Source organism: Cornus florida, unplaced genomic scaffold (genome assembly GCF_030987335.1).
Source record: "Cornus florida cultivar Cherokee Brave unplaced genomic scaffold, ASM3098733v1 CherokeeBrave_3.0.0_Hap2_Chr03, whole genome shotgun sequence".
Lineage (NCBI taxonomy): Eukaryota > Viridiplantae > Streptophyta > Magnoliopsida > Cornales > Cornaceae > Cornus > Cornus florida.
In genome coordinates this window covers 8,009,136-8,297,493 of record NW_026775573.1, presented here as the reverse complement: position 1 = coordinate 8,297,493, position 288,358 = coordinate 8,009,136, and the positions used below count along the sequence as shown (strand labels likewise).

The 288,358-nt window shown below is 34.4% G+C and overlaps 22 protein-coding genes, 1 long non-coding RNA gene and 1 pseudogene across 27 annotated transcripts; 7 read left to right on the top strand and 17 right to left on the bottom strand.

Annotated features, from left to right (window-relative positions):
• Positions 1–1,818: 1,818 nt before the first annotated feature.
• LOC132298639 (arabinogalactan protein 23-like) lies at positions 1,819–2,332 on the top strand. Its single transcript, XM_059795038.1, has one exon. It carries the CDS (start codon positions 1,902–1,904, stop codon positions 2,154–2,156), a length of 255 nt encoding a protein of 84 aa, XP_059651021.1. The 5' UTR covers positions 1,819–1,901; the 3' UTR covers positions 2,157–2,332.
• A 10,686-nt stretch (positions 2,333–13,018) lies between these two features.
• Positions 13,019–14,199, top strand: LOC132299320 (uncharacterized). Its single transcript, XM_059795852.1, has one exon. The coding sequence runs from the start codon at positions 13,133–13,135 to the stop codon at positions 14,045–14,047; it is 915 nt and encodes a 304-aa protein (XP_059651835.1). The 5' UTR covers positions 13,019–13,132; the 3' UTR covers positions 14,048–14,199.
• A 7,491-nt stretch (positions 14,200–21,690) lies between these two features.
• On the bottom strand, positions 21,691–41,484 carry LOC132299319 (nucleolin 1). The gene is made up of 9 exons (XM_059795851.1): positions 40,940–41,484; positions 27,728–27,828; positions 27,279–27,642; positions 24,429–25,307; positions 24,222–24,279; positions 23,891–23,949; positions 23,675–23,781; positions 23,474–23,561; positions 21,691–22,353 (listed from the first exon to the last, which is right to left on the bottom strand). Exons 1-9 carry the CDS (start codon positions 41,072–41,074, stop codon positions 22,054–22,056), a joined length of 2,091 nt encoding a protein of 696 aa, XP_059651834.1. The 5' UTR covers positions 41,075–41,484; the 3' UTR covers positions 21,691–22,053.
• A 4,357-nt stretch (positions 41,485–45,841) lies between these two features.
• On the top strand, positions 45,842–46,824 carry LOC132299318 (zinc finger A20 and AN1 domain-containing stress-associated protein 5-like). Its single transcript, XM_059795850.1, has one exon. The coding sequence runs from the start codon at positions 46,039–46,041 to the stop codon at positions 46,585–46,587; it is 549 nt and encodes a 182-aa protein (XP_059651833.1). The 5' UTR covers positions 45,842–46,038; the 3' UTR covers positions 46,588–46,824.
• Positions 46,825–49,989: 3,165 nt separating this feature from the next.
• Positions 49,990–75,712, bottom strand: LOC132299317 (uncharacterized protein At5g08430). 2 transcript variants are annotated; one of them, XM_059795848.1, is made up of 10 exons: positions 75,380–75,712; positions 74,664–74,718; positions 72,886–72,974; positions 71,938–72,792; positions 64,726–64,838; positions 63,575–63,634; positions 61,559–61,609; positions 59,608–59,678; positions 56,470–56,726; positions 49,990–50,516 (listed from the first exon to the last, which is right to left on the bottom strand). In XM_059795848.1, exons 4-10 carry the CDS (start codon positions 72,599–72,601, stop codon positions 50,116–50,118), a joined length of 1,617 nt encoding a protein of 538 aa, XP_059651831.1. In that variant the 5' UTR covers positions 72,602–72,792; positions 72,886–72,974; positions 74,664–74,718; positions 75,380–75,712; the 3' UTR covers positions 49,990–50,115. The 2 variants fall into 2 exon arrangements, with proteins under 2 accessions (XP_059651831.1, XP_059651832.1); XM_059795849.1 differs by having other exon boundaries at positions 49,990–50,513; positions 75,380–75,710.
• Positions 75,713–80,307: 4,595 nt separating this feature from the next.
• On the bottom strand, positions 80,308–86,558 carry LOC132299316 (sm-like protein LSM7). Its single transcript, XM_059795847.1, has 6 exons — positions 86,302–86,558; positions 85,911–85,988; positions 85,199–85,280; positions 82,159–82,230; positions 81,347–81,399; positions 80,308–80,680 (listed from the first exon to the last, which is right to left on the bottom strand). The coding sequence occupies exons 2-6, from the start codon at positions 85,911–85,913 to the stop codon at positions 80,591–80,593; spliced, it is 300 nt and encodes a 99-aa protein (XP_059651830.1). The 5' UTR covers positions 85,914–85,988; positions 86,302–86,558; the 3' UTR covers positions 80,308–80,590.
• A 13,136-nt stretch (positions 86,559–99,694) lies between these two features.
• LOC132299314 (DNA damage-repair/toleration protein DRT100) lies at positions 99,695–101,033 on the bottom strand. The gene has a single exon (XM_059795846.1). The coding sequence runs from the start codon at positions 100,875–100,877 to the stop codon at positions 99,792–99,794; it is 1,086 nt and encodes a 361-aa protein (XP_059651829.1). The 5' UTR covers positions 100,878–101,033; the 3' UTR covers positions 99,695–99,791.
• A 17,531-nt stretch (positions 101,034–118,564) lies between these two features.
• Positions 118,565–126,124, top strand: LOC132299313 (SURP and G-patch domain-containing protein 1-like protein). Of its 4 annotated transcripts, none has more exons than XM_059795845.1 (9): positions 118,565–118,743; positions 120,547–120,992; positions 121,942–122,068; positions 123,183–123,289; positions 124,075–124,242; positions 124,711–124,845; positions 125,012–125,191; positions 125,383–125,561; positions 125,697–126,124. In XM_059795845.1, exons 2-9 carry the CDS (start codon positions 120,590–120,592, stop codon positions 125,721–125,723), a joined length of 1,326 nt encoding a protein of 441 aa, XP_059651828.1. In that variant the 5' UTR covers positions 118,565–118,743; positions 120,547–120,589; the 3' UTR covers positions 125,724–126,124. The 4 variants fall into 4 exon arrangements, with proteins under 4 accessions (XP_059651828.1, XP_059651827.1, XP_059651826.1 ...); XM_059795844.1 differs by having other exon boundaries at positions 125,009–125,191; XM_059795843.1 differs by having other exon boundaries at positions 124,711–124,890.
• Positions 126,125–135,914: 9,790 nt separating this feature from the next.
• On the top strand, positions 135,915–139,243 carry LOC132299309 (transcription factor bHLH130-like). The gene is made up of 6 exons (XM_059795837.1): positions 135,915–136,978; positions 137,631–137,968; positions 138,051–138,224; positions 138,334–138,399; positions 138,491–138,559; positions 138,651–139,243. Exons 1-6 carry the CDS (start codon positions 136,372–136,374, stop codon positions 138,720–138,722), a joined length of 1,326 nt encoding a protein of 441 aa, XP_059651820.1. The 5' UTR covers positions 135,915–136,371; the 3' UTR covers positions 138,723–139,243.
• Positions 139,244–141,025: 1,782 nt separating this feature from the next.
• LOC132299311 (ras-related protein RGP1) lies at positions 141,026–146,929 on the top strand. The gene is made up of 3 exons (XM_059795840.1): positions 141,026–142,007; positions 145,652–146,142; positions 146,257–146,929. Exons 1-2 carry the CDS (start codon positions 141,781–141,783, stop codon positions 146,097–146,099), a joined length of 675 nt encoding a protein of 224 aa, XP_059651823.1. The 5' UTR covers positions 141,026–141,780; the 3' UTR covers positions 146,100–146,142; positions 146,257–146,929.
• A 687-nt stretch (positions 146,930–147,616) lies between these two features.
• LOC132299312 (putative lipid-transfer protein DIR1) lies at positions 147,617–148,548 on the bottom strand. Its single transcript, XM_059795841.1, has 2 exons — positions 148,024–148,548; positions 147,617–147,946 (listed from the first exon to the last, which is right to left on the bottom strand). Exons 1-2 carry the CDS (start codon positions 148,424–148,426, stop codon positions 147,909–147,911), a joined length of 441 nt encoding a protein of 146 aa, XP_059651824.1. The 5' UTR covers positions 148,427–148,548; the 3' UTR covers positions 147,617–147,908.
• A 292-nt stretch (positions 148,549–148,840) lies between these two features.
• On the bottom strand, positions 148,841–154,535 carry LOC132299310 (uncharacterized). The gene is made up of 7 exons (XM_059795839.1): positions 154,129–154,535; positions 152,780–152,953; positions 152,608–152,700; positions 152,413–152,481; positions 151,823–152,029; positions 149,309–149,434; positions 148,841–149,205 (listed from the first exon to the last, which is right to left on the bottom strand). The coding sequence occupies exons 1-7, from the start codon at positions 154,522–154,524 to the stop codon at positions 149,050–149,052; spliced, it is 1,221 nt and encodes a 406-aa protein (XP_059651822.1). The 5' UTR covers positions 154,525–154,535; the 3' UTR covers positions 148,841–149,049.
• Positions 154,536–156,775: 2,240 nt separating this feature from the next.
• LOC132299308 (histone H3.2) lies at positions 156,776–157,488 on the bottom strand. Its single transcript, XM_059795836.1, has one exon. It carries the CDS (start codon positions 157,395–157,397, stop codon positions 156,987–156,989), a length of 411 nt encoding a protein of 136 aa, XP_059651819.1. The 5' UTR covers positions 157,398–157,488; the 3' UTR covers positions 156,776–156,986.
• A 7,024-nt stretch (positions 157,489–164,512) lies between these two features.
• LOC132299307 (chaperone protein dnaJ GFA2, mitochondrial) lies at positions 164,513–179,064 on the bottom strand. Its single transcript, XM_059795835.1, has 18 exons — positions 178,689–179,064; positions 178,488–178,581; positions 178,330–178,404; positions 177,664–177,749; positions 177,394–177,477; positions 177,267–177,305; positions 175,543–175,641; positions 172,023–172,070; positions 171,846–171,933; positions 171,644–171,708; positions 171,482–171,556; positions 169,624–169,696; positions 168,608–168,699; positions 168,425–168,496; positions 167,932–167,988; positions 167,766–167,814; positions 165,112–165,178; positions 164,513–164,788 (listed from the first exon to the last, which is right to left on the bottom strand). The coding sequence occupies exons 1-18, from the start codon at positions 178,773–178,775 to the stop codon at positions 164,692–164,694; spliced, it is 1,347 nt and encodes a 448-aa protein (XP_059651818.1). The 5' UTR covers positions 178,776–179,064; the 3' UTR covers positions 164,513–164,691.
• Positions 179,065–183,127: 4,063 nt separating this feature from the next.
• Positions 183,128–186,520, top strand: LOC132299305 (FT-interacting protein 1-like). The gene has a single exon (XM_059795833.1). The coding sequence runs from the start codon at positions 183,250–183,252 to the stop codon at positions 186,424–186,426; it is 3,177 nt and encodes a 1,058-aa protein (XP_059651816.1). The 5' UTR covers positions 183,128–183,249; the 3' UTR covers positions 186,427–186,520.
• Positions 186,521–186,731: 211 nt separating this feature from the next.
• LOC132299306 (large ribosomal subunit protein eL6) lies at positions 186,732–190,336 on the bottom strand. Its single transcript, XM_059795834.1, has 4 exons — positions 190,007–190,336; positions 189,770–189,876; positions 187,214–187,395; positions 186,732–187,123 (listed from the first exon to the last, which is right to left on the bottom strand). The coding sequence occupies exons 1-4, from the start codon at positions 190,255–190,257 to the stop codon at positions 186,968–186,970; spliced, it is 696 nt and encodes a 231-aa protein (XP_059651817.1). The 5' UTR covers positions 190,258–190,336; the 3' UTR covers positions 186,732–186,967.
• A 1,124-nt stretch (positions 190,337–191,460) lies between these two features.
• LOC132299304 (uncharacterized) lies at positions 191,461–194,376 on the bottom strand. The gene is made up of 3 exons (XR_009480056.1): positions 194,104–194,376; positions 192,587–192,921; positions 191,461–192,511 (listed from the first exon to the last, which is right to left on the bottom strand). It is a non-coding gene; the product is annotated as an uncharacterized LOC132299304 (long non-coding RNA).
• Positions 194,377–210,112: 15,736 nt separating this feature from the next.
• On the bottom strand, positions 210,113–213,554 carry LOC132301051 (uncharacterized). Its single transcript, XM_059798341.1, has 2 exons — positions 212,912–213,554; positions 210,113–212,586 (listed from the first exon to the last, which is right to left on the bottom strand). Exons 1-2 carry the CDS (start codon positions 213,552–213,554, stop codon positions 210,113–210,115), a joined length of 3,117 nt encoding a protein of 1,038 aa, XP_059654324.1.
• Positions 213,555–221,135: 7,581 nt separating this feature from the next.
• On the bottom strand, positions 221,136–223,448 carry LOC132298638 (FT-interacting protein 4-like). The gene has a single exon (XM_059795037.1). It carries the CDS (start codon positions 223,446–223,448, stop codon positions 221,136–221,138), a length of 2,313 nt encoding a protein of 770 aa, XP_059651020.1.
• Positions 223,449–229,174: 5,726 nt separating this feature from the next.
• Positions 229,175–235,960, bottom strand: LOC132301050 (sister chromatid cohesion 1 protein 3-like). The gene is made up of 14 exons (XM_059798340.1): positions 235,698–235,960; positions 234,249–234,510; positions 234,051–234,154; positions 233,921–233,970; positions 233,782–233,849; positions 233,321–233,691; positions 233,105–233,216; positions 232,888–233,024; positions 232,342–232,793; positions 231,324–231,366; positions 231,037–231,082; positions 230,793–230,928; positions 229,756–229,891; positions 229,175–229,473 (listed from the first exon to the last, which is right to left on the bottom strand). The coding sequence occupies exons 1-13, from the start codon at positions 235,819–235,821 to the stop codon at positions 229,787–229,789; spliced, it is 2,010 nt and encodes a 669-aa protein (XP_059654323.1). The 5' UTR covers positions 235,822–235,960; the 3' UTR covers positions 229,175–229,473; positions 229,756–229,786.
• Positions 235,961–237,539: 1,579 nt separating this feature from the next.
• On the bottom strand, positions 237,540–240,673 carry LOC132299303 (small ribosomal subunit protein cS22). The gene is made up of 4 exons (XM_059795832.1): positions 240,221–240,673; positions 238,934–239,035; positions 238,518–238,814; positions 237,540–237,885 (listed from the first exon to the last, which is right to left on the bottom strand). The coding sequence occupies exons 1-4, from the start codon at positions 240,557–240,559 to the stop codon at positions 237,847–237,849; spliced, it is 777 nt and encodes a 258-aa protein (XP_059651815.1). The 5' UTR covers positions 240,560–240,673; the 3' UTR covers positions 237,540–237,846.
• Positions 240,674–246,861: 6,188 nt separating this feature from the next.
• LOC132299302 (thioredoxin-like protein Clot) lies at positions 246,862–249,377 on the bottom strand. Its single transcript, XM_059795830.1, has 2 exons — positions 249,135–249,377; positions 246,862–247,262 (listed from the first exon to the last, which is right to left on the bottom strand). The coding sequence occupies exons 1-2, from the start codon at positions 249,277–249,279 to the stop codon at positions 247,015–247,017; spliced, it is 393 nt and encodes a 130-aa protein (XP_059651813.1). The 5' UTR covers positions 249,280–249,377; the 3' UTR covers positions 246,862–247,014.
• Positions 249,378–251,688: 2,311 nt separating this feature from the next.
• LOC132298637 (thioredoxin-like protein Clot) lies at positions 251,689–255,199 on the bottom strand (annotated as a pseudogene).
• A 19,593-nt stretch (positions 255,200–274,792) lies between these two features.
• LOC132299301 (O-fucosyltransferase 20-like) lies at positions 274,793–279,176 on the bottom strand. The gene is made up of 6 exons (XM_059795829.1): positions 278,374–279,176; positions 277,590–277,758; positions 276,798–276,887; positions 276,242–276,525; positions 275,875–276,133; positions 274,793–275,489 (listed from the first exon to the last, which is right to left on the bottom strand). Exons 1-6 carry the CDS (start codon positions 278,967–278,969, stop codon positions 275,253–275,255), a joined length of 1,635 nt encoding a protein of 544 aa, XP_059651812.1. The 5' UTR covers positions 278,970–279,176; the 3' UTR covers positions 274,793–275,252.
• Between the last annotated feature and the right edge of the window lie 9,182 nt (positions 279,177–288,358).

Sequence of the window (288,358 nt, the reverse complement as noted above, 5' to 3'; positions counted from 1 at the left end):
ACAGCGGCAGCGAAGAGTGCCACGACGAGGAGAACAGCCAGAGCCTTGAATGAGCTTACTTGCGCCATTGTTGATCGATGATACAATGAAGAGAGAAAATGAGTTTTAAGAGAGAGAGAGAAAAACCCTAGTAGTAAAAGGAAGAGTTGATGCTTGGAATTCTGATGGGGAAGCTAAGTGTGGGGAAGGACATATATATAGGTGAATGTATGCCGTGTGGACCCCACATAAACTTGGACAGTTGGCAAGCAAGCTGTGCGACAAGCCACGTTCATGACGGGTTGAGTTGAAACGCTTTTTTTAATGCTTGTTTCCATTACGTTTCTTGCCACGTGGCATAGGTTGGTTAAACTACTTACGTCTCTTAACGTGGAAGTTAAAACACGAAGTCGGTGGGCTTCAAAGCCTTTAATTGGGTCCTACGGCCCAGCTTAAATGTGGCAAACCTAAAACTTCATTTGGACTTGGAACAAACTTGTCAATAATATAGTGATTTGGGATTTGAGAAAGGTATGAAAGATCTCCTTTCAAACAGTAGATACAACTTTCATTTTTGTTATTTACATATATTTAATGCCCCTCCTAAAAAAATCTAATTACTAAAATTATCTCTTAATTTTTCTTTCCTCTCACTTTTACTTTCCAAAATCCTTTGAATTCCTATTTAAAATATATATATAAAAAAATTTCTTCTTTAATTAAACTCTAATTTGTTTTCCTTCACAGTTATTCTCTTAATTTTCTTGTCCGTTTTTTCTTTTTTTCACTTCTTATTTAAATCAAGAGAAATGATATTTTTGATGACTTTAATATTCTGACTTAAAATCGACTTAGGTAAAAATATGACATGTTATTATAAAATTTCAACTTAAAAAAGTATCATTACTACTCCTATTTGTTTCCATAAAATACGTCAATTTTCCTTTCTTTATATACTCAGTTTTTCATAACTCATTTCCTTATATTTTCAGTTTTCCATAACCAACCATATCATATTCTTTTCATTTTCACAATATCTTTCATGGTACTCAAATAAAAAATTTTGATTGGTACAAAATCTAGAACAAAAACTACAATATTTTTCAAATTTTCTTTGCAATTTTTCTTTAAATTCTTCACTTTGTTTTTGTTTCTAGAGTCAAGTAGATCATTAATTTTGATCATTATATCAATAAACATAGGAAAATCTATGCGTTAGAGATCGAGACGCAATGCCATATATAAAATAGATCTACAATTTGATATATATGGTGATTGAAACTTTAATAGCTAATAAAGATACTATATTAAAATGAAACCTAAAAAATGGACTACAATTTTCCAAATAGTTAATTACCTTATATTTGAAAATGGGTCCCATTACATTTGACATATAAGTAGTCAAATAGACTCGATGAAGTAGTAGGTTTTTATTTATCGGGCTAAATAGCAATACTCTTAAAAAAAAAAAAAAAGATGTTAGCATTTTTATTAAGTGAAATGTTGTGGTATGTCTGACCCACCCCATATCCTTTGGTAGTGACCTAGGTTATATCTCTTATTCAGCTTATATCAGCCCTACTTATCAATTTGTTACAAATTATTGTCCCTATATATATATATACCATGTATAATTTTCTAATTTTAAAACTTAAACTAAACGTGCGTGTCACATTGCGCCCAATGAATTCCTAACAAAAGACCCGTTCAACACACCTATTACCACCAGCTTAATGTAACTATATGCCAAAAATATGACACAAAAATAGGAGAGAGCTATTATTATTCCCACAAATAGCAGAAACCAAATACTATAAATCCTCCCCAAAATGCACCAACATCCAGTGCGAGCTCGGTATCAATCATTCTCATACATTCAAGATTCTTACCGATCGCGCCTTAATAAAAATAAAATATCACCCATGGAGATGAAGAAGATCGCATTCGCAGTTCTCTTCGCCGCCGCGGCATTGAGCGCGGTCTTGGCTGCTCCAGCGGCCGTCACTGCTCCCGCTCCTGCTCCAGCTACCGCTGCTGCCGGTGGTGCAGCTGGTGCTGCTACTGCTCCGGCTCCAGCTCCGGCTGAAGAGAAAAGCGGTGCCATCGCCGCCTTCCCCAGCATGGCCTCTTTGGTTGGGGCCTCCGTGTTGTCCTTCTTTGCCTTTTACATGCACTAAATTAACAACCAAGGACGTCACGTCACACAAGGAAGGCGATAAGACAAAATGAAGAAGGAGAGACCACCAAAGGGAACCATTTTTTTATCTTCTCTTTCTCATTTGTGTAGATGTAATGAAACTTATTTGAAATAAAACAATTTCTATTAGTATAAACCATGCATTATTATTGTTGATCATGTGGATGTACCAATTATAAGTTTATAATTGATCTCGATGATTGTCACATAAGTCCTAACAAATACGATCAAACCATGTGGCATGCTTGTTCTGAATCCAATGAATGAAAACGCGAGTTTTCTTTCTGAAATTGTACATATGCATTTGTTTAAACTTTCGGGAAGAAGAAAAAAAAAATCCTCACTATAAAAACTCCATCCATCGCTTAGAATGGCCTCACCCAATTAACATTGTGGTGTTCACTTCCTTTGTCTTTGTCATCCTCTCTCTGATCATAACATGTCAATGGCATCCATGAAACTTCATGCTGTTACAGCTCTTTTGTTGCTCACCATGTTTTTGATATTGGGCCTCATGGATCACCACATTGGCTCACTATTGCTTATTACTCTCACTCAAATGGTGGGCTCAGCTATTTTCTTGGGCCAAATTGGAAATCTTAACCCAGCGGCTGATTGGGTTGATACTTTTGGAACACATTCATATAGTGGGGTTCAACAAATTATTTCGCCCTTGTTTGAAGATACAGTAGGGACCCTTCTTGTGCTGTGACGAAGGTGATTGCTGCAATCGCTGATTCCTCCTCTAGTCTCATCGTGATTTCGTCCATCATTTTTGCTATTACGGTGGCAAAAGCATGGCTCCATATCATTTTGGTTTCGATTATCCGTTGTCGAGGAATTAGGGCTTCCAAGCTTTCAGTCAATGATATCATGTCTGTTATGTTTGTTAAATGTTTTTCTGTTGATATCTTTGCAATAACCAAGAATGGCTTATATAATGTGGTTGTGTAGGCTCTTGGGGGCATAGCGGCATTGACAGGGATTCAAGAGGTAAGTCTTATAAGGTCTTGCTTTCAAATCGCACTCCTTACTTAAATGGTGCATGGGTTATGGGGCCTATACATGTACTATGAGGAAAAGATATATATGGTTGTGTAGTGGTGTTTTGGTTTGCCAAAAAAAAATTGTCCACTATTTGATGGTGTCATTGAAATTAATATAGTCGAAGGTGGACAATTTTTATTTTTATTTTTATTTATTTTTGTATAATGAGCAATTGAATATTTAATTAGTACTCTCATTGTAAAAAATAATAATAATAAAAATAAAATAATCTAATTTTTTTTTTATTGTATCCGTAAAAAATGAATTATCAAATTATTCATAGTTGAGTCTATAAGAATGGGGGTAAGTGCAACAAACACCCATGAAGTATAATTTTCATAGCACTTTTACCCCCTATTTAAAAAGGTGTGCAAAAAACACCCATATTCCTTACAATTTGTGTGAAAACACACCTCAATTAATATAATACCCATTTTACCCTTTTACTCTTCCAAAAATGCCCCTACCAAACCTTCTTATTCTTCTTCTTCTTTGTGTGTGTGTTTTTTCTCTGTAAGTGGTTATTAGACTACAAGAATGTATTTGATGGAATGATTTAGAAGTTTATGTAACAGCAAAATGACCCTTTTTCAGTGGACTATGGTTTGACTTGTATGGATTCATTCAAATATCAAAGAATTTAATTTGTTCATATCCATTTGACCATGAAAATGCAAAGATTTATAGTCATGGCAATGATTTGGCAACTAATTAACTGCATATGCAGTATACAATGTTATATGCGTGGACATATTTTTACTCCATAATGAGAGAGAGAGAGAGGAATACCATTGGAGGAAAATGGTTCACAAGTTGTAATAGGTAGAGGAAGACATCTAGTATATATTCAGAGATACAAACCCTAAGGCTTCGTTTGGATTGAGGGATTTAGAGAGAAAAGAAAGGGAAGGATAGTGATGAGTTTGTTTGGATGGGAGGAATATGAGAAAAAAGAAAGGATTTGGAGAGATTTGGAGGGATAGCAATCCCTCCAAATCCCTCATTTGGAATTCCTCCAAAATTGACAAGATCTGGAGGGATTTGGAGATAAATTGAGCAAATTACAAAAGAGGCAAGAGGGTTGAGAGACAGCCGGATATGGGTTTTGATTTTTGCAGGTTGTAGAGAGAGAAAGAGATGGAGGCTATTGGGGAGGCTGAAATATATATATATATATATATATATATATATATATATATATATATAGTTTGTAGTTTGCAGTTGCAGAGAGAGAGAGAGAGTTGCGCAGTTACAGAGAGAGAGAGTTGCAAAACAAGAATTACAGACATCATAATAGGACACAAAAGTCACAACTTAAGAAATAAAAATTATTAATTTTTCTAGTATTAGAAACCTGCTTACCTGAATGGTTCCAAGACAATTCTAAATTGGCCATTGATGAGCTTCTCTCCATCTACTTTGTAAATAGACACAAAATGGTTCAACATTTCAGCGTTTTTTAAGGTCAATTTTCCTTGGCTTTGCATCCTGTTATACAAAAAAGAACAAACTGTCACAAATCATAACCAGGCGAAATCAAACAAGTAATAAATCATTTCAGTTGCAGAGAGAGAGAGAGGGGCAAGCTTGAAATATATGGGTTTTGATTTTTGGAACAATCTGAAATGATATGCCGATATGCAGTTGGAGAGAGAGAGAGGGGGGGGGGGGATCAAAGATGGAGGCAATGAGAGGCTGAAATGATTTTGCCATACTGACCCTACCAAAAAGGGTAAGATGGTATTTTCATTATTATCATTTGCCTTCTTCTCTCTCCTTTGTGTTATCCAAATAACAATATTGTCAATTCCTTTCTTTTCTCTCCTATCTATCCAAACATGAATATAAATTATAAATATCCTTTCCTTTATTTTCCTTTCTTTTCTTTTCTTTTATAATCATTTCCTTTCTTTTCTCTCCTGTGTATCCAAACGAAGCCTAAAAGATTTAATCCATAAAGATGAAACATATATTCAGATATACAAACCCTAAAAAGGCTAATTGATGGTTAATCATACCATACCCCTCAAGCAAGGAAGATACGACCACTACCACCATCTATCCATACCAATTTATTCTCTTCTCTCAAACAGGTAAATCTCGAAACCCCTATCTCTTAATTTCTCTATTTATACATACACATAATGCAAATGTGCTTTTAATTCTCTTATTTTACATGAACAGGTAGAGAAGAGATTGAAATTAGAACACCCATCACAGCCTCCCACTCCCTCTTCCTCATAACCGCCGCCGCCATCGCCACCGCCACCGCCACCATATCAACAACAGAACCCTGCTCCTCCACTACCACCGGAAAACAATTATACATCAACAGAGTCTCTCGGTACCCCTATATACCTCAACTTGGACCAACCCACCAATAGCAGCAACTCAAATCCTTAAAAGACAGTGAACCCCCTCAACAATTCCTGCCAGATATAATGGGTATTCTCTCTTCCCTCTCTGAGGCGAGCATCAAGATGAAGAAGAAGAAGGGCCAAACCTTTTTTAGTCATTTCACAAAATATTTTTTTATATATATTTTATAAAATGTGTTGCCAAGGGTATTTTAGTCCAATTTTTATAAATAGGACCTATTTGCACAAATGTCATAGTTTAGGGGTATTTTTTGCACGGAAGGGATATAATATGCACTGTAAGCATACTATAGAAGTGTATTTTGCACTTGACCCATAAGAATATGATGATTTACTTTTTATAAATTTAATGGAATAAAGTTAAATGAGTAATGTTACATAAAGTAGTACTTTAACTAAATTTATTTTGGAACACTAAAAAATAAAAAGGTGAATATTTTTTTTATGGGAGTGAGGGAGTATTAAGTTATTGGTGGTGTTGTGGGTAACCTACAGATGCCTTGATATAACAAAATTTTGGAGTGTCAGACTTTGACACTATGCATCTACCTTGAAGTTATTGAACTACATCTATAACATTTTCAGTTTTAATTTTTTATTGTGATTTTTTTTATTTTTTAAAAAGTATATATAACAAAATCTGTTTAGTAACTCTATTTTGACTTTTTACATTTCAAAATTTTTAAAAATTAGTTATCATTTCCTTCACAATCAAGGGCAGAGCCACCTGTGGGCTAACCTGGGCTGTAGCCCAGGTCTTAAAAAAAAAAGTTACTACTACTATTATTTCCTACAGCTATAGTCCAGCCCAAGTTTCCCAATCCATGATAATGGCCAGCCCACTAGCCCAGCAAACCCTATTCAGCGCTGAGGCTTACCGCATACACGACTACACGAATTGAAACAAATCATACGAGGGTTTGAATACTGAAACCCTAAATCCCATGAATCACCCATTTGAGTGAGTCCTTACAAGACCTAACAAGAACTTTCGGAGTTGGATCAGAAGAGCGAAGACAGTCAGAATCGTCAGATTATAATGGAAAAAAAAAAATCATCTTGTAAGTGCTCAAATTTAGATTATAGATACATGTATATACATTTATATATATATAAATTTGTATATGAAATTGTGCATATATATATATATAGATTTGCATACTCTAATCTAGGGTTTCAATTACTTTAAATTTGGGATTTTTTTTTTTTTTTTTGGGAGAATTGAAACTTATGTTGTGTGTAGTCTGTGTAGTTATAATAAAATAATGTTCCAACCACTCAAATACTTTCATATATATATAATATAGATGAAAGCATAATAATAGATAGAGAAATTCATATATTATATAGATGAAAGCAGAATAATAGATAAAGAAATTCATATAATATATAGATGAAAGCAGAATAATAGAGAGATAAATTCAGATTATATGCAGTGAAAGTTTGAAACCAAAAGCCCCAAGCCAAATTGATGACGATTAATTGAGATTAATACACAAACCCATAGAGGTCCACCGAAATTAACACAAAAATAATAATAATAATATATATATTTTTACAATTCCAATTTCAAAGCCCTGTTTGGTGCACCCAAACACAACATAGATGATTATAGAAGATCACAAAGCCATAAGGTGAATGTTTATTGATGGTGGTAACCGTGGTATTAAACAGAAACACAGTCTTTGAATCACAAACCCACAAAGCAAAAGTTGATTTTTTTTTTTTTTTGTTTGATATACATTTACAAACACACCTACAGTTTTCAAATTTCAATCCACCAAAACAATACATAAATATACACATTTGACCAAAAAAAATTGCTCAACAATGAAAAACAGTGAGTTATGTGAATCAGAGATAAATTATTGTGTTCATCTTCAAATTTTCTTATCTTTAGCCTTCCCTACTTTGGAATTCTAGCTCCGCCCCTGTTCACAATACCTATAACTCCAAAATGAAGCTTTGTTTTCAGTTTTGATTTTCAAATACGGTTATTTATTATTTTCACAATTAGAGAAATATTATTTTTTAATTATACTCAAATAGTAAATAAAATTTTAAAAATATATTATTATACTCAAATAGTAAAACTAAAAATAGTATTTTATTATTTTTCAATTATACTCGAATAATAAATAAATTTTTATTTTTATTTTTTTTCAATTATATTCAAATAGTAAATAAAAACTAAAATTTATTTTCATTATACTCGCATAGTAAAATTAAAATTTTTATTTTATTAATTTTCAACTATACTCGAATAGTAAATAAAATATTATTTTTTAATTAATTTTCAATTATACTCAAATAGTAAATAAAATTAAAAATATATTTTATTATACTCGAATGATAAATGTTGACCTTAAGGATTTCATCCAAGGACAATCTAGAGGTTTTGATGATAACAAATTATTAATGGTGTTTAAGGACTAATGTTTAGATTGAGTTTTATATAGATTATTCACATTCAAAGAATGATCTCAATGAAGCACTAATAGTTCCAAGTATTCCATTATTTAAGATCACATCAAGGAAAGAAATAGATACAAATAAGACTTGAAGCTGCAAGGAAAGATAGCTTGGACTACAATGAGGCAGAAAGCAACTCAAATGAAGAAAGAAGACAAGAATACCTCAATGCCTAAAGATCATGGACAAAGTTTGAATAAAGGGGTAGATCGGATGGTGAGTGTTTAGGATTTAATGTCAAAGTATTTATGAATCCATTTGAAGCTCATCCCACCATGCATATCATTACATTATTCATATGCTCCTATATCCATTAGCAATAGACTATGCACTTCATTCATATATAATTGACATGTGGAGTCTTTGCTAAAGAATGAGTTAGTTCAAGCTTGCTTAAGCTTTAAAAGAACTCATCACTTGTGCTAGAAATGCTAAGACCATGCATATCAATCACATGATTCATATTGATCAACGATTAAGGCATATGAAGCCTTCATTACCATGAGTTGGTAACGATATTAGGACCCCAGAATGCGCGTCATGAAAAACTGTATTTAATGGGGGTACTTCCTTATTTACAATACTGTAAATACATTTACTTAAATGTTTTCAATGAAAATAAGATATGCAAAAAGTCTAAACTGAAAACAAAACTGTCAAGACAGATTTTATGTCTATCAGCCGACTGGTGATAATGCCCAGTATGTGGCAGTCGGCCGAAAGGAAAATAGAGAGTTCGGATTCTGAGAGTCATCGTTTCGACCAAACAAAGCGGAGAGTCAGCCGATCGACAAGGCACTTTCAGGCGACCGAAAATGTACCATCAGCCGAGCGACACTGGGACAAATTTGAAATAACGACTAGTTTGACCATAGAACCTTATGGGACTTTACTATATTGCCCCCAAACGGATTTATTCTTCAATGGGGCTATAAATACACAATGTTTGAACATTGTGGCATGCAAAAGAACTAACACTTGAGAGACCTTATTAGGCATTAAAGAGAGTTTTTGTTCTCACATTTTCTCTTCATCTCTCTCATTCATTCATATACTAATCTTGAGAGATTCTATTAAGGATTCAAATGGCTTTTGCTCTTATTCGAATCTTCGTAGAGTTTTTGCTCTATTATACATTTGAGAGATTCTATTGAATTGATAAGAGTTTATATTATTCACTTATATCATCTTCTCTAATTCATTTTATTCATAGAGTTTGAGCTTCACGCATATTCATCAATACTCTAATTGTGAGTTGAATTTTGTATATCTATTTTTGAAATATTTCTTGTACTTCTTGTATTTGTTACAATCTATTATAAAGGGTTTGTGTAACCCAAAGAAAGATTAAGGGAATGTTGTTCTCTTAGTAAGGTGAAGCAAGGAGTTGCTTCATGTAAATGTTTGCTCTTCACCCGTAAGAAGAAGTTATAGTGGATTGGAAAGTCTCAAGAGGAGTCTTGAGCCGAGGAGTAGGAGTTTTCGAACCTCGCTAAAATTGCCGAGTCATTGTTTGCAATTTCCCTTCCCTTACATCTTTTACAATTGTGTTAATTAATTGTTTACTTTCATATCTTGATTATTGCATAATTACTTAAGTGGTTGATTAAAAATTGTAAACCTATAAATTGCAAAAATTGACAATTAACTCTATTCACCCCTCCCCCTTGAGTCAATTCTTGGGTAATAGTAAAATTAAAAATCTTATTTTATTATTATGCTCGAATAGTAAATAAAATATTATTTTTATAAAATATATGTATTTTATTATAATCGAATAGTAAAATTAAAAGTTTTATTTTATTATTTTATTAATTTTCAATTATACTCAAATAGCGGAGTAATAGAAGAGTCATTTTTTAAATTTACCAAACATATTTTTTCTTCTTTCTTTAAAAAATTCAATAAGTTTCTATTTTGGTTTTGACAAAAATGACAGTATAACTTTTCAAAACTTGTCATTTTCACATAAATGAAAGCACAGTCAAAAATAAAAATCATAATTTTACCAAACAGGCCCTAAGGCTCAACATTATGTCATTTTGGCAAAAATATTCGAATACTCGGCTAAAACAACTTAGCACAATGAAGGACCTCTCTATATAGCATCAAAAGGTTGGCATTGATGATACTTAAGTTTAATATTTTGGCTAGAGTATTTGGTCTACGTATCATTTTTAATATATATATTTTTTTTTTCTTAATTGTGGTTGTATAAAAAGAAAAAATATATATATATATACAGGTGCACAGAAGGCATCCCCTCAGAAAGATTAAACTCTCAAGAGAGATTGGATACAATTATCCACTCCCATAAACTGAGAAAATAAAATAAAAAACATTGGATTAGTGGATAAAAAACCCACTACCACAACATAAAGAAAACAAATAAAACAGTTACCAAGAACTGTTTGCAAAATAAAAAATCTCCAGCAGCAAAAACAACGACCAACGACCAAATCAGCCATGACAGCACAGAAAATTAACTGATAGTATCTTGAAGATTAGCTTTGTGAACTGTAAGAACTTCAAACATTATTTGTCTAGCCACTGAAACGGTAGAAGTACTACCTCTAGTATGAAATCTAGCATTTCTTTCCTTCTATATAGCCCACAAAGAAGCAGTAAATAAACTGCGAAGTGTCTTTGAATTCTGAAAGTGATTATCACACCAGATGAAAAGATCCCAAACTGTAGAAATTTCTGCAAAAAGTGGCATATTCCAATTCAAAACATCACCAATCCATTGCCAAAAATTCTTATGATCCATAGTGTCCAGATCATGTAAACAAAGAGCACATCTGGCAACCAATGTAATCCTTCGCTTCTGCAAATTCAACATTGTAGATAGCTTATTTTGCATAACAAGCACTGCTAGTAGAGACCACAGAGGCCTGGCCTTGCCCCAAACCATTTTATGCCATTGCACTTCAACTTCAGAACTTCGACAACATTCATATGCTCTCTTAAAGGAGAAAGCATCCCCATCCCATAAAAATTTATCTGGTTTAGTAGAAACTGGAACTGTGTGCAAAAAAATTCGAAAAGGAGTGAAAATTTCATCCTGTAACACAGGAATATTCCATCTTCCAGTCTGAATAAGACATTGTAACAACGCTTCTCTGTGAAATGGTAACCTTTAGCAAGTCTATGACCAAATTTTTATTTTATTTTTTCTTATTTTCAAGGAAAGATTGAAAATTAGTCTCTAAAATAACAAATGAGTGTGTGATACGGTATATGATCATATGGTATTATCGCATAGTATCAGTTTCATGATAACTAATATTTTAATAAAACTGACATTCCTAGCCGAGTTAATCCACAAACACTCGTATGCATCTCAGATGAAATGATTCACAACTTAAATCTGGTTTTCTGACTTTATTGTCGAGATATAAAAAATACTCTATTTGGTCTAATTTTATTATTATTAATTTTACCAAAAATTTGACGTAAGCGGTCGCATGATATATATTTTTTAGCCTCAAGCGATCACAATAATCAAAATTAACAAATTAATTAAATATGTTATGCTGAACCAACAAATATTTTATAATTATTATGGTAGTGTTAATCCATTTAACAAAATACACGAAACCAACGCACTCACTCACATAACTGATGTCTGAATAGTGGAAAAAAAATCATTTCCAGTTACTTTCTCACTGGATTAATTCTCACGAGATTAATTCAATAAGGGGTAAAAAAATTGTCTTGGCGGTTCAGTTAAATTATACACAATAGGTAGTATCTATTATGTAATGAATTGACTTTCGCCTCATGGATTTCACTTGGTTGAAATTTGAACATCCTCCAGAGAAAGACTGAAAACCCTAAAAAAAAAATAAGAATCTGGGATAATGACCCAAAAGAGAAGAATAACTATAGGAAAAAAATGCATATATATATATATATATATATGAGTCTTGATCTCTTGCTCCACGTGGAGTAAGAAAATTAGTCATTTTTCAAACTCACTTATATACTTTCCTTTTAACACAAAACCATTATTTTTAGTTTTCATATTTAATTTTATCATTAACAAATTCAACAAGAGAATTTGTGCCAAACGCACCTCCTCAAAATCTAATCGAGCTAGTTTGAAATAGAAAGAAATTTTGTTCAAACTTTAAATTAAAATTTCTCTAATTTCAATTTCAATGTATCAATTCGATATTCCAAAATGCAACATTATAGTATACCTGTTAGTAAATTTACTTATACTGGACAAGTATATTTATTTGAATTTCAGTATGTACACATGCAAAAAAGACCACATACTATTGAACACTGAGATATACAGTAAGCATGACAAGAAGATGTTTGATCTAATATCACACTATTGTTGCATTCTACTTAAGTTTGATAGCAAATTTAAAAGATATGGGTAATAAACATGTATTATTTTTCTTTAAAAAACAAATTTTAGTAATATATATACGGGTATTATCTTTCTTTCAAATATTTTTATTTTTATTTTGGTAAATCGTAGAATTAAATATGAAAACTTGAAATATGGTGAGAGTCTTTTTATGTTAAAAGAAAAGAATATGAGTAGGTTTGAAAAATGACCGTTATATTTAATCTAACTATTCATATAGAAAGTGTAGATTAATTTTCTTACTGCATAGGAAGCAAGATATCATAACTTTACACACACATGTATACATATATTATATATTTGTTAATTTTGTTTCTATTGCCTTAATTTCCTTGACACATAGTTGTATATATATAAGTATTGCTCATAATATTATATAAAATATAAAGTAAAGTGATATTTTTTTATTTTTTTTAGAATGCGACAGCAATTGGAGATGATTTTTTTGACCTGGGTAGAGCCACCCACAAATTTTAGAATGCCACAAAACGCGACCCACAAACACAATTTTGAACCCGGATTTAGCCCTACCTTTTTGAGCGCATGGAGGCTAATACCGCTAGTGGCCCATTGGTTCGGGCCGAAAAAGTTGGCCTCTGTTCATGCTATAACAACTATAAACACACGACTCGCCCTTGTACTCTCTCCACTCAACAGCAGTGTCCCTAGTCGAAAATGGCGGCCACAATCTCTCGCAGGCTCACCTCTAACCTTTTCAAACCCTCTCACTCATCATCTTCTTTTTCCTCAACCTTCACCAATTTCATCTCCAAACAGACCCAACACCCCAATCCTAACCTTACATCAATTAGATCCTTCTTCATCATCCAAGATTCCTATTCCAGTTCCTCACAATTCCTATCACAAAAGCCTTCAAACCCTAGTTTCACTCCCTCCAACTTCACCATAAACAAATTCCAATCATCACCGATCGAAAAACCCTTAATTGTCAATCATATTTTGATCCGACCACACTCCACTTCAAGTCCCAATTCCATAAACCAACTGCATTTGCTTGAGAAAACCCCAAAAAACCCTAACCCTAACCCTAATGGATTATTATACAGAACACCCAAGTACTTCTCAACCACTGATTCGTCACCTGAAAATGAAAAACCCCCAAATCCTAGTCAAGACCCTAGTCAAACCCCCGAATTCAAGCACCAAGAGATCACCGGACCGACGGTGGAGCGTGACGTTTCGGCGCTCGCCAATGAGACTCGAGAGGTGCTCGAGAATATGATGAAGACCATCTATAGTCTGAGCCAGGGTTTAGCTCTTCTGGGTCTGGTCCATCTTGGATTGGGAGCTTGGATTTCCTACATTACTCGGTCTTCGCCGATCCCCGAGGTCTCGATACAGAGTGTTTTGGCATTTGGATTCCCATTTTCGATGGCATTCATGCTGAGGAAGTCGCTGAAGAATATGAATTTCTTCAGGAAGATGGAGGAGATAGGTAGGTTGCAGATTCTAACCCTAACTCTTCAAATTGCTAAGAATTTGAATACTTTTTTCGTGCGAATTCGTGGGGTTTCGTATTTGTGTATTGCAGGGGCCTCAATTGGGTTGGTGTTTATTGCCTCGAGATGATTTACAGTGCAACTTTATGTGTTTGTTGGGTTTGGTTGAGTTTTATATTGGTAACAATGTGGAAGTGTAGTTTGATGGACAATGTACTTTGATCTAAATTTTGGATTCTTTGGATTCAATAAAACTAGTAGTACTGCTCCTTTTATGAATTAGTCAGTTTTGTAATTGCAGAAATTTATTTTATGAAATCATGACAAGTATTACAATGAAGCTTTAATGTTGAAATTTGATATTGAGTGTCACAATGCATTGAACATAGTGCGGTAAAGTATGTGTTTTTATTTTTATTTTTATTGGATTGACAATTAGGTGATGTGTTCTTTGTTTCATTTTCTACCTACGTCAAATTTATTGATAACAGGATAAGCCACATTGATCTTTTCTGCAACTTAGGTTTTCAGAGGACTACTCACCATCCGAACAAAAAAAGAAGCCTAAGCTTTTAGGTAGTATTGCATACCCGCCCTTACTTGCCCACAAATTTCCCCATCTGAATACGACGTGAACAAGAATCTCTAACAATTTAGCCTTGAAATGCTGTAAATCCATGATTTAGTCATTTCCAATCTATCTCACTCTCTGCCCTAGACTTCCCTTTCTTAACAACTTTAGCACCTACTTTAAAATAGATGTTCTTAAAGTAAGGATATGTGCACGTTTCAACAATTTTTATTCTCATTAAACAAGGAAAGCAATCCACAGCTGGAGTTGAAATGGTGGCCCTTGATGCACAAGATGATGTATACTCCAGGAACAGTTCTTAGTTTGTTAACTTATTCATAAGTCAGGGAGTCGAATTCAGTGCTTCAAATCTACCCATATCCAAAGGACGGGGTGGGTCGAGGTAGTTCTGAGGTGCAAATTCTGCATAGGAAGATGTTACCAGGATAGTTGAAGATGTTACCAGGATGGTTGAAGATGTTGTTAGTGTAACTACTGTAGTCTATAAGGAGTCCTGCCAGAGACATAGGCACAAATACTGTCTTCATTTGGATTTTAGATTGTGAACTAGGGAGGATTACTGCCATCATGTAGCTTATCCATTGGATAAAAATAAAAAAATAAAGTAGTTGTTCGGATTTAGTAAAAATTAGGGCTTAGGCCACCTTCTAACTGGGCCCATTTTGCTGTAGAAATTATGTCCTTTCATGGCATCTGAAACAATCCTGAGGATCAATTCAAATCTAGATAACCTAGTTTGTCGAGAATAGAAGGCTCTTCGGCTCTCAATTTGCATATGGGTTATAGAGAGAGAGAGATTGGAGGAAGTCATCCAAAACCAGTGAGTTCTACTTGTCTACTGCCGGCAGTTGTTTGTTTCCGGTTGCCCCATGATGTTTGGTTGCCGGAGGAAATGATGGTTACTGGGGTAGGTACGAGAGAGACGTAACAATAGCAGCAGGGTTTTCTGATCTTCAAGTATTTCATTTGGATTGTATGTAAAAATAGAATGGACATTCCTCAACTTTCGGTAGAGGAATGATCATTGTAGCATTTTGTGAAACTGACCACTCCAGGATTATATGATCATCCCACCTTTAATTAAGCTTATCAAACCTCTGAAAGGGAATACAAATCTAGAATGGGCATTTCTTTCCGCTGCACCAAATGTAGTCTGAGCATCCAGACGTAAATAGTCTAGTATTAGAAATTTCCCATAAATTTCAATCATATTTTGATCCGATCACGCTCCACTTCGAGTCCCAATTCCAGAAATCTACTGCATTTGCTTGAGAAAACCCAAAAAAAAAAAAACTAACCCTAACCCTAATGGATTACTATACAGAACACCCAAGTACTCTCAACTACTGATTCATCACCTGAAAATGAAAAACCCCAAAATCCCAGTCAAAACCCCTGAATTCAAGCACCAAGAGATCACCAGACCGACGGTGGAGCTCGGCGCTTGCCAGTGAGACCTGAGAGGTGCTCGAGAATATGATGAAGACCATCAATAGTCTGAGCCAGGGTTTCACTCTTCTGGGTCTTGTTCACCTCAGATTGGGAGCTTGGATTTCGTACATTACTCGGTCTTCACCGATTCCGGAGGTCTCGATACAGAGTATGTTGGCATTTGGATTACCAATTTCGTTGGCATTCTTGCTACTGAGGTTGCAGAAGATGATGAATTTCTTGAGGAAGATGGAGGAGATTGGTAGCTTGCAGATTCTAACGGAGATTGGTAGGTTGCAGATTCTAACCCTAACTCTTCAAATTGCTAAGAATTTGAATATGTTTTTCGTGCGAGTTCGTGGGGTTTTGTATTTGTGTATTGCAGAGGCTTCGATTGGGTTGAGATGAGATGATTATTGAGTTGAAATGCTTTACCTTCCAACTTTTATGTGTTTACCTTACAACAGTAGTTTGATGGACACTGTATTTTGATACCAGGCACAAGACTATAATTTTGGGCTTATCCGTCATGGCTCACAGCTTTTTGATATAAAAATTAAACACTGAACTTGTATTACCAAGTAACATATACATTCATACATACATATATATATATATGGTCTGTCTCTCTATCAACTAGGGTGCACAAAAGAACTGTGAGCGTCGGTTCCAGTTCTCACGGTTCCGATTCCGAAATTTTGAAACCGTGGGTTCCGGTTCCGGTTCCGGTTCCAGACCCATGGGAACCGTTAGGAACCGGAACCGTATATATGTATATATATAATGTTATATATTTAATTTTATGTATTTCACTATAACGCGTTTCAGTGTTTGTAATGTTGTGTTGACAGATGACTAGATGAGTCAATAAGAATTATTACATAGCACGTGGTGGTGGTCAACAAAAACTCAAATCTCAGTTCTAAACCTAACCTCTCAAATTTCAATGCTCTCAAGTCTCATCTCAACTCTCGTTCTATTCTGAAATTTGATTGAAGCGGCCGCCTTGCCTCGACTCTCCTCATCAGTGATCAATCCTCTCCTCAGTCGTCAACTCCTCTCTGTTGGCCACTTCGCCTCAACGCCGTCGCCTCCCCTCAACGCCGTCGCTTCCCCTCATCTCTTCCTCTCCTCTGTCCTCTCTGTTTCCATCTTCTCTGTAACTCTATTTCGTGAGACGGCCTCTCAGCCTTCTTCGGTCAGTAAGGGAACAACAGGGAAAAAGTAACTTAGTGAGGAACCGTGGAACAGAACCGGTAGTCACGGTTCAGTTCCATACATGACTGTTCCGGTTCTATTTTTAAGGAACCGTTGTGACCGGTTCCGGTTTCGGTTCCTGCCGGAACCGTACAAAACCGAATCGTGTGCACCCCTACTATCAACAAGATATTTGCAAGTGTAAAGAAGTGAACACTAAACAAACAGCCACTCCCTGTCCCAAAATACTTCGTAGTTGAATACTTTAGAAACTGTAACTCACATTAGTTCTGATTGCATTAGCATTGCATGCATGCAATTTTAAATAAATAAATTTACTTTATCAAAACTTGAGAGAATTAAAAGCTAGAATACTCAAAAGCACAACCTTTGTGTTTGCTAAAGCACAAGGTAATTCATTATGAGTCACTGCTTCGGCTTCTGAGATAGATTGTTTCTTTATAGGAGCCCAAGAGAAATTAGTACGTGGTAAAAAAAAATAAAGGCCCAAACTTATATGTTAAGAGAGAGAGAGAGAGAGAGAGAGAATTCAGTTCATATGTGAGGTCTGGTCCCATTTTTCATTTTCTCGACAATTTTTCAAATTTTTGTGTATTTGATTTTCCGATGGGTGGGGAAGCATGCCATGGGTTCTATATATATATATATATTTAGACCATTTTTTCGAGTTTAAAACTCTTATAAATGTATTTTGGACATTTCTACCCATTTTGGATTTTAGGGTCCGGGTTTTGTGTTCTGCATTGATTCAAGGCTGCAAAAACAATGGGCGAGTTCAACGGGTGGGAATAATGAATTGCTCTGTATAGATATGTCATGAATATAAATTAGGATTCTCAAAAATCTTACAAATATGGCATGGTCATACAATACAAGGAGCATGTTTCCTAACGTCTAGTCTAAAAGGGAACCTAAATAGGATCATCCTAGTCTAGCATAGGTAAACTTAATCCACTAATCAAGGCAATCATGAACAATATAGTGAAATGAACTTAAATTCACAAGTTGCAATAACACATTAATGTCAACTTGAAAATAAAAATCGAAATCAATCAATGAGATAACTCGGAATACACACTCACACCCGGTCACATAGCATGGCTATGCACTTAAAATAAAATGGTCGTTCTTGGGTTACTAACTCATGGTCGTTCTTGGGTTACTAACTCACCGGAAATCAACCAATTATCCAATGTAAAATAAGAAAACTCATGTTTCGTTCGCGAGCGCCAAGATATGCATTCTCAAGGTAACAACCTCCAAATATCTACCAAAATCAACAACTAAATTACACCTCACAAGCGCACATAAACTATACTAATACCACAATCAATGCCTTATGGTCCGAATCATTACAATGGCATATTCATTGATGTAATGTTAACAAATTGAGCATTTTAACGTCATGTAATTTAATGCAAGCATTATATCAAATATAAAGTGTGCAAAAATTCAACATCTTCGTATTAACATAGTTTTTAAAGGTAAACCTCACAAGATCATAAATACATGATAGTTTCATAAGAAAGCAAAACATGAATGGCACTTTATCATATACACCAATTTTTGTTACTTAACAATCATCCATAATGTCAAGAATGGGTCAAATAAACATATTATACATGAAATTCAATATAATGACTTAATGAACATTATGGATATGCAAATAATTCATCATATAAGCTCTCTAATTCAACATCCACACACAAATGTATAAACAACCCACACAATGCTCATAAAATCTCAAGAACTCCTAGGTTATAAACATAAAACCCTAGACACTCCAAAGACAAATGAGCTCCAAATCCGAAATTGATTGAGGGGTTATGTAGCTACCATAGTCCCCGTTCTTTTTTCTGAAAATTCATTAACACATAAAAATAATCCAAAGTGCATTTCTAAGAATTCTAAACTCAAATAAACACTCTAAATGAATCCTGAGAGACACGTATCCCATACACAAAATGCACACACGAAAAATGAGGAAAATACCAAAAAAAAAAAAAAAAAAAAGGGATTTGAAGCCGGACCTCACAATTTTATCATCACAGACTCACAACACGTATACCTTACAAAAATCTAAAAATGGAAATAAATAAATAAAAACTTAAATAATTTTCTTTAGGAATTGTTCTAATTTTTCAAAATTTAATTTTTGAAAAAATGTTAGTATTTTAATTTTGTTCTAAAATATATCATTATTATCTTGATGAAAGACTAAAGTGCTATTTGATAAAATTGAAAATTAAGCATTGAAAAGCTCAAGTACTAAATTTTAAGCACTGAAATTTTAAGTGTTGAATGTAATAACCTAAAAACTTGTTTGATACTGTATTAATTTTAGCGTTGAATTCATTAAAGTTGTTTGTTAAATGCAAAAGTTGAAATCTGAATATTGCATATATTACATGTTTTTCTTGAATATCTTCTACACATAATATTCTTATAAAAGATACTAGTACTATATTATAATATAAACACATATATAAAATAATGAATTTCCCCAAAGAAATATATCAATTTAAAAATGGATATTAATGCCAAAATTGATCATAAAAATTCCAAAATCAAAATATAAAATGAATAATTTACGAAAATGAAACATTTATGAAAAGGGGATTAGAATTCAAGCACAAATCATCCTATTTTTATTTATATAGTAGTTTTACACCGTAACAATGGTGAAACAATGGTGAGGGGTTGCATCACATGACTATAAACTTGGGTGAACGATGCTGTGTGTGTGTGTGTGTATATATATTTATTTATTTATATTTTGTTGAATATCATTTGTATTCACATTATTTAAGGAGGAAAAGTGCAAAACTATTATTGAGAAATTGGAGTAAATTAAAGACAAAAATCCATCGGGATCAAAATCATATCTGGATATGGGTTTTTCATCAAATGATCTTGATCCATCTTTAAGAGCTACTTATATGCAAGAAGAAGATGATGATGAAGTCATAAAGTTTAGCAAAGTTACTTAAAGATTTGTGAAAATCTCAAATCCATTCACAAAGGAAATATTCTCCTTTATGAAGATCACTTTAGCTCCCTGTTCCTCAGTAGATCACCACCATGATCATTGTAGTTATGCCTTTAGGAATCGCCAATATGCCTCCATGAAAGACCACTTGTAAAAGCCTCTATTAGATGAGAACGCATAACCTTAAAATTCTAGAGAAAATATTTATCTTCACGCATTAATGATACCCAAAAATTTACTAACAATACATATCATATATTTATTTATAGTCACATAGTGTGTCAAAAGTAATTATCAATCTCTAATAATTAAAGTGTTATTTCTAATCTAATATATCTCCAATATCAAATTAGGCTATAGGTGAGAATCATTTGGACTTACTATCTTCTTGGCTCTAATTAATTTATAATTGACCCGGTCCATTATACCGTGACCTAATTCAATTAATTGATAAATTAATTTCTACTCCACTAAAAAAAATTAATTGACTTTCAATTAGATGCTAAATAACCACTAAGTCAATGTTGCACTTTGACCCCTATATGTATAATTAGCTATCGGATAATTGTAGTTATCAATCTGACCGCATAATTAATATATTTTATTTTGGTTCCTTGATTATTTCTCGATTTGATTACAATAAAATATTTGTTTGACAAAAATTATTTATTTAGTAAATAATACATAAAAATTATTTTGTCTAAAATGATTAATACGTTGTGATCAACTATAATCAATACAAAATAAATACAAGTAACAACGATACAAAAAGTGAGAATATAACCCGCTAACTATTAATTACATAATTACTCGGTCATAGAATCTCAAAGGTTCCGCATGATGATGATAGAAAGCAATTGCATATGACGACTCTCGCAATATATCTCAACCCATCGCGCTGATCCGGTTCAAGTCATAGTTAATTAAGAATCCATCTTTAATTACCAACTATGAACTATTTATGATTGCATCATCAAATACATATAAATATCTATTGCAACCAAGTGAACGTATTCAATTCCATCATAAATCAAAAAACATACTACATTAGTATTAACCAGGTGTATAATACATAAATATCATTTCAAATAAGGAACAATGTCTATACAATTCAACTAAGAATTTTGCGGGCATACAAATCCCAACAATGCTATATTTGTAAATAAAATTTCAAGAAAACAAAATTACTGTAATGGACGGAAGAAAATTTAAAAATCAGAAGCTCAAATGCATGACCGGAAAACCTTTCGTTCCAATTATAGGCATCGTTAAAATTCAAGTCAAAGGTCACCGCCACAAATCACATAAGCGCAGGTAAAGCCAGTTGGACATGAGTGTCCACGGAGAGTTCAAGAATGACCAACGACGAGAAGGTAGACTAATGTGATTACCATGTCAAACATAATAAACAACCAAGTAAAAAACATATGTACATACATACACACACCCGCAAAAGAGAGCATATCTTTTTTACTTATTATCAATGAAAAATGGATAAATATAAATACTCGAAAAGAGAGAAACAATTCATCAGTCACTAACCTTATATTACTACTAACAGTATAACTAGAAATTTGATTAATCAGCAAATAAAAAGTCCAAAAGTCTATTCAAGACATAGATGTCACTTTTCAATTCACCACCAGCCTCCCCGCAAAAAAATGAAACAAAATAAAACAATACTATTTTTTCTTTCCATTCTTTACCCCAAGTAATATCCCAACCACACAAGATTATAGCGTTCTGGTGACAAAACTATGATGTGTTGGGTTACATTTAGTTGGAGCAGTTGCAATTGGGACTCCGGCAAGAAAGATAATTTGGTGAACTAGGCAGTTCCAGAATTCCCATTTGTTTTAGACTCTGATCATGCGGTTCCAGGAATCCCAGTTGTTTTCGTGTCTGTTCAGGCAGTTTCGGAATTCACATTTGTTTTAGTCTCTGTTCGGACATAAGTGAGACTACGAGGAGTAACGTTACTGGATGTTGGAGTCCCACTGGCAGGTGGAGTGGGCTGCGCATCCCGCTTCCACTGCATGCTCCTCGCACCAGGTTTGATTGAAAGGTTAGGCCTATACACATTAGGCATACCTCTTGGGAAAGGAACTCTGGGAAATCTAGGAGCAGCAAACGGCGATCCTCGTGCAATGCGGGGCCATGCAATTATAGGTGCAGCTTCTTGATGAGCAGAGCTTTTTCTCGTGACCTGCAACAAAAGCACATGGAGAAATTTTTCTTTCAACAAAACATCTGTGTGAAATAAAAAACAAACAAATGAATAGATTAGCACGCATAGATACTGCCACGGTGACTACTACTAACGACCTAGTCTGGTGCATTCACACACACCAAATATAAAAAAAGGTACAGGTTGTCATTCATGAAAATATCACATTTCACATTATTTTATCCAGCTTGTTTTGTGTATAGAACTTCAGACACCAACAATGTTTCTGGGATTTCATTTAAATTCCAATGCCAAAAACCTGGATTTGATGAGGTAACATGGAGAACAGACCCCTAATTCATCTATAGATTTTCCATAAATTGACTCACTTGCAACTAAATGAACTGATATGCTCTGATATTCGTCCTTTGACTTTTGAAACAATCTAATAGTGATGCCATGAGACTCTTCATGTGTCAAGCATTACAAATTGCAGATGAAACTTTCACATCCCTTGGATTGCTTATACTTTCACATCTAGTACGCGGACAAGAGTAGTACAATTGCACGAGTAGTTTCCACAATGCTTATTACGAGACTACCAAGTACAGAAAATTACCATTCACCACCAGCTATAGCAGCCCTAGGATTTGATGCATCACATTAGTTATATTTTACAATGACTTGAATGGGAACACCCCTTATTCCAGCAAGGTAGGTGCCACACATCAATGGCACATGTTATAGGAACATTAGCAGAACATTACTCATGCATTTTGACAATTGGTGTACCATAACAAGCAATAAATCCACCATAGTGCCTAGAAACCTTAGCACTTGCTGAAACAGCACTCCACATTAAAACAAAACTTTTTTTTTTGTCAGAGGAGCACTCCAACAACACATCTTACCACTGTCAGTAAGCAGCAACGTTGATATGGTATTAAACCTCTGACCAATCAAATGCAAAACCTTGTTTTGATATGATTACTTTTATTCAAAACAACAGACCAGAAACGGATGTTCAAAAGCTAGGGCAATAGACAACTACCAAACATTTGAGAGCTTTCATAGAAACCAGAAAAATCAACCCAAACAATAACGCATATAATTTAACAGGAAAAGGTTCAAAGACCATTTCTAACAGAACATAGCATACCTTAAGAATGCGTGACATAAAGGAGGTACCATCCAGAGATAAAGCATGTTCCGCTGCATCTTTTCTCATGAACTCTACATAGGCTGACCTGCTCAAGCAACATCATTTAGCAAAGAATGACCAACAAGAATGCACTGGTCTTTACAGATAGATTTTAGACATTAATAAGGTAGATGGGAACTTGTATATGAAACACCTCACCCTTTGGGTTGCCCTGTGGCTGCATCAGTTACTATAACCACTTTGAGCACTTCACCAAACTTGTTGAAGTGACGAGAAAGACTATCCTTGGTGGCAGCAAAATGAACCTGTGAAAGCCAACAAAAAATTATGCATGAAATTGAGAATGTTATCCTTTCTAACTAATCCAGAAGGATAGGTCTAGCATCAGGGATAGACTGGATAGTCGTGAATTACATTGTTAACAAAAATGGTACGCGAATCAGCATCTTCTGTAGGACGACCAGCAGAATATCCTGACACAGCACAGCCACCCAAACAATTAGAAAATTCAAGAACAGGGGAAATTATATGTGGTGTATAAACATATCCCAACCAAAAAAAAAGAGTTGTGGCGTTAAGGACTTTGTAAATTAAAAGGATCCTGTGAATACCCAAAAAAAGGAACAAAAACCAATATGTTTTTAACTGATAATAAACCTACCAAAAAAAAAAAAAATGCATCAAATTTTGCTCTTAAATAACCAAAAAAGTTGCACAAAACTTCAGTACAAAATTCAAAACCCACCTGTAGCGGATGGTAGTGTCCTCTGAGACTCTGTCCCAGTAACAACAGCAGGTTTTGCCTATCCAGTACAGAAAATAAAGAAAATAAGTTACAACGAGGGCACAAATTTTATAGCAGAGAACCAAAATTCACGCAGACGCACGCCCACATGGACATACTAAAACACATCTGTAATGCATGTACACAAGTATCAGGCATATATCTTACATTTCCATTATCAACCATTACAGGGTTGCTATTCTCCTTCATCAAACGTACCCCAGATTTGCCAGCATCACCTTCCTCACTTTCCTGTACAGATTTCCGACTATCCACTTCTGAAGTCTCCCTCTGCTCCTGAAAATGAGATGGTTTCCACGTATTTACATTCACAGATATATTCACTATCTTACGTGAAGTGTTTGCTACAGAAGCAGGTTGATCCTGATCTCTTCGTAGTTTCCGTGAAATTTCATCAGCGTTCTCAGCTACACTACTGTACTGCACCATCAGCGAGTCGTCACCCTTGTTTCCACCAGATGTGCCAGTCTGAGAAACATCCTTAAGACTACGGCCCATAACATTGATATCATCATATCCTTCATTATCAGACGCAGAATCAGAAGCCATACCAGTATCACTTTCCAACATCGTCATTTTTCCAACATACTGTCCTCTGTAGTCAATTCCTTGAAGATAATCGGAATGGGTCTCCTCTGGAATTCGATCAAAATCTCCTTCTACATCTTTGACAGCAGCTTCCCTAAATTCTTTTAGCTGGTTACTGCCCTGTGGTTTATCCGTACCTCGACCAAGCCGATCAAACACGTTGACTGAAGATCTGACTTTTCCTACACCTTTGGCAGCTTCTGCTACAGCTTTAATAGCAGTTGCCATGCCATTTGATACTCTTGCAACTGACCGAATTCTTTGGGGACGATCTTCAAGAGACGAATCACCAGTTGTTGTAGAAACCACAGAACGTAGGCGCTTCAATGCAGGCTCTGTTGTTGACTTGGAGGGCCTTGAAGTGCCCACTGCATCCCGTACTGCAAATTGCAGCAGCCTTCGAGGAGCATTAATGGTTGCTTGAGAAACTGCTTCCCTCTGCCAAAAAGCAAACAAATAGATGAGAAAATGTCAAGAAACAATGGGCAAGGTGTATAGTCTCTAAGGAGCATGAACCTAATTTTACATTGTATGTGCAAATGATGGCATAAAATCCTCAAACATGAACGAGCAGTAGGGCATTTGTCCAGTTGGTTTCTCAATTAGTTCAAGTTAGTAGATCATAATTCATATACGATTAAACAAAGTGATGTTATGAGGAGATATAACCATGATCACCATAAAATGGAATCTTGAAATGCCTTTTTATTTCAGACAAGATTTATGAATCAAGCAACATAAATAAAACCTCACGCAATGCCATACAAAACAATCAATCATTTTACTTCCATGGGCCCATGAAATATTTTCTTCATTCTGATAATCGGAAAATAATTATATGTACTATGTAATGTTGAGTTGTACAATGCTTGGGAGATAATGCTTCTCTAAGTGTGCATATTCATCATTCAAGATCATTAAGGGATATTATCAGTTCTTTACTTTTGATGTGCTTGAAACTCTTTAAAACAGAATGAACTAAATCCAAAAGTGACAATATGTTAGGTCCACCATATGCTGAAAGTGTGCACCCATGTTGCAATGATGATTAACAAGCATGCTTTGCAAAGTGCGGTTAGGAGTTGAAGGCAACCATTTTTACTGTTAAATAAGTATATTGAAGAACACATGCAAAACGTTTGAAAAAGTTCACAGCCTGTTGTTATGAAGGCATGATAAACTAATATATACTTGGCACCAGATGTGCAACTTGAAGAAGGTCCAGAAAGATCCATCACTAGACCCTTTGTTGGAAATATTATAAGCTAAAAAGCATACTACTAAGATTTTGCAATCAAAATGCGACACTAAACCTGGCTTATCCAGGAACATACAAGCCTATCAACTAGGTACAGTAGCTGGTCAGAACATGAGCCATTTAGACAGGACTGGTAGTGGAATTTCTGTCTTAGTGTGCGTGAGCATGTGTTTTTTGAAATTTTTTGAGATGGGTCGAAGTATCCTGAATGCATGTAAAAAATGTAGTATGCCACTTCCATACATGTACCTAACTTTCAAAAGTATACAAAAAATCACATATATAATAAGTTCTTTCCGTATCTAAATAAAAGATTTAAAAAATGCACCATAAGCAATAATGAAATATATATGTATATATATATTATCAGTCATAACCAAAAGAAAAGAGAGAGAAAGTAAAGATAAAGTTATCTTTTAAAAAAGTCAACTTGATTACCAAGTTATTTAATTAAGCAGAAAATGTTGAAATACTAAAACTCACTAGCCATTTCATGTTGATTTTCTATAAACTCCACCGTTTAACCTTTCTAATTGTTGGTATCCACCAAGTTTCTCACCCAGTGATCTAAAGGGTAAAAGAGAACAAGAAATAAATAAATTATATCCTAGATCCAACCAGAACTCAGTCAACACATTCAAAATTTGTGAGGGGAAAAAAAAAATCAAAACTACTCTACTAGAAGGAGAGAGGCTCCAACTCAGTTTAAATTTCCTTGGTTTTTAGACATGAATCGCCACAAATAAAACTATCAATGAAATAAATAATATACAAAAAGATATAACAATAAACTCAGTTTTGCAGTAAATGTGCTAGTAAATATTAACAAATTAGAAGAAATAAAAAGGAACTCACTATCCTTAAAAGTGAAAGGGGGTATACACAGGCTGCTCAAACAATTGCATGAAAATGATAACCATTGTCAAGTCATTTCCTATTCTAAAATTTTAAGAACACTGGCTCCAAGCATATAATTGATGACATGTCCATGGAAATTAATAAAGGAAAGAGTATCAACATGCTTTCATGAAAATCAATTAAGCTTATAATCTCAAGATATCTAAAGAGGTAAGAGAAATCAACTTTTCCAAATTTATGAAACATATAACCATATCTCTCATAAGAATGACATAAATAAATAAAACTCAAACCTTTGCTGCTTGTCCTTCGTCGGGCCGACTTCTTTTCTTCTGAACCATAGGTTGGGGAGAGAGAGATCGTTTTGCACGACCAACTTTGTGATAAGTTCTCTCCTCTGCACGAGCATTGTCATTCACAGAGCTTCGAAGAGGCGGTGGTTCATCTGAATCCCTTATTAGTCCTTTCCACTCCCTATTCCGCCGGTTACTCAATATTTTATTAGACTTTCCTACTTCAGAATTAGATACCAAGGGCTGAGAATCATTTCTTCCAGCCTGCTCCACAGACATTAATTTTGTTTTGGCTGCTTCATCAGGATAAGATTTTGAAGGTTGTACATACAGATGCACATTTGATCCTAAGTGATCCCACAGCCTGTAGAAAAAAAACAATATTAGTGTTGAGAAATGAAAATAACTTGGAGCTCAGTAGCTTTAGGAACTCAATAGAAATCAATTACCAAGATACGAAAGAATAATTGTCATCACCCAAAAAGACATTCAACTCATTCCTTGCTTCTTCTTTGCGCCTACCATTTTTAAGCAAGACTATCACATACTCCTGCAAAATGCATTTAAGGAAATTGAGTAAATTTTTCATCAGTCTAGACAAGTGGTCAGCTATGTTTGTATAGCATGATGAAAAGTTCCAAAATTCCACACATATAAGCAGAAAATATGTCCCACTTTTGTGAGACATGCAAAACCTCATATCCAAGATACAGAGCCAAAGGCAATTAAATGGTCATGAACTGCAAACCTTTGGCAGATTTGACAGCATAACAGGGCAAACTTCCAAAAACACTACGAATATATGAAGAAAGGACTTCCTAGGGGAAAAAGAAAAAGAAAAAGAAAAAGGAAAGAAAGAAGTATACAATAAAAAGTAAAAACTGATAAGAGTTAAAATACAAAACCCTTTGACAGATTAGATGTCATCCCAACTAAACAGCCATTGCCAAGTGTCCATCCCACCTATGCAATGAACCTAAGCCCCATGCAAAGACTATACACTTCAAGAGCATTAAATACTAAGTGTGTCTCGAGCTAAACAACGTTATCAAAACCGCCTGCAATTAAGAAACTAGCTCAAATTATTTTTCCAGCAATGAATGCCAAACGTAGTATTTGAGCATACATGACTCAAGGTTTAAACAGGCCTTTTCAATAGCTCATGAATGCCAAAAGTAGTATTTTTTCCAGCAATGAATGCCAAAAGTAGTATTTGAGCATACACGATATAGACCAATCTGCAGCAATATTTTGTGCCAAATAGCCACTCTCAGGTTTAAACAGGCCTTTTCAATAGCTCAACTTTTACCATTGCACCAAGCAATGACCCTAAGCCCCATGCAAAGACTATACACTTCAAGAGCATTAAATATTAAGTGTGTCTCGGGCTAAACAACATTATCAAAACCGCCAGCAATTAAGAAACTAGCTCAACTTATTTTTTCCAGCAATGAATGCCAAAAGTAGTATTTGAGCATACATGGCTCAAGGACTACATTGCATTGTTTTATTCCTATTTTGGTACAAAAAGACCTTTCTTGATGCCTTCCATAATGCTAATGAAGACTAAAACCTAAAACTAGCAAGCACTAATTTTTTTTTTTTTTTTGATAAGTAAATAAAAAAAAAACTAGCAAGCACAAAAAATAATTTTAACAACCAAGCAAATGTACCAATACTTGGTGCAAGCACAACAGGAAATCAACCATTAAATTTTTAACTAAGATCTATCTTTCGCTGGTCATTTGGTTATTCAGAAACAAACTTCCAGAACTAAATCATCATAAGAGAAAGAAAAAAGGGAGAGGGAAACATCTGAAGACAATCACATCAAAAAATTCAATTACCTTGATGCAATTACCAAGTCTTGATGCCACCAATACAAGATGCTAGGGATACACTGGTATAAAAATAACTTCTGCCATTATTTGTACAAATGACTATTCTTAGTGTCAAATCTACAATTTTCTTCTAGGATTTTACCGCTACCTTAAAAATTCAAAATCTTTATGCGGAGGGGGATATAAGAGAGACTGTTTGGCTTGAATCTGTAATGTGGAGGCACCATCAACTTTTTCTTTTTTTTTGTGCAATGGCAAGACCCCAACTAAAGTTTAGAAAATTAGCAAATAAAATCAAAGTCGTCAATCTCTGAGACCCATGTTATGGTGAAAAAGAAACCAACAAAACAAATTCGACGTCTCTAAACACCAAGACCAAGGGAAACAAAAGTTTTTAGCAAAACATCACAAACTTCTAGAAAGATTCAACCTTCAAAAAAATCATGTTTTCCCTTCCAATCTAACCAAAGAAGAGTTTGGGAAATGGCATATGTTAACTAATATTGAAAGTAACTTCAAAAGCTCACTCTCACCATTACCCAATGATCTCAAAAAGAGAGGAAACCAGCCGCAACACTAGGCCACTTCACATCCCACAGAAAGAACCAGCAATTGCACACCCTAGAGGCACATGCTAAACCATTCCAAATGGACCAATCTATTAACCAACACGATCTCTTACTCCAATGCTATTCTAACCCAAAAAAAAGGCCACCAAAAGAAAGAGGATGTAGAGCATCAAAACAGTTAACCTAAAAAAAAAAACACACTGACCTGCTTTTCTATTAAAACATTAAAAAACTCCCCATAACATCAACCATCTAACTTTTTTTCAGAACTTTCTTCTTTTCTGAAAATTCATGAAACCACCCTGCATTCTCTAATTATTTAACCAATAAAGAAACTGCGACCATTATTTTATCTTCAAGGAGAACAGCTATTGTAACATCAACTAGTAACTACAGAATGATCATAGACAGCAGCCAAGAATTTTACCAAAGGTAGGGCCACAACGGTCATTAGTCAAGTTTGGATACAAACAAACCTTTGGCATTATATGTTGCATGGGCATGGACTTTGGATTTCGGACTATATTAATTCTCTTTTTTCCTTTTACTTATCAAAAAAAAAAAAATTAATTCTCTTTTTACCTTCCCTAAAGTGTCCAAGTATTTGGAATCCTTATTAAACCTTACCCAACAATGATTATTATTTAGAAAATATCACATTTTAGCACGTTTTCTAAATCTCAGAAAAGTACTGCCTATATCTTTGAAATAAAAAATTCTATTTGCAAATTATGAGCGGATTATAAAGTATCAGAGACTTATCTGTGCATTATCCAAAGAGTGTCAGTATCTCATATGAATAAGATATTGATATGACTCGCTTATAGAAGTATCCCTACTTCATAGGAGTCCAACAATCCTATTGTTGTTAGGGAGATCAATATCTCTGATTCATAATAAGTTCATAGGAAACTATCTTAATACATTCTATTGTTATTTAATATTACAAATAATGGACTTACTCGGATTAAATATTCATATTATGTAAATTCATCATTTGACAGTAAAATATAGGAGAAGAAAAGCAAGGAACTTTAATAGTTCAGTTATATCCCAAATTCCAAAAAGTCATAAGCTCTCTAGGCACATATCCACAGCTGGGAAAAAGAAAAAAGAAAAATGACTACAAAAAGGAGGAAAAGCATAAATAGGAAATTCAAACTTCATCTCACTTTCCAAACGACTTATTGCTTCTCATACCCAAGGGAACTGTCTTAAATAGAAAATGAAAAATGAAACTACACTCAAAGGTAAAAGTAGCTGAAAAGGTACATACAAAAATTGTTCAATGTTCAAACACCCAGTGCAAATTGGATTCTTGATAAAGATATCGTGTCATTGTGCCTACGTATTATCACCCTCTCTTCCAAATCCCAATTCTTTGGGCCAAATGACTCTCCTCGGGAGTTATATCCTTCACTAACATTGTCACACATTAAGATTGGTGCACAACAAATCCAACACTGTGATGCATATAGGCACCATTACATAGTATCGCCTTTGTAACAAAATTTCTCTCTTTTTTTGACATCCCTCCCGTGTGATTGACTGACCATTGCTGAACACAATCAATAATACGAATATAGGAAATTCAGAGGGTATTATGTGCACTTCAAGGCAAAGAATGGAACACTACGTGTACAACAGGAGAGCAAAGTTCAATTCCCAGAGTCTACTAGAACAAATTCATGGCCTCTATAGATTGATATGAAAGAAAGAATTCAACACAAATAACAAAAAAGACATTGACATATAAGCAAATGGATCAAAAATCCATATCCCTATATTAAGCTCATTCCATAACAAACCTTATTTATCACTCCAACAACATACCAGCAACTCGTATTAAAAAAATAAATAAATAGATAAAAACATAATTAGGGGACAGATACGGCAAGGATACCACAAAAAATAATAATATAATATATTATTATATATAGAAAATAATTTTTGCTCATTTTATCCACATTATCATGAATGAAATTATTAATTTGGAGCTTAAAGCTAGATTTTGTTATTTTTATTTTCTAAAATTTTATTTTAATTTTCTAATTAACCCATAATATATTTCAAAATTGCATCAGAATCACATTCTTCTAAAAAAAATTATTACAAAACTGTCCCGCCGCGTCTTGGAGTGTCTCAAATGGGTCCCTACTGTTTCACATCACTGTTGTGTCCAACCAAAGAAAAATAAATGAAATACCATGACACTTCTACATATGTCCGGACTATGTCCGAAACCGCCATGACGCTTATTGGAGAAGTGTCCGTGCTTAGTTCCACAGCATGCACAGATAAATAAACCCTAAATTATTCCACAAGAGTATCGTGGTGTAAGCCTTCATCCACGACACTTATTGGAGAAGTGTCTGTGCTTATTGGAGAAGTGTCTGACAATTAAACCCTAAATTATACCACAAGAGTGTCGTCAGTGTAAGCCTTCGTGAACTCATTCAGCTTCTCATTCACTCTCTCTGGCAACTTTGCCGCTCAGTTGCCGGTGGAATTAAGCTTTAAAATCCAATCATCAACTCGATCCGCATCGTCCACCTCCTAGGACATCCCTCAAAACCAATTCACAAACTCATTTTGGCCTCCATAGACTGTAATTAAAATTATCCTAATCATAATCTACAACTCCATAGATATAGTTCAATACACAAACAAGAAATAAACACGTGAAACAATAACTGGACCTTATGGATAATCAGTGGTGAGTGAAGTTGTGCGAAGAACAATCCACCAATGGGGGAATGGGAGAGATGTAGGAATATTGATGTTTTGATACCAATGGTGACTGGACTAGATATAACTGCAATTCATACAAGTCATTAACTAGGAACAAACAAACCCATTCCCAAATTTCAACTTGTGCGTTTTAAAAGATATGCTCCATTTGGTAGGAGGGAATGATGGAGGAATTAAGCAAGTTTCTGTTGTTTGGTAGGATAAACAAGAGGGAAAGGAAGGATGGATTGATGAGCCATCCCTCCTAAATTTTTATCCCCTCAAAATTGGACAGAAGAGAGAAGGGAAGACAAGAATTACTATTATGTATAATGTGAAGTCATTATTCCCCTTAATTAATTTGGAAAATTTATATAATGATAGTATAAAAGTAAGAAAATATAAAATCTCAAACTTCCCTTTCTTCTACCCAAACAAAGGAAGGTCTTACCTCATCCATCCTTTCAACTATCCCTTCCACTCAACGAAACATAAACAAAGTAAGAGACCGTTCCCTTCCCTAGGGATGTCTCTTTTCTGTTATTCCTTCCACTCACTTTTCCAACCTTGAGTATTAATAAGTAACTACTGACCAAAAAAAATATCTAATTGAAACAAATAGTGCAACCACTACTATATCTTGAAGGAAAAAAACTATTGCAAGGTCAAATACATAATGATCAAAGACAGCATCAAAAAAAATATATATCAGTAAGGTCACCGTGGTCATTACTCAATGTGGTCCCCATTTATCAAGGGTGTTGAGAGAAGACTAGAAACAAACAAACCTTTGGCATTATATGTTGCATGGCATGAACCTAAGACAGAGTTAGAGTACATTTATATCTGCCTCTTTTTTCTATAAGAAGTCCAAGTATTTTAAATCCTTTTACGCCTTACATAAAAATCGTACCATGATATTAAATTAGAAATATTGCATTCATGTGTTTGAAATAAAAGATTTTATTTTTAAACTATGAATACGTTAGAAAGGACTGATCTCTACGGTTGTTGAGGTTGACTTGGTGGAAGGGTTGATCTCTACGGTTGGCTCGGAGTTTGGGATTGTTGGGCCGTCAGAAAGGGATGGGACGGTTTGCTTGTCTGGTGACAGGGATGTGGATCGACACTCTGTAGGGATCGCTGAGACTTGTTCGGAATTTTCCTCAGCGTCTAGGTATGATTCTTCAGGGGAGGAGATGGGCAGGTCGGCTAAGCTTCGTTTGGGTGGATCGGAAGGGGTGTGTTCTTCTTTTAAGGGTGATCCAATGGCTTGTCTGAAGGATCCTGTGCCTGATGTGGTGACTGTTTGTGTGGGTAAAGATATCCGCATTTCCCTCAGCGAGGAATCAGCTTCTCTTTTGGTGAAGGAGTTGCAGAAGCACAGATTTTCGATCGATGACCATACTGTAGATTGTAACCCGGTCCCGGTCACACAGAATGATGTGTTGGATTATAGAGAGGACTGGATATCATCTGTTGATGAAGCTGTGGAGGCCAAGGGAGGTATGGCAGATGGGAGCAGAATGGATCAGGGGAGTTCTCTGGATATCCGCATTTCCCTCAGCGAGGAATCAGCTTCTCTTTTGGTGAAGGAGTTGCAGAAGCACAGATTTTCGATCGATGACCATACTGTAGATTGTAACCCGGTCCCGGTCACACAGAATGATGTGTTGGATTATAGAGAGGACTGGATATCATCTGTTGATGAAGCTGTGGAGGCCAAGGGAGGTATGGCAGATGGGAGCAGAGTGGATCAGGGGAGTTCTCTGGATATGATTTTGTGGGAGGAGGGTTTTGCTAATTTGGGGGTGGTGGACCCTTTGGCTGTAGTTCATCCAGAGGAGATGGGCAGCAAGGTGTGTAGGCAGGAAGGTGAGGACACTGGATTGGATTGGGTCAAGGCTAACATTGGGGCTACTTGTGATCTACTGGGTGTCTCATGCAAAGGAAAGCGGGATCAAGCCTTAGCAATCCTTCAGGCCACGGCAGAGGGGAGAGAAGGGGAGATGATTCAATTTTCCAGGAGGAGGAGTAGGAAGAAGAAGAACCTGACACCGGGAAAAGGGGAAAGGGAGCTAAGAATCTGTGCTGTGATGTGAATTATGATAGGGTGAGTGGGGGGGAGAAGGAGAGGGGTAATGCTAAGGGAGGAGGGAGGGGTAGGGGGGTGAAGGGGATGATTGTTTCCTCATGAAGTTTCGAATTTTATCGTGGAATGTCCGCGGTCTAAACGATCCGAGCAAGCGCATGGTGGTGAAGATGGCAGTGAGGAAATGGGGGGTGCACTTGGTGTGTCTTCAAGAAACAAAGATTAATTCTCTGTCTGATCGTGTGGTGAAAAGTCTGTGGGGCAACCGCTTTGTTGAATGGGAGGCGTTGGATGCTGTTGGGACTTCAGGAGGTGTTCTTATTATGTGGGATAGGAGATGGCTGACTAAAGTTAATGTTTGCAGAGGGAGATTTTCTTTATCTTGTGCTTTTGTGATGGAGGAGGATGGCTTCTCTTGGGGTGTATGGGCCGGTTGATGATGTTGTGAGGGATGGTTTGTGGGAGGAGTTGAGTGGGGTGAAGGGGAGGTGGTCTCTTCCTTGGTGTGTGGCAGGAGACTTTAATGTGGTTAGATCCCCGGCGGAGAGGTCTACAGTTGGCCCGTGGACTCAGGCTATGATGCACTTTTCTGATTTTATTGATGGCCACCAGCTTATTGATCTCCCTCTTGAGGGAGCTTCCTTCACTTGGTCCAGTGGAAGGGAAGTTCCAACCTTCTCTCGCATTGATAGATTTTTTATTTCAAGTGAATGGGAGGAGAAATTCCCGGATGTTGTTCAGGCAGTTTTGGCTAGGGTGACGTCGGATCACATTCCCTTGGTTTTGGACTGTGGAGGTTTGAGATCTCGCAGTACTCCTTTCAGATTTGAGAACATGTGGCTTCGTGCGGATAACTTCCAGGAATTTGTCCATTCTTGGTGGGAGGAGAATCTGGTGGTGGGTACATTGAGCCATATTCTTGCCAGAAAGCTTCGAATCCTGAAAACAAATCTTAAAAGGTGGAATAAGGAGGTGTTTGGAAGCTTGGTGTGGAGGAAGAACAGGGTTTTGGCTGATATTGTGGAGATTGATCGATTGGAAGGGGAGGGTGCTATTACGGAATCTCAACGCAATAGAAGAGCAGCTTGCCAGGCAGAATGTGTGGAGATTGCTCTTTTGGAGGAAATCTCGTGGCGTCAGAAATCTCAGGCATTATGGCTCAAAGAGGGGGATCGTAATACGAAGTTTTTTCACAGAACTGCTAATGCTAATAGGAGGAGTAATCATATTGGGCGGATGTGTGTCTTCGGAGGAGGAGGTGCGAAGTGCTATTGTCTCTTTCTATCAAAGACTTTATTCTGAGCCTCTTCGTTGGAGACCTCGTCTAGATGGTCTTCATTTCGATTCTATTTCTGCCTTGGAGAGAGATGGGCTGGAAAATCCTTTTTTAAAGGAGGAAGTGCTGAAGGCTTTAAAGAGTTGCAATGGTGATAAGGCTCCAGGATGGTTTCACGATGAGATTTTTGTTGGAAAGCTGGGAGGTGGTCCGGTACGAGATTATGGGCACTTTTCATGAGTTCCATTCCACGGGGCGATTTGAGAAATCGCTTAACGCATCTTTTATTGCCCTTATTCCAAAAAAAAGGTGGTGCTTCTAATATCAAGGATTTTAGACCCATTAGTCTGATCGGGTGCATTTACAATATCATTGCAAAAGTGCTTGCCTTTAGATTGAGGGAGGTCCTGGATGGAGTTATCTCTGAGTCCCAGAATGCTTTCGTTGGGGGTAGACAAATTCTGGATTCCGCCCTTATTGCTAGCGAATGTGTGGATTCTAGACTTCGTAGTGGGACTCCTAGTGTTCTGTGCAAGCTAGATATTGAGAAAGCCTATGATCATGTTTGCTGGAATTTCTTGTTCTATCTGTTGGAGAGGATGGGTTTTGGTGAGAGATGGAGGAAGTGGATTGTTTCTTGTGTTTCCACTGTCAGGTTTTCGGTGTTGGTGAATGGCTCTCCTTCGGGGTTCTTTGGTAGTTCTCGTGGGTTGAGACAGGGGGATCCTCTCTCCCCTTTTCTTTTTATTATTGTTATGGAGGCCCTTAGCAGGCTGATGAGAAGGGCGGTGGATTTGGGTTTTCTTAGGGGTTTCAAGATTGGCCTTGAATCAGTTCAGCAGTTGGAGATCTCTCATTTACTTTTTGCGGATGACACTATTGTTTTTTGTGAGGCTGATGTATCCCAATTGAGGTATCTGAGATGTATTTTGGTTTGTTTCCAGGCTATTTCTAGTTTGAAAGTTAATGTGGGAAAGAGTGTGATTGTTCCTGTGGGGGAGGTTCAGGAGGTGGACACTCTGGCTGCTGTTCTAGGGTGTGGGACGCAACGCTTTCCCATCTCGTACTTGGGTTTGCCGCTGGGGGACTCGGCTAAGAGGGTGGGAAGTTGGAACCCGATGATTGAGCGGGTTGAGAGAAGATTAGCGGGTTGGAAAAAACAATATCTGTCAAAGGGCGGTAAAGTTACGTTAGTGAAGAGCACTTTGTCAAGCCTTCCAACGTATTTTCTTTCGCTTTTTCGTATTCCAGCCTCTATTGTTGGAAGACTAGAAATGCTCCAACGTAATTTCCTTTGGGGGGGTCGCGGAGAAGAGTTCAAGTATCATCTTGTCAAATGGGAACAGGTTTGCAGGCCTATTCGGTTGGGAGGGCTTGGAATTAGGAGATTGGCCCCTTTCAATTGTGCTCTTCTTGGTAAGTGGCTTTAGAGATTTGGTAAGGAAAGACATAGATTATGGAGAAGGGTCATCTCATGTCGCTTTGGGGAGGAGAGAGGAGGGTGGTCAGTTAGACCAGTCAGGTTTGTTAGCGGAGTGGGGGTGTGGAGGGCCATTGGTAAGGGGTAGGATGTCTTTTCCAAACATATTAGATTCAGAGTTCGGGATGGAAGAAATGTCCGGTTTTGGGAGGATCCATGGTGTGATGATAAGCCTTTGGCCCTTTTGTTTCCCAAGCTTTTCAGGATTGCTGTTGACAAACATGCTATGGTTGCTGACTACTATCGCCTTGATAGTGGAAGGTTGTCTTGGGATGTGCATTTTCGGCGAGCTTTTCAGGATTGGGAGCTGGATGATGTCACTGGGTTTTTGGCTCTCCTTTACGGACAAGAGGTGGAGGGGTCTGGGGCAGATTCCTTGATTTGGGTGCCTTCTTCTCAAGGGATGTTCCAGGTCCGGTCCTTTTTTGTGTGCCTTTCTGGTTTTCATGGTACCTCATTCCCATGGAAGACGGTGTGGAGGTCTAAGGCGCCTCTTAGGGTGGCCTTTTTTGTGTGGACTGCAGCTTGGATTAAGATTTTGACTTTGGACAATTTGAGGAAGCGAAGGCATATCATTGTTAATAGGTATTGTCTTTGCAAGATTAATGGGGAGTCGGTGGATCATCTTTTGTTGCACTGTCCTGTGGCTCATGATTGTTGGAGTTTGATGTTTGGCCTGTTTAGTATTCATTGGGTCATGCCTCGATCATCTCGGGAGTTGTTAGATATGTGGAGGGGCCAATGGGTGGGGGCTCAGGCCAGAGTTTTTTGGAGGGTGACCCCTTTTTGTATTTGGTGGAGCCTTTGGAGAGAGCGTAATGGAAGATCTTTTGAGGGAAAGGAATCCTCCATTGGGGTGTTAAAATTTTCTATCATTTGTAATTTGTTTTGTTGGGGTCAAGGGAGAGACTACTCCTCTCTTGAGGATATTGTTGATTTTATGAGCTCTTTGAGTTCATTAGCTCCGTTTTGTCTTTGTATAGTTTGGGATGCGTTCCCCTTTTGAACGCTTTTATACAATTTACTTATCATAAAAAAAAAAAAGATATTGATACAACTCCCTTCTGTAAATATCCAATGAGTAACGAAATCTGCAGATAAGATATTGATATGACTCCCTTATAAAAGTAAACCTACTTCATAGGTGTCCAACAATCCTATTAGCAACCACTAAGAATTATAACCTAATGGTATATCCTCAACTTTCCAAAGTTGAAGATAGAGAATACAAGTTCCCATAGGGTAAAATGTGTGGGCGTTTCATTTGTCAAGGAAAAAAAAAAAAATCAAATTGATAGTTAGGGAGAGAAATATTCTTGATCCATTATAAGGAATTATAGATCCATTATAAATTCTCCATTACTACCACTCTTTTTTGTTAGGTTGTAGGGAGAAATTATAAATCTTTAGAGGAGATAGTTGATTTTATGGGCTCTTTGAGAGTTTACATTTGGCCTTGTGTAGTTCTCTTGGGATGTGATCCCCTTTTGACCGCTTTCTAATACATTCTTATTTATCAAAAATTAATAATAATAATAAGTTCATACGAAACTATCTTAATATATTATTTTGTTACATTATATTGTGAAGAAGTGAGTCGCTCGCATTGAATATGAATTTGTGTAAATACACCATTTGACTAGGGAAGACAAATTCTACCGATCAGGCGGGTTTCTGCCCCGCCCCTAATGAGACAAATATGGGAGGCCCTTTTACTCTATAGTGGTGGATTTAGGATTTTAAATCAAAACCCGAGCCGGGTATGGGGTTAAGTAGAATACCGCCCCGTCTCAATTATTTAGTACCATTACATAATACCCTTAAGTCCTTGACCCTTTTTACGATTGTACCCCATACATATTACATACATATATATATATATATATATATGTATGTATGTATAAATATATATATTTATGTATGTATGTATGTATAAATATATATATATTTATGTATGTATGTATAAATATATATATTTATGTATGTATGTATGTATGTATAAAAGATATTTAACCCCAAATCACCACCACCGCTCATTGAATCTCACGATGCTCTCCTCCTTCCTCACCTCACTGCCTCACACCTCACCACCGCATTAACCACACCCACACTCCAGCATGATCTCCGATGATGAAGAGGCCCATGAGTTCTGACAAGCAAGAGACCGGCATGCTCCGATAACCAAAGGCTGGTGTTCTCTCTCTTCAGTAAATACTCTCTATTTCTCTCTCTCAGTTTCTCCATCTCTCTTTGTCTCTCCATTTCTCTCTTTCTCTATTTCTATCTCTCCCTCTCTTTTTCTTTGTCGAGATTAGAGCATTGAGAATTTGAGCAGATCTATGGTTGCATGTTCATTGAGTAGAGCAATGAGAACCATTTGTGGCCAAATGGGGCGGAGACGGAATCCCAAATATCTTACCAGGGAAGGGATACTAACGTTACCAAAAACCCATCCCGGGTTTGGGCTGGTGATGGACCATGGAGTTTATTTTATTTTATTTTTTTAATGGGGTAGGGTAGGGTTTGGTCAAACACGCCCCATTGCCATCCATACATTTGAAAGTAGGATACAAGAGAAGGAAAGCAAAAAACTCCAATAATCCAGTTATATCAAAATTTCCAAAAAAGTCATGTAAGTTCTCTCCTAGGCAAATATCCGCACCCAACTCAAATTCCAACTCCACTAATCTACAAATGAAGTTTAAGTGTCTAAAAGTGATTACAAATGAAACTCAAAGATAATTTTCCTATCTGTTTATAATTATCTATAAATAGTTAGTTTAGTCCTATGAAACCAAAAAAGTGCCACAATATTATCAATAATGACTATAAAAAGGGGGTAAAAGCATAACTAGGAAAGTCAAACTTCAACTCACTTTCCAAACAATTTATTGCTTTTCATAACTAAAAGAACAGTCTTAATTGAAAATCCAAAATCTAATTACAGTTGAAGGGGAAAATAGCTGAAGAGGTTCATAAAAATAGGTCATTGTTCCAACACCCAACACAATGTTGAGTTTTTGACTAGAAAAACCCAAGTATAACAGTGATACCATGTCACTGTGCAAGTATCACCAATATGACAAGAAGATGTCAATTCAATAAGGAATCAGACACTTATTACGTTAGCAACAGAGTTGTTCGTTCCGGCTTTAAAAACAAAGCTTCAGCTAACAGATTCAACATGATTATCCAAGGGTGATGCATTATGATTGGTTGTTGATACCAGATAGGCATGATCACATAGTATTAGTATCACATTTGTACCAAAAATTCACTTTGTTTTTCTGAAACCCCTCCAATATGCTTGACCTTTGCGAAACACAATCAATGATTGGAATAAAGGATATTCAGGGAGTACTATGTGCAACTCAATTCAAGGAAGTAACGTTTTAAGTACAGCTAGGAAAGCAGAATTCAATTCCCGAACACTCCAATTGAACAAGTTCACTATCTCTATAGATTGATATGAAAATATAATTCACCCCAATTAATAAAGACATTGACGTAGAAGCAAGTGAAGCAAAAATCCATATCCCTGTATAAAGCTCCTTCCATAACAAAACCCTATTCTCTCACTTCAACAACATACCAGTAACTCATATTTACATGAATTTCAATTCTTTTTTTCTAGTTCGACAATATGCACAGACAATTAAACCCTAAATCATACCACGAGAGTGTCGTCAGTGTAATCCCCCATGAACTCCTTCAGTTTCTCCTTCACACAATCTCGCAACCTCGCCGCTCCATCGCTGGAAAAATTAACTTTAAATGTCCGATCATCGTCTCGATCCGCACCGTCCATCTTCGATACCGATTCACAAAACCCAATCTGGCCTCCACGGATTACCGTTTAACTTATTCGAATCGCAATATAAGACTCAATAGATATAGTTCGATAATAAATATGCAAAACCCTAACTCAACCTTTATAGATAACCAACGATGAGTGAAGTTGTTGGAAGAACGATTCACCAATGGGTGAACGTGGAGAGAATTGCAAATACGGATGTGTTGAAGATTTATTTTCTCGGGAAAGTGAAAGAAAAAATGCTCAGATTGGATTGTGAATCCGGATAAATTCACATTTTAATGGAGAAGAGAAACCCCCAGAAAAACCTTCTGGGGATGGATTTGTAACTGAAAAGAACATTGTCGAACCCTACGTCTCGTATATAACCGAGCACAGGATAGTCGGTGTACCCAAGTGTAGATGGACTGTCCTTATATTGTTTGGCAATTGGAATACTCTTTATAATACTAGTAATAAATAAATAAAATAATATTGTAACGCTCAATAAAATAACGTAATACTTCAGTACTACGTAGTAATTATTTGATAGAATAAATCAGTAATTATTTGCATTTTTTTTTTTTTTTACATAGCAATGTTTAGAGATTTAGTAGTAAATTCGAACGTGGACACTTAAGGCTTAGTCATTTACCACTTAAATAATACTGTCACACTTATTTAACCGAATTATTTGAGGAAGATACATTAACATAAAATTGAGTCTGCATGTTTGTGTTTTTTTTTATCTCTTTTTATTTTTGTTAAATGAAAAAAATAGATTTTAAATACAAAGCTTAACACCTCGATAGGATAAAAAACTGTTTGGAGGGAGAGCCTATTTTGTCAGCTCCTATTTTACATTCATCCCAAAAGTGGATGGAAAGGGAAATGAAATAAAGATAAATAGTACTTTACGTTTTTTTTATGTTTGCACTACTATAAATGAAATGATAATTTTACTCTCAATTTTATAAATACGTGATTATTACTTCTTAAATGACACAACTCTCTTTTTAAATTTATTTTCCTTACCTCTAATTTTTTAAATTTTATGTCTTGTTTGACATGAAAGAAAAAGAAAAAAAAAAAAAAAGTTAAATAAATTTTTATTTTTATTTTTTGGAGGACCAAAAAAAAATTATATTAAATAATTTGTCTCTTTTGACAGGACCAAAAATAAATAAATAAAATGGTAAAGTACATCCATACCCCCTGAGGTTTGACAAAAGGATATTCAAATAAAATTTACTTATTTTTTAGACAAAGACACCCCCTAGAGATTTAAAAATGGACAAAGACACACCCCTTCACATAAAAAATTGACCAAATTACTCTTTGATCGGTTTAGGAGACTTTTTAACTCTACAATTTAATAAATTGGACCAATCTACCCTCTTGAATAATTTATGCATAAAAATAAAAATAAAAAAACTTTATATTGTTCACTTTTTTTTTTTTTTTTTTTTGTTATTTACTTTATAAATATCCCAACTTCTTAAATATGTAGACATCTAAATGATTTTTTGATTCAATACATATATTTCAAATAAATTATATTTTATTATTACTTTTTTTCTTTTTTTAAAAAAAAATTAAGATGCTTAATTCATTCATCTAAAAAAATTAAACCAATTTATTTTCTTTAAAAATGAAAAATATGGTACTAGTATAACTTTATGCATCTTAAATCATATATCAAATATTATATATTTCCCAACATAAAAGAAAATAGGTACCAGTATAACTTTATGCATGGCTTTTTTTTTTCCCTCTTTGTTTTATTATTATTTTTTTTTCCTAAATAATAATAAAAAGTAACCATTAAAAAAATTATATCTTTTGACATGAAAAAAAAAAAAAAAAAAAAAGGATTATTTCTATTAAAAAAAAAAAATTGTATAAAGGGGAGGAATTATAGCTTATGACATTATAAAATAAGGGATAATACATTAATGAATAAAGGACCTTTGTATCATTTTTTTAAAACAAAAAAATAAAGGGGTGTAATTGGATAAAAGTGGAGTGCGAATATTGGCTCTCTATTTCTATTTTAATGGGTTGGATTTGACCTTAATATATGTTTTTTTCTTTTGGCTCTCTATCTCTATTTTAATGGGTTGGATTTGACCTTAATATATGTTTTTTTATTTTTTCATTAAAATGAATTGTTTTTATTTATTTTTTCTAACAAAAAAAAGTATATAATCCATATATCTTTAAATAAGTGTGCTTTTGAAAAATCAATATAGAAAATTAGAAGTTTCTTTTTTTGAAAGTAAATTAACCTTAAATTTTAACAATTGAATATTAAATTTTGAATGATTAGTTTTGATTTCTGAGACGGAGACATGTTAACAATTAGTTTTGACTTGCTTCTTGATAGAGGAAATAGATTTTAGGAGTTTTCTTAGTAAGGCTTTGGTTGGATAGAAAGAATGCTAGGAGGGTAAAAAGTTTGTCAAGATTCTCGGAATCAATTTTCAAATAAAAAAAAAAAAAGTGTATATATGTGTATATTTGGGTTAACAAGAAGGAATATTCTTACTTATGATAAATGAAGAAAGTGTTAAAATCAGAACTCATTCAATTAATAAAAATCAATCTCCATTTAATCAAACAAGACCCAAGTGACAACTAAAATCTTGCTCTTCAAATTAAATACAGCAAAAATTTAACAAAATTCCTAAAGCAGAATACTTATTTACTCACGGAGTTTATGCTTATCGAGTCCATCCTTATCAAGGATGTGCCACGTAGTTGTACGAACCCTTTATTTGAGTTCAAACGCTTTTGGATTGAGCAACCCATTAATCCAGTGTGAGTTGAATTCATGGATTAATTAAACTCGGACGCTTGTTGAGCCGTGTGTTGGCACTAAACATGTGCCACAATTGGTGGGGACTTTTTCCCTCCAAATTTAAATATGGCATAATTAAAAAGGCAAGCAAAAAAAAATGAAACAACACATTGAGAAAGAGAAGATGTATTGGTTTGAATCATGCAAGTGTGCAATTATGGAGAAGTGTGTGAGAGAGAATGAGAAAGATATAATTAGATTAAGATTTGATCTGTGTGACCAAGGATTCTCTAAATTGAATATCTCCCCATTATTAAAAGTTTGACATATTTTTTTTAACAAAAAGATTCATGACTTACAATTTACCATAATTATTATCAAGAGGTTCAAACATCATTTACTAAACGTTGTCATTTTAAGTTTTAAGTTTTAAGTTTTTTTAGTTATTGAATAACGTGACACATTGGCATTAGGCACGCGGTAGATAACTTAGAAGAAGATATGTTCCTCTAAAGATTCAAATGGTAGGTGTATTATTTGTCACAACTGTGTTATTATGGTCTCATTGGACCGTCCAGAGCACGAAGGGCCGAGACTAAAACAAAAGTTAGACCCAACAATTGACGAGTGGGGCCCAAATAGCCCAATATCATAGGTGACGTAAGCGAGAGGCCAAATCAGGTGTTCGATCCATCACCGTCGGATCTCAGCACAACTTTTCAACAACCAGAGCAGTCTTATTGTGGGCCCCAGAGTGGCCGTCAAGGGGTAGTGGACGCGGAGAGTGGAAGAGAAACAACGCACGCCGAAGGATAGTAGGGTAGGTTCCGCGTCGGCCAATATTAGGATGCCACGTGGGAGTATCCGGAATCGGACACGTACTCATCCCACGTGTACGTCAAGACGAGTTTGATCGCAACGTTGAAGAAAAAGAAATAAAGCGGTCAGATAGGGCGGCAGAAAGCTGGAGCTGAGAGAAATGCCCTTATCAACTTTGCTGTGGGAGTGTGGGACACCGTTGATATTCTGAAATTCCTATTTTGTCCCCTCACCAATGGTAAAGTCAATAGAGAGCCATATATTACTGTAATTTTACCTATCGATGCCGTAATGTTTAGTGGCCATTCCACTACTAATTCTTTACTTTTTAGTTCTAATTATTTATGTTGAATTTTTATTAGGCTGCATTATTTAATTTTTTAAATGAGGTTTTAATTCGAGTCATTCCTAACTTTTGCAAATGAGCATCATTTGACTGAATATACAAATCAAATAGTTCCACGTGCAAAAAAAAATTTACAAACATCCTTCATCAGTTTTTTAGGTCAAGATATTTACATTCATAAAACTAATTTTATAGTTCTCAATTTTTTATTTTTTATTTGGATTTTTGAATTATGTTTTAAAAAATTAAGTCAAATAGTGACTGCATTTTCTTTTATTAAAGAAAAAAAAGGACAAAAGTCACAAAATTTGCTAAAGTTTCTTCTCATTCAACAATGATGAAAGTGTTGTGCCATAAAAAGTTTTTCATGAAAAAAATTTGACTTTTGTGTTGCTTTCTTTTTTCAGTTTATGGAAAATAAAAATGTTTTAAAAAATTAAATTTTATTTTATTGTTTTGGTCGAAATAGATCAACAGATCACGTATTGATATACATACTTATTTAAAACGAAAAATCTAATGTATATCAAAGTTTTTTTTATTAAATTATTTTTAAATGTATTTATCTCATCATGTATCATAATGTTGTCATAGTAGAAGAAGGTAATTTTGCTAGCATCTCACCGTATATAATAATCTCATGAATGGTGACGGTGGAGTAATTAACACGTCAGTGCTAATCCAGAACCACCACCACTTAATATATATATATATATATATATATATTGGTAATTTAAAAAAAGCAAGAGGGCATTTTAGTGAAATGAAAAATAGAAATGTATGATACGCGTCTCAACGAGGCCCATATTTCATCGCCATTACCGACCTCTCCCTCTCTCTCATATAATAAAACTGCTTTCGTTCCTCCCTCTACAATTCACCCCTCAATTCTCTCGCAACCAAAGCCACTCTCCCTTCCTTCTCTTCCTCTCTCTCTACAAAAACCTGAATTTTCTCTCTCTAAAATTATACATATAAATATATATAGCGATATATACAAAGTATCGTTGAAAGATGGCTCAGAGGACAGAGAAAGAGGAGACCGAGTTCAAGGTTGTACCTGAAACTATAACCCTCTGCGTCAACAACTGTGGCGTCACCGGCAATCCCGCCACCAAAAACATGTGCCAGAAGTGCTTCAACGCCACCACCACCACCACCGTCATCACCTCCTCCTCCTCCTCCGCCGTCGTTTCCGGTGGCGTGATAGCCTCTCGAGGAGGTAAAAGTCCTAGATCCAGCTCGTTGCGGTCGCCGGAGAGGTCGTCAGATGCGGCAGAGACGAGTCCGGATCTGACGGCACGGGAACGGATGGAGACGGATGATGGTGCGAAGGAGGCCACGGTGGCGACAGCGGCGGCGAAGAGGGCCGTGAATCGGTGCTCCGGATGCAGGAGGAAGGTAGGGTTGACCGGATTCCGGTGCCGGTGCGGCGACCTGTTCTGCTCGGAGCATCGGTACTCCGACCGACACGACTGCAGCTACGATTACAAGGCGGCCGGTCGCGAGGCGATCGCGAGGGAGAATCCAGTGGTGAAAGCTGCGAAGATTGTTAGGGTTTGAATCAATCAACAACACATGTATGAAATTGAAAGTTAAATTAAATTTCAAATTCAAATGATTTGGAAATGAAACATGTGAGAGAGATCGGACTAGATCTCTTGTCGTAGGGCTTTCTAGAGAGAAAGAGAGATTTGTTGAAGAATTATTTGAAGATATTATGATGAAACTCTCTCTTCTTGTTTGTTCCTGTTCGATCAATCTATTTCATGATGTATTTGAATTTTATTTTTGTTGTAATGACTTGCGATGATTGTGTTGGTATTAAGATTTTAATCTTCAAATTTTCTTTTTCTTTTTTTCTTTTTTTCTTTTTTCGTTTGGTTCGCGAGAAAGCTTAGAAAATAAAATTATTGTACTATATTATATAAAATTTGACGTGTAAAGCAAATAGTATTTTTTTTTTGTGTGTTACAAACTAGAGGGCAGGTGAATGTAAATTTTTGGATAAGTTTGGGTAGAGATGTCAGTTGACATATTGTGACTGCAAATTGAGAGGTGGGGACTTTTTTAAAAAGTCATAGGGTCCACTAAAGTGTCAAGTGGCGATGTGTTGGAGTAGCATATAAAACTCTTAACTCTATAAAGTCACCTACTTTATTTATTTCTATGTTTATTGATTTTAACAAAATTGGTACTATAACATAATGACCAAATTGATTTAATACAACTTTTTCTCACTTTATAAAGGTCAAAGGTAGAGAGTTGAGGACTCTATATTATTGAGCATTTATTCAATATCTTACCAAAAAAGAAAAAGAAAATAATGTTAATTGTCAAGTGTCAAGGTTTTACTATGTGAACTAATTTATAAAAATATAAGAGCAAATTATATTGACACATTGATCTTTCTCATTTATTTATTAAATTACACTTACCTCCTTTAAAATTTGTATTTAAATAACACATTTTTTATTTGTTAAGGTTCTGGAAGAAAAATGTTTAAGTCAATAATTGTTATAACTTTCAAATTCTAGTTATAATTTTGGAAGACATGTTTATTGTATTAAAATAATATATATATATATATATATATATATATGGACAAAAACGTAATTACAAATCCAATAAGTATGATAAGAGAGGTCGTGTAATTTGACAAGAAAGTCAGTGTATAATGTGTATATTAATAAAATCTTGAGAGAAGTTATTATAATTTATTCAAAATATAATTCTCAATTCCAATCATGATTCGCAGTATTGATAATGGTCGCGGTGTAACTGATTCCGACAAAATCAGTGTAAACTGATCGATACGGGTCACATATTGAACATGAAAAAGAGTCGCATATCGGACGATACGGCAAATCAGACTCTAATACTTATAAATGTTACCTCAATTACACTATGATCTTGATGGGGATAATACACGCGTTTTTAGTAAGTAATTTATTAGTGCATTGGTTGGGATCATTCCAGCCGTTGTTAGTGCATTGACAAGTACAGGTGCGCTGGAGAGAGATTGTATGAAACGCACATGTCAGACTTGAAAGTACCAAGGAGCATGAAAACATTCTACGGAGTATTATTGATAGCAAATAATTTAACTAGAGTTATATTTAGTTTTCACAATTTAGCATGAAATTTTTTTTGTGCCTTACCAAACAATGAGTCATTGACTTGACAAGAATCTGATTATTTGGGATATTCTTTTGCTAAATTAAATTCATTGGCAGCTTATGCCTCTTACCAACTTGGAATAAATTTTTTTTTTTATTTTTAAAAAGCCTCTTACCAACTTGGAAAATTTAATATTAGCCATTAATTATTTTTGCAAAGATAAGTGGACATTATTAAACAACCTTTGGTACTTTTTAATAATTGAGGATTATTATAAACTAGAATATAATATGGGTCTGGAACCTAAAAGTAGCAAATACGATACCTAGGGATGGGCAATAGAATATGCATGAATTTGTAAATGCAATCCACATATAGTACGAGAAACAGCAATGATAGAATAAAACTCAAATAATACAACATAGTACCACTTTAACAAAAGGATAAGAAATTTTTAAAAACCACCAAATATATATATATATATATATATCATCTTGAATTTGGCTTTTAATTAGAGAAAATAGTAGACAGCCTTTTTCTTTCCCTTTCTTTTTCCAGCAAAATGACGGAAGAATCTTGAATTTCTTTAATCCCACACTGATTAGGCACCTACAAACCATTTGGCAAGGTCAAGATTGGGACCCATGACAAGCATGGAATCAAATTCATTATTCCATAGAATTTCAAGCAGATGAATTACTGTCGATAAGCATTATATATAGACACACACCATGCCCAAGTATGGATGCAAGGCGATAGCCTCTTTTGTGTAGGGCTGTAAACGAGCCGAGTCGAACCGAGTAATGATGTGCTCAAGCTCGGCTCCGTCAGGTAATAGGCTGCTCAAGTTCGGCTCGAGCTCAACTTGAGCCTAAAAAATTTAGTTCGAGCTCGGCTATGTTTCACGAATTTCGAGCCAGGAGCTCGATAGCTCATGGGCGACGATACACAGTGACACCAACTGTAATCGAACCTAGACACATGCCGAGAGAGAATCCCAACAACTTGCAAGACTCATAACGCAACTCTCAGTGCCAAAAATCGGCACAACGATGACCGGCAAGGAATAGCTTTGGTCACTGAATAAGACAGAGACGACGAGAGAGGGAGCAAACGGCGGGAGATAGAACGGCCAGAAAAGATAGGGCCGATGGTGGCACCGGTGGAGGTTGGTATATATATATATATATAAGGAGAGAGAGAAGAGGAGAGAGGACGGTTGAGTGGTGATGGACGAAGGCGGTGAAGCCAGATAGTTAGGGATCAGATGGTCAATGATGGAGTGAGAGAACAGATTGAGGCGCAAATTCTATCAACCCTAAACATAAAAAGGTTTATATACAAAGACAAGAAAAGCTTATTTGCATAATAATCACAAACTCTATATACAATTACAATATGACCCCACCATAAATAAATATCTACATATAAATGTGCTACATAAAATTACAATTTGAACCTAACTTTTGTATATATTATAATTGGGTGTATACATATATATATATATATATATATATATATATATATATATATAATCGAGTATGTTCGTAAACGCATTATCAAGCCCAATTCGTAAACGGTTCATGAGCAAACGAGTCGTGATGTTCAGATTCGTGAACGGTTCATAAGCAAACGAGTCGTGATGTTCAGACTCTGCTCGTTTATAAATCAAGCCTCATAATTCGACTCGAACTCGATTCACTTATTTAATAAACGAGCTTGAGCCGAGTAATTAACGAGCCGAGCCCGAGCCTTTCACGAACGACTCGACTTGTTTGCGGCCCTACTTTTGTGGGATGATATACCACTACTTACTTGTCAAAATACACGCGCACACACATAGGATGGTAGAGGCAGGGAAATTGCACACATTGTCATTGAATGGGGAATCTGAGGTTCTCTTAACGAAAATTTATACACAATTTAAGAACATGAAATCATTGAATATCAAATGGAAGACTCTCCCTCTCATCAATTGGGGAACATCCGCCGAAGCACATCTATCAACAAGACAGCTGCGTCTTGGTTCTGACCAGCCTTCCAAACCTTGAAGTCATGACCAAAGTAGGAAGCATCACTCCATCGCTTCAGTGAAAGCATTGAAAAAGGCCCCTGTACAAAGCCCTGAGGATCCATATAGTACCATATTAAGCTTTCGGTATTATCATCAACAACCTGGTTTTGACAACCCTCCGTTTCGTTATCATCATCGCTCAGATCAATCACCAGAGGAGCCCTAACCCGCTTGTCCATAATTTCGTGAAAGCTTTTGTTCCCTCCTGAATTTAGAAGCTCCGTCTGACCACCGCTTTCGCTCCTTATCACAACTGGTGGCCCTTTCTGCTGTTGGGCAAAATCAGCAGGCTGACCTGCTTCAGATGAAAATGGACAAACAAAATCAAGGGTATTGAGTTTTTGTACTTCTCATGTAGATAAGAAACTGAACAATAACTAATTTAGTTGTAAAATGAGTAGGAATTTTTTCTTAATTGTCCGATCAATAGTAAACTTAAACCCTAGTACGCTTTAACTGCAGGCAAGGCTCCACCCAAAGGGTGTCTTTACGGTCTCAAGGACTTTTGAAAGTCCCAACCTCCTCCAACTGCAAGTCTCTCGGCTTCTTTGAAAATAATAGAAAAACAAGTATGGAGAAAAAAGACAGGAGGCAAAAATAAGAAAACTACAAAACCACCATAAATCATACCTGTGGTATATGCACTCTTTATTAGTGATTTATACGAAACATATCATGGTGGACTAGTGTCTTATTCTCCTAAAATTCACTATAATCTGTCACATTCGGAGTGATGAGTTGGTACAAATGGTATGGATAACCAGTGGGTATAATTTCCTACACTAGGACTGATAATTTGATAAAGATTTCAGTTATCAGGAAAAAGACACATACAACAACAACAACAACAAAAACACTCCATAAAAATGCTCACATCACTAAACAAGATGTTTTAGATATTTGTTGGAGCTAAGGTTTTTTGTTTTTGTTTTTGCCCCTCTTTTTCAGTTCCTAGTTCTAGCCATATCATAAAGAGCATCAGTGCAAAATGCTCTTTTTTTTGTCCAGCTTGTTGCCATATCAAGAATAAAATGGAAACGCAGACCTTTTGTTGTCCTGCTTGCATACCTGATATCTCAGAGTCATGAAATTTCCGTATAAATGGAACATCATTTATTCATAACAGAAATTGTAATTACCTGAAAGAAAACGTAATTAGCAAACCTAAATATTAAAGCATTGCCATTTTTGTAGTCTCGACTCTTTGACTGCACAGTGATTTCATTTATTGTTATGTAAAAAAATGTAAAGATCTATGGCCTAGAGCCAGAAATTGATATCCAACACTAAATTTGTCACCTAACAGTACACGATATTAAAATTGTTTATTTACTTTACTTTAAAATTGTTTATTTACTTTACTTTTTTACCTTTTTTGAAAAGTAAAAATATATTAGAGAGTATTCAAAAGGGGAACACATCCCGAGAGCTATACAAGGGCCGAAGCCAAAAAGGAGGTCTTAAGGACCCAAGGGACCCAAAAAATCAACAATTTCCTCTATAGATATACAATTTCTCCCCATCACCCAACTAAAAAGAGAATTAATAATAACACATTTCAAGGCCCCAATGGAAGATTCCTTCCCTTCGAAAGATCATCTATTCCACTCATTCATTTCTCCGCTTCTATAACTCAAAATGGAGAAATTAAAAGCCGCCCTAATGGCAGATATAAGAGAAAAAGAATCTGCCTGATCTAAGTTAGATACAACGGGAACTGCTAGAGAGTTGATTGAGGCGTGGAGAGGTTGCCCTGTGGGGGCTCTCAGTCAGGATGCGTGGAGGGCTACGCCGCTTTGTGTGTGGTGGTGTTTATGGCTTGAAAGGAATAGGAGATTCTTTGAAGGAAAGGCTTTGTCGATTTCGGTGCTAAAATTCTCGATTATTTCTACTCTTTTTTGTTGGGTTTCAGGAAGAGATCATTGTTCTTTGGAGGAAGTAGTTGATTTTTTAGCCTCTTTGAAGGCTTGAGGCCTTTGTTGTCTTTTGTATTTGCTTGGGATCCGCTCCCCTTCCGAGCGTTTTTTTATAAAATTTTTACTTATAAAAAAAAAGTTAGATAAAACGGGAACTAGAGTAAGCATATTTGTAATTGTGGGAGTGAGTGCAAGGGGGGATCAAGAATGTGGTAGTATTAAATCCCATAAAGCCATCACTGAATGCCATAAATCAATATATATGAATTTTCTTTTTCTAAACCAAAAAAATTATTTTATTAGAAAAACCGATGTATCTACTACTTATGTATATATTTAGTTTGTATCCTAATATTTTGAAATAATATGCCAGAAGATTATATACATGTATACTTTCATTTCTCTCTCACAGAAAACAGTCCGTGGAACAAATTGGAGGTGAGCGACTGATGTTATTTCTTTTACGGGAATCCCGTCTGACCTAGATCAGTATTTCCATGTACTATGTTGATTTCAATCAGCTGGAACTTTATTAGGTGTGGTTTCATTGGTTGAGTTTGAGTTTTCTTCTGAAGGGAAAAAAATGGATTTCTTTCTCTAAAAACTGCTGCTGCTGCATTGGGACGGCAACGGGCGGGTTTAGACAAACCCTACCCCAGCCCGTTAACAAATACCACACCCCATCTGCGTTCAAAACCCGTCCTGGGTTTTTGCACAAGTTCCCATTAATAGACGTTCCTAGTCTATCCCTCACAGTTTAATTAGTAAATCTATCTCTTCTAGCCTCTTAGCATCCATCTCAGCATTCTCATTTCAGTTACATGAATGTGTTATTCTTGTTTATTTTTAATTGCCCAACACTTTGCCCTGTATAAGATAGTTGGCCTAATGGCCGTCCTATGAAATTCCCTTTTAACATGTTAGGTATTTTTTCGCCACATAAGAAAATGTTTCACTCTTCCTCCGATCAATTTGAACTAATCGAACAAAAACAAGGAATTCTCAATTGTGCCGAAAAGGCTTTATCTTGACGCAACTAGTCTCCGCATCTATACTATATCAAATAGCCCAATGCGCTACTGTACTAGTGTTTGTCAGTTCTTTGCGAGCCAGATGTTTGTCAACCAACTACCCAATAACTATCAATTCAAAAGGGATGACTCAGAAAAAGCACAAGTATACCAATTACAAAATAAAAGAGATATCCAAGCCAGACGTTTGTCAACCTACTACCCAATAACTATCAATTCAAAAGGGACGACTCAGAAAAAGCACAAGTAAACCAATTACAAAAGAAAAAGAGATATACAAAATCATGGCAATATATAGGCATTACATTGATTAGTCATGCAACAGGAAATGGTGGTAGGGTAGAACAAGAACTAAGGAATCCAGAGCATCCAGAAGACATGCAAGATAGAAGGAATACAAGAGAAATATGTAAAGGCTTGAATGACATATATCACCCATTCACAGCTCTGGTATATAAATATACTAAAAGAGCACGTTTTAATATTACAAGGGAAACTAAACAAAATCACTGCAAATTCTATGCCTAGACATATGTGTAAATAAAGTCAAAATTCATGATCTAGGCTATCACATCTCAACTAATATGGTAAGTCACATCCCGTGATTCTAGGCTATCATACTTGGCTACCACTCCACCTCAAGTTGGTGCAAGGATATCTGAGACGCCCAACTTGGACAATACATCTTCAGACATAGACTTGCCAACGCCCTTAGTAGGAATGTTTGCAAGCAACTGAGCTAGTGACAAACGGAGTGCAAATTTTAACCATCGATGATCTTCTCTCGAATGAAGTGCCGATCAACCTCAATATGCTTACTCCAATCATGCTGAACGGTAAAGTGAGAGTGGAAGTGACACTGGAAGGCACAAGTTTGTGGTTAACGATTTCACCCGTAGCAACTCACACACTCTAAGTGTCATAGCCCTATACTCTACCTCAGCAGTACAACATCTTGTTTCTTAATGCGCCAAGTAACCAAGATGCCACCAACAGTAGTACAGTAGCCCAAAGTTGACATCCCATCTACTGGCGGATCTAGGGGTGGGCTTTGGTGGGTTCAAGCCCACCCCCAAAAAAAAAATACTATTTTTTTACAGTACCCAATTTTAGCCTAGCCCAAAAATAAAATAAAATAAAATAAATTTTACTAGTATTAGCCCACCGAAAGAAATATTCGCCCACCCCATTGATAATTCCTGGATCCGCCCTTAGCCCATCTGAAACTGATGTTGCTTAATCAGCATCTATCCAGGCCTCAACTCGCAAGTGACCATGATTGGCAAACAAAAAAAATCACATCCCAGACACCCCTTCAGGTAGCGAAGGATCCAAATAGCTACATTAAGGTGAGGGGTGCGAGGAGAGTACATGAATTGACTCACGACACTCACGGTATAAGCAATGTCAGGTCAAGTTATGGATAGATTCATAAGCATCCCAACAAGTCGCTTGTACTAACATCCAACAATAACTCCCCCTTAGAATCAACCATGCTTAATCGGACTTAGGACGAGTGCCAAACTAGCTAGAAGCAAAAAGCAAGTTAAAGAACATAAATGTCAGCCTTAGAGCAAGCTACCTCAATGCTAAGGAAGAACTGAAGGAGACCAAGATCCTTAATCTCAAATTGATAGCCAAGATAGCTCTTAACCTCAACAATTCCGATATTGTCATCAACGGTAGGAGCAACATACGCAATGAGAGCAACTACCTTACCACTTGAATGACGTAAGAACAAGGTACAATCAGTTTCACTCTAATGGAAACCAAATTGGAGCATGGCAGTGCCAAAGCGATAAGACTAAACTTGAGGAGATTGCTCGAGGCCATACAGGAAGCGACAAAGACGACATACCATGCCGAAATGAAAAGGAAAGCGAAAGCCAAGAGGGGGAACCATATACACCTCCCCCTACAAGTCAATATTGAGAAAGGAATTCTTGACATCTAACTGAAATAAAGACCAAGATACAATCGTAGCAATGGAAATTAATACGCAGATGGATGGTGTTCATCCTGCCAACAGGAGCAAAAGTCTCCTGATAATTTATGTCATGGGTTTGAGAATAACCCTTAGCAACCAACTGAGCCTTATAACAAGCAACTAACCTATTTGGACTATGCTCAACTGTAAGCACCCAACGAAAACCCAAGGGCAGGTCACATTATGCAAATATTGTCTGCTTTGCACCCTATTGACGCTCTCGGATTTCAAAATGCGCATCACATGTAGGAGGCATCCCCCTTGTAAGTGCCAACAACTTTTCCCCACCAAGAGATGTGGGATGTCACATTCCTCCTCTCGTTTCACCAATTAAAACAATATCATCAAGAAATAACATATACCATGGAATCTCAACATAAATGTGTCTTGTCATGCCTCCATTCTAAGGCAACAATTTACGAGATTAAGTCGACCCCCTGATGTAAGGCTCCAGTATTTGAAAATTCACTTGTTACCTCTACCGTCATTCCAACTATTTCACACATCAACATAAATGTCATTTCTTGTGTGAAATATATCCCTTTATGACTCCTTTCTTTCCTAAAACCTTTTATATTAGATCACTAGGAACCCTACCATATTCTCTCTATATTAGAGAAAATTATATGAACTAGTTTCAACTTCTCCCTATTTCTTTCCATTAATAACCTCAACAAGAAAATAGCCTCCATCATTGACCTCTTTGACAAGGATCCATTTTTAAACACTTCAGTTTTCAGTTGTAGTTGTTCAATCACTCTAAGTTGTTATAATTTTATTAAACAATTTGCTAGCCAAGACACACCTTCATCCCCTAAACACTTTCAAACCTAGGAATGCTATCTACTCCCAAAAGCCAACCTGATTACACCTTTCTTAATAAATTTTAACCTCGTAGTCCTTGATTCTATGAAAAAATAGGTTATTCCTAAGGTTATTATATTAATCCTAAACTTTCTAAAAGATTTTTTTTAATTCTGAAAGTAACTTTTCTATCTTTCTTTAATTTGTCCATTTTAATAAAATCATGGAATCTTCATTCTTGATGTATTTAATGATTAAAATATTTAGACTTCCTTTCCGTAGTTTAACAAGTTTATATCTATTATTATTCAGATCTTTTGCACCCAATTTAGAATAGAGAATATCATATGCTCTATATTCAACTTCTCTCACAACTTTTTAGCTTCCTTACTGGCATCTACATGGGCAATAAAAGATTGACGACGATAAGAGAAAAAATTAGATATCAGGAAAAAAAAAAAATCTACAAAGGCATACTTCAAGCAAATAAATGATTTACTGTTAATAATGCACCTGTGGTAACTGCATTTCCAGAATTTTGCACTGGCAGAGTTTGATCTGCTTCCAAATCACAAGTCGAGATTTCTGCAGCACCCTCATAAGTTGATCCCGGCAAACCATTATTGTATTGTTTCCCACTTCCTAAGTCCTCCTGCGGTATAGCTTCCGGCTCTAATTCATCAGCAATTACTTTCGGAACTTCAAGCAACAGTCTTGACTGTTCAGATGGTGTCTGCAGCAGCTGCTTTCTCTCCATATACTCTTTTAGTGTAAAAACTGAAGCAAGTCAAGGATCCAATGGTACTTTTAAGGCAAGTTTATGTCTGGATTACCCATTTTGTATGTATTTCCTGTCATTGGATGTCATTGGAAGATTAAAGGAGCATTATTTTAGCAAAGAGGTGTGGACTATGGAAATGCCTTGCCTGTTTTGAAAAATTACAGGCTTATTGAACAATTGGAAACCTAGCAAATTATTGAAATGGGGTCCCAAGGAAGAAGTTAGCCAATAACCAATAAACTAGTACTACACAATTATACATAATATACATATGCATACATACATAGAGTCCTATAGGTCACACTTGATGTTAACTGCTCAATAACTTCTCATAGAACAAAGTTTGCCTAGCCACAGTTGACAAGCTACCTAAACATTCTATCATTAACTAAGAAGCATGGATACAAACACGACACTGCAACGGACATATGTTAGAAAAATAGGACAAGGGCACAACAAGCACACAACCATAAATTTATATTCTTCATATAAACATTACGTTATGTTTTTTTTATATAAATATTCAGAACACTTTCTTATAAAGGCAAGGGTGATGGTGGTGTATGATGAGACATCTTGTCTCCATGTTGTATCTTTCTCTATGCATCATCATTATCATGCTTGCCTATATCCCACATGAAAGGGGCTGGCCACATGGATTCTCTTTTTCCATTCTTTCCTATGGCCATGTCTTCTCTTAAATTTAAGTTTTTTAAGCAGTTTTTAATTACTTCATCCCATGTAAGCTTTCCAGCCACTTTGTCGCTTACATTCTGAACAAACAACTCTTCCTCTTTTAATAGGTGCATCATTGGCTTTACGTTGAATATAACCATACCACCTAAGTCTACATTCCCTAAAATTATGCTATACCTAATGTTCCCCTCACGCATTCATTATTTATCTTATCTCTTCTAGTGGTTCCTATCATCCAATATAGCATCCTCATTTCCACTACATGAATACATGTATTTGTGTCTTTTTAAACACCAAACACTCTCACTACCTACAATATTGCTGGCCTAATAACCGTTCTAGAGAATTTTCCTATTAATTTATTTGGTATTCATTTGTCACAAAGGATACCGCTAGCATGCCTCCATTTTGTCTTTCTCTAAGCAATAAAAATAATTATTGTAGGATTTATAAGTTTCGGATAAGACTTGCTTTTACCATAGAAAAAAAATAAAATATACCATACTTGGAGATTACAATACCTTGAGGCTACTTTATATACACATCTTTCGAAAAATTACTATCATTAGAGGCAGTCATTATGTCAAGTTTGTAAAGACAACAATCATTTGAACCATTACAAAAAATAAATTCCAACGGAAGCAAAGCACGCTCCCCAGAAAGCAAAAAAAAAAAAAAAATGGTTTTGAAGTAGTTAGTCCCAAAGGTTTAGCATGAAGCCTTTTGGCACCACCAACCAAGAAAATAGTTCCATCCAGACGATATATAATGCCTACTCACCCAGATGTAAGTTTCAACTATTATTTCAAAGCAAAGCTATCATCTTCTCATTCATATCACTCTTCCATTGATAATGCCATGATCTAGCAGGCACACCAGTACTTCACCAGTCCATGTTGTGTCAAAGATTTTTGAAAGAAAGAGGAGAATTAGAGTACTAGCCAAGACTAGACTTGCTCCAAAATTAGGTTACTCAAATTACAATATTACTCCACCTGGAACATATATTATTTCTCAACTATATGTGTACAAAAAAACATATATGAACAAAACAACCTACAAAAAAAAAATAATTATAATAATAATTCATCTCCCTACTTTAGCTTATGTAAACCTTAAAAACCATCAAAAAAATAAATTTCAAGAGTTTCAAAAAAAATGTTTTAAGGCCCAACTTCTTCCAAAAATAAAAAGATGATAGAAGACAACTTGGCTCTATAAGAGTCTCAGTAAAAAAAGATTCGACATAAAATAGCTCATTTTTGTAAGCAAGTCTTACCCTTTCACCAGTAATCCTGGAATGACGTTGCAACTCGACTTGGTCTGGTGTTGTGATATCTTGTGCTTGAAATGAGACAAAACTATCAATTAAAATCATTGATAGTTTTGCTTTATATATACATAAATATGTATAACTGAAACAAATACTGTCTCAGCCCCTGGAGACGATTTTGCGATCTCTTCTTGGTCTTGGTAAAAGCATTGAACCATACTCCACTTAGAGACTTCCATAGTCACATATAAATTTCAAATTCATGCATTTCTCCCTTTGATTTGGATGACCCATAAAACAAATATAGAAACCCCCAATTTTTCTACCAATATCAAGATTTTGGTCCACAACTATGATAATTGACAACAACATAACCATCAAAATAAAATAAATCCAATTGTGGCCTTTTAAAAATTCTAATCAAGCATACAATCTAGGATTTGGTCAGCGTTTAACTGAAATCTCACCAAGGCATAATAAGTATAATAACAATTTCATAAATTCGGTAGACAAAATAAAATACAAATAAAATGAAATAGCAAATGATCCAACTAGAAAAGAATATATTGCATTTGTAAAACAAAAAACTCATGTCACCCAAATTCAAAATTTTCTGTTCACAAACTATGTTTTGCAACATCAAAAAGATCAATGCCCGGAATAAAAAAGGATGACCTTTAACAGAACAACTGTGAGGAAAATAAAAGTAGATAAGAATATTATAATATCACAAAATAATTTTCTTTTCCAATTTTTGCAGCCAATAAATATCCATGCAAACATTATCAATCAACATTTTTGCCAAAGAGCGGGATGGTCTTCAAAGATGAACAGTACTATCAAGATATAGGGAAACACTTGCAATAGTGATGCATACTAATCAGCTATCATCAAAGGATATTCTTTACGCCATCCCTTCTCATTGGCTCGATCAATGAGGTTTTGCAACAATACAATTTCTCTCACAAGCCACTGAAACCAATACAAAATAATGAAGCAGAAAAGATCAAAATGAGAAAAAGGAGAACAACTTTTTTAATTAAAAGGATAACGGAGAATTCAAAATTAAGGGTGATGAAATTGAATACAGGGGGATGAATGGATAGTGAGAGCAGTGTTCTAAACTAATGTGACAACTAATAACAGCACATAGAGGATCAATTATACTCTAGGGATAAACTAATGTGACAACTAATGAGAAAAGGGATCCATATCATTGGATGGCAACAACTTCTATGATGTATCCAAATTAGTTATAATTAGCCCAACTCTCTAACAACAACGATTTTATAAGATATATACAACGTTATAGGTGTTTTGAAATATCGGTTGTCTTCTGCCAGAATTCTTAAATGACATTTTCATAAAAACAATTGCAAAATGGGGATCTTATTTTTGAATTTTCAGTTATTAAGCAGACATCCAACAAACCATATGTTGACTGGGTTTAGAAAACCAGCAGAAACTAGTGCATACCTTTGACTGGGTTTTCCCTCTATTCATATTACTAATATTGAATGAACTGAAATTACAATATCCCTCCAACAAAAAGGGTAAAAGAAAAGGAAAAAAAAAAAAACTATATTGATTGTACATTCTCTCTTTTATTTCCAAATTAAATTTAGTGTCTATGTAGATATAAATACACAAGCAAATAAATATCCCTGTGTATCTATGTACATATGCATGCCAAGATGAATTATAAATCATGATTTTACCATCAAATGAAATCTCGTCCTTGGCCCTACAGTCTCTGAAAGGACTATTGACACTTCATCAAAATTATTAATTCAACCATTGCTATATGTTATATGTAGTAACTGATATTTTACAATGCGACTGCATCAGTCAACATGTCAGGATATACTAATATCTGTTGAAACCCTTTATTTTGTTGACCCATTGATGGATACAATAAATTGCTACATCAATATATTAACATCTAACGGGCTAGCACAGTGCAAGAGAATCAATATACTAAGCTACATCAATATATTAACATCTAATGGGCTAGCCCAGTGCACGAGGATCAATATACAAACATCTATGAATGATAATATTTTCTTACTGTAAATTGAGTAACCAATGCATTACTATAGATTCCAAAGTGTTACAAGAGCTTAAATTCCAAGTATGTCAGTATAAAACATACATTCAGGAATAATTTTCACATATAATTAAGGGTTATTTCTGAGTCTTTTGGATTATTACTCGATGGCAGCATAAAGTCTCAGACTTCTTTAACTGCAACTTCTCCATATGTTTTCTTTCTCCTCTTCACTCTCACAGTTGGCACCTTCATTTATTTTAGAAGTTTAAGAAGTTAATATCCACATTAAGATTTCTACAATAAAAATGCGTAATATCATATGCTAGAGATCTTTAGTTACATATTATGCTACGATTAAATTTCTGAAAGTAGTAAAAATGTTGTACATTCATGTGTAAGAAACAGCAATTTAATGGTGCACCACCCGAGAATGCCTGCCAACAAATACTTTTACCACTAAAATTGAAATGTTCACAATTAGTAGATTTTTTATCATGACATTCCCGGACATTTTTTGTTCAGCAATTTCTACTTTATTGATTCCTGAAGTTCATTTTGGAATGTCCACATGTAGGATTAAAAAAAATCACAAATGCATATATCTATTAGTACATTGAAATATACATTCATATATCAGTAAAAAATTCTGTTTTCTGTATTTTGACAATTTCCTCTAGTCTGAGAAACCTTGGGTGCCAAACTATAAACAACTAATAGGAGATGAAAAATAAGTGAACAAAGGCAAGATAAAAGCAATACCAATCTCAAAAATCATTTTCTTGGTGAGACAAAGAATACATACATGCTTTGTTATATCCTCATGTAAAATCCGTGCCTTCTTTTCAAACTCCACCTATTAAGGAAAGCAATCTAGTCAAAAAATCAATGGTGAGAGCAAATTTTGAAACATATTATAGAAAAAGGAACCTAAGAACTTAATCCAATAAACATCTGATACTGATATTGAACCATACGCCCATAACAGATCTGCTTTCCAGAAATGTGGTTTCCACAAATATACAAATTTTGTTTTGACTGGGTAAGTCCCAGCTCTCGATGCATATTGGAATTACTCAAATGACGGGTATAAATTGTATTTGCAACTCATTTGCATATATTTTCTAAAATGAGAAATGTCTCTAATGAAGGAGAAATTGGATATGACGTTAATCACATAATCAAGACAGGATGGGTTAAACGGACGAGTGCCTCTAATAAATTGTCTGATAGGCACATCCCATTAAGATTGAAAGGGTTGCAACTCATTTACTATGTATTTTCTAAAATGAGAAATGGCTCTAATGAAGGAGAAATTGGATATAACGTTAATCACAGAATCTAGACAGGACAGGCTAAATGGACGAGTGCCTCTAAATTTTTTTTTTTGATAAGTAACGAGTGCCTCTAATAAACTGTGCAATAGGCACATCACCTTAAGATTGAAAGGGAAGCTCTATCGAACAACTATTAGACCAGCCAAATTTTATGGCACAAAATGTTGGGCAGCTAGGAAACAACATATGCATAAAGTGAGTGTGTCAAAAATGCGAATGTTGAGATCCGTGCAGTAAGACTAGAAATGATACTGACTCTGAGAGATTAGAGGTCCTATTTGGTCTTGTGTAGCTTTTGAGAGATGCATTCCCCTTCTGAATGCTTCTTTATATACAGTCTTACTTATCAAACAAAAAAAAAAAAAAAAGATTAGAAATGATAGAATTAGAAATTATCACATTTGGGAGACGGTTGGAGTAGCACAAATTGGGGATAAAATAAGAGATAATCGGCCAAGATGGTCTAGACATGAGCGAAGAAGACGTTTAAGTGCACCAGTCACAAAGAGTGACATAGTCCACATTAAGGCTAAAATACTAGGGGAAGAGGAAGACCAAAGTTAGTGTGGAAAAAGTTAGTAAGGAAGGATATGATAGCATGTCGTTTGAAATTGAAATTGAAATATCCTAACAAGGATATGATAGCATGTCCCTGTGTGAGCTTAATGATCCCAACAAGGAACTTCGAAATTGAAATATCCCAATTAAACAAAGCATTTTACCAACTTTTGAATTCACAATATATATATTAACTTAAATGTGTTACACACACAAATACAAATAGATACTCTGGTATGTGTTTTCGTTTTCTTCATTTTCCCCAAAGGTTCATCATTCAGGAGTTCCATTGTATCATCCATGCGTATAATTTTACTTCAACAGACATTACAATGCATCACTTATCACGCGTACCAGCATTCAGACCACTGCCAATACCTAGAACCATGAACACATAAGCAAGACTCAAACGTCATGTTTTAAGCCACTCAAAAGAGTATTGAAGCTTACGGTTGTGTTGTTTATTATTTATTCCTCGTGAGAGAGGACTGCATTATTCTACCCACTATGTCACCTTACCTTTAGACAAGCCTCTAGTTTTTACAATTTTTTTTTTTTTTTTTTTGATAAGCAAGATTTCATTATAGGCGCCCAAAAGGGGGAGCGCTCCCAAAGACAACAGACGTAGATCACGAAGACAAGCCACTAGTTTCTGTGAAAGCACGGCTACTTAGTAACAACGTGCAGAGTTTAACGATCTCACCAAAGATGAGCAACATGCAGAAAGTCTTTCTTTCTACATTAATAAACTGCTTTCAGTTATCTCACTCATCACTCAATAGTATCTTTCTTTAATCATGAAAAATGTAAGTTACAGTAATTGTAGAATGGAATTTCTCTTAGAGAAACAATAACTTTTAGGATAACATAGTTACAGAGGTCATATTAATAAGTAATAGATTAAACTAATACATAAGAGAACTTACAACAGTTGGCCTCTTGAGCAAACCAGATCTTACTCTCTGACATAAATCCTCGCATTCTTCCTGTAAACAATATGACAAAGCTAAGATCCTAGCAGAATGCATGCACAATTACTCAACTCACAAATATACAAATTTCCGTTTGCACACACCAAAAATGCATGTACTAATGGAATGCAAGTCTTTTGCCCACACCAAAATGCATGCCAGATTGCCATCCTATACATGAACTAATGCTTAAAGCAAAGCATTTGATGATCTTAAGAAAGTCTGTAACCTTCATTTCAAATAACGGGCTGATTGAAGAGCTTGATATCACTAAGATGCGAAAACAAATAATTAAGGACCACCTGAATAATTGAAACCCATTCAATTAAACAATCAAAACATACAAATTGATTAATCAGAGAAGGAAGTTCAAAGCCTGAGGTTCAAAAAGTATTCAAACAACTTTTGATCAAGGCAACTACTATTGTTTTTTCAATGTTTAAGAGATGAACATACAAGTTCAGTATATGTCAATATGTTAGTCAAGTAATCACACAAGAAATATAAAACAAAAAGTATGAGAAATAGGGAACAACAATATGCAATATCTGTCCTTTTCCTTTTTCCCAATATTGGATGATTTATTGATGCCTAATGAAAATTTCCTTCAATAAAAGAAGCTCAGATATCCCATCTGCATAGAAAATTAAGTCAAAATTACCCTTGTATAAAATCCTTTCTGCCAAGAATTCCACCAAATCAACAACCCTCCAAGTCCATAATAAAAACTAATGAACAAAATCTTTAGCGGTAATTTCGTTTTCTTTTGTATCATTGGATAACATATCTTTCCCAGGCCTGAGAACACCTCAACATTGCTTTTCTCATCATTTTTAAGAATGACAATTTTAAGAATTACATGGATAGATGGAGGGGCTTCTGGCCTCATTCTTGAAGCACATCTGCCCAGAAAATGTTTTCCAATTTACAAGGTTAGAATTTAAGAGTGAATAGAGAACTAGCTCAATGTCTACACTCATTAATTAAAATTGACTCAAGTTGAACTCAGAATAGTTCTAATTGATCGGCTTCAGGTTGGTGACAGAGCAACATAAGTCCATTCAATCGAGTTTAAATGTACAGGAACAGTTCCATAAGCTAATTACCTCAGTGAAGTTATCATCTGACAGCTTGCAAATGTTAATGTCCTTCACTAAATTAGAGACTTGAAGCAGAATCTCTGATCCAATATCACCAATTCCAGAGGCATTCCTTACACCTATAGAAAAATAAATGATACCACAATATGAAAACTATCAAACCTAGAAAAGATAGAACCAATGAAACACATATCAAGAGAAAATAGTGCCAAATGGTAGGGGATGCATAAGAAAATAATTGGTAGATGTGGCAAAAACAATGCCTCAGATATCAACAGAATAATTATGCTACTAAAATGTGTTTCATTAGCATGATTTGAAAGAAAATGTGACTCTTGATTTGAGTCCCTTTTGCACTCGGTAAGAACAATTTTACTTCTCAAAAAATTTTATGATTTCCCTATATTCAGCAGTAACCAATTTTTCATGGCTGTGGCCCCAGAAATACCACTAACACAGAGACGAGATTTATTCAAAGCAACTCCTCATTCTTAAACAGAGGAAACACAAATAAATGTTTGTTGATGATACGAGTGTTGAACATGGCATAAATATTCAGAGATGGGCTTGTTTGTTTGTGTGTGTGTGTGTGTGTGGTTATGCAGAAGAAATATGGACAGTAGCCTTTCACACGCAAGTTTAGTAACAGTTGTGAGTCAGTCAAAATCGAAAGGCCTTAAATCTTGTGACCTTGAGCCATTCATTGGGAATAAAAAAATTAGTTGATGTATTAAGAGAACATTAATGCACACAAAATTAAGCACACTAAAGATGAATCGGTTGACAGGATTGTCTTAAATCTTGTCAAAACTAGTGATATCACAGGATATATCTAGAATCTTGAAGATCACAAGATAGATCACAATGTAGAACTCATTATTTTAATTCTTGCACAAGATGAGAAAACTGAAATGAGATCGCATAGTTCTAAAATTTTGCAGTATCTTGTGGTAGAAAATGATGAACATCACTCAGAAGCACAAGATGTCAAAAAAAATATCAGAATAATGGTTCGCTAATCCCTCCCAAATATCCCAAATATGATTGTCCATGCCCAACAACAATGATGATCTTGTTGACCATTATATTGACGGCAATCCAATAGAGAAGATGGATGGCAAGGTCCTCTACTTCCTGCTCTTGACACTATTACTAAATAGATGTTTCAGGGTTTGTGTGGAGTTTCTAAGTGCTGAGAGGTTCATTTTGCTCGGAAAAGCTAACAGATTGATGGAATGGAGTGTGTATGTAAGCATAGGGGTTTCAGAAGGAGATCAACTGAAATTAGGGTTTAGGGTAATACCTAGATTTTATGGTGGAAATTGTGAGCAGTAGGCAAGGTGGATGCACTAGAGATGAGAGGGGAAGAGCCTTATGCTTCTGTAGATCGCTCAGGAAAAATTGAACAGGCAGGACTTTAAAGGAGTGAAGCTGCCAAACCGCAAACTGGAATGTGTGCTTTTGATTCATTACTCTTTTGGGTCTTTGGGGAATTTACCTTTTCTTTTAATTATCTTTTAATTATCTTGTCCAGAGTCGAGATCTTACCCCAAGCAGCAATCCACACAAAAAAGGCCACCCTAAGAGGAGCATTCGATTGCCAAACCGTTTTCCACGGGAAAGTGGTAACGTGAAACCCGAAAAGGCAGAAAAAGGACCGGACCTAAAAAGTCTCCTGCAAAGAAAGAACCCAAGTCAAGGAATCCGAACCAGTGCCATCCTTCCTGAACTCTTAATCTCATATACTTAGAGAACTCATCCCAACCCTTCCCAATGGATTTCCACCCCACCACGCCGACAACAGATCTGACTGGCCTAGCTGACAATCCCCCGCTCCTCCCCAAACTGACATGAAACGACCTTTCTCCACATTCTATGTCTTTCACTGCTGAATCTCCATAACCACTTGCCTAGGAGTGCCCTGTTGAAAGGGACCAATCTCCTAATCCTTAGACCTCCCAACTTAAAGGGCTTGCAAACCTACTCCCACCAGACAAGATGAAATTTAAACTCCTCCCCCCGACCACCCCAGAGGAAGTTCCATTCCATTGAAGCATCTCAAGTCTTCCAACAATAGAGGAGGGGATCTGGAAAAGCGAAAGAAAATAAGTTGAAAGGCTGGATAAAGTACTCTTCACCAAAGTAACTTTTCCTCCCTTCGAACGATATTGATTTTTCCACCCAGCCAACCTTCTCTCGAATCGCTCAATCACGAAGTCTCAACTTCCCACCCTCCTTGACAAGTCACCCAAAGGCAAGCCCAAGTAAGAAATAGGTAAAGAGCTCGTTCCACACCCTAAAACAGCTACAAGATAATTCAGCTACTGAACCTCCCCCACAAGGACAAGCACACTCTTTCCCACGTTAACTTTCAACCCAGAAATAGCCTGAAAACAAACCAGGACACATCTCAAATATCTTAATTGAGAAACCTCTGCCTCACAAAAAACCAAAGTGTCATCCGCGAAAAGCAAGTGAGAGATCTCCAACTGATGAGATGCATCTGGACCAATCTTGAAGCCCCTTATGAGCCCCAAGGCCACAGCCCTTCTCATTAACCTACTAAGAGCCTCCATAACAATAACGAACAGGAAAGGCAAGAAAGGGTCCCCTTGCCTCAAACCGCGAGAACTGTCAAAAAAACCCGGATGGAGACCCATTCACCAACACCGAAAATCTGACAGACGAAACACATGTTTCAATCCATCTCCTCCCATCTCTCTCCAAAACCCATCCTCTCCAACAGATAAAACAAAAAATTCCAGCAAACATGATCATAGGCTTTCTCGATATCCAGTTTACATAGAACTCTAGGAACCCCACTACTACGCCTATAATCCACACTTTCACTGGCAATAAGAGCGGAATCCAGGATCTGCCTAGCCCCAGTGAACGCATTCTGAGACTCTGAAATGACACCGTCTAGAACCTCCCTCAATCTTAACGCAAGGACTTTAGCAATAAGCTTATACATACACCCAATCAGACTAATAGGTCTAAAGTCCTTTACGTCAGAAGCATCGCCCTTCTTAGGAATAAGAGTAATAAAAGAAGTATTCAGCGACTTTTCGAACCTCCCATTCGAATGGAACTCATGAAAAGTGCTCATAACCTTCTAGGAGTGTAACTCATGAACCATGGATTACCCCATAATTGAGGTAATCAATAGTTGACTCTTGTATTACCCTATATTTGAGGTAATCAATACTAGACTCTAGCATAATAAAAGTAATCATACATGTAATTTGACAATAATTGATGCAATTTACTATAACTATGCAATTGACCAACCCCCAAATTATGCTCCAAGTGGACCCCATATCATCTAGCATTGTGCTAAATTAAAGCTTGAGCCTTAGAACCCCTGTTTCCCACGCCTTTTAAACTTTAAAGGCTGTTGCCACTGTTCTCTACCATTAAGCCCAGCCTTCCTCACCATATGTCCATTTTCTAGATCCAACACAACCTTTCCATTTATCAAATCCGACCTTTTTTTCCCCATTTTTCTGATTATTGAGTCTGCCCTCATCCTCCACAAACAAATCTTTGCTCCAAATCATCATTAATCTAATGGCAAAGGATTATAAAGCCATTGACGTTCTCCATCATGATGTCAGCCCTTGGTAAAGGTATGTAAATTTCCAAATTCTCTGTTATATTTGCACAATCCGACCACAACAATCACTAAACCAATCAAATATATTTTTGGTCCATAAGTCAAAAGGTCGGCATCAGAATCAATCCAACCTTCGAAAATGGTTAGGATCAATGAGAGAAAAAAAGAGAAGCTGAAAAAGAAAATAAAAAGGAAGCCATTTAGAAGAACCATCCAAATTAAAAGAGTGATTTAGATTCAACCTATCACCAAAATTCTCCCCAAGTCTTCTTTGGACAACAAATTATTGATGAAAGTTCGGTGCAACAAACCACAAAAGCCATGGACCATATGTGGGCATAAGGCCCTTTATGGTTGGTCCAGACAATCTATAAGACAAATCCAAGTAAGCATCTTATATGGATGTGCCGCAGGTCCCCAAAGACAGGCACAAGTAACAGGATGCATATCTCGAGAAAGGGGGCAAAAAGAGCACCTAAAGCTTAATATGGCCCCCCACTTCTCCAAGGCAATGATAAATCGTAGGAACCACCTCTTTACAGATAAGCTTCGTTACCGGCATTTAAACTTACAAGAACTTAATCTGTATAGAAAGTCTCAACAACGTGGCCCCAAGGTTGTGCGACGAAAGTCAATAATTCAAAGACTCTCAAGAACTTCCTCCCTGAGGGTAAGTCTCGAGCGAGACCACAAGACCCTCAATTATGAATGTGTCTTCGGGATGACCATAAGCACTTGAGAACCTATTCTGTATGAACAAGACTCATGAGAACTTCCTCTTTATGGGCAAGTCACAACTCTCATGGAACACCACAAAACCCTTTGAGAACTCTCATATATATAAAATAAATAAATAAAAAATCCAAGAGTTAGACAAATATATATGTAATAATCTCCTCTCCATAAATAAGTATTGAAGAAGACAAAGAGAAACCAAAAGCATCATCTACTGTCAAACATATTATTCAAGTTGGAAGCAACTCACGGGAATCTAAACAGTCCAAAAGGATGGTTAGGGTTCATGGACCATCAGGAAGAGGACCATACGAAGAGTGACAGTCCTGTTAAACCCCAATCTGATATGAAGAAAAGCAAGAGAGTTGTAGTTCCTTACCTTTATCCTCAATAAAATAAGATCAGTGTCCTCGACTAACCCTTCCCCTTTGAAGCTTCTGTTAAAGTCCTGTCCCATTTAATGTTGTGATTATTTCAGCCACATTGTGTTTCATCACAACAAATGCGCAGCCATCCTCATAATTACTTGCCCAGTCCTACAGGAGAGACCCTAAAGGTCGTCTCATCAAGATGACGAAATTATGTTCACATCATGACCCACCCATTCATAATTGTGTAACCTTTATGATGCACACTAAGGCATTTAGTACAAGCTTAATAATTAACCTACCAAAAAAAAGAGACTTAAGGGTCCTCGAATTTCCCTTCCATTCATTCTCGTGATAATCTCTCAAACGTCCACCTAAACATCAAGCAACCGGGGTGTGACGACCTTGTGGGCGGGTGCAAGAGGCACTGGCAAGCTACCACACTGGCGAACTAAAGGTGCACAATCCCACATCGTCTGGGTGTGAAAAGGGAAAGTGATATATAGGATTTGTACACTCTAATTGGTATGAGACCTTTTGGAGTTAAACCCAAGAACAAAACCGTGTTGACTTGGGCCAAAAGCAAACAATATCATACCATGTGGTGGAGTGGGTCGTTACAAATGGTATCACAACTGGACCCAGCCGAAAGTATGGCAACGGGGACATTGAGCCCCTAAGGGGGGGTGACCATGACGACCTTGTGAGCGGGCGTGCTGTGGGCGAGTGCAAGAGACATTGGCAGGCTACCACACTAGGCGAGCTACAAGTGCACAATCCCACATCGCCTGGGTGTGGAAAAGGGAAATGTTATATATGTAGGATTTGTACACTCCAATTGGTATGAGGTCATTTGGGGTTAATCCCAAAAACAAAACCGTGTGAGCTCAAGCCTAAAACGGACAATATCATGCCATATGGTGGAGTGAGTCGTTACACGGGGTGTAGCATAATTGCTCTCTCCCTAGAATATCACCTAATCTTCCTACGAGCTTTCATTATCCTTTGAAGTTTCTTTCTGGACCCACCAGACACTAAAGTTGTTTCCTTCAACAATAAAATCAACAAAAATATTCCAACTCAAGAATACTCGAGCAACATGGGTTTCTTAACCAATCATTGACCCCTCATTTCTTTTTCATTTCATCACCCTTCGATTCCTACCACAATAGCATTGGTTATTAGCACATAATATTTTTATGCTGATTTCCAGAAGGAAAAAAAATATACATATTTTTATGCCAAAGTATTACCGATATAATTATGCACTTTCCGAAAAAACAAAAATATTTCTCAAAACGTTGTTATTCAACTACCAAGAAACCCAATTGATCAGTCCACCTTCACATTCATTTTGCTAATCATCTCTCAAAATAAAACTTACAACGTGCTCTTTAAAAGTCATAAGACCTGGTTTAGCAAATGTATTAAAGGAAAAATCATAAAACACAATTTAAAAGAGATGGCAAACAATAGTCTATTGGGGCATCAAGTGAACCAAACACTGCAACTAACTCGAGCTCTACCCCCCAAGAAAGTTCATTCAAGCTTGTGTAAGTAGATAATGGGACAAGCTCAACCACTAATAATGTAATTGGTGAGCCAAGTCTGAGCAAGCCAAGCTCAGCTGGAATTGTGAATAGAACATCTATGAAGTTAGTATGAGCTTAAGTTAAAGGTATATGACAAGAGGACACTCCTCAGCTCAGACAAGAGAGCAGTAAAGAGAGAGAAGAGTAACAACAAGGACTTGAAGAGAGCATAACTAAACTAAAGAAAACAAAGAGGTCTAAGAAGCCATTAATAATAATACGAGATAGAAAGCATCATTGCACAAAGTTATATATATATATATATATATAGAGAGAGAGAGAGAGAGAGCAAGCACAATGGTTCTGCAAGTCCTCTCTACTCCCTATCTTCTTCCCTCTTTTGATTTCTCTTTCTACCCATATCTCTCTCTCCCTCTCTCTGTCTCTCTCTATGTACATGTATATGCACACTCTTAATACAAACAGAACTATATCTCAAAACTTGAGGATTAGAGTTTTTGCAAATTTGATTGGAGGTCACACATTGATTTTTGCCAATTAAAGTTGCGATTTAGGGACTCACCCATCACATAATGCATATTTATCAGAAGCATCGCTAATGAAATTAATTGTCAATTATCAGACAAATTTATTTCATTTATATAATTTTTCTTTTAAATTGCCATTCCTTGTAGTGAATCCTATATGCAAAGAAAAATATTACTCCAAAAATTGTACAAAACTTTATCTAACAGCATCTAAAAATTACTGGCAATTAATAGTTTCTGTGAGATCATGTGTAGATCAATCTCATACTTAAACAATAAAAAGTTTATAACCCACACCCAATTGGCTTGACTAATAGGACATATGTCCAAACTGTGAAACTCAGATAGTATTCTACAAGAAAGAAGTAGAATCCCTAACAGAACCAATATGAATGCATACATATGACAGCAAAAATTACCTGAAACTTGAACAAGCTGGTGCGAGTTTTTCTGGAAGTAGTCATTTGGGTCGGATTTGATCCTTACAAAGCTTCCCACTATTTTATCTTCAAAGATTTCTGGATTTTTGAGAAGCTCCTGAACTAAACTCCTTTTCAGGTAGACAAGCCGAATGTTATCAAATAAAATAGCTGCAAAACAGCTTTTTGGGGTTTCAATAACTTTTTTCTTCTGAGGAGGAGCTTTTTTGTCTAAACTGGAGACTTTTTGTTGTTTATAAACACTTTCCTCCCCTTCTTCAGAACTGTACAATTCATCCTCTGTTTCATTTTGGTTTTCAGTGAAGTGAGCTTCCAGAAGATCATTGATTTTAAATCGACCAACTGATTTCCTTCCAAAAAGATAATGAAGCCTCTCATCACACACAATTCTCTTTTTTTTTGCCGGGTGAACAAGCTTATTTTCTTTTACATAATCGTTGATGATGGCACTCACATCATCTTGTGACAACTGCTTGCTGGTATCTTTACCAACTGATTCTAGAAATTCAATGAGAGGTCTAGATCCCCACCCTACAAACTCAAATTTCTTTGACCTAACCTTTCTCTTCATCTTCATAGGAAAGGACTGCTCTTTAGAGTCTTCCATCCAAAAAAATGGCACATCTTCGACTCTCTCATCCATGTCTTTAATATAATATACTAACCCCAAGCTAGTAGAGCACCCTCCCCTTCAAAATATGGTAGATACCCCACTTAACTCCAAAACAAAATGATGAAAGAAAAGAACCTACTCAAGATGCACCATGAAAATATTTAGATTCATCTCCATAGCCAGACGTAACCAACTGATTCATTCATACCCTCCCAAGAGCACTACAAATAACAAATATACAATACCGACCTCATTAAAATGATAAATGATGGATGCAAAATGAGTACTCTAAAAGAGGATAGAAAATCGCTTACTACAAGTTCGCTAAATTCCATTTGCCGCAAGCATATAATCCTTTTCAAAATTCTGGATGAACAGCTGTGAGGGAATGCCAAAAGAATACCTACATTAAACCAAGCATCCAATTTGGTTACCAGGTCTAGTAATTAAAACAAGCAAAAAAGCTATAGATGATGAGAAGGTAATTGAGGTCAGAATTCAAATTTGAACCCTCCCCCCATTAAAACTTATTTTTAAATATATACATATGTGGTAATATAATGTTAAAAGTATAGATTAGATAGGAATAGAAAAGGTAGGAAATGAATGAATAACAAATTGTTCGATAAAGTTTCGCGAGACGAAACAATGCCAAAAGAATGGAAGAAAAACATTATATTACCAATTCACAAAAATAAAGGAGATACACAAATTGAGGCAATCATCAAAAAATAAATTAATGAGTTGTTTTAAACTATGAGAAAGGCTAAGTAAACAAAGATTAAGAAAATAATCCACAATGTCCAATAATTGATTATATAGGACCTGAAAAAGTAGGAAACGAATGAACAACAAATTTGTTAAATAAATTTTAAGAGAAGAAACAATGCGAAATGAATGGAAGAAAAGCATTATAATACCAATTCCCAAAGATAAAGGAGATTCACAAATTGTGGCAATCGTCAAAAATTAAATTAACGAGTTGTTTTAAAATATGGGAAAGAGTAATTGAAAAAGGATTAAGAAAAGAATCCACAATGTCCATTAACCAATTCAGATTTATGCCAAGAAGATCCTCCATAGAGGTCATTTACCTGATTATATAATTAGTAGATGAGTGTATAAACAAACAAATATATATATACACACACCTGGTTTTCGTCACAAAACAAAACCAAAAAAAAAAAAAAAAGTACCTAAAAGTCAGGATTGATGCAAATCAAAGCACTTTCCAATTATCCATCATTTTATTCGAGACAGGCCCACTTACTAGAATTGCTAATGCTTCAAAATCAAATCATTGCCATAAAACACTCAATATAATAGTTCCAGTAAAACGAAAACAAAAACAGAAAAACAATATAAGAAACAGGAAAAACAACGTGTCTCTGTCATTTACCCAGTCCCCTGATCTAGGTCAATGGACACAGTCTCAACCTGAAAGGTCCAAACAAATTCTTCTGTCAGCAACTAGTGTGCGGCATGAGCCACATTCTGCACACACTTCAACTCTGAAACTGAGCAGTGAGAAACTTCCTTTCATTCCTACAGTGAAGGAGAATGTATGCATCTCTTTGTAAGGGTAAAGCAAAGCAAGCCATCCCCATTGTGTATTTAAAAAAACCTAACATATTTTCCATTCCTACCATATTTTCCATTTAGTTAATTCATCCCAACTTCTTACGACCTTCATATTTTTGTTAGTTTGATTCCAGAGATTGATCATCCAACGTTAGGATTGATCAGATGCCACCCTAAAACACCTGCGTTGCAAAAACTTTTTTATTGCAAGCAATTGTAGTCTTCTCTATATCCTTTTATAATTATCAAAAGTAATAATCTCAACTAGAAGAAGAAAAAGAAGGTTTAGTTTTATTGATATTTACCAATAGAAAATAACATAGTAGTAAGATCATGGAGGACCCTTAATGCTTAAAAGCATCCCAAAAAAATTCAGTCAAAAAACCACGTAAATAAATAGACATTGATAGAAAATGAAAGAAAAAAAAGATGTGGAATCTATATGACAAAGGCAGGAGAATAAGTATAAATAAATCCTTTCTCAGGTGATAAAGTCAGACGGAGGTTTTACCATAGACTTGGATTTTCGTCTTCTGTATGATCAGACACCTTCTTCAGCCACTTGACTATCAAAACAAATAAATAAAGAATAATCAGGGAGTGGGAAATAGCATATGCTATTTATAAAACAGCAGCAGCATAACTTGGGTGATAAATCATGCAAATGGGTAAAGGGAATATAGAGCAGCCCATTGCCCCAAAAAAAGAAAAATAAACAATAAAAATTGGTACCCAATATATATACACACACGAACAAATAAAACAATAATAAAGAAGAAAAAAAATTGTTACCCAATATATATACACACACAAATAAAACAATAAAAAAGAAAAAAAAAATGTAGAGCCTTCTGGAAATGTTAACAATTTTAGGTTTTTCTTGAAACTACATATATAGACTTTCTAAAATGAAATTTTATATGGCTATCGATTTGCCTAACGACTCCATTCATGACCTAGCTTATTATTTTAGTTTCACATGAAGTTAGAAACAGTGCATAAAAGGAAAATTATTGAATAGGAACTCCACAAAATCACAAGCAGTTCATTTTTGTCATATATGTTATTTCGTTTGCCATCATTCAAACAACACGAGTTAAGAAAGGAAAGAACATAAAAGCAAAAAAAAAATAAATAAAATAAATATAAAATTAAAGGAAATGTGCTGCGGAATTCAGTTCAGAGAAAAAATAGATTAAGCAGTTGTATTAAGCAAGTAATCAGTACCTTCGGTTCAAATGTTTCGAATTGTTACCAGCTACAATAGATGAAAAATGTCGCTCTCACACACACATAAATATTATATATACAAACACATGTATGTATGTATGTATATAAAGAGGGGAAAAAGAAGGCGGTGTACTGGTTAAGTGAAAAGACACCACAGAAGAAGAAGACGTTATAAGCTAGGTTTCCGAACTCCAAAGTGTACTGAAAACGGTCAGGAATCTCTCTTCGTATTACGCACCATATCAGGGAAGTTAGAGAGAGAGACAGACAGACAGACAGATGTGGAGACTGGAGAGAGACAGCTGAGGAGAGAGAGGATAATTACTGCTACCTGTTGATTTGGTGAATAATAAATAAAAAAAAAAAGAGAAATGATATATGCACTCCTTGTTTGGCCAATTGCACTCCTTCTCTTGTCTTTTTCTAACAAAATTACAAACATACCTCTAATACTTCACTGTTCTAATTACTACTGTGTGTATAAATTAGAGACATTTATGTCAGTTCATTTTAAAAGTTGAGTGGCATTTGACTAAAAGATGAGTGTGAATATAGGCTCCCATAAAAAAATTGGCAAAATGCAAACTGCATTTACAAATAACTCCTTAAATTCAAAAGATTTCCTATTCATGACTTTAAAATTTTGAATTGAAAAAATGATTTTTGAATAAAAAAATTTCCAAAATTAACTCTTATTCAGACCTTGAAAATTAATCTAATTGACTAATATTAATATCCACAAAAAAGTGCAAGTTGGTAATAATATAGGGTCAAGGAAAGAAAATACCCTAAAGTATGATTACAAATCATACCATACCTCTCACATGAAAAAAAAAAAAAAAAAAAGACAAACAAACTTCTAAAGTTTAAATTTGGTACAAATAGGTTCATCTCACAAATTTAAACCTTAAGTTGATAAAATTAACCTTATAGAACTATTTTATAAAATATATAAAAAATAATAATTTTGTAAAATGACCGAAAAGGACACTATTAGAGATGTCCCTCTCATGCAAAAAATACCCCTAAATTTTCAATCTGATGCAAATAGGTCCCTTTAAAAAATTTAAATTATAAATTGACTAAATTACTCTTACCAACCCATTTTATAAAATATATAAAAAATAATAAATTTATAAAATGACGAAAAATGACACTATTGGAAGCCGCCGGCAATGGACAAGTGAAGATAAAAATAAAAAATAAAATACATAAATAAAGTTCAAACTATAGAAAACAAATTTTTTTCCAAACTTTGAAAACCAGTGCACATTAATATTGGGATTTTTTTATTTATTTTTAACAATGTTGGTACAAAAAAATAATAATAATGAAGAAAAAAATTTAGTAGAAAAGAGTAAACTGGAATCTCAAAAAATTCAAATCCTTGTTCTACAAATTCTCAAAGTTTAAAATATATATATATATATATATATATATATATATATATATATATATATTTAAGGTAATAAACACATAACATCCCTATACTATGAGATTAGTAGCATATATCCCCTTGGGCATTTTTTGAAGAGTAAAACAGCAAAACCGATATTACAATACTAATTTATGTCAGATAGGGTATTTTTGCACAAGATGAATAGATTATGAGTGTTTTTTGCACACTTTTTTAAATAGGGATAAAAATATTACGCGGAATATATTTTATGGATATTTTCTACACTTATTCAAATAATATAACATTAACATGTCATTTAGTTGCACATTATTTCATTTTTTTAAGTACAAAATAAGCTATATTATTAAAATGACAATTGAGGGTATTTTTTCAAATGTGAGAAAGTTAAAGGATTTTTTTTTATATTTATTACGTGGGAGCCTCCATTGGCAACTTGAATGAGGTTACAACGAGAGACGCAATTTTTACACAATTTCTCTTTACAGAATACAAAGAAAAGACTAGCCTTTAAAATTCCATTTCACATATAACCTTTCCAATAATATAACATTAACATGTCATTTAGTAGCACATTGTTTCATTTTTTTAAGTACAAAATAAGCTATATTTATTAAAATGATAGTTAGAGGGTATTTTTTCAAATGTGAGAAAGTTAAAGGATTTTTTTTTTATTTATTACGTGGGAGCCTCCATTGGCAACTTGAGTGAGGTTACATTGAGAGACAGAATTCTTACACTATTTCTCTTTCTAGAATACAAAGAAAAGACTAGCCTTTAAAATTCCATTTCACATATAACCCTAAAAAGGTTATAATCGACTATTTATATGAAACCAAGTTTAGAGTGTATTTAGAACTCCCATTCAAACATGAGTGTGCTGTTAGTCCCGACATTTTTCACACTAGTTCTACACTTACTGATTTGAATCTCCCTATGAGTGAGGGAACAACTTCGCCCAATCATCTCATGGCTCAAAAGTTCCCATCAATCAATTTATTAATACTATTATATAAATATGACTAGATTCCAATTTGAGAAAGGCTGTTAATTTGCCTAATTAGCTGATCAGGATCACCGCCAGTTATATAGTGCAATCATTTTTACCATTTAAAATAAGTGGCTTAGAATGTGTCACATCAATTTAAAAAATTGGGTAATTAATTTTTTATCACCCTTTTAAATATTGTAGTTCATATATATATAAACTTTAAATACTATTTTTAAAATAAGTTATGCACGGCTGTCTCCCTTTTCTCTCTAAAAGCTACGAAAGAAATAATATCAATGGCAGTTTGACACGGAAAAAAAGAAGTAAAAAAGAGTGGTGAGGCGAAGAAGAAAAAGTGAAGAATGGCGGTTTAAAGCAAAGAAGAAGAAGTAAAGATCGAAGGTCTGAGGCAAAAAAGAAAAAGGAAAGAAGGAAAGTATGAGGTAGAGAAGAAGGGAAGAAGGAAGGTCTAAGGGTTATGGTTTGAATTTCGAATAAACGAAGATGAAGAAGAAGGGAAGGGAAAACGAAGAAGAAGGGAAGAAGGTTCGAGGCTAGGTTGGAAAAGTTGGGATGCACCTTAGGGAAATGTCGGGATGCACCAAAACGGAGGTGAGGCGAAGAAAAAGAAACGAAGAATAGCGGTTTGGGGCGAATAAGAAGAAGAAGGAAATAGTACAATTTTAAATGGTACACCGGCAATTAAAATGTTGAGATGCACCTCAGGAAAATGTTGGAATGCACTTTAGGAAAATGTTGGAATTCACCTTATAAATAAGTTGGGATATTTGTACGAAAATGTTGAGATGTACCTTAGGAAAAAGCTATGATGCACCACTTTACAAATATGTTGGAATACATGTTACGAAAAAGTTGAGAAATTGTTGTGATGCAGCAAATGAGGATAATTTGGGATACAATTATAATTTTCAGATTTTATTTTAAAGGAAATTCTCTTATTAAGAATGGCAGAAACAAATAAATCATACATCTTGCTTCAATTTGGATAATTTGGGATACAAGAAATAAAGAAATCGTACATCTTGCTTCGATTTGGAGACGTCTGATTTGACCATCAATTTGGAGATAAAATCGCTTATTCTATTTCAAAATAAAGCCTGCTTCCTGGTTCTATTTGGAAAGAAATTAAAATCTATTTGAAAGAAATCAAATTCTAAACTGGGTTGATTGATATTTTGGGAGAAAAGAAGGGTGGCTAAGTGGCGGGATTTCAATTTTATTTCAAATGGGTTGATGAAATGAAGAAGAGAGGGAACAAGAAATAAGGGAAGAAAGAAGAGTATATTTGAACAGTGTATATATATATATATATACACATACACATACACAAAAATTCTGTATAAAAGCAAGTATAATTTTTTACCACCATGGTAAGTACTGTTTATTCACAAAAAAATTACCCTACCCTAATTGGCAAATTGGCAAATGATAAATAATATGTCATCATTTCTTAAACCAATTATCCTTAATTTTATACCTTGATTATTCTTATTTAATCACATAATCAAAATATCAATAGCTTGATTTTATCGTGATTAAACTAATTAACGAAAATTAAATGTCCGCGTAAATGTACTACTGAGAACGTGTTCAGAAGTCAATGATTCAATACCTACCCGTTTATGAATTCTTATGTCTACTCAATAAATCAAAGTAAATACCAAACCAATGCAAGGGTCCATAATTCTCTCATACTTCAGAGTGGCTATTGCAATTTATCAAGTCATCGTGATCTATTTTAATTCTTTGCAAGTAGATAATCTATCTTATATTACCGAATTAAGATATAAATAATAATATAATTTGCACCTAATTTATTTTACCAATACACGAAGGCCAATCAGATACATAAATCAACTTATATAATCACGTAACACTTCAACTCATCTCATGAATTCATCAATATCCATAATTTACAGTATATATATAAATACATTTAAAACAAGATTCTATTAACATCAAATGTCAATTACAATCCATCTGCTATGCAGGGCATTCCCAAAAAAAAGAACCAACAGTTCAACCTCCATCACCACCCAATCTCGCTGCCCCGACTTAATTTTCAACCAACTCCACTAGGGCCCACCACACTACCCAGTAGAAACAGCAAAGACATATTTTTATATTTCAGCTACCCTGGTTTTGTTACGATTTCATCAATCGAGTGCATTAAGCTGCACCAAAGCAAAGCATATACACAAACCCTGATCCTCTGAGGAAACTAGACTTGGATTCTAATGGAATCTCAAAGCATGAATCTGGAATCTATAATTAACACACATGATAAACTTTTTTCCCTTTGGGGTACCCAGGGTCTTAGGTGAAGTAGAATTTGGGCTACAGATTTTGCATGATAACCTCTCTTTTCAAAATTTTTTTTTTTTTTGGATAAATTACTTGAAATAATAGAAAATAAAAATAAAAATAAATCTTCATTGTTTCCCTCTTAAGAAGTGCAACAATGTTAGGGGGGGAAAAATGCAAGAGTGTTAGATATATAAGGAAACTCACAAACATATCCTAGTGCTAATTTATAGGAAATTATATCCCGTGTACAAAAGCTAATTTTCAAGGAACATCTAAGATGATAGGGAGAAGAAGCAAACCAGTTCAAACATATGCACCATATGAGATGGCAATTTAAGCAGATAATGGAATTTAAGCAGACAACATTGATTTAATCCACATTTTCTACAATCTCCACCATTAAGTTAAGTCGGGTGGCTTTCAGAAACTACGAAGGGAAACAAAGGAGATGTGCATATTGATTTAACCGCATCTAGGCCCCATCAGGCTGGATAAAAGGATTGGCAATTTCATCTGTGCCATCAGTTGGTGACACCAGCATTACTGCCGTTCCTCTACAAACCTGCAGTAGAAGAACACATTACTAAAAGATGCAAGTAAAAGATCTTCAAGATATCAGACTTTTTGCTAGCACATTTATGATCTATCTCACCATATTATTACGGTGAAAAAAGGTGGTTCAAAAACATTTCATTTCCAATTGATAATTTTGACTTAGGTTTAGGCAAGATCATGATTCTTAAAAGAAAATATTTAACAGACTCAAGGCATTAATTTCTAATACAACCTTCTATCCATCAGCTATCAGCTGAAGGTTATGAAAAACCCAACAAAGTATTATATGCCAACTAATTGTTTACTATTACCAACAGGCTTGTGGCCTAACGGTACAAGGCTCCTACTTCCCAAAGGAAGGTCAGGGGTTCGAACCTCCGTGGAGGCAGTGTGTGTGAGTTCCAACTGGGAAAAAAAAAAAAATTTGTTTACTATTCATAACAAAATAGTTATACTGTGTGTGTGCTTGTGAGAGAGAGACCCTGCAATGGCGGAAGTCTCGTGCATTGGGTTTGTCCCTTAATGGTTTTCCAAATATCTAGTCAAGATGATTTAGCACACCAAATGAAAATTGTTACGTTAGTTTAAAGCACCGTTGGTCCATACAAGTTTTTTACTTGGGATGTGCAAATATACTACATGTGTGTATATATATATTGCAAGAGGAACATACTATCAAGCCAAGGCTCCTTGTCTGGTCAGTAGTCTTCAGAGGATCATCAGCATCTGCCAGCTCAAGGACAATAATTGAATTCAATTTTCAAGCACTCCATCAGAAATGAATTAATTTATGCAAAAACAAGCATGAAAAATTATGAACAAGACAAAAATGATAATGTTGAGATTAGTTCCTTTTGGGGATGATATGCGTCGTTTTCACAAAAGCAAGGCATGTGCCTCTGAAGCGAAAAACTTAAGAAGGATCTGGACCCAAAACTGTGCATCAGAGATTCAGAGCTTCTTTTATGTGTTGTAATGAAACCCAAAGGTGCAAGTTTCACAAAATTATCAAAACCATGGTGAGTTTCAAAGCATGAGACACATATTTTATATGCATGTAACATAAAGGCACTTCTATATACTCACCACCCACCAACTAGATCCAACAAAGGGCACGATACATGACTAGTCTTCAAGTCTATCATCCTCATACTCAAATAAGGAATTAACTCCCTACATCATTGTCTACAAAGACTGAAAGACATGCACGTATGCAAGGCCAACATGGAAAATTTGACAACTTTGTATGATTTTTTCTAGAAGGAAAAAGAATAAGAGAAAAAATTGATTATCAAAAGAATGTAAATTGTGCAAAACTGAGTACTGGTGACATTTCTCCATATCTTCCAGTGAACATGGGATATTAACTACCCAAAGGTCTTTAATAACCAAAAAACAATTAACAAATTAGAGTTTAAAAACATGCATACAAAATGGCACAGACAGAGACATTTGCAGGTAAAAAGTGTGAGGCGAAGTGAGTACCCCTTAGGAACTCTATAGCTTCATCTAAGACAAGGTTCAGCAACTGATCATATCCTTTCAAAGTCCCTGTTACTGAAACACAAAAGACAACCAAGTTTTAAATAGTATTTCATTTCAATCCACAACCAAGATGTGTAATCCAACATCATGAGTGCAATGCTAAAAGCTAAATAATGATAAAACAGGAAATAATTCATTATTGGCTTACTAAAAAGGTTATTTAGTTGGAAAAATATCACTTTCTGCGTTATGTCCTATGCAGATTTAAACCGAAAATAAGTGATAGCACAAAGCATAAGCCAACACATAATCATGTGTGCTCAGCTGACCTCATTCTTGGGATTTTAAACAGCCCAGATATTTCTTACCATGCCATGTTATGCAGTCCATAAAAAGCATATCCAAAAGTAGATATTTAGTTTAACAGATCACTAGCCCAACAAATTCGAAAAACCCAGTGGTCAAAGAAGACCATTCCTTAGGTGCAGTTCAAAGTTCAAACAACACCTCAAAATTCAATACATTGCATCCAGTGAAATTGGCTAGAAGAGTTCATGCACCATGTATTTCAATACCAAAAGTTACTGTCAGGCACCAAACCATTTCAATAGCAAAGGAACCTGTCAGGGTTAATGGTTAAGTAAATTATTATTCAACCACTCTCCCGAACTTCCCAAAATGACTATATGTTACGCCTTTAAAATAAAATTTTAGAAATAGTAAGGATTTGGCCACAAGCATATCAGCATCTTCTTAACGAAGTAGTAACATACATTTAGACAAAATTGACATAAATACTCCGCAAGGCTGTGAACAAATCGAATTAAATACAGATCTAATCAGATTTAAAATCAAGTTCATAGATACAAAAAAATGAATTTGAACTAAATACGATGCATCTTAAACAATCGCACGATCATCCTCAGTTGAATGGTATTATGAATCAAATAATAAAGAACAATTTGAATAAAAAAGATAATACACATTACAAACTTTAATGCTCATTTATTCATTATTCTGATATTTTATTTCAAATTTTCGATAGGTAGACTGAGTTCGAGATAGAACAGGTCTTAGTCCGAGAATGATCCGTTGACAACGAAAATATTTCAATGGAAATGATTGTTCAAAGAACGCTGATTGGTATGAAAAATATCAACCTATCAAGAATGAGAACATTGATACAAGTCCGAGAACAACAATTTTTAAAAATAATAGCCAATCTGCAGGTCCAACACCCTCAAGTAACGGAGACTTACATTAGGTACAGTCCATTAAATCATAGTTCAGATAAGCCATTTCAGTAGGCAATACCATTTTGATGGTTTATAAAGAATACAATATCATCTCCAAAATTGACTAATACAATAACAGTATTATTTTGATCATTAACAAACATAAGGCTGTCTAAGAAATTCCTCTTAACCCATACACCATCACCAATATTAATATTGCCAAACCTAGTACTAAGAGACAATTTTAGCCCGACTTGAGCTTATAATCTAAGATAGGCGGCAAATAGACCAAACAGTTCATGAACAACTTGCACTTGCTTTGTTAATAAGATATGAGCTCATTTGTATAATAAACAAGCCAAGCTTAAGCTTTAGTTTTAGGCTTATTGAATAAACAATTCATGCTTGAACAGCCCAAGCTCAGCTCACTCAAGCATGTAGTGTAATGGTAAGTATATAACTTGAGTGATATAGCCACTTGTCATCAGATGTTTGGTTAGATAAGCTTAAATGCTAAAATCAAATGTAGTTTAACTCAACTATCCAAAACACTCCTGCCTATATCAGAGTCTTAGTGAAGAAAAACTGAACAAATCCAAGGGATGAATAGATATATCACAGAGACAGAGACAGAGACAGAGAGAGGGTGGAGAGAGAAATGGGAATTCGATGAAGAGAAGTGACTAAGAAAGGCAGATCACAAACCAATAGAATTTTTCATATGAGAGATAATGAGAAGAGAAAGGAAAACCTGGAACTCACCTAGGAAGAGGGGTAGTAGTTCTGTCTCGAGCCATAAAACCACTTAGATCTGGTCCATCTTGAAGTTAAAAGAATTGGGTTGGATTTTTTAAAATATTTATTTAAATAGGTTCATTTTGGGTTGCCCTACCTCAATCTATTTATAAATGAATCAACTTCATCTTGACCTGCCTAAAACGAGCCATGAAAATTATATCTATTAACATATATTACTTTTTTATTATTATGTCCCCATTAACTATATATTTTGCCTTTATGCATTAACTTTAACTAATATTAGGATTTGATGTCATTACTATGATGTGATTATATTATAATAATACATTTATAATTATTGTAATTATGTAGTAATTTTTATTTTTAAAATTTAAAACTTTTAATAAGATAATTTTATCTTAGATGTATGGTTGGATTTGGACCATTCAGTAAATAGGATCAAGCTTGGGTCAAGGAGAATATGTGATAAAATATGCTAACAACCCAATCCAATACTAAGTTAACCAAACCCACTGAGCTTGAATCGAAGACTGTATCGGCAAGATTAATAATTAAAAATAAAAAGAAAAGAAACGGAGTTATACAAGACTTTTATTTGTGGAGTAGATCCATCATCATTGTTTTTATGGTAATTCAATGATTTACAGGAATGCCTGCTACAAACTTTGTAGAGATGAATGAGCATTCCAAGTTTTTATCTGAAGGCCATTCTAAAGGAATGAACTTTCAACTTTCTTTTGATGTACCTAAAAGCGAAAAAGGAATGAAGTACTATAGTGGATATTCCATCCTATTCTTGTAATCAAACGTACCCTAGACCTTGAACGACTTAAATTTGGAACTCTTATTTGTATCAGTGAATATATATGACATTACCTTATGTATATGGGTACTTGACCTGTGTATACAGAAACGTACACATATTGCATTGCATCTGAACAAAATTACTTTACAAACACACAAATAGCATATTTCCATAAGCACTAAAATAACAAATTGGAACTTTTTATCAGAAGTGTGATAACAACATATGGAATAGCACTAACCTTGTCTTCCACCAGTAAGCTTGACTTGTACACCCTTGTCAACAAATTTTGCCAAATCCAATACTGTTTCTTTCCTGCCTGACTGAAACATGGGCACATGGCACACCATGTAAAAAAACACAAAAATTAAAATAAACCAGAGGTATTTTTTGCCTACATTTCAAAGTTTTTTGTTTGTTATTTGCAATTGGTTTGTCAGTGGAGATTGCGGTAAGCTGTCAACGGTACCTATGGTGCAATTGTGCATTTGAAGTGGAGGTTGCGGTGATGGTTTGCAGTTGAATGTGGTTGTGTGGTTTTAGGCTTTTTAGCAATAGCACCAGTAGAAGTAATGGTATGGTTGGCGGCAATGGTGATTGTGAACTTGGCCATACTGTTATACAATACACACTTTAAGTCGAAAAACAAGCCTCCATCAGATGCAGTATTTAAAAATTTCTCTGTTTATTGTTTTGTGATCTATCGTTAATTGACTTTTTTGTCATCAAGCTTATACCTGACTTTTCAGTAAATTTTATATACGAACACAGAAACAAATTAAATTAAATTAAATTATTAATAATAATAAGGGTCCTAAAAAAATTCGTTCAAACAGGCACTATGTTTTCCTTTTCAAATTTTTTTCTTTTGTGTGAATTCTGTGTGTAAAGTGAGAGTCTTTTTCCTGGGTAAGTGGAACACAAGACTGCAACCTAGAGAGAGAGAGGGATACCATTCTGTGGAGTCCGAAAGCTTCTTTTCAGTCCTTTGAGAGAGAAATCACAAATTGCCGAAGTACAAACCTGACAACCTTCAAACAAAAAACACACAAGCCTTTCTTGAGATGCCTTAATCAGTAAACCCTAAAACCCAATAAACCCTAAAACCTAATAAACCCTGGAACAACAAATATATAGACTTGCACATGTATGGAATGCATGAAAAATAAATGATAGGATCAAATAAATCAAAGAATACTTGTCTGATATACAATTTCAACATTTTTAAAGCATAAAGAAAAAATGAGAACAAAATTAATATATACATATATAATTATATATATATACATACATACATACATATGTGTTTGTGCGTATATAGAGAGGGCGAGAGTGCGAGCTTACCGTAGTGAAGTTTCAATGGGTATGCAAAAAGAGGAGCAGAGAAGTGTGCCCTGCGTTCTGTCTCTCTTCTCGGTTCACTTTGTTACGCAGACACGAACTGTGCGTATATATATGGTGGTCTTGTGTACGTTCGTGAGGAACTTCCTTTTCGGAGAAGCAGAAGTTTGGTGGGCCTTTGGATGGATAACTTATGGGCCTATGGAGCAATTTTGTGGAATGAAAGAATCAGAGAGAAAGGCCCATTTCCCCCCTTTCCTTTCCTTTCCCTTCCCTCTCTCCTCTTTGTTCACATTGTATGCGATGTGATTATGTGAACAGTTTTTGTGGAATGAATGAACAAAGGCCCACTTCCCCCTCTCTCCCTTTTCTGTCCATTCCTCTTTGTTCATACCATATGATTTAGGGCATGTATCGTTCAGTTCTTTAAAAATAATTTTTAATAATTAAAAATATTATAATTTTTTTTTCTGAAAATATATCATTTTTAATTCAAATTTTTTAAAACAATTTTTCAAAACTATCAACCACCATTTTTTTTTTTTTTTTTCAACTTTATAAACTATTACCAGAAAACTTAACCAAATAAGTCCTTCCTTTCTTTTCTTTTTCTCTCTTGACAAAAGGAGTTAGATTGTTAATACATTTTGTAGTTTTTTTCAAATTCTAGGTTGGCCTTTTCAAAATTGTCCATACATGAGAGAGAATATAACAAAAATGGTAGACTGTTTGACAAACATTGACCTGATTCAAGCAACCTTTTTATTCCCATAGAACTTGAACAATCAATTTTTTTACTTTGAAAGATAAAAATAACATACCACTCTATTAAAAATTACAATAAAATTCAAAGGCTTTAACAATATACAATATTTTTTTCTCAAACCTTTGTATTACCTTATTGACTCTAGAGTCCAGAGTCTAGACGGAGTTACTAATTTCATAAGATATTGGACCTGATGAGACACTAATACTATTATTTTGTTTCACCAATATGACATGGTGAGTTTATAATTCCTTAATTTTGTTTTAAAAAATAGTATTATTTATGACAAATTATTTATTATAATTGTTGCAATTATAATATGGTGTAACGAACCGTTATAAATACTTTACCAAAATAAAGTGAATCTACAATAGAATCAAAAAATTGATATATGTGTTTTGATGAAGTGTTTATAACCGATCATTACATCATGCTATCATTACAATAGACCTAATGAATAATTTTTCGTTATTTAGGGAGTTCCCTCGTGACAAGAGTCACGAGTTCTCCACACTCAACTCCTGGATTGAGATAATTTTTTGAAGTATATGAAAAATAAATTATTTAATACATCTTTTAATTTAGTAAATATAAAAATTTACAACTAATTACTCAATAAATAATATTACTATTTATAAAATAAATGAACCTGAGACACCACGATCATCACCGGATTCATGTTTGCAGTATCTTTGGGCCTTCTTCCCCCACAATGTTTGTTTTGCAGTAACTGCTAATCATATTAAAAAGAAAAGAAAAAAAAAAATAGTAAAACAAAGAAGAAGAAGATATTTCTAACATGAAAAGGTGTTGGATGTATGCATAGGCGACAAATAAAATTAGATTCGTGTGATTGAGCAAATATTCAAACTCTCCTTTTTAACTATATACAGTACTTCATTTTAAAACTGAAATGACGTTATTGTTTTTATTCGTAAATAGAAAAATTAATTATTAATGGTATATTTGTCATTTACATTAAGAAAAATAAAAGAGAAGAAGTGTATTTATCTTGACCCTTTATTTAGTTGACGTTATCCTTTTACCGCGGCCAAAATTATATTCCTTTTGCCCAAAAAAAAAATGTCATGTTCTTCTTTTTGGTCTGTCCCAAAATAATGGTCATTTTTCTTTTTCAACCAATATATTTTACATCTTTCCACGTACATTCTTGGAGTTTAAAATTTCAAATATAAATATTTAAAATTCAAATTGACAAATTAGTAACTTTTCAGGGAGATAGGATATGTCCCACATGCTCCATTAAAATTTTTTACTCTCTAAAAATGATATTTAAATTGAGACAGAGAAAGTAATATGCTATTTCCGTCTGTAGTTGCAAAATTTCGCCCAACCAATAATGATTAGGAGAAATAACACAACTCACTCAATAAACAACAAGAACAGTATCTAAAGAAGCGTATAATTGCTTGATCCTTTTATTAGAGGTCTGTGCCTCTATTTATACACAAAAGATTAGTTGAATTATGGTAGGACTCGCATTACTTGTCCTCCAATTCTTTCCCTACAGAAATTCTTTACAAATAGAGCTCCTCCTTTGTATAATTTTCCTTGTGTAGTAGTTTCTTTCTTTGTTGTATCCTTCTTCTAATAGGACTAATTTCCTTTTAATGGATTTGGGCTAGAAGTAACCTGATCCATGTGACATTGCTAATGGGCTGGATCTCTTGTTTCGGGCTTGAGCAATGCTACAAAGATCTATTATCTGCGACCTTGGGTTAGTGTCTTATGATTTTGGGCTATCAACGAGCTTGGACTGGGCTTTGAGAAGGATGTGCCTCTGACATTTGTGATGGGTATTTACATTGCGATGACGTGTACGGTTCTCATTGGAGGGAGATTTTTCCCTTCACACTTTGCCCCCAATTCCCTCTTTAATTGGATTGCGGCTCCTATTAAAAAAGGAATTGAAGTTGCACGATTGTCTATTTTACAAAAAGACGGTTCGAAGATTACCCATTGCCATTCTGCCTTAAGAGATTCCATAAGGGTTACTTTTGCTCTCACTACGTTTCTTGCGTTCTTCATTCCATCGTCTTATCAGGTTAGTTCTTCATCTTTTTCTCTTCGATCTCGCATTATGAGTACTTCGACTACTCCTGAGCGTATAGAGATCGTAGATTCTGAGTCCACTCCCTCATCTTCCCCTAATCTTATTAGGGTTCCCCCACCTAGGGTTTCGAACTTCCCTAAACCTATAAATGACTTGGCTAATCAGCTGGGTGCTTCCCCGATCCAGGCTGAAACATCCACCTCTGGGTCGGACAATATCCTCACTAAGGAAGAAAGAAATGTAATTTTATCTATTCGTCGCATCCCGTTTTCCATTGAATCCGTAATGGAAGAATTCGAGATTCCCGAAGGGGTAAAAATTGCATAATATCCCAAAGGCGCTGATTTTTGCGCCGGCGAGGGCGTCGGAGAAGATGAGTTGCTCCTCTCTGTTGGGCACCTCAACGCTCTTAGGTTCCCCCTTCATCCTTTCTATCACTTAGTTTTCAACAAATTGGGGATTGCACCCCTACAAGTAAACCCTAACTTCCTTCGAGTAATCTCGGCACTCCTCATTCGTCGGGGGCAGGAGAGTCTTGACCTGACTCTGGCTGACTTGCTGATTACTTATTCTATTTCTAAGCATGGAACCGAACCTTGTCGTTTCTTTTTCACTTCCCCCTTGCACCAAAGGATATGTACAGACCTCCCTACTTCTGAGAAGAAGTGGAAAGAGAGGATGATAATTGTTAAATGGAGATGGGTCGTGCCCCAATCGAGCAAACTCCCAATCCCTCGTAAGTTCGGGAAGTTAGGTATAGAACATTCCCCCTTTCTTCATGAAGATTGTTCTGGCTGTTTCCCATGTCGAGTCTTATTCTTTCGATATATTTACGAGTTCTTAGTGTTTTTTCAGCGACATTTCCTTCTTCGGCTGCCAAGAAGAGGCTTTCCTTCCTGGAAAGGCAGGTTTGGAGCGACCCTCCCTCGGTCGAGAGCTTACTCACTTCTGCGAGTCTTAAAGCAGTTGTTTCCAGAGCTGTAACCGCTGATCTCATGGACTTCTCACTTCCATCATTTGACAGCTTCCCCATGACTGAGGAAGAAAAACAGAGGGCTGAAGCCTTGAAGAGGAAAGTTGCAGAGAATGCTCCGCTGACTATATTACGTACAAATGAGCAGGAGAAGGAGATTGACGAAGTCCCTTTGAACAAAAGGGCAAGGCTGAACCCCTCTTCAACCGCGAAACCCAAGGGTGCTTCCAACCCAAAAAGCAAAGGGAAGAAAACCGAGGAGATTAACCTTGAGGATGAGGTCAGTGCCTACGTCCTTGCCGAGGCTGGGGCACCTTGGACTCTTTCCTTCTCGAGGGCTGACAAGTCCATTCTCCATATTGGTGATTCTATGATCACTGACCCATCTGCAGCACTGGCCGTCGCTCGGGGAATGTGGCTCCCCAAAGATAAAGAAATTATCGGCAGAATGGGGTTGGAATAGCTACTCCTATCTGCCCCTGTTCGAGCCATAGAGGTTTGCTCCTTCCTTCATTTCCATTGTCATACTTGTCTTGCAAACTTTCTTACATTGTTATTATCTCATGACGCAGGGCTTGTATCATACTATGGCCCTCTGTGCTACTGCTGAGGCCCAGTCTCTTTCTCTTAAGAAGTTGGAGAAAGACCTCAGTAATTCTGAGAAGAAGGCATCCCATGCCATTGCCAATGCACAAATTACATACGAGGCTTGGGATGTTTACAAGAAGCATCTGGCTACTTCTGATGCCAAAGTTGAGTCGCTAGAGGCTGAAGTCCAGCGCTTGAATGATGCCCTTAGCACCTGCATCGTTGCCGGGAGGCAAATGCAAGGTCGTTACTCCAATCTGGTGCGCTTGTCAAATGCAAAAGCTTACCGGTCCGGCTTCAATCAAGGCTCAGGCCCCAAATCGATGGATCCTGATGCCTTTGATGTGAACATGGGGGTGTCCTTCCCTTATACAGAGGGTCCGAAGGCTCAGGAAGCTGAGGTGCTTTTTGCTGAAATGGTGAAGGCTCACCCGGAAGATCCTCCAAGCTCATCAACTCCTGTAACTCTTGGTCCTTCAATTCCTCCACCTGCAAGTCCAGCTGCAGTAGATGCTTTCGAATCTGCCCCGTTTGATCCGAAGAGGAAGTAGGATCAAGCAAATATTTTTTTTTTTCCTTGTAATGAAACAATTTTGAGAATGAATGATATATCCATGTTTCTTAAGCTGTGTTTCTTTGCTTCGACTAAGTATGCTTCTGATATTGCACTCACTCTGTTGAGAGATTTTTTTTTTTATTTAAAAAAGGAAGGTACTCTGCCTGAAGGTTCCTTATTTGTTTTAGTCTGAAGCAAAATAAATAAGAGGTTTTCCAAGCCGAACACTTAGTGTCCAAAGCGAGGTTTTTGCCGAGCTGGACACTTAGGGTCCGAGGCAAGCTTTTTGTCGAGCCGGACACTTAGGGTCCGAGGCGAGATTTTGCCGAGCCGGACACTTAGGGTCCGAGGCGAGATTTTTGTCGAACCGGACACTTAGGGTCCGAGGTGAGATTTTGCCGATCCGGACACATAGGGTCTGAGGCGAGATTTTGCCGAGCTGGACACTTAGGGTCCAAGGTGAATGAATTACTTCCCGGCGCTGAGCCTGAAGGAGGTTTTCATACATATATTCTTCTCTTCATCTTTTTTTTTAAAAAAAAAACAACTTGCCGAGGACTCAAAAATGATAGGTGGCCAAGAAAGCGAGTAACAATGCCTGCGAAGTTTCCTATTTGTTTACTTTGGAGACTTTCCTCCATTGATACTCCCTTCTTGGCAACCATATGTCATGGACTACGCATATATTAACCACATTTCCTTTCTATTTTTATCCGATATGGGACAAAGAGTTTTAACCATAGGTCAAAACGCATGCTTTTTAATAACTTGCTTCCAACATTACTTTGCATAAAAGCATAAAATTGCATAATCATAGTGTAGTATGAAAATTTCCTTGCATAAAAATTGCTAATGCATCTGCGATTGCATAAAAATTGTTTTCTTTGCATAAAAATTGCTAATGCATACTGCGACGCAAAATTGAATAATCATAGAATGATGGTATGGCCCCCATTTTTATGGACAGAAACAAATAGAAGCAAAATAAAGTAAAGTATGGCTGACTGTGGGCTTACGCAGCCTTATTTGTGAAGAATTCTTACTAAAATTAACAAACTTAACTAATGGAAATACCATTTAAGGTGTATTGCATTCCAAGGATGTGTAATGGGATGTTCGTCAGCTTCGGCCAAACGATATGCTCCCTTCCCCACTACTTCGGTAATCCTGTAGGGTCCGGTCCAATTAGGTTCCAGTTTCTTTACATAAGCTGTCTCTTGTTTCAGAACCCAATTGCCTATCGCAAAGCTCCGGAATCTGACACGTTTGTTATAATTGTTGCGCAACTGCTGCTGATATGAAGCAAGCCTAATTGCTGCAGTATCCTTTTTTCATCGAGGAGGTCGAGACTATGTTCGAGCTGCTGACTATTGTTTCCTTCAAGCAACAAGGATGTCCGAAGGGTTGGAATCGCCGCTTCGGTTGGAATCACTGCTTCGGATCCATAAGCCATGGCAAAGGGACTCTCCCCCGTGAGCCGCCGTGGTGTGGTTCGGTACGCCCAAAGCACCTGAGGGAGATTCTCGTACCATTTTGTTTTGAGTTTCTCCAATTTCTTCTTTAAACAACTGAAAATGGTCCGATTAGTTATTTCAGCCTGTCCATTCCCTTGTGGATGACTAACTGCAGCTAACTTTTGTATAATTCCATGCTCAGCAAAGAATTTTCTTGTACTTCTATTGTCGAGGTTTTTTCCATTGTCCATCATAATGACTTTTGGGACCCCAAACCGGTAAATGATATTATTCCAAAGGAAAGTTTTTACCTGCTCATGGGTCATACTTGAGTAGGCCTTGGCTTCTACCCATTTAGTGAAATAATCTGTAACCAGTAGCACGTACTCCTTTTGTTCCACAGTCTTGGGTAACGGGCCTACCATATCAATCCGCCATTGTGCGAATGGTCATGGATTTGCCATTACATGCAAATCTTCGGCAGGTTGATGCTTCATGGGACCATGACGTTGACATTTGTCACACCTCCGAGTATACTCTTTTGCATTCCGGGCCAAGTACAGCCAGAAGTAACCTTGAGTCAGGACTTTATGCGCAAGGGATCTACCCCCGGAATGGTTGCCACAATCTCCGTCATGGCTTTGTTTTAACACCACAAGAGCCTCGGTAGGGCTTAAACATTTCAGGTAAGGACTTGAAAATGACTTTCGGTATAACTGATTGTTAATGATAGCATATTTAGCTACGGTGAGACGAAGCTTCCATGCTTCGGACTTCTGGTTTGGAAGAACTCCATGCTTGAGGTAGGCTTCCAATGGATCAATCCAGCATGGTTCTTGAGGAATAACTGGAATCACCATTACTTCCTGCGGAGGATTAATGCTGGGCTCGTCCAGGATGTCAATCAGCACAATCCGAGTCAGATCTTCATTTGAGGATAACGCCGATGTGGCCAATTGATCTGCTTCGGCATTCTCAACACGAGGTACCTGATAGAATTCAATCTGATCGAATCCCCATGCAACGTTCTCTACAGCTTCTTTATATGCTTTCATTTTTTCCTCTTTGGGATGGTACTGACCTGTCACTTGATTTATAACAAGCTGTGAGTCACTAAAAACCCTTAAGCAATGTACCTGGAGGCTGCTGGCCAATCGAAGACCAGCAAGTAACGCCTCATACTCGGCCTCATTGTTTGTAGCCGGGAACTTCAAACAGATAGATTGCTGCAGCTTGGTGCCTTTGGGTGTTGTCATTACAACGCCTACCCCTGCACTTGCTTGATTCGAGGAGCCATCGACTCGAAGTTCCCACTGTGTTTCAGGGTGTATCGGCTCTTCAGGAGTGTCTTCATATTTGAGAAGAAAGTCTGCTACGGCCTGCCCTTTGTGCGACACCTTTGGCTCATAAGTTATATCGAAGGAACTAAGCTCGATAGCCCACTTGGTAATTTTCCCAAATAGATCGGGCTTAGAGAGTATACCCCGTATAGGATAGTTGGTGAGTATCACAATGCTATGAGATTCAAAATAATGTCAAAGCTTCCTCTTAGCATAGATCAAGGCTAAGATGACTTTTTCTGTTTTACTATACCGTGTCTCCGCATCTGTCATGGTTTTACTTGTGTAGAAGACTGGATATTACCTCTTTCCTTCATTTCTAATCAATGCTGCACTTGTCACTATATTAGAAATTGCCAAATACATAATAAGAACCTCCCCGGGTTTTGGAGCAAATAGAATTGGTGGTTCGGCCATGTAACCTTTCAACCGATTGAGGGCCTGCTGCTGCTGAGGTCCCCATATATCTTTATTCTTAGATCGTATAGCATCGAAGAATGGTTTGCATTTATCTGACAATCGGGATATAAACTGGCTGAGGGTTGCGATCCGACCGGTAAGAACCTGCACCTCCCTGCGATTTTTTGGTTCTTGATTCTGGATGAAGGCCTTAGCCTGAGCCGGACTTACCTCTATCCCTCTTTTATTCACTATGTGGGCGAGGAATTGACCTGATGATATTGCGAAGGAGCACTTGGATGGATTCAGCTTCATGTTGTACTTCTTTAAGGTATTGAAAACTTCCTGTAGATGCTTCGGATGATCTTCTTTCTTCACACTTTTAACCATCATGTCATCTATATATGCTTCAACTGTCTTTCCCAGCAGATTATCGAATATCTTGTTGACAAGGCGTTGATAAGTAGCTCCAGCATTATTCAATCCGAAGGGCATGACCCTATAATAATAAGTCCTCTTTTTTGTAATGAAAGCCGTTTTTTCTTCATCTTCGGGGTTCATAGGAATTTGATTGTATCCCGAGTATGCATCTAGGAATGTCAGCCTCTCGTAGCCGGCGGTAACATCAACCATCTGATCTATCTTGGGCAGAAGGAAGCTATCTTTAGGGCAGGCTTTGTTAAGGTTGGTATAATCTACACAAACCCTCCACTTTCCATTCTTCTTTTGTACGACTACCACGTTTTACAGCCACTGTGGATATTGTACTTCTCGAATGAAACCTGCTTACAACAATTTGCTCATTTTTTCAGCTATAATGTGATTGCGTTTGGGGGCAAACCTTCGGTGTTTCTACTTAACCGGTTTGAATTCCGAATCCACCTTCAGACTATGGCAGGAAACTAAGGGATCGATCCCTACCATGTTCGAGTAATCCCAAGCAAAGGCATCTGCGTTGCTCCGGATAACATCAATTAACGCCTCTTTTTCTTCGGACGTGGAGGAAGAACCTAGATAGGTAACCTTCTGAGGGTCGCCGAGGAAAACTTCCACGGCTTTAAGGGTCTCCTCGGTGGGCTTCGCAATTTCCTCTTGCTCCTCTACCTTAATATACTTGGGCAGAGGGCTCTGTAATTTCTATTTGGGTCCAGTTTTGGAAGCCACACCTGGTTGCTGTTGAGTTGACACCTTCTTTGCTTCAACTTGTGTCAACATATAGCATTCCTTCGCTGCGACTTGATCACCCCACAGATTAATTACTTCTTTCCCGTCCGGAGATAAGCACCGCATCACTTGGTGAAGGGTGGACGGAACTCCTCTCATCCGATGTATCCAGCCTCTTCCCATGATGAGATTGTAAGTAGGATGGATCTCTGTTAAAACGAAGTTCTCCTTCAGAGTCCTCTTCGCCGCGATTACGGACAAGTCTATTACTCCAAGGGGATCTACTCTTGTGCCATCGAACCCCATCAACGAGTTGGAGGTTGGTCAAATAGATGATGACTGGATCTCTAGCTACTCAAAGACCGTCTTTGTGATTATGTTGGCGCTACTTCCTGGATCTATCAAAACCCTTCAGATCATACAATTGGCCACTAAAAGACTGATGACCAATGGATCCTCGTGGGGGAGTTGAACTCTGGATAGGTCTCCATTTCCGAATCCAATACTAATGCTACCCGAAGTGATAGCACTGACCTAAGATATCCTCCTGAGCTTGTGGGCTGCCTTTAGTCTGGATCTGTATACCTCCTCGGACTCTTGATCATCTTCAGACCTGCCATGTATTGCATGGATGACTTTTACTTGCGTACCTTCCACCTTGCGGGGATAGACCTCGCGGGGCTTTGTATACTCCTTTGTCATGAGATAATCCGTCAACTTACCTCTGGCGATCATATTCTCCACATGTCGACTATGGATCTGCAATCATTGGTTGAATGCCCATAATCTCGATGATAAGCGCAATGCTTGCTTTTGTCCCTTTGCTCCAGGGGTTGTTTTATTGGCTACGGAGTTGTGAACTTCATCTTATTCTCTTGGAAGAGCCGAGCCAAGGTAGTTCGGAGAGGTGTAAATCCTTCCTCTACCCTTTGCCTTTTTTCGGGTGCCTGGGTTATCGGCGTTGAGGAACGTTAGCTTTTTTGAATCTTTAGAGTTGGAACTCTTTCTCGAGACTTGTTTTCCACTGTCACGAGGGTGGCGTGCTGCGCTCGGTGGGCTATATTTTCCTCAAGCCGAATGTAGATCTGGGCCCTGGCATTGAGAGTCTGCATGTCGGTAGGAGAATACTTGACTAAGGAAGTGTGGAACTTCGTCCCCTGAATCATCGCGAGTTTAAATGTCTCTATAACAGTTGCGGGATGACAATCCGCTATTTATAAGGTTTCCATGTTGAATCTTGACAAGAAATCCTACAATGTTTCCCCCATTTTTTGCCTTACGGTGAAGAGGCTGGCCATGCTCTTTTTTTGCTTCTTATTTCCGCAATACTGTGCCAGGAACATGGTGCATAGAGTTACGTAATCCGGAATGTACTTATGCGGTCTATTCCTGAACCACTTTAGTGCTGCTCCTGTCAAACTGGTAGGAAAAACTCTGCACATCCAAGGGTCATTACGATCATCCAAAGCTATCTTTTGAGCGTAATGATCTAGGTGCCGAGAAGGATCCCCTGTTTCATCAAACTGGGTGAAGGAAGGCATGGTAAATTTCTTGGGCCTCTCAACCAGACACACATCGTTAGTGAAAGGAGTTTTGACCAAGGAATTTTTGTGTTCTCTAGCCATCTCAGCAGGTGTCTGAATCTTCAGGAGTCTCTTCTCGTCAAAGGCACCCTGAACACTTACACCATCTGCGATTCCATTGGACCACACCGTAAGCTTATGACTGGATTCAACTTGCTCATCTTGTGTGCGACGAGGGACGTTATCTGAAGCCACAGCCTCGGATTTTGCCCTCCGTTGTTGCTGAACCTCATTCGGCTGAGCCTCATTGGGTCATGCCCCATTAGGTGGAGCCCCATCAGGCGGAAGTCCAGTAATCGGAGGAATATTCTGACTAGGGGGTGCTGCTATGTCACCCACTGGTGGCGTTGGTGCTAACTGAGCCAGCGCCGTTTGCAGAGTATTATTCTGCTGTTGAAGCAAGGCGATCTGAGCCACGCTTACTTCGTTTGCCTGACGAAGTACGTCAAACTGGTGTAAAAACTCTTCACGCATCTTCTGCATCAACTCCATCTGTTGATCCGTTGAAGATCCTCCGTTCAACATTCTGGATGGTAGCTGCAGGATTCACCTGTGAAATAAAAAACAAGAGTGGGAATATATTTGCACATGTTTCCCACAGACGGCGCCAAAGTGTAGGTGCAAAATTTCGCCCAACCAATAATGATTAGGAGAAATAACACAACTCACTCAATAAATAACAAGAACAGTATCTAAAGAAGCATAAAATTGCTTGATTCTTTTATTGGAGGTCTGGGCCTCTATTTATACACAAAAGATTGGTTGAATTATGGTAGGACTCGCATTACTTGTCCTCCAATTCTTTCCCTACAGAAATTCCTTACAAATAGAGCTCATTCCTTTGTATAATTTTCCTTGTGTAGTAGTTTTTTTCTTTGCTGTATTCTTCTTCTAATAGGACTAATTTCCTTTCAATGGATTTGGGTTATAAGTAACCTGATCCATGTGACATTGCTAATGGGCTGAATCTCTTGTTTCGGGCTTGAGCAATGCTACAGAGATCAATTATCTGCGACCTTGGGTTAGTGTCTTATGATTTTGGGCAGTCAACGAGCTTCGACTGGGCTTTGAGCAAGATGGGCTTCTGACATTTGTAATGAATATTTACATTACGATGACGTGTACGATTTTTATTAGAGAGAGATTTTTCCTTCCACACTGTCTCATTTTAAATGTTGACTTCATCGTAAGTCACAATTTTTAAAGGAGCGTTTAAAATGGAACAGATAAAGTAATACTTATAATTTTTAGGGCACAAGGAGACGTAGAAGTGGAAATGAATGGTAAAGACATTGGAGACTTTAAAGATGGGGCGTCCTCTGACCTAAAATGGTCCTTGTCCTTGGGACTAGAAATGTCGTTTCAAATAAAACATTTGATTCAGTACACAATATTTATATACAATGCATGAGTATTGTAGAAATTAATGGTTGCTATTGCTGTGTTTTTTACCCGTGTCTGACTTGGGTACAATTAAGCGTAAAGAGGACAATAGGTGTATAATGTTTGTGGAAATTTATGAAGTGGGGTCCAGCCCCACAACTATTGATCCACCAGTAGCTCTCACATGGCATCGGAACTCGACCTCCCGTTTGCTTGTGAGTTCTGTACAACCTTTATTACACCATATTTCAATACTACAGTACCTACTGACATGTTTCAGAGAAAGAACAAAACTTCATCATCACTCCTTGTACTTATTAATGATATTTAGATAATGATTCATAAGTGAAGAGACTGAGGAAATTAATTGCAAGACAGAAAACAGAGGATAATGCGGAGAAAAATGAGGACATATTTCATATAATCAAATCTTAACTAGTTGAAAAAAAGACATGTTTTTCGAAGTGACGTATTCAATAATGCGGCACCAAAACACGAGGAAACAGTTAGTAGATTTTCCTAGTTGTTGAGTAATTAGCAACCTTCACGAACATACTCTTACAAGAGCGCACTAAAATTTGTATTTTTATGGGCACTAGCAACATGCTTTTGACACACTGGTGGTAAATTAAAGCAACATTTTGGAACTACACCAAGAAAAGAGCATCTCCTCTGTGATAGTTTTATCTTCACTGTCGGCCAATCTGATAGGAAATTTAGTGATATGTTTTACAAAAATATTATAATGTTTGATCTTTTATTTCAACATTTTGGCATCCCAATATTCAGAACAGATATAATACATAAGAGAGAATTTTAAATCCTAATAATTTTGGCCCAACCAATCTTTAATGATAAAAGATATTAATTCACATTGACCGAGATTAACTAAAGTCTTAAAAATATATTCAAAAAAAAAAAATATTATATTATCCGGTTCAATCACTAAAAAAACATATAAGTAAACTAGTAATAAGTTAATTAAAAATGGCTATCTTTATATTTAATTATAAAATTAATTAATTAAAAAACAATACTACAAGATTACAAGGATATACTTGCCTGCTTTATTTGTTTATTTATTTATTATTATTTTTTTCAAACTAAACATGATGATTTTCTTCATAAAATTTGTCAAACTGACGGCATGCATGCAAGACAGTATTAAGATTGACTGCCAAAATAATGGTACACATTAAACATTATTCCAGGTTCATAACTCTGAACCAGAAAGACAATTATTATTGGTAAACGACGCCGCTTCAAGGTGATCATACGCCTCCAAACTCGCCGGAAATGGCCCACAGAGGTTGTTGTGACTCAGATCCAAGTGTCCTATATACCTCACGGACGACATCGTTTTTGGCATCTTACCCTTCAACTTGTTGTAGGACAAATCGAGTGTAGTGAAATACGATTTGGAGCAGAACACGTCCGGTATACAACCTTCGATACAGTTCCGGCTCAAGTTCACTATATTCAAACCGGTGTTGCTCAACAACGTCGACGGAATCTCGCCGGAGAGTTGGTTGCTGTCTAAGTTCAACGTCGAGAGGACTCGCATTTCGCCGAGTTGGGAAGGGATCGAACCGGAGATCTGGTTCATGGAGAGGTCTAGGTCGGCGAGTCGGCGGAGGTAAGCGATTGAGCACGGTATTGATCCAGTGAGCTGGTTTCGACTCAGTAATGCTCGGCTCATCATTTTGAGTTTACCGATATCCGCCGGAATTTCGCCGGATATTTTGTTGTTGCTGAGATCGAGGTGCTTGAGGATGTCGAGTTTGACGATAGACGGAGGGATTTCGCCGGAAATTTTGTTGTCAGCGATATTGAAAACGGTGAGTCGACTCAGTTTGCCGATGTCTGCCGGTATTTGTCCGGTGACTTGGTTTCCGATGAGGTCAAGGATCCCGAGATTGGAGAGGGAAGTGATACAAGCCGGAATATCTCCGGAGATACCCTTCCAGTCGGCGACGATGAGAGTGGTCAGACCGTCGAGTTGGCAGAGTGACGGCGAGAGTGAACCGGTCATGAAGCCAGACCGGCCAGCTTTTTCGAATATCGGGTCTTCGGACTCACCTCGGAGGGTTAAATCGGAGACCCGACCGGCCGTCGGGTCGCAGTTGACGCCGTACCAGTTGTGGCAACAGTCAGTGCCTGACCACGAGTCGAAGATGCCCAAGTAGGGCTCGCTGAGGGCTTCTTTGAAGGCCAAGAGAGCAGCCCTGTCTGACGGCGGACAGGAGTTAACGGCTAAAGTAACGGCGAGTATGATGAGTGAGACCAAGAACAACCCCATTTCTCAATCTGGGAGGTAAGAGCTAGCACTGATCTCTCTCTCTGATAATATGTTTCTCTCTCTAGAATAAGTGAGTGTGTACTGTGTGGTGTTTGTGTTTACAGAGTCTGTGATGTAATAATGGAGTACGTTGTTTGTGGCATCTCTGACCTTCTTCCAGAGTAGAGACAGACTAGACATTATGGGGGTGTTTGGGTCTTGGCATATAGATTTCAATAGACGGAAATACCCTTATCGTAAGCATAATAACAGTAAAGGACGACCAGTTGGTGATGGGTCATTGGACGACAGTTGGTGATGGGTTATTGGGGAGGAGATTAAAGAATTCACGTGACCGTATCTTACCCACGAGTCACGACTCGATCATTAAGTGAGTTCAAACATGTCAATTATTATTATTATACTTTTATAAAATTTTCATATCAGCTCCACGAAATTACCAAAAAAACATATATCTCACACAAATTCCTAGGTCCATGAGTTACAGGGATGTCAATAGCATTCTTAGGAGTTGGATTCGGTGCTATCAACTGTTGGTGTTTTTCAATTTTGGACGGACCAAATTCGACCACGTCAGCAGTCTACTTAACCTTGGTTTAGGGGTTGGTTTGGTTTCACCACCCACGGTTAAACCAAATTTTTCAAAATTTGGTTTTCAAATCCTGTCCAAATAATTTCAAATTCAGTCAAACCCTATTAAGAACCCTACTTTCAGCCACTTTCTGCCACTGAAGCGTAAAATACCCACAGTTTTTCAATCACTGTTCGACGCTGAACCCTAACCCTAATTCCCTCTCTAACTGTTCATCTTCCTAATTTTCAGGCACCGGACACAGAGCACCACTTTTGGTTGGGCCTGATTGAGTCAACTACTATAACCACTTTCGTTTGGCCAGCCTTCCCCAAAAAACGTTTCGCCTTAGTTCGAATTGAAAATTCTAGGGTTTGGTCCCTTCACTTCACCGTTGCGAATCTTTAGCCCTCTTTTTCCTATTATGTCTCTCCACGTTCTCATGTTGACTCGTAGTGTACGTAAAGGTAAACACGTCCAATTTGCCACCCCTTTTGATACCGATACAAAGGATGATAGCTACTATCCTTCGGATTTTATGGCTTCTTCTCCAGAAGATGATAGTTTTGATGACGAATATATTGATGAAAGAGTCGGGAGCTCTGAAAAAGAGAGTGGAAAGCATAAGCCGAAACAGGATAGGGTCGGGAACTCTGAGAAAAAGAGTGGAAAGCGTAAACGAAAACGAGAAATAGTCGTGAGCTTTGATAAAGAGAGTGGAAACCATAAGCGGAAACGGGAGAGAGTCTGGACTTTTCAAAACGCAAGGCCACATCCTGCAGGAGCATACTTCATATTTAGGTAACTGTTATTTTCACTACTTCGGTAGACTATAAATGTGTAACATGGAAGTCTCATAATGCCATATTGAAGGATATAACATAACTTCGAAAGGATATGTTCTCAGAGATTCAAAAGTTGTTTGGGAATCATGTGCACAAAATTACTCCAAAACACAGACGTAGCCTTATGAAAGTAAAAAAATACATGGCATAAATTAGATTGGAGTAAAACCAAACTAAAACAACAATTAACATATCATTGATTGTTCCGTGCTTCGTGAAAAGTGACAGTAATCCTTAATGAACCCTTGTCACCATATTCAAAGGCCTGTAATATTTTTATTGCTTACAAACACACAAAAGAGGAATCAATATTTGGAAAAGTGTAGATATGCTAACAACTAGTGTCGGTTTATATGCTATTTATCAGGTCTGAATGTTTAAGAGTAAGAAAGTTCATAGGAGTCAAAAAGAGCATGATTTCTTTTACCTTGGGATTAGAAAGGCTTGGGATAATATGGAGCCGGACAAGAAGAAGAAATACAAAGACGCGTTCAGAACTGAAATGGAACAGTACAAGCTTGCTCATCCCAAATCAAAGCAAAACAAAAAAAGGTAATACATTAATTACTCTTACCCTTTTGTAGATTTATATCATTGAATCAATTTTATTTTAAATGTCTTAAAAAGGATAGAACAAATATGTGTGCAAGAAAAAATAAAATAAAAAGATAGTTAAATATGTAAATTATTGTACCAGAGATCTGTACAATTGTTTGTGGTTATTTTCGTCTTAGACTTTCGGTTTTGAACCTTTATTTGTTTCAACCCTTATTTCATTTAAACTTCCACCCAAATATGGTTCATAAGTACAAATGTTAACCTTGGAATGTTGGGTTTAGCAGGTGTGTTACGCAATATCTCAATAAACATAAAATGTATATTAATTGACAAATATGACTAAAATGTTTACGTAATTTAACCTTTGAATGTCAATAATGGTAATCCAAAACATGAATCATTGGATTATCACTAATATTTGTGGTATGGTTTTTTGGTGCAATAGGTCAAATGCCATAAAATATATATAAATTGAGAAATATCACCCTCCACTATAGTCCTAACTCCTAACATGCATTATTATGATACATCAGTCTCATTTATGTCACCACTGAACAACATGCAATGGATGCACATTGACACAAATCGCATGCCAGTTCATCTTCATCAATTGCCGAACTTTCCCAAAACATTTCACACTTCATTGGACAACAATCAGGAAACCTATCGATTATGGGTCCCCACAGCAGACCTCGTTCATGAATGATTGCTATCATGGTACTACGCATGTCCTTCTCTTTCATCAAAACATTCCAATCTTTCTTAAGATCTATGAGTACATTTATGCTAGAATACTTATTAATGTCGTTGCCATTTAAAAGTATAATAGCCAAGGTGAAATCACAACCTACATGTCCCAAAGATTTTCCTAGCGAAAGGTATTTGAATCCCTCCTCCCACGTATAAATGTTATCATTATTAGTTGCTGCAAAACATAGCTCATGTACTAAGAAATTACTTCAAATTATAATGAAGGTAACATAAAAATTACATTTTTTTTAATACTACATAACTAACTGTGGTTGCAGGCCTTACAACTCCGACGACAAACATGGCATCTGAATTATTGCTTTCAATACATGTTTTTAGCAATTTGCTTTTCGGTTGGTCTAAATGGAATACTAGGTCTTGTTGTATTCTCCTTATTGACTCGAACGATAATTGTTGGAGAGTTTCTCGCTTACATCCTAAATTATAAAGCTTCTTAGAACTGCATGGTGGTTCGTTGTCGCAACACTCCAAATTTGTGCAAAAATAGTGTGGCCAAGTTTTAAATTTATAAAAAGCCACTACTAACTCTAACTACTAAATATAGTTAGGGTGCGTAGGGATCATCCCAAGGAATTGTGGGCATATTTGCAATGGAAACAATAAATAGGGTTAGTAGGTCAAGTGATAAAAAGGTGGTTTGTTTGGTTGATTAAACTACAATGTAAATGAATGCAATACTAAGCAACTTAAGTAAATAAAATGGTAGAGAACAATAGAGAGATGTCTTGGGATTTAGAGGTCACCATTAAACATGTGATACCCCCGGATTTCCGAATGCGTGTTGGCCAGGCCCACGCCCGAATACCCAAGGATATCAAAACAAATTGATAATAAACGAACACAGAGTACAAAAGAATAAAGAAGAATAAATGAAATGTTGACAAGAAACTAAAATGATAATCTAATAATAAACCTCAGAATATATTTCCATTAATTAATAAACTATTCTGATACAACTGATCGTCCAAAATACAACTCGGGAATCCAGACTGTGTGGACCCCTAGAAAATTCAAACTAAACAAATGACAGCAATAACTGTCTAAATCAGGAAACTGAATCATAAAGGAACTCCTATGTAGCATCGGAAGAATGAAGTAGACTGATCCCTACTCAGCACGAACAACCTCTACTCCTGACGAACACTTAAAAAATAACGGTGGGTCAGACCCACAAACAAGTTCTACTCTAATACAGTCCAAGCAGAGATCCGATACACGTATACATCATAGTCAATCCAACAGTAACTAGTAGTCCGTATATATATATATATATATATATATATATATATACACACACTAAAGGAACCTCACTAGACTACAGGGTTGTCTCAACCTGAATAGTAGACAACATGCAAAACGCACATATAGTGGGCATGAGTACCTAGACCTACCAGGTACACAACTACACTATATCTAGATACACATCCCTGGCGATATACGCGCCCTAACCACTGATCCTGAGACTCAAACTTATATCATGGCACCATACTTATATATATATAATCTAGTAACCATCCTATCCAGTATAAATTAATCCTCCATAAGTCATTCAACTTGTTCAGCTGACCTGACTTGAATATAAGTAGGACTTAACATTTTAGTTAATCCATTCCCTTATATAATAAATTAATCCTCCATAAGTCATTTCAACTTGTTCAGCTGACCTGACTTAAATATAAGTAAGACTTAACATTTTAGTTAATCCATTTCCTTATATAAAATATATAGGACTTAACTGATAAGTTAATCCATTCCTAGAATACCACCGTCCCATACCGGTGCATTAAATCACACAATCCAACAATTGATATAACTATTAAGGAAATACATCAAACATTCCATAAATAACTATGATAAATATGATATCAAGTTATCACATAATATGAATGACTTATTATTTCTTTAAACTTCCTATATCATATGTCCTACACAAACTGAATCTTATACATAATGATATTTTATTATACCGTTAAATAAATATTCTCTATATCCAATTCATCCTATACATTTAATCTCAATTGCTAAAACATTTTAAAAGATTAAATCCATTCATTTCTTTAAAACATTTAAATAGCAAACATCATTATGATTGAGTCTATTTAAATTTATTAAAACCCAAACCTATTCCCTATTTAATGTTCAGGAATCCTAGGCATGTTTCTACGTTCCATCACTCCACAGATATGAAAAATACATAATTTACACATGTAAAAATTCACACAAGAAATCAAATCAAAATCATGCATTTTATCAATTCATAACACAAGAACAGATATGAACCAATTTCATAAAACCTATATTCTAATCCAATTAAACATGCATAATTATTTAATTTTATGTATTTAATAAATCCTGAAATTTCCTAGGCATGTACAGAAACACGAATCAAAAGGGAAGAGATAGAAGAAGAATTTGCCTTAAACTTTCGGATCGAAAGTTAAACTTTTTCTTCCTTGATCTTCTCTTTACATGGTTTTTTTTCCTCCTTCCATCTCTAACTCTCTCTCTCTAGAATATATCACGTGAATATTTCTAACCCCCTTTTACAACCTATAACTATATATTTATACGCTAAATAAAATAACCCTAACCATTTTTCTAATCCAAGTCAACTTAAAAAAATATATATTAAAATATTAAAAAGGTAAGTAAAATATGTTACGTATATAATTTATGTATATGTTTATTAAATAAATAAATTATACACATTCCATTATTTATTAATGGATTATCCAATAATATTTAAGTTACCATAATATTATAAAGTAACTTAAAACATAACACGTATCAAATCTATGTATATTTTTATTATTTAAATATAAAACATATATATCAGATTAAATATTACTACCCAAGTTACCATAAAAGTAATTCCCTTTTATATATATTAAAAAGGTAAGTAAAATATGTTATGTATATAATTTATGTAAATCTTTATTAAATAAATAAATTATACACATTCCATTATTTATTAATGGATTATCCAGTAATACTTAAGTTACCATAATATTATAAAGTAACTTATAACATAACGCGTATCAAATCTATGTATATTTTTATTATTTAAATATAAAACATACCCATTAGATTAAATATTACTACCCAAGTTACCATAAAAGTAATTAATAAATTACTTTCCCTTTTATATATGTATATAATATATATCTATGCACAACTATCCATGGGTAATAATTCATATACATCCAACCTCCTATCCAAGTAGTCCATGGGACCCAATTGGTTGGCCCATTACTACTAACCATAACCATAAAAGAAAAATAAAATAAAATAATAAAAGAAAAGAAAACATTTAATTTACAATTAATCAAAACACCATTTAAGTATATAATATAATTAAACAATTAACACATAGACAAATACAAATAATACATAGACACATAATCAAATAATCAAGTAATATCTAATTCAATTAAACACATAAGCAATTCGTCAAATAATCAAAATTATTATTAATAATTAAAAATATAATTAAAATAAATAAATAAATACCGAGTCTATCCTTTTAAAATTAGGAGTATTACACAATATTGGCGAGATCGATCCATCCTTGGCAGTGCCTTTTAGAATAAAGACAAATCTGAGATATTTTTGGGATATTTTGGAATAAAGACAAAAGTGGTAGGTGGGGATAAGATCAAAGAAGTTCGATCGATCTGAAAAAAATTTGATCGATCGAAGATGGTGAATTCTTTTGGATAAGGACAAAGGCTTGGATCCATCTTGAAATGGCTAGATCGATCAATGTGAGATCGATCGAAAATATTTCTGATCAATCTAAGTTTGCAGATTTCCACCACTTTGCTCTATTCTTCCATTCAACTTGAGATTACTTCTTTTATACTCTAATTTGGCTGAATTAGCTTATTTTGGGGATAAGTGCTTGAAAATGGTAATAACATGAAATTAGTCTAAAATGGGAAAGTAAGATAGATAAAGGTCCTAAAATACTCGAGCTTAAGGAGTTTAAATGCGCACTTTTCAGCGTTCATCACTGCACATTATATGTATTACCAATGGTTGAGTTTTGGTTTCCTAACATATTACCGTTTATGAGCAATGGAGATAGATGACCAAAACAAAGTAGATGAATAAAATAATTATGAGTGTGTTGTGCAACATACCATTGCCTCAACCGGAGTAGGTCTTCTACACCTTCCCTTTGCCACACAAAGCACAACATCAATCACCAAATCATCTGGGAGACCTTCAATTTTTTGACAATAGTATTACATGTTTGTGTATTAAAAAATTTTATGCTTGCAAAATGGAGCTGAGGGAAGATGTATAATCTCACATGCCAAGATAGTTGGTGAAGCCATTATGAATACCCATTAAGTGGGATATGTTTGGCAACTGAATTGGTTGACGCTAAATTGTGATTTTAATAAATTCCCAGTAGAGGCAATCAAGAGCAATTTAACTATTTATATTTATTTTATACTTTTAGTGAAGTGATATGTAAATGTAGATTAAATAGTATTCAGAGATGATTGTATTACTTAGTTATTAATTCGTGTTGGAAATCATTTTATAAAATAATTTCTAACACGAATTATTAAAATAAAGTAGCAATTAAAATTAAATATGTAATTTTTTAAATAAAATTTAATCTAGATGTTTCAAATCAGTTATAAATAAAATAATAAATTATTTCAAATTAAGTTACCAGTTAAAATAAATAAATATTAGTCTGGTCGGAATTGTTCAAGGTTAAAACAACTATTATTTTTTGTATTTTTTTTGTCTTTCTAAATATATCCAAAATATAAATTTACTTTTCTTCTAATTATATTGTCTTTATAACTATTTCCATTAATCTCTCTTTGTATATATATTATATTATAAAATCAATAATTTAGTCACTAATTAGGCAGTAAAATATATAGAGAAAATAAATAATATATAATATTTCAGATATGTTCTTTTCTTTATAATTAGAAAGCACACTATATATATATATATATATATATATATATAAAAGAAATTTATAAAGAAAATAGGTATTATGATATTCTTCCAGCCATGGTTTGTGTAACAAGGGTCATTTTGTCCCACATCGGAATCGGATGGGAAAGAGATTGGGTATAAATGGGTGGGTCTGCAGTCTTACCTAACAGTTCGAGCTTTTGGGTAAATGGGCAAGCGCCCACCCGTTACAGTTGGTATCAGAGCCAGACCCAATCCTTGATCCGGTGCCACGCCAAGCGCCCGGCCCGGAAGGCGTCCGGGTGAGTCATCCCGGGTAGGCAGGGTGGCCCAACCGCAACGAGGGCGTTGCGAGTTTGGGTGGGGGAGAATGTAATAAGGGTCATTTTGTCCCACATCGGAATCGGATGGGAAAGAGATTGGGTATAAATGGGTGGGTCTGCAGCCTTACTTAACAGTTCGAACTTTTGGGTAGTGCAATTCGATATTATTATAAATTATCCCTATAAATTAAGTAATATCAACCAAATTTATTTGATATAGTTCCCCCATGCAAGATTCCTTCTATCGACTCATATACGAATACGAAACTCTTTTTAGGCTCCCTCTTGTCAAACCCATTTCATATACAATAGTACAATAATGTATGTACTTTATTGTGAGAAACAGTTGTGACAGTTGTGCACATCCTAGCGGGTTTCTTAGTCATGCCATCGTACTAAAATTGTGTGGTTAAAGTACATTGTACCGCTGAAGATTTGTTAATTATGAAACTTGAATCAAATATATCTTACAAATCGAATATTAATGGTAATGGGACTGGTTCATCGCTAATGCTATTATGCTTGTGAGGTTACCTTTGGCCGTTAAACTATGGACTCTCACCTCTAATTCTATTGCCTTGGATGGCAAAATTAAAATACTAATTGAATCAAACATATCTTACATCACATTTATAGTTTTTAAAAAACACATTGTAATTAAAACCTCGAATATAATACATATTAACCTTTAATAAATAACATATCCACTTTAGCGTTGTTGATGGCTTAAACGTTGACTTTGTTTTCAAACATCGGGTGAATTTGTTGTATTTGGGCTACTGGGGCATGTGGGTTAGATCTATTGTAATTTTCCCAAAAAATAAAATTATTATTGAAAAATATAAAAATAAAATTGACGATAGTAGACATAACATAATTTAATTGACTAAATTGCCTTACATATAATAATGATGATACTAGACATGACATCATATAAAAAATATTGTTGCCCTAAATTTTATGTTTTTATCACGTCAACATTCAACCGTTAACTATACGCCTTCAATAAAATTTGTTGAGATTTTCCCCAGTAGCAACATAGTATTTAAATTAGACAAGCAAGTATCGCAATCGACTGTGTCCTCGTCAATGAGCCATGCGTCACGTATTCGTCAACATAGTATAAAGTATCTACTCGATCATTTGCTTTATTCATTGAAATTGTGGGAACAATTCATTCCATTGCGGTTTATGTATTTGTTTTGTATAAACCGCTATAATTGGAACACTTATTATGTTTATGTTTAAGAATGCTAAATAATAAGTGAATTTATAGACAATCCCTATTTCCATATATTATACGTATGGAAATATTTCATTGGCAGCGGTTGGCCGAACATTTCATTTGCCAAACATCTCTTAAAATAGTTTCCCAGGCGACGTTTGGTGTCCTTTTTTTTAAAAAAAAAAATTCATTTACCAAAGTCTGTTAAAGCATTTACGTAGGGGACGTTTGATTTCTTTTTTATTTGGAAACTTATCGTTTACCAAATTCTCTTAAAGCAGTTTCCCATACGTCTTCATAAAGTTTGTAAATTGATTAGTTCGAATTAGATAATAACGTGATTTCACATCGTTTTATTTGGTGAATTTACAATTTAATTCCTACATGTACTGTTTTATACATAAACTTTTTATTGGCTTTAGGACTATAGTTAAATTAGATGTACCAAACTAATTTTATTTTAGAGTAAAGTACAGTCACACCCCTTGAGGTTTGGCAAAAGGACATTTAGAGGAAACTTACCTGTTTTTTGGACAAAGACACCCCCTGAAGGTTAAAAAATGGATAAAGACACCCCTTTACATGAAAATTGACCAAATTACCCTTTGACCGTTTAGGAGACTTTTTAACTTTATAATTTAATAAATTGGACCAATCTACCCTCATGAATAATTTATGTATAATTTTTTTGTTTTTTTGTTTTTTTGTTTTTTTATTTTATTTTATAAAATGTCTCAACTTCTTAAAAATGTAGACGTCTAAAATGATTTTTTGATTCAATAAATATATTTCAAATAAATTATATTTTGTTATTACTTCTTTTCTTTTTATTTTTTCTTTTTAAATTAAGATGCTTAATTCTTTCATCTAAAAAAATTAAACCAATCTCTTTTTCTTAAAAATAAAAAATATGGTACCAGTATAACTTTATGCATCTTAAATTATATATAAAAATAATGCATTTATTTCATTTATTTTATTATTATTTTTTTTAAAAAAAGGACACCAAATGTTGGGAAATGCATAATATTTGATATATAATTTAAGATGCATAAAGTTATACTGGTACCATAATTTTTATTTTTAAGGAAAAGAGATTGGTTTAATTTTTTTTAGATGAAAGAATTAAGCATCTTAATTTAAAAATAAAAAAGAAAAAGAAAAGAAGTAATAACAAAATATAATTTATTTGAAATATATTTATTGAATCAAAAAATCATTTTAGACGTCTACATTTTTAAGAAGTTGGGACATTTTATAAAGTAAAAAAACAAAAAACTTTTTTTTTTATTTTAAACTTTTTTTGTATGCATAAATTATTCATGAGGGTAGATTGGTCCAATTTATTAAATTGTAAAGTTAAAAAGACTCCTAAACAGTCAAAGGGTAATTTGGTCAATTTTTCATGTAAAGGGGTGTCTTTGTCCATTTTTTAACCTTCAGGGGGTATCTTTGTCCAAAAAACAGGTAAATTTGCTCTGAGTGTCATTTTGCCAAACCTCAAGGGGTGTGACTGTACTTTACCCTAAAATAAAATTAGTTTGGTACATCTAATTTAACTATAGTCCTAAAGTCAATAAAAAGTTTAGGTATAAAACAGTACACGCAGGAATTAAATTGTAAATTCACCAAATAAAACGATGTGAAATCACATTATTATCTAATTCGAACTAATCAATTTACAAACTTTATGAAGACGGATGGGAAATTGCTTTAAGAGAATTTGGTAAACGATAAGTTTCCAAATAAAAAAGAAATCAAATGCCACCTACGTAAATGCTTTAACAGACTTTGGTAAATGAATTTTTTTTTTAAAAAAAGGATACTAAATTTTTTTTAAGAAGTTGGGACATTTATAAATTAAATAAAAAAACGTGAACAATATAAAGTTTTTTTTTGTTACCTTTTTTTTTTTATGCATAAATTGTTCATGAGGGTAGATTGGCCTAATTTATTAAATTGTAAAGTTAAAAAAGTCTCCTAAATAGTCAAAGGATAATTTGGTCAATTTCTCATGTAAAGGGGTGTCTTTGTCCATTTTTGAAACTTCAGTGGGTATCTTTGTCCAAAAAATAGGTAAGTTTCATCTTAGTGTCCTTTTACTTTAATTGTACATATACTACACACACATATATATATTTATTTATTTCCTTAAATCTATATTACATTGTTTAACATGTACATGGAGGATTATGCTGACATATTTGATTGAACGCTTGATGAGTTTGAGCGTGTTTGCCATGACCCAGTGTGTTAGCTGCAAACTATACAACCACTTGAAGAGTGTGACATACATATTATGTTAGTAAGACGCCTTATGTTACGGCCCATATTTGAAATATTGCCGTAAAATAAAAGGTAGATGTATGGTTTTTGGGCTGTTGTATTTCAGACTTTCAGTTGCCTACTGCTTGCCTGTTTGTATTCCGGACTTTTAATTATTTTTGGGTCCTGTTCTTTGGTTGGCTATAGGCTACCTTTGTGTTGTACAGTTCTTATGTATAATATACAAGTTGGATATAGGCTACCTTCGCCTCAGTTCAAGCTTAGATCTGAAAAACACTATCATCAGATCCTCGTTTATTCAAAACAAAATCATCGGATCGCAAAAACACAAGCCTACATCATTTTATTATTCCATAAACGGCAATCCAAGAGAAATAACGTGTCTGTGAGAAAATAGAAACATGATTTAGGAAGAAAGTAAAATAATAATAAAAAAACATGATTTAGGAAAAAAAAAAAAAAACATGGTTCAGAGAGCTTCCAAAATAGAAAATTAATGGTTAAGAGAGAGTGAGAACATGGCTGAGAAAAGCAGAGTAATACACTTGCAGTTCTGTTAAAGAATGATGATTACATTGGTTTGACGACAGGTTAGGGTTATTTTTGATGTAGTAAAATATAAGATGAATCAGTGTAATCCAACGGTAGTGCTACATGAGTGTCGTCCAACGGTTGTGCTAGAATAGTGGGTTAATGGGCTTATGAGCAGATGAAATGGATATATGACAAAACTTAGAAATAACAAATGTCTTGGGCTTCAGAAAGTGAAGTGTTTGGGCTAAACTTTAATACCAATTTTTGAAATCTAGGCCTTTAAATAAATGAGCCTGTTCACGAGCGTGGCGATCCTAGCGTAGGATTTTTCAAGTTCAGCTCGTTTATTAAACGAGCTTGATAAATGAGCTCGAGTTCAGATCGTTTGCTAAATGAACGTAACCCGAGCCGAGTTTTTCACGAGCCGAGCCCGATCAGTTCATGAACAGTTTGGTTCATTTGCAGCCCTAATTAAGACAACCATTACAACAGTCCACTGTATTGTACCGTTTTTCGGTGTGTTAATTGAAATGATTTAAATTGTTATTTACTGTAGAAAAGTCCACTGTTTAGTTGTTTTGGCCTCCCAATGCAGTAAATATAACCATTAATGAATGTGTTTAAGTAATTTAGGTAAATACTTACTTACCATACTTGTTGGGCTGAAAATACACTTACCGGTGGATGTTCAATGGAAAGTGCCAAGATTTTTATACCATTACTTACTCACGCTACAAACACCAGGTCATTGGCCAGCAACTTGCATAAAAGTGGACCCAACAGGTGTCCCATATAAGTGGCTCAATCCCGCTCCAAAAAGGAAACGGGTTTGTGTGTAACAAAGATAGGTAATCAGAATTAACTGAAAACAAAATGGATGAGGAAGATGATGAAGACCATGGGATTTATTGCAGAAAAGAGGGAGTGAAGTTAAAATGTGTACCAGACTTCATAGTAACATCATGGGTTATATATGGTAATGCCATTACATGCACTAAGTCAGTCAAATATATATAAATGTATAAAACCCTATCCCACAGTTGGAATCAGTAAGTATATGTGCAGTGAAAGAAATTTTTCAATTTTTTTAAACACCTATCCCAAGTAAGATGATTTTTTGTTTGTAAATTTAAAATATGTTTATTTATTATTATTATTATTTTTTTTATGGGTTGGTAAATTAAATTGCATAAATAGTGCCAATAAAAGGGAAACAAACAAGGCATTTGGCCCATACTACTTACATAGAAGCCTATATAAGGGAAACATACAAGATTCCATGCAACTGTCTGTTCTCACAGATGCAACAGAACTACAACTCCGGGAAGGTACGCACAACGTATGTATTGAAGAGAGTTAAGTATCAGCAGAAATGTAAGTAAGATGCAAGTCATATTTATTCAGTGATGGAAATAGCTTTATTAGTTAGTACCCATTTATTGAAGAGAGTTAATTATAAATGAGAAATGATAATTAAGATAAATTACTTTATGTCATCAAGACCTTATATATTCCCCACTTATAAGTAAGTTTTAGTATCACATCAACAAATTGAGGAGATATGGATCTTCTACCGTATTATATGATCAAGAAGGTTATGGGTCATATTGCGATGAATGATTTCAGAGACCTATTTCGATTACAACTGTGGTTTGTCCCACACTATTCACGTAGTTCTTATAAGGTGACCTATTGTAAATTTTCATTCAAATACTAACATTGTTTTGTGCAGTTGTAGAAAATTTCGTTGGTTGGGGTCAGCGGATGACACATTGCAAAAAATTTCCTTCAGCTAAATTGTGGATATCTGGGATAGGATTGAGTCACGTAACTACGAAGCATGTGGATGATTCATAAGGAGATGCCTGGAATGCAGGAAGGGGAATGCTTTGTTTATGGCAGGAGTAGTAAGTTAGATATTGATTGCATGAATAATAAGGTGTTTCTTTCCACAATTAGTTTTTTTTTTTGTTCGAAAGCATGTGGAATTGGCCTGAAAAAACCTAATCGAACACCCTCATTGCAACATACAAACCTTGTTGATGTAACTAGTACTAACTTTTGTTGTTTTCTGTCTTTATTTGCCTAGTCCTTTCGAATGTTAAAACCTACTTCCCCACCATATGTGTTATTGAAATTATAAGCAGCTTAAGGGGATTCAAACTTCATGTACATTATTCTACGATATTCAGCTGTACATTCTTTTAAGCTTATCAACATTGTCCACATTATCAACATTGTTAGCATTTACAGCATTGTCAACATTCTCAGGATTATCAACAACATTCTCAAGACAAATAATGTTATCACAATTGTCATTATCAACATTCTCAACACAAATAACATTACCACCATTATGCACAATCTAACCAGAATCAGCATTTATGTGCGACTCTTGGATATTCATGGTTCCTACAATCAAGTAAAAACCCGGCTGCAACACAAAATTAAGAAATAAATGTGCAAGTATGATAAAAATAACATGGTCCCATCAGTATACTAGTGTAATGCCAATAGTTTTATTTCCAGAAATTCGGTATAACATAAATGTGTAACATGGAAGACTCATAATGCTGTGTTGGTGGATATAACATAACGTGTAAGGGATATGTTCTCAGATACATAATATTCAGCAAAAACAGAACAGAGGCGTTTGCTGAAGTATGATAATGATAAACACAACAGAACGTGATAATAATAAATTAAAGTGGACATGGGAATTGGTTGTTAAAACCTTTAAATTAGGGATTAGGTGTTCCAACTCTTTGTCGTTCATGATTCCTACAATCAAGTAACAAGCCGGTAGCACCACAGAAGTAAGAAATAAGCGTGCAAGTATGATCAATATAACATTATCCCATCAGTATACTGCTGTAATGCCAATACTTTTAGTTTGACAAATTAAGAATAACATAAATGTGTAACATGGAAGACACATAATGCTGTCTTGGTGGATATAACATAATATGTAAGGTATATGTTATCAGATATTCAAAATTTGTTTAGGAATCATGTACACAATTCAGCAGAAACACAACAGAGGCGTTTGCTGAATTTTGGTTTGATAAACACAAAAGAATGTGATAGTAATAAAATAAAGTGCACTTTGGGAATTGGTTATTGAAACCCTTAAATTAGGTGTTCAAATTAGTTGTTAATCCATAATTAATGTGGGTCACCACAACCTTAATCGATTTTTGGAAACAAATTTAGTAAATACAAATCGAATTTGGGGAAAATATTAATCCATAATCAAATTGGGTCACCACAATCTTAATCGATTTTGGAAAACAAATTGTGATCGATTTACAAATCAAATTTAGGGAAAATATCAATCCATAATTAAATTGGGTCACTGCAATTTTAATCCATTTTTTGAAACAAATTTTGTAAATATAAATCAAATTTGGGGAAAATACTCACCTTGCTGTCGTCGAAATTGCTAAAGAAAACCTTTTAGTTTCGCTGTTCAATTTACGTGTTAATCTCTACAATAAATCAAAGCCCTAAACACTTTCTGGAAATACAAATCGATTAATAAATCATTTATGGCGGGATTTGGTTTCAGAATGGCAGGATTTGGGAAATAGTACTATAGATTTTGGTGGGATTTGCTACAGTGAGATTGCCGCCCACTGCTGTTCATTGTTACTTAATTTGCCGCCTTCCTTCCGCCCATTGTTTTCAAATTTGTCGCCTTCCTTCTGTCCACTGTTCCTTAATTGCCGCCTTCCTTCCTCAACTGTTCCTTAATTGCCGCTTTGCTACCCCTAAACCAGGGTTAAGTAGAGTGCTGACGTAGCCGAATCTGGTTCGTGCAAAAAATGGACAACACCAACAGTTGACAGCACTGAATCCAGCTCCGCACTTTTAATGGAGCGGAGTTGATAGCCCTCGCTTCAATTATATATATACTCTTAAAAATTATATAAAACTATTTTGTTGAAAGTATCAATAAATATATTAATATTTACTACTTAGTATTTCTAAAAGTTTAATATCTAGTTCGCCCAATTTGAGTAGATTAGATTTTTTTATTTTATTTTATTTTATTTTTACTAAATAATAAAAGTGGCATAACCCGTCCCGTCCCGCAATTAAACAGAGTCAGCACTTTGTCTGTCGAAGTAGGGGTAGAAATAGTACGCCAGTTACAAACCAGTCTCGAAATAGAGACGCAATTGGTATGATGAATTTTTGAACGAGTTGGTGTAGGATTTAACCATACCACCCCGACCATCACTACTGACTCATATATATACTATTTTAAAATTTTGTTATTTGTGGGCGGTTGGTGTCAAGTACTTTTAACAATTAAATTATTTTTAAATTTATTTAGTAACAATATTGTTTAAAATATTTTTATTGTTAATTTTTCAATAATATCCTGTTATTAGGATGTTATCATATTTGATAATAGTCAATGTAATTGTCTTTATAAAATAAATAAATAAATAAATATATATATATATATATATATATATATATAAGCTCTACTAAGTTAAAATTGATAAATATTAAAAACAATTTTATAATTACCAAGTATATCTAAACACAATTTTTAAAAATAAAAATAATTTTAAACCGTTGAAAAGCAATTTTTTCTACAACTCTACTAATAAAATCCATTTTTTATTCTAAGGAAGGAAACACAATTACTTGTTTGGCTGTAGTAAATTGTTTATTATTGGACTTCACATTCCTATTTGTAGGAGTTAGATTGTAGGGTGAATCTTTAGTCAAGTCGCAACTTAAAACTCACTCGCATAACAAATAAGACTTAAATAGTTAAATCTTACTCGTATCACAATTAAAAGACTAACAAAAAAAACAAAAAAAAAAAAAAACCTCTGTATACCAATCCCATCCAGCCAACTTTGCTAGCCCAAGGAAAAACAAAAAACTTTGCAAGCCCACACCATAGGTGTCATGAGTGCAGGCCTAAAGGGAACAATATTTGGGAGAAGAGTCCAAATTTCAAGATGGGGGCAGCCCACCAAATCAAGAGATTCAGGCCCATCAATCTTTGCCCACAAATTATTTATAAGAGCCACTGAGGCAATTCTCTCCTCTTTGCCGTTGACTGTTCCAAGTCTTCAAATTTTGCAATTACAAGTGTCTTCGAATTTTTGCCCAGAGTTGTAATAATTGAATATGAAACGAACATGGTGATTTTGTAATTAAGGTAATGTTTTAACTTTTCAACTGATACGGGTTTGAAATTTCGTGGCAATCCTGGCTATATTTCAATTTTTCTCATATATTTATATTATTCAATAAAATATAAAAAATTATATCAATTTATGGCCCAAATTGAGCTAACATCCCCCAACTAACTAATTATTATTAATAAATTTTGTTGAATATATATATTTCATAAATTTGCATGTGACATGAATTAATAAAAAAATAATATTTATAAAAATGAATCAACATGTTAAAACTTAAAAAATCATATTATCTTTTATAAATATTAAATTTTTATTAATTCATGTCAATTGTATTTTTTTTTTTTGTTCAAGTTGGAACTTTTTAAGTCTAAGAAATTTACGGGGGCAAAGAAGTAAATCCGTGAAATGTAAACCAACCTACTACCTATACAAATGGCCACGCGGTTCAATTCGGCTTATTAACAACAGGAGGTCTGCAAAATCGAACCTGGTCTATGCCCTCGCGTATATTAGGTATTTGGAAACATATAACTCTTCGTCTTGTGCGGTTTATGTTTTCTTCATCTCAAGATTGATCGAAATCAGAAGATGATTAAGATCTGAGATCGGTTGGTATCAATCCAAAACGCGATCAGGTAAAAGAAATTTTTGATTTTGAAAGGGAAAGGATAATTTTTATCTGTGTTGCCTTATCTTGTTTGATATTTAATTAAGTTTGCCTTTCGATTTCAATTAGTTTCGATTTCAATTAAGTTTTTCCGTTTGATTTTAGTTTGCGGTGTCTCTAATTTTACGTGAATGGGTTGTTTGGAGAGGTGTTTAGGTTCGGATTTTGTCATTTTACGATTTGGAGTTGGTTTTTGATTTAGGGTTTGAATAAATTGCTAGCGATCGAGTTCTGATGCTTATATTGGTGGTTAAATGTTTACAATTGATTGTGGTGACTGGTCCTTTATGGGTGATTGTCACATTTGTTCCCTGCGTTCTTCTTTTTAATTATCTTTTTGGGACTTAGGGTTTTACTTTCAGAATTTGATTGGATTTAAGTTCAATTAACTAGCTATCTTTTGTGAATTTCCCAAAGTTTAGACAGGTTGCCTTTTACAGTTGGGTCAAATGTATAATTGCCTCTTATTTATTTATTTAACTCTGACTGGTTTGGCTAATGATATGATTTGGCTGATCTGATTCAACAAAGGTGTGATAAGATCAGGTCAAATTTCCATGAAACCTATCTATTCTGTTTTAGCTTCCCAGAAAATGAGAATTTTAATTCATCTGAGGAAGTTAATTTATCTGGATTTATAATTTCAGTCATTTTAAAATAAAGAAAAAAACATGAAAGAAGATATCTCAACTCCCGTTTCCCTTCCCATATAGTTTTCTGCAGCTTTACTGGTAGCAGTATCAAGTTTTAGAATCTTTTAAACATTATTTTGCAGTGAAGGATTGATTATTTATTTATTTTTGGTTGCAGAAATAAAAACATTCTTGATTTACTGGAACAATACATATGTTTCTATTTTCATATTTATTCCAGTAGAGATATATGCATCCTTCCAGTGTTTGTTAGTAGAAATATTCGCATCATATGGAAATATATATTTTTGCTATCAGTAATAAAAGAATGACTGCAGTCACTTTGTGCAAATAATGCCAAAGTTTGTCTTACGTAGTTCGGCCAGCCCCTCCTATAATGCAAATGGGACCACATTGGATAATGGCGTGATGTGTTTTGAGTTTAAAAAGGAGTTGAAATAATCATACTTAGTCTGCCTATTTAAAAGCTTTTTTTAAATGTTTAAATCTCAAGGATTTTCTAAATATATATTAATTACCTTGCTCAACTAGACTAATGCAAACTTTGTTCACACCCCCACACTCAATTCTTTACATTTTGAGGTCAAAGTTCTGCTGAGCTCTTTGAAACACATGTTAGTGTTTGAGTAATTTGGACATCCAAAGTCCATCTCCTTTCTTCTTTATTGCTCATATTCATATATTTGATGATGTTATGTTGTGGTGGTGTTTAAAGTACAGATTGTTTTATTGCACTGGCTTTTGGCATTATGTCGTTTGTGTGTCTTATGCTTGACTTTCAGCTTTGTTCTCCCCCATCCCATCCCCTATTGTCGTCAGGTTACATTCTACAACAGTTTCGCAATGTAATTTGGATATACATTAGAAATTTCAGCGGTGGCAATTCCCCCCTCTCCCCCCCCTCCCCCTAATCTGGAATAGATGAACTGATTTGATCATATGTTGGGTGTTACCTTCTTAATATTCTGTTTATTGTAAAATTCAGTTATTTTTATGAGTCACATGGTTGTCAATTCTGGTTCACCTCTTCCCCAAGAGTTCTGTTTATTCACAATTACAGTGCTCGTTCCTGCTCCATTTCAATGTCTAAATATATTGTAAGCTTGCTTGTCAAGCAGTTGATTCCTGTAAACAGCTTAAAAAACACTTGGCTCTTTTTCAATGGAGAAAGGAGCGGGTTCTGGCCTTTTTGTTAACGATGGTTCGTTTATGGAGAGGTTCAAACAGCTTCAACAGGAGAAGCAGAAGAGTGTTACATTAGAGGAGTCTAAACCCAGTCGAACTGTGCCAATGACTTCAACTCCTAAGCCTATCATTAGTAAAATCAGCCTGGAATCTAAGGCTAATGATCTGCGCAAAACCAATCCAGCTGCTTCTTCAAATGGAAAACTTGCATTCACTTTAAAGCAGAAGTCAAAGCTTGTGGCACCTCCTGTTAAGTTGGGCGAAGATGAGGATGAAGACGAAAAGGATACTGCAAATGTGTCAGATTATGGACAGACAAAGCGGCAGAAGCTGGGTCACCTTGATGTCTCCGAGAAATCATCGAAGCAAGTTGACGTTGGTAATTACTTAATAAGTATCTATTTACATGGTTGAATTAGAAGAGTGTTAGATTGATCTTCTGGTTCTTTCACAATTATGCATATGCTTCATTGTTTTAATGTGTCTTTCTCCGCTGCTGCTTATTAGATTTATTCTTGTTACTCTATCTCCTCGTGTACATGCTAGCAGTTAGATTGCATATGCACGCATAGAATGCATGCTAAGAGCTTTTACTTTCATGCTTTTGCACTTGTAGTTGTTTGTCCACTAGGTACTACAAGTTAATATTCTTGTATAACTTTCTTTATGTTATATGACTTTTTTCCCTTTTAGAATGGTTTAATGCATAGGCTGCAAAAGTCTGGTTTAAGTTAATTCTCCATATATTGAATCAATTATGAATTCTTATAAGTTTATTACTAATCATATGCTTGGGGTTATTTATTGATGGGACTTGTTTCTTTTTTGCCACATGGTATAAGTTTATGATGGATGGAAGGATACTGACTTGCTTCATCAGTCTTATTGTCCTTATTTCCCTACTAGATGGCATTCATGTTATGTGGATAATCTTACTGTACTTTGGAGTTTATTTATTTTTAATAAATAGAGTTTCATTCCTGAGTAGTCATGTTTCCTCCTCATCGTTGGAACTATTTTATTTGCTATTTTTTCCAAGAAATCTACTATGCATACTTAAATTTGGACCCTTAATAAAGTGTAGTGCTACTAAGGAAATCATCTAGGTACGCATTTTGCCTACTATTGAGCTGGTGGGTGAAGAGGACAAAACATTCTTGAATTATTCTTGTCTCATGAATGCAGCTTATAGCTTAAATCTCTATCAACATTGGTGGAAAGAGATGTTCAATGAAAGATTTGGAAAATGTGGCACGCCTGCTACAAGAGTAATTTGCATTCCCTTGTTCATGCTCTTGGTATTAATCAGTTCTTTAAGTGACATGCAGCACCACCTTCACCAAGTGATCCTACAGTGAAGAAAGTTGCGGACAAGTTAGCAAGTTTTGTGGCAAAAAATGGAAAGCAGTTTGAGCACATTACACGGCAAAAGAATCCGGGAGATACGCCTTTTAAGTATGTGCTTTACCAAATACCAGTTATTTTACCTCCTTTCTCCACAGTGAAGCTTTATACTTTCTGCATGACTTGCTTTGTGTGTTTTTGCTTACCATTGATGCTATTACTTTTCTTTTCTTTTTTATTTTATTTTATTTATTTATTTATTTATTTTTTATGTTGCTGTTGCTTTTGGGTTTGGGGGGTATGTTTCTAATTGCAAAATCATATGCCTTGAGCGAATATCGTGTTTTGATCGATGCGCACGGTTAAATTTTATTGGGGTAACTGGTTATACAAATATATATATATTGGGGAAAATTAGGATATAATCGATGTCACATAATGTTCTTTTCATAATATATTTCTTATTGCATCTTCTAATGTCCACATGACCTACACAATACCAGTGAGAGTTCTGTCAGACTAAGTGTATTTTAAATAACATAAATTTGAATTGATAAATTGAGGTTTATAATTCTACTCTAATTTTATTTGATGGGAAGTCAGCCAATAGGACAACATCGAAGTGATTGGTAATGTCTTGCAACAATTAGGATTGGGATATAGTTGATTGGAAGAATACTCTCTCTCTCTCTCTCTCTCTCTTTCCTGTTAAAATATAGGAATTTTTTGTACAGATGAGTGATCTTGAAATCAATTTTTAAAAAGAATTTGCGATATCTTATTTTAATTACTTTTGGGCAACAATATAAAAGGCGTCCTTGAAAGATATATGGTTTATGAAGTTGAAAAAATGTGTCATTGGTTGGCAGGATGAAGAGGTGGAGTGGTGAAGAAAATAGTGTGGGAGATTTCTCTCTCTTGAAAGGGAGTGATTAAAATATTTTTTTTAATTTTGTTTTATTATGGAGACCACAAAGGATGACAATTTGATTTGAAAATATATGACATTTTATACGCTTTACAATTTTATTGATCTCAAATTGTTAGCGTACATTGGTTCATCTACAAAATGTGGTTGATGGTGTTCCTCATTCTACCTGGGGCTTCTCCCATTCCTTCACCATGGATTTCCCTTGCTTTCTATATGTATTGTTTTGTCTTTCTGTTTTTTAAAATGCAGCATTTTTATCATATTTTGAGCTTCTAATGAAAGCTTTACTAGCAGATTTCTATTTGATGTGAGCTGTGCTGATTACAAGTACTACGAATACCAGCTTGCTGAAGAGGAGAAGGCTTTGTCACAGGCCAAGGACTCCCAGACAGTGCAAAGTGGTTGGTACACATATCTTAACAATTTTATTCCTCTGTCTTTGAAGTGCTGCTTGGCAGCTCTTTTCCACAGATTTTGGAAGTATTAACTTACACTTTACACACTACACAGTGTTTGCTGGTGGAATTGTTACTGTTTCCTCACAGTATATTTTATTGTAGAGAAATTAGAATTATTTGTTGTTAACTTCATTAGAATCCTGGTTGTGAGCATTAATTTTTATGGTCGACAGAGTGCCCTGTAAGAAAATTATCCAGGAATGCTAAATTTGTTGACCATTTTAGTTTGAAGAAATTGTTGGAAATTGCCATCCATAATCGTTGAATTTTTCGGATACTGCGATATCCAAAATTTTGTAGGGGAGTTGGAAAGTTTATTACCTTAGCTTCAATGGTGTTTTTTTTCTCCTAGTTGGTACCCACACACTCCCCCCTCCAAGGAATTGTTTGCAGCCAAGAGGAGTTGAACCTTAGACCTGATGCTTCCTGAGGCACCAGAGCCAAGTGACTTACCCACTAGAACCAGCCCCTTGGGGTTAACTTCAATGGCTTTCAGAGTCTTGCTGCCAGAGCAATTTGTTATCTTAATATAACAATTTTTTTTTGGGTATCTTGTTCAAGCACTGAAATCAATTTTTAGACAAGAATAATCTTTTGGGTTTGTTTATTTATTCACCACAAAAACTGAGGGTCATTTGTGTGATTTTGTTTCATTTTTATCTTCTCTAAATAATTATTTTGATTTTGAACTTAGTAGAATTATTTAATCCATGGCATCATATCTCTAGGTGGTACAAACCCTGCTACTCCTACTTGTACAAGTGGTCCTCAAAGGTCACATCAGCAGCAGCACTCAAATTATCAGATCCCTGCCTCAGCTTTATATGATGCCACTGAGGACATTAGCGCTTCAATGACATCAGTTCAGAATGCGTCTGTAGGAAGATCTAGTTATGGTATATTATGTTTTCTTATGTATTCATTTTCCCCAGGCATTTTCTAATTTTGTTACCGTATTATATTGGAAAATCAATATGGATTTACGCCAAGAAGGAAACTAATGAGAAGCATAGAGAAAAATAAAGATTTTCATATGATTTGTATATATTTGGAGAAAGTTTTTGACATGATCCCTTGAGGTATAATATGGTGATGAGTGAATAGAAAGTATTTTAGTACCTTATATGTTAAAGTTGTACAAATGAAAACAAGATACTAAATATTACTAGTGTGACATGTAACTGAAGTTATGACCTTTAGAGTAGAATGGCAAAACACAATTCTCATAGAAAAGGTTTTATTTTTTCTTGCACGCCAATAGTTAATTTTTCCTGATACAACATTCATTAGCAAATTGCACATCCTTTCAGATTTTTTGTAGCTAATGGTTGGGTTTATATTTTATAAATATTTTATACATGTAGGTGAATCTAGTGCACCAACAGGTGCAGATCCTATAGCAATGATGGAGTTTTACATGAAGAAGGCTGCAAAGGAAGAGAGGATGAGACAGCCTAAACAGTCGAAAGATGAAATGCCCCCACCTGCTTCTCTTCAAGGTTCATATCAACCCGATCAAACCCTGATGTATCCTAGCGCTTCTGGTAACATTGTTGTGTTCGAGCCTTTATGCAGGCGAAGAATATCTCTTGAATATTTCTTTTGATGTTCATTTGATGTTGCAGTGTATGCATTATGTATTATTAATCTTTGGCATTATAGCAGCCTCTCTGAAAAAAGGTCATCACATGGGTGATTATATCCCGCAAGAAGAGCTAGAAAAGTTCTTGGCTAGTTGCAATGATGCAGCTGCACAGAAAGCTGCCAAAGAAGCTGCAGAGAAGGCAAAAATCCAGGCCGACAATGTTGGGCACAAACTTCTGTCAAAAATGGGTTGGAAAGAAGGTGCTCCTTCCTGAATTATCTATAATTTTCTTGGCGACATTTGTCCCCCTTAATATTATGCAGAAATAACACGTCTAAAACTAGAAAACTTTCTGAGTTTTCAAAGCAATATAATTATGTAACCTATAAAACACTGGGTGTTTTCTGTGAGTGGGAGAAGTCATCCTTTACCTTGGTGTGGTGGATTGCAGGTGAGGGTCTTGGGAGCTCCAGAAGGGGTATTGCAGATCCAATTATGGCGGGCAATGTAAAAAAGGACAACTTGGGAGTTGGCGCTCAACAGCCTGGAGAAGTGACTCCAGATGATGATATATATGAACAGTATAAGAAGCGTATGATGCTTGGTTACCGTTATAGACCAAATCCTCTGGTATGACATATCTTTTTTTGACTTCTCTCTCTCTTTTTAATTATTCATTTCATTTTTCATTCGGGCGTGTTTCATTCAGAAGTGTGGCGATGAATATCTATTTTAATATTTGTCACATTGTCCTTCTCTTTGCAGAACAATCCTCGAAAGGCATACTACTGAGGGAATTTCTAATGCATATGCCATTACTAGTTAAGATTGCCTCGGAAGAATAACTTGAAGAACGCTTCCTCTGTTGGAGGGAACGAAACTGGTTTAGAGTTTTCTTGCTATGGAATTCAGTACTTATTGCCATACTATTTCATTTTGGTAGCGTGGCATTGTTAGAGTGACCGTGTCAAATGGTTGTAGCATTGTAGGTTGCGTTTGGGATTATGATAAAGTTTGGCCTGCTTTGTGTTGTGCATTAAACATCTTTTATTTCTTTATTATCATTTCTTGAAAGCACGCAAAAATTTCCTCTTCCTTCCCATATTGTACTTTCACAAAGCAAATATTGCTGGTGTTATATTTGTGAAAATCAAAGGAACATTTATATATGGTTATAAACGTTGTGTTTTCCACTTTGTGATATCCATTAGGTGTCGAACGGCTTTGGCTTGTGTTACTAAGGGTTCGTTGGCAGAGTTGACTCTTTTCATTTCATTTTTATTTATTTTGGCCTATGACGGTTGTGTTGGGTCTCTTAGAACATTTCACAGTCCGGTTTTATTTGAGAATATTTTATAGCCAGGTCTCTTGGAGTATTTCATAGTTCACCGTCTTCTCGAGAATTATTTCACTTATTTTACCAGAACTGAAGGTGTATAAAGAAGTCTATTTGGTTCATTTATCCTTCAAACACTTTCGGGGAGACTGACATGACAGCTATTTGAGTTTATTTCTTATTCTAACTTAATTTTCAAAAAATAGTTTTATTCACAAAAAAATTGTTATTAGAAAATTGAATTAACAAAAGACTTTTATTATAAATGGGCAATACTTGCCTACTCACCGGTGTAGGAAATTTTTACCTACCATTAACGTGGCGCAAAAATGAGATGACAAGTGTACTGTTATTTAAAATAAATAAAAAATAAAAATCTGAAATGCATTCAAAGTAAACCAAATAGCAAACCGAATCCAATTAACTTCCTAATTATCTGCCCCGTCTCTCCCGCGCTGCTCTAGCCAAAGACAACTAAAGACTGCAATCTCCCTCGCTACTCTAGTAGAAGACAACGGACAACCTGCAAATTCTGTTGGTTGAGAAGATGGATCCTAATAGTTTGAATTTTATCCAAACTCTTCACCATCTTCCAGATCTTTATGAACAGAAGAATGAGATGCATTGTGATTACTTGTATAATTACCTTTTTTTTTTTTTTTTGTGGCTCTGCCCCCCATTTTCCTATCGTCTGATGTGTTATTTTCATAGGCTAATACTTTAAAAAGCTTAAGGTTCAACCTTAAAAGAACAAGTTATGAGATATCAAGTTCTAAGTATTCAAACTTTAGCTATATTCGTTTCCTGAGAAAAGGTGGGATTTTTTTTGAAATTTTAAATGTTTTACATTGTATTGAGACGTAGGAAAATATAAACCAAACAAGCCTAATATTAGTGGAAGCGATTACTATGGGAAAAAAAAAAAAAAAAAAAATCAGATTTAGAAATTGATTCTTTTCTAATTTTCCAGAAACTTTCTCAGATGCCAAACAAAAGAGAACTGAAAACGAGTAGCGACAGGAAATTGGGTGTCGATAGTGGAGGACTGATGGTGGAAAGCCTAATGCCAAACAAAAGATTATTAAGGATGTGTTTGTTCGCTGCCTTCGGCTAGGGTAGCATTTCTGAGAGGGGATTGGAGGCTGTTCATTTGTCTTTGGCTAGAATAGTGAAAGAGAGAGGGGAAGGAATTAGGGATTCAATTTGGATTTAATCCGAATGCATTTCAGATTTTTATTTTTTATTTATTTTAATTGATAGTACACTTGGTCATCTCATTTTTGTGCGACATCGATGGTAAGTAAGAATTTTCAACTCACCGGTGAACAGGCAATTATTGTTCTTAGAAAATTGAATCAAACACGTCCTTAATAATCTTTTGAGTTAGGGCATTAAACACCCTTATCTTATGAGTGTTGCGAATAAGGGCAAGTAAAAGATTAAAGTGTCCTTATGTAACTGAATTAAAAAAAAAAAAAAAAAAAAATTGAAAAATTAACTAAATGTAAAATGACTAAAATGCCTAAGCAAAAACTTGTGAGGATCATATTGAGTGTGAGAGTATCATATTTTCTCTAAGGGGCATTTCGGGGATAGAAAAAGAGTGTTTTAGGAATTTTAAAACTTAAAATAGTCATGTGCAATGCACACCTTTTTAAGGAAATTTTTTGACAAATGGTAGACACTTTGCCACATTTTTTCAAATTTAACCGGCTTGTATACCAAAATTAAAGAATTTGGGACGTTATTTGCTAAAAATGTAAATATTAGAGTTGTTTTTCTTGCGAAACAATCTTAACCTTTTCCATGCGATGATGAACTTGGCGAAGAATCAAAGATACCTTTAACAAAATTTCAAGCGAAATAAATGAATTGGTGTACCAACCCAAAAACCAGACAGTAAGTGGTCCAAACTTCAACTTATTGAAACACCAGAATAGGCTGAATACCTGCACCTTTTGGTTTAAGGTAGGAAATTTAAAAAGTAAAAATTTTGAATTCACAAAGTTAGGAATCTATTCTGTTATTTACGAATAATAACACTGTTAAATAATACAATTATTATTTATGATGAAACATAAATTCTAAAACGCTTAAATTTGCTCAATTCAAGTCTTTTTCAATCTGGACAAAAATTCGAAAAATTATACTGTTTTCTTATAAGATTGAAAAATGATAAAACAGAGGACGGAATATTAAAATTTGGTTGAAAAACAGCTTATGTACAAGCGGGTGAAACCGAACTCATCAAAATTATACTGAAAAATTATACTCCGTACCATATTCAGAAGAAGTTTTTGCCGGTCAAATAATAAATTATCATCCTTGCAATTTTGTCTTTTGTGTAGTTCATATAAGACTACGCAAAACACTGAAAAACGTAAAATGGGAACCCTCAACAATAAAATTTAATAAAAATTATCAAGAACCAAACTATTAAATATTGATCGTTTAATCGTTGTTTTTTTTATTTGATTTTATCAAGAACACCTACGAGAGTCGAATCGGACTCATTGAAAATGGACCAGAATCATGCCAACCATTGGCCACGCTTCAAAAAGTCCATATAAACTTTTGCAATTTATGACCAAGAGGGTGACTGGGTTTGAACAAATGTGGGCATATTCTTGTTGGTATATGATTACACACACACACACACACACACATATGTTCTATTTTTCAATTATGACAGCAAAAGAGAGGCATGGAATCCCACCAAGAGGGAGAATCCTTATCACTTGTGAATGTGAGGCACAAGAGATACCACCAAACCTATTCCCATATCCTAATTGAAATCCTGAAAAGCAGAAAAGATCTGATCTAAAGGAAAGGGCAAAATGGTAAAAGAACTTATAGTGGCACACAAAAGCCAAAGTTTGGCCTTGTTCAAGAAAAGACTATTAAGGTTTGCTTAAAGCTAATAATACTCATTTAGTATTGTGGAAAACAAGTAAAGATGCATCTTCACGTGTGCTTGTTTCCCTCCACACCAACAACTATTTCTTTTTGTTGGTGTTTTTTTTCACATCAAAACTTTGTCTTGTTTTTCTCATGCTTCAAGCTTTCACTACTTGACTTTACAAGCAAATTGGAAGATAAAAAATAGTTGCTTATTACGCAACATAATACATCTAAGTAACATGATTTATTAATTAGATAACATGTGATGTAGAGTTATTCTGTAACTGATGTAAAATTATTACAATGACATACAACACATGATATTATGTGTCACAAGAAAAGATATAGATTTTGTTATGTTCTAAACTTATCGACCTTACAATTTAAAATTGAAATTGAAAAGTTGGAATCAGAAGCAGTTATTAGTTGTCTCCTACACAACATAATATATCGTTTAAGTAACATTATACTCCGTATATCAGTTACACAATATACGATGTAAAGTTATTTGTATGTGATTTAAAGTACGTAAATTATTATATAAACGATTTGAATTTGTTGCGTAACCGATGTAAAGTTATTGTAGTGTCACATAATACAGGTCCAAGTTCTGTTTTGTCACGAGAGAGGATCTAGGTTCTTATTTGTCACGGAAGAGGATCTAAGTTCTCTCAAAATGTTCATGTAATAAATTGTACCGCATAAGAAATGACCCATATAAAATTATTGTGGTGACACAAAATAACATAGGACATCCTATGTCACATGAGAGAGGATCTAGGTTCTGGTTTGTCCTAAACTAATTGACTCTGAATTGAAATTGAAGAGTTAGAAATTAAAACAAGAAATGATATTATATAACAAGTAAATTAAGAAAGAGACTGGTTTACTGGTTATATATGCAACTCATGAGTTTGACGAGCTTCTATACCACACAAATGCACATGTGTACGATTGGTTGAGAGCTTCAAGCTCAAAAAATAACATTCAAGGGAGCATTATTATTATTGTTATTATTATTGTTATTATCATTATTTTAAATTTTTTTTCTTAACAATAAAGTACAAGTTTGTAAATCTAGTAATTATTAAATTACAAAATCATTAATTACCCACAAAAGATCAAATCGTATAAAAAATAAATTATTAAAAAAATAAAAAATATATGTTGAATTTGGGGGATGAATGTAGCAAACAATAGTACACTTTGTACAAATGTGATAATGTGAATGGGGTCACACAAGGAGACAACTCAACATATAGCCATTTCACATCAAAAAATCAACTCTCTTTGTGTTTCTTTGTTTATTCAGTCGAGACAAAGTGTACTATTGTTTCTATACATTCATTGTATAAGGAATCAAAGATATAACTTGCTTCCTATCTCATCTTTGGCTTCACAGTACACAAACTTTGTTGATAACTACACTATCAACATCAACACATTATTGGATAACGACAATGATGTTCTCTCCAATCAGAGAGTACCAAATTCCAAAACCAAACAAGGTTCTAAGTTTTAATAAAATCTATTTTGGCCTATGTGAATGCATTCAGGGAAGAGTCTTGTTTCTCTTTCTTTTTCGATACTCTATTTTTTGGAAAAAAGTAACTTTATTCATATGCTTTGTTCTGTACGAAGGAACGAAGATATATGAAAAGAAAATAAAAAAGAATGAATAAACTTCTTGATAAAGATGATATAAGAAAAAAAAAATAATAGAAAAGATATTTTATTTTTTATTCTTTATAAATTTTTATTCTTTCAAACATTGGCAGAAGAAAGTGGACTATTATATAAGTTTTAAATTAAATGTTATCCTAAATTATACAAATTTTAAATTACAGTATAGATATTATTGGACATAATGGTAAAAATAATTTAAAACTTTATTTTTTTTTTCTCCCATAACCAATATAATAAATTGTGAACTTATTATCTTCTCTTCCATCCAATCAAACAAAAAGAATAAATTATTTTCTAGGGATGTCTAGTTTATCCATTCTTTTCTCATTTCCTTTTAATTTTTTTCTTTCCTACCGAACGAAACAATAGAGTAAATTCTTTCCACCAAATGAATGAGAAGTGCTAATAAATAAGTTTTGATGCTCACTGAAAAAAAAAAAAAAAAAAAAAAAAAAAAAAAAAAAACATTACACTTTTCAAATTGAACAAATAAGGACATTTTGTCATTTTGAAGACCGAAATATCTAAAATACCTTTAAGACAAAATTCAATTTCAGTTCTACACGTATATTAAAGGTATTTTGGGATTTTAATAAAAATGATTGGTCAAAATTGACGATCCACAAATAACAAGGGACAATATGCATTAGTTTTCGAATGTTAGAAATTTATATACATATACTAAAAATAATAATAATAATAATAATCAAGTAGAAATGGTATAACTCAAAATATTTACTTATCAAAAGAAGGACAAAAAGTTCATATTATTAATATGCTTTCTCATGGTGCTTAGGTTTTCCCTTTATGGACCACTCCCCATGGTCCTCTTCTAATACCATATTAAGAACTCCTTTAAAAGTTTAAAGTTGCCCATCTAAAATTAATCCTAACACACTTCAAATTAATTTATAAATTGTATGACAATAAACAAGACTATATCTACTTATAGTGTCTACTTATCTCAATTAATGATTGGAATATGCCATGGCAGTGGACCTATCCACCCAACTTTCATCCAAAAAAATCCAATGGTAGTTGATGCTACTTTATAATATGCTATCTGCTCAAAAGCCCAAAAAAATAAGAAAAAATAAAATAAAAAAATAAGAAAAAATAAAATAAAATGGATTCATTGAGCTTTATATACAATCTAAATCATGGTGATATTTGAGACCAAACTTGAGGCTTGAAACAATGGTTATCTAAATAGGTAAAGTGCTTATGGGATAAGGAGAATAATTAAATCTTTTTAGTATCCTATTCTTTAATTCAAAGTCTATATTCTAAGCAATTATTGATCTACTTCAATATAAGAGAATTTGGTCTTTTTATCCTTGTGTGTAAATTGTTATTTTTAAAATCAGTATGACCGTTTACATAGGATTAAAATTTTAATCGGTACACTCCTTTTGCGGTACTTCACAATGCAAATTGTATCACATTTATTCTTAATTTTAAGGTGTTGCTTAACGCTTTTGTGATAGGTAATAAATAGGTGATGTTGCAAGTTTTGAGTCATTCAACCTGTACAATTTGGATGTCGTAAGAAAAGAGAAATTATTACATGATTCAGTATTATATATCCTGACCAACCACAACATAACACACGAATAAAATTACAAATATGAAGATTTCTTGCGCCAAGAATTGCACTGAAGAAGATTTTGATCCCTCTCACAAGTAATAATGCGTACAATAAAGTTGAATCTCATTGCAGTAAATATGTCCCTCTGATATTTCAATATATGATTTTCATTGCCTTGTCTCTTTGATCGTGGACAAAAATGTCAAAATCTTGGTTGAAATTTATTTTTATGTCGGTGAGTTGTGTGGTCATAGAACTAAGTACCAAGTCTTATATTCAATCTCATTGACCCTCAAATGAAGTTAGAAGAAATTTGTTCCTCAAGACCATGAACAACCTGCCCTCAAGGGCATGGCGGTTGAATAGAAATTTAGAAGGTAAGTCTTTAAAGTTAAACTTTCGAATTACACTTCTAATTTGAATGAATATGTATGTTATTGTAGGAGAAAATCATAAACACCTAAATTGACGAAAAATGGGTAAGCAAAAATTTATATTAATTTAATTTTTGGAAAGAAAAAAAAAAAATTTTCTTAAGTTGAGCTCATTCTATTGAGTCCTCAGTTGGGTGCATGTTGTAAAAATGAAATTGTTTTTTTATTTTTTTATTTTTTTAAGATAATAAATAAATAGATGACATTTCAAATTTTGTTTTAGTACGTGTTCTTAGAAATTTTGTATATAAAAACAAAGTAATAGAAATCCAATTTTCTAGTGTTTAGACTTTCATATTTCATCTCCATTGAAAAGGAAAAATAGCACACAAAATTGTGTATTATTTTGGTGACAGCTTTATAAGTTGGCTAATTAGTGTCAACCAAACATGAGTGGCACAATGCTAACTTGAATGTCTTAACTAAACCTAAAACATTTTCAAATTATCTTTATTGTCACACACACACACACATATATATATATTGTCAATAATAGTGGTGTCCGACTTGTTAAAATATTCATAATTTATCACTGAATACCATTTTTCATTTCATGTATATCGGTCAATTACCAAAAAAATGAAGAAATATTTTATAATATTTTACTAGTGTAATTTTGTACCTAATATATAATTGTGTAACCATATCTTTCTAACTACTTGTTGAGTTATGATTTAGAATGAAATCATTTATGTCATATTTGAAAGATTCGGTGTTACCAAACAGAATTTAGCTCATTTTAGAGTGTTTGTGTAATTAATTTATAATGTTGAATTACAATTTCACACAAGAGTATGTAAAGGGGTCAAAGGTTACTGTACAATGATTTTTTTCAAAGATGAGGGTTGACTTTATCTTTGAAGTCAAAAAATTCAAAAGAAATTAAATGAAACGTCAATTATTCACGCATGTGTGTGTATGTTTGTAAAGATAAGAGGCTATTACATTAATAAAAGTCACATGTACTTAGCTAACATTGCGTTGTTAACGTGGCATTTATTATAAGTGTTGAATTAGTTGGCAACCCAAAAATTAGCGCCATTATTGACAGTGGACTTTTTATGGGCCCACCTGTCATTAGTCTCGAGCCTTTCCATGGTTATGGATTATTTTTGGCCCAAGCATCGAGGAAAAGACCACACTAGGTTTGAAGTCATTTCTTTTATTATTATTATTATTTTAAAATGATAATATTATTTAAGATAAATTGCACTTTCAATCAATGCACTTATTTGCATTGACACCTCTAAATTTTCAAAAGTTTATATACACACTCCTCTTACACTGGAAAAAATGACCATTTAAACTTGGTCAACAAATACATAAAAAGTATAAATTACCAATATAACCTATAAACTAAATATTGAAGGACCAAAATAACTTTCATTTTTCATTATCTATATTTATCCTCACCACCAACATGTAACCACGCAACATTCATAAACAAACACACCCCATCTTCTTCTTCTTTTATTTATATTTATTTATTCAGGTGAGTGAGGGTTATTTTTGTCAATTAACATGTTTGATAGGTTGTGAATTAACTTAATTAAATAATTAAGGGTAAAAATGACTTTTGAAATTTCAGGAAGTATCAATGTAAACAAGTGCGTTAACCGATAGCTGATTGACAGTAACCGAAAATTAGGAAATGTGAGTGCAATTTATCCTATTATTTATTATATATTATTTTTTCCTTCTTCATTCTTAATTGAATGGTTGTTTTTAGCTTAAAATTTTAGGTTGGATTAAATTTATTGACTTAAGCTGTTTGACTTATTACAAGAATTAATGTCTTTGAAAAAACACAAAAATATGAGAAAATGTCAAAGTTTCAAATTTTGATAGGGAATTGACCCTTTTCTTTTTTCTCTTTCTTTTAACAAAAATTCATTAGCATTGGACCCAAAAAAGTCAACTGTAATTGTATATTTGTAAGGCAAAAATTTCTTCTTTTTTACAAACATCTCATACTGTCAATAAAACCCTTCGAAATTGATGTTAATTGCTTTTTAAGATTTAATAAATGATAAAAATTCAAATTATCTAAATAGACAATAAGAATTTACTTCGATCTAAATTAAAAGTTTGAGAGTTTAAGTCTTTAGCGAAAAATATAGGAAGTATACTTCAATTCAAGTGATATATACTCCTCTTTCTAAATTAAAATTTGAGGGATATCATATACGCCTATTTATTTTGTTAGAGGCTTAATCCAATATATATATATATATATAAATAAAAAGAAGAAGACGAAGAATGAGAGCGTAATCATTTCAAACAAAAATAATATCAAAAAAAAGTTTGGCATCGATCTTTGTTAAATATTAAAATCTCTTTCAGATCTTTAACACTAATTTTTATTTTATTTTATTTATTATTTTTTTTTACCATAAATAAGTGTCCATGGAACACATTTTTTCTCAAAAAATCATTACATGATTCAAGACCATAAAACAAGTAAGGGTCCAATTAAAACTTATGTTTATTTTTTCTTATAATCTCTTATTAGAATCTTATTTATATTTTATTTTATTTTATTTATTTATATATCAAAATTCACACTATTCATTTTACTTGCTTAAACCATTTCTATTTTGAAAGGTCAAAAAGTAACTTTTAGAGTTTATTTACTTTTTAATTAGTGAATTTTGACGAGACTAATAATTTTTTCTTAATCATACTAATCAAAGTAAACCCATTCGCCACGTTACGCTAACTCTCCGCGTTTAATTAGAGTCCATTTGACTCCTAAGCAAAGCTTCCTATCCGTCTAAGCTTTAAATAATTCATGAAAACAAATAAAAAAATCAACTTTGTGATTAAATTATTATTAATTAACCAAATCTCAGTAATTTTCTTCTCAGTTTGGGGTAATTTCGTCAACTAGATTTAGACTAGCTGTCACGGACATGATGAATACATGCTCACGTCATGTTGGCATTTCTGTAATATTCAGTGAATAGTGAGGGTAACTCCGAAAATCCAAGTCCATAAATATACCGGATAGAGCAACCAGATCGTTAGCTTATGCCATTTCTCGGATTGACAGAAGTAGTAAAAAATTTCTCTCCCCCTAAGCTTTCTCTCTCTAACCAGTAACAACAGGTGCCTGGTTTTTGAAGAGAGAGAAACTGATCTAGACGCAGACACTGAAGCTGAGAGCTACAGTGGTTGATCAAAAGATCTGTTTTTTTTTTTTTTTTTTTGTCATAATACAATTATTACTCGCTCGTCGTCCTTTTGTGGCTGAGATTTTTGTAGAGCAACAAAAATCGAGGATGATTCGAGTTTAGTTCAATTCACTTGAACAAGTTCAATCACAAAGCAAGAGTAGTTGTCTCTGAAATCTAGGTTTTTTCAGCTCTTTCTGCAGATTTTGAGTTCTTTTCTCTGTGTGTGTATATATATATGTATATATGCTATAGAGAATTGATTTAATCTGTTCAGAGGTGAGAAACCAGAAGAGAGTAGGCGAATTGTTGAGTTTCGAGCATGTTTGGTGTTAACGGCTCACAGGCGGTTTCAGGAGACGTGAGTCTATTGTTTTCATCTAATTTAAAGAATTCAGATGTGGAATTCTCGAAGAACAGAGAGTTTGTGAATTCAGATCTGTATTATCATCATCAACAACAACAACAACATCAGAGCACTGGCCTAATGCGGTACCGTTCAGCTCCGAGCACGTTCTTTGCGAGCCTCGTCGACGGCGGAGGCGGCGGCGGTGACGGATGCGATGAATTTCTGAATCCTCAATCTTCGAGTTCTGAATCCGAAACGATGCTGGCGAGGTTAATGTCCGGTACTGGTTCTGGTGATTCTGATTCGCATGATTTGCAATTTCCCAATTCTATAAAGCACGAAATGGTGGAGTCTGTTCCACAACAACAAAGTAGTGGATACTCTACTTGTGCTTCGCAGATGATTTATCAACCTCCTTTGGATCAGGATTTGGCAAATCATAGCTCACTGAGTACTCAAACTGCTGTTGATAGCTCGTATAATGTTACAGAAGCAAAGATTGGTGGCGGAAATTGCTCGAATCTGATCAGACAAAGCAGCTCTCCGGCCGGGCTTTTCTCCAACCTGAGCATTGAAAATGGTATGGAAATTTCTTGCTTTTACTTGAATTTAGCTTTCTTATTTGTATATTCTTACACACTTGTTTCTTAGAGCAAAACAGATTGGTAAAGCCATATAAGGTTGTTTGCTGCATTTTTTCAGGAAGAAAGAGTTGACTTTTAGGTTTGGCCTTTGTTTAGATCTAAAAATGGTCTAGGAATAGGAAAAGGAAAATACATAATAAAAGCAGCCCATTTTTAGAATTTTTTTTTTTTTTCCTGTCTATTTTCCTTTAATTTGATCATATTGCCAAAGAAAAAGAAATTGATCATTACAAATGTATTGGAAAACATAGTGGGAATATATATATATATATATATATATATATATATATCAGCTAAAAGAAGAAGGAATTCTTGGAGGGAATTAATTATGGAAAGACTGAGAAGTTATAAGATCATAGAAACCATACTTATTATTGTACTAGTTGTACCATTAAACAGTTCTGAAACTCATTATTTAGTAATGAATTAAAGGAGATTTGATTTTGTGCATGCCCAACATATTTCAAGCAATTCTGCTCCCAGCCGGTGATTAATTTGAAAACGATTATAGTATCAATTTCTTGGGAATTATTATCATTGTGTTTAATAAAGATTTTATTACTGAAAAAACGGTTTAATAATTCCTAGGATTTGCTGTGATGAGAGATGGAAATTTCAGAGTGGGTAGTGGTACAAAGAACGAAGTCAGTCCATCAACTAGCAGGTTGAATGATCACATGAAGTTCTCATCGGGGCCGTCTTCTTGCTTGAGGTTCATGCCTCAGATTGCTGAAAATGGGAATGAATGCACAGGGGTAGGTAGCTTTGAGAACGGACATTTGGGCAATGGTAATGACAACAGCAATAGACATTATGCCCCAGGTTTTCCAAATAGTTCTTGGAATGATTCTACATTCTCTGGCCTAAAAAGAAGCCGAGATGGCAATGCGAAGATGTTCTCTAGTTTTAATTCTGTGGAAACTCAGGTAGCTTTTTTTATGATCATTCGTAACTTTTCTTCATTTGGCTTATCCTTTTTTCCGATTGCTAATTTTATTTTGTTTTCAGAATGGTGAACATAGAAACTTCACTCCTAGTTTGACTCACCATTTGAGCTTGCCAAAAACTTCTGCTGAGATGGCTGCGGTAGAGAAATTTTTGCAATTTAACCAAGATTCTGTCCCTTGTAAGATCCGAGCTAAAAGAGGTTTCGCCACACACCCACGAAGCATTGCAGAGAGGGTAAAGTGTTTAATGTTTTGCTATTGTATTCAAAGCAGTTGATTGCTCTTGGTGTTTCTTATGTGATCTCAATAATACTGATATGCGCCTTTGGGGTCTATAATTTTAGATGAGAAGAACACGAATTAGCGAAAGAATGAGGAAATTGCAGGATCTTTTTCCGAACATGGACAAGGTAGTTTCAAACTCGGGGCTTTTTGCCCCTTTTCTTTTTCTAAAAGTGGTTAGTAGTTAGAACTCAAGTTTTTCTTTGTTGCAATTGACAGCAAACAAATACAGCAGATATGTTAGATTTGGCAGTTGAGTACATTAAAGACCTTCAGAAACAGGTTAAGGTATGCCAAAAAGTTTGCCTTTAAATCAAACTCACATGAAATTCCAACCTACTTTTATCTTCCCTCATGGGATTTCCTCTTTTTGGTACAGACACTTGCGGATACTAGGGCAAAGTGCACGTGTTCGAGTAAACAGAAACACAAATCAGATCCCACTGCCTGAATTGCTCGTGTACACACAATGATATGAAGGAAAAGGAAAGCAATCCAACTCATCTTTTTCAATGCACCAGAAAACGGTACGTGGGCCTGAAGCCGAAGGGTGCTGTTGTTTTCACATCACGAACTAGATGGAATAGGTTACTATTCAACAGATAATTCTGACTCTATAAAAGTGCTCAAATTATGTTTTGTTGTATGCAATTTGCTGTGTTTAGTTGGGACTTGTGAGGTCCAACCAACTTCATGTGAATCCCCCCCTCCCCTTGGAGTGCCATAGAACCTAGGTCAGATGTCTCATGAGCTGATCACAGCCACAAGGTTATTCGAAAATTTGAACCGTGGAAGGGGACTACGACCGAGTTTAGAAACTCGCTACTGGGATCTTGGTCCCATTGGGCGTTACGGAGAGCTTGAGTTATCACAATTGTATAGCACACTTCGGGAGCTTGAGTTATAGCAATTGTATAGCACATTTTCTCAACCTGGAATCAATGCTGAAACTTCTTTTTAAACTAAAAACAACTTTGGTCTCTTCAACCGTCTACACGAGCATTTATTCATCATAATAAATTAGCCAACATGCATTTTTTCCATGTAATTCAGTAATAGTTGTGCTGGTCATAGAAGGGAAGGTGAGAGTAGGGGAATTTCGACGGTGCGCCCGATTAGGGAACATGCATTTTTTTTTCTTCATGTAATACAGTAATAGTTGTGCAGCTCATAGAAGGTGAGGGTGGGGGAATTCCGACGAGTAGGGTATTCGGTGCGCCTGGTGCACTGAGCTAAGAAGAACCGTACATGCACAACACATGCCGGCCTGTGCACATCATGTACGGCTCTGATTAGCCCGGTGCTTGGTATACCAGACGCACTGAATATCTTTTCTGGGGTGGCTTGACCTTGGAATTTATGATAATGTGAATTAAATTTGTTTGCTTGCAAGCCTTGTATCGATAGTCCATTGGTAATTTTAGTCAAAGTTATGTCTTTCTCACTCTCGGTAATTGTCTGCAAATAACAATATTTGTCTATTGTTAATTTTGTCAATAATACTTCTCAGTACCAAAATGCTTGTATATTATGGCACGCCTCACTTCAACTTGCTTACTATTATTTAGCAAGTTTATAGAGGCCACAATTAATTCATGCTGCAAAAGATGTGAATATGGTTGAGACTTGAGAGAGCAATATAAACATATATGATGCTGTATGTAGGTTTTTGGCAATATAAACATGAAAAGAAGTGAGAGACGTGACCCTGTAAACCATCAACTTAGAGGATCCACTTTCCTTAAAAAATTGTCAATGAAATAAAGGCTGCAACAATTGCATTCTCTTCAAAAAAAATAATAAAACAGACACTTTTGGCGGCACAATCAAACAAACAACAGAAACTCAACAACTGCAGTTTTTATTCATTGATTATTCCACTATATATATATATATATATATATATATATATATAAGAGCAGGCAATTCAAAGAAACATGCGAGATAATCGTAATACAGAACCATCCAAATCCAAATGTTCCCTGAAGTTCCAAATTCCAAATTCCATTAATTTATCGTACTAGACCCTTCTTCGTTTTCATTCCTTTATTCATTCCTTTATTCATTATTGACCATTTGAGAATATGGTGATTCATAATGATAGACCTTGCTTGTGGAAAAAGAAAAATATAAATAAATTACACCCATCTTCATTTTAATTATCTAGTACTTCACTAGTAACCCGAGTTTGAGATGTCCTACATAGTTCAGAGAGAAGTTCTTTTATTTATATGTGTAGACCTTTTTAGCAAAATTTTGAGTACCGAAAAAAGAATATGTAAAACGAACAATATTTATACGAATTGGACGAATCATTACAAATGATAGTGGGACACTAATATTTTCAACGTCAAATTGTAGGACAATAGAAGAGACTATATTCTACCTAATTCAAATTGAAGCCTGGCTTAGTTAGTTTCCACATAAAATATTTTTTTCGAATATTTTTTTTTAGGTAAAATATATATTTTTTATTTTTATTTTCTCTGTATTTGTCACAGGTCTAATTTGATGTTGAGGTTATCGGAGGGATCGTGTAAAATAACTTGTCAAAAATTGATGAGTAGGTTATTTTTTTTAATTTTTAATATTTATTTTCTTCATAAATATTTTACTGACAATCAAGATATATATAAAAAAAAAAAAAAAAAAAATTATATTCAAACAAACGAACCTAAATATTAAAACAATGATCAACATAATATCGTTAGTAAAAAAAACTTTAATAGGAATAATAACAACTATAATATAATTCAATCTCAAATTATTCCTCTTTTTTATCGAAGCTTAATTCAAATTGTAATTTCTCCTGCTCTATGTTAGTTTCTGTTCCCTTTGGTTAAAAAAAAAAAAAAAAAAAATCAAATTGTGATCCGATCAATAATTTTTAATTGAAGTCCAACCCAAACCTAAAAAATACTGGTATTCAAACCCGTCCAAAAACCGAATTGGGTTTGGGTTAAAACTTACAAGCAAGTTAAACCATACTGATCTGAAATCTTATAGCCAAACAGCCCTCATAAAAAAGCCCAAAACACATTCAACATTGCATTCAAAACCTGTATTGACGCTGCTTTCCAGTCAATTTTCTCTGTATCCAAACGCTGAGAGATAGAAGAAAATTCACATTTGAGAAATGCGCTTGACGGCGCGTTGGTTATTTCTCTGACGCGGTTCTTCTTCTCTCTCTCTTCTACATTATTTTCATATATGATCTATACATACAGCTACTATACCAAAATATTCATGCACATCGTCATATAATATATATAATACAAATATATATATATATATATATATATATATATATATATGATATACATGCACATGTAGATACATCTCTGTAGAAGTTGATAGAACATCTTCACGCCTCTCACTTCCTTCTCTCCAATTGTTTGTTTGAATTTTGAGATTTGGAGGCGTGATCTTCTAGCTTGAGGATTTCTTTGTTTGAATTTTGAGATTTAGAAGTGTGATTTGATCTGATTTGATTGGAAAAACCGCGAGAAATGTCGAATTTGTATGGAGACTTCAATCAGAAGATTGATTATGTATTCAAGGTCGTATTGATCGGGGATTCTGCAGTCGGGAAATCGCAACTCTTGGCACGTTTCTCGAGGAACGAGTTCAGCTTGGATTCGAAGGCTACAATCGGAGTCGAGTTTCAGACGAAAACTCTTGTTATTGATCACAAGACTGTAAAGGCTCAGATTTGGGACACTGCTGGACAAGAAAGGTGAGCTTTATTTCTTCTTTATATATATTTGTTTTTTATGATTATGAAATTAAATAGTTTGATTTGCGATTATTTTAGTGTTTGATTGTGTGATGAACGAAAATTTAGTTCAATTTGATTAAAATATGCATATACATATTGTTGGAGACCTGTGTTCTAAGGATGATCGTGGCTTTGAGTTAAAAAGTGAAATTGAACTATGCGATTGACTTGTGTGTTTAATTGATCAGTGAAATCCTGGAAAAGCAATCTATTTTATAATCCAGGAAATGGAATACTTCTCCATCACTTCGAACTTTTAATATATTTTATTTTATTATTATTGCTATTACTATTTTTTTCTTCCACTAGGATGATCTGTTAACAAATGGAATATGGTTGTTATGTAGATTGGTAGGACCTATTAGTTGTTAAAATGGATGGTATGATTTCTGGTTGGGAGTTTTTTGAGCTTCATTAAGGTAGGTGTCTTGTGAAATTGAAAGTTCTACTATGGTCAGAATGAAGAAATACCAAATTAGGCCCTTCCTGTTTGGCTAATGCATGTGTATACCGGAACCTCAAAGGTTTAAACCGGCTAATTATTCAATCTGTGTCTAAGCATAGCATGCCAAAAAAATGGGTCTGATGATGTTAAGAGAATCCCCTTAACATACGCCCCCCATCACATCAACCAATTCCATATATTAGCTCTGGCAGGAGGCTGTAAAGGCAAAGCTTTTACGGTTCTAAAACAACTGATAGGTTTCTAATCCTCTTTTTCACTGCTACGCCACAAAGTCAGGATGAATTTGGCTGGAGTTAGTCCTGTCGAGAATCTCTCATATTAGGTTACTGAATGGTAAACAGCATGCAAACCACACTGGTGAGCTAGCTTACAACTGCAAGAAGAAAACGTGGATGTAACTGGAGCAACCGGACAAATGATTTCCTGAGTGCTTTCTGTACATGCTGCACTTGGTAACTGCAGGCATTATATGTGGCAGAGAAGTAGGCAATGCCTACTTGTTCAGTTAACTTGGTTGATAACTATCCACTTCATTGTGGTTTCGTCTGCTTAACCAGGTTCCCTCCCGTACAACCTTTTCTCCCTGCTTGCCATATTACCCACATTGGTTTTCTGAGTTTTCTCTAAAGCTACATGCTGTCCAGATGGAATCCTATTCAACTGTTTCTGATCATGAATGAACCCGAACTGCTGGACTAAAGGCACCATCTTTCTGTGGCTGATTATCCCCTCTCCGTCCTTGTTGCATTTGTTATTCTCCATTTGTCCATTCTGTTTGGCCACGATTCAACAACTTGGGTCTTGATTTAAGCCCACCAATCCACATGGCAGTGTTAGATACAGCCACATGGTTATATCTGAACCCTTCATCTCTGGCGGGAGCTTGTGTACCATAGATATAACCTTTCTTGGGTAATGGGTGGAGGAGCAGGGGCCTTACATTAGATTTTGTTTGACATATTGTTACATTATATTTATCAAAAAGATTGCGTAACCAACCAAGGGCTGTAGTCTAGTGGTACTTGACCGTACTTTCTCATCTTCCAAAGTAGATGGTCGAGAGTTAAGTCTCTGTAGGGTCAAAGTAGGTATATGAGTTTCAAATAGGATTTTTTAAAAAAGAAGGAAAAAAGAAAAAAGAAAAAGAAGAAGGTTGCATTAAAAACTTCAGTCCTGTGTTTCTGGTACATATTTACATCACATGTTTAAAGCTCATGAATTCAATCTTTGCTATAATCTGACTATCATGCGATATACATTGTGCATTTTTTTTTTACTTGGAGCTTGTTATTTGATGAAAATTTTAGTAGGCATAAATTGTTGTCGAAACACTTATAAAATATAATTTTGAAGTTCCGTTAAATATCTTGTCATCGTTGACCCGAATTGATGGTGAACTGTGTTTTGTCTTCCTGGTGCTCAACACCTAGAAAGTGTGCCCTGTCTGACTCTTCTATTCTCGTCTTCCTGGATTGATGCTCTCTGTAAGTAGTCGATTGAGGTGTTGCTTTCCTTATCATATCTTTGTATAGATTTTAGGTGGTTTTAGCACACCATATAGCTTGATTTTGTGGGTAAGGCTTTGATGACTTGATCTGCAAAAGTAATAATTTAAATGCTTACAACTTACGCTGACTAGAATAGAGAAGAGATTTGTGCAATCCAATACCTTGAATAGAATCTATTTGCAGTTTATTCTGCTCCATCGTGTTAGTTAAGATTGATGACAAAATGATGCATAAGGGCAATTGTTCCATTTTTCTCTTTTTGTCAGGGTTTGGTTATCCATATCCATTGAAGGGATATATTGAACCATGTGCACATAGGATTAGAGCAACATGGAACAAACATCTCTAGAATGTTATGTATTAAAGTAAGGTCATTTTTCTGGAGAAGGCTATAAGTTGCAAGAATTTGGTACACGACAGTAGCCATGTACAGATATAAATATTGCTGCATAAATATGTGAATAATAAGACAAAAGTGGAACTCTTTTGCAAAGTAAATGTCCAAGGATGTGGATTGAGAACCTTGGTGTAGACTAGAAAGACACGTTGGACTATTATTTAACAAAAACATATGAACTAGAAATTTTCAATTTGAATCCAACTCTAATAGTAAACCCTCCAATATATTCATGACTTCAAATCCAAAATCCCTTCATTTTAAGTCCAGCCAAGTGCAACCTTAATGTCCCTGGAGTAGTTAATGTGTGTGCATGAACATTTAGATTAAAATGATTCACAAGTAGTGTCAGTTTAATACCTTGACCTACTATCTAGATTTTTAAACTTTGAGTTTTGAACTTAAAAAAGTCTAAAGCCGCTTCTAGTTTCTTTTTTAACATATCAAGCAATTAAATTGATTTATTTCAACAATATATATATTGTTTTTGTAGTTTTTGTTTAACAGTATGGTGATCTTACTAGATAAATTGTATGAACCTTTGATAAAAATTTCATTGGATTAACTTGCCAAGTCACATGGTGGTCTTACTAGATTTGCAGTCATTCATGAATTTGAATCCAAAATCACTTCATTTTAAGTTTAGCCGAGTGCAACCTTAATGTCCCTGGAGTAGTTAATGTGTGTGCATGAACATTTAGATTAAAATAATTCACAAGTAGCGTGACTTTAATACCTTGACCTACTATCTAGATATTTAAACTGAGTTTTGAACTTAAAAAAGTCTAAAGCTGCTTCTAGTTTTTTTTTTTAAACATATCAAGCAATTAAATTGATTTATTCAACACTATATTTTTTGTAGTTTTTCTTTAACAGTATGGCGATCTTACTAGATAAATTGTACGAAACTTTGATAAAAATTTCATTGGATTAACTTGCCAAGTCACATGGTGATCTTACTAGAATTGCAGTCATTCATTCTGATTTTGAAAAAAGAAATTAAAGAAGGCCAAAGCTCGTATTAGTTTTCTATTATGATTTGTGAAGCTCTAAAACTCTGAAATCAGAACAATGATCAGAGAAACCAAGAGAAAATATAAAATCAATTTTAGATTTTTAAATATAGTAAATGTAATGTGAAATAGAGAGAGAATAAAGATTATATACTTATTTGCTGTTTCTGCCACTAAGACCGCTATGAGATATTTGTTCTGTGCACACTTTGTCTCAGATACCGAGCGGTGACAAGTGCATACTACAGAGGGGCAGTGGGGGCAATGCTGGTTTATGACATAACCAAGCGCCAGTCTTTCGATCATATAGCGAGGTGGCTAGAGGAATTGCGGGGCCACGCAGATAAGAATATTGTTATCATGCTTGTAGGGAACAAGTCTGACCTAGGGTCCCTTCGTGCTGTACCCACCGAAGATGCCAAAGAATTTGCCCAGAGGGAGAACCTTTTCTTTATGGAAACATCAGCCCTTGAGGCTACCAATGTTGAAACATCTTTCCTTACCATCCTGACAGAGATTTATCGAATCATCAGCAAGAAGGCCCTCATAGCCAATGAGGAAGCTGAAGGAGGGAATTCTTCACTTCTCAAGGGAACCAATATTGTTGTCCCCGGGCAGGAACCAGTTTCAGCACCGAGCAAGTTCAGCTGTTGCATGTCTTCATAGGGCTGTTCTTTGACCAATGGAGTATTTCTGTTTGCAATCCGAGGTAATGCTTCTTTATTTATTTATTTATTTTGGTTATCTTTCTTTTCGCTGGATGCTTGACATTATATATTGTTTCTTTCGGGAGGTAATTGTGTGACGCCTTTTGTTATATCAGGTAACCAACCTTTCATCTCGTTTTGTAAGAGGTTGTTGTTGATCGGCTGTGTAAACTCTGTTAGTTCAAACTTACAAAGACGTGGTCATAAATCTCACATGAAATCAGTTGCTTTTCCAACTTTTCGTTTGCGATGACCAGCATAGCCACATTCCCTTGCTGATACTTCACTTTTCGATTACACCATAAAAACAATGTCAAACTGCAAACTTTTTTAATGTTGCTCGACTGGGAATGTTATAAACATGCACAAGCAGAAGTTTAGTGAAGACTGGTGTTGGAGAACTGTGTTGTATGAAATGCATTTCCCAGGTTGATCTTGCTTAGCTAGGTCCTATTATTGGTGATTGATTTGGCAGGATTTCCATATGAAAGGAAGAGACCATGTCAGAAACCAGTACTCTCTGGTGATGTGTTTGTTGAACTTTCTTTATTTGACTACCATATATTTCCCGTCATTGGTGTGACCGGTGTGTATTAACGACGTTTTCCCATGGTGTTGGGATCCTGTGATGTATTGCTTTGGACGGCTCACAGCGCGCACACGTGTGGTGCTGTGGGGATCCGGGCTCCTTTCCATGCGGGATTCATTTTAAATAGTTGGAGCCTTCACTGCATGTTTCTGAATTGGAGACTTCACTTTTATGTTCCACTGCATTTACGTTTCGCTGAAGTTACCAAATTCATGATTTCAAACGTCGTATTTTAGATGATTACTGTTTCTTCCATTTGGCTTCATTTTAAGACATGTTTTTACAACAGCGGCTATGTAAACAATTATTTTACAAATTGTACTGAAAGCAGGTCTTGGAAGCTCAAATTATATACAGTGTCACAACAGGCAGATTAATCATAACAATGAAAATGACCCAGTGGCCTAGTTGGTAGGGCGATTAGCTCCCCGACTGAGTGTATCTGTGTAAAAATGGAGGTCAGTAAACAAAATAAGGTTGCATGTATGTCACTGGGTTTTGACATTATAGGGTTAGGATGCGATAACGGTAACCTGTCTTCATATTTTTCTATATTAGCTATTTAGCACGTCGTTGGTTTCTATAAATTTTTAACCTTTGTTTTTACGGAAATATGGCCCTAAACATTTGAGATGAACAACTGGTTAAAATCTCTCATATTTTTTTTATATGCACTTTTTAAATTGTGCGTTCATCAAATTTTAATTCAAGGGCGAATCATCTTGTAGTCTTGTACCTTCAGTCTGAGAAATAAAATAAATTGGTCGTCAATTCAACTTGAGAAGTGTCTCTTTCAAGTTGTCAAACTTTTATAACATTTTTGGGTCAAATTTTTTTTTTTTTTTTTTTTTCTTGGCAAGAGATTTACAAACTCACTTGCTCCTATGAAAACTCGAACACTCAGGCCCTTTATTTGGTGACATAACATGATGAGTGTCATTACGCAACATACAATATAAGTTTATAAACTGGGTAATCTATATTAGTTTATAAACTGGGTAATCTCTATATTAGCACCAGAGATTGAAGAGATTACATAAAAAGAGAGGAAAAAAGAAAGTGGAAGAAGAAGATCTAAAGCCCGAACAACCAGAATGACAGATATTCCAAACTTTTCCTACTTGTAAATAGCAGCATCAAAGGACGCATTGCTCTACGCACAGATTTCTTCATAATTTGTTATATCCTCGGCTCGATGTGTTGCTTTCTCATACCACCTGCACCAGAGAAAAGATTGAACATCCGCTAATGTACAGAAAAACAGAAACTGTGCAAAATAGAAAGAGATATTTACATGGTTCGAAGTTAGCAACGCACTTCTCAGGAAGCTGCATGAACATGTTCCGATCAACGCCAGTGATCGGAGGGCCATTGACAAGGACACACAGACAAGGCTGTCCCAGAATCACAACGGCATTGCAGCAAGCCTCACTCGGTGGGATGGGGCTAAACGGAGCAATTGCTGGCCTACAAGGTATTAGCTGAACAAGTGCAGAGAAGAAAGTGCTACTACAAGTAGAGCCCTCGCCTTGCTCTACCAGACCTGCCATGACCACCATAAGTAGCAACATTGGCAATGCCTTGGCACCAGAGACCTTCATGTTTGAACTACAATTCTCTCTGTCCTGCTGCAGATTGCTTCTAGCTACAAGGAACCAGTCTCGTACTGTTTTACATATACATGAGATGAAGCTCATGCCGTTGTGTGCTTCTGAACTAACCCTATATCATGCTTCTTCATGTGGTTTTCATGCCAACTCTGCTGTTGAGCTGATATGCCTCGGGGAATAGATGCAAACAACACGATACACATGATGCCAGAGCAGTTTATAAACTCAAATGTCATGACCATTCATTTATCATTTCAAATATGCAGTGAAGTGTAGTAACAAAATGGAAGATTGGATGAGCTCACAAAAGAAACATAAAAATAAAAACCTCCCTGCTTCAACCAGGTTCTACTTTAACCATGTAAAATTTCATTAAAAACATATGTAAGTTGAGCACCAGATCTGTAAATGTGTCTGCCACATACTAGAAACAAAAACAAGTTATCGACCAATGTCATTTATAGCATAACAGAGGTTGCAAGGTGTCATAAACTCCACAAATTTAGATATAGAACAACCACTAAATATCATAATCAAGAATAAGAAACACAACTGTCAATTAGAAGTTCCACAATCCCTCATGACCAGTGGGATGAACAATGGCACAACAATCATCCTGACCTGTTTTAGAATTATTTCATTGCAGCAATCTTGAAATGCAGTTTGCAATATTAGGAGGGCAATACATGCTTTCTCAGTTTTATGTGTTATCAAGGCTCCCCTTTGTTTCCTTTAAGATTAATCACAGCAAGCTCTTGTTCTACATATTCTCCGGCACAAATAGGTGGATACTTGTTCGCTAGTGGAGACTCTGCAAAGTGGCCTAAAGGCTTCAACACAGCATCAGATGCTATGTGTGAAAACAACTACGTAAAACAGAAGAAAGACAGTCACAAATAAGCATAAACTCTTTTAAAACCATGTTAAACAGTGGGAGTTAGTGATGATTATATGTTTGGCTTCACTCACTGTTGAGGATACTCTCCAGAGGCTGCGATTTTGTTGCGATGCAAGTTTAACTGCATCGATTGTCCTACTAGTCACAATAACTTCATGCATTCCTGCTATGCAGTCTCCTGCTGTCAACCATTCAATCTGCTCATAGAAGAATTGTGAAATGTATAATTATTCAAAATGCATACATCACAGTCAAGCCAATATAAGCTCTGGGAAACAGTAAACATTAGCAACAAAACCAAGCCACTTAGTGATGAAACTAGACTTTGGGGTTATGTATCATGAACTTGGAACCATTGTTGGGTGAGTGTCTGTGTCAGGCTTGTCAAATACTCAAACCCAACAACATGAGAAGATGGCTGAATATTATTCACCAGGAGGAAAAACCATGGCTAAATATTCAAATTTATAATAATTTTTATTTATTGATAGCATAAAATGGTGTACTTATGTAACAATGTTCAGCGAAGACACTTCAGGAATTTCAAATCAATTATGTAACATAAGGAACATAATAAGATAATTTTGTGCACAATTTAAATGATAAGATATGTTTGCTAAGTAAATGTCCATCCAGACATATCAAACACATATCTCTATCCTCCTACCCATGTAATGTTTGTCCAACATTAATATTTCACCAGATTAGAAGTCCATGTAACATCATTTGTGGGGAAGTAGGAAGAAAATTGTAGAAGTCCATACTCAAACCCAACAACATGAGAAGATGGCTGAATATTATTCACCAGGAGGAAAAACCATGGCTAAATATTCAAATTTATAATAATTTTTATTTATTGATAGCATAAAATGGTGTACTTATGTAACAATGTTCAGCGAAGACACTTCAGTAATTTCAAATCAATTATGTAACATAAGGAACATAATAAGATAATTTTGTGCACAATTTAAATGATAAGATATGTTTGCTAAGTAAATGTCCATCCAGACATATCAAACACATATATTCTCATCTTCTCATGCTACGTGAAATGTATAATTATTCAAAATGCATACATCACAGTCAAGCCAATATAAGCTCTGGGAAACAGTAAACATTAGCAACAAAACCAAGCCACTTAGTGATGAAACTAGACTTTGGGGTTATGTATCATGAACTTGGAACCATTGTTGGGTGAGTGTCTGTGTCAGGCTTGTCAAATACTCAAACCCAACAACATGAGAAGATGGCTGAATATTATTCACCAGGAGGAAAAACCATGGCTAAATATTCAAATTTATAATAATTTTTATTTATTGATAGCATAAAATGGTGTACTTATGTAACAATGTTCAGCGAAGACACTTCAGTAATTTCAAATCAATTATGTAACATAAGGAACATAATAAGATAATTTTGTGCACAATTTAAATGATAAGATATGTTTGCTAAGTAAATGTCCATCCAGACATATCAAACACATATCTCTATCCTCCTACCCATGTAATGTTTGTCCAACATTAATATTTCACCAGATTAGAAGTCCATGTAACATCATTTGTGGGGAAGTAGGAAGAAAATTGTAGAAGTCCAGACACCAAAATATACCACGAAGACATTAAGTTGACATCTATTGTTTATTTAATTTCTGCTGACCAATTTTTAATTTTAGGTGTCTCACTATGACATCAACAATGAGGATAATTATGTATGAAAGATAAAGATTTGTAATATATATATATATATATATTATCTATGAAAGCTAAAGAACCCCCATATGCTATGTTAGATGAACTCGGCTACGTGGGTACGGGTATTTATCCATGCATCGGACGTGTCAAATCTCTAAACAGGACACACTGACACTGCTAAATATTCATTTTATTTAATTATTTGATTTAATTTTTTAGAGTAAACTAATGTTTTTATCTAATATAGTGTTCGATATAGGCTTTTATCTCATTTTGAAGTAATAGTATAATATAATTGAATGATTAGATATGTTTTCTAAGTACAAGTCCAACCAAAAGTGTCGGGCATATATCCCATACCCATGTCCGAGTAATATGTATTTGACACGGGTACTTCACTACTTTTGAAGAGTCCATGTAACATAGCCTATATGAGAACTTGAATAATTAAATAACTCACACATCATATAGAGATTACACAGACTGATAAGATGTCAAAAATTAAATTCATCTGATCTTTGTGACGGTTGGAATCACGAAACCCATTATTCTATCATTTAGTGACTGAAATAATAGCCTGATTGGGAAACTCCCAATATACGCTATCATTTCTAAATTGGAATAGCGACATGCACATTGCTTATAACTTGAGTGATTTCGATAACCATTTCTCACATACTTTTCAAGTCAGTTTCTGACAGGAACCACCACCAAAGTTAGTTAACTAGTTCAAATTATTAAGAAAAATTGTCACCAGTGGTCAAAGTGTGATTTCGATAACCATTTCTTACATACTTTTCAAGTCAGTTTCTGACAGGAATCACCACTTTAGTTAAATAGTTCAAATTATAAAGAAAATTGGCACCAGTGGTTAAAGTGCTCATACAACCATACCTGTTTTCCTGTTTGAATGAGCAGACATCCCATAGGAACCTTCACTTCAACCTTTTGCCCATTTCTTAGCCAAATGTTTAGACCAGGGAATCTACTTCTGCCATGAATTGTTAGGAAGTTAAGATCATAGTGATATCCTGCAAACACAGTGCCCTCCTGGCCATAACGTCGAAGGTCACTACCTGTTGGAGCAAGCAAATGTGGTCCCTGGGGTTGAAGAGAGAAGGCACTTCTTAAATAGTGGATGAAGTTAAAAAGTATAAGATATCCTTAAGGGTGATTAAATAAAAAACTAGTGGAACTACAGTGCCATACTGCTAGATTACCAACAGGAACTTCGTTCCACACATCCCACAATGAATAATAAGATGTAAGTTTCCATGCACGGAAGGATGGAACATAGATGAAAAATGAACAAATTTACATTTGCAATTCGCATTACTAAAACCTTGAATGCATTCTTTTTATGCCACTCACAATCATCATATATTTATCTGTCTTCATTGCTTCTGATTTCAGAGTTGCACCATAAGAAATGACTTGGAGTCAAAAACAGAAGATAAAGTGATGAGACAAGAAATAGTGAGCACCTGCTTCATAAGAGAAGTGAATGCATCCTTTGGCAAGCCAAACCCAATTGCTGCCATTTCTGCAACAACCTGAGAAGAAAAGTAATATGAATACCTGATCTTTCAGAAGAGGTGAAAAACACTTACTTTTATTAGATGTATATTTACAAAAAAAAAAATGAAGAAGATAAATGTCTGACCACACTAATGCTTTACCTCTATTGCAGATATCATTTTATAACCCCATGAGTTCATAGTTTCTTGCCATTCAGGAAATCCTTCGGGTACTACAAGCTCAGAATTTAGTTCCTGCACGAGAAGCCGAGAAGGATGCTTTGATAGTGACCAAATCGTCGTACTACTCAAAAAGAAGAGAAAGAAATGAAACCTTAAAGCGGGTGTTTGATGGCCTAGGGCCAACTCTCCACATGTACCGCCACTTTGGATCTGGTCCGACAGGAGTGGATGGTTGAACCTCTTTAGGCATTGCTCTTAACTTCTCTTGCATTTCCTCATCAACCAAACTACGAGGGACCTCAACTCCTTCAGGTGTTACCCCAACCTGTCATTTCATTTACAGAAGAACTTTTAGAATAACCCCTCCTCCATTAAGGAATGCAAACTTAGACCATCTAGGAATATAAACCAAAGGACAACACAGAGTATCCCTGCTGTATTATTCATTCTCTCCAGTATCCCCATTTCCTTATGTTTCGCTAGATTTTACTTTTCATCTAGTTTGAATGCAAATTGAAAGAAAAAAGTGATGTTTATAATATAATTGAAGCTCCAAAATGCAATTGAAGACCTTGTTTTACATAAAAGGAAAAGCATGAGCTTGTGCAGATGTAGTTGAGTTGATCAATGGAAGGCTCTGAAGACTGGTCCCATACTCAACTTTTATAAGAAATGTGCCAATCTAATGGTTCTAATCAATCAAATGAGTTGTATTCACTACAAGGGAAGTGGATTGCTTTTTTTTTTTTTTTTTTCCTAGTTGGTACTCACACACACGTCTCCTAAGACTCGAACCCCTGACCTCTCTTTGAGAAGTGGATTGCTTTAGACTCTCTCTTGCTCTACAATGTTTTTCTGTAGGTTGGTTTTTGTTGGTTTCGGTTTCCACAGGGCCTTTCTTCTATCAAACATAATAAAAGAGTGTGAAGTGCCTAAGCAGTATACCAATCAGCGACAAAGAGGTCCAAGAGAATTAGTAATGGAGAATTTAGGTATGTGGTTTTTGTTATCTAATTCAGTTCTTCCATTTATTTTCAATCAATTAAAAATTCTATTCAAGTACTTTTCCAGCATCAATCAGTTATTACTATAGCAATTAAAAAATTCAACAATAATTTCAATCAAGATTTTAAAAGGAATCCAAGCTGTAGAAATTAAAAATCGAAAAAATGAAGATTAACACAAGATGTAACCATGTTCGCAGGAACAATAATTCAATTAAATCTTCCAATAATTAAAGAATTCAAAATCTCTATCATTTCCAATTTTCATTTTAACGTTCGGTCTCGATGCAAACAAAATGCAGGAAAGCGATACTGCGAAAGCCACTAAAATTCACTTATTAAATTAATGGCAATCCATTAGCCAAATTAAAGAGAATTTCTTGCTCCCAAAACAAAAACAACATATACATATATAAAATATATATTGAAATATGTATATACATACAAATATATATCTGTGTGTGTGTGTGTGTGTGTGTGTGGTAAATGATGAGACCTGGTAATGTAGGTGAGGACGCTCTTGGAGGCGCTTGAACTGATCCGGTCTTTCGAAGTAGTTTTCCATCATATCGATGAATCGATCGTTGTCTTGTGCGGAACATCTCGGATCCTTCACCACCAGAACTCCGGTTTCTCTTAGGGTTCGACTCACCTCACAGCACAGTCTTTTCAGCTCTGGATCCAAATTCGGCACATCGCCGCTAAATTGAGCTGAGATCTCCAGATATTGAGCGAGATCTACCACCGGGAGCTCCATTAGCGAGTTCGTGGGGTTTCTAGAGAGAGAAAATGAAAAGTGGCAAAAGGTGGATAGCAATTTTGTACGTTTTAATGCTTGTTGATGATGGCGGGAGAATATTTCATGTGGTGGATCGCCGGCGCATGTTAGCATGACGATGTTGATTGGATTTCGAGAGTGTCACTCACACACGGAAAGAAGGTATACGTGTTTGACCGATTATTTTTAAGGATTATTACGTATAAGTGCTAATGATTCATATTTAATATTTAATGGAGTCAGTTTAATAGTTTTAAAAAAAATGGAGACATAGAAAAATATTGTTTACCATGACTCGTTGAGTTACCACTTTTATTTATATGGGTATCACTTCTTTTTGTATCATGTACCACTCTTTTGTGCAATACAAAAAGTGATATATAATGATAAAAATTGGTATTTGCATGCATAAAACGTGGTACCTCTGTACACAAATAGTGATACCTGATACACAAAAATAAAAGTATTACTAAATGCACAAAAGTTGGCACCTATGTGTCTAAAAGTGGTAGCTCAGTGAGGTCAAACACTGCTTTTCCATGTCCACATCAGCAATTTGGTCAATTTTATTTATTTAAAATTATGAGACTTTGATTCCATTAAATAATAAATATGAGTTATTAACACCATTTATATATAATGATTCCTTTTCTAATTTTAATGGAGAAAGTCATTTTATTTTAGGCAATCAAAGATGATAATTTAATTTAGTGATAAGAAGTTTAAAAAATAATAATAATTGATTTTTGTAATCTAAAATCACATAACGTGTAAAAATTTGAGATGATTACATTTTGATAAAATTGTCGAAATAATATAAATATATTTCAGTTTTAAATATAACGTTGATTTTTTTTTTTTTTTTTATAATATTTACATTAAACTCAAGCATGCTCTTAGAAAGCTTTACAAAAAAAATTGTCAATAAAGAATTAAATATTTTACATAAAATAACAAAAGTGCAACGAATATAACTACTTCAGATCAAAATCAACCAAATAGTATAGGACTATGTTATATTTGAAATCACAGAAAAAATATGTCTATGCAGGTATTATTTAGGCAATCTACATGGAGGTAAGTATGATTATCTTCAAATTTTTTTTTTTTTTCTATTAGAATCCCCAAACAATCATCTTTTACACAAATATGTTTCTCTAATAAGTTTGTAACATTTTCAGAGCAAAAAGACATAATTCTTGACATGACAATACTTAGATCTTTTCCCAAGATTATATACCAATAATAAATGGATATATTTTCTTTAATTAGTAAATCAGATATGATTGAATATATCTTTAATTATTAGTATTATTGTTTGACTTTTTAATTTTATAATTAAAGAGGATATGTTCATTTATTGTGAGTTCACAAAAGTAATGAGGATTTAATACAATACATCTTCACCCTTGATGACTTAAGTATAGTCTGTCTTGACAACTGTTAAAAAATCAACATTCGGAAAAGAATTGGGGATCGAATGCGGGTGAAATTCCCGTCAATAGCTGAGATGTTCAGCCGACTCCCTCCCACCCCTTTTGTGAGGATTTGGACTCCCGTGAGTGCCTACTTAGACCAAAATCTTTGGAAATATTACAATTCGGTAAAGGAGCTTTAGGACACCCTTCGGGATGGATGCCCTAGCCAATCGAGTGGCTTGAGAAGCATGTGTTCAAGGTAACATTAGTCTTTACTTTATGAATATAGAGTAATATGAAACATCTTTCAAAAAGTAAAAAATATTTAGAAAAAATTGATAATTCCTACTCACTACTTTGTTCTATTCCTTCCTCATTTTTATAAAAAATGCTACAAATCATCCTTTTTCAATTGGATTAATTGCCTTTTTTTTTTTTACTCGTTAAATTGCCTAATTTTTTGCAATTATTTTGTGCTTCTAAGAGTTAGAAAACGAATCACGCTAGGCATCGCAAGGAAAATACTTTGCCAAAACGTCACGCTTTTATATTCTACAACCCGAGTTACACAAGCTACCATTTTCCCAACACGTCACTTTTGTTGTGTTAAAAAACACGGACCACTTTGGTCCTCTACTGATTTCGTGCATTTAGAGAATTCATCTCAACTCAATAATTTTAAATTCATAATAACTTTTTTTTTAATTTAAAAACGCAAATGACTTGCAAATTTCAAATCACCAAATCTCCTTCTTCAAGAAAGTGCATATGGTAGATAGATTAAATATAAGGACTAAAAGCCACTTAGACTATACTGTAGAGATTATATATATGGACAATTTACAGGTGAATATGTTATAAATCATGAACTAAATATATATACACAAATACACATAACAGATTCAGAATTGGAATCCAAAGTTCAACAAATTGAAAATGTAGATAAATTAGAAAAAAGAAAATTTAGCATTTTCATTTAATAAGGTTTGAAGCATTCATAATTTCAAAATCAAAATTCAACATTTAACCAAATCTTAACCTCAAACCACCATGCATTTACATCACTACAATCAAACCCTAACATAAGTACCTAAGAACCCTAAAACAAACAGAGCGTAGAGAGAACAGAAGCAGAAAACCATAAACAGAGAGATTCGTTTAAGCTCTCTCGCCACGAATCCTTCGCGCCAACTGAATATCCTTAGGCATGATGGTGACTCTCTTGGCATGAATTGCGCAGAGGTTGGTGTCCTCAAAGAGACCAACCAGGTACGCCTCCGCCGCCTCCTGGAGGGCCGCGACGGCGCTGCTCTGGAACCTCAGATCGGTCTTGAAGTCCTGTGCGATCTCACGCACCAGCCTCTGAAACGGAAGCTTTCGGATCAGAAGCTCCGTGCTCTTCTGGTACTTGCGGATCTCACGGAGAGCCACTGTCCCAGGGCGGAAGCGGTGGGGCTTCTTCACTCCGCCGGTGGCCGGAGCTGACTTCCTGGCGGCCTTGGTGGCGAGTTGCTTCCTCGGAGCCTTGCCTCCGGTGGACTTGCGAGCTGTCTGCTTGGTACGAGCCATTGATGTGAAGCTTAGAGTGTAGAGAGAGAAAGCGTGTGTATTTTAGAGGGAAAGTAGTGTCGATGGCGATTGAGGTGATGATTCTGATGGATAATTTATAAGGAGGTGAGTTGCGAAATGGAAGCGCGGGAGATTCGAAATTTGGGGATTTTTGAATTTTGGTGGTGTGTGACCTTTCGAGATTGTTTAGAAGCCGTTGATAACAAGTTTTATGGACGGTTTAGATCAGCTAGGGGGCGCGGGGGTTTTACGATCCTTGTGAGGTCTTCATTCACCACTAGTTTATTGCCACGTCAACATGCTGTTTTCTGTCTCTTTTGGTTTGTACTCCGTCTGGTTTCTGTCTATTATGTTGAAGTAGTCTATAAGTTCTGTTTGGTTAGACGAAAGACAGTGAAATGAAAGTGAAAGTGAAAGTGAAAGAAAAATAATATTGTACAGTAAATTCATTAGCATGAAAATTTTACAACAAAATTTATGAAAATTTATTATTATTTTGAATAGCAAGAAAGATTGAAACTTATTATAAAAGAAAGAATAATATTGTACAGTAAATTCATAAAACTTTAAAAAAAAAAAAAAAAATTTAAATTTGTGTTTTTTTGGAAAAAAAAATTTAGGGTGAAAATGAAAATGAAGGTGAAAGTAAAAGAAAGTAAAAGTGAAAGTAAAGTAAGAGTGAAGTGACAAATGAAAAATGAAAAATGAAAAATTTGCAAAAAAATTATATAAAATTACCATTTATGATTTGAATAGCATGTAACTTAAGTTCACCAAATTTTCTCAAGAAATTAAAATTTTCACGGAGTCTGTTTGGTTAGCGGAAAAGAAAACAAAGTTTTTATTATGCATTTGGAAAAGAGTAGTGATACTCACATGGAACACTTGTAGTGAATTGCCTAACTGAAAAAAAATTAATTAGCTATTTGTATCAAATACAACAAAGTGGAGGACTCCACTTTCTTATTTGTTACATAATTGATTAATTAAAAAAGTAGGTCTAACAATTCATGACAACTATTTGGTACAAGAATTATTTTCCTTATTTGTTGCATAATTGATTTTTAGGTCGATTACTTGAAATGAATTGCCTGACCTATAAGTTTTGATTAGTCATGTAAGCAAAAGATAAGGAAGTGGGACTTTTTACTTTCTTATATTTGGTAAATATGATAATGAAAAGTTGCAGGTCAGACAATTCAGTCTAAGAGTTTGACCAAAACATCACTACTCGCATTATGATTATCACAGATGGTAATTTTTAAAAATCACTTACAGCTGAATAATCGTATCAAACAGCGTAAGTTTGGAAGACATGTAGCGATAAGGGAGTGAAAAGAGAATTGATAAATATGAAAACTTGAAATTGAAAAAAAAATTGATTTTCAAATTGAGAGTTGTGTATTTCATAATGTAATCTTTTTTTTCTCTTTTAACTCTTTCTATATACCAAGTAGTGTAGCATTAGGATTACATAGTTGTAATAAAAAACTATTCTTGTACTTATTGTACATATGTGTATTTTTTTTTTTTGAAATAAAGGTGAATATCATATGTTCTTAATACATTGTGTTTTTTTTCTTTTTATTTTTTGCAAAAGTCCTCTTTGTATTTTTTATTTTTATTTTTCGCAAAACTCCTCTTAATTGAGACATTCGAACCCAACAGAAAAGCAGCATCCCTGCTTCTCTTACATGCTTGATTGGAGAATTGACCGTTTAATCATCACCAATTAATCACATCTCATAGAGATTGTTTAATTAAAATTAGCCAAACACCTGTTAACCAAACCTCTAAAATGATTAAAAAAAAATCATACGAAGCCAAAAGGAAAATAAATTTCTATCTGTTTAGCATGAAACTTTTTAAGAAAATTATCATTTTTTTTTTTTTTTTTTTTTTTGAAGTTAGGAAATTTTAGAAAGTCTTTTTTCCTTCAAATTTTTTTTTCCCCCTCCTAACCAAATTTCTGAAGTGTTGAGAAATAACGAAGACAAATGAAAAATTATAAATCATCCAATAATTTCAATATATATATATATATATATATATATAATGTTTTGAAAATAATTATTGTATGTGTTTATCAAAAAGAAAAGAACAAAAAAACTTGCCTTTTCGTGAAAATAACCAAATTTCGGTTTTTATAATAATATTTTCCAACTCCCAAATTTACAGACATAATGATAATGCTTTGAATTCTGTTAACATGTATTTGAAATTATGATATATCAAGCATTTATTGAATTTTGTTTTTCAAATTTTAAGTAGATTTGTTATTTATACTAAGAATGAAAGACATGCAAAAAAGACATCCCAATATTTTACCAGGCGTTTTGCGGATGACATAGTGTTATTGATGTTTACCTATTAAAATAAATAAAAAAAAAAAAGAACTTGAGTATCAAATTAGAAACTTGATGGAATGTATTGAGAAACAAAAGTACATTAAAAATAATAGGGATAATTTCACTGATACCTTCTTCAAGTTTGGCCAAATATTACCCACAAATATCTTTCAAAAATAACTATCATTCACATTACAAATCCGTTTTTTACTTGCACCCCAAAAGTTAATTGACAGGTGTGTCAAACCACTTTTTACATGTAAAAAGACATTCTTACCTTTTAACTTTGGTTTGACCCACTAAATTGTTTCTTTAATTATTCAAATGACATATTTATTTTCTTTTGACTTTAGTTTGACTGACTAAATTATTTCCTTAATAATTCAAAAGCCGTAAAATTTTGTAAATTTACAAATTATATTATATATACACACACATATATATACTCCTATATGCTCTGTATCTACACACCTTGTCTAGAGGTGCCTTGACTTGCTTCCTCTTGATTCTCTTATGTCTTATTCTTGGGTTAGGCATTGGTGGAATATTGGGCAAGATAAGAGATGATCTATATATGTTATTCTTGATTGAGGAAATCACGTCCCATTTTTTCACCTTCAATTGCTTTCTCACTCATAGGATTTAGATAAAAAAGGAAAACTTCTATGAAACAGCGTCAATTTTGCTTCAAGGTCAGTTTGGTACAATGGAAAAAGGGTCGAAAGGGAAGGGAAGGTGATGGAAGGGAATTAAAAATTTGTGTTTGGCAAAAATTGTTAAAAGGAAAGGGAAGGGTTTGGAAGGTTATGTCAAAGCTTCAACAGTATTTTTCATATCCTCAAAAAAATGGGAGAAAATGGAAAAAAAGTGAAGGCAGTGACTGATGGAGGAGTTGTGATGCCAATTTTACCCTCAAAATTGCACAAGTTTGCAAAACAATATACATACAAGTTAGTAGTTGCAGAGAGAGCGAGAGACGGCGGGCCGGTGATTGAAGCTTGCGAACAGCGAACCCGAACTGGAACAACGGCGATGGAAACTGAAAGATATGGGTTTTGATTTTCTGAACAATCTGAAATGATATATGGATACGGTTTTTGAACTTCTAATTCTTGCAAATAGATAGATAAACTGAAATATATGGGTTTTGAACTTCTGATTCTTGTAGTGCAGAGAGAGAAAGAGGAGAGGGCAAGTTCAGAGTTGAGAACGAGAATAGAGATGGAGGCGAGATTGGGGAGGCTGAAATGATTTGCCCTAAATTATTTTTTCCTTTTCTTGTGTCCCATCTGGAGACTATATATATATATATAATATAGATGGAGGCGAGATTGGGAAGGCTGAAATGATTTGCCCTAATTTTATTTTTTTTCTTTTCTTGTGGCCAGGTATAGGATATTGAAATATATATATGTATATGATAACATTAGTTATGAGGGAAAGGAAAGGGAAGGGAAAGATAATTTTAACCCCCTATCATGTTTGGTTAGTTAATGAAGAAAAAGAAAGGGAAGGATAATAATCATGTTTGGAAAAGAACGGGAATGAAAAGAAAGTGAATTATTTTAATAAATTGACTATTATACCTTTTTATATTTTGAAATATATATATATATTTCAAAATATAAAAAGGTATAATAGTCAATTTATTAAAATAATTTACTTTCCTTTCATTTCTTTTCTTTTCCAAACATGATTATTATCCTTCCCTTTCTTTTTCTTCATTAACTAACCAAACATGATAGGGGGTTAAAATTATCCTTCCCTTCCCCTTCCCTCATAACTAATGTTATCCTCCTCCTTCAAACCCACCGTACCAAACATAGCCTCAGAGAAATTAGATCAAAGTTCACACACACACATATATATATATATTATACACACGAGCACAACACCACCACCTACACCGGCAAGGATGTTGGCACAGGAGACAGCGGCGGCGACACCCGAATCGTGGTGGCTAAGCACCAAACCACCCTCCCGACCTCACCAACTGTCTCTCCAAAACCCTTCTCAGCAGCAATTCGGGGTACGGTCCACCACTTGCTGGCCAGCCACCTGTGGGTATAATGAACTAGTCCCCACAGCGGGAGCAACGACGAGATAGGCTGTGATGGGCTGATTAGACTTCTTCTCCGCTGACGCTAGCAAATTTCTCGCCGAACTTATAGGAAAAGGTTAGCTAACCTTTGGGCTTTCTGGACGGCTTTCTCACCTAGTAACTCACGAATTGCATGGGTTTATCGTCTCCGGTGATGTCGAGGAGCTCTTTGACCACAACGGTCACTTCTCCGACGTCTTTGTCACCAAGGGTACACTCGCAACGGATTATAGGCGTGCTTGTTTGGAAGAAAATCTACCAATTATTTAGGTGTTTTGTTAATTCGTGGGTCCGGAAAGTGTAATTAGTCAATAATTAGGGGTATAATAGTCATTTAAATTATTTGATATTTTAGAATAAATGTGATGAAAAAATTTGGGGCAAAGTTGTATTTTCCCATGTTTTTAACGATGACTATGACGGAAAAGCAAAATTGGATCTAAGTGATAGTTATTTTTGAAAGATGTTTCAAACTGATATTTGGTCAAACTTGAGGGGGTGTCAGTGAAATTAACCCAAAATAATATATGAAATAATGAAATATAAATTTAAGTAAAAAAAAAAAAAACTTGAGTATCAAATTAGAAACTTGATGGGGTGTACTGAGAAACAAAAGTACATTAAAAATAATATATGAAATAATGAAATATAAATTTAAGTAAAAAAAATCGAAAAACAATAATATAACACTAGCAATCCAAGATCATATACAGTCATTAAAAATATTTTCGATATTTAAAATTTATATTGAGAAAAAAAATAGTGATTTAAGGACTGAATTCAACAATTACAAGATTTAATTTATATGAAAGAGGTAATAGGTCCCATCACATGACATCCCACTACCACACTTATACAAATTGAATTCGACAAAAATCAAAATTGAATTCGATTCTTAAATTATTCTATGAGAAATAGGAAGTAGACAAATATAATTACAGAACGTATGTATGTCTGGTCATTTTAAGACCTAAAAGAAATACATTCATGCTTATGAACTAAACTGATCATCAAATTAGCAAAACCTATTCTTCTGACTCACCAGTTTTTAATAACCCACTCAAGATTTTGACAAATCAAACCCAGAGAAAACCCAGTAAAAAAGAGAAAAACCCTAGAAAACCATCAACTAAGAATGTTCCTATAATGTTGTTTACCAACCATTTGCTTAGTACTATACTTTTTAACTATGAAAATTATGCTTACAAAATATAAATCCTGATTACCTAGTGCACAGCCGCAACACAACTATATCACAATGCAACATAACTACATCACAACATGCAAACTTTTAAAAATTTGTGCAGCATATTTATATCGAAGATATGCAACATATTATATCATATTGCAACATTATAACAGCATTAAATCGAGCATTTTAACACATTTTTGTAGTATTTGCATTGTCAATGCAAAGTCACTCAGGTAGGCTAGGGGTGGCAAATGGGTGTGTTTGGGCGGGTTTTGGTTGGGTTGTGAAGGGGTTGTGTATGAATGGGTCAATAATCCATTCTCAACCCACTAATAGTGGGTCATAAATGGGTAAGGACTCAAATGGGCGGGTTAGAAACGGGTCAATCCGTTTCAACTCTTTTTGTTTGTTTGTTTTGTTTTGTTTTGTTTTGTTTTTTTTTTTAATTGGATCTTTATGATGACAAACTTCTGATATTAGCCCGGACAATTTTTTTGCGTTAAAATTATTCTTATTTTATGAAATATTTGGATGAAATCATTTCAAAACCCAAAATAAGCAAAGTTTACCGGTTGAGTCACAAATAGGAAACCACACTCCAGCTTTTATTTCATTCTTCTATTTATTTCCGTTGCTTTATTTTTGACTAATCAAAATGATCTCATTATATATATGTATGTATATATAAAAGTATATTAGTAGGATTTTAGAATAGAGATTAAACATGGAGATGGATCTGTACACACGATCTCTACACATATATACATTTGAATGGATAGTAATTTAAAGAGAAGATGGATGAAGTGGATAGGGTGAAGACTTAATCACCAAGGAAAAAATAAAAATAAAAAAGAAACAACAAAAACTCACAGTTTTTATTTGATTCTTTTATTTATTTCCCTTACTTTCTACTTGAAGGCCAAAACGATCTGATTATTTTTCTTTCGGTAAAATCTGTCAGAAAGAAATAATTTTCAGAACTTATTATAAATATTTTTTTTTCTTTCCCCAGTTTACTTAATCACTGAGTAAAAAAAGAAAGAAAAAAAAAACCTTTGCGTATTTGTTATTTTGAGTTTTGAAATGATTTCATCCAAAACAGTTCATAAAATAAGAATAATTTAAGCATTGTAATTTTTTCTTTTATTTGAGCGGGTTAACCCATCTTGTATGAATAGCCACTTTTTACCCATCACTGACCCACTCATTTAAATTTGGATGTTGACCCACTCATTTAAATTTGGATGCCCAAATGATTTAATTTTAGTGGACAAGTTTCGACGAGTTTGGACATTAATTGCTACCCCTGGCCTCAGAGGAGATTCAAGATATTTGTACCAGAAAAAATTCAAGCATGGGGTTCTCACATGATTAAAGCTCAACCGCTTATTCGTTGAAATGCAAAATGTCCTACTGGCTCCAACTATCTCAAAAAAGATATGTACAATATCAGCTGGGAAGACTGAATGCATCATGATCTTAATAAATATGACTATAACTTTGAGGTAGGAAATTATACAAAACCTTACAAAACAGGATAAATAAAAAAAAGTCCGAAATTACTTCGGCAAAACCTCCAATCCAATGAACAGGGAAAATTTTCACCTCTACCTAAGTAACGGCTATCAGACGCAAGCAGTTTACACAACCTGCTTACCCGGATGCACCAGCTGCAGCACCTTTCTCATATTCCCCTTGCTCTTCCTTGGCAAATTCCTCAATAAGTTCACGCTGTCTCTGGGTCACATTCCTGCCCCCAAATAAAATTCAGAGAGAGAGAGAGAGAGTTAACAGAAGCATATCCCTAAGAAAGCATGATCTAATCATTGACATTAATAGAAGTGTCGAGCTATTTATTTCAATCTCCTTCAACTTATACAAAAATGTATTCGTGCAGTTGTGTGTTCGTGTATGCTCCATCATCACCAGAGGGGCAGTAGCATGATGCGAGAAATGAACGACAAAGAAGAAGGAGAAGAAACGGAGGGGCATGAACACACATAAAAATGGCTATGGAACATTGGAACAAGAGAACCTATTTAGGTGGGGAAAAAAAGGAACAAGAGAACATACGTTGGGATGCTGACATTGAAGTGAACATATTGATCCCCAAATGAGAACGAGGTCCTTGTCTTAATCCCTGTAAAACAACACCATTAAGAAAATAATAGAACGTCAGAGCACATAATACCCATACAAAAGAGGCATGCTTTTCAAACTTACAACGGAGGACTAACAGTTTATACAATAAAAATAGAGTCCTTACAGTATTCTGCAAGTAGAATGCATCCCACTACATCTACTTGCCTAGCTTCTAGGAAAGCAATTAGATAAAGACAATAACTACAACTAACCAAATTAGCTTATAGCATAGATCAGCTTCAATATAGCATGGACATGTCAGTAAACATATAGACCTTTTTTTGTCCCCAGAAGGTAAACTTACGTACTTTTGATTGTTAATAGCAATGACCCAACGGGAGGAGGAGAGAGCACTTGACCTATCAAGCTCTCCTTCACGGGAAGAGCAAACCCTTACAAAGTTTAAAAAGCTTGTCTCACCTTGCTATGTGATCACCTCACTTAGACTTCAAGGGTTCACCTACCCTTCTACAACAATCTCAAATGTATCCAAAATTGTGTACAAGATGTATCCTCTTCAAAGGATGGATGTATAGAATCAAAGCTCTCAATCTAGAGTAATAGATGAAGCAACCGATGAAAGCTCAACTCTAAATGATTGTAGCTAGGTGGCCCTCATCCACTTGAGCTTTCAGTGCACATGACACATTTACCACTTTACATTCAATTCCCAGCACACGTCCACCTATACTATCCATGTCCTGGCTAACAATCTTCATAATATTTTAATATAAATGAATGTGATTACTAGTAATACAACTCTCTCTCTCTCTCTCACTCACACGTGCGCCATAAAATGTCAAATGATAACTGAAACCTGTGTCCTTCCTTAAATTGAAAAGCCTATTACATGCTCAAAACTGTTTTGACCATCTAAGAAATATTTCATTTCATTCTATGGACCATGTCTGAATATTTTTTAGGAATGCAGGAGGTATTTAAAATGTAACATGGTAACCAAAACCAACAAATCTCTTAATTGATTTAATGCGTCCATGATCCCACCAGCAAATAGTCCTCCATTTCCCATCCTATTTTTTTGAAAACGCCATCCTAATTAGCATGAAGGAATATCAAATGAACCACCATCATTGTACTAAACCAGAACTAAATAGATATGTTTGACTTGTACCTCCTCGAGTTTACAAATAACTAGCAAACCATGACTCAAATCATTCTGTCAAAAATCTTCGAAATATAAAAAGAAAACACATCAAAATTTGAAATTACTCTAAGATAAAAACTGATGCATTTTGAGACAATAGTGATTGATGTGCAAGGTAAAATCTTGAAACCTATCAAATACAAGAGTTAGGTTGTAAGCACCTATGAAGCATGGATATAACTACAGGACAAAGGTTAAAAACACAATGATACAACAATAAAAAAATATATAAAGCTCGGCCATAGCAGGTATACGGCAATAAAATAAAATATAATATAATTATACATGCAAAAAATTAATTTTTACTCATTTTATCCACAAACAATGACCATAATTACTAATTTGAAAAACCAGACATGACTGGGTGTGCATTTTGTTTTTTAAATTTTATGTTATTTTCATACTGAACACCCCGTCCTTCAAAATAAATAATTGCAAAAAATACCCTGTTGTGTACCAAAAGTGTCCTAGCCGCATCCCTTAGGTGTCCAACTTAAAATAAATAAATCTACCACTCCAGGACACTGCCCTGAAGCATCGGATAAAGCCACGACATCCCTAAGAAAGTATCCACGCTTTACAGGTCAGCAATATATAGGAAGATATAAGGAGTAACCATTGACAGCTCCAGAAACATGCTTGGCTACAACAATTCACAACTGTTCTGAAAAACCAACACCCGAACCAAAATGTTACATTTGGGTTGTTAAAAGTGGGGTGGGGTGGGGTGGGCTGGACAGTTTACATCCAGGTTTTGCTCCAACAAAATGAGTGCCTTATTCCTTGCTCCATTCAGATTATTGTACTGTTTTTTCGCTTCCCTAACTGAATCCACATAGCAAAGAAGCTTAAGAAACCACAATTCAGTATTATGTAAACCTAATATACATTATTGTAATATTGTATGCGAGTAAAAATAATAACTACACCTGAACTATTTTAATCAGATAGTATAATAATACTTTATCACCGATGTATACATTTGTATCAATATTAGGGTTATGACCTCCACCAATATTTACCTACACATCCTACGGCTTCACAGCCAAAGACGCAGAAAGGGTGAATGAAAATAACACATTAATCTAGAAATGCAACTCAAAAAATTTGGGAAGAACTTGATCATCGATTAGAAAGCGCATGGCTTGGGGATACGATTGGAACTAGTATTACCCATCCCAATTTGATTGTCCCGTTTGGGGATTTTAACTTTAGCCTTACAAAATTACAAGACTACCCTTTAAAGTTCAAAAAATTATATATCAATTTGAGAAAATTTCAAAACTTAAGGATGTTTTTGAAAAGATGCAACCTTTATACTTTGACATTTCAAATTGAATAAGAAATATGGGACACCAAAATTAGAGAAAGGACAACTATTTTTGGGAGAGAGGGAGCATATTTTAAGCATCATTCTCACCTTTTCTCTTCAAGACCACTTTCTGACCAGGTTGTGTACCAGCACGGACCTGCAAAGCAGAAAGCAATTCAATTGTATCGCTTGGGTGGACAAACAACACCTTAAATACACCTAATTACAACAACTATTGATAATGAAACATAGAAGCTTGCAATGAATTCCATGCCTTTAGAACAACTTCTCCTGTTAGAGTGGGGACCTGGATAGTTCCTCCCAAAACTGCCTGCAAGCGAGTAAATTTGATTCGATCAATAAAATGAAGACAATTTCTACTCAAAACCAGTTACATTAAATAGAACTAGACACTTCCTAGTATACCTTATAACTTACATTTACACATTTTATTGTCTTTTTAAGATGAAGCAGAAAACACACAAAAACAAAAACAAAAACAAAAACAAACTGCATAAGGACAACTGACTTCACACCAAGTGTATTAGATTAAACTCTCAGACTAATTTGAAAAACGAGAAGCCTAATACAATTAATATATCCCTCAAGGTATAAATTTTAGGATTGATAGAAAAGTTTAAACAAGTTGCAATGACCGTATATGTCTGGATAAGGTACAAAAAAGTCAACAATGACACACTGAAATATCATGCATCAAGCATCGCAATAGTCGTCATGTGCAGTAAAGGTATCAAAGAAATAACTACCTGAGTGACACTTAGAACTGCATTAACATGAATATCAGGCCCTTCTCTTCTGAAAACAGGGTCTTCGCGGACCTGGATTAAAGTTTAGTTCATAAATTTCAAGCAGAAGAAAAATTAACATGCGAACTATTAATAAAGAAGAATAAATAACAAACAAATAATGATAGAAGTTATGCAAGTTACCTTGATAGTAATATAAAGATCACCTGGTTGATTCCCATCGGGATCAGCTCCACCACTTCTATACATCTTTATAGTTTCATTAGTGTCTACCCCTGCAGATGTAAACATACTTGACGAAATCAATAACCAGTCACAACAACCATTTTTTTTTTTTTTTTGGGTAAATTACTACAACCTCCCCCAGGGATTGCCTTTATTACTCTAGAATTAAACTTACGAAAAATTTTTGGTCAACCTCCCTTGAGGTTTGTTTGACATAACTATGATCTTCCCTTCCGCAAGTTAAACTAATAAAGTAAAATGTCAAGCCTCAACTATACGGACCAAAATACCATCACCATCTGGTCCTTTTGTGGTAAAGTGTCTCATCTTCAGTAGCCCTTACGGTAGAAGAAAAACAATGATTTCTTTTGTCCACAACAACTAGGTTTTCTAAAACAATGCTTTCTTCTGTCATTATTTTTGCAAAACTATCTAATAGTAATTAAGAAAAACCTCAGGGGAGATCAAGGTAATTTACCCTTTCTTTTTATAAGTTACAACAATAACAAAAGTGTATTGCAAGTATAAATGTATGGAAAAACCATGGACTTATGAAACTGAATAATCTTATTCTTTATGTTGTTTGTTGGCGACTTAATGTTATAATTTTCGTTGCTATTACTACAACTACTAACACTTTTATGTTGGTTACTGTCACACTCATTTTGTTTGAAATAAAGCAACAACAATAACACATCACCTATTGTAACACTTTCTTCTCCTCCAAGGAGCATTGCAAAATATTGTTCGAAATAAAGCAACATTAATCTCCAACATTAAATGACCTTAGCAATACCTCAAGGGGGGCATGGATAAATTTAACTTCAAGGAGGGGTTTGTGTTAATTACAGAACACTAAGGGACAATATTTGAACAACTTTCACTCCTGTTCGATGGATAAGATAGAAAGTCATTTGAACAATATGATGAACCATTCACTAGCACAGTCCCCAATTCAATGAAACAGATAATACCTGGCATAACATCCAATTTGACAGACTTTGATCCCATCACTACCCGCTCGCCTTTACAAGACTTGCAGAAGTTCTGTGCACCAACCATAAAAGGTAGTAGATCAGCACCAATTTTGATATAAATCATCCACTCCACATGTTTAGCATATCAAAAAAAAATGAGATGCAAAATTAATCAATTTGTGACAGATTTCCATTATACTTCGAAAGGAAACCAAAATATGTATATTAAATTTAGAATAAAATAAGAATAAGGAGGAGAAGGAAATGACTACAAAAGAAAGTCACAAGGCATTAGGATCTAATATTAAACTTAATAGGTGCTAAGGAGATTCGCCTCCACTCAGTTTATGCATAAACCTCATACTAAGAGACCTCTAGGTTTACTCCTTAAAGTCCAAGGATTGCAGATCCAAAATAACATTCACCAAAATATAAAAGTCCTACAAAATCAGAAGTAGATAGGTGGTACATGTATCAATGCTACCATTTAGTGTAACATCACCCAATGTAAGGTTTTAAAAACAAACTTGACAGAAAAGAAAACAAGCCTTAACTTTTGAAGAAATTTGAAAATAATTATGAGCCAAAACTAAAAGCCTAAGATGGAAAAAAGAAAAATATGTACAAGCAAGCAAGATTCTGTAAAAATCTACTTGCTAAAAACCATCCACTTGACAATAACACAGCATCAAATCGAATACCTAACAACAGAGAGCATAAACCGACAACTTCTTAAGGCAAAGCCAAATACCAAGCCAGACTTACTAGTTACCCTGGTGTGACAGAATGACTTTTTCTTGTTCCTAGTATGTGACCATATGTTTGACTTGGATCATTTCGCAAATCTCCTAATTTTTATAGGACCAAGTATGTGAAAGACAAGACGTTGAAATCCATTCATCTCACCAAGGAATCTAATGTATATTATCAAAATATTCAGGCAACTGGGACCTTGCATAAAAAATTAGCTTTGTAAAAGAAAATAAAGATATTAATATATCAACTCATTATTTTTTACCTGTAAATCAATTTTCCAATAGACACTATAAGGTTGCACATTTATATAACTCCACATATAAAAGCAATTAATGTCAAAATATATACACCAATACGAGTACGCATTATCTCAATACAAGTGAACTGCTTTAGGCTTCAATCGAAGGTCCAAAAAACCAAAACCAGCCAAAGATATCCTAACCTCCCAACCCCAAAAGAAAAAATAATAATAATAAAAAAAATAAAGAATCCAGGCCATTATCTATGTTAGGCATACAACATTAGAGCTACATAAAGGGCTGACTTCTTTTCAACTAACACGTGTGCCATTATCATGCCCACATACACGTCGTGATCATCCAGTAATCGGCAAGAACACTCACAGTAAAATCTACAGGATGACAAAAGTTCTAAACCTCACCATCCCAAACTTCTTCAGCCTTTACTACTTTCAGTAAAGGAGGACAAAAAGAAGCTCCTAATGTCCTCTATAAGATAATTGAGAAAGTGCCGCTTTGTCAATCTCTAAAAAGACAAAAAGTGAATGGAACAACCTAATTGATTTTGTCAAATGATCACATATTACTATTGCAACATAACCTATTATTCAACGAACAAGCAAAACGAAAGGTCACAAACTCGTATATCCATCAAGCAGCCTATAAGATTTCTCGTTTGCCACAACACATTACTGTTTTATTGGATAAATTGCACAATGATTACATTAATAAACTCAAATTAGATAAAATTATAGTTGCACTTGCACATGGCATCCTTGCAACATGAGTACCACACACATGTCGTGGATACAAGACAAGATCAATACAAATTGAATATTCTGATGATGCCGTCGACTTACCTTTACAGTTTTCCCACTTCCACCACATTGGGGACAAGTAACCTGCATATGGAACGGGCCAGTTTGCTTGTATATCTAGAGACATGCAAAACCAAATGTTATTAATAGAAATACTAATCTGGTTATCATCATGATTAAAAATAAAAGCACAAGAAAACTCACCATGCCTGCGCCCTTACAATGTCTACAAGTTTCGGGCCTGGTTCCGGGAGGAACTCCAGAACCACCTGATGTATTCAAGCAACAATAAAATGATCAGAGAAACCCATTTACCACACAGAACTAAATGTACCAAATGAAAGGAGCTCAAAATGGTGCTAAAAGAGATAACAAAATATAGTTGCACAAAGGACTATTGTCATACCACAAGCTTCACAAAGCATTTCAGTCAGGAATGAGACACTTTTGGTGCATCCCTGAACGGCTTCCATAAAGGATAGTTCAACGGATACCTATGCATGACAAGTAAAAAATGAAACAAACCCCAAATACCAAAACTTGATGCACAAAAATCACCAACACAGGAGGAAAGGATCAAAACCTTGACATCTTTGCCACCCATACCCCTATTAAAAATATTGGTGAAGATCTGTTCTCAAGCATAAAAATAAAAAAAAAGATTAGATATCACAGTCAAATATATATTATGTTTTACGAAATTCAGCAAGTACAACACACGCCAATAACATAAATAAACCCAGACAGATGACAACACGAATAATTTTCCCAAAGAGAATACAGAGGTTGCAACCCTAGGACAATAACAAAAGCAGTTACCCTAAGCCAAAAGATAAAGAGAAAAAGAATCAAAAATAAAAAGTTATCCAATTGGCTACCTCTTTTTTTCTGTAAGTATCCAATTGGCTACCTCTTGGGAAACATATCATGCCAATTGCATTGACCAAGATTCCAAGAAATTCTATTTCTTTTTTGAGACCCAAAATCTCCAACAATATCTCATTAACCACCAAAATCTCATAGTAGTGCCATGATATAGTAACATGTCTCAGTTTAATTTAAGCCTTCATATTATACTTGCTGTTGGTATGCTTTATTTGTCTTTTCTCATACTTTAGGAATTGATCATATTTTGGTCATATAGCAGGTAGGAGTTTATAACGGTTAACCTCTTTTACTTCCTCTTGATTCTCAGCTTACACCTGACAGAATCCTGAGGGCCTGTCTGGTTCAGCTTTTGAAAACTGAAAATCAGCAAATTGTACATGAATCTGTTTCGTTGACAGTTTCCAAAAACAGTTTCTAAAAACTCAGGTAAAAAAAGTTGATAAAAACTTGCTTTTATAATTCCTTAAAATATTTTCCTGTTCTTGAGAACTGTTTTTAGAAAACTGAACCAAACAGGCTCTCATATTCTAGCAAGGCGTGGAAGTTCTGAATCATGATGGGCTTGGGGTATAAATGGGTTTGGGCTAATTTGGTTCTAAAAAGAAAGAGAATTGTTTAATATATTGGTTTGGCTAGGTTCATTTACAACCCTATGTATTAGCTCTTTAGGCTAGAATTTAACTAGATCAAGAAATCAAGAGGCCACTCTGTAAGCTTGTGTCTAGATTTTTTGCACACGGGATTTAGAAATGGTGCATAAGTCCCTTTTTCCCCTAGAAATCATCAACTCATCAAATTAATCCCCAAGAATGTGTTCAAGCACTCGTAAAACAATGTGTTCAGGTTAGCGCAAGGAAAGGTGAAAAGAAGAAGTGTGGTTCTTAAGTTGATTAAGTTTACTGGACTTCTTTTGTGTCCTTTAACAAGTCTGAATTGCTGTTCTTGTTAAGGTTTCTAAAGACAATAATAATCAAGTCCTGACAGGCTGACTAAAACACACACAAAAAAAAATCTAAAAGCAAATAAATAAATAAAATTTTATTCAATGAAACAAAGCTTGAAGAATAAAAATCTATCTAATGTGCTATCAGGGCTAAGGCCCCATTTGGGGAAAAGGACCCGTTATGTAATCTTCTTGTTCTTTTATTTTTTTAAAGTAACTTTTAGTTTTTATTGCAAGTCTAATTATAATAGTTTTTTTTTATTATTTAATATACTCTATTTTACACAAACATAATGTAATAATATGTTGAATTACAACTGTCGTAAAATTTAAATAATAGAAAGAGATGAAATATACTGCTCTCATGCATTTTTTTTTTTTTTTTTTCTATTCATGTAGGATAGACCAGAGTCATGAATCTATCCAACTTATCTGATTTGAAAAACGTTGATTCTCGAATTTAACTGTGTTTTGAGACAAAAGAAAAACAAATAAATAAAAACCGAGAAAGCACGGACACGCCAAAATGGGCGAAGAATCCGTGTCTGACACGGACACGCCCAGACACGTGTCGGACACATTAAAAAACGTGTCTGGAATTTTTTTATTTTTTTATTTTTCGGACATGGCACAGACACAGCTCGGACACTCCGCAGACACGTGTCTGGATTTTTTTTTTTTTTTTTTTTAATATTTAATGCTGATATGTTCTGTTTTTTGTTTTGTACTATCCTTTTGGTATTGTAAATGGTAAAAGTCTAAGGTCAAATGATGGATGGGAATAGATGATAGTACATTGACTTGTTTTTGTATCTTTTTTGGGGACTAGCCTTTAGGTTTTTGTGAATGTTAAGTACTAACAGTAAAATCCTGAATGATAAACAGTCATGAATGTTAATAGTCCTTTCTGCCTATGCTTTTATATTTGGAGTAAAGTTGCTGTGATGATTAAATGATACTAGTTATTATTCTAATGTCTTGTTTTTTATTTGGTTTTACAACTATGCAACATTGTTCTTTTATAGTTTATTAGTTATGAGTTATGATTTGTGTTTTTTTTCATTGTGACGTTGATGAAAAATAGTTACACTCAGTAATTTTTAAAGTATCACATCACACACACACACACACACACACACACACACACATATATACACTATTTGCTGTGTCTGTGTCCTAATTGTTTTGGATTTGCCGTGTCGCCGTGTCTGTGTCTTATCCATGTCCGTGCTTCTTTGATAAAAACAATTACAATCACCAAAAACATGAAGTTGCAATTATCATTATTCAAAAAATAAAATAAAAAATTTGTTTCTCATAAACCTTATTCATGTCCATACTAGTTATTGAGATAATTTCAAATACTTTCCATTATCCTTCAGAATGTAAAAATAAAATAAAAAGTGATAACAGTGCAATATGATACAATGTGCATTTGGTTGATGGGTTTTTTTTATGGGTGTTGTATATGATTAATGTTAGCTTAATTACTTGTTTGTCCATGTGTATGTTGAGCTTTAGTGTCTATAATTACTTTTTAGTGCAAGTTGTGTTTGGATAGACAAGAGTGGGAGTTTTGTGAAAATATGTAGAGGGTATGACGAAAAATGTGCCTTGGTATAATACGAGTGTAAACAATGTCTACGACATTATGTGCAAGTAATTGATTAGAAACTTTTTGGAGTCGAAGAAACTACCATGGCGTGGTGGTAAAGGTGATATTGGAAGTTGTGGTGTAGGCCTTATTAAAACTTTTGCCTTAGGCCTCACATTATATCAAGCGTTACACAACACCCCCCGCCCCCCCCCCCCAAAAAAAAAAAAAAGGGAACAGGATAAAAATACGACAATCAATAAGTAAAATTGTACATGGAAAGTCAAACGAAAACAGATAAACATCATAAACTTGACACCCCAAATTGATGGGCTGAAGATTACCAGTTAGCAATAGAACTACAAGCTCCACAAGGTAAGGTGTTAACAGAAAGTAGCCATAAACTAACAAATACTGCATCCCTATCATCCAGCTACCATGACCATCAGCTACTACTATACTTTTTGCTCCTATGTTCCATGAGTATGCATAACTTATTTAATTTTTTCTTGTTATATTAAACAGGAACAAATCCAAATGTTCTTCTAAATCAACATTCATTAGATTCTCATCAGCATATGAAGAATATGAGAAATACAAATACTTCAACAGGTGAAGAGAAGCCATAAATCATAGAATTAAGAAATAATTTAAATATACTCAGGATGAAGCCCTTACATTTTCAGTACCGAATATGTCAAATGGATTGAACCCAGGACTCCATGTACCACCACCATCACTACCATTTGCAGCTTGTTCAAAAGCTTCATGGCCGACCTGTTAGATTGTGCATAAAAGAAACAAAAATATGATTCTAATCGTTAGAAGAAGAGGGAAAAACTTTACAAGAAAATTGACTAAAATTAATAGAGAAAACAATCAAAAAAGAAATGACAGTGCAAAACTGATAGCAACCACCATATATACAATTGACAATAGAGAGCAGTAAAGTAATTTTTCCATGGGACGAGTTCCAGACTAGTGCTTAGCAAATCAAATCACTTAACTGAGCAAGACTGCCACACCCCAACTGGAACTTTCAAAAGTAATTGCAAAAATATTGGCCTATGCACTACAAATGCATGAGAGAGAGAGAGAGAGAGAGTGCTTCTCTCTACGTTACATGGACTCAAATGCATGCAACAGGTACAGCTATGTGTCCAGGTGTCATACTGACTTAAATCCCAAATTCCAGTATAAAGGGTTATGACAAGACATGTATCCGAAAGTTATTTACAAAGTTGGGCAAGAGTATGCAGACAAGTCTTATACATTTTAATACCTCAAATGTTATATTAAAAATAAAATACATGATATTACAACTCTAATGGAATATAAATTAAATTAAATGAGTGGTGGAGAAAAAATATGTTCTCAACTTATCTACTTTGTCAAATTTTAGCTTTTCCTCATCTTCACTATCAAATGTAGAGGATCGAGGTACCACTTTGAGATAGGCATTTTAACAAAATTTATAGCGGGCCTAGCGGCTAAGAAAAACTGAACACAACAATTTAAAGGATGACAAGCATATGTAACATATAAACATCTCCACTGACACAGTAAATGTTTATGCAAAAAAAATAATAATAATAATAACCTAACAAACAAACATGTAGAGATAGAGAAATAGAGAGAGAATTGCGAACCACTAAAAGCTTTCCATAAGCCAATATTTAAATTCTCATGAATTTTACATAAAATTAAAGAGCCGTTACTAGCAAAGAGGTGATGGTGGTTCAATATGGTTAAAAGATTCAAGTGTGTTCTATTGATCGTGATACCTTTAATAAATTGGTCACATTCTGATGTCACACTCCAGCTTCAAATCAAGGAAAGGATTACCCAGAAGGGTATTAAGAATAGAATGAGTAGAGGTGTTACATGTGCCAGAATGGGATGGTCCGAGCTAGAAGAATTTGGGTTCAAACTTCAAAGTGGCCTGATCTTTCTCAGGTCAAATCTTTGGACCATGTCATGCTGAACTTTATATGTTGTAACATATACAATATAATAATATAAGAGAATATACACCAGTTACACGTATAAGTGCTACTTATATTGTATATAGACAATACATATTACAGTTATTTACTTATATATAAAAGTGTTACTTGTATATTACTAGTTAGTCAACCTCAAAGTTAAGTTGATAATTGATGACGTGTCAACTTAAGAAGTTGACCTCATCAGTATCCTGTTCAGTTCAACTCTTCAAAATAACTCGATACTATTTCTAATTTCTATAACAAAAGGGAGCAGGAAAGAAAGAAAGAAATATGGTCGCCATATATAACAAGGGTACGCAAAAGTTTAGTAACACTCTATCACCTCTACTTCCGTATACAGTTTAAGCAACATCATTTTAGCAAATTATATACATAAACAAATTATTCATGAACCTGGTCATATTGTTGACGTCTTTCCTCGTCTTTCAAAACCTGTAACAGTAGAAACAGGAATGTTTTCCAGTCATTCTGTGCATATAAAACAAGATTATCAATTATTTCAGTTCACAATCAATTTTACCTCATAAGCCTTTTGGACTTCTTGAAACTTTTTTTCTGCTTCAGGGTCGTCTTTATTTGTATCTGGATGTAGTTTTTTTGCAAGCTGGAGAACAATGACAAATTCACATAAGAAATTAGAAAATGAATGGATGGCATATCAAACAACATTGAATAATAAGTAAGAAAGTCAGCACTACAATCTTAATAAGTTCCGTCCACAATTAATAGCCTAATCAAAGAATAAAATTCACATTTGCATATTTTCAAATGTAGAGTGGTAGATACATACCCCATAATAAGCTTTCTTGATTTCAGATGCAGTTGAATTCTTACTTACACCAAGTGTGTCATAATAATCTTTTGCAGCCATAGATGCTGATCAGGAAAGACAAACACAAACTTAGCAAAATATGACTAAAAAATGACTTTGACATCCCATGGAATAAAGGAAAAAAAAACGTTGCACAATCTACTGTAAAAAGAAAACATGCAGTGTTAAGAATCAGATTGTGTGAATGCATGTAATACTTCTTATATATTTTTACTGTAAAAAGTTCACTTCAACTACACCGAATTGTTACCCCAAACCAAGACTTTGAACATGTAATACTAAATATATATATATATATATATATATATATATATCTTTTCCTTGCATTATCTAACAAACCAGATAAAATATATAAATAAAAACCTCTGAAAGGAAAACAAAAATAAATTTGAGTCTCATTTTCCATTATTTTAGTTGTATACAACTGAAAAATAAAATCTACTGATCTAAATAGGAACTTTTTAATTTTAGCAGAGTAACCTGCCTACTTTCCTAGGTCTAAGTAACATATATGTGTACCCAAGTATAACTATAGATGTTCTGTTTCCATTTATTTTCCAACATTTTCTTGGGGACCAAACAGAACATAAAGAAGTATCCAAAAAATAAGAGTAAAATCAATACCAGTGCTATGAATTGACCTTGCAGCATCCCAGTTGGTTTTAAATACCCCAAGTCGGAACCAGTTCCTATGATTAACTGTGTATTCAAGAAACATAAATCAAAACCCGAAAGAAAACAAAATTGAACATTGAAGGAAAAAAAAAAAGGAATCTTGATACCATTTCCTGAATTGGGAATTGTAAGGACCCTGGGATGGTTGCAAATTGCCGAACTGAACCTCCTTAAACCTCCTCGTGACAACGATCCGTATATCTGCAATCAATAACAATCAATATATCTATATATCCACGTATATATATATACACGCGTAAATCCACAGCTTTAGACAAAGAAATTATGAGAGAAAAGGGAAAAAGTACGTCGATTGGGGAATCTTGGAGAGCGTTCCGGGAAATAGCGCTGCGGGCGAGCCAGTGGATGAGTCTGACGCCATTAGAGCGAACCATTAGGCCTTTTTTTTTTTTTTTTTAAAAGGTTTTAAGCTTTCTCTTTAGGTTTTAGTGAGGCGATGCGAGGAACAGATAAATGTCTAAAACCCTAGAAAAACCCTGATTTCAGGGGTTGGGGAAAAAGAAGAGCCACCACTCTTCCGTTCCGTGTTATTAGAATAGAAAGTTCTGGAGAGAACGTACAAGTATGGTATTTAATGAAGGTTCTTTTTTTTTTTATTTTTTATTTTTTATTTTAGGCCAAGCTTTTTGGAGACTCCTCTCTCTCTCTCTGTGTCTGTTTGGGAACAGGCCTAGATTATTGTTTTTGAGGAATGAAAATGACCTAGTTTTCGAAATGAGTTATGCTATGCAAATGCACATGTACATGTTGTCCCAAACCCTATAGGTCCCACAACAAAAGTCCACTCATTTAATGGCTGAAATTGTGTCACAATTGCACTTGCAATTTTCTCTTATCAAATAAATCTCTAATACTTTGTGTCAAATGAAGCCAAAAAATTAATATTAATTTTTTAAAAAATTACAGAAATATATCATTTTGATAGTTTAATTTATTTGTTGCTAAGAAACATTTAAAAAAAAAGATTATTCTACAGATTTTGAATTGATCTGACCAAATATTAGAATTTTATATAATTTCTGTATCATTTCATACTTGTAACCAAAATAAAATAAGAATAATAATTTCTTTCCTTTCTCATCCTCATTCAAATTTCTACTTACCTTCTTTCCATTCCATTATATTCTCGTGTACGAAAAGTAACCTTTAATGTTTTATAAATTTATGGACGTGTGTATTAAGTATTTTATTTTAAGTTCTAGAAATACAAAAATAAAGAAATTTGGTGGTCATCAACTAGTGTCAAATTAAAAGGGAAAAGGGCTCATAGGCTCAAGGACAATACATCCACACATGTAATTTAATGAGGTAATTTTGTGTGACAAGTGCATTTGCAATTTTCACTTATCAAATAAATTTCTAATACTTTGTGAATAAACAAGAGAGAAAAGAAAAATAATTTAAATGGAGGCTCCGTTTGTTTGGATGTAAACTATTTTTCAAAAAATATTTTTATTTTTATTTTTTGTGTTTAGTTGTGGTAAAAATATTTACGAAGAAAATAATATTAAAATTTAAATAAAATAATTTATCCATCAATTTTGGACAAGTTATTTTACAAATCCTTTACTAAACACCTATATATATATATATATATATATATATATTTAAAAATATTTTATATCGAAACAAACAGAGCCGAAATGAATCTTTAAAATTATTAGGAAACTCCATCAAATGGAGCCAAAAATTTAATATCAATTTTCAAAAAAATTACAGAAATATGTCATTTTGATAGTTTAATTTATTTGTCATTAGGAAAGACATTTTAAAAATTTTAATTTAAAATTTATTCTATTATCGATTTTAAATTGGTCCAACTAAATATTAAAACATCACATCATTTTATACTTGTAACCATAATAAAATGAGAATAATAATTTCTTTGCTTTCTCATCCTCATTCAAAATTCTACTTACCTTCCATTTCCATTCCATTATATTATCGTGTACCAAAAGTAGCCTTAATTTTTTATAAATTTATGGACGTGTGTATTAAGTATTTTATTTTAAGTTATAGAAATACAAAAATAAAGAAATTTGGTGGTCATCAAACTAGTATCAAATTAAAAGGGAAAAGGGCTCGTAGGCCCAAGGACAATACATCCACACATGTAATACAATGGTTGAAGTTTTGAAAAAGCCCATTGGATGAAGGCTTGGTGGACCCCAATTTCCATAAATTAGTCTAAAGCTAAAACCCAATCAGAAGGGATTTGGGCCTATTTGGTTTTTAGCCCACCAGAGTTTTACCTCAACCCCATGGAAATTGGGGTCCACCAAGCCTTATGTTTTGCTCATGGAGTGGCTGAACTATCCAAGCAAGTCCCATCTTCCTTTTGATGTAAAAATAGAAGACCGATGCTTCAAGTCTCCAAGATTAAGTTGGAGTATGAATGTATTTTTGTTTAGGTAAAATAAAATAAATAAATAAATTGTGTTTTTTTGAAATTATTTTTTAAAAAGTTAATATAAAAAATGACAAATTCTTGAGTAGTGTTACAAAGTCCGAATTTATTTATTTATTACAATTTTAATGAATAATGTCTAATAAGAACTCTTACACAGTAATTAATAAGCTGGACTCTTATCTCTTTTTATCGTGTTTACTTCAACAATTGTCACATAATTGAATCAATTTCGACCTCGCGAGTCTCTCTCATTATTTGTGAGTGTGTGAGGTGCCAAAGGAAATTAGAGAAGCTCGAGAGTTTTGTTTTGGCTTTTTTGGGACTTTGAAATGGCATGGATATGGTCATGTGGGATGAAGGTTACCCCTATATATATTTCCAATATTGAATGAAAAGCTGTTGTGGAGTGCCAAAACAATTATTATGCTTACACCAGTTGTTTCATTGCTTAATTACTGAGCTTTTTAAGCATGAGTATTAGGGACCACAAATGAGCTTTTTAAGCATGAGTATTAGGGACCACAAAATGAGCAGAAAGAAGCTAGATTTAGAGCCAACAATGTTTATAAAGATCAAATGGCATCACTTTATGGGTTGAACAAACAATCAACTCAATTGGATGATCTTAAACTTTTTTTTTTTTTTTTAAATATATATATATATTCTTTCGATTTTAACCTCTGTTTGGAGAGAATGTACTTTTCTTTCCATTTTTATCTTTTCAGGGCAACCACTTACAAGTCACAAAATGTAGCATGGAGAACATTTTCCATGTACTAAGAGTACCATGCCATCAATGTCATCGAAAAGTGTGATCGTATCCTCATCGAGGGTGGACATTACACCCTCATAACTAAAAATGTATTAAAATGTGATTGCATTTCTCATAATCATTCACCCATTTTTTTTTTTTTTGACAACGAAGAGAACCTATGCCTGAATTCTCTCATTTTGTTGTAAGGTGTAAAAGAAATACCAGTTACGGTCTTTTATAATAATGCCCGTTCAAAGTTACTAAGGAGAAGTTGCTTGGAAGTCAATGTACGAATGACTTCGCGGGGGAGATGAGCTGGGCGATAGAATAAAGGGGGTTAGAAACAATAATGAAGGAAGATTAAAAAAAGAAAGAGAATAAGTCACAGGAAAAGCATCTTTGGGCAACATCACAAGCCCTTAAACTTTAGGCCCTTTAGGGTTTGCTTTATGCTTTTCTTTCATCTTCTTGTATGACTTTTTAACTCTTCACCTCCTCTCTTTTCACATAGATATTGCTGCACTAAGAAGAATGGAATGTCCCTAAAGCACAACAGAGGATCCAAGTAATGCATTCCCACCACTGTTTGAATTCTTATTTTATTAAAAAAAGTGAAGCATTACTAATCAGAATCTTCAATTTTTTAATCCACAAAGATCATTTGTTACATTGAAATCAAAATAGTAATAGCATGACTATATAAAATAGAATTTATCACTTCACAATAATATTTGCTTTAATCATGCATTAAAACCTAGTTAAACAGCAATCAATCCTAGACAACACATTATCTCATTCTTAGGGAGACAAAAAACAAAAAAGCAAAAAAAAGAAAAAAAAGAAAGAATAAATAATAAATCCATTCTTGGTTTTATTAATTTAGGTGATAATTAAGAAATTTACTCTTTTTTACTTTATTGAAAGAACAAGTGACATCAAGAATGTCATCATTGGAAGACCGTATAATCATCCAATACTAACAAAAATACAAAGCTTTGGAGGACATGGATATATTTTGCACCCCTGTTTTTCTAAACAACCAATATAAGATATATATTCATTTAACAAAGATATGTAGCTTTAGAAACACATATGGAAAGAAAGGAAAAAAATGAAAAATACAACACGCGCACTTTATCACATAATTAAATATAAAGGCTATGTTTGTCAGCTATGTTTAAATCATTTTTAAGCTAAATTTCTGTATGTTTGATTGGCTAAAGGGGGGACAAGATGAAAAAACAAGTTGGAATTGTGCAACAAGCATTTGAACCTAATAGATTATTGTTTCCTTTTCATACCACTCTATTTGCAATCAAGTATAGCACAGGTCTGGAAGTTCTTGGAAAATAATCCTTTAATTTCCTCTATTGTGCTGCAAACCAATAATATAAAATGGCCTTGTTTCATGGTTCACTTTTATCACTTTTGAACAAAGTTTATGCCTTCCCTCTATTTCCCTCTAGCTCATTCCAGAAATCACAGAAGCTTCCTCATCAAAGCATTCTTTTCTTTCACATCACAACATTACCTACAATCTGTGTGTGTGTGAGAGAGAGAGAGAGAGAATCCCAATGCTTTCCTAATTAGAACCTCTTTGCTTCTCAATTGAGTCTTGAGGTTTCTTGTGCAGAGCCACTTCCTAGTAGCTTCTCGCAGCAGCGAAGCCAGAAGTAAAAGGAGCATGCAGCTAGTGGTGGAAGTTGTAGATGCTCATGATCTTATGCCCAAAGATGGTGAAGGGTCAGCTAGTCCATTCGTAGAAGTTGATTTCGAAAACCAGCTAAGTCGAACCAGAAGTGTCCATAAAAATCTAAACCCCATTTGGAACCAAAAGCTCTTCTTCAATTTCGACAAAACCAAAAACTACAACCATCAATCCATTGAAGTCTCTGTTTACAATGAGAGGAAACCACTTCCTGGCCGAAACTTTCTTGGAAGGGTGAGAATTCCTTGCTCAAACATTGTCAAGAAAGGCGAAGAAGCTTATCAAGCATTCCGGTTAGAAAATAAGTGGTTTTTCTCATCTGTCAAAGGTGAGATTGGCCTCAAAGTTTATCTCTCGCAAGAATCCGAGCCCAAGTCTCCTCCTTTATCCTCTTCACCACCATTGCAACCCTTAGCAACCTCTAGTCCTCCTCCTTCCAATCCTCTTGTTTCAGAAACCACAAGCATTAGTAACACATCATCTGCTCTTCCCAAATCTGCACTTGCCATTGTTGACACTCCTAAAGTGACAACAGATGCACCCGAAATAGAAATTCCCACACTTGCTGTCATTGAAAGTCCTATTTCTCATTTTGCAGCAGTTAAGTCTAGTTGCAGCATTCCTGCTGAAGAGCCAAAGGAAGAGATCAAAGAACCTGTTGAAGTAAGAACAGAGACAACACAACACATATACAAGCACCAAGTTCTGCAGCAACCAGTCCTATCAGTGGGAAAACAACCAGAAGGTGTCCTCTTCACAATGCATCAACAGGTCAATCCACAACCTCATCCTAGCCACCAAGAAGATTTTGAATTGAAGGACACGAATCCCCAACTTGGTGAACGGTGGCCAAGTGGAGGATCATATGGCGGAAGGGGGTGGATGAGCACTGAGAGATTCACAAGCACCTATGACCTTGTGGAGCAGACGTTTCATCTTTATGTTCGAGTTGTGAAGGCCAAAGATCTTCCGCCCAGCTCCATTACCGGTAGCTGCGATCCTTATGTAGAAGTGAAGCTCGGGAACTATAAAGGAAGGACAAAACATTTTGAGAAGAAACTGAACCCCGAGTGGAACCAGGTATTTGCTTTCTCCAAAGATCGTATTCAATCATCTTCGCTAGAAGTTTTTGTAAAGGATAAAGAAATGATAGGAAGAGATGATTATCTTGGAAGGGTGCTTTTTGACCTGAATGAGGTTCCAACGAGGGTTCCACCTGATAGCCCGCTGGCTCCCCAGTGGTACAGATTGGAGGACAGGCGTGGGGAAGGGAAGGTGAGGGGACAAATCATGGTTGCAGTTTGGATGGGAACACAAGCCGACGAGGCCTTTCCTGAGGCATGGCATTCAGATGCTTCATATGTGCAGGGAGAGGGTGTTTTCAACATCCGGTCCAAAGTTTATGTCTCACCAAAACTTTGGTACCTCAGGGTAAACATCATTGAAGCTCAGGACATTATTCCAAATGACAAAAGCCGCCTCCCTGATGTTTTTGCGAAAGCCCAGGTGGGAAACCAAGTGCTCAAAACGAAGGTGAGCCCAACTCGCACAGCAAACCCACTCTGGAATGAAGATCTTGTCTTTGTAGCTGCCGAGCCTTTTGAGGAACAACTGGTCCTTACTGTTGAGGACCGAGTACATCCTGCAAAAGATGATGTGCTGGGGAAGTTAAGTCTACCACTAAACATTTTTGAGAAGAGGCTTGACCACCGGCCAGTCCATTCTCGATGGTTCAACCTCGAGAAGTTTGGTTTTGGTGTTCTGGAAGCTGACAGGAGGAAAGAACTCAAGTTTGCAAGCAGGATACATTTGAGAGTTTGCCTTGAAGGTGGATACCATGTACTAGATGAAACAACTATGTACCTAAGTGATCAGAGGCCAACGGCAAGACAGCTCTGGAAGCAGCCAGTTGGAATATTGGAAGTGGGTATATTAGGCGCACAAGGCCTTCTGCCCATGAAGATGAAAAATGGTCGAGGAAGTACAGATGCTTATTGTGTGGCCAAATATGGCCAGAAATGGGTTCGAACCAGAACAATTCTTGATACCTTCAGTCCCAAATGGAATGAGCAATACACATGGGAAGTCTATGATCCGTGCACGGTGATAACAATGGGAGTTTTCGACAACTGCCACTTGGGAGGTGAGCAAAATGGTGCTGGTGCAGCACGCGACTCGCGGATTGGAAAGGTACGGATTCGGCTATCAACGCTAGAAGCTCATCGTATCTACACACATTCTTACCCACTTCTTGTTCTGCATGCATCTGGGGTGAAGAAGATGGGTGAGCTCCAACTAGCTGTTCGGTTCACTAGCCTAGCTCTAGCTCACACGATATACCTTTATGGCCATCCCTTGCTGCCAAAAATGCATTACTTGCATCCTTTCACAGTGAACCAAGTAGACAATCTGAGATACCAAGCCATGAATATTGTTGCCGTAAGGCTTGGGCGAGCTGAACCACCACTCAGAAAGGAGGTGGTTGAGTATATGTTAGACGTGGATTCCCACATGTGGAGTATGAGAAGAAGCAAAGCGAACTTCTTTAGGATCATGTCCCTACTTTCTGGTATGATATCAGTGAGCCGATGGTTTGGTGATGTTTGCCATTGGAAGAACCCCATCACATCAGTTCTATTTCATGTTCTGTTTCTGATACTGATCTGGTACCCAGAGCTGATACTGCCTACTCTCTGTCTCTACATGTTCCTAATCGGGCTATGGAACTATAGATTCAGACCAAGACACCCACCTCATATGGACACTAAACTTTCGTGGGCAGAGGCAGTGAACCCAGATGAGCTTGATGAAGAATTCGACACATTCCCATCTACCAAATCACACGATGTAGTTCGAATGAGGTATGACAGGCTCAGAAGTGTGGCTGGGAGGATTCAAACAGTCGTGGGAGACATAGCTACGCAAGGGGAAAGATTTTCGTCACTACTCAGCTGGAGAGACCCGAGAGCAACCAGCCTTTTCATAATGTTCTGTCTTTGTGCCGCGGTGGTGCTCTATGTGACCCCATTTAGAGTTGTGGCTTTAGTTGCAGGACTTTATATGCTGCGACATCCTAGGTTCCGAAGCAAGTTGCCTTCTGTTCCTAGCAATTTCTTTAAGAGATTGCCAGCTCGAACAGACAGCTTGCTTTAAAGCTCTTGACAGAGCGAACCAAGTATTTTTTATTTTCTGATAAATAACTTTTCATGTATGAATTTTAATGTCATGTTTGAAGTCTTTTTCATCAGGAAGCCTCTTTACAAGAGAATTGTTTGTACAACATACATACGAGCACTATAATAACATGCGTAAAGTAAAAGAGTTTTCATCAAGAAAGCAAATTACAAGACACAAAAAAGCAAGGCAACAGCATAAGCAAAAGAAAAAAAAGGCTCAGAGCCTAGGCTGTTTATGCAATTATTCATCAATCCACCCTCAAAGAACACCACACAGCTATATCAACTGAATATGAAGAAATCTTATATGGATTATATAGATATATATTAGATCCATTGTACTCTCTTGGGGGAAGAAAGGAAAATTCCTCTAACATTGCAATGCCCAACATAACATAAAACTTAGATGATTATCCAAACAAAAAACGATAATACAGATGCTAACATCAAGTTCAATCAAAACAAAACATGAAAAGGGAATAAAAGTATCATTTCTAATAATTTTAAAAAATCTTCCTCTAAAAGACGAGCTCATGAGGTTTCATGCCTGCCTTCAGCGAAAACCTTGCAGCCAGATAGGTCTTCAAGTCTGGCACGGATTCAATGGATTTTATCAAGGGTGCATCCACAGCTTTCTGATCATCTTTTTTCTCCACCGGAAGCACATTCTTTTCCTACATTTTGCAGGGTATAAGAACATAAAAAGTAAAAAAAAAACAATAATTTAATCAAGTTTGAAATTTCATAGGGGATAATGGACAAACCTCTTTCTCCGCCTCAAAAAACTCGCCTTCTCCTTTCTTACTCTTCTTCTCAACCTTTTTTGCGAAATACTTGTCATCAAACTTTTCCACATTAACTCCAGCTATGTCAACCTTTGTTGAAGTACCAATAACATAAGATTGATTGACACGTCTCAGAGGAACACCATTAAATTTGAATGGTCCTGTAGTGACAAAGGGGAAAATGAGAATAACTTCAAAATGAGAGCAATTTCTATGACTGAATAAATGTGGCACAGAACCAAATCAAAGTGGGGAGAAAGGGCATGAGCAAGATTGGTGGTGATTCACACAAGGTAAAAGTTTAGAGGAATAAACTAGTAAATCAACCACTCACAAATTCACAGCTACGGTCAGTGTCACAAATAATACTAATCCATTTCGGCCCTTATATCGATACTGGAACAATTAAATGATTATACCAAACTATTCTAATAACGGTTCACAACCGCCAATTTTAAACATCTATTTCATTCCTAAACAAAGACAGATTCTACTTTGAATGATTTTCAAGAACCACCGAAAAAGAAAAAAATAAGTTTTGAGGTCAACTTGAGAGTCAGTCATAAAATAATCTCATAATTTTTGTATCTTATTGAGAAACAGCTAAAATATCAGAGCCAAGTAAATTGTACTACAGGGAAGTCAGTTTTAAGGCCAAATTATAAATCATGGTCATCGCATACCATGCAGGTAATGCTAATATAGGGATGTCACTTAACAGGACCAAATTGGAAGTCCTGGCCATCCAGAACCATATTTGAGGCATCATAGTGGTACACTGGTACCATAAAGATGCAACCATCTAAAAACGCATGCCAAGTGAAACCTCTCAGGAAAATACCATTACGGTTTTGATGCACTATTAATTTAACAATAAAAACCTAAACGAGTTGATCAAATCCTTCTACGAACCATACGAGCAAACATGTGTCAAGGCATCAACATTAAAGCAACAAAATAGCATAAAGTCTGATAACGTATATCAAGGAGACACTAATTGATAAACTCATTAAAAATGTGACAAAGAGACCAAACAGAGTGGTTGTTATATTCTATATATGAAAGTAATGTCATAATAACATTATCAAAACAAACTCATGAACTATTACCATTTCTTTAGGATATTGTTAGAAAACAGGTCCGAAACCGCCGATCAAAACATTCTGAAAAAGCGATGAATGCATAACCTGTTTTCTTTCATACTTTTTAATAAATTCAGAAGGAATGTTGCAGTACATCCCAAACACCTCACTACACAATCGAGGCATTATTTAGCACAGATTGTTTTCCTTGGAACAAGCAAACCACATCACAAAAGCTAACCACCCTCAAAACCAACACGGGGACATCGTCAAAGGCAGTGACGATGATGACGTCAGCGGTAGTGACAATGACGTCAGCGGTAACGACAACGAGGGTTGCTATCTGCAAGACTTCACACACGAATGGTTTTACACAATCCATAAAATTTCTGGCTGGCATCTCTTTCTAATTCAAAGTAAAGCTATTTTCGTCATTGCGAGACATTTATTCCAGTCTTCAATCTCACTTCGTGCAGATAGCAACCCTCGTTGCCTTCGCCACTGTATGTCTCGCAATGACGAAAATAGCTTTACTTTGAAGTGAAAGTGAAGACCGGAATAAATGTCTCGCAATGACGAAAATAGCTGTACTTTGAATTAGAAAGAGATGCCAGCCAGAAATTTGATGGATTGTGTAATACCACTCGTGTGTGGAGTCAGATAGTCATCTGCTGCTGTATGTCTTGCAATGACGAAAATAGCTTTACTTTGAATTAGAAAGAGACACAAGCCAGAAAATTTTATCGATTGCATAAAACCATGTGTGTGGAAAGTCGTGCAGATAGCAACCCTCGTTGTTGATCGTCACTACGGATGACATCATCATAGTCACTGCCTTTGACGATGTCCGCATGTTGGGTAAAAAAATCTTTCTTGTTAGCTTCTGTGATGTGGTTTGCTTGTTCCCAGGAGAATGATCTATGTTAAATGATGCCTAGATTGTGTAGTGAGGTTCCTTTCTAAATTTATTAAAAAGTATGAAAGAAATAGTTAATAGGTTATGCAGTTGTATATTTTTTAAAATGGTTAGATCACCCATTTCAGAATTGTTTTCTAACAATATCCTAAAGAAATTTTTATAGTTAATAAGTTTGTTTTGATGATGCTATTACCACATCACTTCCACATATACAATATAACAACCACTTTTCATGCTTTTTTCCAATTAAAATGCTCAAGTTGCAATCCTCCAGCTTCATTGCACAAACTAATTAGCATGCTTCAATCTAAAACCAAAACAATCAATCATACACACTCTCACCACCCAACAAAGCACAATAAATTAATCAGCATATAACCCAACGAAATCAGCCTAAAAACGTGTAAATATCAGCTCATCAAGCGACAAATTGTGATAAAATATAAACATAAAATCAAAATTATACTTTAAAAACAAAATAAGAGCTTTCATATACTAAAACCATTTCACAAAGAACAAATTTGAAAAGCTCACCAGTAACCAGAAGCAACCCAGATGAAAGCTGCTTCAAAAACACCACTCTCTTCCCCTTAAACCTCCCAGCCAGTATAATCAGCACCGTTCCAGGAGTAATACTAGCCCTACAGAAATAACACAACACGTACAATAATATCATATAAATCAAACATTACATATAAATAAGACTTATACAATCAAATGCAAACAAGCGTATATATATGTGTGTGTGCGAGTGTGCGTATATATATGTACTTGAGCTTGGTGGGTTTGGGTTTGCGCTTGTTAAGGAGGGGTTTCTTGACGTCGTCGGCCGGGTAGAACTTGGGGGGCTTCTCGGCGGGTTTGGGGTCGGCTGGTTTCTTGTCGTGGCGGGGGAAAACGCCGCCGTTTTTGGCCTTGATAGCCCAGAGACCCCTCTTGTGGTACATCTTCGATCGAGAGAATTTGCCTATGCCCCGAATCAGATCTGGGTTTCGGCTCACTTTAGGGGTCTTAGGCGCCATTGATGATCTCTCTCTCCACCACCTCCTCTCTCTCTCTCTCTCTGCTCGTTAGTCTTCAACTCTCTCTGTGTCGAACTAGGGCAACATACGGCGTATTATAAACCCTAATAAGGGAGTGGGTCTCTTGGGCTCCTGGTCCGCGTTCATGAAAAGTCTACTAATGGACTGGTTTTGAACTGGGTCCAACCCATTGTAAACACTAATAAGGAGTGGGTTTCTGGGCTCATGGTCCAGAGTGATGAAAAGTATTAATGGGCCGCTTTGAACTGGGCCTAAAACATTATTTGGTAGAATAACTTTGTTCTTCCTTTTCTACCAATAAGTGTGTGTACTCATCTAATCATATTATATCGTTTTTAGTAATTTTATAAATTGGTGGATCGATCAATTTTTTTTAAATGGTAAAAATAATGTGCTGAATTTAAAGATTACACTGAGGGATGTAATGACAATAAATGAAATTTGACAAGCAAGACCAGTGACTTGTAGGTGTCCATTCTCTTTCAAATCTTCTAAATTTGGTAGGGGACTCTGGAACATTAGAGGGCTTAGAGCATCTCCAATGCAAAAATGCTAAATTCAAATGCCAAATCTATATTTTGACAGTGTTACAGTGTCAAAATGCTATATTTTAGCAATTTTGCTTCCATGATGAAAATGCTATTTTTTAACACAACCACTATTCTTTTTCAACTACCATTCCCGCCATTCATGTTTGCATCAGTAATGTTAATATTAGGCACATTCTAAGTCAAGTTTTAGATAGTAGAAGGAAACTAAAATTAAACTTAATTAAAAAGAATAAAAAATCTAAAATATCTAGTCAAAAAAGGACCAAAAAAGAAAAAAAGAAAAGAAAAAAGAGAGAGATAAAACAAAATGATACATATATTTTTAATTTTTTTTTTCGGGAATATATATATATATATATATATATATATATATATATATTATATTTGATGCACCTGAAACGGTGCATCCAATTGAAGTGTCGCGGGAGCCGACACCCTTGTTTTCTGAGTTCCTAGCTCGTCATGGTATGATTCGATCTTCTGTAATCCATCACAGACATCGCAATGATCTTATTGAACATTTGTGCTCACGACAAGGACAGATTTGAAGAACTGGGTTTCAGATGTCTTTTGTTTGGATCCTTGATTTATTAATATGTGTGTTTTGTACACTAAATAGTGTACAAGTGCGTTTTTTTTTTCTAAGTGTTTGTATTTTATTTCGCTTGTTTGTCTTATTAAAAATAAATAAAAATATTTGGCGTGTTTGCCTTATTAAATATAAATAAATTTATTTGGCTTGTTTGCCTTATTACAAAAAATTAAAATATTTGGCTAGTTTATTGCAATGGAGATTCTGTTTCAAAAAAAAAAAAAAAACATATTACCAGAACAAACCAAATTACGAAAATAGATGCTTTCATGAAGCACAACAAAAAAAAGTTTCGACAACACAGTCCATTGCCTTTACTTTCATTGTCAAGCATACTACTTCATACAGGGAACAAACCAAAATAACATATTGCAAAATAGTCCTAAACTTCATACAGGGGACAAACCAAAATAGCATATTTCTAGAAAGTGCTAAACTTTATACAAGGAACAAACCAAAATAGCATATTCCTAGAAAGTGTTAAATTTCACCTGTCCTTCATGGTGGACATGGGGAAAAAGGAACATAATAATCAAAGTTTGTTGAGCGTGCTTGTAGTTTGGCAAGAATCTCATTCTTGCGCAGCTGGTAATAAACTTTCGCCTGAGGGTCCATGTTGGAAAGGTCCATCATCATAATCTTGGCTTCTTTCTCTTCTTTCTCCCTTTGATTCATTTGCTCCATTACGTACTTTAACTTTTTTTTTTTCTATTTCACACTTTTTTATATATCTGTCAGTTGTAGTTTCGTTAAATTTTTCCATCAAATTACAAAAACGAGTGTCTGCTATCTTGCTTTTCTTACGTGCTTCTTTTGCAGCTTTCTTTCCACTAGGCCTTTTGGTTGTTGGGGAGTCAACAGATTTTTCGGTTCAATTTTGATTGGAATCGAGAGAAATGGGCGTCTCAGGAATTTGGGATGCGGAAGAGGAAAATGGGGAAAAGGAATATGGGGTCATTGCAGGAGACTTTGGCTTTTTGGAGGATCCCTAATTTTCTCACTTAATGGCATGTTCCAAAATCGCCCAACAATGATCCAAAGAAAAGTATTTCTTCTCATTTTCATAATACAAACTTTTTGCTTGAAGAACCTAGAAAATGATATGAAACAAAATTAGATGTATAAAAATTAAAATTACAACTAACAAGAAAAGTAGAATTCTCACCTTATCTGTTTCATTGATTCCACTTTGTTGCCTATTTTCAATTTGTTTGGCGCACCGACTATATTTACTGCAAAACTTCATGATTATGCCCCAACGAGATTGGATAACAACTTGTGTTTGTACATTTTCGTCGTTGGAATGATCAAGATAATTTTGAAATATCCGATTCCAAAACGTACTCTGTGATTGCGAGTTACCAACAATTGGATCTTGGGTGATGCTCAACCAAGCATTACAAATTGCTATATCTTGATCCAGCGTGAATGCCTTTCCTCGCTTTGTTAATGATTGAGAGACTTCCATTGATAGTTATTAATTGACCTTTAAACCTGTGTCTTTTAGAAATCACATATTTTAGATTTGCTGGATGGATTACAATTATTTTCGAACAAAATATATGAGAACAAAAAAAAAAAAAATGCTCAGATATGCAGAAGCACAAAACAGTATCTAACAAGACCCCAAAAAAGATGCCAAGACAACAACAAATATGCAGAAAGACATCATTGACAACAAAACCAAGCTGCAAGCCTCTGCCATAAACAACATGAAAGCCGATAAAGAAAGCCACCATGCGCAAAAAAAGTTTGTCTAGACAAACTGCTCTACAATGCAAAACCTCCCAATTCTTGTAAAAGCCTTTGATTTTGTGCAGAGTTTCTTTATATTTTTTTGGCCCAGAAATCTGCTTCTAATGAAATTGATAATTTTTGCTTCAATTCAAATTTTCTCATAGAATTTAGCATAATTTTACATATGCATGTAAGCTTGTTGGGTTTATAATAATATTATATTATGATCTACTTAAAGTGGAAGAGCGGATTTAGATCTTTTGTAGCAGAAAGAAAAGTAAAATTGATTTTATAAATTGGATTTAACTTCCTAACCAATAACCCAATTCCAAATACTCATAATTCCAGCCTCCAATGCTATGTAAAACAAAATGGGCAATTCATTTCCACCACTGTCCAAATGAATGCGGAACACATCCTTCAGCTTCTAAACACAGTGGGTTTTCTGGCACTGTGCCATGATATGTTTGATTGAATTTAGAAGAAAATTACTATGGAAATGGATCATGTAAACATCTAATAAATATATATTGTTACATTGTAATTTACATTTCTTTGAAAATCATCAGTCTCTTTTGTGGTGCTGGTGCAGATTGCTAAAAGAAAAACCTTTCCAAAAATACGAGTGTGCGCAAAACCTTTCCAAAAATATCATATTGATATTATTAAGCCCATAAATTTTCCAGAAAAAAATTGTTATCCTGAAAATTTTTTCAACATTTAATCAGGATCAAAGCTAATGGCATCAAAAATCTGAACACTTGTTTCAATATACAACTAAATTGAAACAACAAAGGAAGAACAGTATTAATAGTTGTAGCAGAAATTCCTTTCCATTCAGCAACAAAAATCAACAGTATTAATAGTTGTATATAAAGCAAAATCAAAATTTCCCTCACTCCATCAATTTTTCCAAATATGTAAGCAGAGTAACTGAAAGAGTACCTGGGTTAATTGCAAGTTTGGTGTGACACACATATACATGACGCCCCTTCTTCTCTTTCTGTCGCACACCAAAATCAGATTAAGCTCCACATATCTCTCTACACACATATAGGGGAAAACAAAATACAGGCCGTCACTGGTCGCCGGTCTCTTCCTTGTGTGTTTGTGCCGCCGGTCTCTTCTCTCTCTATGTTGCCTTAGACAAATAGGAGCCGGTCTCTTCCCTGTGCCATCGTTCTCTTCTCTCTCTCTCTGTTGCCCTAGACAAATAAAAGAGCCAAATAGGAGCCGGTCCACTTCTTTTTTGTGGCCCCAGCCCATATAGCAATTGCTATATATTTTGTTACAATTGACATAATAAATAGCAAAGTTAAAATGTAGCAGCCAAAATAGCATTGCATTGGAGAGCCCATTTTGAAGCCCACCTGCTATATTTTGAATTAGCAGCCCAAATAGCAGCCCCTTTGGAGATTCTCTTATAAGATTTTGTAGACTATAAAATATTTTAGAAAAGTGAAAAGTTATGTAGACATTGAATTTATGTAGAATGATGGATGTAAAGTTCCTTAGACCTGGAATGGCTATATAAGGAGTGAATTTGTCATTTATTATCAACTACTATTGTAGAATGAGTTTACAACCACTATGAGAAAAAAAAAAATGTTCAATAATGGTAAATGTGGTTAACAGAATATTACTTATAATTTTAACATTTTTACTATAGAAAGAAAATTTAAATTTCTATATTTTATGCAAATCAGGAATACTAAAAGCTAAATTTCTATATTTTGTAACCTCCAGACAAATGTGGGGATGGGAGTAGACTCAAAGTACTGATCATGTTTGTACATTAGAATCTTCTATCATGCAAGAAAAGAACAATATAATTTCTAAAGGAAAAAAATAAAAATAAAAATAAAACTTAGCATGAGTTGATAACCATTTGAATTATTATAGCAACTATAGCCCCATGAAATTATATATCTGCTCCTTGATGGATATATATGTAAAGAGAGATGGGTGTGGGGTAGAGTGATAAATAGTGGTCGATGTTAAGCTAGCTTGCGTGTCAAGAAAGCTTAAAAAAAAAAAAAAAGACCGAGGAAGGTGCATATAATATGGTATATATGTATTAACCTTGCGAAGTTTCCATATGAATAAAGATGTAATTTTTTCGAAGTTATTGGCATCTGAAGTGGTTTGTTATATAATAATAATAATAAATAAATAAATAAATAAATAAATAAATAAGTAGATAAATAAAAACTGTGTGTTGGTCTCCTAAAAAACCTAGCTAGTATGTGGTGTTTTTACGTAAATTTTTTCAATTTATTTTTATTTTTATTTTCTATCTTGCGTTTGACCAAAGTAAGAAAAAAAATATTACCTATAAAAATGGTTTACCCATCAATTTTTTAAAGGTTATTTTACACATCCAACCTAATGCATACTTGAACATCATATTAATTTATCCTTTGGACCACCTGCTGAATGTTTTTTATAGGTCCATTAATAATTTGAACATTGTTTGACTTGACAAATTACAAATCTAAAGTCCATAAGCTTAGACTGCTTTGTCCAAATCTGTAAGTAGGCCTTTAAGAGTTACACGCCTAGCCCAATTGTTGAAGCCCTAAAAGCTCCAAACTCTCATGAACCCTAATGTTACAAACTAAGAATTGTCTTCACGTAATGGGTTTTACAGCCTGTGCTACATGTTAGTCCTGAGCCTGGAAATGGCTTTGAATACAGCCTTGTGAAAATACTTTAGCGATACGCTAGTAGGGGTGCAACTTGGGCTAATCAAGAATTGATTTTTCACGAGATTGGATGACTATATTTACAATTCAAGTTTTATTTGGGTTAAAAAATACCAACCCAAATTTAATAAAGATTGGGCTTAACTTGTGATGCCAACAACTCGAACAAAATTGAATCCAAATTTTAATATTATTTTTATATATTTAAATCTTAAATGGTTGCATGTACTAATTTCTTAATAACTTGTATGTAATTTTTTAGAAATTTGCATTTAGTCATTTTTTTTGGGCTTAGGAGTATTCTAATATGAAATTAACTATAACACCACATTAAATTTTTAGTGTGGAGATTGACCATATGCGTAATATGAATTACCCTACTTTCGAATCCGAAACCTCAACCGGCCAAGTTGCAAACCCGAATTAAAAAATTTAAAGATGGATTGGGGTAGGGTTGAGTAGTTAGGGTCAATGATGGAGCTCACAAGAATGCCAACCTAGGAGCTCATAATATGAAGAAACATTTATGGCTGTTCATCAATGCTGTTATTGACGACCCTATATTTAATTCAGAAGCAAAAGACACATTGACCATGCTCCAAAGTTGTTTTGGGTCCAAATGCGAACTCTCGCAATAGTTAAAGGTTTGCATTATTATTTCTTAGATATTTATATATAAAAAAATTTAAATTTACTCAATATTGCATGACCTTAACCATTGTCGCATTTGCTAATTAACTCTGGAGTGGTGGAAACACTTCTGTCATGGTAAAATTATGATAAAAGAACTGCTGCAGAAAGGGGAAACAGAATCTTTGGAATATTTCGTAAACTACGAGATGCTTTTTGGGCTGGAGGGAAAAATTCTCACAAATGTACCTTGATTCTGACCAAAGGAGATTCTTCTATGGCTCTTGCAGTAAGTCCATGATCTGCTGTCCCAAGTCTGTCTATTGGCAATGGATTCTAGTATTGCCTTGTGATGTGCATGTCATATTTCATATACAAATATAGTAGTGCATTGTCCTGTGAAAAACCCTAAAACCCTAAAGCGTGTGCATGTCATTTTTCATATGCATAGACTCATCAGCATTTCCCCTGCGAAACTACAAGTAAATTGGCAAGACTAGGATAATAATTATTTTAAGTAGTAAAACTTGCTTGCGAATTCCAATATGAAATTATATTGTGCTTAGCAGTATTCTAATATGAAATTAACTATAACATTACATTAAATTTTCGGAGTAGAGATTGACCATATGTGTAATTCAAATTACCCGACTTTCAAATCCGAAACCTCAACCAGCCAAGTTGCAAACCTGAATTAAATAATTTAAATATGGATTGGATTAGGGTTGAGTGGTTAGGGTTAGAGATAAATTTCAGGAGGCACAAAATAATACTTTATAAATTATATACCTATATATATAAGGTGTTTTAGAAAGAAATAAATTTAGGTATGTTAGGCCTTTAGCAATTTTTTTTTAGGTATATTAGGCTTAGAAGTGTTTTAGGTCTTTAGTAGAACTCGGGAGTCCGAATAGTTACCCTGGTCGTTACCTGAATCCGAGGTTATCTAAGGGTAATACAATTATTTTCCGTCATCCAATGAGTAGAGAGTCATAATAGTTCCCACCCGGTCAATTATAATGACATTTGGTTAATTAAAACTCAATACAACACTTCCAGTCCGAATTGGAAGCCCTAAGGTCACAAGGGTAAAATGGTTATTTCAAGTCAAAATTATAAAATGATACTTGTACTAATGGAAAAATGGCTCAAAATACTACAATTTGGGCGCAAGAATGACCTAAGTCGGATTTAAAATGAACAAGTTATGACTGACCGAAGTTGACGTCCCAAAAACTAAAATCTGATACACTTGAACCTATACCAGAAACACATGGAATAGTTTCATCTTGGGCAGCCCCCAAATCTGAACCTATTCTAAAAATGCATGGAATGGGTTCATCTTGGGCAGTAGCCATTTCTGAACCCAACTTGAAGTTGAACCTGTTCTAGAGTTGCATGGAATGTGTTTATCTTGGCTAGAACGTACGCACAAAATGGCCAAGAAAAAAAAACTAATTTGAGTACTTATGGTCATGGATAACTCTTAGGTCCCATGAAAGATCATTGGGGTGCTTTCCAACCTATTTAAACATGATAAATAATTGCCCTTCCCTTGCATATTCATAGGTAAATTATGTGTACAATAATAATCTTTATGAGACACCATAGCAGCATACGTGAATTGGGTTTAAATTAAAAAAACATCATCAAATTTATCTCAACTGATAGAAAGCATATAAAGTTTGTTTTTAATTATAATTAATTAATTAATTAATTATTTTAAACTCTTTTTTCACTTTCTTATAATTCTAATTCATCAACGTATCAACATTTGTAACATCAACAACAAAACACTGGAATTTTTCTAAAAGCAAATAAGTTTTTCTATACAACAAAGTTTCTATTTGAGTAAAATTAAAAAAGTTTCTATTAATAAGCTATTCTAAACCGCACAGTTTCTATTAATAAGCTATTCTATACAACAAAGTTTCTATTAATAAGCTTTCTATACAGCAAAGTTTCTATTTGATATAGAATTTGCTTCTAATTCAAATATGTTTATTCTAATCACATGCCTTTATTATCCTAATCAAATTCTAAACGTTGCTACTTTAATAATCCATGTTATTCTTAATTTGGTATCCCAATGGATAAAATTCATTTTAAAATATATATTGATAGATTCATCAAAAAGAAAAAATATTTTCAAAATCAACATATTACCATTATCATGGACTTTAGAATGGTTGACTGATTGATACATTTTTGAGATTTTTCAATAGTCATTACTGATTCATAATTTTTTGAAATTTTTTTCAATATATATTGGTTGTTCAAATACAGAATCACTAGTGAGATTTTTCATTTTTGGAGGGGGAGAAGTGTCATTAGTGAGATCTTTCATTTTTGGGAGAGAGAGGATGGGAGCTAGGGAGTGAAAAGTTGAAGAAATCTGGGCGCAAAGAGTTTTAGCTTTTGGTCTCAAGAATCTAACAAGGAAAGTGTAACAATACTAAACACCCAAACTATCAGCATTCCTTATATGATAGGTTTTGCAACTATCAACACCTTATGTGATAGCTTTCTAAAAGAGTCCTAGAGAAGAGGATAGAAAGTGAGAGATAAAAACTTTGAAAAAAAGTTAAAAAGAATAGGAAGAATCTCACTTTAATAGGGAATGACAATTATGATATTAAAAATGGTAAGAATTAAACTTGTGGTGTAATGGTTAACTAGTAATTTCATTTAGAAAGAGTGTGAAAGTTGTGTGCCACAGTATTAATGTGGAGCGCCAATATAGCTCCAAAAAAAAAATAAATGAAATATATATATATATCTAAGTAATGGATACTGAGGCTGTGTTTGGCGGCTTTTGGAGGCTCCAAAATGGGCTTTTAAGTCCAGGAAGGAATTCTACAAAAAAGTGAGTGTTTGATAAATATTTTTAAACGAGCTTCCTTATAAAGCCCAACTCTTCAAAAGTCCGTTCTACCGAAACAACAAAATGAGGCTTCTCAAATTCACTTCTCGGAAGCAAGGAGGGTTTTAAGTAATAACTATTGTTGTTACAATTTTGACCTTATAAATTATAATTTTTTTTCCCAAATTAACCTTCGTTCTCAATTTTATTACAAGAGCAATCTATGTTTGCTGGGGAGATGACGAACTAATAGGAAAAAAAAAAATTAGCGTGCTCTCCTTTCTCGTCGGAGTTCCGCAGAGTTACTCAGCCCACAAGTGTTCGGATTTCTGCCGGAGAATATTATGTTTTAGGATTTTGAAGATGAATTTGAGTGTTCCTACACTCCTAATCATATTATTTTTCATCAAATTCTCCATTCTCTATTTGCCACTGCCCTAGAATCCATTATCGAATCATTGTTTCTGTAAGTTCTCCTCTATCAATCTCTAGAATTTCTTTGACCAATGAAGAGTTTTGGCATGTTTCGTCTACTATGGAAAGTTTAAAAATTCCTATGGAATACGGGAAAAAAATTCCTATGGACTATGAGGGCAAAAAAAAATTCAGCGGCAAAAAAAAATTCATACAAAAAAAGAAAATTTAGGACTAACATTCATATTCAACAAAATTTCCATTTCTCTAAATACTACAGCTATATATATTATCTTTCTCCCTTTCAATCTTTTGTAGCTCTTTCAATTTCTGCAAATTCTCATGATTCATAAGTTGTAAAAATCGGACTTAGGTTAGACATGATTTTTTAAGTGCATCATAGCACAATTCATTTCTTTTGCAAAATTATTCCCATTTTTGTTGAATATGTTATTTTCCTTCTATATTTAAATTATTGATCATGTTTACTTTATTTATAAATGGAAATTTATTATCTTCTTTAAATAATATTTAACATATATAGTATCCATTTTTAGTGGTAGAAGTGTTCTATCTAATTGTTCATTATAATTTTATGTTAATTACAACTTATTCTTTTTTTAATTACTAAACTGTTGTTGATATGATTCAATATTTGTGTCAAATAGAATATAGAAAAATATTATGTAAGAATATTATTGTAAATTTGTAGTTATTTAATAGTAGAAGGATTTCGGTGACTTTGCAACCAAAACACATATCGTGTGAATAAAATCACTTTTGTACATAAAAGAAGTTCTCAAAAAATAAGGTTAACCAAACACCTTTATTTTTCCTAAATTCCTTCCTATAAGTAATTCTTGAAAGTCCGTTATATTGAAAGGACTTTTCACAACAAGAAGCTCATCCAAACACAGCCTGAGTCTATTATGAGATAACGGTGTTTTGAGACATGTGAAAAGTCAAATAAGTCATCTAATAAACTTTTCAATTCACAGCATGGTTGTTTGCTTTTCTGTTTTTTTTTCCTACTTCAGTTGTTTGCAGCATTAGCGCCTTTGTGTTGGGACGTTTGTATTGGTGGGTTTGGGTACTCTGAAAATTTTATTTTATTTATTTATATATTTCGTACAAGATGGGATTTTATAGCCTTTTAGACTTTGTTAATACCAAAACAAAAAAAAAAAAAAATTGTTGGAACAAATTGTTGTTTGCAAACTTGAGATAGAGTTGCTCGATGATATGCCCCAATCGCGGCAATGCTATCAAACTTCCATGTAAATTGACTTCATGATGATTAGAATAATTATCTGTTTTAAGATATACATCAATTACAACTTGGTTTTGTTTTTCTTGTTCAGTGGAGTATATTATGGATATCTTACATGATATGTATAGTTTCAATAGATCGATTCTCTTTTTTTGTTTTTTTCCCCCTCTTTTATGATTTTTTTGTCGCTTGTCTAAGTTGTCAATTTGACTAGCTGATTAGGTTTAAATTTTCTATCAATGTGAATATAATCACATTGTCTAAATTTCTTCATGTTGTCATTCTTACTTTCTTGACTATCTTAGCACATTTTACATTTGAGCAATGATAAGTTAGAGTAAATTCATTTCGCTTCTCTTACACTGGAATCTCAACTTCCATGTGTATATGTTTCTTGGTATACATTTTAGTTTTTTTTTTTTTTTTTAATTTATTTATTTTTATAATGATACTATTATAGTAGGTTTCTTAAAAAATATTTTGTATTTTTTGTGTAACAGTATTATGAAAACTAGTTTGATGCATTATATTGTTGCTGGCAAGTGTAGGTTACTGCTCTTTTGCGTTAATTACATATTTGATTTTTCTAAGAAATGGAGAACAATTGTCACGTGAATATGTCATTTAGTTTGGAGAGCAGTAACAATGATAAAGTGAATGAGCAAGAGTTAAAAAATCAATTAGTGGATGAGCCCAAGGTAGGGATGATTTTTGAGTCTGAGGAAGAGGTTCATGATTTTTATAAGAAGTATGCGAAACAACGGGGCTTTGGTGTAGCAAAAATAAGTGTAAAAAATAGCCGTAACGGAAAGTTAATTAGTTAAGTTACTTTTCACTTGCATGTGCTCGGAATGGAAAGACAAAAATCAAAGGCGAAAGACTCTTTTCATCCAAGGCCTTCAAGACAAATTGTAAGGCCAAAATTAATCTTGCTGGTAAAGATGATGGAATGTTTGTTATTGATACTGTCTATTTGGTTCATAATCATGCATTAAGTCCGAGAAAGGCTCGACATTAATTACACAAGTAATAAAGTTCTAGATTCTAATGTCATAAAAAAGATTGGAATTGAATGATTCAGCAGGTATAATAACATTAACCAAAATTTACCATTCACTTGTTGTTGAAGCTTGTGGATATGAGAACTTACCATTTGGTGAGAGAGAATGCAGAAATTACATTGCAAAAGCAAGGCAATTGAGACTAGGCATTGGAGATGCTGAAGCCATTCTTAACTATTTTTTTCGTATGCAAAATAGGAATTCAAATTTCTTTTGTAAGTTTGATATGGATGAGGAGGGGCACGCGTTTACGGAATGTTTTTTGGGTTGACGCTAGGTGTAAGGCCGCATATATTTCTTTTGTAGATGTTATCACTTTTGACACTACTTACATTACAAATAAGTATGATATGCCTTTTACCCCGTTTGTCGGGGTGAATCATCATGGGCAATCTATTTTGTTTGGTTGTGGTTTATTATCAAATGAGGACACTGATACTTACACTTAGTTGTTTCAGTCATGGTTGACATGTATGTTAAGTCGTGCTCCTAAAGCTATTATTACAGACCAGTGCAAAGCGATTCAATCAGCTGTGCAAAGGTGTTTCCAAAGGCATATAATGCCAATGATTCATATTAAGTTGGGTAGACTTACCCAATATAAAGAAATTAAGAGAATCTTAAAAAGTATCATGTATGAATCGATGAATTGTGATGAATTTGAAAGAAGTTGGATGGAATTGATTAAAGAATATAAGCTTGAGAATAATGAATGGTTGAAGTCTACAGAGATCGCCATCGTTGGGTTCTAGTATATGTGAAATGCATTTTTTTGGGCTGAAATGTCAACTACCCAATGGAGTGAAAGCATGAATGCTTTCTTTGATGAGTATGTTCACTCAATTCAAAGACCTCCTTGAAGTAATTTGTTGAACAATATGATAGTGCCTTAAAAAACAAAGTTGAAAAAGAAAACAAAGCAGATTTTGCATCTTTTAATTCTATCATTCCAATAATAAGTGAGTTTTCTATTGAGAAACAATTGCGAAGTATTTACCAATGATATTTTAAAGCATTTTTAGCAATTCACTTTTACACATGCTTATGAACAGCAATTCACCTTTACAAAATCTCAACTTTGGGCAACTTTTATACGTTTTTGAATCTGCTTGTTAATTACATTTATGCATATTGATATATTTTTTTTAAAAAATAATTTGTACATTATTCATCGTGCTTCACAAAACCATGAAAGATTTGGGTCCAATGCTTCAACTTATGGTTGCTCTTTTAGCAGTGAAAACAATATGAAGCCAATGATTTAGTCTTTAAGGTATATAATTCTATGAAATTTTTTAATTGTTATCAAATTCATTTCAACGTATCTAAAGCTACTTTGTTTTTAATGCTGCAGGTTCTCTTTGAAGTGCTTACATTTGCATTAAGTTAGAAATAAAAATTCTAAGAAATTGTTGCCACCACCAGCTTTTTAGCTTCTTTTTTATTTTTTATTTATTTTTATCCGTGTTCCCTGTGTACTGGATTGGGATGGTAGATGTACTTTTCTCAATCTCAAGTTACATTTTTCAACTCTTTTTTGAGACACTTACAATATCATTGGTATTTTGTTTGGACTGCAATTACTGAAAGTCAATTATTAGAGTCATTTAGAAAAAAATTCTCAATTTATGATCAACATGGGGCCAACTCTTGCTTTGTGCCTTTCAAACAAGTGATTCAACAAACTGAATGTGTACTTCAGCAACTTTCACAATATCAAAGGGACATAATTTCCCATCAATTTGATTTAAAGTAGAACTATTTCTGGAAGTTTGAAACATATTTGTCCAGTTTTATGCTAGTAAGTGTGATTTAAGTTTTGAATCAGAAGCCAAGGCTCAAGAAAAATAAAAAAAAATGAAGGCTAACAATTGTGTCCAAGATACATATACCACGAAAGAAACTTTGTCATGTGGAGGAGAAATTATTAAATGGTCACCATTGTGTGATACTCATTATATTTTATTGGAGAGTTTGGATTGGATTAGACAGTGGTTTAGAATCATTTAATAATTTCAATCTTTATCATTTTTCTTTTTCTTATGACCAAATTGCACTAAGGCCGCTAAAGGCCTTTGTACTAGAGAAAAGTTGCGAAATTTCTCATATATTATTATTATTATTTATATATCTTTGCAAGAAATACGCTTACGCACCCACTTGTCCTTCTAGAGATTTGAATCATCGACCTTTTAATTTGTAATGTGAGAAAATACCACTAGACTATAACATTTTTTTCCCTGGTAAATACTCACCATAGTTAAGGAAATAAAATAATAGATATTTTTTTTTATTTAAAATAAAAAATACCCTCAATTTAGAACCAAACTTGGCCAAAATGCCAATGTTATGTTCGGTTGAATGAAATTGATGAAATGAAATTGATGGATTGAAATTAAAATTAAAATTCGAATGAGAATTAATTTTTCTCTGATTTCAATTACAAAATCAAATATGCCTAGCATAAGAGCGAACATAGCCTAAGAGTTTTCATAGACCCACGCAAAAAAGTAAACATGTGACCCAAGGATGAGGTCACGAAGGTGACGAGTTTTATTTACATGAAGAGGTTATTGAGGCATTGGTGGGTATCAGAGCATGAATCCGTCGTTTAAGGTCTGATTATTGTGTTTACGTTTTTTCGACTACTCCGTGAATATAATAAGATAACAATCATTTACTTTAAAAGTTTAAACTGTTAAAGAAAGTTGAATCTTTCAACACGTTCCCTCATGTGTGAACTTTTTTTTGTCCAACACTTAATTCAATTTTAATTATCAAAGTTTCAACACATTCCCTCATGTGTGAACTTTTTTTTGTCCAACACTTATTTCAATTTTAATTATCAAAGCGACAATAAGGTTTCAACACATGATATTGTCTATTTAGGTACCATGTCAACTGTTGAGTTTGTGGCTCGAATTTGGTTTGTATGTAGTTTTCTGCAAAAGATGGACCAAATCAAAATTTTGGACCATTCCAGTTGGGATGAAGTTTGCAGTTAGGAAAAATCGCTTTAAATGAACCAGATGGCCATCTGGAGTGACGAGTGAAGACTCCACTTTGGAAGGCTGAAAACTTGAAGAAGGAATTTGTGAATTGAGTAGGTATCTATTTTAGAGTTCTGATTGGTATGAAAACTCCTTCTATGTCAAGTTAGGGAATCTTTCTCAACAAGAAATTGGGTTTTAAAGTTTCTATATATAAAGATGGGTTTGGGTGTGTGTGAATGAAAAAATGTAAGGGGATAAGAGGGTGAGTATTGTGAGGGGAGGAGAGAATATATGTAATTCCCTTTGCCTCAAAAGAAAAAAAGATGCGTGACTGGGTAGGAATTTGATATCTAGAGCCTTAGAGCTAAGCGAGCTATGTAAATTATGGCCTCTAAAAACTTAAAATTGTAAGCGAAAGTTAAAAGTTAAATCATTCTAACACTTTTAAAACAGAAGATGGAGAGTTTTATTCTGCAAAAGGATGGCACAATGTTATTTATTTATTTGTTAGAAATAATCTATATATATATATATATATTTATTTATTTATATATCACAAGAACATAGCAAAAAGGAGGGCCAGGGATGTGAGTCACACGCGACCAACACTCGCAGGTGGATTTGGTTGTAGTGACCAACCCCCAAAGAGAAGAAAACTTGAAGCCGAGGGTGCTTGGAAGGAGTAGATATTAAATGCTGAGTAAATATTAAATGCGTCAGCAAGTACATTACATCATAAGTATACTCTTTTAATAAAATATAACATATTATCTCGTTTTTAGTTATTTTACAAGTAAACCAATTTTTTTAAAAATAATGCTTCATAAAGGGTTGAACATATTAATAATTTGGTTTGTCTAGCATATTCAATATTGTGTTACGGTTTGCTGGGATCTAAGACTTGTCAATTCTTTGCGTGGGTCCACGAAAACTATCGGCTGCGTGAATTTTATTCGTTTTAGATAACTCTTTGTTATATACTAGATTTGTCAGAGGCTAACCCCTCTCCACTTGCCCGATGTAGGAACAACCTTTTTTTTGCTTGTATAATAACATTACAAAAGCCCAAATGTTCCCAACTTCACGGAGTTGGTTCTTCTCAAACTAGTTCCTAAATATGAGATGGACACTAGACTTTGCTTTTATTATATAGATTGAAGGGAATGAACAAATACATATTTATATATAATAGAAAATTAACACGTGCAATGCACGTAAAGAAAAATTTATATTAGATAAATAATTGGTATTTTATATATTATTTTATCTCAAAATAAAATAAAATTGACTTTATTTTTTTTTTTAAATCAAAAAGTTAATTTAGATTTACGGAATAGATGTTAATTCAAATTAAAATATTAATATGATTTATATGAGGGTTTTAATCATCTTTCTATCTAATTATTAAATACATTATGTTAAAATAACTTTTTATATATTTTATCTCTACCAAACACAATTAATCAATTAATTATATCAATGAAAATTTATTTCGATCAATTCTTAATGTATTACCAAGAATTGAGAAAAATGAATTCAGAAATTTATAACATGGCGAGTGTAAAAATAACTATATTGTATTCTAGAGTGGACTGTGGTCAAATAGTATTCGCAATGTGGTGCATTATTACTAATTATTATAAACAATGAGAGTTAACACACTATGAATCAATATTCTGAATTTTTATATTTTTCCTTTGGAAAGAGCGTTTTATCCTTTTGGGAGATCGAAGTTCTGCAATTGGATGATTGTCAGTGCTAAGTTCTTCTGTTGTATCATTGTCAATGCTAAGTTCTGTGCCAAGTTCTTCTGTTGTATCATTGTCTCGGCCAACTTTTTTAACTGCTTGTGCGACGAAGAGGCCTCTGATTAATTCATCATTGTTGTTGTCTATTTTCACCAGAAACATAAATGACTTCCCTTCACATCTTTTAACAATGTCACTGAACTCATTTGTTTCTTCTTCCTTCAAATATTTATAAGAAAAAAAAAAACTAACCTTATTTTTCTTTTATAAATTATATATATATATATATATATATATATATATATATATATATAATTTATTATATAATGTAATGCACAATTTTTTTTCTTATATTAAAATATTATTAATGATTCCAAATTGTCACCTCATTTTTTAGTCGTAGAAGATCTTCCAAACGACAATTTATTAGTGACTGACAATCATCAAAAACTGTTATCTTTGCTTCTGCATTTGTATCTGTCACTTTTAGTCGCATCACAAATCTGCATAATGACCAATTACAATAATAAGTTATTTACGTTTATAAAGTTTTTAAAACTAAGGTAATTTTAAAAGTAATAATCATAATAAAAATTGAATACCTTTGAACGCATTTTACATTCTTTATGTTGCAATTGGTACAAACAATACCACTGTTCAGTAGTTTGACTTTCTTGTTGCATTCCATACAAGCGTCGTACCATGGTTTCTTTTCATTTTCAATTTCTTGAATTGTTGCTTCGAAATAATAATTTGTTTTCTAAACAATGATAAGTAAATTTTATTTTTGTATGAATAATTTTTTTTAAAAAAAAAAACATTTAATAAGAAAACTAATATAATAAATTAAATAATTATGGAAAGTCTATACTAAAAAACAAATGTATACAGATTCATACCATAAATGCAGTTTTTGATTTTCCAATAATCTCGTTGAGACAAATTTTTTCGGCTCCATCAAAAGCTTTAGATTTTGAATTCATAATGAGAGCACCTATATTATTGCCGGATATAGTTTTATCAAACCTGCATTTGTAGTATGTACGTGTGATAACTTAATTTGTATGTATGTAATGATTACTATATATATTGAATACTTTAAAGTATTTAAATTTATGGATCAAAGTAACTATTTTTAGTAGAAGAAAACAAACCATTTTCTTAATGTGTTTACTTCGTCGATGTCCATATTGATCTGCAATGTGGATCCTGGATGTGTTTGAAGAGCGACACCTTAAAAGTACAATTATTTAATTATATATTTGTAGCATCATAAGGAAAGATAGATTGTAAAATGAGAACATTGATTCAAAAAAAAGGAAAGAAAAATGAGAACATTGATGTCGATTTATATGTAGTGTATCTTTGTAAATGTTAACTACCACATTTGTTAAAGTGATTATTGGTCTCTTGTTTACCATTTTAATTATTTTTTGTCCTTCATTTTCTGCAAGATCTGCCCATAATGTCAACGTCGTCATTCTTGACCTGTTATATAGTTTAATAATTACTTCAAGTATTTATTCTAAAAATAGGAATTTGTGAAAAATAGTTTTACTCACTTTGTATCTATTATAGTGATGTTACACATTTTAGATATTCCATCACTTTTCTTCTTAGATTTGATCAACATGGAATTTGCTTGAATAACGATTCCGAAAGCATCTGCAAGCTTAACAAGTTAGTTTCATATATTCAATTGAGATATATTGTGATTCACAATTGAGTTCAATGTTAAAAAATATATATATAAACAAAGATTTGAAGGGAATTAACCAATTGTCTCTTTGCTGTCAATGTGTTTGTTTATCTCTTCGAAATCAACAAAATTGTAATTTATTTTGTTCAAACTTATTTTTTCTTTCTCAATGATTTCAATTGATGTTTCGGTTGTAAACTTTAATTCGAATTCCTTGTGAACATTTCTATATTTGTGGTTCACTCGACTCACAATTCCATTAGAAATTATATAAGTTTTATGAAGAGCTAGGGATTCCTTGAATATGGTGACCACATCATTGAACAATGCAGCTTGAATTTGTGTTCCCTAAATTGTAAAAGATGATCAAATAATATTGACATATATATATATATATATCAATATCAAAAAATATAAATATAGAATACTAAAAGTAATGGATAATAAACTTACTTCTTCATCCATTAGAATTACTTTCAATATTTGGCCTGATCCTTTGTCATTATGGTAGTTTTCAACATTTCCTCTACGAAGTACAATCACCTTTATTGTCCAATTCCTTTGCAAAACATCTAGCTAATTTATAGTGTTAAAAGTACATTGGTTCCTCATGTTGAAGATTGTTTCTGTAACACAAGATAAAAACAATAATACGTTTAATGTAAGTGGAAAATTGTAAATAATAATAATAATAATTTAAGTGGAAGATTGCAATATATATATATATATGAAAACTTTCTTACATGCTTGGCAACAAAACCTCTTTGTAGACAACATTTTTTGTATATTTAGCATTGCCTTCAATTCTTTGGTCTTTTTTAACATAGACTTTAGTTGTCGACATTGATGTTCCTCTAGATAACGCCACATATAGTTGTCCATGTGAGAATACATGCTCTGGAAGATATATTCCTACATGAGGAATTGTTTGCCCTTGTGCCTTATTTATTGTCATTGCAAAACTTAATCGTATTGGAAACTGTTTTCTAGTAAAACAAAAAGGCAATCCCTCACTCTCTGCCGGGGAAAGAGGTATCCTTGGAATCAGTACTTGTTTCCCTACATGTTGTCGATGGCAAATTTCAGCAGCGATTATGTTATCTTTTGTGCCACGACATATAAGCCTAGTCCCGTTACATAATCTATTTGCAGGATCTAAATTTCTTAGTAAAAGTATAGGACAATTAATTTTCAACATTAGTCTATGAGGTGGAAGGCCGTTTGGGAGTAAAGAATTCAGAAATTCTTCTTGGTAGTAGGTACCAGCATCATCATTTGCTTTATCAAAGCTATAGTATGTTGAAGATTCTCCCGGAAAACGTTCAATGAGCTGACCGTTTATTTTATCAACAAAATCATTTCTTGTTGCTAAAATTGCTCGATTAGTTATGTATTCCGCTAAGTGAGAATTTTCTTGAAGGGACGGAAATATAGCATCTATCAATGCATTTTCAGAGTTTTCTTCAATTATAGAGTTTAAAACTATCTCTTTCGGTAGTTGAATCATGTTGTCTAATAAAGTCAGCTCCTCTCCGTTGCCTACTCGTAGTAAAAATTCTGTAAATGATTGATCATTTCTTGCTCTCATGTTCTTTTCCAATCGTATTTTCTTCATTTTTTTTCCATAATTTAGACTTTACCAGACTTGCTTCAATAGTTTCAGCTCTAGTCGCTCGTGGTAGTACGGGTAACACTTGTCTGAAATCTCCGCCAAAAACCACAACTTTTCCTCCAAAAGATAAATTATTGCCAAGTAAATCTTGTGGAGTTCTATCAACTGCTTCTATTGCATAATGTTTTGCCATTGGTGCTTCATCCCAAATAATTAGTTTGGCTTTTTGTAAGAGTTCTGCAGTTGAACTTTGCTTTGAAATGTTACAAGTAGTTGACTCGTCAGCTATGATAGGAATCTTAAATCTTGAATGTGCAGTCCTACCACCTGGTAATAATGAAGAAGCCACTCCAGAAGTTGCAGTTGCAAGTGCAATTCCATGTTCAGATCTAACCTTCGCAAGTAATGCACGATACAAATACGTTTTTCCTGTACCCCCTGGCCCATCAATGAAGAAGATGTTTGGTTGATTTGAGATTATGCATTCAAGTATAGTTTTATATGCATTTTCTTGCTCATTGTTAAGATTTACTATTGCATTGTAATCGTCAGATGGAGTAACAATAGCCATTTCGTTGGTGATCTCTCTAGAGGAATCATAACTGTTGGAATCATTCGCATAATCAATATTTGGCAAATCGTAATCATTTATATTCCGGCCCATGCTTATTAAATAGTTTTCTATGCTCTTAAGTGTTTCCATGAGTTGGTAGTCAGGGGAAGAATTGGGGTCGGGTAAAAAATCTTCTGACATAGCTTCAAAATAGTCATCCCAAAGTTTTCTAACATTACTTGGGTCACAGAAAACTATTAAAGTTGCAAAAAGCTTTCGAAGAGCCATTGGCATTTGGAAGCATACAGCATCGTTGAGGCACTCAACAATGCTATTATCGCTTTCAAGTAGACCTCTTCTTTCTGCCGACTCTTTAAACGTTACACATTGGAGACCATTAACATATAATAAATCTTTATATGATGTTGGTCCATGCACATGGTTTAACAATAATCTTAAGTAATACCTTTCTCCTTCGGAAGGGTTGGCGGCATTAACTCGTCCTATTACCGCCTTGTGGTGTCTGGGACTCCAACATTTATTTTGCTTGTTCCAAACATAATGCTCCGGAATCTCCCTATACAAATAGTCTCTACTTATTTCAGATATGGAGTTTAAATGAAAGAATTCTGTCAACATTGTGCGTGATATATCTTCAGAACGAACGATATATTCTAGGTTTTTGTTCTCCCAATACCAAACTGTGTGTTTATTTGGAAGGTGTAATTGGAGGTTGGTAACCGAAGGATACATCTCATTTAAGTTAAACTCATAAAGTCTCCACATTGCTTCTTGTGGTGATACCCATCGTGCATCCTGATATTCTTTTATTTCATCTACGAAATTCCCTCCATCAACATTTGAGATGTGAATCGCAACACGATCATGTCCCTTGTATATATATTTATAGAGATACTTTACTGCTGTTATTCCTGAGCATATCTCGACATTTATATGGCAGTCATATCTCTCTAAAAGATATGGATTATAAGGAACAACCCATCTGTTATCTAACATTGCATTACGCACAAAGACTATTTGGCTGTCTTTTCTTCTTCTGTATATAGGGTATGAATCTTTACCTTGAATCGTATGTTCGACAAATTTACGTGGATAAAGATTTTTACATTTCCCATCCTTCATGCATGCATTCTTTTTGTTGAGATCTCCGCAAGGACCATGAATCATATGTTTCACTACTTTCCGATAAAGTGATGGGTTTTCATTCTCAGAAGGAATTTCTGCACAGACCAATTTGTCATATTGTTCTGCATTTGTAATTTTGAATTCAGATTGAAATATGAGTAATATGTGTGCGTGTGGCAAACCTCTTTTTTGAAACTCAATCACATGAACATGCGCTGCCACTTTTCCAAATATCGATCTTTTAAATAATTGTTGTTTCACATCATATAGCTTTGCTCTGAACACTCTAGCTGTTAAATCTGGTCTATCTTGTGGTAACTGTCCAAATTTCAGTTCGTCACGAATTTCTTTCCAATCAGGATTACAAGTCATTGTAATAAAAAGGTCTGGTTTTCCGAATCTCTGAACCAAACACATGGCATCAAAGTATCGTCTACGCATATCCCTAGGTCCTCCTATGAAAGAAGCGGGAAGAACAACCCTTTTTCCAACTTTATCTCCTCTAGATTCTCCTGCTACAATGCTATCAACAATTCCTTGGTATAATTCAGATCGAATATGTGATTGTTGTGTCCGGTAGTAATCTAAACGAGTCGATTCAAGCTTAATGTATATATCAACCACATATTGTTGCAAAAGTCTTCCAGCATATAATAGAATTGATCGTTCTTTTTCACGTATTTGGAGTTTGTAGCAATAATATTGTTTGCATGAAACCTTTTTTGTTCTTCTTGCTGCATCATCGTAAAATAATTTATTAAAGTTCTTGAATTATCACTTCAATATATATGTGAATCAATTTTGTTTATTTAAATAATATATTGCATTAAGATTTACCTTGTTCAACTCTTGTTGCAATATCATGTTCAAAAATATCTTCTTCACATGTAACATGTTGAACGATACTTGGTTGATGTCGTGTTTTGATATTACGATGCCATCCAATTTCACCAAATGGAAATAATAAAGGGTATTGTAATGGATCATAACATCCAAAGTAGTGCCTTACTCTATGTCTTCTTCTTGAGTGCGCAGTAACAATTATATCTCATTCTGAACGTGTATTTGAATTTGTTCCTTCTATCCACACAGCTGCAACTTGGTCCGATGAAGGTGAATTGTAAACTCTTTGGTCTAGGCGAACATCATTTTTTATAATGATCTCATAACTCTCTTGGACAGGAATATCTTTTAGCCTTCGGAAAAACTGTTCATATGGATTTGCAGATAATATCTCCATTAACTTTACGACAATCGGCTCTTCCAAATTTGCATCTTTAAGAATTCTCATTCTATTTTGCAATTCATTATCAGTGTCATAGAAGTATAATTGGAGGTAACACGGTCCATTATCTCCAAGTGTAAGTGATGGTAATTCATGGTATACTTGACTTTGTGCACGAAAAGTATAGATCCCGGTCTTCATATTTGATAAATTTTTATCAAGACGGACTCCAAATGATGTAAAGGAGAATATACTATTATAGGCACGCAAGTGACGGCGGAAGTCTACAGATAATGCACTTTGGCTTGTGAACAATTCATATAAATCATTAGGCACATTCGTAGACATTAGGACTACTTCACCATTTGAGCAACAGAAACTTGGAGGTTCGTATTCAAATTTTTTTGCATAACAAAATTCACATTGTGGGACCTTCTTCAACTCATGGGACATTGTGTCATTATATGGTTTTTCCATCTCCTCTCGTTTTCTTTTCTTTATTGAATTTCTTACGTTTTGAATATGGTTGTCTCTTTGGTCAGGTGACAAACTTGCATATCTATTTCTGTAATATGCATTCAATCTAGCACGTCTATTATCGTGTCTCATCGAATTGTTTCACCTAATAATAGAAAATATATAAAGTAAATAGCGATGGTGTTTCCATATGAAATATATATGTCTAATTGAATAGTTCACCTTACAAAGATGATCTTATTACATCTAATTAAAAATAGGGAAAAAAGTAAATTAAGCTGGTGTTTTCATATATAAAATCTATGTGTTTAGTTGAACGGTCCAGCATACAAAGATCTATCGCGTCTATTATCGTGTCTAATTGAATTGTTCCTCCTAATAATAGAAAATAAAAAGTAAATAAAAATAGTGCTTCCATATTAAATATATATGTCTAATCCACCTTACAAAGATGATATTGTTACATCTAATAGTAGAAAATATAAAGTAAATTAAGAGGGTGTCTTAATATAAAATCTATGTGTTTAATTGAATAGTCAACCATACAAAGATGATATATATATATATTTCTAATTACAAGCTTTTATGCATTCTATATATTCGTTGAAATTAAATAAGAAAGTAGCTTTACTGGTAAGGAAAAATAAACTATTCAAGACCCTAATAAATGCTTTAATATTAAATGCACCAAAAAAGAAAAAGAAAAAAAGCTAGCTAAAAAAAAAATTAAATTGAAAAGTATAAATTTTCCACTCACTTGTAAATTTTATCCCCTTTATTTGAAATTAGTAATGTATTTTCTTTGACCTGCATACGTCATTGATATAAACATAATAAGGTTACTACTTTTTTTTTTTAAAAAAGAAATAAATTATCAAAATTTTCTTAAATTTACACATAAATTAAGTCAAGCTTTGCAAACAGTTCCATACATCTGATCAAAATTCTGTTAAAATTACAAATGGTAAGCAGTTGATCACAATAACTAATGTGCAAAATTTTCTGCAATAACATTAGGATTCAAGCCACCTAGCATGAGATTGAAACATCAGTAATTAAATGATTTAATTTTATATAAATAATAAAAGACGACTTTTAGAAGAGGTGTTAGTAGTTATTTGAGAAGTATATACTATTATATTATTATAAAAAGGTGTATATAAAAAAATACAAATAGAATACATAAGTGTTTATAGTTAAAAGGTAATTTTTTGAAGAGGTGTTAGTGCGGTTAAAATGTGTTTTTTAAAAGGTGTTTTTGAAGAGGTTTTAGTGCAGTTAAAAGGTGTTTTTTTAGAATAGGTGATTTTAGATATAGGTGTTTGCAGTTAAAAGGTGACTTCTAGAAGAGGTGTAAGTAGGTATTTGAAAAGTCACATTTATTTATTAAAATAAATTAAATGATTTAGTATTGAACATCTACAGTCACCAATTTATATGCTGTCATAACTGGCTCATACTTATCCTAAAAATATCATACATGCATAAAGTCAATAAATTATCAAAATTTTCTTAAATTTGCACATAAATTAAGGAGACGACATGAATAGTAGGCGACATGCAAAACACACATATAGTGGGTATGAGTACCTAGACCTATTATTTTTTTTAGTCAGTCTCCTGTCCTTTTGACTTATATTATTTTTTTATTTTCATTTTCCCTTCTTACATGTTACTTATGGTATAAATTTTATTCATTTCATACTTAAATCTATTTTATTAAATTAGGAAAAATATATATATATAATTACTAAGTTAAGGACAGTGACAAAAAAATATAAATAGATCATTATATGTGTTAAACGGTCTTTACAAACTTAAATAAAAATTATCAGAATTCGGTAAAATCCTACTGTTATCCATTCGGCTTACGTACAATGCTGAAAAATATATATATATATATATATATATATATATATATATATATATATATATATGTGATGGACTGTGGATTGACTCGGGAGATACTTGGTGAGAAAAACTAAAGGAGAGGATCCAAGCACGACTCCGACCAGTCATCGGATTTGAGATAAACAAGTGAAGTTTCAGATCGAACTCCGTCCGAGGTCAGGGCACTGAGAACAAATCAACAGCTCATGCAGCTGATGAATAAAACAGAGAGGATAAACAATCAGTGAAGAAGGTAGGTTCAAGATTTAATGTGATGAGTTTGGAACAGCAATGTGGTGTTGGCAAGTGCAATGCGCATCGTTAAAATGTGATGGTAGTGAAAGCAATCGATGAAATTCTCTAACCATTACGTATAGATAAAGTAATAATTTATATTTCTGAAACAGAAAAACAACAAAGAAAATCATGCCCTAATTCTTTACGCATCCAAATCAGAATTGTTCTTTAATTCAAATATAAACATACCTTTTAAAAAAAAAAAAAAAAAAATTAAGGGTTTTGAGTTGTAATCTGATGTACATGAACCAAAAGAACGAGAACATCATGAATAATTCTGAATTATGGTCAACAAACTTCACATAATTAAGAAACATAATAGGAAAAAAAAATTCAAACATTCAGGAAAAAAAAAAAAAAATTCAAACATTATATCCTCAAAAACAAAAATATAAATAACACAAAACATACCTTAAGCCAAAATAGGCCTTGAGTTATGCGCTTCAACCAAATACTGATTTTTGAAGTAGAGTTAGATAATAAATGTTGAAAGAAGAGATGGGTAGAAGAAGCAAAAGGGGTAGAAGAAGAAGCCAAAAAGGTAGAATGAGAGAGGCAAGATCTAATCCGCCGATTATATATAAGATTCTTCAGACACCAACAACCGAGTAGACGTGAAAGAAGAAGACGTGTCGGTTTGATTGAAATTGTTTTGAAACAATGAAAAAAAAGGAATTTTTTTATTTTTTTTTTCAAAGAAGAAGGGAATAAAAAATAAAGAATAAAAAAAAAAACTGCCATGTAAACAAGAAGAAGACGTGTCGGTTTGAACAATTGAAACTAATGGAAAAGAAAAATTACACGGTCTCTTGAAGAACTGCTTGGTATATATAAGCTGACCAAATGCCGGTGATGCAGAAGGCGAGCACCAGAACACGGCGGAGTCCGGCGCTGTGAGACTCCATCAGAGTGCTGGAGATCACCGGAAACACCAGTTCCGGCGAGCTGCGTGGGTTTTCAGACGGATATTTAAGACGGAGAGAGATGAGAGAATGTGAGATCTGAAAAGAGTATTTGTGAAGAATGAAACGACGGGACAATTCTCAACTGTCAAATGGAGTGAGACGACTTGTGCTACTATAAGAGCGCTCAAAGCTACGTTGAATTTCCACGCGTCGGATTTTTATTGGTTAGATGATTTGTTTCTTGAGATTTGATTGGCTAAGCAAACGCAGACTCTTGCAGTATATATTTGTATATATTCAACCAGAAGAAATAAATTTGCCAAGAGGGCATGCCATGTGTTGTTTGAGAATGGAAGGTTTTAGTGAGAAATTATTCAAAAATATATCTATTTACCGTGTCAGTTGGTGGAGAATATATGTATACAATATCCCAGTAAATGAACACTTTATTTCTTTTAAAACTCTTAATTTTTCTATTATAAAAAAAGGGTTAATTGTTTTGACACTTGTTTGGAAATAATTTGCAATATGTCCTTTATCTTTGTTTGAAAGTATCTTTGTTTGGAAGCATATAATTTTGTGATTTAATCAAATTGACAGGATCAGTACAAATTTTTATGATTCAATAACGGAAGTAATTGTAAAAAATGAAGTAATTATAAGAGTTCTAACCATGTATTTCAATTTGCATACAAGTCTTTCCAAAGAGAATTTTTTTTCTTCACAAAGATGATGAGAGAGAGATGGATTCATACACACATTTTATTATGTTAAGAAGATAGTTTATCTTGAAAGAGAACAAAAATGAATTCTCACCGAATAGTTATTTCAATTTATCAATTTAGAAAGAACTATTTATACAGTCATGACAACTCTTTGAGATAACTCTTCAAAAAAACATTATGTTAAAATAACTTCTTATATATTATATTATCCACCAAACACAATTAATCAATTAACATTTATTTTACATTACATTTAATAAAACAAAATATAGATTACATTAAAAAAAGTCTTGATCATTCCATTTTGTTTAAGAACATGGATAATATTCCTCTGATGGATCCTCCTCTTCACTATCATCAGAACTTATGTGGATGACACTATTGTGCGATGTCTCGATTGCTTCTACTAACTCAGTCAACCTTTGTATTTCTTGTAAAAGAACTTTGAAACCAATATCAATTTTATGATTCAACTCAGACAATATCCTTTCCCATATATAAAATGGTGGTGAAGTAGAGCTACATGCTGTAGGATTGTCCCAAAGTAGTGGTCTTTTTTCGAACAGTATTTCTTTTGGAGTCATCTGTACTTTCTTACCATTTTTTTGAGTTGCCATCTACAGTGTCAAATATTAATTTGTTAGAAACTCACAATTAAAATTATAAAAAGAAATACTGAGAGACATAAAAAGTTTTCAGAGGTGAGAATAATTAATATTAAATTTATTTAAGAAGTATAGTGCACTTACAATGTTGGAGAAAAAGTTTTTGCAGAGAAAAACATAACATGAAAGAGTTTTTTTTTTTTTTTCTTGAGATCATATAACATGACAGAGTTTTTGAAACATAAACTCTTCACAATAAGCATCTTAACTGTTGATGTCTTTTAGAAATTACGTTACAGAAAGTTAATTTTATTTTTTTTTCAAAAGGTATATAATTAAAGTTTATTTTTTAATAAAAAAATCCAAAATATAGAGTTGAACACTTATTTAAATTTAAATTTTAAAATTGTTTAAAACAAGAACTCATTGGGAAAAAAAAAGAAAGAAAGAAAACAAAAACTAACTCTTAATGTGCAAAATTTTCTGCGATAACATTAGGATTCAAGCCACCTAGCATGAGATTGAAACATAAACTAACTCTTAACGTTGAATTTTGGAAAACGTTAATTTCTCCTTTTCTAAGGGATTAAACAGATGCTTTAAGCAAACAATAGCAGCAACAACAAAAGCCAAAGCTACAATATCAAAGAACACAAAACTACTTTCCGCTGGATTCAAGCCACCTAGCATGAGATTGAAACATAAACTAACTCTAACGTTTGAATTTGGAAAACTATAACTTCTCCTTTTCTAAGGGATTAAACAGATGCTTTAAGCAAACAATAGCAGCAACAACAACATAAGCCAAAGCTACAATTTCAAAGAACACAAAACTACTTTCCGCTTGCATGGACTAATTTACTTAAGGGGCTTAAAGTGTCAAATAATTTAAATCTCTACCTATGAAGTTGAAAGGTCTTTTCTGTGAGTAAAAGAATCAAGGTTTCATGCCCTAATTCTTTATAGATCCAAATCAGAATTGTTCTTTAATTCAAATTTAAACATACCTTTTAAAAAAAAAAAAATTACGGGTTTTGAGTTGTAATATGATGTACATGAACCAAAAGAATGACAACATCATGAATAATTCTGAATTATGTTCAACAAACTTCACATAAAAATAAAATTCAAACATTGTATCCTCAAAAACAAAAATATAAATAACACAAAACATACCTTAAGCCAAAATAGGGTTATGCGCTCCAACTAAATACTGACTTTTGAAGTAGAGTTAGATGGTAAATGTTGAAAGAAGAGATGGGTAGAAGAAAAAGCCAAAAAGGTAGAATGAGAGAGGCAAGATTCAATCCGCCGATTATATATAAGGTTCTTCAGACACCAACAACCGAGTAAACATAAAAGAAGACGACGCGTTGATTTGATTGAAATTGTTTGGAAACAATAAAAAAAAAAGTAACTTTTTTAATTTTTTTTTAAAGAAGGGGATTAAAATAAAAAAAAAAAACCGCCGATTAAACAAGAAGAAGACGTGTCGGTCTGTTATAAGAGCGCTCAAAGCTACGTTGAATTTCCACGCGTCGGATTTTTATTGGTTAGATGATTTGTTTCTTGAGATTTGATTGGCTAAGCAAATGCGGACTCAACTAAAGGGTTAAATCTGTTTGGTATTTTTTTTTTTTTTTTTTTAAAAGGACGGAAAGGGAAACTGGTTTGGTATTTTAGAATTTTAAAAATAAAAAACGTTGAATTTTCACGTGTCGGATTTTTATTGGTTAGATGATTTGTTTCTTGAGATTTGATTGGCTAAGCAAACGGGGACTCAACTAAAGGGTTAAATCTGTTTGGTATTTTTTTTTTTTTTTCTTTTTTTTTTTTTTTTTTTAAAAAGGACGGAAAGGGAAACTGTTTTGGTATTTTAGAATTTTAAAAATAGAACGAAAAGGTATCTTTTTTTAAAATGCAAAACGTCGCGTTTACAATATAATAAAACGAAAAGGTATCTTTTTTTAAAAGGCAAAACGTCGCGTTTACAGTATAATACAAAAAGTGTATATAAAAAATAAAAATAGAATATACTTTTATAGGGTAAATAGATGTATACATATATATATAGAGAGAGAGAGAGCACTATCATACAGATTGCAGCTGACACATTCCATGGCTTCTTGTAACGACACCAATATATATAGTCTAAGACTCCACATTCATATAATCCTTTTCTGACTCAGCTCCAAAGATTATGGCGATGGTTGGCAAATAGTTTTGATTCTACGGGGGTCTAAACTTTCAACAACTGTGACTAAAACCTTCAACATCTGACTAATGGTCCTGTTCAAGTATCTCAATTGTCTCTTTCAAAAACGCAGTCTTAATTAGTGAATGCATCAGCTAAATTCTTACAGCCATGCTCAAACTTCCTAGATTGTAATGAATACCATGAAAATCCACAACACCCAGACATTTTGGGAACCAAAATGAACACATTACCATCCAAACAACCATGAGCACCCAAAACGCGGGAAATTCTAAGCATAGTATGCCCAAGATCAATAGCCTTTTTCAGTGTGGTCTTCAATGGCCTCTAACCATTCTTGTTTTCTTGTCCTAAAATTACAAAGGGAACAAACGTTACAAATGCAAATCAACAAAGATAAATGGAACAGAACTAAGCATGAAAAACCAAAAGCATCAACTGCAGCTATCAATTACCCAAAGAGGGACATTAAAAACAGGTAAGAACAACTTTCTTCGTAATCCACCACCGCCCGTTTATTCAGTAAAATCCATATCAGTTGAATATAACTGCTCCCATCCTCTAGTTTTTGAATATGATCATTGAATCCATTTATCAAACCATTCCATATTTCTGAATTCACAAAGTAGAATTCATAGAACTATACAATTTGAAAGAAATTAATATACAACCACTGAAACAATCAACAATAAGTCAAAACCTTCAGAACTAATCTATACTCTATTATCTATGGTTTGACTGTTTAAATGTCTATCATTTCAATCAAACAGCCTGTATACAATTTGAAAATTCAGACAAACTAAAAAAGATAGATTAAAATTAGACAGTTGCAATTTTCACAGTTTGAGAGGAAAGTCAAAGTTGATACCAATGCTCGACGTCTAGCGCCAAAAATTCGAACAGGCTTCATAATGTTGCATCTAGTTCAACGAAACATGGAGTTCTCACAGTAAGCTGTCTGTTCTTGCAGGCAACCTCCTGAAGAAGTTTATGGGCACTGAAGGAAGCTTATAGCGGAATCTTGGATGCCTTAGCACATAAAAGCCCGCGAGAAGAATGAGAACTTGGAACGGAATGACAAAAAGCACGACAGCAGCAACCAAACAGAAGGTCAAAAACAGCATTGTGGCTCTGGGATCTCGCCAACTTATCAGACTGTGGAATTTCTCACATTGAGTTGCCAAGTCACCAAGCACAGTTTGAATCTGGGAGGCAATATTTCTCAACCGGTCATACCTCATTCTTATGACAGTAGCTTGCCGACTAGTTGGAAAAGTGTCGAATTCCTCATCCAATTCATCAGCAAGCGCTGCCTCAGCATAAGACAGTTTTGTGTCCATGTGAGGAGGATGTCTTGGCCTCCACCGGTAGTTCCAAATCCCAATGAGTAAGAGGTAGAGAAAGACGGTGCTTAAAATCAGCTGTGGGTAAATAACCAATATCAAGAACATAATGTGAACAAGTACTGTTGTAAAAGGGTTCTTCCAAGAGCAAATGTAATCAAACCATCTGCAGACTGCAGTCAAGCCAGACAGAACCCCTGAAATTCGGTAAACGTTAGCTTTGCTTCGTCGCACGCTCCACAAATGTGACCCCACATCAAGCATAAACTCGACAGCTTCTTTCCTCAATGGTGGCTCTGCACGGCTGAGTCTCACAGAGACAATCTGTGTAGCCTGGTATCTTAAATCGTTAATCTGACGAATAGATAGTGGGTGAAGATAGTGCATTTTTGGCCATATAGGCTGTGAATACATGTGGAGCATATTGAGCAAAGATGCACAACAAAACCTCACAGCCAGTTGAATTTCTCCGATTTTCTTCACACCAGAAGGATGCAAGACTATCAGTGGATACGAATGTGTATAAACCCGATCAGTTTCAAGTGTAGAAAGCCGAATTCTCACCTTCCCAATTCGAGCATCTTTTGCTCCATTGCCCATAATATCTACCCCTTGTAAATGACAGTTATCAAACACACCAATAGTAATGACAGTGCAGGGATCAAAAACCTCCCAAGTATATTGCTCATTCCATTTGGGATTAAAACTATCTATGATTGTCCTTGTTCGAATCCATTTCGGACCATATTTCGCCACACAATAAGCATCTGTAGCTGGCCTGCCATCCTTCATCTTCATTGGCAACAACCCTTGAGCACTCAAAATCCCCAATTCGAGTACCCCAATGCTCGGCCTCCACAATCGCTTCATCGATGCCCTAAAATCACTACTGTGGTGAGTCGATTCATCGAAAACATGGTACCCACCATCAAGACACACCCTCAAATGAAGTTTACTAGCTAACTTTATCTCCCTCCTCTCTCCATTCTCTCCTACCACATGATGCTCAAGATTGTGCCACCTACTATTCACAGGCTTGTAATCAAACCTCTTCTCCACAGTCTGTACCGGAATAACACACCTCCCGAGAACTTCATCCTTATTGGGGGCCACTTTATTCTCCACACTCACAACCAGCACTTGTTCAAAAGGCTCTGCAGCTACAAACATCAAATCCTCATTCCACATTGGATTCACATTCTTATTTTGACAATTCTTAGTCCTCAAACCCATATTCCCAAACACAACCTTAACAAAAACTTCAGGGGACCTATTCCTATCGGTAGGCTGCAAATCCTGAACCTCAATCACATTAACTCTAAGATACCAAAGCTTGGGTGAGAGATAGACCTTTGATCGAATATTCGCAATGCCATCGCCGGAAACCGTTGTAGCATCCAAATGCCAAGCTTCAGGGAATGCTTCATCAGCTTGTGTCCCCATCCAAACAGATAGCATCAACTCCCCTCTAACCTTCTCCCCCCTTACATTCTCCAATCTTTGCCATTCGGGCGCCAAGGGGCTATCCGGAGGAACCCTTTTCGGAACCTCAATGAGTTCAAACAGCACTCTCCCAACAAATGCAGCCCTATCCCACGCATTAACCTCAAGAACCGAGGTCTGAATTCGGTCTTTCGAAAAAGCAAACACTTGGTTCCATTGAGGGTTCAACAAATTCTCAATCTGTTTGGTCATACCCCTATAGTTCCCAAGCTTGACTTCAACATAAGGGTCACAACAACCAGAACCACCATCCATGGGAGGCAATTCCCTAGCCTTGACCACTCTTACATAGAGGTACTGCATCTGCTCGACGAGGTCAAAGGCCGTCGTGACCCTATCCCTGGAGAATCTTCCACTGGCGATGTTCGGCGAGGTCTCTTTGAGAGAGAAATCCTCATTACGGTTTGGCATTGTGTCTGACCTGAAAGAAGTGAGAGTCAAACTTTAGGACTTGCACTCCGACGTTGTATATGCTAATATTTCTGTAACTCTCAACAGGAGTGAAAGAAAGTAAAATAAAGGGAAAATTACATATAAATGGAGTCAAAATTTCATATTTACTTAGAGGATAAGTCAAAGTTTCATATTTCTCTAAAATGGATTGCTGAGGGGGCACATGATTTTTTACTGTTTAAAAATTGTGGTGCCTAAAATACCCTTCCGCGAAGGTACCACTTTTTCTTTGAAGGTATTACTTTTTTGAACTGACGGTACTACTTTTTCGTATCCAGGTACCATGTTTTTTAAACACTCGCGAAGGTACTACTTTTTCTCCGAAGAACATTTTAGGCACCACAACAGTAAAAAACCATGTGCCACCTCAGTAATCCATTTTAGAGAAATATGGAACTTTGACTCTCTAACTAAATATGGAACTTTAACTCCATTTATATGTAATTTTCCCTAAAATAAAAGAAAAGAAAACTGTGGAGAAAATCATGAGAAAATATAGCTTTGCTTGTTTTGGATAGCACGAAAGAAAAAGAAAATAATTATATTTACCAAAACTATCCTTATAATTTTAAATATTAAAAAAATAAATGAATTTATTAGATGAAACTCTTTCATACTCAATTGTTTATAATTTTTAGTAAACAAAAATTAAAACAATGGACTATTAAAAATAAAATAAAAAAATTATGTTTTTATTTTATTTATTTATTTATTTTCAGATAAGTAAGTGAAAGTTATAATGTTTTAGTGAGGCACAAGTCATAAATAACCAAACACCCAATCTTCGCAAACATTAATCTAAAAGAGTCCCATTAAACACAACCACTAAAGAAAGGTGGTTGGCCACCAAACATGGAGTTCCTAAACACACGGTGCACGTATAAATAAAATAGCCATGGACTTCACCAAACATTTTTCGTTTAACTCTTATATACGAATTCCAATCAAATACAAAAACCCGAAAGCCCCAACATCAACCCTAATCCTAATTTTCACCCAACCCTCTGCTTAGTAATGCACTCAACAAATACTTTATATATATATATATAAATATATGTATATATTACTCTCAATCATCATATGAAAAAAATACATTAAATAATTTTTTTTTTCTGGGAAGTAAATTTTCATGTCATTTATATGAGAAATATTTTGGAGAAAATAATCACTTGCGGTAATTCTAGTTTTTAAAAAATTTTCTTTTTCACTCTAACCAAACACCCAAAAATTTTGAATTTTTTCTTTTTCTTTTCCTTTCTTGCTACTTATAGCTAACTAAACAGACCCTTGTAGATTTAAACTGAATTTGTTTTTGAAAATTTTAAAAAATTACATAGAGCCGTTACAACTACATAGTAGAGACATGATGACGAGGTTTTCCTGAAGATTCGGTAACGAAACAACATACAGCCAAACAAGAGACTAACCAAACGTTGTGTATTAATGTTCGTGATGAACTGGAGATGTCGAGAAATTCGGGAATGACAGCCTTATCTTAGGCTTCAAACCTCGGTCATTCCGATTGTTCGCCGAGAAACTGAAATCATCCAAAAGAAAATCGTTAGATACAATCAAAGTAACCCCGAAAATACATAAATTAACCATATACACATTCTATATATATATATATATATACACACACAGACACACACATATGCGATTTATATATGTGTGTGCATATATATAACAACTGTGAACAAGACCTACAATAAAAAATGTCAGATTTCAAGATGCAAACAAATTGGGTGATATATATATACCTTCAAATAGAGAGAGATTTGTAGAAATCATATGAGTTGTGTGTGTGCATGGAGGTTTGGTAGTGTTTGTTTAGAGGGTTTTACGAACAAAAAAAGTGGATAAAATAAGGGAAGCATTGAAGAGAGAAAATTTTAGGCAGAAATTGAGAGAGATGGTGCAGATACTATATATTGAAAACTTTATAACAGCTGTGTGTGTTGTCTGTGTATTGGAGGGAAATTAGAAACCACAGAGGAAGATACACAGTTTTGAGGGAGTAGTTTATTATTAATTGAGAATTTGGGATTAATGTTTCTTTAATCACAAGAAACCCCCGAGAGAATACTAATCGTAATACACTTTTCCTATGATTTACCGAGGAGTATTCATATCATGGGATTCACCTCATAACAGCTATAATGAATTTTTCTGTATTTTAATTTTTTTAAAAGCACATACAGACCATATGTATTTAAACAGTTATGTCATAAAAAAAAACATTATTTTTAAATTTTTTTGAAAAATAAATTTATACAAGCTAGTAAAAAGTGACAATACAATTTGATATAAATGGCATATAAAAGTATGACAAACTCTTGTGGTCAAAATGTATTTCGATACCCTCTTTCAAATAATTAAATCATCTCAGAATTTGTGAGTTGAATGTTATAATAAGGCGGTCCAGCGGACAATGTACCTCTTCATAGTTTTTCTCTTCACATCACTCTCATTAATGAGGTAATATTGTTATGCTACAATATTTGGTTTTTGGTATGAAGGGCTAAATTGAATGAAATTAGTAATTAAATCACGCGATTTATACATCAATCAAGCAATAATTTACAAAGGACAACCTCAGTCAAGGAGGTCCGGACAACCTCGTAGTCAAGGAGGTCCTTTTCTATCTTGCTGTCTCCAATACACATGTGATTGTCGGACACCTGGATCCTTAAACTTTGGAGGTCTTAGCACTCTCCAAGAAATTAGAAGTGTAACAAAAATATTGCTAAAAGGAGAAAATTACTTTTTATTTATGGTAGACATCAAAATTAATAGGCCCATTAAGTATATATGGTAAAATAAAAATAAAAATTATGCATAAATATATGAAAATTGTAAGTTAAGTCCCATTTTCTACCCTCTCTAGGAGTTATATTAAACACTTATGGGTCAAAAAAGAGGCTCAATACGACGAGTGGCTATGGCCAAATATAATTTATTTTATAAGAGAAGATAAAATAAGTAAAATGTTTCTAGGGAGACATAGAATTAAGGAAATGTTTCTAAAGGAAAATAAATTTTTAATAAAGGGAAAATTATTACTATGGAAACTTATATATTCCAAGGAGATTTGAATTTTAAAAATGTTTCTTAAGAAAACATTATAATTTTAAAAGTTTATAAGGAAGGATATATTTTAGTAAAAGTATATTTTCAATGGAAGTGCATTTACATTACGAATTTGTTTTTGAAAAATTTCAAAAATTACATAGTAACATAGCAAGGCTTTTAAAATCGGGATTCTACTTGGAATCGTATAATCCAATAATAAATGGTAAGATTCTACCAATTTGTAAAAAATAAAAATAAAAAATAAAAAAAAAATTCAAAATACTTTTTTAAACAATATTATTTGTAAAATATAGGAAGAACAAAGCCAAACCACAAAAAAAAAAAAAAAATTGAGATATAAACACAGAAAAGAACAGAAATCCTCAAAATTGAACAAATTCCTCAAAATCATCATCACCAAGTAGTCTCGGACTCACCTATGGACCCTTGCACGGAAAGCCGGATTAGGTCTTATAATCGAGAATGATTTTACAGGCCTTCCTCCCTACTCTAACACACCCTGAGGGCTTAAGAAAAGATGGCCATCTAAGTGACATCCTAGTCATAGAAGGGCAAGAGGAGCTATATCCAAGGAAGTTATGGACTGGAATCAGAGATTGGATGGACATCCGGAACAGAGAGGAAAAGTTTATGATTCGAAACAAATCACAACACAACAATATAATACTGCTTCTGAAATTTCAATTGAAAACGCCAAACATAAATTATTGCAAAAAACAAAAAAACAATCTGAGAAGTGAAGACTTAGAAGGTTAGAGGCCGGGGTAAGGATTGACGATTTCGAACCTGTTGAATTTGAGAAGGCTTGATGTGTTCGCAATTGACCGTACGTGTCTGAGACTCTCCGTTCGTGACTGTGGAAGAGCAAGTTGAGTAACCAATCTTCGATCAACAGTGGCGTGAGAAGCTAGGCTTGGTGTGTTCGCTGAATGTCGAAGAAGCGGTGAGAAGGCTCAGGATTGGTAGTGTTTGTTTAGAGGGGTTTTACAGAGAAGGAAGGTGGATAAAATAAGGGAAGCATTGAAGAGAGAGAAAATTTTAGGGCAGAGATTGAGAAAGAAATGGTGCAGATACTATATATGGAAAACTTTATAAAAGCTGTGTGCGTGTGTGTGTGTGTGTGGTGTGTGTGTGTATTGGAGGGAAATTATAAACCACGGAGGAAGATGCACAGTTTTGAGGGAATTTTTTATTATTAATTGAGAATTTGGGATTTAATGTTTCTTCAATCACAAGAAACCCCGAGAGAATAGTAATCGTGGTACACTTTCCTATTATTTACGGAGGAGTATTCATATCATGGGATTCACCTCGTAACAGCTGTAATGAATTTTTCTGTGTTTTTATTTTTTATTTTTTTTAAAGCTAGACCATATTTAAACAGTTATGTCATAAAAATAAAAAAAAATAAAAAAACATTATTTCTTAAATTTTTTGAAAAATAAATTTATACAAGCTAGTAAAAAGTGACAATACAATTTGATCAAAAATGGTAAAAATAAATGGCATATAAAAAAAGTATGACAAACTCTTGTGGTCAAAATGTATTTCGATATTCTCTTCCAAATGATTAAATCATCTCAGAATTTGCGAGTTAAATGTTATAATGTGCAACAAAAATATTGCTAAAAGGAGAAAATTACTTTTTACTTATGATAGATATCAAAATTAATAGGCTATGGTAACATATATATATATGCATAAATATATGAAAATTGTAAGTTAATAACATTATTAGTTTCTAAAATTATTTATTAATTTTTAGTTATTTTTTCTTTAAATTCCTTTAAAAAAATTAAAATTTCTTTCTTAAATTAACACACTAATATTTTTCTATAATTTGAAAATGTCCTTATTTGCTCAATTTAAAAAATTTAGAATTTTTTTACACTAATTTTTTTTTTTTTGAATGTTCTATATATAACAGTTTTGTTTTGTTTTTTCAAAACAACGGGGGTGATGTTTGATTGCCTTGTTCCTTTACTTGCCCTTGTTGCCCCTGTCCTGTAGGAGACTTAACGGGTATTGAAGCAACAGGTGGTTTGATTGCCTTAGTTCCACTATGGTCGTTATTTTGGATAATATGAGAGTGAAAAGAAATTACTTATTCCACTGGTATAGTAGTAATTCTGAAATTTTGTATCACATTTGCAGGAAGGCATTTGCCTTTTCAAAATAGGATTCTTGATTCCTCATTGTTCCAATGGGGTAGTACATGAACAAAGTCACATATAACAAGGGCGCTAAAGCGACAACACGAATAGTGAAAATGGGAGCAGAGCGGAAGCGCGAAAATGACGAATATTTTGCTTCAGAATTAATTAGATTACACGCAGTTTTGAATGTTAGCAGACGTTCACCTGTTCTCAAGTGCCTTTTTGTGCTTGTGAATTTGTGTGTCAAAGGAACATGGGATCTGTTTTGTTCTAAATTTGTTTTGATTGATCAAAGAGGATTGCCAACTCACTTGGCTTTACTCTTCTCTGTTAATCAGAGTCCATATAAACTTCAAAAATTGCACAAAGGGTTCAAGGCTCAAGATGCATTGGTGAAAATTGAAGTATAGTGTTATAAAGCACTGCAAAAGCATGACCAAAAGTAAATTTCACATTAAATAACTGCTCCATTACACCAATTAAATAAAAACAAAAAGATAGCTGAGTGAATATCTTACAGGGGCAAAAACAAAAAAAAAACAAAAATCTTGCTATCCTTCAAGACCCCCGACCAGCTCCACAACAGCAGAAAAGATTGCAGTAGTATGGTACAGAAAAAGGATGGACCAGATCGAGCAACTGTTGATTATAATTTAGCATCTCCTGAAAATAAATAAACGCTACAGGTCCTAAGTCTATATATAATTTGTGTTGCTGAAGCTGTACAAACCCCACTGCATTTCATAAGTCAGAAAAATATAATCAGTAACCAAAGTTTGTGAATTTTATGTGCATGTCACACGCAGACTTCCAAACAGAAATGCATACAAGCAAAAAATACGTGGAGAGAGAGCTTTTACGGCATTAGTGAATATTATTAAGAAAATAAGAAAAGATCAAAGTCAAATAATTAGATTACCAGCGACGACCAATGGGAATAGGTCAAAATCAGCTATAAAAAACGAGACCCTATATGGGTGACAGTATATATATATTGTACTCAAATTACTACTTACCTCTATATACATGAAGACCTTCCAGGCGCATTTAACTTAAAGACTGGTCCTTTGAAAGTTTCAGGGTCACCTTCAAAGTAATATCACCATAAGGTTCTTCTTGCTGTACATCTAGAAGTTCATAAACCTTCAAAACCTACAATGGACCATATAATAATCAGATATCATTAAAAAGCCAGATATCACCCATTGAGTTAACTTTTGCAACTAGCAAAATTAATTTTAAAATGCTTGTGATAGTTTACTATGGTGTACGACTCGAAAAGTCCATTCAGACTAAAAGCCTGATGCTAACAAACTGATAAGGGTCATGTCAGAGAGAAATATGGTGCTTCACAGCTTGAATAGTAGCAATCTTCGTGTCACTAGAATTTTTCAAAATCCTATACCAGGACATACATTACTATCCTATCGCTTGTGGGAGCTATTCGGTCAAATTCCACGAGGATTTGAAGACTTGTTCAAATTGCGTCTTCTCATTCTCTTGAGTAAGAGATAAAAGAGATACAGATGTACCCAACACATTTTTCAACATAAAACTTGATCTGATACCAGTAACCAACATCCAAAGATTAACCGAGTGAATCATGTAACATAAACGTTATTACACTCATGAGCCGAGCAGGATACTCTGACAAGAGATTAACAATGTAAACTTACATCATAGTGGTTATCTAGTACTTTACTACAACCTCATTTATCAAGCACACTGAAAGGTTTCTAGGTTTAGTGACCAAACGCGTGGCAGTAGACCCCACCATAAATTAATTACAATATAATGAACAATCGCGATAACAGAATACAACTCCCAGGAATGCAGCACATTCTTTGAGATGCAGGAAGTAAACTGATTGTTTACATCCTATTAATCTCAAATCATGCAAATAGTTTTTAGTATTTGGATACAAAAAGTATATACACAATGACACATGCTAATTGCTAACCCAAAAATTGAACCCTTTCCTTTTTCCTCAATGCAAACAGGGAAGAAAATATTTGGACCATGCAGTTTGAATAGAAAGGTTTCAGAGGCTTACCAGGATTTCAGAAAACATTCGAGCACATATTTTTCGGTTTTTTCCTTCTAAGATCTTGTTCAAGATAAGATTTCCAGACAAGTCTTCTGTGATAGGGGTAACTAAAGACTTCCTTTTGATATATTGAGCAGTAGCCCTGCATAGCAGTCAGAATAAAATAAATATATATAAGTAAATAAACATACAGACCACTTAACATAGCAAGTTCCATTGATAACAAAGAAGACATTTTTCAAGAAGCTACCTTGTTCTCACAGGCAATTGGTCAACTCCTGGAGTTACTTCCAATCCTGCTAAAGCATCTATATGTTATCAAAAGATATTTTATATATTAATATATACATTTTAATTTGTAAATTTACAAAAATGTCTATTTGATGACATTTCCATGTCATGCAAGTAACCAAGAAACATAATTATCTATATTTTGGGAAAACAAAAAAAAAAAAAAAAAAAAAAAAAAGAAAAAAAAAAAGAAAGAAAAATCATATAAATTGCTAATCAGAAATTAGAAAAAGTTTCGCAGGTTACCAGTTGGTGTATTGTTGTTGTCTTCAACCAAAAAGTTTAGGTCCTGCAATGAAATGGGTTAGTAAGTCAAATGCAACCTCAATGAGTGTTTGAATTAATCAATCCTTGAAACGTGAGAATTTAGATAATGCATTGGGATTTGGGACCTGCTAAATTGCTAATGCATTCAGCCCAAGCCTTGATGCAATATAGTATAGATGGATTTATACATTATCAAATTATAAAGGAGTAGCATAAGTATGTATCTATCTTCATAATATAAAATCTATCGTAAGAAGAAATAATATTGTTCATCAAATTTTAAACTTGAAAGTATATTAATCATTATTATGCATAACACCTAAACCACAGACACGACGTGCACATGATGTATACTTAGTGGCGGAACCAGGAATTTAGTTGAGGGGGCAGCCATTACAATAATATGATAAAAATAATAATAAAAAAATATATAAATAATAATAATAAAAAAATATAAATTTGAACCAAAATAATAAATAACACAGGAGGGGTCTTTTCTGAATTTTGATTCTTAAACATTTTGTGGGCCTGCTGGAAGAGAAATGAATTTCTTTCTTTCTTTTCTTTTTGAATTCTGAATTTTGAAAATTTTGTTGGCAAATCATTTAGAAAATAAGAGGTCATTTTGAATTTTAGAAGTTTCTCTTAAGGTCTTTTTTGAATTTTTAAAGAGTTCAGTGGGGAAATGTTTATATTTATAAATACCAAAATTTGAGTATAAAACATACAAATAAGATAAAATTTCAGTGGGGACAATTAACCTAATGTGGCTCCGCCACTGTGTATGTATGTACCCAATTTTGAGGCACAAACTTAGTCTTGCTGATTTTTTTTTTTTTCTTTTTCATATTGCCAAAAGGGAAATGAACATGTTGCTAACATAAAGGCCATAAATTGATGAAAGAAAAGCATTACTGATCATTAATGACAAACACATATACCTTCAACAGCAAAAAATTACCCAGAGCACATGTCAATGCAAACATAATAAACTTACTTCTGATTCTGCAGAATTCAACACCTCAGGAATATCTGAAAGAACAGAATTCTCTACATCTAATCGCTCTGAAAACGTCATTGGTGTTTCCATCTCAGACCCAATAGGTCCAGTAGATGCTGCCAGGTCTGGTGTGTTTAACATTCCAGTCCCAATAGTGGTTCCCAGTTGAGGTTCCGACTGCGAGCCTAAATTGTTAGGAGAGGCGGGAGTAAAGTCATCTCCTCTAGATGGAGAAGGCGTGAATCTATTTGGAGAAGGCCCAAGTTCAGGTAATATATTGCTGCAAGCAGGGCCTTCATAATCTCGAAGATGTTCAATTCCCAAATCAATGTCATGAGCAGGAGAAGGTGGAACACTAGACTCTGGACGAACTTCCTCTAACAAAACTAAATGAGGTTTTGCAGAAATAAAGTCCTTCTTGAAAATATTACACAGTTCTCCTAACAAACCTGCAGATGTTAAGGCAACCTTGTTCATGAAATATATTCCTAAGACTGAGAAGCAAGTATCAAGAGCCGAAGTAAAAACAGAGAAACCCCTCACCAGTCGTTAAAGGCTCAACAAATACTTTTTCCCTTTTTAATCTATTATTTGACTTCCAAATGTCCAAAGCAGAGTAAGGACAATTCTTCCTCTTCCGCAATAGATCACTAGGATCTTCAAGGGCCTTCTTCATAAACCTAAAACATTCATATCCTAGTATCAAAGACAATACCAGAAGTAATACAAAATCCACATGAATCATATCACCATATCATACTTATTAGTCAATACTGTGGACTCATCATATAGCCTCTTCCTCTTTCTTGGTCTTGCTTCTGGCTGCTGAACAGGTGGAGTTGATCGCATTCCCAATTCAGGTGATGCATGTCCTGCAACATAAGAAAGCAACTAAATAAAAAGATAAAACAACTTTGGGTTTTGGTTGACCCCAATATCACAAGCATTCATCCAATAATAGGACGTTTTCACCCACCAAATTGAAACTGTGAATCAAAAATCTCAGGAGCCTGCTCTGAAGCAACAGAAGTAGGTGGTTCTTGATGTTGTTGAGATGGAAGAGACTGCCCACCAGAAACTAACATTTCTTCCATGACTGGAGTAAGAACCTCCTTCTCCATGATCTGCTGTTCTAATGTCATGTCGGGTTCAATTACGTCATCCTCTCGATCTGGCCACACTAGAATGTTTTCTGAGTGAAAATCATGGATGGAGTCACGAAGAACTTCAAACTCTGGAAAATTTTGATTAGAGCTATCTTTATCAAGCCTCTCATCAGCTCCTGTCTGATTACTTGGACCGGGATCCAAAGAACCAAGAGTTGTGTCCATCGGAAGCAAATGGGCACTGTAATAATAAATTAACAGAATTTGTCACTTCTTCAAAAGACTGGAATAGAAATGGAGCTTTCAGTTTCATAATTTATCCAAGTCATACCTTTCTTCCATTGTCCTGTCTCCTGGTCCAGAGGCATCTTCCAAACATGAAGAATTCCTGACAATATCCTAAACGCAAATAAAGCAACTTAGACGCCTCACATCCTCAAATAAACACAAGATGAAGTAATGGTGTTTACCTCATCAAAAGTAATGGTAATGTAAGGATCTCTTCCAGCTGGAATTTGATCTGCATTATGATAAATTCCAAAGTTAACTAGGAAAAAAAAAATCCAAAGTTCAAACATTACTATTTAAGTAAACAATTACAACTAAAAGACGAGATTATATCTTCTGAATTCAAGAAAGCACATATAATATTACTACCTTCAAGTGTTATCTCCTCCTGGCTCCTAAGATGATTATCCTGAATCCTGGAAATCATAATCAATGCATTATTTATATTTCAGAGAGGATAATGTAAAAAAGAAAAAGAAAAATAGAGAGGAATAGGTCGCCAAATATTACCCTTGGCAATAAAAGTCATCATCCAAATTCAAGGCATCGAGTTCAAATGTGCCTGGCAAAGTGACAGAGTGAAATGGCGCATGCTTCGCATCTTCTGGTAGATTAAGGTCCACAGAAGCAAAAGCATTTTTTATCCCTATTAGAACATTATTGCAATCTTTGTATAGATAGTCAACTTTCTTTGAATATATCCGGACAACACCCAGCAGAAGATGGCTTGACATTCTCAGTGCCATTGGGACTTCTGGAAACATGATGAGGGCTAGAAGAGACATTTGAAAAATAAACAAGTCATCAAACAAATTATGTAAAAAAATAAATTTTGCATCTTTTTCTTTATATATTTGAAAAAGAAGATGAAAGAAAAGATAATTTCGCATACTTTCTAACATATGATTTTAGCATAATAAACGCATTGACAATTGAGTAAGGCAAATAGTAACTTAACTGAGTGATGAAACAACAGCGTCACGTGCTTCTTAATGCATAATATTTAGTGCAGAGGTTAATAGAAAGAAACAGGTCATGCATGAAATATTTATCACCGACTGATGAATATAGAAGAGGGGGGGGAAAAAAAAAATCCCTTCTCCATCCTAAAACTCTACCAATTATATAAAAGTAAGGAGTTCTATTTAATGCATCCCACCCGATAACTTCTGATCAATCAGCATATCAAAAACCTGACTGTACTTAAATATTATACATACATAATTACATACAAATGATATTATCCAAGATATTAAATTGTATGGCTAGCCTATGCTATATGGACTATTCTAAACATTGGAAGTAACCTAAAAGCTACCAGTGGCCCATAATGAATATCAACAAGTGATGATGACACACTCTCTCTCATTAACTGCAATCCTAACCCAAGTCTAGAGATTTGAATGATGACAAAGATTTTTGTTCAAATCCTCCTCTCATGATTGATATTATTTCACATGTAACAAATCCATTCTCTATTGCATGCACACCCAACTGAACTCAGGAAGGAAATTGATAGATATTGACTGACTTTTCATCCTAGATTCATCAATAGAAGTGGCTATATACTTTCCAATTCTAAAAAGACTAACATATTATGCACCAAACAATTGAACCCTTTATCAAGAATATTCAAACGATCAAAAGAATGCATCAAGAAAATAAAAAAGGACCGCCCTTTATCAAGAACATCATCCCCCAAATCAAACCTGTTCCAAATTCACGAGAGACCAAACCTTAACGGGGGCAAATATCGCCAGTTCACCCAATTCAACACCAATTACTCAATATGTTTTCTTTATGAAATTTAATAAACTGTAACATTTTAATTAAAACAAATATTAGTTCAATTCATATGCAAATCGTAACCATTTCCATGTATAAAAACAAACCCACCAAAGTAGAGTGTGTGTGTATATATATATATATATATATATATGTGGATTTAAAGAAACAAACCAACAGTAGAGGAGATATCGGTGGAAGTGTAGTGAGACTTCTTGAGTCGGTTCTGTAAATGTGCCGCGGACCATACCGTCCCCAATGGCCCCTTTCGAGCCAAAAACGTGTGCGAGTAAAACATCTTCTCTTCCTTCTCTGGTTCTCCAGAAATACAAATATGAATAGAGAGAGAGAGAAAGATGGTGTTTTCTCTGGATTTAACGGACACTGGTTCACGGTACGGGTTCTAGGGTTAGGAATTTGGGTAATTCAAGTCTGAGGTGGCGCGGGAAACGAGAATGGGCGCGAATGGGTGTACTGATTCGTGTCATCGTCTGAAATGGGGATGATTACTTCTAAAAGCCCCGAAAGTTTTCGAAATTTACGGTAACTGCCATCAGAAAAGTGTGAGATTTTTTTGTTTGGCTTCCAAAGGAAGCCTTTATTAAGCTTCTTCTAAAGGAAGCTTTGGGTATTGATATTTATTGTAATAAAAGCTTTCTTTGAAAGCTTTGTTGACCGACTCATAATGTATGTTATTTTTATTGTGGGAGTAACGAGTCTTTTCACATTGTTTTATTTTTTGTTAATTTTTTTACTTTAAATGAAATAGGGCATAACAGTCATTTTGCATTGATTTTTTATTGTTGGTCAAAAACTGCACTGATTATTTTTAAATTGTCTAATTTTAATTTGGAGGAAATAATTTCTAACTGGAATGCTAAATGTATCAAGTGAATTGCGGAATTGTTGGTGAAAAAAAAAAAAAAAAAAAAAAAAATTGAGGAATTGTTCATACATAAAATCATAGTAATGTGGAATATGCGAGAATTGAAGATGTGTTTGATAAAAAGAAGAATTCTATTTTTTGGAATAAAATTTTCAATTGTACAAATGTGGTATCAATTATTGTATTCAATTTTTAATTTTATCACACATGGACATTTTGTTGCTTGACCCATATTTTTTTTTTTTTTTTTTTTTTGGAGACTTCTTGTCTTTACAAGAAACTTTCCAACTTATTACACTCCTAATTTTGTTATCGAAGAATAAATAATTTTGGAATCTTTGTCAGTCGATGAGTTGGCTTGCCTTATATATATATATTATGGATACCTTATGGAGTAATTTTTATATTTGGACTTATTTTCGTGCATTGTTTTTAATACCATTTCCTCATCATGGCGATCATTAATTAATTTCAATGGCTGAAAAGGAAATAAATCAAAATATTTGTGAAACTGCAGTATAAATTAAACAATAGATATATCATATAGTCCCATATTAATTCCTTGATTATATCCTCAAATTGATCTCAGTTATGATCAACAATATCAAAATCCTATTTGCAAATAAAAGTAATTCATTTTTACGAAAAAGAAAGAATAATAAACTACTTAAGAAATTAAGCAATAAACCAAAAGACAACACCTTAAGAAATAAACTATACAGATAAAGCCAGCACCAACCCAAACACGACCAAACAGCTTCCTGATTTCCTTATATAAGTGATAAATCATTTACAAAACATCAACACCACCAACATCTAAGATAGATGTATGATGCTATAGCATTCACAATGAACAAGCTTCTTAGTTGCTTGTCAACTAAGGGTGTTGTACTACTGCATCAGACGACTCACGATGCACACATGTTGCAATCACACGCGTGTTGTACTGCTGTGAGCCATCCAATGCAGTATAGCACCTGCGCTACACTATCGAGAATCCGGGCTAGCGAGTGAAACCCTGTACTCTCACACAATTTCAAGTTAGATCAAAGCAAATATGGTCCAACTGTTGACTAAGCTTGAGTTCATTTCAACTCACATGCAAGAAACTTGATTAAGGCTTTCTAAGCTTCAGTGAATCTAAAAGCTTTAAAATAACAATCAAACAATTACGAACCCTTATGACTACATAAACCATGAGATCACAACTACATCAGAGACCTCATCAAATAACTCTAGTATTGTAGTCATATATAAACTTCCCCGCCCCGCATAGCAAAATAAAGCTCATTACAAAATATAAATATGAACATTCAGCTGTTCTGTAAGCATTTGGAATTGTTTTTTCCCCTTTTTTCTCTTGATGCTTCTTCAGAAATGACGTCCTAATCCTCAATACAACAGTTACATACAATGCAAATCTGTCTTCAAACAATGCTATGCTTTGTTCACACGAATTTTCTGCCCTTCAAACACCTGCAGCATGAAGATGTTTGAGACGGTTGCAATTTTCAAATAACCATAAAATAGGTACACATTATAAGATCAATATATAAAGAGATGGCTCAGCCATTAAAAAAATTCAAGAGTGATGAGGGAAGCGTACATCACAGAAAATGTTGTTATTGTGGCAAATACAGAGAAATGTAAAAAATTGTGTGTAAAAAATAAGGATATCATTGGTGAACCATGGCACTGGTGTTCGACACATGCACTAACCAAAAGAATTATAAAAAAAAACCAACTTAACATATGACCACACTAAGGAACAAAGGAAATACATACTGAGAATATGCTGCTGTAGTGAAATTCAAGATAGGCTTGAAAGTTCTTCTAACTAGTAATTCTTAGATAAATCAACTAATAATATTATAGGTAAAACGTTTTCCAAAAATTTCATGGACATCATCGCTTAGTATTAGTGCATGTATATAATTGTGTGTTCTAATTATTTATTTATTTATTGGTAAGCATATTTGTGCACGTACATATTTGTGTGTTATTACATAACAAGTTTTTTTTATCTATCAAAGAGTAAATAGTAATAATAAGAAAAGAAAGAAAAACCACGGTTTCATCTGAAATAACAAGGGCATCAGACAACTCACAGTATTGTTAAGAGATGAGATGGCTTCTTCAACATCCTCTTCTGAAGAGAATGAAACAAACCCAAACCCACTTGATTTTGAGGTCCCAGGAATCCTAGACACCTTTGCGCTAAGAACCTTTCCCTTGTCCGCGAAAAACTTTTGGAGCGTGTCTGAGGTTACTGTCTTTGCAAGATTACCTACATAAACTTTGTGTGGGCTGTCAATGAATTGGGAATCCTCTGCCTGAAGTGGCAAATCCATAGTTGCCAAAGGCTTCTCAGTTATATTTACTTTGATCGCCCGTCCGCCAATTTCCTGTTATGGAGAACAGCTAAAACAATCAATTCTATACAAAATAATTTGTAGTAACCAAAGAACTTTAACTGTAACTTTGGGAAACTCTCATAACAGGAATATGTAATATTAAGACTTACCGTGCCATTCAGTTTTTCTGTAGCTACATTAGCATCATCAACTGTCTTCATCGTAACAAATGCAAATCGGCGGCTCCTTCCAGAGTACTTATCATACATCACCTACAAAAGGGTATATCTCCATTCTCCGCATCAAACTAACATATTGGTCAAAATTCAGTAACCACCAGCCCCCTCACCCACTTCCAAGAAAAATAATAATAAAATAAAAAGGGACTGCCCTTCTGCTTATGCATTTGGTATATACAAGAGGCAGTTGTTAGACAAGTTTTTACTTACAATTGAAGAGTTTGGAAGTGAATTTATTGAGTTACTTGGCAATTCTAGTTTGCCCTTTATATAAGATCCACTTTCAAATTTAACTAGAAAAATGCATTTTTATTTTAGCACTGGTCTACTGAAAGCCATAACCTTTTAAACCTATTCCAACACACACCCCACACCTCTTTACAAGAAGAGAAGGAAAACCAACATATCTATTGTTTTGGATCCCCTATTATGAAATTTGGGAGAGTTTACACAACGTAAATATATAAAATTCTTGCAATACATAACTGTGCTTTCGAAGTACAGACAATTAACAAAAATAATGATCATTCCTTCAAATGCCAACATTAGAAAGCATATGAAATGGATTCACATAAAGCCCCACAAGAAATGAATCACATTATTCACCTGGTCTATTCCAAAAATGATCATCAAATTTTCTGCGAAAAAATACTCCAATGAACACAATTCATGTATGGCAATTACTCTTATACACCATATATCAAACTAGAGACCGTGGTTCAAGTCTCCATAAGAGCTTTATCACATTCTTCACCTACTAACAACTCACTAATTCAACAAATTGTTCCAAGCAATGAATTTCTGCAACTCATACTACAAGTACTACTACTACTAACATATATTCATCAAATTTGTGAGCCAAAACATGCTATATCTCAAAAAGCGAACTCATACAAATTCAATAAATTGTTTCAAATCATGAATTTCTATAACTTATACCACTAGAACTACTAATAATGTGTGCGTGCGCGCTACGGCTCAAAAAATGAACTCTTAAACCATGTTAACGTAACAAACAATTGCAAAATCATTAATTTCTACAATTTATACTGCTACTACCAAATGTAATGTAGCTCAAAATATGAACTCTTAAACGATGCTACCTTAACAAAAAATTACAAAATCATGAATTTCTACAACTTATACCAAATGAAGTCTTACACCATGTTAAAGTAACAAAAAATTACAAAATCATTAATACAATCAGGCAATAGATACCTCGGCCTTCTCTACAGCGCCGTGCTCTTCGACAATACGCTGGAGCTCATCGTTGCCGAGATTCCGGGGAATGTTTCCAACATAGAGCCGCCTTGCGGCCTCCGACGACGGGTCTTGGGTCGACACCGATGTTTCTTCGGCAACGGCACAGACTCTAGTGGGTTCTCTAGGGTTTGAAACAAGACGTGAAATGGGGAATTTGAGAGAATTGTGAAATTGGGGTGGTCTGAGGGTGTGGAGAGAGAGTTTTGAGGGCTGTGTTTGGAATTGTTGGATTGTGAAGAGCTTTGTGGGGTTTTGGAGGAGATTGGGAGAGAGTATGGAAGAGATTGTTGCCATATTTGTGGAGGTAGCTGAAGAATGATGAGGAGCAATGGGGAGAGAGAGAGAGAGTAGAGAGGTGATGAGTGAGAAACAAAAGGGTTTATCGCTTTATCCAAATTGGACTTTAATTGTATGTTAGTCGCCCGTCTGTTCCCACCACTTTAATGGCAATTTTGGGTGAGTAGAAAATAAAAGAAATTATAACATTAATTAAGAGGGAAAAGAAAGGAAAGGGAAAGATAATTTAGTTAATTGTTGTTTTTGATAGATTAATAAAGGAAAAGGAAAAGAAAAAAAAAATTATAGTAATCATGATTAGAAAAAAAAGAAAAAAAAAAAATTTAATATAATGAATTTACAATCATACCCTTTTTTATAGAATTTTTCTCTTATAAATATAAGGGCACTGTTTATATTTTAGTCTTTTCCTTTCAAACCCCCCATTCCATTCTTTTTTAATCCAACATTTTATACCAAACACAATTTTTTATTTTCTTTAATTTCCTTTCTTTTCTTTTTTCCAATTTCCATCGTACCAAACTGAGTCTAAAAGACAAAATTCACCTTTGGTGTTCAATATTCCAATGGTAAAATATTACAATTACCATATGAATCGAACCAATTGGGATGGCTCAATGGATAAGCAGCAACCTCTCAGGGTTAGCCGTAAATATAGAAAAATTATTAAAAAGTTTGTTTTAGAGATGAGAGTTTATCTTGTATATTTTAATTACTAATGCACTATTTATTAACTAGGGTCACAGGTACTTTACTCTTAAAGAGTTAACAAGAATTACACCAATACAATATTACTTAAGTTTAAAATAGAGTAAAAGGGCTACAAGATTTACTTCTAGTGATATGATTTGTCTCAACGATCCACTGATACAAAATGATTAGTAGTACATGTGTTTTCACCGCTATCACACGCTCTTCACTTATCACTTCCCTTGTTTATAATAAATCACCAAAAGCAAAATAAATGTTTACAATATCTTTTTCAGACCACAACCACCCAAACTAGCAAGATAAAATAGATAAGAGGACAATATAATTTAGCTTACATACACAATGAAGATAATTTTAGTTAATTGTTGTTTTTGATGGATTAATAAGGGAAAAGAAAAAAAAAAAAATTATAGTAATCATGTTTAGAACAAAAAAAAGAAAAAAAATTAATATAATAAATTTACAATCATACCCTTTTTTATAGAATTTTTCTCTTTTAGATATAAGGGCACTGTTTATATTTTAGTCTTTTCCTTTCAAACCCCTCCATTCCATTCTTTTTTAATCTAACATTTTATACCAAACGCAATTTTTTATTTTCTTCAATTTCCTTTCTTTTCTTTTTCCCAATTTCCATCGTACCAAACTGAGTCTAAAAGACAAAATTCACCTTTGGTGTTCAATATTCCAATGGTAAAATATTACAATTACCATATGAATCGAACCAACTGGGATGGCTCAATGGATAAGCAGCAACCTCTCAGAGTTAGCCGTAAATTTAGAAAAATTATTAAAAAGTTTGTTTTAGAGATGAGAGTTTATTTTGTTTATTTTAATTACTAATGCACTATTTATTAACTAGTGTCACAGGTGTTTTACTCTTAAAGAGTTAATAAGAATTACACAAATACAATATTACTTAAGTTTAAAATAGAGTAAAAAGGGCCACAAGATTTACTTCTAGTGATATGATTTGTCTCAACGATCCACTGATACAAAATGATTAGTACATGTGTTTTCACCGTTATCACACGCTCTTCACTTATCACTTTCATTGTTTACAATAAATCACCAAAAGCAAAATAAATGTTTACAATATCTTTTTCAGACCACAACCACCCAAACTAGTAAGATAAAATATTTAAGAGGACCAATATAATTTAGCTTACATACACAATGAATAGAGCTTTCACTATTGTACATGCTATTGAAATCAAGTGAGGAAATTCTGAAGTTGAAGAATGTCGAAATAAGATCCTGCTTCATTGTTGAGAATGATACAATTGCAGAAGACTTTTTGACCTAAAAATTCTTACCTTGATGATGTATGGTGTTCTTTCTTTTAGATCTTTTTCTGAAATTAAAAGAATTTCTCAAATAACTTATGATATCAGCTAGTCTCTCGATCATGATTTGAGTGTATATCAGTGTTGCCTTTGATCTTCAAGTTCTTTATCTTTATCTTTTACAAGTTCTCTTTTTAAAATAGGGTAAAGTGCAAAAAAAACCCCTGAACTATGGGGATATCTGCAACAAACCCCCTGAACTACCAAAAATGCAAGAAACCCCCTGAACTATGCAAAAAAGTTGCAGATCACCCCATCCGGTGACCGGCCGTCCAAAAATGAGCGCGTGAGAATCACGCGATAGACAAACTGAGTTTTTTTGGCCAATAATGCCCTTCCATATATGAAAATACCAAATTGTCCTCTAACCACCACCACCGTCTGCAACCACCAACATAACCACCATGAAACCCCCCCTGAACTCATGCTAAAACACACCATTAAACTAGATCAAACCCACCATCATCACTACCACCTCCATCGGCATCTCAACGGCACACCATCAAAAGTAGTACACAAACCCACTACCACCCCAATCACGCCACCACCATCACCCACCATTACCAACCACAGCCCTACCTTCTCTCCATCAAACCCATCATACACCGTGAAACCAAAACCCCACAAAGCCACTGCCACCACCCCCTTCAAACATAATCTCTGGTTCTCCCTAGGGAACGAAGGCGGCGTGGAACTGCTACTCGGTGGCGTCGGCCGCTGTGCAGTTAAGCCGCAACCAGTCAATCGCCGTGAGCCAACCATGGCCAAACCAGCCCATCGTCGTGAGTCAACCATGGCCAAACCAGCCCATCGTCGTTCAGCCCACCTTACTCGCCGATCTTCTCCACCATCCAAGCTCATCCCCGCAACCATCGCTTCATCCGAGCTCGTCCCTCTGCCACTACAAGAGACGGTGGCGGGGCAGGCGCAGGAGACGACGACAGCAGCGATTGGGTTTGATGGCGGCCGGTGGTGAAGTCTCTGCAAAAACGATATGATCAAGGGTTGGTGATGGTTTGAAACAAAGCGATGAAGGGCAAAGGGGCTTGGTACTGGTCTCACCTTGAGCTCATTCTGGTTCACAACCCCACCCAAAGCAGTGAAATTGAGGTGTTCTCTGTGTGAGTCTCTCTTCTCTGTTTCGAACCCATCGAGAACTGCTTCAGAGCATCTTAAGAAAGGAACTTGCCCAAATTACTATCATTTTCCCAAACCCATTTCATCAATTTCACCAATTTCGTCAATTTTTATGCCTCATCTGGTTTCGCCCTCCTCTGCTTCGCAACAGCACCACCACTGTAAGCGTAGTTCATCTTTTTCCGGTGGTCTTTGCAGTGGCCAAACCCTATCTCTCCCATATATATATATATAAACGCACAAGGATGCTGATATATATATATATATATTAGACACTTTGATCATGGTGATGCACAGCTCTGAACACGTCGAGGGTTAGGGTTTGGAGATGTCGGCGACTAAAGCAATTCACAATTATTAATTATATAAAATAAATAAATATCAACCATTATTGGTTAGTTTGATATTATAAGAATATTGGAAGGGCAATTTCGTCTTTTTACTTTTTCGGTGGCCTGAGTGGGCAAACTGTAACAAATTAAAAGTTCAGGGGGGTTTCTTGTAGTTCCGGGGGGTTAGTTGCAAAACCCCCATAGTTCAGGGGGGTTTTTTGCACTTTACCCTTTAAGATATTCACAAAACAAAAGTAACAACGAAAAATATCATAATCCCCCTTAGTTATTAAAGTCAACCAAAAAGATAGCGATGCCCTCTCTATTGAATTCAAATATTTAGAAAGAGACAAAAGATTCAACACTACCCAAAATGGGATCGGACCAAGTTTGTCACTAAAAAAGTGTTGTAAAAATAAATATAAATAAAATAAAATTAACAACATAGAACAAAACACTATGGCTATGTTTGGTAGGGTGGGTTTAAAGGGGAAGGATAACTTTAGTTATGAGGGAAAGGGAAGGGAAGGATAATTTTAATTTGGTATTGTGTTTGGTTGATTCACGTTTGGGAAAAAATGGGGAAATAAAAGAAAGGGAATTATTTTAATAAATTGACCGTTATACTTTTATATTTAATATATATATATATATATATATATATATATATATATATATATATATACTGTCCCTAGGCCCACAAGAAAAAAATAAAATAAAATAAAATAAAATTTCAGCCTCTACAGTCTCTAGGGCAAATCATTTCGCCTCTATTCTTGTTATTAACTCCATCTCTCTATTCTTGTTCTCAACGCCAAACTTCTCTTTTCTTTCTCTCTGCAACTGCAAACTACTACAAGAATCAGAAGTTCAAAACCCATATATTTCAGTTTATATATTTGTCTGCAAGAATCAAAACTTCAAAACCCATATCGGTTCAAAAAAATCAAAATCTAATTTCAGATTGTTCAAAAAATCAAAACCCATATCGATCAAAACCCATATCAGATTGTTCAAAAAATCAAAACCCATACCAATTTCCATCGCCCGTTATTCCAATTCGGGTTCGCCGTTTGCAAGCTTCAGCCGCTGGCCCTCTTTCTCTCAACTCTCAAGCTTGTCCCCCCCCCCCCCCCCCCCCCCTCTCTCTCTCTCTCTCTGCAACTACTAAATCAACTAATCAAGGTCTGTAATTCTTGTTTTACAAACTAAATTCACATGTAATCAAGGGTAAATTTGGCATTTGAAATCACACACCAAGCCTCTTCTTCCCTTTCCCTTCATTTCCTCCCATTTTTGGGAGGTTAAGAAATTTACTGTTGAAGATTGTGTTAACCCTCCAAACCCTTCCCTTTCCTTCCAACAATTTTTGCTAAACACAAATTTTTAATCCCCCTCCATCACCTTCCCTTCCCTTTCCTCCGTTTGCCATTGCACCAAACTGATCCTATAAGTTTCATTATGGAGAATAACAAAGAGGACCACATTAACCAAGTAAAAAGATCAAATAAAAAATAATAAGCTTAATACTAATGGCAAAAATGAAATTTGATATCTTACAAAATAATAGTAAATTCTCAAATATTAAATTCAAATATTTCTATCAAAAAAAAAAAAAAGGGATAAACTTTAGCATAAATGAAAACAAAAACAAACTGATAAATTATCTATATACATGCATCTATGGACACACAGAAATAGATACGAAGTTATATAAAAATTGCTTACAAAATAAACAAACATTTTAGGGTAAAAAAAAAAAAATGAACTTTGAACAAATAGAAAATAACAATAAGTGGAAAATCAAAAGCCAAATAAATGGTGTAAATTAATTAAAAAAGTAAAAAAGAAAATTACCACACATGCAGCTTCAACAGAGAACCCAAAAATTAATAATCAAATACCAATATCGAGATAGATTACGGATAGTTCAAACCCTTGATGAGTTTGTACTGTTGTTTCTTATCTAACGCTAATTAGATAAGATCAGAAACCGTTCAAATTGTACACAACCAAACCAAAATCAAAAGTTTGGACAATCAAATCAAAAGCATAAACAACCAAAGCCAAATAATCAACCCTCAACCCATCACAACCAAATCCATCACGGCTAATAATCAATCCTTAACCAACGCACAAAAAATCGTGAACAACAACAGAAAATTCAACACAACCAAAGAAATTATCAACCCTCAACCCAATTCGGAAGTGTGAACAACCACAAAATCAATTAATTCGATAGAGAAAAATAGAGCACAAGCTTCAAGAAACTGAAAGAGAGGTTGAAGAGAGACTTTGGCTAAGAAATCTGAGAGAGCGCGCTTGAACAGGACGGTACAGAGGGCTTCTTTAATTGGCTGAAGAGATGGAACCAAGACATTTGTTATAAACGATATAGGGTTCCGTCATTTTTTAAGTCAACTTTTGTTCTCCATGTTTACATTATGTGGTCTCCGAGCTTTCTAAAATAGCCAAAACAACAAAAAATTGTTCTCTAAAAACTGATACTATGAGTTCTCGGTTTTTTAAAAACTGTTCTGTGAAAATCGATCCAAGTAGAATAAAAAGGCAGTTTTAGATTTTGGTAACTCTCAAAACACAAAACTGTTTTTGAGAGTTCAAAACCAAGCAGGGCCTTTGGAACAATGAAGAATCGAGAATCCTATTTTGGAAAAGCAAATGCCTTCCTGCAAATCTGATACAAAATTACAGAATTTCTATCGCATGGCATGTAGAGTTATTAGTTACAGTCCGCTATGTAATACATCTCACATGCTTAAAAACTTTATTTCATTGGCTAACATAAGTGCAACATTATTAATTAGCATTCGACAGATGCTAAGGGCCAAACATTGTTAAAGATTATCCCACATAATATAGAAACCCAACAACCATCCTTGTAAAAGGAAAAGCATATAACTCATTTTCAGGCAAGAAGGGCGTCAATTTTGTGTTCAAGGTGGGCTTCATGGTCTTCAAGGCGACCTCTGATTGCACCATCCTCCCAGCGAATTAGTGTTGGGACTCCAGTGAGCTTGAACTTTGAGTCAGCTCTCCACGGATGCAGGGGATTCCTCCAAGTAGGTCTATCTCCAACATAAGCACAGAGGAGTGCCACATTATATGGTGATGCTTCCAGCTTTTTGTAAATTACCGGTTCAGCTCTCACACAGTCTGAAAGCAACATGATACCACAAAAGTTCAGAGTCTATGTAAGAAGAGAGAAACAACTAATTTTGAAAATTTGATGAGGATGGGTTCCCCCAAACTGGCATAGTACTAGTTTGATTCAAAAGAGATGCGTTGACATTTTCAATAATATCTCAGCTAATGTCAAGGTAATTTATAAGCTGAGATGCTTATGAAAAGTATCACTACAATCATATAATGAATTCCCAAAGAATTTCCCTGTGAAACATTTACAAAATGAATATATTTAGGTTAAGTCACTTTAATGGTTTAGAGTCTTTAGACGACGATCTCTTTTGATTTGCACACCCCCTATATGGTTGTTTAGAATTCAAAGTCTCTTTAGAACTCGAATTACCATCCTTCCTATATAATATGACTCTATTTCTCTCTTCCCAAACCATCTGTACAGTGCCATTGATCACCAAAGTTTATTGGTTTTCTATTTTAACTTCAGATTTCCTTGGTTCTTGAAGAGAATGGAAAACGGAAATTCATATGGTTGACCCCCATTTATATGAGAATAATGCAAGGAAGAGATGGATGAGAATGATTTAGCTTAGTTCTTAGGGAAAATGGAAAAAAGAAAAAAGAAAATGCTTTAGAAAGGGAAGCCATTTTCACCATTTGCCTTTCCTTCCTTTCCATTCTCTCCGAGAATTAAATGGATGAACATAAGAAGTCTATAACCTAAATCAAAATGTAGCAGGACAGAAGTTTTGCCAAACTCTCAACACAATTGGGCAAAACTACTCCACACTGAAATGTCCCTTGTGTATTTCAAACATGTAAGCAATACACAACTCAATATTCTACTGAATGCAAGAGTCAGCTCGAAAAATAAATTAACCAATAATAGTAATAGTTGATGCACCAACACCCAATGGACAATTCAAAAATTTTCTTCTCCTTTTCGAATAACATTTTTAGGAAGAAGAGAGGAATACAATCGGATAAGGATGAGGAGTCCTTCGAGCTATATTATACAAAGAAGGGAGAAAAAAGTAAGTGCAAGGCACTTCACCATAAAAGAGAAATAACAGACACCAGAAACCTACAGGAAAGACCCTCCGATCCCACACGATTCTTGAAGAGCACCGGAGGAGGGTAGAAGGGCCCTGAAAATTGGCTCCATTGTGGATGTTTTCAATTTGGCCAACGCATCTACTTGACCATCGCCAGACGTTGGAATCCATCCAATCTCTAAATCTTAAGCTTTAGATCCCGAACTCCATTAGATGGATATAAGGGCCATGAATCAAAGGACCACCCTTTCACTCATCTAAACCTCATATCACAATCTCGCTCAATCAAACACTGACACATAGCTGAAGCTTTCCGAAGGCCTTATACAATTAATGCCAGACGGCTTTAAGAACTAAAGAATCATATTCCAAGTTGCATTTCTGCAAATAACAAATTCTTGTTGACTACTTTACCTTCAAATAACAAATTTTTTTTTTTTGGTTTCTTTTTTCCAAGTGTTAAGAAATATGTACCAATACACAAATTTTTCTTTTTCTTATAGAAAGCTAAATAATAGAAAACCCAATCAAGTAGAACAATTGAAAAATATAAAAGTAGGGATGAAATTAATGAAATGCCACAAACTATGAAAAACCCATTACTGTAAATTATGCAAGACTAACAAAGCTCAAAGCATTTTACAAAGAATTCAATCATGTACAATTGGGTATATTGGGGGCCTTCGCTTGGTGCTTATGGTGATGACCCTTTTGGTGATTAATGTGTTTTAAATTCCCATTTTATGATTGAAAGAGATAGAACAGATATAAATTAAGGAATTGCATATATAGATGTGTATATTTGGGTATAAATATATATATATATATATACCAGGGCACCAGCTGAGAGAGGTGGAAGGGTCTTTGTCAGCCAAGAAGACGATGAGATTGGCCTTGTTGTTGGCTGCTTCCGATCTGAACTTCTCGAATACGCCATCGAAGCTCGAGACGGTGGCGTCAAACATCTTCAGCGGCATGGTTGATGCTGTGTTTTTGTCAACTGTTAAAAAGGAAGAATGATTTAAGGAAGAATCGAATTGTGTTCTATGGATTTGAGGAAGAAGATTAGGTGACTGCGGTTTCGTCTTTTATAGATAGTGAGAATTCTTTCTAGAATTTAAGTTGTGAATTACCTAAAATACCCTTGAAAATATGCCCCCTTGAGATGGCGGCGTCAAACATCTTTAAAAAGTTTTGTTTTGTTTTTCGGACAGTTTAACGAAGGAATTTTGACTACTCAAAATTAAAATTAGGTTAACTATTTATAATATATATATATATATATATATTTTAATTATTTTATATGAAGTTTTAGAGATACCTTTTCGAGGATGTACTCCATGTTTATCAACACAGACTTTCACTGTAATATTTCTTAAACATATTTATAATTTAATTTAATTTTTTAAAAATTAAATTATAACAAGTGTTGTCACACTCTCAGATGCTTTGACTATATATTTAGCACCTCTCATAAAAACATTTAACAAGTTTTGAGTATTAAAATATAAATTCTTATATTTAATATTATAATATAATTATTAAGAAAAATTCATACTAATTTTTAAGTAAATATCAGGTTAATGGGTTCATGTTTTCTGCTTAGTAGTTCTGGTCAATGTTAATAAAAAAAAAGTTAAAAACCGTTATAATAAAATTTCATATTATTTTTGATGTAATAATAACGTGGTACCATCCTTTAAATAAAATTACTATAACTCCAAAATTAAATTTTTTCTCATATTTATGTAAGACAAATGATTTGGAAGGAAGAGTTAGAAAATGTTGTTAGACCTATTATATCTACTTGGTCATTAATGCATTAAATAAGGAACAATCAGATATAGTAAATTTAGTAATTCTGTTAACTCTTTTTTTTCGGGCAATGGTTAGTAGTTAGCTGGGAAATGGAGAATCAAACCTGAGATTAATAAGGTGGGGCACTTTAAGTCTGAACTTATCACTGAAATAACAACATCACACCTCACAGAAGAAAAATATATGCAGTACTCAAAACTTGGTTTTTAAAACTGGGCTCCGTGTATGATAGGCAGTGTTATTGCTGCACATGTTACAATTCAGAAACATAATAAAACCCGATCTTAATTTCCTACTTAAAAGGTTTGAAAAATTCAACTTTGTCTACACGAAAGCCAATATTTTCAAAGCATTACATACTAATAACCAATCAATGCATAATAAGCATACCTACTTTGTTCTCAATATTGTAGAAAGTGACCAAAAGAAAATACAGTGCACAGAGCAATGAAAGGGTCAAAAAACAGCCATAAAGACACTAAAGTTTAAGTCACACAAAGCGGGAGCGTAAGTATGAGAGTGACAGAATTAAATCATAAACAGTGAGAATTTGAACGAGAGCGTGTGCAGAGCGTGAGAGCAAAAACACGCTTGAAACGTGAAAGCAACACTTGTTGAGAATGATTATGTGACTTAGCTTTGAAGTGGCCAGATTGGTCTTTCTTGCTATGAAAACTTATTAAATTAACAAACTGCCGTGATTTTCTCAGTATATATAGAATAGCATTTCAGCTGAACTCTCATATCATTAGTGAGTAATTTGGCCACAAGTTTTCTCTGCTTAGCCTTCCCAACACAATTTGAGTCTATATACACAAGTTCAACAATAACGGCACTCTTCTCAGCCATTTTCAGCTGCTTCATGCCGTCTTCCCCATCCCGGAAATCAGATGCTGATCTTGCCAGTGGCTGTGATGTGAAAGTGGCTTCTGTGAACAAACCTGAAAGCAAATTGAAGTCATGTAAAGCTCCAATCCCAGTTTCTTACTTCCCCATTAATTCACAGCTCTCGCACTTGTAGTGATTAATCATGGCAAGTGTACCAATGAGGAGATATGATAGCAAAATTAAGGGTTGGAAGTAGCAATATTGTAAGTTTGGGAATTAGTGATTTTTTCAATGTTGATGAGAGGAGAAAAAAATGACATGTAATTCAATTTCTTAATATATCATTTGAGAGTTAGTGCTTTTTTTAGGAATAATAATAAAGCATCAGGTTTAAGGTTCTTCAACAAATAAAAAAAATAAAAATAAAAATAAAAAAATGATATGTTTTACACCGCGTATAAACTAATTAATTCTGAAGCAAAATGTTCATGCCAACCATTACTACACCAGTGGAAAAGGCTTTTGGAACAACGAGGAATCGATAATCCTGTTTTGAAAAAGCAAATGCCTTGCAGCAAATTTCAGGATTTCTATGGCAGAGCTAGTAATAAGTTATACTAGTCAGCATAGCATTTCATCTCACATGCATGAAAACTTTATTTCACTGGCTACATTAGTGCAACGTTATTATTAATCAGAATTCAACAGATCCTTGTAACAAGAAAGCATAGAACTCAATTTCAAGCAAGAAGGGCGTCGATTTTGTGTTCGAGGTGGGCTTCATGGTCTTCAAGGCGACCTCTGATTGCACCGTCCTCCCAGAGAATTAGTGTTGGGCTCCTGTGAGCTTGAACTTTGAGTTCTCCACGGATGCTGGGGATTGCCAAAAGTGGGTCCATCTCCAACATATAAGCACGGAGGAGTGCCACATCATATGGTGATGCTTCCAGCTTTTTGTAAATTACAGGCTCAGCTCTCACACAGGCTGAAAACAACATGATACCACAAAAGTACAGAGTTTATGTAAGAAAAGAGAAACAACTAATTTTGAAAATTTAATGAGGATGTGTTCCCACAAACTGACATAAGACTAGTTTGATTCAAAAGAGACTAACATTTTCCATAATATCTCAGCTAATGTCAAGATGATTTATGACTTAAGATACTTATGAAACTTATCACTACAACATCCATGAATCATAATGAAATTCCCATAAAAGTTCCCTGTGAAACATTTACAAAATGAATATCCAATAACCCAAATGTTTTCACAATATTTAGGTTTTGTCACTTCAATGGTTTTGATGGGGCTCCGCTTTTGATTTTCCAATCTCCTCCCTACAATTTCCAAATATCATGGTTCCGACAATTTGCACACCCCCAATATGGTTGTTTAGACTTCGAATTCTCTTTAGAACTCGAATTACTTTGCTTCATATATAAATATGTCTCTATCTCTCTTCCCAAACCCTTTTTTGCGGCGCCATTAATCACCAAAGCTTTTAATTGGCTTTCCATTTGACCTCATGATCGCTTAGTTCTTGAATAGAATGGAAAAGATAATTCATGTGGTCTACTCCATTTATATGAGAATAATGCAATGAGGAGGAGGAGGATTTAGCTGTTCTCGATTAAAAAATGGTGAAAAAAAGTAGGTGCAAGGCACCTTACCATAAAAGAGAAAGAATAGACGCCATAAACCTACCGGACAGACCCCTGCGACCCCACACCATTCTTGAAGAACACTGGAGGAGGGTAGAAGGCCCCCGAATTTGGCTCCATTGTGGATGCTTCCAATTTCACCAACGCATCTACTTCACCTCAGCAGACCTTGGAATCCATCTAATCTCTATAGCTTAGGTATAAACAAATTCCCAACAAAATTAGATGGAATCAAAGGACCACCCATTCACTCATCTATACCTCATATCACAATATCCCTTAATCAAACACTGACACAACCACATAGCAGAAGCTTCCTACGGCCTTCTAATATTATGTTGGAAAATATATACTTCATATGGCATCTAAGATATAACTAAACTTATACTAATATATCATGAGATAATTAATAATATGCTAAAATAATTAATTATATATGCAACTTGATATTTAATTAAACATTCAAATTGAAGCAATAAAATAATAATAAAAAATAAAGAACCTGGATTGAGGTTAGTATTGGATACTATATCCTTAAGACAGATTTGCCCCGTTATGGTGCTAACAGACTCAGTAGCGTTTATCTCCCAGGATACAACGGTTTACATCCACCAGTACAAACTCGTGGATACGGCGAACCTCCTCCGTGTAATACTCTCTCTGACTCAATAATACATCTATACTATATAAATGTTAAATTGAATGCAATCCGAACCAAATAGTTAGGACCAATCTTAATATGGTTCGATGAAATTGGATTAGGGTCTAAGTGGCTCGGACCACTTGACCTATGATTTGAACCCACTTGGGTTGAGTTCAAGTCTAAAGAGGGAGAGAGAAGAAATTGAATTGAACTTATTGCAAATGGCAGTCCAAGGGGGTATTTATAGAAATAGAAGTGCCTTTTCGAATTGGGTGTATCTTTTCATTATTGGACACAACCATTTATATGTGTCTTTTCATTACTAGACACAACCATTTATATGTGTCTCTTTATCACTGGACACAACCATTTATTGGGTGTATCTCTTCATCATTGGACACAACTATTTATATGTGTCTTTTTATTACTGGACATAACCATTTAGAAGTGTCTCTTCATCATTGGACACAACCACTTATATATGTCTATTCATCACTGGACACAACCACTCCAATTAGTTGCAATGGTTCACATGGTGTCTGTTCACCACTAGACACATCCATTCCAATAGGTTGTAATGGTTCACATGGTGTCTGTTCACCACTAGACACATCCATTCCATTAGGGTGTAATGGTTCACATGGTGTCTATTAGTTTTGAGTTGTATCTTTTCATTCCACAACCAACCATTGATCACACCTGTTCAGTCAAAGGCATCGATTGATGACTAATTAAACAATTTTCATTCACAATTTCTAACATATTATACTCCCTCAGTCCCAAAATAAGTGTCCTGTTTTGAGAACCGTGACTCAAAGTAAAAATACGACACCAGATGACTTTAAAAAAATGTGAGTCACGGTTCTCAAAACAGGACACTTATTTTAGGACTTATTTTAGGACTGAGGGAGTATAAAGACTTTAAGAATCATATTCCAAGTTGCATTTATGCAAAATTCCCTCAATGCCAGGTCCAAGATGTCTTTCAGGCTCTAGTCTAAACTATGTTAAACCCAACATTTATAAATGTAACAGGAAAATTTCAATTCCAGGGGCACCGAGAGGTCCTTGAGTTGGTAACTGAGACGGCAATCTCATGGTTTCGCACTAAGAGGCCCTCTTGATGGCTTCCTCTTAGAAGGCCACTGTTACAGACAGTCGGTGGGATGAATGAGTATTCAAATCATTCTTTTTTCTTTAGGCTATTTGAATTTTAAATTATTATCATTAACCAACATTCTCATCTTCATTTTTTTTTTTTTTTCTGAAGGTACATTCCCATTTTCATTATTCCAACTATGCTGTCCTCATATTTTCCTAGGACCACGACATGATAATAGTATGTACCATGAAAATTACTCTGGTGCATTACAACTTTCAATCTTTCTATAATGACTTTCAAAGCGCATAAAGTAATGTTCTTCAATACTTTACAAACAATAAATTTTCATTTATTTTTTTTCTTAGTTCTAAGAAAAAAGTACCAATATACTATTTTTTATTTATTTATTTCTCAAGAGAAAACTAAATAAAGAGAGAACCCAATTACGCAGAACAATTGAAAATTAATGAAATGCCACAAACTATATATGAAAGCCTATACCATTACTTTAAATTATGCAATGCTAATAAAGCATTTTACAAAGAATTCAATCATGTGCAATTGGGGGCATTTTGGTGATTGGGTATGTTTCAAATTCCCATTTTATGATTGAAAGAGATATAACAGATTTAAATCAAGGAAGTGCATATATAGATGTGTATATATGTGTGTGTATACATATATGTATATATTACATTATTACCAGGGCAGCAGCTGAGAGAGGTGGAAGGGTGTCAGCCAAGAAGAGGATGAAATTGGCCTTGTTGTTGGCTGCTTCTGATCTCAACTTCTCGAATATACCATCGAAGCTCGAGATGGTGGCGTCAAGCATCTTCAGCGGCATGTTTGTTTCTTAGTTTTTGTGAATTGTTGAAGGAAATGAAGAATCGAATTGTGTTTTATGGATTTTTAGGACTGAGGTTTTCTCTTATTTAGGACCCATTTGATAATCGTTTGTGAAAAGTGTGCCATTGTGTCACTGATGCTGAATTATAACAAAATAAACACCCAAAGATATTAAAAATTTTCTATATGGCCTTTGTTTTTAATATTATATATTTTATATTTTTGTAAATAAAAATTAAGTTATCAAACATGTTTTTATCACTGTTCAATACACTTCACAATAAAAATATTATTTTTAAAATACCCTTAAAAACATTCCCATTCAAATAATCACATTTATGACTGATATGATTCTTCTCATATTCGTATTTTATTGTGACTAATAATTTTCTAAAAGTATTTCTAATTTTAAAATAATTTTTGAAACTTTTTTTCTTCAAAAGGTTATGCAATGTATATAAGGAGAAAAAAGAATATTATTATTATATTTGAATAATAATACATTTAGAAATAATATTTGAATTTTTAACAAGCATTTAAAACTTCTAGGATGCTCCAAGTCCAAGATATATTGAACACTTCTCATGTGTTTCTGGATACATCACTGACAAGTTTTAATTAAGAGGAAAGTATGAAAAACACCCATGTGGTTTTAAATTTGTGCGACTAACCACTCTTTAGTTAGATTTATTTATATAAATCCATCCAAATATAAAAATGTGCGATTAAGCCACTTCCAGTGACTATTCCGGTGAGAATTGGACTCCGGTTGGTCATGTGCTATGCACATGACCATTTTAAACCATTTATTACGGAATTACCCTTTTAACATTCCTTTAGTACCCCTCACCATATATATATATATATATATATATATATATATATATATTAATCGTGTTTCAAGTTGAAATAATTTAAATGTAAAAGCAGCAATTTTGTTTCTGGATATGCAATTTGTTGTTGTAAACAGCTTGAATTTTTTGAATCCTACCATCAATTCTCAAGTTCAAACTTTCTGATCTCTTTGGATCTCTCTCTCTCCTTTTCATTTTTACTTTCTGCAATTCTACAATTACAATTCAAAATTAAAAAATATGCAGATTTCTCAAAATTGGGTTTGAAAAATTGAGTGAAAATAATCGAATTCAAAGACCCACTTTTCTGATCCCGAACGGCGAACTCGAACTTTTGCAATGGAGCAAGCAATCTTGCAAGCTTCCGCTTCTCATGAGCTCATACACCAGTAACATACGCCGCTGTTTCTGGTTAGAGGAGAATCTGATGAGCGAGACGATGTAATTCGATTCAATCTTTCCGGCGAATAAGAGCTCGTTTTGGAACTTGCGCTCGCCCTGGAGAGAACCGGCGTCCATAGCCTTCACGGCGACTTCTAGGTTCAAGTCAGTGAGGGTTCCGCTGTAAACGGAGCCAAAGCCGCCCTGGCCGAGATGGTGAGATTCGGAGAAATTGTCGATGGCGTAGCGAAGGGAAGAGTAGGAGAAGCGGTGCGGCGGCTTGGAATCAGCGGGGACGATGCGTTTAAGGGAGATTTTGCGGAAGCAGACGGTGAGGAGAATGAGGCAGGAGAAGGCGGCGGCAACGCCGCCGGCGAGTGGGGGAATGAGGTGGTTGTTGTGGTGGTGGTGGTGGTGAGGGATGATCGACGGTGGTGATGCGGTGGTGGGGATGATCAACGGTGGTGATGACTGCAATATCTGACGAGATGGCATGGTGAGAAAATTGTGAGAGAGAATGAAAGGAGAATTGAACCACATAGCTCTGTAGCTTTACTATTGTTGCAGATTGAGAGGGCTATTTTAGTCTTTTTCACATTTTATGTTATATTATTAGTTTTTTAAAATCATAAATAGAGGGTTATTTTAGTCTTTTTGTAATTCCGGTATCGATCAATAGCGATCAACGCCCAAAATGCACTAATTCGCACCATTTTTAAAATATAGGGGAGGTAAACAAACAATGAGGGGTTATACACACTATCTCGATATCACAGGAGTGTAAAGCACACGCGACCCTTTAAGTAATAAAATTTTACTTTTTTAAATTTTGTATTATAGTATAATTATTTTTAAAAAATTATATATAATTTTAATGTATATAATATCACATGGGCCATTGCGTGCTGAATTCCGTTCACTTATTAAAGAGAAAATAGTTGACACCAATGATTTAAAAAAAAAATTAAAGGGAATGACTGCCTATTTATACAGTACAAAGGAATTATATGCAGAACATATGTTTAATAGAAGGAAGTTATCTACAATACTCAAAACTTGGTCATCTTTTGTTTTTGTTTTAAACACACACATACGTATATAATAGGCAGTCTTATTGCACATGTTATAATTCTAAAACATACTAGTAGTAAACATTTTTATTTTTATTTTTTTTCTCTCTCTCTTAACCTGATAAGAAAATAGTCATACGGCATCTAAATGGGCAAGCATAGGTAACCATAGTCAAAACAAAGAAACCACAATCAGCGCCAAAAGACCCTAAACCTTCCAACACAAGGACTAACACCCAACAAAAAGAAATTTGCAACAACCGACTACTTAAAAGGTGTCAGAGAGTATTAACACCACAAAAAGAAAGAAATTTGCACCGCCATACACAATCTTCCAGATAGAAAGATGCACCGTCATACACAAACTGCCGGAGCAATCAAATGCCTGGCCCACCAGAAGCAAAAAGAAACTGCTAGACAATTTTTCCTTAACATCAACCATGACGTCATATTTTTTCCAACCGAATAACCAAAAACCGACCACCGAGGCCGACCTACCGATAAACTTGGTCTTAACTGCTTACTTAAAAGGCTTGAAAAACCCAATTTTCAAAGAATATATGACGTACTAATAACCAAGAGCCTACCTACTAAGTTGTCAATCTTGTTGGACAAGCTTTCAAATAGGTCCAAAAAGCTCATGTGTGACATAAGAAAATACATTGCACCAAAGCAAATGTTATAATAATAATAATAATAATGGTTTTTTCTTGCTATATATGCAAGTTTGTGTTAAATTAAAAAAACTCCTGGTGTTTTTCTCACTCTAAATAGAGATTAATTAGCATTTCAGTTTAACTCTCATATCGATCAGTTGCAACCCATGTGCTTCTTAGCGACAAGCTTTTTCTGCTTAGCCTTCCCAACAATTTGAGTTTTAAGTTAAAAAATGGCTCTCTTCTCGGCCTTTTTCAGTTGCTTCATGTCATTTTCATCATCATCGTCATCGTCAACGTCGCAAATATCAGATGACCGTCACATAAAAATGTGAAATCGGCTTCTGTGAACAACTCTCAAAGCAAATCGAAGTCATGTAGAGCTCCAAACCCAGTTTCTTACTTCCCCATTAATTCACAGCTCTCCCGTTTGCAGTGATTATTATTCTTGGTAGGTGTACCAATAAGGAGGGATGATAGCAAAATTAAAGGTTGGAAGTAGCAATATAAGTTTGGGAATTAGTGTTTTTTTCAATGTTGATGAGAGGAAATATATATATATATATGTATGTATGTATGTAATTCAATTTCTTAATCATTTGTGATATTATTATAGTTACTTGATCGATGCAGTAATAAGATCGATCTTTGCTCCTATATATCCATCCAACCAATGAGCAATAATTGTGGCAAAATCAAAATACTTAATAGTAAAAAACTTAACGAGAACATTATTATATTGAACTTTTTTTATTCATGGTTCTATTAAAAAACGATTCGAAGTCACCGCTGAACCATGGCCCTTTTTTATTTTTTAATTTTTTTTCAGGATTCAATCTCATCCGAAAAAAATTTAGCACCACTTGATGCTTACCAGAAAAAAAACCATTGTGTGGGAACAATATGTTGGAAAATAGCCTAGATACACAGCACTCAGTATAACATTTGAAAAAGAATAAAGAAAATAAAGAAAATAATTTTATTTCACTTGATTCCAACTTCTTTCCCAACTTAAAATGGCATGGGAACATTACAAATATAATCAATTACATTTAGATGCCCAAATACTCCCATTACTCCTACTAATTTTATTTTTTTTATTTGTAAAGAAATTATTAAATGATTCACATCATGTGCTTTTACTTAATAGAAAAATGTGATGCAATAATAATTTTTAATTGATCAAGATCAAATAGAGGCCACACTCTCCAAAGGCCATTGTCTTTTTATATCATACACTCTGTTTTTTTCCATACACTGTTAAATTTTTTTTTTTTTCTTTCTCAAATTTGTAATAAACGAAAGCAATAATTATGTTGTGTTGTGCTGTCACTCATGTCAAAATCGGAACACATTTAGTAACATACTCTTCTATTGATTTTTTTTTTTTTTAAAAAAAAACATGTAACCCAAAAACAAGAAAGTCCTGTGTTTAATTGTCCACTACTATTCCCTTTCTTGTAAGGATGCAAATTGCCCAGTAATCACCCATGCCTATCACTGTATCACGGGACTCTATTATTATCATTAGTTGCAAGTAATTTTTTTTTTTTCGTTTAGTAAGTGAAATTTTTTAGTTGCATGTTGCAACGCATTGATTCATGTGATTATAAAATATGTCAGATTAAATTGGTTTAAATTTTTTTTGAGGCATTGAGGATCCAAAACAGAACCTACCCAATGAAATAACAATAAAAAATGAACAAATCATTAATTGGTTTGAATTTTTTAAAACACTGCAAGTAACACACTACGAAGTCATGTGATCAGAGCATTAAGTGGAGGGTCAATTTTTATTTTATTATTATTATTATTATTATTATTTTGTAAATGACTAATTAAAAGAAGCAGGTCTAACAATTCATTACAATAAAATGGGTGCAAGTATCATTTTTCAAAAATTAATACTTGAATGAGTCTGAAAATATCAATTTTTTATTTTCCCCATTTTTGAGTATACTCATCCGATCCCTCCACACGAATTTGGTAAAGCTGGGACTATGTCAAAGGACGTGGCCCCTAAAAAATTAATCACACTCAAGATAATTCGAAATTGAAACTTATTACTTCACAAGTGCTTTTGAAGTTTCAAATTGAAAGCTTTAAAGGTTTATTTGGTTCAGCGCTCTCTAGATCAATTGACAATTTCCTCTTATTTCAGGAGAATATTTGAGAAAAACTGTTTTCATACACTTATAAAAGATAATTATCTAAAAAAAAAAAAAAAAAATTTACTAACAGATCTAGCGATATTAGGTTCCTTCTTTCTAAAAAGAAGGGTTCAAACCTTTGTGGTGGTGTGAGGCTCGCATCACCCACATATAATTATTATCCTTAATCACTTTCCTTTTTGATTACTAGGTATTTTCTTTATTATGAGAAATATGAGTCACACATAATTAAAAAAAGAAAAATAATATATCCTCAAGATCTTTGAAAATAAATTTTTTTATAATTGAGTTTTTCAGAAAACTGAATCAAACATATTTTTTTGTTAAAAACAGAAAACTGTTATTGGCAAAAAACGAGATCCAATAATCCAATTTATGGTACTGGGTTCCTTTTTCGCTTTTACAAATTGCATGTTTATGGAATATTTTGTCTCCTTTTTGATCAATTTGAAAATTTATGGGATGCTTGAAATAATTCTGCATCATGACGTCCGTGTTCACTGGCAGTTCTTGCTTCTTGCCATTCCGTCCTCTGTATAGTCACTGGACCATTCCGTCCTCTGTGTTACAGTTTGACATGTGGTGAATCGATGATCTTGTCTTACTAGATTTTAATGAACTCATCCTTGCTGTAAAACCATACGATCCCCCAAATTAGGAAATTGAGAACGCTTTAAGACCTTCACGTGTTACAGGGACGATTCAGAGAATCAGAGTTGTGGATTTGGGGAAATTTTGATAAAGGCTTGTTTGGTCGATGTTCTAAAATTAAGGGTATTATTGTCCTTTCATACTTTTATGGGCAGTATGGTCATTTAAATTTAAGAAACCAATTTTAACGGTCATATATCATCGGACGTTGAACGGATGGAGTGATCTGCAACAATTTTGCATAGTTCAGGAGGTTTCTTGCATTTTTAAAAGTTCAAGGGGCTAGTTACAAATTTCCCCACAGTCCAGGAGGTTTTTTGCATTTTACCCTAATTAAAATATGGATCACTCTTTAAAACTAATGAAAGTGATCGTTCAACAGATGGATTGTAGTCAACAAGTCTGGCCAACTCTTTTGAAAATCCGACTTGGTCTACACGAAAGCCAGGATTTTCAAAGTATCACATGATGGACCTACTCAAGTTCTCAGTCTTGTCGAAAGATAAGGCTCATGTTCTCAGTCTTGTTGGACACTCTTTCAAATAAGTCCAAAAGCTGTGAAGAAAGTGACTCAGAAAATACATTGCACTGACCAAAAAAATGTTCAAAGAATTTGGAAGACTAACAACAATTGCACGGTTTATAATTTACAAATCATCACAATTGTCCTCACTGCCCTTCCTTGCTCCTCACTGCTCTTCTTTTTTCACCGTATATATATAGTAGCATTTCAGCTGAACTTTCGTATATATCGGTTGCAGACTCACAATCCATTAATAGTGAATACTTGTCCACAACAACTTGAGTTTATATATAGATATATACACAAGTTCAAAAATGACTTTCTTCTCAGCCCTTCTCAGTTGCTTCAAACCCTCGTCGTCGTCACGGAAATTAGATGGTGATGCTGGTGGCTGTGGCGTGAAAGCGGGTTCTGTGAACAAACATGAAAGCAAATCGAAGTCATGTAAAGCTCCGATCCCGGTTTCTTACTTCCCCATTAATTCGCAGCCATCACGGTTGTAGTGATTAATTCTTAGTTCAAGAACTGATATTCATGGTTTCTAAGTGAATGTGATATTAATATTGCATATAGTTACACAATGCCATTATAGATTGATGGAGTTTTCTCAGCTGGTTCAGGGTCCCAGATCCCCTCCTGTGCGGGAATCCGATTATGTTCGTCTGATGGTACTATTTTGATGCACACGACGGGCACGAGATTTCTCTGCATAGGAGGGGATTCTCTTCGGCGGTTCAGATAACCAATTAATCATGGCAATTGTATCAATGAGGAGGGATGCATGATAGCAAGATTGAGGGTTGGAAGTAGCAATGCAAATTTGGGAATTCGTTGTTAATTTTTATTTTTGTTTTTGTTTTTGTTTTTCAAATGTTGAAGAGAGAGTGAAAAAAATAAAATAAAATAAAAATATGTAATTCAATTTTCTCAACCATTTGTGACATTAAAATTAGTTAGTGCAGTAATAACATCTTTGCAAGAGCCTAATCAATGAGCAATTTCAAATTCTGTCCAATATAAAGTGACTCATTGTACCAATTAATGAGCAGTTAGTTGATCCAAACATCAAATGAATACAAATTTCATCAACTAAACGGCATCAATTTGAAAAATATAATTAACTTTTGTCCAAAAATGACTAAATTACTTGGATCGTACATGTGGTTCAATGATATTTTTTTTTTCTTTCAACTTAAAAAGCAAGGGTTCAGTTTTCAAATGCATTGTAAATTTGTAAGTTGACTGGACAAAATAAATAAATAAATAATATGGGGTTGAACACAAGCACAGACCTAGCGTAGAATCAGTGGGTCGGGACTGATTTTATAAACAGTAGGGGTTGCAATATTTGACACGATACGCTAACACGACACGAGATAAAAAGGTTTGAGTTTGTACTAATCGTGTTCGTGTCATAATTGTGTCGACACAGATTGACCGCTAACTAAATGTGTCGTGTTCGTGTTTGACCTTATAAACACGATTAATTCGATTAACTAAATGTATTATGTTCGTGTAACAAATAACTCATTTGCTAAATGTGTAGAATAAACATATCGTGTTCATGTAAAAAATTACTTAAACATGTTTTTTCGTGTTGTACCAAGTCTTGACTTATTTATTAAACAGGTTACGCATGTTGTGTCGTGTTACATGTATAATTGTCGTGTTCTTGTCAATCATAATCGTGTTTGTGAAAGCCAAATGGCTGAATGGCTTTGGATACGTGAATGACTAATTTTGTGATTGATTAAAAATTATTAAATGGTCATGTATTATTAATACTTGATGATCAACTAAATATAAGCTCTCGAATTAAAAAATTCACCTCACAAAAATATTAATATATTATGAAGTATTGTGATCGGAAATTTTTTATTAAATTGGTTCCTCAAATGATAAATGAGCGAGCTTTCGTTGAATTGGTACATCAAATGTTAATCGACCACGACTATTAAATAATTTCATGTGATTGAGAAGTTCCTACTCAACCCGATTTATTTTCTTTGCCGATGGGACTCGACCAATTGCATACTTGCCCGAAGTTCCTACTCAGCCCGATTTATTTTCTTTGCCGATGGGACTCGACCAATTGCATACTTGCACGGGGAGGTGGACGCGATTTTTAAAAGTAAAGAAAGAGATTGTTAGCAGCTGGATTGCCACAGACTCTGAAGAATCCTGGTCAACACGTAACGGTGGTCATTTTTAAATCAACTTGGTGTACACGAAAGCAAAGATATTGACATACTAATAAACAATGCATAAAGGGCCTTGTGTTTCAATCTTGTTGGACAAGCTTTTCAAATAGCTCCAAAAGCTCTTGTGGAAAGTGACATAAGAAAATACATTGCACCACAGCAAAAAAAAAAAAAAAAAAAAAAACCGAAGGTCAAAGCAGCCACAGGGACTTGAAAATTTTCACATGTTACAATTTACAAATCACAACTCACAACTCACAAGTGGCCTGACTGTTCTTCCTTGCTATGCAAGCTGTGTGTTTTTTTTTCTCTCTATATATGGAGCAACATTTCAGCTGAATTCTCATATCAGTTACAAACTACAACCCATTTTTAGTGAGTAATTGACCATAAGTTTAACCTGCTTAATTAGCCCTTTTCACAACAATTTGAGTTGTCATAAACACCAAGTTAAAAAATGGCTCTCTTCTCAGCCTTTTTCAGTTGCTTCTTGCCGTCTGCGTCGTCGTCGCGGATATCAGATGACTGTGAGGTGAAATCGGCTTCTGTGAACAAATCTGAAAGCAAATCGAAGTCACGTAGAGCTCCAATCCCACTTTCTTACTTCCCCATTAATTCACAGCTCTCGCGCTTGTAGTGATTGTTATTCTTGGTTCAACAACTCTTATGCGATATTAGTGCATATGGTTATACACAAGATTGATGCCATTTTAGATTGATGCCTTTTTTCTCGGCTGCTGCTTCAGGGACCAAATCCCCTCCTGTACAGGGATCCGGTCATGTTAGTCCGGTGCACAGTACGGCACAAGATTCACTCTGCTCCGTCTTATATGGTTCAGACAACTAATTAATCAAGGCAGGTGTACCAATGAAGAGGGATGATAGCAAAATTATGGTTTCGAAGTATAAATGTAAGTTTGGGAATTAGTGGGGTTTTTTTTTTTTTTTTTTTTTTTTTTTTTTTTTTTTTTGTATATTTAAAAATGTTGATGAGAAGAAGAAGAAGAATGATATGTAGTTCAATTTTCTCAATCATTTACGATATTATAATTAGTAATAAGATCTTTGTGGTCTAAGTGGGAGTCTATCGATCCAACAATGAATTTCCTCAATCATTTGTGGTCTTTGTTCAATACTGTACTGAATTTTTTTTCTCTCTCTCTCTTCTCTGTTTTTATTGTTAATATTTCAGGAATAATGGTGGCAAAATCAAATATTTAAGAGGAAAAAACTATAATGGTTGTTATATTAAAACTTATTTCTCCAAAAAATTTCAGGCTCCATTTGTTAGGATGTAAAATATTTTTTACAAAATATTTTTTTTTATTTTTTGCTATTTGATTGTCTTAAAATATTTACGAATAAAAAAATATTAAAATCTAACAAGAATAACTTACTTATCAATTTTACTTATCAATTTTTGACAAGTTATTTTACATGTCTCGCCCGATGGACTCGACCTAAACCTTTGCCAAACACAGAAGAAGTAAAACGAAGCCGTATATGTCATTACCAACACGGTAGACCAAAATTTTCTCCATATATAAAAGGCCCACATCATGCAATCTAAGTTTTCAAAAGTTAGGACCTGCTTGGTTTGTAACGATGGAAACAGTTTTATGAGAACATAAAACTGTACAAAAAATTCTGCTTGGTTCAGTTTTCTGAAAACTGATTTCTAAAAACTCAGTTATTAAAATGTCTGTTTTTCAAATAACTATAAAGGATTATTCTCTGATAACAGTTTTCTATTTTCTAAGTTCTTGAAAACGGTTTTCAAAATTACAAACCAAGCAATACCTAATTTCTTCTACAACCTTAATGATTTAAAATCAAAACCAGGGAGGTGAGCAATGAATGTCTCAAATGATACCAAGTCAAGGCCCATCCCACTTCCCCGCATGGCCCTAAGAGAAGTGGGCTATTGTGCATTTATTCATGCTAGATGGGAATGATTTCAATGGACCACTGTCATGTTAGAGTGCTTCTCAATTTTATTATAGTGTTTTATTTGAGGTGTAGAAATCTTCAATTGAGGTTGGGCTATGATCATTGTTCGAGGTGGAGCTATGGTAGAGCATGCGATCAAAACATAGTATGATCATATGTTAATTACGTGAAAAAAATGAATGCTTAAATTTACGGATTTTGGTGTCTGCATTGGCTACTGGCATATTGCAACCAGTTTCGCGTGTGACGTTATAGATTTGGATTTGGCTATTGCCAAAATACAACCGGTTCCATGGGGTGGAACCGGTTCCACTTGTGCATACAGTTTTTGTTAGCTTTGGCTACTGCAAAAGTGCAATCGATTCCATGGGACGGAACCAATTCCACTTGGCTGGGTAGTGAGTTATTGGGAAGTTACGAGAAATAGTTTCCTAATCAATTTTGGAAACTAGAAACTTAGGGAAAAGGCTAAAGATTTGGCCAGGAAGAAGTTGTACCTGCTATTTTAGAGTTGAAGACTGATATGGTAACTCCTTGCAAGCAAGTTGAGGAATATTTATCGAACAAGAAATTGAGTTTTGAAGACTATAAATATATATGGGTTTACGTATAGAGAGATGGGGTTTAAGGTGAGTATTGTGAGGAGAGAAGAGAGTATATGTAATTCCCAAGTTTATACATTTAGCCTCAAAAGAGATGATGAGTAAGTTAGTGGCTCAGAGCCCATCGTCTATAACTATAAATTTGATTTTTAAATTTGAAATTTGAAAACATTAATTAATAACAATAATTTTATGTTTTGAAGTATTGAATAGGTGCTTTATATTTAAAAGGGATTATTACATATAAATGGTGTTAATGACCTATATTTATTATTTAATGGAGTCAAAGTCTCATAATTTAAAAAAAATAAAGTTGATCAAAATGCTAACGTGGACATAGAAAAACAGTGTTTAATTTCAATGAATTACCATTTTTAGGCACATGGGTACCACTTTTTGTGCACAGAAGTACCACTTTTTGTGCATCAGGTACCACTTTTGTTTTGGGCATAAAGGTACCACTTTTATTCACATAGGTACCACTTTTTGTGTATTAACCTAATGATAAGAAGTGGTACTATATGCCCTAAAATGGTACCTCAGTGAAGATAAATAGTGTTTTTTCAGGTATTCATTTTTGTGAAACTATGAAACTCTGATTTTATCAAATGGTAAATATGAGCCATTGGCACAATTTATATATAATAATTCTTATTTAAAATTGGATAAATTTTACTTTAAAATTTTTAATTAAATTTCTTGTAATTTTAAATACAATCTGCCGACTAGATATTCCCAAATAACTTAATTGTTAACCTAATGGTACCATATAGTTTACCTTTGAAATTTTAGTTAAGAGTTTGTTTGATTAAAGCATCTCTAGAGGTATGTTAAAAAATCTTTTTGTGTAAAATACACACTGTCACATATGATTTGTAATATTTTTTCATCTCCAGCAGTCTGTTAAGATACACTATCACATCACCAATGTGTAAATAGGTTGTGTATTTTACACAGCCCTTTTACACAGCCACGTAAGTATATTTTCTCTCTCTTCTCCCTTTCCCACTCGATGTTCTCTTCCTTCTCTCTCATTCCTTTACGTCTTTTTTTTTTTTTTTTTTTTTTTTTTTCCACTTTTTTAGAGCACCATAGAGAAGAATCTGCAATTGGCGGCAAGGTAAAAATTGTTCGACCATATATCTTTTATTTGTTACTATTATTTTTTAATAAACATAGTTTGATTCATCACTTTCGTTTGATCTTATTTTCTGCAATCATCACAGTAAATTCTAGGGGTTTTTTTAGATCATCTTTTTTATATAATTGTTGATATAAAACATTTGATTATGTAGTTTCTACATACTTGAATCTTATTTTATTATTTGTTATTAAGTTAGAATTCTGGTGGTGGCGAGAAAGGTTTGCTACTGGTGGATGGGAAAGTGAAATATAGAGGGAAATTATTATTTTTTTCCTAATTGAGGAAGATTGAGACGTGAGATTTAATCGCGAAACAAGTAAAGTGAATGGGGTAGATTTGGTAGGGACTTGAGTATGACATATGGTTGGTTGTTATTGGGGGATTTTTTTTTTATACAAAAAGTATAAAATAATCGTTGGAGCTAAAAATATGTAGTACAATTTTTTTTGTCTGAATCTATTCTGACACATCAAATTTACACAAAAATATATAAATAGCGGTTGGAGATGCTCTTAGTTCTCTTTAAAAAATGACCTTTTTTTTTTTTTTTTTTTGAATGAGTAGATGCAGGGACAAAATTCCTTTTAAAATGGAAAGCCAAATGGCCGAATGATTCTGGATATGTGAATGACTAAATCGGTGATTGATAAGCCATTCACTTCTTGCTTGATTTTTTCCTAGCAAACGAAAACTTGAACACGGGCACGCTTGTTTTAAGAGTTTTGCACTCTACTAACTAGACAAATTTCAGTTCCTTAAGTATTATTTTTTTTAAATTATTTTTTTATTATAAAAAAATGAATCACATATCAACAAGTCAGTGGCCTAACCGTATTAGTTTCTTATAATCCAAAAAAATGTTAGAAGTTTAAATTTCAAAAGAGACATATATATATATATATATATATATATATATATATACCAATTAAAGAAAAAAAACATGAACCACACATGTTTTTTTTTTAAGTTTTGAAAGAGATTGTTAGTAGCTGGGCTGGATTGCCAGCCTCTCTGAACATAAGTGGTCTACACGGCGATCTTTTGAAAAATCCAACTTGGTTTACACGAATATATATATATATATATATATGAATGCCAATTAAATAAAAAAAACATGAACCACACATGTTTTTTTTTGAAGTTTTGAAAGAGATTGTTAGTAGCTGGGCTGGATTGCCAGCGTCTCTGAACAAGCGTGGTCTACACGGCGATCTTTTGAAAATCCAACTTGGTCTACACGAAACCCTAGATTTTCAAAGTATGACATCCTCATAAAAAAATGCATAAAGGGCCTACTATGTTCTCAATCTTGTTGGCCAAGCTTTTCAAATAGCTCCAAAAGCTCTTGTGGAAAGCGACATAAGAAAATACATTGCACCACAGCAAAAATAAAAAAGGAAAAGGGTCAAAGCAGCCACAAAGACTTTGAAAATTTTCACATGTTATAATTTATAAATCACAAGTGACCTGACTGTTCTTTCTTGCTATGCAAGCTGTGTGTGTTTTCTCAGTACTATATATATAGACTAACATTTCACCTGAATTCTCATATCAGTTACAAGCTAAAGCCCATTTTTAGTGAGTACTTAATTGGCCATAAGTTTTCTCTGCTTAATTAGCCCTTTTCACAACAATTTGAGTTCATATATATACAATTAAAGTTCTAAAATGGCTCTCTTCTCAGCCTTTTTCAGTTGCTTCTTCCCATCTTCGTCGTCATCGCGGATATCAGATGACTGTGAGGTGAAATCAGCTTCTATGAACGAATCTGAGAGCAAATCGAAGTCACGTAGAGCTCCAATTCCAGTTTCTTACTTCCCTATTAATTCAATGCTATCGCGCTTGTAGTGATTATTATACTTGGTTCAACAACTTTTAGATTGATGGTTTTTTCTCAGCTGCTGTATCCGGGATGAAATCCCCCACCACACGGGGATCCGTTCCTATTTGACAGGTGCACTAAAACGGTTCTATTTTGGTGCACGGGATGACACAGATTCGCTCTGTTCTGCACAGCAGGGGATCTCTTCTTTGATTCAAGATGGCAGGTGTACCACTGAGTGATGATAGCAAAATTTAGGGTTGGAAGTAGTAATGTAAGTTTGGGAATTTTTTTTTATTTTAATGTTGATGAGAGAAGGAAAAAAAAAAAAAAAAGAGTGATTTGTAATTCAATTTCTTAATCATTTGAGATATAATAATAATTTAATGCAGTAAAAAAAATCTTTGCGGTCCAAGTGAAAGTGGTTGTCATATGGTTTTACCAAAATGGAACAAGTTGTTGGATGTATCTTATCAGCCTATCCAAAAATCACAATTGTAGGTGGTAATTCCAATAAGACCACTCTTCTTACGTTATTTTTTTTTTTTTTAATGTGTAGCCCATTTCCGAGCGAGTTGGGGTTTTGACTACTCAACTGTCTGGACCAAGAGCTGGTCAAATGATTTAGCCAATCAAGGCCCAGACTATATGGGCCTATCAAGAATCAGTGGGCTACTATGCATTTATTCGGGCTGAAACAGGATAGAGTCTAATTGGACCTCTAATTAGTCTAAACGATGTTCATCTAATTGGGCTACATTTTAGGCTTCCAATTGGGTTATATAACAATTTATGAATGTATTAAATATTGTACTATATACACTTCCTCACCTTCATATGGGAAAAGTGTGTGTTTTTTTCCAAAAGTAGGAATAAATAAATAATAGTAGGCTATGTTTATTTGGACGTAAAATCTATATTTTTTATTTTTTGGAGTTTGGTTGCCGTAATATATTTACGAAGAAAAAATATTAAAATTTAATAAAAATAAATTATCCATCAATTTTCGACAAGTTATTTTATATGTCCCGCCCGATGAACTCTACCTCGACCTCTACCTCGACGTAAACTTTTGCCAAATACCGATAAAGTAAAACTAAAATAATATTTTACCTTATATATATATATATATATATATATATATATATATATATATTCAAAAAAGAATATTTTAAACAAACAGAGAATGTAAAATGGTTTGAATTTGAAGAATGGTATTGTTCCTAATAGCATCTACTTGATTGAATTTTGATTCAATGAAAATAAAGCGTAGAGCTGAAATAATTCACTCAAGTCCTTTTTAAAGGATTACGTGATACGATTTAATCAAATAAGTCATTCTGAAATGAATATATTCGGCCGCTTGTGAAGCTAATTAAGTGATGCAAAAGATTGTTTAGTACTAAAACAGAACTATCCTATTAGACTCCATGAGCTGCACAGACGGTATGTGCAATAATAATTTGATTTGGCAGCATTGGATAATTAAGATAAGTAGATCAGGACATTCAAAGATTAGGGCAGTACACAAAACTAAATAGATATTTAGACTCCATTTGTTTGGATGTAAAATATTTTTCAATTTTATTTTATTTTTTTGTATTTTAGTATTTGTAAAACATTTACGAAGAAAAAAAAATTAAAACGTAACAAAAATAACTTATCCATCAACTATGGACAAGTTATTTTGCACAATCCACCTGATAGACTCGACCTCAATCTTGATTTAGATCTTTGCCAAATACTGAAAAAGAAAAAATAAAATTTTTACCTAAAAAAAGGAAAATATTTTATGTAAATTGATAGCTTTCAGGGAAGAAATTACTCATGCATGAATATGACAACTTGGGGGTTGTTTTCTCAGCCGTTTGTTGTTTTCCCCATATATTCAGGGAAGGATTCTTACCTTAATGGTAGAAATTGTGATTCAAGATTGCATAAAAAGCTTCACAATACAATTGACAAATTGAATTGTGTTTAGTTAATTTCATTATTGTTTATTTTATCTATATTTTTTGTTACACCATAGTGTTCCATTATTATTATTTTAAAATCAAAACTCATATGGATGCATAGAAAAATGCACAAATAACATACATTTGGTAAATCAAGTCTACAAATCAATGGAGATTCATAATTGAGTATGGAGACATTTGATCCTGGATTATTGCTTCAGCCAACTCACATGCTAACTGTGCAGGTTTCATTAAAAGCGTACAGGCTCTAGCACATATTGAAGTAGAAGAAGAACTTAGTTGGGAATTTAAAGAAAATGTTGAAGTAAAGGAAGAGCTAGCTGCTCTGTTTTATGTCTACTAATTGTGATATAATTATTTTTGTTTTAATTTCAGTTCCATGTAAACTCATGTTGGTTGTGTAATTCTTGGTTTTGCTTTACAAAGAGCCCAAGGGGAAGATAGATTTATCTGCACATTCTATGCAGTTGTAGAACTCAACGTAAATGATTGTGCCACTAAAAGTACAAGAGAACACTTGTGTTGTGTATGTGTGTTGTTTTTGTTTTCTTAAATAAATGTAATGATTTTTGAGAATTTTTTGTTCTTTTAAAATTGTTACGTAATTTTGACAATCAAATCGGTTTTTGAATTTTTGTTCTGTAGAAATTGTTTTGTAGTATTTTCAAACAGGTTTATTTTTACACTCAAAAAATTAAAAATTATTTAATTCTCTGAAAATTGTTCTCACAGTTACATTCAAAATAGCAAGATGGAATTTTCTAACACCTAGGTATCAAATTTCTACAAATAAAAATTTGAGATTCTCAAAAGTCAACAAAAATTAATTGATAAAATGGTTAGATTTCAAGAAGAATAGTGTTGTACAATCTTAGTTTTCAGTTCAATGGCAGGAAAATTAGAAATTTTAATTTTTTTCGTAATTAATTTGCTAAGATTTATTTTTGAAACATAAGAACAAAGAAGTGAGTGTTTTTTTTTAATAATAAATAATGAGCATGTTGTATAAATTAAAGTAGGCTTCAGCATAGGCTGAAGAAACAGGCCATAGGCCCATGTGAACAAATGATAACAAAACATGGCCCAAAAAACAAAGGCACAAACCACCTACTGTTTCAGAATCGGATTTTAAAGTAGTTGTTCTCCAGAGTTTGATTGGGCCACTATTTGCGTTTTGCGACCTTTGTTTTCTTTGTGCCTATGGGCCGCTCCGACTAAAGTTGGGTTGTATTGCCCAATAAAAATATAAAAGAAAACCCTAATTTACCGAAGTAAATGAGAAAACAAAGAAAGGAAACCCTCCATTTATATCTGTATTATCTATAGATTTTTGTCAATATATACGAAGCTAAATTCCAACCCAATCTCCCAAAACCTGAAACTTTGTTGGCAAGTAATATCTCCTTTTCCATCTGAAACGTTTTTGGCAAGTAATATATATATATATATATGACCGCCACCTAGCCCAAGCACACCGGCCGCCTTATTCTTTCTATTCTCTCTCTCTTCCTTTTAGCAGTGAAAGTATTTTTCATGGACGCCAATAATCATTCTCTGCATCAGATTTTCTTTGAAGAACCGTATGAATGGACGTTGGAGAAACATATTATTCATCTTGGCCGTAAATCATTGTGGTCTGATTCGTTTGGCCTGACAGCATTAGTTACATACAACAATGGAATTCCCGGTGTGACAGAAAATAAGTACCCGATTTCAACAACGGTGTTGTCGTCCGATGAAACAGCACGCTCGTGCTTCTCTCAATTCCTCTCTACGGTCGGAATCACCTCCATCAGTGACGGTCTATTCCGTGAAATTCTCTGTTTTTGTCATGGCTTGACTGCAGACACAAATTCAACAACTAGCGTACCCTTTCTTGTCATGACGATTTCTCAGAGAAGGCCAGAAACTTGGGCATTAAGGAGGACTGTGACAGATTCCATGGAAGACGATGGGTTAAAGACGGCACCAGCAAGTAAATCATCCATTGAGGCATTATTGAAAGTGATTGTACTCGAGGGATCCATGGATCAATGTATGATCTGTTTGGACAAGTTTCGGTTTGGGTCGGAAGTGTTAACTTGCATGCCATGCTCTCATTATTTTCATGGACACTGCATTGTTCACTGGTTAGGGACGAGTCATTTTTGTCCGATTTGTCGCTTCAAGATGCCAACAGAATAATTAATTTACATTGGCGGTGCTTGGACTGATCGATTGTTGTAAAGTTGAATGCATCAATTGTAATTACAATATTGGGTATTTTGCAGTGAATGTATTGGCAATTTGTTCTATCAATATATATAATATGTTGTTAATTTTCTGGTTATGATTTACGATTCAGTGGTGTATAGCAAGAAGGAATTAATTTCAATTTATATTAAATCACGAAAAAGAAAAAAGGACTAATAACAAAATTATCTATTTTAAGAGTTCATTTTTTACTAAAATAATTAGAGACGAATTGGATGATATTGCATCAAATAGGGCCAAATTCCACTTCAAGAACAGTGTTGAAGATAAACCATCAGAGACTAGTGCCGGTAGGGAGGAGTTATAGGGAGAGATGAGGATAAGAATGCATCAAGGACACCGAAATTGGAAACACAGAGTGTTTCTCTCATTCCAATAAGGACAGTAGGAAGCCTAGCTAGCTATTTTACTTGAAAGACACTGAAATTGAGTGGTCATTTGTAAAATGGTTTGAATCTGAAGAATGGTGTTGTTCCATATGAGCTCTTGAAACCATTCTCAGAGCATGGGGTCACAAGAAAGGGACCTCCTAATAGCATCTCCAAATAAAATAATTGAACTTAATGCTCTCTACTTGATTGAATTTTGATTCAATGAAAATAAAGCGTAGAGCTGAAATAATTCACTCGGAATCCTTTTTAAAGCATTACGTGGTATGATTAAATCGAATAAGTCCTGAAATAATTATATTCGGCCGCTTGTAAGCCTAATTAAGTGGTGCAAAGATTGTTTAGTTCTAAAACAGAACTATCCTATTAGACTCAATGAGCTTCACCAGATGGTATGTGTAAACATAATTTGATTTGGCAGCATTGGTTAATTAAAATAAGTGGATCACGACATTTAAAGAAGAGTGCAATGCACAAAACATGATGGACATTTAGGCTTCGTTTATTTGGATGTAAAAATATATTTCAAAATTTTTTTATTTTTTGGTATTTGGTTGTTGTAAAACATTTACGATGAAAAATAATAATAATAATTAAAACCTAACAAAAATAACTTACTCATTAACTTTTCACAAATTATTTTACACAACTCACTTGATGGACTCGACCTCAATCTCGATTTAGATCTTTGTCAAACACAGAAAAAGAAAAAATAAAAATTTTACCTGAAAAATTAAAACATTTTCTTAGAAAAATATTTTCCTTCAACTTTCACGTCATGTTGTGTACCGGGGGTATGTAAACTGATAGCTTTCAGGGAAGGAATTACTCATGCACGAATATGACAACAATGTTGTGACAGACTGGAGGTTTGGACTCTTTGGAATGGCAAACATAAAGATTTGAAGTATATTTATCCATATTTGAGAAATTGAAGAAGAAAGAAAGTGGACAATATGTAATAATCTCAATAGATAAACTTCTCTACAAAAATATATACATTTATTCGAGTGTGGTATATAGATGCATTACAAAAGAATGAAATGAATAAAAAAAATCTACAACTCCTAAAATATATTGCTTTCCCTCAGCCTCCCATTCTATCTTTCTAAAGAATCAAAAAATGAAGCCATATCAAGTACCGTATTGTTATACAAAACCATCCATCTCCCTCACATGCACTCTCAAAGCAAGTGGCTAAAGGTGTATGAAAAAGCATCAACGAGCCTTTCAGTGTACTGACCGAAAGTGACTGCCACCAGAAACAATGTTTCCAAATGGTGCTTTGAAGAAGCCACATTGTGCCCCAAACTCGCAGGTTTTAAAGGGCTCCGGTTCAAGGACTTTCGATTGGCTCCAACATGTCACCCTAGTGAATCTCTCATTTCATGAAGCTTGCAGGATTCAACTACAATAGAGAATGTCTACGGGAATCATTACACATACACTCGGGGATGGGAAACTTCGTGACATCTCTTCCAGCTTTGCTAGTCCTGAGTTCTGGCTGCCCTAAAGAGTCAAGGTGCAAGTCCATTATTATACTATTGAACTCTGCTTCAGGGAGAGAGGAGTTTAGAAAATATGGGAGCATGTGTCTTTTGTTTGGCGTAATATATTTCTTGTGCCCTGCGTAGGCCCTATGTCCCTGCACCAAATACAAAATTATAGTTATTATCCGAATGCCTCAGTTCTATTAAAACTCCATCTAATTGATCAGAAGATAAATAAAAGAGATGAATTATATAAATGTAGTGAAATCCTATAGTTTAATAACAGGGTTGTGTTGTTTATGGTCAAAGAACACAGTCACTCACTCACTCATTTATGTTCTTTACTTAAATTTGAAATCTCCAGGGATCTTGTAACACAATTGCACCCCTTCAACTCATAAAATCCATTTGATTAGGTCAGATAAGCCGGGGAAGTATTTTGGGGTGATTTCCATTCTTGGGAATAATTTCATCAACTAGAATATACGAAACAATAGAGATAATGGAAATTTGTAATGATGATAGTGATGGTGGCAATACCTGAATTGCGTGACCCATATTTCCACCATGAGATGGCATAAACACGTCACTGTTCTCGGAAACTATATAATCAATGGCAGCCATAAACGAGGCTTTCTTTGCAAATGGCTCAAGCTCCCCGGGCAAGGCCAGGTCTTCCTTGTTGTAGAAATGAGGAAATTCTTTAGTTAAGGGTAGCAAGGTTTCTGTCCCACCAAATGGATTCCCTCCAGCCCAGTATATTCTCGCACTCTTTGGAGCTCCTAGAGCTTTAAGCAACCTAGAACATATAACAAAAATAATCTCATTCAGCTACAACAAATTTAGAAATAACTTAAAAAATCAATGTAAAATGGAGAAAATTTAATCGGATAGCTTTAAAACTCACCGTGTAACCTCCAAGGGAGTTAAGGGGCAGAGACCTGCAAGCTTTCTATCATGGTAACTCATGTTTGATCTCGAAGTTAAGAGTTCTGGCCGTAATTTTCTCTCGTTGTTAATTATCTCATCATACTCATGACTCAAACCAGGAAGACAACCTGTCCTCACCCATACATCCTTCTCCATTCTGAGATGAAGAGCAAGATAAGGTCCCTTGCTATGCATCCTCTCTGTGAGCTTGTTACCAAGTTCTAGGATTTGAGGGGCAAACTTCAGCGCATGAAATGCCACCTAAATTCAGAGAAAGTAGATTAAAAGCAGCAATGTTTGGGATTAACCGCTAAATTAGGAGTTAAATGGCAATTCAGTCAAGCACACAAGTAAGATCCTCAAGTTTCATCACTTTGAATCATATTGGATATTCCACTTATAAGGTCAAAACTTTTAGTTGCAAAATTCATGCATTGGCTCCTTATTTTCTCGACTTTGTAAGTTTGACTTGTCCAATTAGAAATACAAAAATAACACAAATCAAGTATCAGAAAGATGAGAACCAAAAATACCTTGCATCGAAGCTTTTGAAGATCAGAAGGGAGATCCTTTGAGAGCCTTGAATCCAGACCTCGTAAGAGCAAAACACCATCTCTCCTGAGCTGCAGAAACCAACAGAATCGCATCATTTTTATGTGGATAACTTTTAAACTAATAAAGCAAAATGGTGAAAACAAATAGATAAAATAAAAATGGGATAAAAGTCCATCAATTGAAATAGAAAAGCCTCTGATACAGTAAATAAAAGTCATAGATTAAAACAAGGCATATAAATCCAACAATTTATACAGCCTGTTAATATAAAGTTCTGGCCAATGATCCAAATAGACGGCTCATAAATTGATAGGCCACAAAAGTTAAACCTGTTTTGACAATTCAAACTTCTGTTCTCTCTCCATACCATTGCAGTTTAAAATTAAATAAATTGTTGGCATTTCCAAAGGTTGAACCAGTCTCACACTTCCACAACTACCATAATTGATAAACAAACAAGACTTGCAAAACTTAAAAACACCCAACCAACTAGCATTAATATTACTAACATGGTTTTCTTTTTCCCTTCATATCACTGTTAATGAATTGTGGACCCTGATGGTCCAGCAAATGCTAAATGCTAACATGGTTTTCTTTTTCTCTCCCACATTTTTATCATCATCATCCTTAAAGTCCCATTTGAATGGGGTCGGCTTCTCTCCCACATTTTAGACTAACTAATTACCAAAATCAATCTTTTTAAGTAACGAAAAGCAAAGAAGAAGGCCAATAAGTAAATTTCAAAGCACAAAAAGCGCAATGCTTCTTACCCGTCTGAGGTACCGAGCTCGAATCCATTGAGGCGAGACATGAAGTGGCGTTCGCTTCTCCTCCACAGGTCTTGACATCAAATGTGTTGAGGGAAGCGAGGAAACTATCCGTACGTCGTTGGCAAGAACTCTCTTGAAGTGTTCCATATCAAATATATCAGAAAATTCACTGCACCCATCATAGAACACACACAATAACAAATTAGTCATCTCCTCAGCCAGACAATCAGTGCAACATTCCCTAAGAAACAAAATAAATTCAATGGAAAACTCAACTATAAATCAAATAGGCATCATCTATGAAATCAAAACAACATCAAATTAGGAACTAGTCCCAAAATATATATGGAATCAGCTATAATTACAAGATGGTATGCTAAATTGAATAAATATATAAATAAAAATAAAAAGAATAAAAAAGAAGAACAAGAAGAAGATCTTAACTTATATACTAAAATAAATAAAAATCTAAAATGGGTGTAGGTCAAATTGAATAAAAATGATATAGATTCAAAATATGGACCCCTCAAAGGATTGTAATGCCAAATAAATACAATGGGTATCTGCTATGTAAATCAAATGTGATAAAATAAGGAACTATTCCAAATATATAAATGGAATCAGCTATAATACAAGATAATATGCTAAATTTAAAATAAAACTCTAAAAAGGGTGTTTCTCAAATTGAATCAAAATGGTATAGATTCAAAATAAATACAATGGGTATTTGCTGTATAAATCAAAATGTGACAAAATAAGGAATTGGGGCAAAAAAAGAGAGTACCTTTCATCGCCCCAAATGACATTGACTTGCAAGATTGGAACAACCAAAGCAGCCCCAAGAATTCTGGCAATCACGACAGCATCAACTATCTGATTCCTCTGCTGATTCATACCACCAGAGACCACCACCATCAGATACTTTGTCCTGTCCTTCACAATATCACCACTCCATCTTCTATACTCATTGCTGAAATCCAAACAGGGTCTATAACCCAACCCATCAGGTTGTTTCCAAAACCCACTCTGTACTTCGTCTCTCTCCACATCCCCACCATTTTTCTCGCTTAAAGACACAGTATTGAGCTGCGAATCCGAATACCCATTTGAGATTGAGGCCCCTTGTTGAGGAATCGAGCATGGGTTTTGCGAGAATGGAATCAGGGGATCTAGATTGAGACCCATCTTGAAGAACATTCCGACGAAACCAAAGAGAAAGAGAAAGAAGAACCAGAATCTTGGGTTCTTCAAAAGCTTCGCCTTCGAGATCTTTGAAGATTTTTTAGGAGAGAGAAGGAGAGATTGAAGCGAAGATGATGAGAGAGAGTTGATTATCTGAGAGGGAACTGAAATGTAACATTGCTTCTTCGACTTTGCCATTTCGCACACAGAGAGAGCTTAAGGGAGAGAGAGGCTCTGTTGGTGATGAAATTGTGAGGTTCTACAGCTTTCTTGAAAAGCTTTTTAGAGAGAGAGAGTAAAATGGTGCGGGCGGCGGGAACGCGAAATCGGACTACTCCGCGTTTGGTATTAAAAAGAGGCGCAGTCAGTCAGCAGAGGCGTGTCAGGGGGGTTTCGAGGCTACGAATATATATACACACTGTCACACACCCACATATATAATCATAACGCTTTTATTTTTAAATTTAAGATTAATCAATTATTCGTTACTTGACATTTGACCATTAAGCCCCTAGCATTCCTTTAAAAAAAATTTAAAAAAAAATTGTAATTATTTATTCACATTTAAAAACTTAAATACGGTGTAAATGAAAATAACAGATAATTTACAGGAGAAAGAGAGAGATAATAGCTAAATCAAAATAGGTCATTGTTTGGTGTGATAGCAAGTGTTCAAATAATACAAGGAAATTGAGTTTGAGAAATATTGCTTTATAAAAAAAATTATTAACCCATTTTCCTTTTCATTTATTTGTTTTTTCACTTCTAAAAACAACTATTATCTGAAAACCGAAAACTGAACTAATCATGTCAAATTTCTATACAAACTTTTAACTTTCAATTTTTTGAAAACATAAAATTATTCTTTGAAAAACAAATTAAAAAAAAAAATTCCGAAATTTGAACTTCCAAACAAAGGAGTACGCTCCCCTTTCAGACTTATGTTTCTCTACATTTGTCACAAATTCGACCCAAACATGGTACAAATTCATCCCACTACAATTTCAGGTTCTTTATTTATTCTTTTACCTGTACTTCTTCACCCGTTATGAATGACAAGAGGCTTTTGTTTTTATTTCTTAATTTCATGTACATATAATTTGTGATCGATTCCGTTGCACTCTAGCTGTTGCAAATTTCGAAGTGGCACTTCATTGCAATTATGTGGAAGTAAATGACTACAGACCACAAGCCATATACTACTATTTAGCTAGACCTGAGTTAATTTTGAGGTCCATGTACAACTAAGACATGCCTAACTCCATAGTCCTAAAGGTCCATCAGGGCAATTGTCTCTATCAAGAAATTTTTAAAGGGCCGGCAATACATGGTCCGGACTAATTACAATTTAAAATTTAGTTAACATATTGTGATTAATTAAAATCATATAATTCAGAATTATATAATAAATTTTTGTCTCAATCTTCAAAAATCTCATAACAATACATTTTTTTATGTAAACATTTTGATCAATAAATCATTTATTACATAGGTTATATATAGTCAATAAAATTTTATTTATAAAAAATAAGCTGCCTTGTTTATTATCCACCGTTACAATGTCTTTGTACTCAAAAAATCTGAATCACTCCATTAATATTTATTATACAAAAAATGAAGTGTGATTTTTTTTTTTTTTTTTTTTTTTTTTTTTTTTTTTTTTTTGGAACCTCACTATCACACCATTTTTTAGCATAATATTTTACCATTGAGTTGTTATTTCAATATCTAAGTCTTCTAAGAATATTTTAGATAGTGGTCTATTATTGTTGTTGTTGTTGTTCAATAACAGAGTGTATCTCATCCAACAATAATTGCTTTAAACACTTGTTTTTTTAAAATAGTCAACATAAAGAGGGCAAAAAAAATATTTATGTACTTAACTTTTGAGAAGCAATTTTTTCATTTTGTTTATTAAAAAGTTTAAGTAGAGTGCAAGTGAAGAAGTAAAATTTTAATATAAGTTCGGTAAAAAATAGCTTTTACTTTTTTTCTTTGAACTCGAATGAAATAGTATATATACACACACATTGGTACATAAGTTTGCAAATAAAAATAAATAATAATGATAATAATAAAAGAAAAGAAAAAAAGAAAGCAAAGTGATATTTACATTCATCAAAAGTAATTTCACAATTTGTTTAAAACAAGAAAAAATATCACTTGAAATAATCTCTTAATTCAAGTATAAATATATATATTTTTTATTAGTAAGAAAAACACTCACTACACCCACTTGCTTCCTGCGATGACTTGAACCCTTCTACTTTGAAAGGAGCATCAGTTATTGCGAGACGTTAGGTGAGGCTAACATTCGGTCCATATATACTAGCCTCCTTGTGGGGCAAATACGGACTCCTTTGAACCAGAGGCTTGGCATAACACTGGGTCTAGCTCTGATACCAACTATAACAAGCTAGGTGCTTCAAAATCCGACCTAAAAACTTAAGTTGGTGATAAGTGCTAAATATTGTACATTCGAATCCTTAAAAATTACATATTATAGTTTTTTTGTAATACTTATGTATTAGTACTTACACCATTTTCTTTGTTTCAAGTATTTTTAGGTGTTTACCTTCAAAATTGGTCAATTTTATCTATTTTGGGCATTTGAGGATGTTTTCAATGATCGAGGAGAGTACTGACTTGCTTGGGATCAAGTTAGAATTCAAATGACCAATGATATGAAATGGGGGTTCGAACCACCACTTAAAGCAGAAGATTATGCAAATTTTGCTTTTATGGTTCGAACCACTTAAGTGAGCGTTTGACCTAGTAGGGTTAATATTCAACCCAAATATACCCATTTACTTCCTTATCCGGATTTGACGTGGGATGAGTCTTCATTGTAAAATAAGACCATATCCTAATAAAGACTTAAACTCTTTGCTTTTTACCTTAGAGGCAAGAAAACTTAGTTCAGCTTTTGGGATAAGGATATTTATTTCGAAGTATGAGAATAATGTGTCTATAAACAAAACAAATAAATAAATATTAAGATAATACTTGCCTAGATATGGCCCAATCACAAATGCGTCTTTAATTTTAAAATATGAAAGTAATAAATAAGAAAATTAATTTTTTTTTTTACTAATAAATCAAAGATGAAATGTATAATTGTGGTTGGACCATTGATGAGTAGACAAATAATGTCATGAAAATAATGTAATATTGTTCTAAAAATGGGATTATTTTTTCCACTGATAGTAATATTAAATCATTAATAAAAAAGTTTCTAAGAATTATATTTACATATATATATATAAATATATATTAAAGTTTTAAAATGAAACAAGAGAAGAAAAGAATTATTGCAAGGTAGAGAGAAGTGGACGCACAGAAGTGTGTACATATCCATGGAGAAAGAGTGTCGTGTTGTGGTGTTGCCAGCTTGGCCCAATAAAAAATTAAAGAAAAAGGGAATCATGTAACCTGCCACCATCCCACTACTCATACCCGACAGCCTGGGTTTTATTGTTTTTCACATAGTTGTGTGTTGAAAACTGTGTGTTATTGCTACTGGAATCTCAAATCTGGATTGGCCGCAGCGCTTGCTATACAGGAGTATATATAATATACGGAGTATATATATATATTTGTATAGGTATATGAATCTATTGCTCCCCAACTTCCAATAATTTTCCCACGCAAACAGAGGCATTTACCAGCTGGCTACAGCTTGTGCTCCACGCTGGCACACTGTCCAACGTGGCAGATAGCGACTTCTCAACAGCGTGCCACGTGGGTTTTTAAAGGAGTGGTATTGGTTGTGTGGAGTCCACGAAATTGCTTTGTCCCATGTGGTACCTTTTCAAATCCGGCCCGACTGCCAGGGCTAATGGGTCGCGACTTGTTTGGCCATACTTGGTGAAGGTGGCCTCTGGTACAATGTAGCTTAATGATTTTTTCGAACAATTCGAGCTCTATTTATTTTGACAATGATATTAACAGCTTTTTATTACAATTATGTCTATAGAACAAAATTATTACTACTATTATTTATTAAATTAATCATAAAATTAACAATTATACAAATGGTCACTATAATTGTCTACATTAATGAACAATCAATCCTTATTGATCATCATCAAAATGAGATCACAACTCAATTTATCAAAAGTTTACCAGTGTCATAAAATAATTTTTTCTTATTTTTAAAAAGAAAATACCATTACTAGTATAAATTTCCCATTGTACACATAGATTATTCATTTACTTTCTCTCATGCACAGAAAATGATAAACATCAACTTATAGAAACAAATTTTGTATTTTATATATAAAAATATATACTTTTTTGTTAAATTAGGGGGAGACAGAACTCAAACACGGGCACACCAAAACGGAGAGTTGAGATGTGTAATGCCCTATAAAAATAGATTATTTATCTAGTACTCGAAAAACTATATGGTCTATCAACTAGATAACCGGATAATCCCTTAGGAGCAAAGACGGAGCCATTTAAAAGCCAGTGGGGGCAATTGTCCCTACTGATTTGTTTTTTTAGTAATATATCTTGTTTATATACATTTTTTAAATATATATACCCATAAAATTACACTACCGCCCCTATTAAAATTATTAAAAAAATTACACCATCGCACCCTTCACATAATTTTCTGGCTTCATCTGAGTAGGGTTCATGACTTAAGTTACACAATCCTTCTGAACATAAGTCGCTCTTACGCTCTGAGCGCGCTCCCGCTCTTACGCTCTGAGCGCGCTCCCGCTCTTACGCTCCGCGCGCGCTCCCGCTCAAATTTTCACTACTTGCGAATTAATTCCGTTGTTCTTAGGCTTCCATTCTCAGATTCGCTCTCGCTCCCACGTGTACTTTATTTGAATAGGTTCATGACTCATTCCTGTGAGTTGTGAAAGAGAAATTATTTGCAATCATTTGGTGGTGATAGTTATGGTTGTGTAGGCAATCTATTGGGCTCTCATTGTGAAAATTATATTTTGAAAAAAAACTTTACGCTTGTCAACAAAATGTCTCTTTTTATGTTTTTTAAAGCCAAACCTTTAACCAACTAGTAATAATTAAGTACTAAACAAGAAGCAATTAGGCCAACAAAAGCACCCACAATTAAGTGGGACAAAAAAATGGCCAATTACGAGGGATAATGATTGTTCAGATGAATAATTGTTGGCACCGGTTGGTGGTGGATGGCGATAACATGCACCAGGAGGCGTATTTTGCACGCTATTTTCCGCGTCTGGTACAAGGCAGGCCTTGATCAGGCTAATGTGGGAACTAGCTTGAATAGTCAATTTTCTCATCATATGTCCATCTCATTTCAACCAAATAATGGCTCTCCAGTGGGACCCACCACACTACTATTCTATAATCTAGTGTGAGCGGCAACACTGTACCCCATAGAAAGGTCTGTCCATTGACTGTCTGATTCACCAATGGTAGGGTGACTGATCAGCCGAACATTATAAGTAATTTATACAGGTTGACTACTTTATTTAATCCCTGTACAAGGGTGGGTGGGTATGTATTGCTATCTTGATGGCACAGTGTGTGGACAAGGGTGGGTATGTATTGCTATCTTGATGGCACAGTGTGTGGAATATGAATTGGTCAAGCAATTATAATGAAAGTGACTTACAGGAGAAGAGAAGGCTGGGAAGCAACTTCATTGATGATTGCACTGATTGAGGATTTAGGGGCAGTTTAGAATGATGAAAGAGATGGAAAAGGAGAGATTTTGATGAGAATTTAATTTGAAGAATTCTATAAGACAAAAAAATTATTAGTGGTGTCAGAATTATTTATTAGTCGATTTTGATTAATCAGCGATTGACGCGCAAATACAAAAGTTGAATAATACTGACACAAAGTTGATATATTCATTTGCGTGTTAATGATTGATTCAGAATTATATAATAATTTATCATATTTAACCCTCCCATAGTTATGCAAGACTGAGTACTTGAGTAGTAAGGTGTTGTCATTTTTAAAATTTCATTTATTTTAGAGTAATGTTATATATATCTTCTGAATTCTGAAGTTTCTAAATGAGATTTAGGTATAGATCCCACGTATGATATACCCCCTTTGTCCAAACAGGTCATCTATTTTGGGACTGAGAGAGTACATAATACGATAGATTTATAAAGAGGATCAAATTTCTAATAATTAAGATATTGTGGCAATTTTGTGGGCTGGTGTGCCTTGGGGGAGTACGAGGCACCAACAAGTTACCACACTGGGTGAGATATGAGTACACAATCCCATATCGCCTGGATAAGAAAAAAGTGAAGTGTTTATATGTAATGGAGTGGATTATATGGTGGGGGCACACATCCCCCTCACATAAAAATGACAACGATATTTATTTCAAAGTATCAGCTGAACATTATAAGTAATTCATAGAGGTTGACTAGTTTATTTAATCCCTTTATAAGTGGGGTATGTATATGGCTTTCTCGATGGCACAGTGTGTGGAATATGAATTGGTCATGCAATTATAATGAAGGTGACTCACAGGGGAAGAGAAGCTGAGAAGCAACTCCATTGATGATTGCAGTGATTGAGGATTTAGGGCAGTTTAGAATGATGAAAGAGATGGAAAAAGAGAGATTTTGATGAGAATTTAATTTGAAGTATTCTATAGGACATAAAAATTATTATGTGGTGTTAGAATCATTCATTAGTCGATTTTGATTAATTAACGGCTGATGCTCAAGTACAGGATTTGAATAATTCTAACACAAAATTGATATATTTACTTGTGTGTTAATGATTGATCCGAAATTATATAATAATTTCTCATATTTAACCCTCCCATAGTTATGCAAGACTGAGTCCTTGAGTGGTAAGGTGTTGTCAATTCTAAAGGTTTCATTTATTTTAGAGTAATGTTATATATATCTTCTAATCCTGGAGTTCCTAAATGAGATTTAGGCATAGATCACACATATGATGTACATAATAAGATAGACTTATAAAAAGGATCAAATATCTAATAGTTGAGATATTGTGGTAATTTTGTGGGCTGGTGTATGTTGAAAGATCAATCCATCTCTGACATGGAATTGTCATTAATTAAATTGAAGGGTTACGAATTTAAGCAAACTTATTGTCATTTTTATGTGAGAGGGGTGTGTGCCCCCACCATATGATCCATTCCGACGTTTCATTTTTTTCTTATCTAGACGATGTGAGGTTGTGCACTCATATTTCATTCAGTGTGGTGATTTGTTGGTACTCATATTTCATTCAGTGTGGTGATTTGTTGGTACCTCGTACCCGCCCAAGACACAACCTCACATCGTCTAGATAAGAAAAAAATGAAACGTCGGAATGGATCATATGGTGGGGGCACACACCCCTCTCACATAAAAATGATAACAAGTTTGCCTAAATTCGTAACCCTTCAATTTAATTAATGACAATTCCATGTCAGCGATGGATTGATCTTTCAACATACATTTATCAATTTTTTCTTTTTTTGGTGCAGGCCAAAGCCTAATAACTATTTGGATAACAAGTTAATTAACAACCCCAAAAAAATTGGAAGCCCATTAAAGAGCAACCAAAAATATAGTAAAAGCTGTTTGGTGAGTAGGTTAGGTTGCTTCAGTAAAAACTTAAGATTTATATAATAATAAATTATAATATGTATATATGTAACTGGGCGAGCGGGGTTAACCCGCGACACGGGTCTTCATTTTTTTCTCAGATAAATAAATGCTAGGTTTCCATTTCTTTGTCAAAATTAGGGACGGAATAGGATGGGTGTCCTGGTGAGACGGGACAAATTGCCATTCTTACTCTATGTAATCCTCTAAATTAAGAAGATAGATTTATCATTTTTCTTTATTTTTACTCAGAAATAGTTTTTAAAAGGCAATGGAACATGGAAAATAGTTGGAGAGAAAATGATGAGCTCACTAATCCTTGTATTCTTTCAAAAGTATAAGGAAATGGGAAAAATAAAAAAGTTGGTAATTACCTGTTTTTTTGTCTATTTTTATTAAAATTAACCTTTCATTTAAACCTTACTGCTGACAAAATAAAACAATATATATATATATATATATATATATATATATATTTATTTATATTTCACTAACTTTTTTAAACACAACGAATGGTTATTACTAATTTTACTTTCTTCTGTCAAGATAAAAAAAACCTAATTTTCTTTTCTTCTGTCTCTTAAATTACCCCAAACACGAAGGGTGGTTAAACTACCCTTTCCTTTTTCTTCATACATGGCGTTTATCTTATCTTTTCTTTTTCTTCCTGCCTAACCTAACCTAACAAATTCCAAAATTGTAGAGTGGTGGAATATCCATTACAGTGTTGGTGTTTGGTAGGACAGGAAACGAAAGAAAAGTAAGGAAAGAGAAAAGAAAGCAGGAGCAGAAACTATATAAAAGAAAAGAAAGGAGGGAGGAATATTATATCAAAGGATATTAATCATTTGCCAGGAATAAAAGGACAAAGAAAATGCAAGAAAGATATAAGTTAGGAGATATATATATATATATATATATATATATATTCTGGTTTGGTGCATACACAAGCTAACCTGCACATATTATTTTAACGTTGTTATATATATATTACTACTTTATTTTATAATAAGTTGGTTGAAACCTTTCAAGTATTACCAAACTCGACTATAATAGTAATAAATTAGCTTCTAGAAATTGTTTGATCTTAGCTCATCTGCTTAAACATGAAAATTTTGATTCATTTGTAGTCCTACGTGGTACTAATACTATAAAACATTTTAAAATTTAAAATCTATACGAAAATCTCTATGTATTTTATTTTTGTCATTTTCTTTATAACATTTTTTGCCATTGAGAAGTGTTATTGATCAGGTAATTTTATTTGCAAAAATTTCAATATATGTAAGTGGAATTAGATGTACATTTTCTCTTTCTCATATCTTAAACTTCTAATATTCATGCTTGCTCTTATACATATTATATAAAATAAAATAAAATAAAGTCACACCAACATTTCATCTCATTGAGAACTCAAATCCTCAACTACATTTTTACTTTTATTTATTTATTTATTTATTTTGAGATATATATATCATTCTAAAGGACCTAAATTCATGATTGTCGAATGCGTCTTGGGTGAGACTAGCATTTTGATTACTTATCAAGTTTATTGGTGAAGAAAGAGGTACGTGAAATTATTGGCTAGCCTAGGTGTTCAAAGAGCCAATCAAATTTTGACATGTGTCAACTAAGTGGATTGATATAATGTAAGCATGAGTAACATGTAAGAGTATATAAATACATTATAACTGCTGTACGAAATACAAATAATATATATTTATCATATACTATATATATAAATTGTTCATGCGTTCAACATGTATCATTATTATTGGAAGAATGAAAATGTTAGAGCGCGTTTGGGGTAAGAACAAAGCCATTTTGATGCATTGACCTGGCGACTCGTTCATTAGTTTATTCCAATGGCTTCATTTTAAAGAAATGGTCAAAATCAAACACACCCTTATATATTAATTTTACTTTGTGGTGAGATACAAATGATTGAATTCCAAAGTGATATAGTTAGTTATCTGGACATGCTTCGATTTAAGGGTC

Coding starts and splice junctions, on each gene's coding strand:
- LOC132299316 (XM_059795847.1), bottom strand. Junction 82,231..85,198: donor GCTTACTGGTGGAAGACAAG/GTTAGTGCTATT, acceptor TTTGTGTTTCAG/TAACAGGGACTTTGAAAGGA. Junction 81,400..82,158: donor AGCTATAGAGTTCCTAAGGG/GTACTCACTTCG, acceptor TTGAGCTGGCAG/ATGCTGATGATCCTCTGAAG.
- LOC132299320 (XM_059795852.1), top strand. CDS start 13,133: ATGGCGGCCACAATCTCTCGCAGGCTCACCTCTAACCTTTTCAAACCC.
- LOC132298639 (XM_059795038.1), top strand. CDS start 1,902: ATGGAGATGAAGAAGATCGCATTCGCAGTTCTCTTCGCCGCCGCGGCA.
- LOC132299305 (XM_059795833.1), top strand. CDS start 183,250: ATGCAGCTAGTGGTGGAAGTTGTAGATGCTCATGATCTTATGCCCAAA.
- LOC132299303 (XM_059795832.1), bottom strand. CDS start 240,559: ATGGCAACAATCTCTTCCATACTCTCTCCCAATCTCCTCCAAAACCCC. Junction 239,036..240,220: donor GCGCTGTAGAGAAGGCCGAG/GTATCTATTGCC, acceptor ACCCTTTTGTAG/GTGATGTATGATAAGTACTC. Junction 237,886..238,517: donor TCTCATCTCTTAACAATACT/GTGAGTTGTCTG, acceptor TTCATGCTGCAG/GTGTTTGAAGGGCAGAAAAT.
- LOC132299310 (XM_059795839.1), bottom strand. CDS start 154,524: ATGCTAACATGCGCCGGCGATCCACCACATGAAATATTCTCCCGCCAT. Junction 152,482..152,607: donor AAATGATATCTGCAATAGAG/GTAAAGCATTAG, acceptor TTTTCTTCTCAG/GTTGTTGCAGAAATGGCAGC. Junction 149,435..151,822: donor TCATTCAAACAGGAAAACAG/GTATGGTTGTAT, acceptor TTCTATGAGCAG/ATTGAATGGTTGACAGCAGG.
- LOC132299313 (XM_059795842.1), top strand. CDS start 120,590: ATGGAGAAAGGAGCGGGTTCTGGCCTTTTTGTTAACGATGGTTCGTTT. Junction 120,993..121,941: donor ATCGAAGCAAGTTGACGTTG/GTAATTACTTAA, acceptor AGTGACATGCAG/CACCACCTTCACCAAGTGAT. Junction 122,069..123,182: donor CCGGGAGATACGCCTTTTAA/GTATGTGCTTTA, acceptor CTTTACTAGCAG/ATTTCTATTTGATGTGAGCT.
- LOC132299302 (XM_059795830.1), bottom strand. CDS start 249,279: ATGCCGCTGAAGATGTTTGACGCCACCGTCTCGAGCTTCGATGGCGTA. Junction 247,263..249,134: donor CTCTCTCAGCTGGTGCCCTG/GTATATATATAT, acceptor TGTTGCTTTCAG/ACTGTGTGAGAGCTGAACCG.
- LOC132299301 (XM_059795829.1), bottom strand. CDS start 278,969: ATGGCAAAGTCGAAGAAGCAATGTTACATTTCAGTTCCCTCTCAGATA. Junction 277,759..278,373: donor GTCATTTGGGGCGATGAAAG/GTACTCTCTTTT, acceptor TGATGGGTGCAG/TGAATTTTCTGATATATTTG. Junction 276,888..277,589: donor GAGCTCGGTACCTCAGACGG/GTAAGAAGCATT, acceptor TGGTTTCTGCAG/CTCAGGAGAGATGGTGTTTT.
- LOC132301050 (XM_059798340.1), bottom strand. CDS start 235,821: ATGTTTTACTCGCACACGTTTTTGGCTCGAAAGGGGCCATTGGGGACG. Junction 232,794..232,887: donor TGTTGAGCCTTTAACGACTG/GTGAGGGGTTTC, acceptor TAACATCTGCAG/GTTTGTTAGGAGAACTGTGT. Junction 231,367..232,341: donor TGAATTCTGCAGAATCAGAA/GTAAGTTTATTA, acceptor ATTTCATTGCAG/GACCTAAACTTTTTGGTTGA.
- LOC132299317 (XM_059795848.1), bottom strand. CDS start 72,601: ATGGATGAGAGAGTCGAAGATGTGCCATTTTTTTGGATGGAAGACTCT. Junction 63,635..64,725: donor CAGATGATAACTTCACTGAG/GTAATTAGCTTA, acceptor TATTGTTTACAG/GAAGAATGCGAGGATTTATG. Junction 61,610..63,574: donor TGCTCAAGAGGCCAACTGTT/GTAAGTTCTCTT, acceptor TTTCCTTAATAG/GTGGAGTTTGAAAAGAAGGC.
- LOC132298638 (XM_059795037.1), bottom strand. CDS start 223,448: ATGCCAAACCGTAATGAGGATTTCTCTCTCAAAGAGACCTCGCCGAAC.
- LOC132301051 (XM_059798341.1), bottom strand. CDS start 213,554: ATGGAAAAACCATATAATGACACAATGTCCCATGAGTTGAAGAAGGTC. Junction 212,587..212,911: donor AGGAACAAATTCAAATACAC/GTTCAGAATGAG, acceptor ACGATGATGCAG/CAAGAAGAACAAAAAAGGTT.
- LOC132299308 (XM_059795836.1), bottom strand. CDS start 157,397: ATGGCTCGTACCAAGCAGACAGCTCGCAAGTCCACCGGAGGCAAGGCT.
- LOC132299307 (XM_059795835.1), bottom strand. CDS start 178,775: ATGGTTCGCTCTAATGGCGTCAGACTCATCCACTGGCTCGCCCGCAGC. Junction 172,071..175,542: donor ACATATTCGGTACTGAAAAT/GTAAGGGCTTCA, acceptor GCTTGAGAACAG/ATCTTCACCAATATTTTTAA. Junction 168,497..168,607: donor ATCTTTATATTACTATCAAG/GTAACTTGCATA, acceptor ACTTTAATCCAG/GTCCGCGAAGACCCTGTTTT.
- LOC132299312 (XM_059795841.1), bottom strand. CDS start 148,426: ATGAGCTTCATCTCATGTATATGTAAAACAGTACGAGACTGGTTCCTT. Junction 147,947..148,023: donor CGTTGCTAACTTCGAACCAT/GTAAATATCTCT, acceptor TCTCTGGTGCAG/GTGGTATGAGAAAGCAACAC.
- LOC132299311 (XM_059795840.1), top strand. CDS start 141,781: ATGTCGAATTTGTATGGAGACTTCAATCAGAAGATTGATTATGTATTC. Junction 142,008..145,651: donor GACACTGCTGGACAAGAAAG/GTGAGCTTTATT, acceptor ACTTTGTCTCAG/ATACCGAGCGGTGACAAGTG.
- LOC132299314 (XM_059795846.1), bottom strand. CDS start 100,877: ATGGGGTTGTTCTTGGTCTCACTCATCATACTCGCCGTTACTTTAGCC.
- LOC132299306 (XM_059795834.1), bottom strand. CDS start 190,257: ATGGCGCCTAAGACCCCTAAAGTGAGCCGAAACCCAGATCTGATTCGG. Junction 189,877..190,006: donor CCCAAACCCACCAAGCTCAA/GTACATATATAT, acceptor TTATTTCTGTAG/GGCTAGTATTACTCCTGGAA. Junction 187,396..189,769: donor TGGGTTGCTTCTGGTTACTG/GTGAGCTTTTCA, acceptor TTGTCACTACAG/GACCATTCAAATTTAATGGT.
- LOC132299319 (XM_059795851.1), bottom strand. CDS start 41,074: ATGGACGGTGCGGATCGAGACGATGATCGGACATTTAAAGTTAATTTT. Junction 23,950..24,221: donor GACACTACCATCCGCTACAG/GTGGGTTTTGAA, acceptor GTGCTGTGTCAG/GATATTCTGCTGGTCGTCCT. Junction 23,562..23,674: donor GCCACAGGGCAACCCAAAGG/GTGAGGTGTTTC, acceptor TTGCTTGAGCAG/GTCAGCCTATGTAGAGTTCA.
- LOC132299318 (XM_059795850.1), top strand. CDS start 46,039: ATGGCTCAGAGGACAGAGAAAGAGGAGACCGAGTTCAAGGTTGTACCT.
- LOC132299309 (XM_059795837.1), top strand. CDS start 136,372: ATGTTTGGTGTTAACGGCTCACAGGCGGTTTCAGGAGACGTGAGTCTA. Junction 138,225..138,333: donor CACGAAGCATTGCAGAGAGG/GTAAAGTGTTTA, acceptor CTATAATTTTAG/ATGAGAAGAACACGAATTAG. Junction 138,400..138,490: donor TTTTTCCGAACATGGACAAG/GTAGTTTCAAAC, acceptor TGCAATTGACAG/CAAACAAATACAGCAGATAT.